We start from the raw sequence: 288,358 nt of genomic DNA, 5'->3' as shown, positions 1-288,358 counted from the left end.
GTGTGTGTGTGTGTGTGTGTGTGTGTGTGTGTGTGTGTAATTTTTACTGACGTGTGTAAAAATTAAATTAAACATTACAATTTCAGATTTCGCGTGCGTGAAGTGAGACTGTTATTTTTACTTGATTTTCCTCATTATCAAGCACTTTACAGAGCCTGGAGTTGTGAAAACGCAGCGCCCGACATAGAGCTCCTGCTGATTGACCACCTACATATTGCAAAGCACAGGTTTTTTTTTTTGGTGACAATAAAAGATAAATAAAAGGCACATCACTCGCGTACACACAAAACACACAAGTGGCGTCCGAATGAACAAGCACTTCATATAGCTGAAAACGCCACAATGTAAGAACAGTAGATTTCCATTAATAACGCCCACTAAGCATGCAATAAAGGTTTTCTATGCATGTACGTGTGTACGTGTGACGTGTGACGTAATTTTTACTGACGAGTGTACCCGCCGCGGTGGCTCAGTGGTTAGGGCACTCGGCTACTGATCCGGAGTTCCCGGGTTCGAGCCCGACCGCGGCGGCTGCGTTTTTATGGAGGCAAAACGCTAAGGCGCCCGTGTGCTGTGCGATATCAGTGCACGTTAAAGATCCCCAGGTGGTCGAAATTATTCTGGAGCCCTCCCCTATGGCGCCTCTTTCTTCTGTCACTCCTTCCTTTATCCCTTCCCTTACGGCGCGGTTCAGGTGTCCAACGATATATGAGACAGATGCTACGCCATTTCCTTTCCCCAAATCCAATTATTATTATTACCGACGTGCGTTGTTTCAGTACTCGTATTTGTCATGAAACTGTGAAATCATTTTCTCTGCGCGGTATAAGAAACGCAGAACAGAAATATTGAGAGATAAAGCGAGCGTCCCTATTTACGTCTGTTTATATGGAAGGGTGGGAATACGAAAACAAACTTCACCGTTCGTTCATGCTTGGTCGTTACAACTGCCCTATACTCTTTTGAAGTAATTACTGCGGAAGTCGAAGTGCAACGAATGGCACCGACCTGTAACGCCTCCTGTCATTCACTGGGAGAAGGTGTCGCCTTTGTAATATTACCTGCATCCGACGCGGCATCTATAGGAAAATATATCTATAGGAATTTATGCATTCTGACACAGGCCAGCCGCGTGTTATGTCTAATTTAATGCAATGACTAAGCACGATCGACTTCGAAACAAAGTGAACATGAACATCATCGTCTATTTTTACTATAAGTGTCCACGTAAACGCTCATGGTCTTGCTCCCGGCTATAGATGAAAACGATCTGCCTTTTTATTTCATATGACACTCATGGGGCGTAATATTCAATTACATTTAAGCAGGAGCATCTACAGGCTACTTCATCCTGCGAATAAGAAGCAGCAGTGCATGCCCACTTTGAACCATGACATGGCAATCCAAATTATTCTCAGAAAAAAGTTTGAGGCGACACTTCAGGTCTGCCTTTAGGACATGGCGCGATAGCGTAATGGGTTAATTCCCATTTATACAGAAAGTCATTATATACTATACTTGCGTAGATCCCTGGGAGTCATCAAGCTCCACCTGGTGCAGCGGTTAAGCGATGCGCCACTGCCCTGCGATGGCAGTTGCTCCCAGCAGTGGGCCTTGAGCGTCCCAGGTTGCTCTTCTCGAGCGACCAATAATTAACATAACTGCCACCTGCCATAGTGGCCAGTTTGCTCAGTATCCGGTGGGCAGGTTTTGATGACGCAGCAAGGTCATGTGACCTAGGCGGCCCACCTGCCTCCTGCATTGTTCTCTGGGCACCACCTGCCAGAGCCATGCCCGTGATTTTTCGCTCAAAACGCCGACGACGCCGGCAGCGGATTTTCTGGAGAACGAAGCCTTTAACTCTATCCCGTTAAAACACGGGAAGTTTGAAAGCGCGTCAGCCATGAGTGCTGCTCAGGGCGTGTGTTCTGTTTCTCGGGAGACGTCAACCCGAGTAAATCAGGCCCACTCCGTGGGTTCTCTGAAAGCTGCTTTCACCTCGGTGCTCCTTTCGCTCCAGCTCTTTCTCGGTGAACGAAAGGTGTCGACACATATATTCTCGGCCCGCAGGGCGAATCAGAGTGAAAGGCCTCGCGCATCGGCGAACTGCTGTCGCTTCATGACACGGAAAGATACACACACAGAGGTGTTCTTTGTTCCTCGCGAGTTTCTCCACCGACCGGAACACAAAACTCTGAAAACACGAATTCGTGCACGGTTTTCCACCTTAACACAGAGAGCAGTTCCTGTTCGCTCGCATTTTTTTCTGCGTGCGTGCGCAGTAAAAAAAAAACGAAAGGAAGATCGAAATAGTACGCGGTTATAAAGAAAAAGTAGGTGAAACAGCACGACACCCAGGGCGCTCGCTGAAAGTGCGCTCAGTCAGTCCTGCGAAAGAAAGGCGACAATCGAATTTGGCTCTCTGGGTGTGCACTTCGCCTCATCACTAGCGTGCAGCGCAGAAAAAGCCGCAGCAGCTCGCTCTTACGTAGAATAAGGGTACATGCGCTCGGGGATCCCCGAAGGATTTCGCCTGGTGCTTACCGCTTCGCGGCTTCGGCAGTCCGGATGGTTCCTGGACTGTATGTATCTGTCTGACGTCAGCCGAAGCTCGGTATAGTCGAGGTGGCTGCGCTGCTGGGGTTTCTTCGCTCGTCGGTAAAAGGCATGTGAATATAGACGGAGGCAGGCTTAGAAATGGAAGTTCGAGAGCGGGAGTTGGCGCCGTCTGGCAGTATTCAATGGAACTGGGATGCTTCTGCTTTTTGTCTGTTAGTTTCTTCATCTGCACTCAGGGTGGTGGTTGCGACGTACAGATGTCGTGTGGGTCTAGACAACTCGCATCGACGGTCGCTCATCTCTATACGCATCTTCTCGGTCTGTCCATCTAGCCATGAAGCCACTCTATTGTTGGGGGCCAGGGGCTCCTCAAGCCGTGGTAAAACGGCTTTTTCCTTGGCCTCCTGTACACCCTGGTGTAATAATAAGAAGCGTGAATGAATGAATGAATGAATGAATGAATGAATGAATGAATGAATGAATGAATGAATGAATGAATGAATGAATGAATGAAAGCAGACAATCTCTCACTGCAGTCCCCCATATCGCGTGATATGCCGTAGAAAATAGTTACTAAAAAACATGTGCTATACTGATGAGCAATGTTGCTTAAATATCCGTCCGTATGAGGGACAGCATGGCAAACCATGTTCAGCTTGAACCGATTAAGCGGTGCCGCGTTTAAAGAGTGAGCCAGCCAAGGTTGTCTTGGAAAGCTGGATGGTAAATGCCCTGCGGCGTTGAAAGACAATCCTTCAATGCGTGCAGCCCCGTAGAATGCTGGTGGGCCAGCGCAATGTTTCACCTAAACTGTGCATACAAACTCCTGTAAGCACGGCGCCCTTTAAGGCGACTGAATGTATATTTGCATATATCCCTCCTTACTGCACTAAAACGCAGCGAGGACAATAGAGCTCAGATTCTCTGTCACATGTTTATTGCCGGTGGCTCTATCAACTTCGCTGTATAAAAATAATACAAAAAGCGCATGCAAGCAGTACCGTTCTGCACAGCGTTCCTCTGTCAGAAGCAGCCAGAAACTAAACGAGACCCCCGGGACTCCTGCGTGCTGAATCGGGAAGGCGTCCCCTGCGAGAACAACAAAGTGAAGCCAACATCCATTAGCCACTAGACTGCGCGGGGCGTGGCGAGCTGACACTCAGTCCGCTGGCTGTACGTGAAAAGCCACTTAAAGCACGCGCTTTGCTCTTTTGCGGCAAAGCACTCGATGCAGACCGGGCAGACGTACACGATCGGACCACGCGAAAGTTTACGCTGGAACCTCTTCGGCCTCCCACTCAAACGTCCTCCTCTTCTTTTTTTTTTTCTTGACGCACTTGCAGGACCTTGGTTGGGAAAGGCATCAAGCAGTGCAACTCGCATATGCCACCCGTTCCCCTCCTGCCCCTCCCCCTCCTCCTCCTCTCTTTGCTCTTCACGTCTGCAGGGCATCCACACACACGGCTGTGCGTCTCAAGTGACGACAACAACCCTTTGCTGGTCAATGCACGGCTGGTCGCACTTTTGCCGCGCATGCTATGGCGTTCTGAATGAACCATAGGCGTGTGGACGCGGCGTTCCGGGGCGTTCTCAGGGCAGCGTACATGAGGGGGGGGGGGGGGGGGGTCCGAAGAGGTCCACGTTGTCCGTTAGCTTCCCCCCAATGACCGTCACAATGTGTCCTCCTCTTCCGCCAAGACCACCTTTTCTTTCAGTTTCCATACCCGCCACCCCTCCTTCTTCGCCAACTTTTTGGGGCCGGAACAGGGCGACAATGGGACATCCGAGAAGCACCACGCCACTCAGTCCGTCAACCCCCTCCCTCAGCCGACCCTCCTATTTCCCCAGCTAACCTACCTCACTCCCTCCTTCCCTATGCGGGCTTTTCCTAGCGCCATGGTTGTGCGTCCTGCGGCCACTGTCCACTTCACACTGGCCACTAATTCAACACCCCTGCTTCGCCTTTGTCGAACGGACGGCAGAGCGCGGACTCCTGTCCAGCTCGGCGGGACACTTCCCCGTACAAAGGAGGAATAAGGGGAAAAGGAGGGGTTGCTTGACCGACGTCTGACGAGCGGCCCCGGAGCAAAACACGCAAATGTTCTCGCACCCCGACACTGTGTAGCCTTGACTGGAGCGTGCGGGTGCTTCAGCAGCACGATTCTCGCGGGCCTGTCTTTACACGGACTGCTGGTCTGTTTGTTCATGCACAATGTCGCAGTTGGCGTGTGATAAGGGCGAGAAAGGGAGCGCACCTTTGTGGCGCTGTGTGTGTGGACGCAAAGCGATTAACGAGCGCTTTATTGAGGTAATACGAGCCCCACTGGCAAACGGGGTTGACTGACCCCGCCCTGAAACGACGGGAGTTCGTGGATCGAGGGACATCGCCAACGGTGCCGCGAAATGAGACAGTTGAGAACCTGCGCAGCGATCGCCGGTTGACTGAGTATTTTAATTTCACTGTTTGGTGAAAAGTGAATGTACGGTGAGATTCGGTGTAATTCAGCTGTCTTTATTACTACGTAGATTTACAAATATATGAGCACCATTCAGGCCCTTAGCCGTTCCGGATGTAGTAAATGGGCCCACGAGAAAATGATAGAAATAATTCGATAAAAATGAATGCTTGGCTGCTTCCTTTCATTTATATAATTTATCAATTCTTTTTAGTGACGCAGAATTAATTACGCTAGTTCACAGACTATGTACACGGTTTCTCTTGCTATTTGTTAAAATAATTTTGCCGATGTGATCCGATGGAAGCCATTCAGCGGGAGAAAGGGATGGTGCGCGTTGCGCTCGTGGCTAACCCTAGTCATGTGGTGCCTGGCATACGCCACGCCATTGGATGCGTCGGCCTTCAGAAGCGCTGGGAGCTGTGAGTTTGGAGTTAATATTCCCAAAGGGCACTGGGACTCCCTTGGACGTCCATGCGAGTTTTAATGTACATTGGGTTCTACCTCCGAATCGACCACGCACTTTGTCGGCGACCTGGATTGCCATTGATTTAGACGCAACGTATCTGGAGTGGTTCCCATCTGTCATCCTAATAATACATTCGGTGGGTCGTATTTCGCCTGTTAACGAACTGCCTGACGTTATAAAATTGACTGCACACGCTTATTGAGATGATGTCTCCGCACTTTTCTAGCCGGGCACGGCAGATGGTTATAGGTGGGAAAGGAAGGAAATTTTCCGTGATAGGCGTGTAGAAGCAGCCGGATTGATGATGATGATGGTGGTGGTGGTGGTGGTGATCATTATGACGAGTATAAGCTGATGATTTAGTGCTGCTTAAATGGCCAGACGCGCAAGGCTGATCATGGTAGTGTTGAAAAAGTACTGACATCAGTTAATAAATAATATTTCCATGCATTTCGAGCGTCAGCATATACTATTCCTTATAGCATATTACCCGCTATGCTGATATACCTGAGTAAATGTAGTCGATTTTTTCTTTCTATCTATTTCTATCCTTTCGTTTCCACTCTTGCTTTCTACACGTCCGAGTTCTAGCCGTATTTCTGCCAACACTGCCACTGATGCACTAACGTCTGCAGTTTCGGACCAAATACGACGCACCGTTCATGACCACCGCGAGAGGGTTCTTCGGTAGGTTCTGAGCCAGCAGAGAGTCAAAATTGAACGAGATAAGAATGTGGAGAAAAGTAACTTCCGAGAAACGTTCCATAAATGTACACGTATACGTGCGCCTTTGAATCTGTCCGGACACTTCGATACTGAAATCATATAAGGAAGGCTTACTTGCGTGCACTGCCCATCATCCCGTCAAGTTTGTAACCGTCTATTTGCATAATTACCCCAACTGTATAGTTTATTTTGCATGCCGCTTCGTATTATTAACTTCGTTCAAACCGTTAAGCGCTGCAGCCGCTATGAGCATCAGGGCGACACGCTGATGAAAATTGCTCCTCATGTCTGCCTTGTTGCTTCCGTAGAACAGTGAATTTATCTGACCGCTGCAGTGACCTTTAATAATTATGCTTAGTATTAGCATAGCATGGCCGTTTTACTGACTTGCAGACCCAATAAGTTCCCAACGGAGTTAACTGTTTTCTCACATTATCATGACTGCTGCATTGTATCAGACTACATCTCTTGTTTATGTGAGCGCGGGGAACCTTTCTGCGGGTGTTCTTTGGCAGCGATATGTTGTGACATAATCATAATAATATTAATGTTTCTTATCAAAGGAATACAACACAGCACCAATCCCAGGCAGGCCAAACTAAGAGTGGCTTGTTTTGCAAAACCCGGTAGCAAGCAGCGATTATTTTTTTTTCGGAACTCTAAGCAAACTACCCCACACGCACTTTTCAATGCAATGATTATAATAAAAATACTAGAAAAAATCGAGATGAACAAAGAGAGAAGAGCAAAAATTTATACGTATATAGGACAATGCAGAAGGCCCAATACGTTGAAGGGTCGGGGTTCAGGCTAATGGATAGTCAACATGAGGATCCATAGTGCACAATATTCAAGGGGCACAAAACGAGCGCTAAACATCCACTAAACCAGTGGAACTTTAGCGCTCGTGTTGTGTCCCTTTAATATTGTGCGCTATGGATCCTTATGCCAAATACGATCGCATGTCTACAAATGAAACCGAGAAAAAGATATATCAAAATTGTATCTTTCCACAGAAAACAAGAGCAAGCGAAACTGGCACTTTTTCCAAATCAAAATCCTGTGACATTAACAGCAGTTGTTGTTAAATCCTTTTAAGCTACAGCTGCAGTTGAAGAGGGCTTTCTTTATAGCCCTCTTATCACTCTATTCGCGTATTTCGTCAGGCAGCCTGTTGAGTGTGGTAGGGACGTAAAAACAGCGCTGGCTTTCTCCGTATTCGGTTCGAGCAGTGGATACTGCATAGATGGAATTGGCACGGAGGTTATGATGTGATGAATGTGAACTCTGAATTATTCAGGTGATAAATACTAGACAACAGCGTATTTCAAAAACACTGTGTTGAATTTAGGGAGGCTGAAGCTGAGAACCAGATCGTCATCCCTGGACACAGAATAACTATATACGCTAACTTTTAACCCACTCTTTAATAAATTATTTGCTTGCGTTTTCAAAAATTCGGTACAATTGAATGCGCCTTGCGCCTTGTGCAGGACGTAGTTCTCCAATGAACTAAACTCAACACATCTCTAAAAAAATTAGCGGTTATCTACAGCCTATTCTAGAGGTGCTTTTTCTATGAAATGGTAACTTTGTGCCTCTTTTAGCGCTTCTTCTTGATCAGGGAGCAAGAAGACAAAACACGGGCATTGACCAGACGTCTTATTCATCATTGTATTAAACGCTACCCATGCTAACGACGTCCTGCTCCAATGTGATGTCTTTGAAATAGTTGCTGTGATGTTGAATGAATCTTTTCACTATTTACAAAAAAAAAGGCAGGCAGGTCTTTGCACGGACGCGGAATTGTTGGACAGGTGATGAAAACGTATGCGTGACAAAATAACTGCTATAAATAAAAGAAAAATTTGAAGTAATTGATTTGGTGAGCAGGATTTAAGTAAAACTTCTATTTTCCTTGCGATTAAGTAAACACTGAGCAAAAATAGAAAATTATACGCCCCGCACAAAACTCAAGAACGAAGCGCAAATACCTCGCAAAGGAGGCCCTCCAGCCAATGGCGTCGACTGATTCTCAGGACGACGCGATTAATTTTCTTAGACCTGCTAGAGTGGCATCGCAGGGGGTGGCGAATGAAAGGTGGTTAACCAGTGTTTAATCGGATTAACCGCTGCGTCGTGGAAATTGGTCGATGCCATTGGCTTTGAGGGGAATCTGGTGCTTCGCTCTTGAGTTGTACATGGCTGCAAATTAAGTTACCGGAAAAAACCCAAGTTTTGGATCTTTCTGCTGAATGACCAGAGTGGTACCGGAATTTAGTTTAAAAAAATATCACCCTATTTTTAACGCTCGAATTACATGAGATAAACTATAACGACAACTTAAAGGGCAACTGAATAGGTTTTAGAAATCGACGAGCTCAAAAGGGGTTGAATGTGTGAAACTTGCAGGTAAAGCATGCGAAGTCCTTTTGGCTAGCATTTGAAATGGTGACGTAATCGCAGATTAAAATCGCGATGCCCTTCGAGCTTCTCTGAAGCACACAGCGCCAATAGGAGGCGGATGATGACATCATCGAAGGTACCAGTGCATTTCCAACGCATAAAATCTTGCTTTGGAGGGAAAAAAAAAACAACGCCACTGAAAGCAAAGCCCGCCGAGAGTTGCTCGGCAGCATCAAACGAGGCATGGCAGAGCGCGGTTGACGGCAGCGGTAAATTGGTATCTTCCATGACGTCACACCATACTTTGCCGCACTTCTTCGGTGCTTGGAGAAGAAGCCTAAAATTCAATCGTCGATTACGTCACTACTTTAAATGCTAGCGCAAAAACACTTGGCATGCTTTACCTCCAGACAATATGGATTTGAATCTTCGAATATCGCGGAAGTCTCAAAGTGTTGCAGTTGCCCTTTAAGTCCAAATACCCATGTATTTAACTGCATCTACATAAGAAACCGCAGGAGCTGCCGTGGTAGCTCAGTAGTTACTGTGCTCGGTTGCTGACCCGAAATACGCGGGTTCGATCCCGGGCGCCGCGGTTGCATTTCGCTGGAGGCGAAATTCTAGAGGCCCGTGTACTGTGCGATGTGATTGCACGTTAAATAACCCCCGGTAGTCGAAATTTCCGGAGCCCTTCACTACCGCGTCCCTCAAAGCCTGAGTAGCTCTGGGACGTTAAGTTAAACCCCAATAAAACTCAATAAAAAAAACTTAAGAACCCGGAGTACTTTCACAGGAACAGCATCTAAAAGAATGTAACTTTAGAGGAGCATTTAAATTCAGAGCCTTCAGTGGATTCTTAAGACAGTGAAGTTTAGTTTTGTTATTTATGTTGATTAAGTTTGATCGTGCCAGTCAATAGCGTGGCAGTGGCACCTTGTTGTAGCATCTCAACGCAGGCATTCAATATGGCGAGAAATCAGAATTGTGTCATCTGCATATTTTTAGTGGTTAATAGAAGCAATATTATTTTTCAAGTAAGAAACAAATTGAATAATAAGGGTGACAGAATAGAACCCCATTGAGCTCCGAAGTTTAGATATACAGGTGAGCTTATTTTATTTCCAATACATACAAGCTGAGAACTATGGCACAAATGATGCTCCAAAATATCGCGGAAACGGTAGCGGAAACCGTAAAAATGCGATTTATGAAGCAATATTTTTGAAGCAATATAGTTCACCATAAAGTCAGCAATAAAATTCGAATAAGGAAGGGCGTCAGGCAAGGAGACACGATCTCACCAATGCTACTCATCGCCTGTTTACAGGAGGTATTCCGAGGCCTGAATGGGGAACAGTTCGGGATAAGAGCTAGTGAATAATACCTACATAATCTGCGATTCGCTGATGACATTGCCTTGCTGAGTCACTCAGGAGATTAACTGCAAAGCATGATCAATGAGTTAGACAGATCAGAATGGTGTGTCTAAAAGTTAACATACAGAAAACCAAATAATGTTCAACAGTCTAACAAAGGAACAGCAGTTCACAATTGGCAGCGAGGTGGTGGAAGGGGTAAAAGAACTCTGCTTAGAGAAGGTAGTGACATCTGATCCGGATCATGAGAGGGAAATCACTAGAAGGATAAGAATGGGGTGGAGCGCACTTGGCAGGTTCTCTCAGATGATGAATAGCAGGTAACCGATATCCCTCAAGAGAAAAGTGTACAGGAGCTGTATCTTACCGGTACTCACCTACGGGGCAGAAACGTGGAGGCAAACGAAAAGGGTTCAGCTTAAGTTAAGGAGAGCGTACCGAGCTATGGAAAGGACAATAATAGGTGTAATATTAAGAGACAGGAAGAGGGCAGAATGGGTCAGGGAACAAACGCGTGTTAATGACATCCTAGTCGAAATCAAGAGGAAGAAATGGGCTTGGGCAGAGCACGTACTTCATGTACTGCATGTACACTGCAGCGCATGTAACGGAGTGGATTCCAAGAGAAAGTAAGCGTAGCAGGAGGCGGCAGAAGGTTAGGTGGGCGGATGAGATTAGGAAGTTTGAGGGCATAGGGTAGGCGCAGCTGGCAAATGACAGGGTTAGTTGGATAGATGTGGGAGAGGCCTTTGCCCTGCAGTGGGTGTAGTCAGGCTGATGATGATCATCATGATGATTGTACGGCCTACCCAATACATCTGAGGCTACAGGCAACCTGCATGATTACGTTCAAGAGTAGGGTGCAGGAAATCCAAGACTTTTTCCTGCAGGAACTGCGTTCCTTTATCCGCTACAAATTAGTACCGGCTGTTCAGGTGAGGTTCAGATAGCTATGCAGAACTCTGATAACATGTTTTTTTCTAAAATTTTTGCCAATAATAATAATTATTATTATTTTGTTTTCATCTTGCAAACAAAAGCATAAGAAAACAGGCCTGTCAATTAAAATAGGGAGGCTTGCATGGCCTGGCCCTGCAACGCCGATGAACGACAAAAATAGTAACACAATTGCAGTAAAAAATATGAAAACTGATCAAAATCACGAGCGCACAATGAATCTAAGCAAGTGAGTGGGAAAATAGGCAAACCACTAAACAGGAGGTAAAGTAAGAAGCAGTTCACAACAACCTTACGGTAGTTTTTAAGCTTCGTTTTGTGGTCACAGCACAAACATCATCAGGGAGTTAAGTCTATTGGGAAAGTATACATGTCTTCTAGCCGTAACATATATTTTTTGGCACAGCTGAAGTAGGGAATTTGTCGTAATGCAGGACGATTACCAGAATAAAGTTTTGATAGAGAACTAGAGTAAAAATAATATCAACCAATCAGCCAATCAATCCATCCATCAATCAATCAATCAATCAATCGATCGATCGATCGATCGATCGATCAGTCAATAAATCGTTCATTTAGTGCCCAGAAACAGCGAGAGCCACTGGCGCACTTTGAATAACATTAAAATTGTAGGGTTTAACATCTCGAAGCAACACATATGCTATGCGGGATGCCGTAGTAGAGGGCTTGATCAGAATTAATTTTGGCCACCTGGGTTTCTTTAACGTGCGCTGACACAGCACAACACAGTGGCTTTTCTGCATTTCGCCTCGATCGAAATGCAGCCGCCTTTGGGATTCCATCCCGCGACCTGCCTTGGGATGAACAGCCGAACGCCACAGCCTGAGCCACCGGGGCCGGTCGTGGCAAAGCCACTTATCTCTTGTTTGCAGTGAGTCAGCATTAAGGGTTCTGTTGCATGTCGTAAAATATTATGCTGTTTGCGCGCAATGTTCCTTACCTATGAATTCTCTTTTTATTTCTCTTTGAATGCGTCACTGTTACGGTCTACGGCTGTTCCGGAGGCCGTTGATTCGAATCCTGCCGGCGACATCAAGTTGCCTTTTTTCTACTTTCTAATCTATTATCTTGAAGGTCCAAATTACTACACTACTAATTTCCTGTTGATCAACGTAACAAAAAAAATAGAAAACACTCTCTTATGCTTTCCTTCGTTTCAGTGCCTGTTGGTTCCCTTCACATTGGTTTGACCACAATCTCACTGCCTTCCGGTCACGATGTGTGGTTGTCAATTGAGGCTGGCTTTTTTCTTGCTACACTAGTTTTGGGAGAACAGAAGTGTTCGTCGAACGTTCTTCGTTGCCTCTTAGTCGTGCTCCGGGTGGAATTTTGAAATTCTTTCTTTTCCCGCATTGTGCTAACCGGACAGGCACGTTGTATCACGTGACCAAAGCATTCAGACGTCTTCACGAAAATTTGCGTCTGTCTTAAAGTACGCATATATTGGAGAATCCTTTTATTAATCATAATGTGGTAGAAATCCATCCCCAGGTCTCTGCCACGGCGTCGCGCAATGTGTCGGGGTTTTGTGAGATGAAAATACAATCACAAATGTATCCATCGCGTAAAAACACGCTTGTGGATTTATCCATGAAGGACAACTGTTCTTTTCTTCAAAGCACACGTGCTTCGTATAGAACTTTATTAAAAACAGGAGACCAGCGCCTTTATTTATTTTATTGCCTACTCATGTGTACTGTGCGATGTCAGTGCACGTTAAAGAACCCCAGGTGGTCGAAATTTCCGAAGCCCTTTACTACGGCGTCTCTCATAGCCTGAGTTGCTTTGGGACGTTAAACTCTCATAATCCATAAACCAAACGATTTTATAGCCTATTCGTAAATGTATACAAGGTAATCAGAAGATTATGAGAGTTTTGACAGAGCAGTATACAAATCCTAACAATGAGCACCGTATATCAGGGCTGCTGATCTCGTCGTTTCTCCCCAAGTACCGCTAAGCTCCGAGCTATGCCGTGTACCCCACGAAGGGAGCCCCAGTGGCGATTCCATCGACATTCTCAGACAGGGGGTCGAGCTGAGAAGCCATGAGCAAACGCACGCCCCCTTTCCATCATCCCCCTCACCTTTTCCCCCCCGATCTTTAAGTGAAGAACGCCATGCATGTGTGGTCATTGCTGGGGCGACGATAAACGGCGTAGAGGAGCGGTCTACCTCACAAAGTAAAAAATAAAAGTGCGACGCCACTTTCAAAACTATTTGCTGCAACACAGAAAGTGCAGCTCCCATGCATTTGAGGGAACGGGAGGGGGGGGGGGGGGGGGGGGGGGCAAGATTCTCCCCCACCACACCTTTTTTTCTTTCCTCTCACGTCAGCCAGTGTGTCATTTTTTTGTTCACTTTTTGCCATACATACGCTTCTTTTCGCAAAACTTTTTTCTTTATTTTTGCTGGAAGGTGAAGTAGTAGATTTGTGGTCAGTCAACTGGAAAACCGCAACGCCTTCGTTGCTTTCTACATTTCCCTCTCGGCGCAGATAGGGAGATGCATGCGGTCAGTTGCTCTCAATTCATAAGTGGTCCAGTGTTTACTTTGGACGAGCTTGAGGCTAGACGGTGCATATAGTGCATAAGTGCGCAATGTGTTATTGAAAGAGAGGGGGAGGGGGGGGGGGAGACATGCAGTGCGCAAAACTGGAGCATTGTGTGGTTCGGTATGCGTAGAACATACACCTGGCATTCTACTCCAAAAAAAGAAGGAGCATTGTATGCTAAAGGTTCGGCGTATGCTTGCAGCGCCCTTTAGGACGCTATTGTTTGCTCTGGCGAGTTTGTGGCATTGTTCGCGCCTTGACCATCTATAAGTGACCCGTCACTGAAAGCGTCTAACCTTGTGGAAATTTTTGTTTCTTTTTTGGGGGTTAGAAGTGGTTACTTCAACGAGATCATGGCGCCTCGCGAGTGCTTCGTGGTGTCTGGCACGCCGATGTTTACTCTGCTGTCGCTCTCCGCATTTTCGTAGACGTATACACAGAGAGTTTTCTACTTTACAGCGCTGTATGCGTTTCAGCTCTATACGGTGCAGAGTCCGCAGGTTTTGGTTGCATATGAAGTGAAAAGAGGAGTAAAATGCCAGAAGTGCAAACTGGCGGGTTTTTTTCTATCGCATCTCCTGATATCTGTCTTCGAATAGAGCATGCGCCAAAGCGACGTGTAAAGCTCTAGAACAGCGCCTTTCTCGTATTCTTGAGCTAAGCCATCACATTGGCGTGAGCAGTCGTTTGCGGTACTCGCTGATACTCTTCGTCTGTGCAGAGAACGGCGGTTGCCAGGTGTCGCAGGGTAATTGAAAGAGTTGGTTTCTTTTTTTATTGTCTTCTTTACTTCTTTCTTTCTTTGTTCTTTCTGTTTTACCTATTATTGGTATTCATTGCCTGCTGCGTTTTAATAATATCGCCGATGAAGGAGGGAGTGTGGACTGTAGATCCAAAAGGTTTTCTGTCATGACGTACTGTCATTGTTCCAAAGTCATTTTTATATAGAAGCAGTTTGTAGATTTGTTGTCATGGCTGTAAACAAAGGAATATGCAGAGCTCCTAAATAGTTTCCTTCGGTTGCTTTTGCGCTAGCGAAATATTTTCAAAGGCTTCTGGTGAGACTTCTGTGCCGTCGCGTCACTGCCTACAAACACTATCGGGTCACATAATGCAGGGGTGAAAATGTGCCTGCTCCGTGAAAGACAAACGATTGATATTAAGCGCTACTATCGCAGATTTAAGTGTAGCCAACCAGGAGTTCTGATGCGTGAGTGGAAACTTTTCTTTTTTTCGTATTTTTTTTCTGAATGTGTTGACAAATCGTGGCTCTTTTGGGACAAGTGGATGAGGAGGGCTTAGTGTGGGGGTCGGTCACATTTTGACAACGGAGAGGGGAAGAATGAGCCCAGAGGGGGTGGCTTCTGCACTGTCAGCCACACTCTTGGACGCATATATGCCATCTACAGCCTCTACCTAAGTCGAGGCACGGTGTACGCTGTGCTAAGACGATCGTCTCGGACACGCCGCACGTGTGGCTTGCGTTATTCTGTCTTTTACCGCTTCCTAAAATTTGAGCCGCCTGAGTTCTCAATTATTTTGCATTTTTTGGCAATGTCCTCGAATAACCGCGAGAGGCTAAGTAATGCCATGAAACGCCTTCGTCTTGCATCTCACGACAAATTGCCATCTGTCAATTCGTATGGCTTGGAGCGGGACCATATTCATGAAATTCCACTCTTGTCATTGTGCGGACGATTGGCAGCCGCATGTAAGAGCCGACCGTGCTGGAGGGCCGAGAAAAGGCGCAGCTTCCGTATACTGTCCCAACTCTATAGGCTCTGACCACAAGTCTTCCACAGGAGGAGTGAGATCATCAGAAAGGAAGGGTATCAGGCAAGGAGACACAATATCTCCGATGATATTCACTGTGTGCTTACAGGAGGTATATATCTATAAAGGGTTCGACTGAACGAAAAGGCATGAGTAAGCGGGGAGCGCCTCAGTAACATTCAATTTGCTAATGACATTGAACTGGTAAATAACTCAGGATATGAATTCCAGCGTCTTATTAAGGGCGTCACCAGGTGCAGCGACAGGCTGTCGGACGAAGAGGCGAGGAAATAATTGTGCGAAATCATTGGAATGCCTGAATTATAGTCAAAGACCTACTTCGTATCATTCCGCTCATTTGCTCAGCAGCTGAATACTTGCACTGCCATGATAATTTAAAGGAACTATGCAAAGAATTCAAAGTCGCTTGTAAATGTTTTCTATGTTTAGAAATGATGCTAATGAGCATTCACACCAAGTATGTCTTCGGAACTGAGCCGGCAATTTATTATAAATTAAAAAAAAACGTGTTTTTAATATTCGCGGGCCGATTGGTGTGCTCGTAGTGACCGATTTTGGAACTAAAATCGTGGAACAAAGACGTCACTGAACTATGACGTCGCCAGGCCACCACAAGCTCTCATTCGCTGGAGCCACGGCAGCCACGACGTTACGGGCACACTTCCGGTAGCCGTGAAAATCGTCTGCTCGTGCCGCCGCGCGACCCTCTCGGGCAAGCGCGGGCCAGGACATTGCCTTCACGCATATGGTTTCAATTTTCCTCTGCCGCCTCCTTCTGTCGGGAGTTCCGGAGCCAGTCGCACGGCTCTTCGTGGGCACGCATAGGGCTCGATGCCCATCGCGGCCGTAAGAGTGAACAGTCGCGCCTCGAGGTCCGGGTTTATTACTGCTAACTAGAACAGACGACAAGCAAAGAAACCCGATGCGCGCCGCAATCCAGGAAGGCGGAAGAGAGACCGGAGAGATGCCGCCACGCCGCCGACGCTGCTGCTGGGGTGCTAGGAGCGACAACCGGAAGTTGCAAAGCGAACGTCATCTGATGACGTATTCAAAGGCGGGGCCCAGTCCCAGACCTGTTTTCTTTATTTTTGTCTGGTGCACCGCGTGTACGAGTTGAGGGGGGGGGGGGGGAGGAGGAGCGTAATTTTTAATCGTCTATATCTTCGCTGTTATTGATGCTAGCTTAAAAATTCTTGCGTTGGGGGACGAGTGATGAAATGCTTATCTCTCGTCTGCTTTACGTAATCTCAATTAAGTTATTGCATAGTCACTTTAATGCCCTTCAATTATACCATGTACCCAAGCACTAATCATTACCGCCTGGTGCGTCTGCGTGCACAACTACAATACGTGTGGCCTCCGCTAAGCCTTATATCATGCGAATTCACCACGAACGAACATGGGTGCTCAGAAGTGGTCCGACATTCTGTAACTTTTCTACTTGAGAGTTTTTATTTTTATGTTTTTAGATGGACACCCTTGTCCCCTGTTTCCTTTCTGCCCCGTTACAGCTTTCTGACCCTTGACGCTGCTGCGAAAGGAAGAAAAGAAGAATCCCTTTTTTGAGCATCAGCGCTGTGCACGCTGGGCGTATTTTTCGGCGAACAGCCGCCTATACCGTGTTCTTCACCTTCCGACCTCACCTGGTGAGAAAGGCGCGGCGGCCTGCACTGTATGCGTCCCTGTCAGCTCACGTCAAACGAGTAAATCCGCTTAGGGCATCGTATTGTGTGCGAGCCGTGCGTATATAGCGGGGATTAGGCTGGCTTACACACCGACGACTTAACCGCGTCTGTCCATCTCTCTCGCGTCAGTGAGGAAAACATGTTTAGTCGCGTTTGTCCGGAGTTAAAAGTTCCGATTGCCTGCTGGTTGCCAAAAGCTCGCCGCGGAATCCACTCGTCGCAGACTGTCCACACACGCTGTTGTAACTTTTTACGGCCTTTGTGTGCCATGCGTTGACACAAACGCGGGCGGCAAGCACATGCCAAAGGACGAAGAATTCCTAGCTTGAGCGTTTTTCTTAGGGCAGCGTCTTGAGTGTGCCTACGGGAAATTGTTGGGATACAAGAAGCGAATTTTACTCTATGTGCCCGGCTGTGCAAACAGTGAGCAGAAAGCAACTATATACGCACAAACGTTATACCAGCTGCAATAAGTCTGACCTCCCGCTGTGCGCCCGAGGGCGCCCATCCCTTACACAAATTTCTATAGGCAGTGCATAGACTGTCTGTGGGTTGCCTGCAGACTTTATAAAATAAACGTTTGTAAGGAATGCACGAGCGGGAGTTGCTGATTCTTTCCAAGTGCGAGTGACGAGCGGAGCTCCTAGAGTGCATGGTATACGGTTGAGTAAGTAAACACTGTGCATGCTCTGACTTGCGAAGAAGTTTAGCTTAACTATCGTTACGGCGGCCTCACGACAAGGCTGTTCTGCCTTCCTAACATGCCCAGTTCGTTACGCATAATTTATAATCAGTGCAATTCCTGTCCGCAGTAATGATGTCGTGAAAGAAAAGATGCGTTAATAAGTGTTGTAGAACTGCTGCGTAGTCGTTATGCGATGAAAGATAATGTACATTCCCACGTGTTTCGCCGCCGTAAGGCTTAGATAGCAGGGCACCATTATTAATGCAACCAGAGGCTTTTCGCAGGTACAGGAATAAACCTATTGTGTGCAAACTCGCTTTTCAATATTTTGTAATATTTCATGTTTTATATTCAATAGTGCATGCTCAAGCTGTCCATCACCTGGAGGTCCTTCTTCACTTGAAAGACGCCATCAGGTCACCGTGATAAAAACCTCTATAGCCAAACACATTACGTTTTCTTCTATGTCGTCCTTTACGATACTCGAACTACGACTGCAAGGGGGTATTAATCCTTCGGTGATGTGGTCGTTTTATACTTACTGACGTGGAGGCAATTTTGTATCGCCAGCGCAGCCAGCACAACTACCTTGTGTGCCTTCTGGTGGCCTATTGCTCAAGTTCAAGTTTGTTGTCCTTTCTTACAATGAAGGGGTCGGGTCTAAAAGCTGTGGTAACAGCTTGACTGGAGGTCCCGACTCCTTGATATAGTGGCAGTACAGAAGGAAGGCGAGCGTCACATCATTCACATCAATTCGGAATGGGAATGTCATGTGTAGGCTATGCACATCCACACTTACGCTAAGCGCAAACACACTTGCAAGAAATCGCAATACACACATGCACTGAAAGCAAACGGTTGCAAATAACTAGAATATACGGTATAGATGTCACAAACAATGAACAAAGAAATTCATATGTGCGCTTCATTCACAAACAATAATAGTCATGGCAGTAGTCACGGATTTTGGTTTTTGAATTGCTGGTAATACCAAAATTGTCATGGCCTAATTTTTCTAGCAAGACGGGAAGGTTTTAACTTAAGGACTGGTTCACAAAGTAAGTTTTTGGGGTTGGAGTGATCCAAGTTTCTTTGTGTCTCGTGTTACGGCAGCTGCTGTATTCTCTCAGTTGTCAAAGTACAATGAAGGAATTATCGCGTTGTTGTGACGAGTATTTATAGCATAATAGAAGCCTGTAAAAGTACAATGCGAAGATTGGAAGGATATCATACTTTCTAAAGATATTTCCTGTGAGGAAAAGAATGGCACATTCGCTACAGACCGGACAGCTTTTTTTCTGCAACAAATGCAATCTATGAAGATTTGTTAACCCTGTTGTGCCCCAAACCACGCTGCAGTGTGTGAGTTAGTACTAACGCGTTGTAGAGCAACATCTTTACCCTTACTGGAAAAATACGTGTAAAGCAAGCAAGTATACCTAGAGCTGAGGAAACTTTCGAACAAATGTGTTCTATGTGCGCATTCAGAGTTAGGTTGTTCGAAAAATTAACTCTCAGTGTTTTTACAGAAGTCATAGGCTCTATTGGTTGGCTATTTAAGGCTATTTTGAGAGGTCTAGATACTTTCTTTCCCTTAAGGAGGTATAACAGAATTTGTGTTTCTGACGGATTATGCGCACGGAGTTTGCGTCTACCCATGAGCGCAGTTGATTAAGTGCATCGCTTGGTTTGCGTTCAACGTCGGCTTCGGAAGTACCTGTGACAAAGAAGGTTGTGTCATCCGCAAATGACACAACCTGAACATTACTCGCGCTGTAGACGATATCATTTGTACAAAATAAAAATATAAAAATATAAAGGCTCTCACTGCTACTGTCCGTCCGCCGTTCTCGGGGACACTCTTTGCCATCAGTGCAATGAAAGCAAGGACACTTCGTTCATGCTATACTATGGCCAAATTGTTGACACAATCGTCTTTGGCTTTTCTGCTCACAAATTTCACAGAACTTACGAGTTATTTCTGAAAGCTATCCGCTATAGCTGTTTGCAAGTTGCCAGGGGGTTAGCTTTGATCGTTTCTTGTTTCGTTTCATGGAGCGAAAACACTAAGACGGACCACTTATACAAACCCGACCACGTTCAGCTGGCAACCAGCTGCAGGTCCCTGTTCTTACCCTCGTCGGCACGCAACTTGAACTTCTCAGTTGGGGCTCTCCAGCGTAACGGGTGCTGTAATTGTTCAAAGAAGCACGATGCCGTGCATTGTCGTGTTGAGGTGCGAAAAGAAACGCGAATAGGGCGAACTGCAATTGGTGCTAAAATTAACAACAGAGTTGATGTTTAAAGGGCAACTGAATAGGTTTTAGAATTCTATGAGTTTAAAAGGGCCGAATGTATGAAACATGCTTGTAAAACCTGCTAAATCGTCTTGACCTAGCATCTGAAATGGCGATGCAGTCGCCGAATAAAGCGGCGTCAGCGTTGAGGCTTCTCTGCAATGCACAACGACGGGCTGAGGCCCCGATTATGACGTCACGTACGACGGCGCTAAGTCGCTAAGTTTCCAGCGGATATACAATTGTTTCATGGAAGAAAACCAACGCCATTGAAGGTGAAGCTCTCGAAGCATTGTTTGGCGGATCGGACGACGCACACCAGTATTCGGGCGAAGGCAGCGGACGCTAATACGAGTTTCCCCGCATTCTCCGACGCATTGTAGAGAAGCCCGAACATCGCTTGACTACGTCACCATTTTAAATGCCTATGCAAAAACACTTTGCACGCTTTACCTAGAAGCTTCATAGATTCGAATTCTTGAAAAACCTCGAATTCTCAGAAAAGCATAAAGCCAGCATGATAATGACTCTGCACACAGGGCGTGAGTATTCGCATCGCAGAAGCACAGCGGCAGAATTCTTCTCGGCAGAAGTGATACTAAATGAAAGAAAAATGGAGCGAAGTCCCCTCTTAATAGAACGCACACAGCGTTGCGTTTGGTACCGAGTGCCGTTGACATTAGAGAGATTAAGTAATCGCGATTCGCAGCTGCCACCACGATCTATATAATGCGGAGATCACCGTTAGGAGATCGGCGCAAGCTCAAATCGCACTAAGCTAAACCTCTCTATTAGCAACCCGAAATCTGATCTGGATATTGTTTAACCCAAAACCTCGCACCACATACTTTGTTGAAGATAGCTGGCTCGCACCAGCAAGAAAGCAACTCCAACACATCTTTTTTTTTTTGCGCGGCTAATCCATCGCATCTGTAATAATGGTTGAGATGAGTGATATAGAAGCGTGGCTGTCGAACTGGGCTTAGAATTTTTTTTCACTGTCTCTCTCTCCTCTCTGGCCTGACACAGTTCGTTACCCATTCACCAAGAGCAGGGCTCGAGTAAATCTCACAGTATTTTCGCATATTGACATGGGAATAAAAATCGGCTAAGAAGCCACCCCTCGCGTGCCGCTGGTCGAAATGTCATTCCGCAAACCTTGTCAGCGATATCGCGAAGGCATGTGCGTCGGCACCTCCCGAACTGACCCGTTTCTGTGAAAAGGTCACATACAGGTCACACCATTTTGCATGGGGTACCAGCAGAAATTAAGAAGAAACAAAGAACCAGAGCTGTTGTCAGGAAATTACGGTACCGTTATTATCATATCATGGAAGCGTTTGCGTTTTCTATCTCAATTTCGTGTTAGTAATCAGCTAAGCCTTGTTACGAGATTATCCTTCAGCTGGCTTAGAAACGAAAAGTAGCTGAGTAAAAAAATTGGCCGTGGTTTAGCTCTGGTTAAACCTGGAGTAACGCGATAGCTACAGCTGGCCGAGTTGAACTTGGTCACGTGACCAACCACGTGAAGAACCGAACCACGTGATCAACCACGGTGCCGCGCCGCCAGCAGCTGCTCCGCACCACGTGACCAACCACCTGACAGCGTGGCGGCGCAGCCACAGGGTGGCGCGCCGCCACGCTGAAGGCTCGAAATTCTACCATGATGTCGCTTCAAAACTGTGCTTCTTCATTTTGCAGTCGCCTTACCGCATTGTGCTTCGCAATGTCTTGAGCGACTCATAGCTGCCGTGCACCTTTTTGAGATCGTGCGCCCACAGCTTGTGGTATCTGAAACGCGTATTGTGTGTATAAATACCTTTCCTAGCCAGGAGAATCTCGATCCGAACGGCTCCCCGCTCCACGGTGGAACTTTAAACAATAGCTTCGATTCGCGGCCTGTCTTTTGTCACGATGGCGGTGGCTTTGCCGAGTCAGCAAAACCCACCGCTGTGAAAGGGAATCGCGGTGGACTCGGCCGCAGCGCAGAACCCCGCGGGTATCCATCTCTGGTCGTTTAATTCTCCTTATGTCCTTCTTTCATTATTTCTTAAGCTCTTCGAAACGGAACGCTATTTTGCTGATGAGATCAACTTGGTGTGGTTTTTTTTCGACTACATTGCTTTGATATCTTTTGGAACCGCGTAGAAACTTTGAGGTCTAAAAAAATATAGTGTATTAATGCACTTGAGCGTAAAAAGGAATACACTTGTACGTTGTACCTGTGCTCTTTTTCTCTTTGTCGTTAGACACAAGATCAACTGCAGGTGGCAGCACCATCGCGCTGATGGTGGTGTATCATTGGTTACAATGTGAATGTGTGCCGCCGCGGTGGCTGAGTGGTTACGGCGCTCGGCTGCCGGCCCGAAAGACGCGGGTTCGATCCCGGCCGCGGCGGTCGAATTTCGATGGAGGCGAAATTCTAGAGGCCCGTGTGCTGTGCGATGTCAGTGCACGTTAAAGAACCCCAGGTGGGCGAAATTTCCGCAGCCCTTCACTACGACGTCCCTCATAGCCTGAGTCGCTTTGGGACGTTAAGCCCCCATAAACCAACCTTGGCCAACCTCCGTCCCATCTCTCTCACGTCCTGCGTTGGGAAGCTGATGGAACACGTTATCCAGACCAGACTCTCACGATACCTTGAAGACAACCATCTTCTACCAGACACTATGTTCGGCTTCCGCCCTCATTTAGCAACCCCGGACATTATGCTTCTTCTCCATCATCAGGTAGTCATGAGACGTACACTAGACACAAAAGTCATCGTCGGCCTCGATGTTGCCAAGGCATTCGACAACGTCCTCCATGAAGCGATTCTTCAACAACTTCAAGCTCTCGGTGTCGGACATCGCATGTATGCGTACATTCGAAACTTTCTCACCGACCGCACAGTGCAACTTAAAGCCGGCACGGGAGATCCTTCCATCATCTCTCCGGGAAACCGTGGCACGCCGCAAGGCGCCGTACTTTCGCCGATGCTTTTTAACGTCGCACTGATAGGCCTGCCGAAGCTACTGGCCGACATCCCCCACCTGCATCACAGCATTTATGCTGACGACCTCACACTTTGGATCACGCGCGGCAGTGACGGCCAGATTGAAGAGACTTTACAGACCGCGATCGAACGGATCGGAGATTATCTAAGTACAGTTGGCCTCACGTGCTCGGCGACAAAGTCCGAGTATATCATCATTCCTTCCCCGGGACGACGCCCTTCAAAGATACTTCCGGACATCAACCTCCAGGTGCAAGGAAACCCGATTCCTCGAACAGACAACATCAGGATCCTGGGCTTGCATCTACAGGCCAACGGCAGCAACAACATCACGATCCAACGCATCGACCAGTCGGTTGTGCAGATCGGACGCCTCCTTAAGCGAATCTCCAACAAGCATCATGGCATGCGAGAGTCCAACCTCCTGCGCCTCGTTCAAGTTTTCGTCTGCTCCCGCATCACCTACTCTGGACCCTACTTACGTCTCACTCGTGCCGAAAGCGAACGGCTAGACGCGTCACTTCGAAAAGCATACAAGACGGCCCTAGGTCTTCCCATGTCCACAGCTACCCATAAGCTCATGGCTCTCGGAATCTCCAATACCGTGAGCGAACTGATCGAAGCAACCCTCACCGCCCAGTATGAGCGGCTCTCACTCACACACGCTGGCCGAGCGGTACTGCAGCAAGTTGGGATCTCCCCGCCGAGATCGGCCCCAAGTTACGCTGAACTTACATCGGAATATCGCCTAAATCTCCGCATTCCTCCCATTCCCAAACGGATGCACCCGGAACACCACGCCGAGAGACGGGCCGACCGGGCTCGTCAGTTCGAGAAACGCTTCAGCGGACGTCCGGACGTCACGTATACGGACGCCTCTTACCATCCATCGAGGCCAGCGATGGTGGCGGTAGCTCTCGCCCCTCACCGCAGCTGGTACACAGCCTGCAGCATTCGCAATGCAGAAACAGTCACCGCAGCTGAGGAGGTTGCCATTGCGCTCGCGCTAGCCGACCCTAATACCAAAGTCGTCATCAGTGACTCTCAACAGGCTATTCGCAATTACGATGCTGGCCGTATCTCTTGCCAGGCGTTACACATTCTACGTTCTACAGCACCCTCTTCCACATCTCGCTTACTTCTTTGGGCTCCAGCCCACGAGTCGCTCAGCGGAAACGCCCAGGCACACACTCTCGCTCGAGATCTCAGCTGCCGAGCCGAGAGTATGATCAGCCACCCTGCTTCCGCTGACACTAATATCCCACGCGCTTCACTATCTCTACTCACCACTTACACGGACATACTCCAGCACTACAGACTCCAAAGGTGCACATATCCTCCCGCACACCGCGATCTAACAAGGCGCGAGGCCGTCCAATGGCGCAAACTACAAACTGGCAGCTTCCCACACCCCCTCTTATACAGCAGGATCTTTCCGGAACAGATAGCCCCCATGTGTAAACACTGCTCAACTCCGGCCACACTCATACACATGGTGTGGACTTGTCCACATTACAACGGAGACAACGCAAACACCCCGGAGACGTGGGAGTCTCTCCTGTGTACTTCCAAGCCAGCAGACCAACGCTGGCTTATCCAGCGCGCGGTGGAGGCCGCGGCATCCCAAAGGATCCCCGCCGACCTCCTCTAAGTCAGCGCAACCGGTCCTTTGACTGGTCCCCTGTTTTTGGGCGCAATAAAAGAGTTTACCTACCTACCCCCATAAACCAAACAATGTGAATGTGATGGGAGTGAATAGATCAACAGCCGGAAGGGGGCATCTGATATAGTGTGCAGTGGCTTTATAGTTGTTCACTGTCTTCCGTATGGCGAAACGTTAAACATTTATTGTATGCTTCTACTCCGGGGGCGCACGTCTCATATGCCCTGACATGCCCGTGCAGCGAATACTCTTTTTTTAATGAATGAAGTGTAATCTTTAAGTACTGGCGTATCAAATGGGCATGGGGCCTAAAAATATATCGACTGTGCCAAGAACGTTCTGCGCTGTCATATGTTGAACGGTGCGGCTGTGGGAAGATTACTACTGGCAGCTTGATCACACAGTCTAGCCATTTGTAGCAACGCCGCTTGCTTATTCTATAACAAAATAGTACTGCTCTGACAGAGGACAGTATTTCAGGGGTGGCTAATTGAGATGCATGTGCGGCAGAAGGGATAGAGTGTTGACCATTGACACGGCTTTGGCTGTGATGCGACGAGGCTGCGATGTGACAAGGCTTTAAATACGTACCCTGGAGTGAAAAATAAAACCAGTTGTTAGAAGCGCCCATCTCTGTCGTGTCGCCGTTTTCTCGCCGTGTGTGTCTATTTTAGCGCTGACCTGTTTCAAAGAAATGCTTAACCAACTAGCCCAGCACCAAGTTTTACTAGAGTGTTGACAGGGCGCAGAAAAATACGAGGCCCGAAATGCATTCGTGATTCTTCAGACTGTTAGTCGAATTGACATTATCTGTGGATAATATGTTCCCAGTGGAGGCAATTTGAATCAAGTTTAGCACGTAGTATTCATGCGGGAAAGATTAATGACGATGATTTCTGTTGAAAGAATAAAGGCACCAAATTTTAGTTGTTTTTATTCTGTTTATAATGATGCGCAGCGCATTGAAAAACATAGACGGCCACGCGGATTGCGCCAACAAGCGGTAATTAATTTAAATTTTATTTTTTTTTCTCTCATGCTATTTCAGTCTCAGTTTCAACAGCCAAACGATGGCTGTGACGTAGAAGACGCGTTCAGTGTCACATGAGGCATGCAACAACTACAGTCATCTCCAGCAATTTCGGACAAAACTTTTGAAAATTGGAAAATTGTAAGATAATTTTACGATAATATTGAAGGTAATGGTCCATTCTTCTGATATGTAGCGAAATCTTTCTTTGACTCTTTCCATCGGTCGTATGGAACAGTTAAGACTCCCATAAAAAGCCAGTGAGGAACGGTTTTGACGATAGCAAAAACATTAATAGAAAACAAATTCAAAACTGCCGTCGGGTGATTTTTAGATATGCTGATTGTTATAGTGAAGTCTTACATTATATCAAAACATTGCGTTCATAAATGGTTTCCCGTTCAAAAATGTTTTTGCCCAGAATCGTTGGGTATGGATAGCTGCTTTCTTCATTTTAATTCACATCAGCCCGTATGAAAGCATTTGCGAGGGTTGGAATGACAAGAAATGAAGAAGCAGCGATTATATCGCAGTTTTTGCATGCCTCACGTGACGTCGTATCGTCTGTAATGTCACAGTCATTGTTCGGCTTTTCAAACTGGAAAAAAAGAAAGAAAAAACACGAGCAAAAAAATTCAGTCATGAATTATTCAGGCGGCGTTGGTGAATTCCACGTCGTGACTCACGTATGCTATTGTGGAACGCACCACTCCAAAGAAAAAACAACCACTCAAAAATTTGGAGTCTGTACTCCTTTACCGTTCTTGTCATTTGTCCTTTTCGACTGTTTAATGAACATTTCTGTCATGGATATACGAAAGACATCTCCAAGTGATTCGATAGCATTGGTTTTCTCTCGTAGTGATACTTGCAGTGCCTATCCGGTTGAGTAAAGCATGTTGCAGGGTGAGTTGGTTTATCGCGGTTAAAAGCAACCTATCACAGCAAAATGACAGAACGAAGACAGGCGCGACACGAACAATCACAGCACCTGGCTTCGTGCTGTGTTTTTATTGCGCTAATATGTTTTTAACCTATCTGGTTATTTGTTTCATTATGGCCTCAATGTCTCTAAATGAAATGACTGGTCAAAACTGAAGTGTGTATTTGTTTCAGGTAACGTTTACAATGAAGTGTGATTGACAATCAGATTTTGTTGTTTCCTGAGTAGTACCATATCCGCTCGCATAGCGCATTCCGTTGCATAATATTGGCATAATTAACATTTAAAACAAGATTAATTCATCACAGTGTAGATTTTGCCTCGGCTTGACTTATCTGGGTACCGCTGGGCTTTAGCAATCTCAGACAAGAGGTCATAACCAGCATTACACTGACATAAACTGACGTTGCCATAAATGCCACTGACATGAATAATTGTTATTATTCCTTCGGGACAATAAAAACTATACAACACTAACACATTTAAGCAAAGACAGAATACGAGCTATAAAACGCACAAAAAGATTTGCCGTGCAAAAGCTTCTTCCCCCTAACGGCGTTCAATAGCAAGCATTGGGCTTCTCCATCTATATAAGGTCGTTACTCCTTCGTCTACGGATCTCAGTATCTGACTTCTCACATTTCATGAACTCGTTGTTTTCTTACTATTCCTTGGTTTCAAACGACGAAACATGCCGACGGGCTCAGTTTGGTTTCAACACGGATCGTCGAAATTTCTCTCTTCGTGCATGCCAATCTGCTTACTACAGTTGTCGAAACTCTCATATATGCGCTAGTTCAGCGGCAAAAAGAAAGAAAAACTCACGCCGGGTACTTTTCGATTAGGAAAGTTGAAACTAGTTAGCGCTTACAACGAATTCCGCGTACCCACTTTTGTTTACCAGTGAAAGCGAAGCAACGTTTGCCGAACAAACGCTGCAACCCCCTTCTCCCGAAATTCCTGACACGCGCGGTTCTCTCCACCGGCAATGCACACACAGTTAGCCGCTCTTTAATCTCTACGCCAGCATCCCTTCGACCAAAAGAGCTCCGCGGGTTCTTCAGCTGCACAATTTACCCCACCGCTTTCGCATCGAGCATGCCCAAGCATTTTCGAAACTTCTTTCCAAAGCGGTGGCGCGGCGGCATCCGTTCCTCGCTTCGGTAAATAAGCGCAGGCCTTCTTGCCTCGTAAACAACAACTCTTGGTCCGGCGGTCGACCGCGCGTACATAACGATGTTACGCAACTTTTGAGTAGCGGGGTCTGAACAAAAGGCGCGGCGATGTCTCAGTGAGGAGCGAGCGTTCATCAAGCCACTAGGGTGCCTCGATGTGCGCGCCCTCTCGGAAGAGGAAGGGGGGGGGGGGGGGGGGGGGTAGCCACATCGAGGCACCCTGCAAGCGCTACAAGCCACCCGCACGCCTTTCCCTCTACCGAGCGAAGCGCGAGGCATCCTGTCTTTCTCACTCGACTCTTCGATGCGAGTGTTCCATGCTGCGACCGCAACAGACCGCACGGATGAAAAGCGCGAAGTTCCGTGGCGTATCCGTAATGACCACAGCGCCTCATGAAAATTGTAACGCAGCGAAATTGCTTGGTCCACGGGATGCGCGCGAACGCAATCGATTCGCCTGGAGTGGGCTTCCTTTGCGCCAGAAGCCACCGGTGCGAAGTCGAACTGCGAACTCACTGCGGTGGAGTGTGTATTTCGAACGTTGCAAAGTGCGCCAGGCTGCTTTTGCTGTAGAAAATGTATTTTCAAACTTGGGCTCAAAGTGTGCAGGCCGTTCGAGGGCCGCTGAAAGTGTGGTGTACCTTTTTTTTTTTTTCAGTGCAAAAAGCGTGGATTCTCCGGGCGTGGCCGTATATATCTATATACCCTCATCTGCCGTGCTGGCTCGGTTTCAAAAAGTTCTTAACTTTGGCCGCACGCGCGGCTGTTGGGCGGTCCGCGCAGCGCTTTCTCTCCTCGTTCGAGCTTTGTACAAACTTTCCGGTACTAAGCTCGAGTGCTTGAAATTTGGGTCACTCACGCGAAGCTCAGAGTTTTCAGTTTCCCTGCATTCAATATTGCTCGCAGCTTCTGAAAAAAAATTTCGCTTCGTGACTGTGAGATGATGTTACCTGCCGTGGGGGCTCAGTAGTTAGGTCGCTCGGCTACTGCGCCGGTGTACCCAGGTTTGAACCCGACCGCAAAGGCGTCCGTGTGCTGTGCGATGTCAGTACAGGTTACAGATCCCCAAGTGGTTGAAATTATTCCGGAGCCCTCCACTACGGCACCTCTTTCTTACTTTCTTCTTTCACTCCCTCCTTTATCCTTTCCTTACGGCGTGGTTCGGGTGTCCGCCGAGATATGTGAGGCAGTTATGCGCCATTTCCTTTCCTTAATAATAATTGTTTTTTGGGGAAAGGAAATGGCGCAGTATCTGTCTCATATATCATTGGACACCTGAACCGCGCCATAAGGAAATGGATAAAGGAGGGAGTGAAAGAAGAAAGGAAGAAAGAGGTGCCGTAGTGGAGGGCTCCGGATTAATTTCGACCACCTGGGGATCTTTAACGTGCACTGACATCGCCTTTCCTTTCCTTAAAGACCAATCTTCAAAACCAATTTATTTTGAGATGAGTGGTCGCGGACAACGTTCTGGTGCGTAAAGCTTGCGAATGTGTTTGTTTGTTCGTTTGTTGCCTCCCATTTCTCGAGAAACCGCAGCTCGCCGCTGCAATGCCTCATTTACCACGTTTTGTTCTCTGCACGCTCCTATATCTGCATATTATTTACAGGTAGTCAGTGTTATCTAACTTGCTTTTAGTTCTATACACATAGTAGACAAGTGCATGCTGTCATTCGCTCTGTGGATAACAGGAACTGTGGCGGTGCGCTATCTCTCTGCAGCACATTTTCGAGACTCACGTGATGTCTCAAGACGACGTCAGCAGCAAACTTTTCAGCGCAGGCCTCTCCTAATCATCTCCGGATTCTCCTGTGTTTCGTCAACCCCGGCTAATCTGCCCCGAGAAATTTCCTGACCTCGTTACTCTATCTGATTCTCTGCTAACCCCGGGAAAGGTATCCGTCCTGCCTCTCTAATACACCATCGGTTACCAGTCCTGTCCGTTCTATGTCTTGTGCGTGTCGATTAATAATAATAATAATAATAATAATAATAATAATAATAATAATAATAATAATAATAATAATAATTGGTTTGGGGGAAAGGAAATGGCGCAGTATCTCTCTCATATATCGTTGGACACCTGAACCGCGCCGTAAAGGAAGGGATAAAGGAGGGAGTGAAAGAAGAAAGGAAGAAAGAGGTGCCGTAGTGGAGGGCTCCGGATTAATTTCGACCACCTGGGGATCTTTAACGTGCACTGACATCGCCTTTCCTTTCCTTAAAGACCAATCTTCAAAACCAATTTATTTTGAGATGAGTGGTCGCGGACAACGTTCTGGTGCGTAAAGCTTGCGAATGTGTTTGTTTGTTCGTTTGTTGCCTCCCATTTCTCGAGAAACCGCAGCTCGCCGCTGCAATGCCTCATTTACCACGTTTTGTTCTCTGCACGCTCCTATATCTGCATATTATTTACAGGTAGTCAGTGTTATCTAACTTGCTTTTAGTTCTATACACATAGTAGACAAGTGCATGCTGTCATTCGCTCTGTGGATAACAGGAACTGTGGCGGTGCGCTATCTCTCTGCAGCACATTTTCGAGACTCACGCGCTGTCTCAAGACGACGTCAGCAGCAAACTTTTCAGCGCAGGCCTCTCCTAATCATCTCCGGATTCTCCTGTGTTTCGTCAACCCCGGCTAATCTGCCCCGAGAAATTTCCTGACCTCGTTACTCTATCTGATTCTCTGCTAACCCCGGGAATGGTATCCGTCCTGCCTCTCTAATACACCATCGGTTACCAGTCCTGTCCGTTCTATGTCTTGTGCGTGTCGATTAATAATAATAATAATAATAATAATTGGTTTGGGGGAAAGGAAATGGCGCAGTATCTCTCTCATATATCGTTGGACACCTGAACCGCGCCGTAAAGGAAGGGATAAAGGAGGGAGTGAAAGAAGAAAGGAAGAAAGAGGTGCCGTAGTGGAGGGCTCCGGATTAATTTCGACCACCTGGGGATCTTTAACGTGCACTGACATCGCCTTTCCTTTCCTTAAAGACCAATCTTCAAAACCAATTTATTTTGAGATGAGTGGTCGCGGACAACGTTCTGGTGCGTAAAGCTTGCGAATGTGTTTGTTTGTTCGTTTGTTGCCTCCCATTTCTCGAGAAACCGCAGCTCGCCGCTGCAATGCCTCATTTACCACGTTTTGTTCTCTGCACGCTCCTATATCTGCATATTATTTACAGGTAGTCAGTGTTATCTAACTTGCTTTTAGTTCTATACACATAGTAGACAAGTGCATGCTGTCATTCGCTCTGTGGATAACAGGAACTGTGGCGGTGCGCTAGCTCTCTGCAGCACATTTTCGAGACTCACGCGCTGTCTCAAGACGACGTCAGCAGCAAACTTTTCAGCGCAGGCCTCTCCTAATCATCTCCGGATTCTCCTGTGTTTCGTCAACCCCGGCTAATCTGCCCCGAGAAATTTCCTGACCTCGTTACTCTATCTGATTCTCTGCTAACCCCGGGAATGGTATCCGTCCTGCCTCTCTAATACACCATCGGTTACCAGTCCTGTCCGTTCTATGTCTTGTGCGTGTCGATTAATAATAATAATAATAATAATAATAATAATAATAATAATAATAATAATAATTGGTTTGGGGGAAAGGAAATGGCGCAGTATCTCTCTCATATATCGTTGGACACCTGAACCGCGCCGTAAAGGAAGGGATAAAGGAGGGAGTGAAAGAAGAAAGGAAGAAAGAGGTGCCGTAGTGGAGGGCTCCGGATTAATTTCGACCACCTGGGGATCTTTAACGTGCACTGACATCGCCTTTCCTTTCCTTAAAGACCAATCTTCAAAACCAATTTATTTTGAGATGAGTGGTCGCGGACAACGTTCTGGTGCGTAAAGCTTGCGAATGTGTTTGTTTGTTCGTTTGTTGCCTCCCATTTCTCGAGAAACCGCAGCTCGCCGCTGCAATGCCTCATTTACCACGTTTTGTTCTCTGCACGATCCTATATCTGCATATTATTTACAGGTAGTCAGTGTTATCTAACTTGCTTTTAGTTCTATACACATAGTAGACAAGTGCATGCTGTCATTCGCTCTGTGGATAACAGGAACTGTGGCGGTGCGCTAGCTCTCTGCAGCACATTTTCGAGACTCACGCGCTGTCTCAAGACGACGTCAGCAGCAAACTTTTCAGCGCAGGCCTCTCCTAATCATCTCCGGATTCTCCTGTGTTTCGTCAACCCCGGCTAATCTGCCCCGAGAAATTTCCTGACCTCGTTACTCTATCTGATTCTCTGCTAACCCCGGGAATGGTATCCGTCCTGCCTCTCTAATACACCATCGGTTACCAGTCCTGTCCGTTCTATGTCTTGTGCGTGTCGATTAATAATAATAATAATAATAATAATAATAATAATAATAATAATAATAATAATAATAATAATAATAATAATAATAATAATAATAATAATAATAATAATTGGTTTGGGGGAAAGGAAATGGCGCAGTATCTCTCTCATATATCGTTGGACACCTGAACCGCGCCGTAAAGGAAGGGATAAAGGAGGGAGTGAAAGAAGAAAGGAAGAAAGAGGTGCCGTAGTGGAGGGCTCCGGATTAATTTCGACCACCTGGGGATCTTTAACGTGCACTGACATCGCCTTTCCTTTCCTTAAAGACCAATCTTCAAAACCAATTTATTTTGAGATGAGTGGTCGCGGACAACGTTCTGGTGCGTAAAGCTTGCGAATGTGTTTGTTTGTTCGTTTGTTGCCTCCCATTTCTCGAGAAACCGCAGCTCGCCGCTGCAATGCCTCATTTACCACGTTTTGTTCTCTGCACGCTCCTATATCTGCATATTATTTACAGGTAGTCAGTGTTATCTAACTTGCTTTTAGTTCTATACACATAGTAGACAAGTGCATGCTGTCATTCGCTCTGTGGATAACAGGAACTGTGGCGGTGCGCTAGCTCTCTGCAGCACATTTTCGAGACTCACGCGCTGTCTCAAGACGACGTCAGCAGCAAACTTTTCAGCGCAGGCCTCTCCTAATCATCTCCGGATTCTCCTGTGTTTCGTCAACCCCGGCTAATCTGCCCCGAGAAATTTCCTGACCTCGTTACTCTATCTGATTCTCTGCTAACCCCGGGAATGGTATCCGTCCTGCCTCTCTAATACACCATCGGTTACCAGTCCTGTCCGTTCTATGTCTTGTGCGTGTCTATTAATAATAATAATAGTAATAATAATAATAATAATTGGTTTGGGGGAAAGGAAATGGCGCAGTATCTCTCTCATATATCGTTGGACACCTGAACCGCGCCGTAAAGGAAGGGATAAAGGAGGGAGTGAAAGAAGAAAGGAAGAAAGAGGTGCCGTAGTGGAGGGCTCCGGATTAATTTCGACCACCTGGGGATCTTTAACGTGCACTGACATCGCCTTTCCTTTCCTTAAAGACCAATCTTCAAAACCAATTTATTTTGAGATGAGTGGTCGCGGACAACGTTCTGGTGCGTAAAGCTTGCGAATGTGTTTGTTTGTTCGTTTGTTGCCTCCCATTTCTCGAGAAACCGCAGCTCGCCGCTGCAATGCCTCATTTACCACGTTTTGTTCTCTGCACGCTCCTATATCTGCATATTATTTACAGGTAGTCAGTGTTATCTAACTTGCTTTTAGTTCTATACACATAGTAGACAAGTGCATGCTGTCATTCGCTCTGTGGATAACAGGAACTGTGGCGGTGCGCTATCTCTCTGCAGCACATTTTCGAGACACGCGCTGTCTCAAGACGACGTCAGCAGCAAACTTTTCAGCGCTGGCCTCTCCTAATCATCTCCGGATTCTCCTGTGTTTCGTCAACCCCGGCTAATCTGCCCCGAGAAATTTCCTGACCTCGTTACTCTATCTGATTCTCTGCTAACCCCGGGAATGGTATCCGTCCTGCCTCTCTAATACACCATCGGTTACCAGTCCTGTCCGTTCTATGTCTTGTGCGTGTCTATTAATAATAATAATAATAATAATAATAATAATAATAATAATAATAATAATAATAATAATAATTGGTTTGGGGGAAAGGAAATGGCGCAGTATCTGTCTCATATATCGTTGTACACCTGAACCGCGCCATAAAGGAAGGGATAAAGGAGGGAGTGAAAGAAGAAAGGAAGAAAGAGGTGCCGTAGTGGAGGACTCCGGAATAATTTCGACCACCTGGGGATCTTTAACGTGCACTGACACCGCACAGCACACGGGCGCCTTAGCGTTTTGCCTCCATAAAAACGCAGCCGCCGCGGTGGGGTTCGAACCCGGGAACTCCGGAGCGTGTCGATTTCCGCTTCGTAATTTCAGGTAAAATATCAGCAACAGCTCTCGTTCACTAAATCGCTCTGCTCTCCTTCCCCTAATGTCACACGTGTCCCGTATCCCCCCTGCGCACAATGGATATAAAGAAAAGCCCGTCTCGTTTCTCTATTCATGCTTGTATCTTTATCTTCTCGCTGCTGTCGATATTCACAACCACTTGTCGCCGGTTCGCAACCGTGTAACGCGCAGTGAAGTGTTTATTGTCGCGTACAATTCGCGTGCACAAGAATAACCTTTACTCTGCACACCGGGGACCATTGTCGGAAGGGTGGGACACCTTTAACGCGAGCTCCCGAGAGTGGATCGTTTCTTTTCTCCCAGCGCGCACACCCATCGAGCCACTTATTCGGTTTTACAAGCACCACGGATTTGTCCTCTTTATTTATTTCTTACAAAGTACACGCAGCTGCACATGCGCGCACACTTCTCCATTGCACACTCATAGGTATACATGTACCAGTGGTTGTCGACACACAATGGACTGTGCCACCAACCACGCGCGCTTTCTTTCCCTCTCACCCAGTTTCATTTTAGAGCGCGGCTCGGGCCAAGCCGCAGGGAGCAGTCGTTCTACATTAACGCTTTCAGCGCTCCGTTGCTAAAGCGAAGGGAGGGAGTGGGGAGGGGGCGTGGTTGCTCTTGAACTGTTAATGACGAGAATGGCGGGATACGAGCGCCCACACTACTGAAAGCCCAATCTCTCTCTTGTTCGCTCCTCCATCGAGCACGGCATCCCGCTGTGTCAACGCCGCCTCGGACGTCAAGTATAATATCCAAGCAAAATATGTATTCGTCTCGAGTCGCGTAGAGAGCTGCCGCGGCAAAGGCGTCGGCAAAGCCCCGCCCCGGTTCACCCATGCGAACTCGCGGTTTCACCAACACGCCCTTGTGGCGCTTGCCTTCAATGCTGCGCGTCGCACCCGTAGCGCGAACTTCTGTTCAAGCAGGGAGAGACCGCGGCCCGGTTATTTCCGCCCGGTTGGCGATGGGAAGCAGAAAGTCGCCACAATGGCAAATCCACTTAGAAAGCGTTTCTTCACACGTCACAACAGCGGAGCCTGTTATGCGTGCGTCGCGACCAGAGCGCTGACACGCACCCAAGGCTGCTGCAGATATGCCTGAGCTGAATGCCCGCAGCCACGACCACGGAGGGAGCGAGAGGCGGCCGTGGAGCATTTGGGAGAGGAGGAGGATGAAGGAGGTGTCGTAGAGAGCAAGGGATGGAGTGCTTCACGAACGTTTCCACCCTGGAGCGGATGTCGCCGCGAGAGAGTGCAGCCAATGTTGGACACTGCAAGGTACGCGGACATTGCAACGCCGTGCAGTTCGTTGCCAATTTGGAACTGGGGCTCAGAAGAGCGCCAACTTATGTTTTATAACCAGAGCGCCGAGTGCCCGGTCAATAGAAGTTACTACAAAGATAATGGTCTTGGGGTGGAAGCGTATTGCGGAGGAAAACAGACAGGAAAGACGCGGTAATGGTCAGTTCTCGTAATCGCGCAGCGCTTTCCACGTGTGGTTAGGCAACGGCCACCTGCGTAGCAGTAGTACTTGCTGTTGGGCTAGTTGGTTCATCATAAAGTTGGGCTAGTTGGTTCATCATAAAGTTGAATGGCGCAAGGGAACGAACACAGGAAGACAAAGAGGGCGCTCATTCTGTCTCTGTGTCTTCTTGTGTTCGTTCCCTTGCGCCCTTCAACTTTACACCTGCGTAGTGCCTTTTTTTTTGCGGTATTTTCGTGCAGTCGCGAGACTGAAAAAACAACAGAGTGGAACGTTCTTCTCTATGAGAGAAACGTGGTTTGGACTACAATATCATGGAAGCGATTTATTATTATTAATTGCACGATTTGCGGCGCATATTTCAAAGCATCACTCAGCTCAACTTTCGATCTGCAGAAATTGAGATGGCTGTCTTGCTGCGAGCCCACGCTGAATCGCGCGTCGGCCTGACAAATCTCCAGATCACACACGTGTAGGCATCGCATATTGTGACACGTCACACTGGGACAGCCATATTTGGAAACAGTCATGTCGCCTAATTTTACGCGCCAGATGTCTCGCTCTAAGAGCAAATAGTACATCGGGAACAACGGTAGGTGTGTAAGGGGCTCCTTGGGTATATGCTAATAACGCCAATAGAAGTGCAGGTTCAGCGGCTTCTGGCGTCCGCGTGATGTGCGCAAATGTGAAATGACGAAAGAGTCCCCTCCGGGGGCAGGTGAGGTGCGCAGTACCTCCGAACCGCTGATTTCGCCTGTGCATTGCCGTTCGTCGCGGGAGGGCCCGTCCACTCGACGCGCTTCGTTGCGCATTCAGCCCGCATGTGAGCGAACTTGGGAGGGGGAGGGAGGGGGCAGTAATATTGGGTTCCGACTGTCACGCATTTGTGCGAGTGTTGTGGTTTGGAACTAATCCGTAAGCGTTTTGCCGAGGACCCGGAAAAGCTTATGTCGTGTGTGTTTTACGCACGGCCGAAGCTGCCCGTTAGTGGCAGCTGTTACACATTCGCCGTCCGGCTGGATCGCAGAAAAACCACAGCCTCGTTCTTGATAATCGCTAGCGGATAGAATGAAGCCGCAGTGACCTGTATTCGGGGGACGCTTTTGACGGAAGAACATATTCTCTCCTAAATCCTATAGTCTCATTTGTTCTGTACAAACCAAAGTGCGACGCCCTTTAGTGCACAAAGGTGACACTTGTCAGCTAAGCTTTCCTCGTCTTCTTTATTTATTGCTTGCCATTTTTAGAGCCAACCCGCTGTCATTTTCAGATGGACGGTCATTGTCTTATGGTGCCTTGACGGAGATGTCCAGTGGAAGAAATCGCGCGGAGCTATACTGGCAAAACATCGGTCGAGAGACGTCTATTTTTAACATGCAGAACACCTATAGTGACCTGTTCAGTAGATGTAAACCATTTATTTCAAGAAAAGGTAGGCATATTGAGCACTTAGCGAAACAACGAAAATATATATACGGTCAACCAAAGGGGTTAGTCTCGAGAATGTAACTGAAAAGGCTTATTTGGTATGCACTCGTAATCCACTGCTCGTATACAGCTTTATTTGGTCAGGAAGAACTGGCAATATTCTTCGTGTACGAAAATGGCAGCCTGTATATACTGATAAGATAGCAGGTTGTCCATTACCTCGTCAGCGTGCATTTTGATGTGAAGAAGAATATAGACAGTGAGCAATGTTTAGCTGGTTATTCTGGGGCTTGACGCGGATAATCCAGCGAGAAGCTGTCATAGCGACCTAAGCGTGGTATATCTCCTTTGGTTGCTGTCGGGCTATTGCGTTCGACAAGCTACTGATCCGGAGTTCCCGGGTTCGAACCCGACCGCGGCGGCTGCGTTTTTATGGAGGAAAAACGCTAAGGCGCCCGTGTGCTGTGCGATGTCAGTGCACGTTAAAGATCCCCAGGTGGTCGAAATTATTCCGGAGCCTTCCACTACGGCACCTCTTCTTCCTTTCTTCTTTCACTCCCTCCTTTATCCCTTCCCTTACGGCGCGGTTCAGGTGTCCAACGATATATGAGACAGATACTGGTGGTGGTGGTAGTGGTTTTATTAAAAATAATAGTAAAAAGGAAGGAAAAGATTTTTGCCAGCCCCGGCATCTGCCATCGATACTGAAGCACCTGAGCTGGGGCAGCGGAAATAAAGGACAGCAGGCAGAATGGAGAAATGAAATGAAAGAGGTGAGGGGACAGGAGTAGAGGACAGGGGGAGAAGTAATATGTACAAACTATTTACACAATAAGTAATGTGTCCAGGTTGTGCGCGTGATTAGTTCAGTTTAGAGAAATTAAATCACACACGCGCACAGCACTGTGTAGGTTACAACTGGAGTGGGGCGTCCAGTTATTAATCGTTCAAGGTAGAACTCGCGGAGCGTTCGGTCACTGCGTGTAACTACCTGACGGAGAACAGACGGGACGTCAAGCCCGTGTGTTCGAGGAATGCACAGAGGCTCACCAAAGTTCGCTCACGAGTGCGCGCACTGCCCTGCGGCCACAATAGCGTCTTGGTGGAGTCTGGTAGTATGCCCTGCGCCCTATAGGCCGCGAGCATATCGCGACGAGCATCGGCGAACGCGGAGCAGCGAAGGAGCAGATGTTCTAGTGTTTCCACTGCACCGCATCCGTCACACACATCACTCGTCGCGATTCCGTGACGCACCCGTCGTTCCCCGGGCCACACGCAGCCGATGCGCGCGCGGAGGATCATTGCACGTTGCGACCGTGTAAGAGCGCGACAGCCGGTGACACTGTCGATGCGCTCACCTCCCGCGATGCGTGGGTCGGGGTGCTGCTTTCGGAGATGGTCGTGAATTACCGCACGCACGTCCTCCAGCGCAAGGGGCAGATCGCTGGCAGGTAGTTGGTGTGCAGCGGTCGCGAGGTCGTCAGCTTCTTCGTTGCCGGCGATGCCGCAGTGACCGGGCACCCACTGTGCACGCACGGCACAGCCTCTCTGCGCGAGGCGCTCGATGCGCGAGCGAATTTCCCGCACTAGTGGGGTACCGCGGCCGTTAGATTGCAGGCGGCTGAGGGCGGCGCGGGAGTCGCACAGCAGAGCACTCCTGGGCGGCGGAGGGCCGAGGGTGAGCAGCAGGTCCAGCCCGAGCCGGATCCCCATCAACTCCGCCGTGGTGGAGGATCCCAGGAAGGTTACGTGTTGCTGGCTGTGCAGTCGCAGGGCGGGGATGGTGGCCGCCGCAGCAAGGGAGCAGCTGTCGCGGGCCACTGAGCCGTCGGTGTACACGAGGAGATGGTCCTGGAGCTCCTCGTGTATGACGGCTCTGGCCAGCTGCTGCACAGCGCAGAGGGGTGTGCTCCGCTTTCCCGCGATGCCGACGATCTCTCGCTGTACCTCCGAGGCAGCAGGCCAGGGCGCGCAGGAGCCGTAGGGGGGTGGGCCTTGGGTCAATTGCTCATACTCGAGCAGCGCCGCGCCCATTCGTGAGCGCGGGTGCGAGCGCATACGCTGCAGCAGCGAGCCGCCGTCCGGTGCGCGGTGAAGCCGGTCGATGTGATTCAGTGCCCTGCGCGATGCTTGGAGCTCAAGGGGCCACGCTCCTGCCTCGGCCAACGTTGCGGCGCACTGCGAGTTTTTGGGCAGGCCTAGGCACACGCGCAGGGACTTGCGGTGCTGAAGCTCGAGCTTCTTCCAGCACGGCTTGCGCACCGTGACGAGCGGCAGCGCATAGAGCACCGCCCCCAAAGCTGCGGCATTGTATAGACGCAGCGCGGCTTGCTGGGAGATGCCCTGGCCTCGAGCGGTGAGCTTGTGCACGGCGGCGGTGATCCTCTTCATCTGCAGACATGCCTTGGTCGCCGCGGGGCGGAAGGAAAGGCGCCAGTCGATGTCCAGGCCAAGGTACCGCACCGATTTACGCCAAGGAATCGGAGTCCCGTCCAGTGACAGTGGCGCAAGGTGCGCGCGCGAGCGTGAAACGCAGGCCATGGCCACCGATTTGTCCGCGCTCAGCGACAGACCAAGGCCGCGCAATCTGGCATCGATTGCGGTCAGGGCTCCCTGAAGGCACCCCCGCACGCGGAACGCCTCGCCCGGTGGTCCCCGGCACCACAGAGCTATGTCGTCTGCATATATGGACATGTACACATGGTGTCGCCCGCTCGTGGGGAGGGAGGCCGGCACCACCGACATGGCCACATTAAACAGAAATGGTGATAGGACAGAGCCCTGCGGCACGCCCATGTCGACCGGGCGAGGCTTGGAGAGCTTACCCCCTACTCGTACGCGCATGGTGCGCCCGCTCAGGAAGCCATGAACGTATCGCAAAAGGCGCCCGCTCACACCGGCCCCCTCAAGCACCGCGAGAATTGGTGCGCGGTGAACGTTGTCAAAAGCGCCCGAGACGTCCAGTAGCAGCAGCAGCGCAACCTGGCCTGCTGCCCTGGCATGCTCCAGCGCTGTAACAACGTCCGATATAGAATCAGCCGTGCACCGCATCCCACGGAAACCCGTCTGCCGCTCGTCAAACAAATCAGCCTCCGCAGCCCGCTCGTTCAGACGCTGCAACGCCATATGCTCCATGAGCTTACCTGCCGCCGATGTTAATGCCACTGGCCGGTATCCGCTCAGCTCCGTAGGTGGGCGCCCTGCCTTTCGGATGGGACAAACGACCGCGGTTCGCCAATCCTCCGGAAGCTCCCCGCGTTCCCACACCAGGTTGATCTGCTGCAGGAGGATCTGTCGTTGCTGCGCATCCAGGTTTCGCAGCATTTGGTATGTCACCCCGTCCGGTCCGGGCGCCGAGCGGCGGCGGCAGCGCTGCAGCGCATTGTTCAATTCCGCCGCGGTGAACGGCGCATCACATGGACCTTCCGAGGCGACGGGCGAGGGACTGGCGTCGCTTCTGGGGCTCTCAGGAGCAGCTATTTTAGCGGCGTTTGCGGGGCTGGGCGGCGCGAACCGATCGGCAAACCGCTCTGCCAATTCTACAAAGCTGAGCCCGCTGGAGATTGCGAGGGCGGCCAGCGGTTGACGGTTTGCCTGTGGTTCGGTGATGCGCCGCAGGGTGTCAAACAGCCTCCGCGAGCTGACATCTTCCTCCATCCTTTGGCATAGTGAAGCCCACTGCCGGCGGTATAGCTTGTTGGCGTGGCGGCGCGCTGCTGCGTCCAAGCGGTTGTAGACAGTCCAGTCGGCGGCTCTGTCAGTCCGTCGCGCCCGTCGCTCTGCGCGATCTCTCTTCTCGCGCAGATTGAGCAGCTTCATATCAGGTGTGGGCTGCCCTGCCCTTACCTCTGCTCGTTGGGTGGCTGCGAGAGCGCTTCGGACTAGACTTGAAAAGAAATCTGCGCCAGTGGCCACCGCCTCGTCGACCGCCCGCCTGAACGCACTCCAGTTGGTAATGGAGTAGGCACGTTTGGGGCGCGCCTCCATCGCAGTGGGTTCAATTAGGATGGAGTAATGATCCGAGCCCCAGAGAGATGGTGATCGGCGCCATGTCGCCTCGATGCCTCTGGATGCGAAGGCAACGTCGATGCAGGAGCCGGTTGTTCCGCGTCGTCGAAAGGTGGGCTCGCCGGTGTTCAAGGGGGTGAGTCCCAGCTGCGTTGCTGCGTCGTGCAGGTCGTCTCCCCGCGCGGAGTGGCGCGCACTGCCCCACGCACTATGGTGGGCGTTAAAATCACCACAGATGATTTGGCGCGGGGCACAGCACGAAGACACAGCACGAAAACACAGCGCGTTCCACGCGACAGCTGGACGCACATAAACACTGGCCACCGACGTGTCAACACCACCGACGCGCACTGTCACCACCACGCACTCCTGGGCATCAGATGTCGCCGCCGCCGAGCCGACGAGGGTGTGCTGGACGTCCTGCCGCACATATATCGCGCACCTTGATTTCCCGGGGCGATGAGATGTGACACAACAGGGCACTGCAGCACAGGTGGGTTCCTCGCACGTGGTGGCTGAGTGGTAGCCAATGTAGCCAGGTAGCCGCATCTGGGGCTCCCCGTCATGTGAACGTACGTACGTCTCCTGCAGCGCGATAACTTCCGGCGAGTCCTGTGCGATGCGAACTCGCATTTCGGCGTACCGCGCCGCAAGTGAGCGCACGTTCCACTGCAGGATGGATGGTATGCGGGAGGGAGTCCGGCGGCTAGCCATCATGCTGGCTTATCTGTGCGGGAGCACCCGCTGCTTCTAAGCAAGCCCGGTGTCCATCGGTGCCCTCCGGGAAAAGTGCGCTGAGGGCGCGCAACGCCAGCTTTAGGCGCGCGATCTCCGCGTCCCGTGCGTCAGGGGGCTGGCCGTGAGAAGCGGCCGCAGGCTCGGGCCGCGCTGTACGGGACGCCGGGCAACCGGATCGCCGCTGCCGCTGCCGGCGCTGCCGTTGCTTCTGTGTCTGCTGCTGCTGCTGCTGCTGCTGGGGTGTTCCCCTGACGACCTGCGCATAAGAAAGAGCGCGCGGCGTCTGCTGATGTTGCTGGGCTGGGGCCGCTGTCTCAGCCTGGACGACGGCTCGGACAACCCGCCTGGACATCGGGGCCATGGATGTGGCCATTAAAGTGGCCACGTGACGCTCTCGCTGCCAGTGCGGGCACGCTGGGTCAATGGCTGCGTGCCGCCCCCCGCAGTTAATGCAGCGGGGCTTGCTCGCGCAGGTACCAGGCTCGTGTGGCCCGCCGCAGCGCGTGCATCGGGCAGGAGCACGACACACCTCAGTGGCATGCCCCAGGCTGGCGCACTTGGCACACTGGAGCGGCCGGGGACGGCAGGGGCGGACCGCGAGCCTGCGCTTGAATATGGTGATGAACGCCGGGGGTGTCGGCGCCGCAAAACGGAGAGCGAGTGTGCTGCCCGACAGAGACGCCGACACCATCGGTACCGTTGACTCCGCCGCCGCTAGCAGCTCCTCCGCCGTCCTGCGCCCGTCCACACCGAAGACCAGGCCGGAGCTTTGATTCCGAGGAGGAGGCTCCTTGGCGCAGACCGGCACGCCGCGGATGACGGCCGTGGCTAGCAGGGCCTGGAGAGCATCGCTGCTCCCCGCGTCCACTGCCACCACATTCCGCCGCATGTTTACCCGGACGGCGAGGACGCCCGGGCGGGATCCGATCTCCTCGGCCAACTCCCAGCCCTGTTCCCTGGTGAAGGCGGTGCCCCGGTTCGCCGGCCGAAACAGCACCGTCCCCACCAGGCTGGACGGGACCTCCACGGCAGCCGCGGCTCGCTCCAGGGCAGCTCTCCGACGCCGCTGCGCCTTGGTAGTGATAATGCGCCACGGGACCAGGCTGGCCCCAGCATCAGCGTCGCCGCTGCCTGCGGGGTATTGCTGCGGCGCGCCGCGGAGTTGGGCGCGCTCGGTGCCAGCAGACGAAGCCCCAGCCGCAGCCTGGTCTCGTGCGGCGGGATTTGGTGAGGTCGCACCCGTTTTTCTTCCGGACGCCGTCGCCCCACCAGCAACAGCAGCAGCATCAACAGCAGGCTGGAGGTGGGCTCCATGGGGCTCCTGCTGGGAAGGCCCTGCTCCTTCGAGTGTGGAGGGAGAGGGAGCAGTGACGGTGGGGGGCCTTCGAGCTTCCCGCTTGGCCACCGCGATGTCCCTTTTGGTTTCCGAGTCCCTCTCCTCCTCGGACCCCGTTGAGCGTCGCCGTTTCCGGAGAGCAGACTCGTCCATTGGGGTGCACATGCTCTCCTCGGCTGCAGGTGTCCGCGGTGAGCCCGCAGCAGCAGCATCAGGGGGAGAGGGCATCACAGCCGGTTCCCCAGGAGCAGCAATGGCGGCAGGAAGCGCAGGGGTGGCCGGCAATGGCGGGGAGGGAGCCGCCATGGAGTTCTGCGTCTGGTGAGCGAGCGCCATGGCGTCCCGCAAGGCTAGAACGCGTGGGTCCGCCGGCGACACGTCCAAGGTCCCGATGACGGACTCAAGGTTCTCCGAGGTGGTGATGAGCGCCGCCGTCAGGCACCTCACCGTGTCCCGCAGATCAGCGATCTCGGCCTGCATTCGCCGAATGGTGCTGGACGACCTTCCTCTGGACGGCGTTCGTCTCCGTGATCGTGAGCGAGAGCGGCCTGCCCTGCGTTGCTGATTGTCACCGCCAAACACAGGCCTTCGCTCGTTCACGGTGTCTGTGGCCTCCATGGGGAGACCCCGCAACGCCGCGAAGCCTTAGGCCCAGCGTCCGAAGGAGCAGAGAGCTAAAAAACACGTCCGCTCGCTTCGAACGCCCACCGAAGAATCCTCAGTTTACAAAGGCTGTTTTTCCTTTTCCGTCCATTTCGACCCTAGCCTTTTTCTAAAATCTTGCGTGCATCAACCGACAGATACTGCGCCATTTCTTTTCCCCCCAAAAAAACAATTATTATTAAGCAACGCGTATACTGATAGCACCCAGGTACCACTTAACATTAGAATAATGTTATAAAAATGTTGTGCAAGTTGCTCTAACGTTATGTGTTGCATTGGAACATTGCATTGCTGAAAAAAATTAAGAAATTACGTGATATTTTGTACCAGATCATATTAATTTAACAATAAGCAATACACAATAACAAAACACATTATTTTAATGCTGGTTCTTAAATTATATTAGAACGTTAACAATTAACAAATATGATATATATTTTGCCATAAACGTTACTATAATGTTCCAAATAATCAGTTTTACTATATTCTCTGACTATTACTTAATGTTTGATTCATAACTATAAGACAATAAGTCAACATTACAAATATATTTCAACCACTGGGTCCCAGAACTTTTCCCTGTTCTTACAATAAAGATGTTTTTCAATTGTCAGTATTTTCCAACTAAATTTTTCAGACTGTGTCTGTCATAGATTGCATGCACGATCCCGTTATTTTGTAAGAAAGCTTTGCTTATTAGCCATCCGCCACTATCACTCGGGACACCCCTCAGTAATGGCTATACAAACTTGATTCCATGCAATCTGTTCGCAGCTGAGTGCAAGTATTGCATGTTGTGCTTGATTGTTCGTCCTTGCAAAGTTTTGCTTAACTTGTGTATACCTTCACAACTGGCGCGCCTGCGTGCTCCTGCAGAGTTGCTATACCATTTTCAAGAATGTTTAGAATGTTTAATTTATGTTATAGAGAGGATTTTATAGCGCTTATTTGTAACATTAGAAAATAGGACATTAAGACCATTGAATTAACGTTTGATCAAAACAGAAAAATAGCATTATTGTTACGCTTCCGTTGCCTGGGTAAATGCAAGCGGCTTCTTCTTTCCGTTCTTCTGTTACTTTTCCTACTCTTTCTTGTTCAAAGCTACTGATCACAATGACGCTTATCCCGGATGATCCCCCCATAAAGAGCTTCTTGTTGTAAAAAAGCAATTGGGCCAATTGCAGGGAGGGGCGAGGCAATGCAAGGAGAGGACTATAAAACAATGGAAATTAGTTTTGAGGAAAGGAAATGACGCAGGAACTGTCTCACATATGCCGGCGGACACCCGAACCGCGCCGTAAGGGAAGGGGTAAAGGAGGGAGTGGAAGAAGAAAGGAAGAAAGATGTGCCGTAGTGGAGGGCTGCGGAATAATTTCGACCCCCTCTGGACCTTTAACGTGCACTGGCATAGCACAGCACACGGGCGCCCATGCGTTTCGCCTCCATCGAAACGCTGCCGCCGCGGTCGGGTTCGAACGCGGGAACTCCGGATCAGTAGGCGAGCGCCTAACCACTGAGCCACCGCGAAGGGTTTAAAGATCCCCAGATGGTTGAAATTTTTCCGGGGACCTCCATTACGGCACCTCTTTCTTCCTTTCTTCTTTCGTTCCATCCTTTATCCCTTCCCTTACGGCGCGGTTCGGGTGTGCGCCGGCATATGTGAGACAGTTACTGCGTCATTTCCTTTCCTCAAAACCAATTTTCATTTTTTTATCCCCCTCTCCTTGCATTGCCTCGCCCCTCCCAGTAATTGACACTACTCGTGCTAGCAGGTTCATGTGAATCGGCCGACGCCATTGGCTGGAAGGGATCGTTTGACGGTGAAAAGCCGAAAGAAATACCGAACGGTCCCTTGAGGCAGGAACTCGAAAGCTGCGCGTGGGAGATTAGAAATGCTTACCCCCAAAATGGCACTTAGCTGCCACGTGCTCGCCAGCGCAGGACACACCATTTTTCACAGCTGACTGCACAGCACACACCGAACAGAGAGAGAAAGATGGAACCAATATCCTCTCTTGGTGCGTGGGACTCAGGTGGGGCGGGGAAGCGCTCGCGGGAAAAGACGCGAGTGACGCCAGCCATGCGGTCGGGAGTACTGCGAGCGCAACAGCCTCGGGAACATTCCCGACGCTCGGAACAGCGGCGTTGTTCGTCCCTTTTATTCCCCCGTTCCACGAGGAAAACAAACCGAGAAGGACAAGCAGCAGCGCACCACGGCGACATTTCGCGATGCGCACATCCGGATCGCCTCTTCAGTGGGTGGCGCGGCGGGAAAGCATCATTATGTGATACACGGGTGCGCCTCCCTCCGCGTACACGCGTGCCGCGGGGAGGAAGTTAGGGAAAGCAGGACGGAGGGAACGGATTAAAAGGAGAAAAAAGAAACAATAAAATCAAGAACACGTAAGAAGAAAGGTAATGGCGTGATTCTGCCATTCTCCGTCCCGCTCCTCCCACCCTCTATTTTTTTTCCAGTCCTTCTCCCCAATCAAGTACCGGAAGGAAGGACCAAGACACCGGAAGTCGACCGTCTGCATGGAGACAGTCGTCCGTCCCTTTACCCCTGTTGTTTCTTTCTTGTATGGCATTCTTTCTTCGCTTCTTTTTTTATGATGCGATAGCGTCCGCGTGTATCGGCTACCGTGCGCCCGACAACGACGATGTCTCTGCGGTGGTTCCCGCACAGCGAGCGACGGGCTGTGTTTACTTTGATGCGTCGCTTTGATGATCCGTGGGGCGTGCGCGGCTTGTTAAAATGGTCGCGAGCCAAGGCCGACCCTCTGAACCCAGACCCCTCGTTAGGTAAAGAAACGAGTGCGCATTCGCCGTTTGGTACACACTGCAGTCAGCGTTTTGTCAGCGCGAGGCTTTCGAAACTCGAACGCTGCGTCTTTCCGGGTCGCGCCGTTTCGGAAAAGCGTGGGAGGGGGGGGGGGGGTGTTGGAAGAGCGTGGGGGAGGGGGGGGGGGGAGGGGGGTGGCTGGATGGGGAGGCCTGTCTGCATCTCTGGACCATGAAAAGGTTACGCACGTGGTTCGTGCAATGGTTCCTCCGCCCACCGTGATCACTGCCATCCTTATTCTTATTCTCTTTTAGTCTGTTTCCCCCGCTCTCTGGAAGGGGAACTGGAGCGTTATGTAGCTCAGTACAAAAAGAAACCGGAAAACATGAAGTCCTGCTCAGGGGTCCTTTTATAACAGAAGATTGCATGGCTGCCTTTATAGGTTTCAATGGATATCAGTGTGCTTATATATATATATATATATATATATATATATATATATATATATATATATATATATATATATATATATATATATATATATATATATATATATATATATATAGTGTCCTTCGGCACTATAGGGCCGCCACTACTGGACCAAGTCAAGAGCCTCCGCCCGACGATCCTCCGCGGCGATGCGACACGCTGCGACCGACTGGTTTCCTCCGAAATTCCGGTAGCCGCCGACAACCACCACGTGACCGCACTCGTGGATAGAGGCGCTGATTTTTAAGTAATGAGCAGTCGGTTAGCCACGGCACTCAGAAAGGTTTTGACCCGTTGGCCTGGGCCGCAGTTTCGCACAGCCGGTGTCCATGTGGTGATGCCGATTGGCGTCTGCACTTCGCGAATACAGATGCGCGGTGCCACTTTCCCTGGTTGCTTTGCTGGGTTATCCGAGTGCTGTAAGGACCTCATACTTGGTTTGGATTCCCTTCGGGAGTACGGGGCCGTCATCAACCTTCATGAGGTAATCGCGTTGTTTTCCACCCAACGCCCTTTCGACCACGGTACCGAACCATACAGGACTAAGTTACGCGTCTGTGACAACCACGTATTGATCCCGTCATGAGCCAGCATGTTTGTTACCGTGGAGTGCGATAACAGTCAAGGAGCTCGTGGCATGGCTGAAACCAACATGTCGATGATTCTGGGTCGGCAAGTCTGTGTAGCTCGCGGAATTATTGAACTGAACAATGGGCGAACCGCTCACAAAACACCGCATTATAGCTGACGCCAGCCAGCCACCGTTATGTCAGCCGCCTTATCGGATCTCTTCGAAGGAACGTGATGCCATTCACCGCCAGGTTCAAGAAATATCCAGTACGACGTGATGCAGCCGTCGACGAGACCATTGGCGTCGCCTGTTGTTCTAGTGGCAAAGAAAGATGGAACCCTACAATTCTGCATTGATTACAAACGTCTAAACAGTCACCAAAAAAATGGCTGAAGGCTTAGCTTGGTTAAGTCTGGAAGATTGCGAAAGCAATACCCTTGGCTGAAGGCTTAGCTAGCGTCCTAGCGTGACGTCACACCAGCGAGCGCCCTCTCTCGGTAGGGCCGCAGCAGCGGCGCGCAAGGCTTCGCCTCCACCATCGATGCCGCGAGCTGGGGCCCCGTCTCCATTCCATTCCATTCCAAAAACTTTTATTTCCATCAGAAATGGAGACCCCCTACTCCCTACCCCTGGCGCGCAGGCCTAGGGGCAGAGGCCGGGGCCTCCGCGACTAGATGCAGGCAAAGAGTTGCTGGCTCTTCGCGGCCTCTACCGCCAGATGGATGGCTTTCCTCTGCATGGCGGGGTCCGCGCTTTGCAGAAGGGTCTCCCAGGCTTCTCTACTATTTATTCCTTCATTGACCCCTGGGGAGTGTGTGCATTGCCAGATTATGTGGTCGAGGGTACCCCTTCTCCCCGCATTGCTTACATTTATCGTCTATGTCTTCGTCTTTCAGGACGTGTGATGCCCATACCGGTCTCGGTCTGGCGTGACGTCACACCAGCGAGCGCCCTCTCTCGGTAGCGACGCAGCAGCGGCGCGCAAGGCTTCGCCTCCACCATCGATGCCGCGAGATGGGGCCCCGTCTCTCGGTCTGGCGTGATGTCACACGGTCACGTGACGCGCAGCTGTGTAAGGAGGCGCCACGACCACCGATGGGCCGAAAGTGCGAGCAGTATTGCTTTCGCAATAAAATGTTTATCCTCTGCCGCGCATTGATGACCCACCGGACCGCTTTACCTGGACCGGCTGCGACACGCCACGTACTACTCGTCGCTAGATTTACGCAGTGGCTATTGGCAAATCGAGGTGGACGAATGCGACCGGGGAAAGACCGCCTTTATTACACCGGAGAGTCTGTACGAATTCCGGGTGCCTCCATTTCGGCCTGTGCTCGGCTCCTGCAAACTTCCAGCGGATGATGGACACCGTATTTGCCGATCTGAAATGGCAGTCCTGCCTCGTGTACCTGGATTACGTTGTCATCTCCGGGACGTTCGAAGAGCACCTGAGGCGCCTGCGCGCTGTGTTCGAAACAATTCGTTCGGCCGGTCTTTCCCTAAAGCCCGAAAAGTGTCACTTCGATTTCAAAGAGCAGAAGTTTGTGGGCCACATCGTGAGCGCCGTCTTTGCTTTTCCCGTGCCAACCGATAAGCGAAGTGTGCGCCGCTTTCTGGATCTCTGTGTCTATTATCGGCGTTTTGTGCAGAACTCCCAGATAGCTGAGCCCCTCACCCTCCTCACGAAAGATGCCGAACCGTTCTTCTGGGGCCAGGAGCAACATCAGTCCTTCGAAGACATCCGCACTCGTCTTCAAAGTACGCCCATCCTTGGCCGCTTCGACGAGTCAGCCGGCACTGAACTGCACACAGACGCCAGCAACATCGGCCTCGGTGCGGATCCGAGGCGAACTATCCCGAAGACGATCCTGTTTTAAGGCGAAAGCCTTAATAAATCATACTTGCGGCCATGACCTTGTGCAGTCTTAAGTCATGTCACACCGATGACTAATTAACTCGATAACAAAAAAAAATCCTTACAAGTTGAACGATGGAAACAGAGGCGTGGCGCAAGACCGCGTCCGCCGAAGTGCCGACGCTGGCTTTAGCAACAGATATCGGAAGTGCACATGAAATCCCAACGACGTCGTCGCTGGTTGACCTCAATGTGATGGCAGTATTCCCGAATACGTTCACCAAAATTTTGAGCAACCGTTCGCCGCTCTGCATTCTGAGTGGTGTCTGAGCATTTCTGTTTGCATACAGCTTAAATTTTTTAGTCAAGCTGGAGGCCAGCTTGCGACAGTGGTTCGGACCAATGACACATGCACCTTCAGTTGCATACTTTAAGGCGCGGTTGAGGTGTCCACCGAGGTGTCGAGATCTGAGAGCTACTGCGTCCTTTCCTTTCCTACGCCTGTTGAACGCCGATCAGGGCGGATGCCGCCTAAACGCCTCACCGCACTTTAGGTCAACAAAGTGCCCCCCTGAATAATCCCAAGGACCTTATAAGAGTGCCGCCAGCAACAACCATGGCGTAGGATATGCGAAAGTGTTTTACGAAGTTAACTGTTCAAGCACGCTCGGTTAAAGAGGGCGTAGTAGTTTTTTAAAGCGAAAGCTTTATTGGCCGCGAACATGCGATTTCGTCGTGCGGCGGTGCTTCGAGGAGGCACATGACGTCACAACGCGCGCCTCGCCGCGGATATTTCTTTCTCTCTCTCTCCCTAGTCACTACTGCGCATGTGCCACTAGTAGCACCAAGCCACAGGGGCTCCGCCGATGCACCGCGCCTGTCCAGACGGGCTACCACTTATTTTTTACAGAACTTTCTTCACGGAGATACATGTGCATCTTCTGACCATGCTCAATGGCCTTCTTGTCGACTGGTTTCGGCCGGAATCTTTTCGCGAGAGTCGTATAGTGCTCCCTCTGAAGAGTGGGTGTGCCGTCCGATCCAAAAGCATGGAGGCCTATCTCTCTCCGGAACTCCGATTATAAAATACTAGCTGCAATATTAGCACATCGCATAACGTCAGTTCTTTCTGACATAATAAAAAATAAGCAATGCTCAGACATGTGTGCCCGGACGCACAATTTTTTCGTCGCCAGCTTTAACCCGCGATTTGTTCAATTTTGCTACACGCACGCAGGTTACGGGAGCTTTTGTTTCCCTAGATCAAGAAAAAACCTTTGACCGCGTTGAGCGTGACTACCTTTTCACAGTTCTAAACTGCTTTGGCTTCCTCGGGCGTCTGATAGACGTCTTGAGATTGTTGTACACCGACGTAGCAGCAAGCCTCGCAGTCAACGATCAGATAAGCAGCCACATTCCGGTGAGCCGTGGAATACGCCAGGGCTGCCCACTGTCATGAATTCTTTTCGTCCTTTGCATAGAACCGCTGTTGCAACAAATTCAAATTTGCAAGTCAATAGGGGCTTTCCTATCCCAGGCATGGGCGAGGTTAAAGTAGCAGCTTATGCTGATGATACTTTTCTGTTTATTAGAAACATTGACAGCTGTAGAGCATTTCTGAGGCTCTTTCACACTTACAGTTACCTGTCAGGTGCACGTCTCAACCCAGCTAAAAGCGAGGCGTTACGCTTTGTATCATTTAATGACCAATTTCCCGATGATGTTCAATGAGTAGGTGGCGTAAAAGCCCTTGGTGTCACGTTCCTCGCCTCCGGTGAAGTAGCCCGAGGCGCCTGGAATGAAATACTAAACGCAAGGCTGATCAGCGTATTGAAGTCACAAAATCCTTCGGCCTACCTTTCTCTGAACGAGCTTACCTTATCAGAACAAGCATAACAGCTTCCTTATTCTACGTCGCAAAAATAGCGCGCCCTCCTCGCCGCGTCGTCCAGAGGCTGGCCACAGCGTGTGGATCTTTCTTCTGGGGTGGACACGCAGAGAGCGTTGCAAGAGTTTTTGTTCGCCTGCCCACCGACATGGGTGGCTTCAGCATCCCGGATCTTGAAGTTATGTGCCGTGTATTGGCCTTAAGTGCCATGTGGGACCTTATCTCAAAAATAGCGTACCGAGGAAGAGCACTCACCGTATATTTGATGGGAACATCGCGTCGCTTCTTTGAGTTATCAAATTGGAAAGGCCCTGCGGCTGAAAAGTCGCCAGCTTTTTATACATATGTCGTGAGATCCTTACATTTTCTTGAAGGTGCACTTCCTGGTTGTGATTTGAAATAATTGTTCGCGAGTGAAACTTGCGAATATGTTGCGTTTCGCACCCTGAATGTAGACCAGCACAGGAAAGTGCGCAAAAGGCGGAAACAAAGAATATTTTGTGTGGCGCAAGCTCCAAACCGGAGTATTCCCTAACCCTCAGCTTTATAGCAAGTGGCACCCTGAGATTTTCAGCCCCACGTGCAAACGTTGCGATGGCATAGCGGACATGATCCATATGGTATGGACATGTCCGAGCTTTGGACAACTTGACCGAACAGATGAGTCCTGGGAGGCACTGCTTCACAACGAGGACGAAACTAAACAACGTGAAGTCATCCGTCTCGCCCTTGCCGCTGCTGAGATCCAAGAGATCCCGGTCGACGGCTGAGGGGGAGGACATGGCTGGGACCGAGCGGCGCCTCGGATACCCATCATCCTTTTGACGGGTGCTAATAAATGTTATTTCTCTCTCTCTTTCCTCTCTCCCCGCTGATGTATCCAATTTTACCTGGCTTCGCGAATGGGAAGCTACCCACAGCCGACCGTCTTGCGGCGTGGGGCGTGGCGCCCTCCGCCTCATGTCCGCAATGCGGTCGAACTTAAACTCTGAACCATGCCGTTTTTGAATGCCCAGTCGCGCGCAATTTCTGGCGCTTGGTAGCGCGCATGTTCCAGGTGCGCATGCGGTGGCAGAGTTGCAGTCGCGATTTCTTTAATGAATTAATAATGTGTGTGGGTGCTTATGTACTCTGCAAAAGGAGGGGACCTGCTGTCTTGCGGGGACGCCCGCAGAAAGCAATGCTCCCTTTACTGTACCTCCTTAGAGCTGAAACACTTGAATGAAGATCTCGTCGTGTTGGGTGAGGAGGCCTTCCTGCTCCGCTGGTCAACAAGGTTTATTGTTGTTAGCGATAGAGCTGTGTCCACGCCCATCCTTCCGTATTAGGAAGTTTGGCGAGCGTTGCTCATTTTTTTCCTTCCTTGTATTCCACTTAAGCGCATAATGAAGCTGCTTTAAGCCAGCTCGTGTAGAAACCACGAATTGTTCACTGAAATGCCATTTGCATATATATGTGATACCTGTACAATGATGGCTCCTTGTGCTGTCCTTGGAAACCAGACCACGTGTAACGAGCCCTTAGCACTGTAGAAATTTTCTGAAAAATAAAATTCTCTTAAACAAGTAACCGTGAAGAGTGATGCCGCCATGGCTGCAATCGTTGATGCGTTCCTGCCTCATCATCGCCAAGGAACGCGCCGCCATCTTCCCCGTGAGCCCGCACGTGACTCGGGTGACTGTTCTTTTTCTGCCCGCCCGAGTACCAAGTGATGCCCTTGGCAAGGCTCTTTCCCCTTATGGCAAGGTGCTGCACATAAGTCGCGGCATTATGGGGTCGCGTCCCACTGCATGTCACCACCGGGACGCGGTACGTCAGAATTGAAACGAAGCCTGAGTCGCCCGTGCCTAACTACATCAAGTAGCTGGCCACTTCGTGACATGCGATTACAAAGGCATGCAGCGTGTTTGTCGGCGTTGTGGGTCGACTGCACACTTCAGAGCACAGTGCACGGCTCGGTTCTGCGCCCGCTGCTGGGTCTTTCGGCACAACGGCCAAGGTTGTGTTGTGTGCTGCCGTGTCGACGTTGTGGTGATCCACACGCTACCGTGGCATGCGCGATTCAGCCCTCGTACTCTGAGGCTGCGGCCCGACCTGCACCTCCGCCGGCCGCACAGGCAGCCGATGAAGCCATCAAGGAGCCCGGCGTTTCCGACACCGACGCTGTTACGGGTGGTTCCTATGCGTGTCAGTGTGTATGTGTGGAAGAACCGGTGCCTGAGGCTGAGGCGTCCTGTGATGCACCTAGCAAGCCGACAGTAAATGTGCCTGCTCTGCCAGCCTCAGTCTCTCCAAGTGTACCTGCCGCTACGGAGCCCAGTCTCTGATGCGGGGGACAAGCCGCTCTCGGAGCCCGCGCGGCAGCCCGCAGCCGGCGTTGCGGCTTTGAGCAAAAACGCCAACATATCCGAGGCCGATGGTAACGAGAGCAGCTTGTCGTCCTCATCTTCTTCAGTCAACCTCGTCATTGACGAGACTGTCATCGTGCATGCCTGGGCTGGAGCCGAGGCCTCCGTCGGCATCTCCTTCGTCATCGAGGTTCAATGTCGGCACAAATATTTCGCCTGGGCAGGAGCCAAGGCCATCTCCTGACGCGGAACTTGTGCAGTTGCCGTCCTCTTCTACATCGAGGATTAGGCTAGCACTTCTGGTACCCTGTCTTCGGATGTTGAGATGGTCGCTTTGAGTTCGAGCTTAAAGCGTCCGCATGCGTCGACCACGGACTCGGACATTTCTGCTGGTCGCCCAAGGAGGCCTCGTGCCTCATCTGGTCCGACCCTACGAAAAAAGTGAGGTGGCTTGGCACCGTTCGCGGCGCGCATTGTATTGCCTAGACATCACAACTCCTCGTTTTATTTTTCATTTCCAAAATGACTACTCTTAACATCATCATTCTTAACGTGCAGGGGTTCCGCAGTGTTATCAAGCAGGCCGAGGTGGTCGCTTTCGCTCGTTCATCGGGCTGCGATATCCTCTACATGCAATTAAGATACCAATTTTTTTTTTCGCCTGAGTGACGTGTTGGAATTTAAGCGTAGGTTTGGCATCGATGCTTTCTTTTCGTACGCCAGCACGCGTTCTAGCGGCGTTGGCGTTTTTGTTTTGAACCGCATACTTCTGCGAGACCACCATGTTATACCTACGATGCGCTTGGACGCGTGCTGGCGTTCGACTGCACGTTTAACGCACTTCGCCTGAGAATTCTTTGCATCTTTGCACCTGCGCGTTCTGATTTGGTGAACTCATTCTTTAAAGATCTAGATGTGCATTTTCTTGGAAGACGTAACGTGATGTTGGGAGATTTCAACTGCGTGCTCGATACGGTCGCTGATGTGCAGGGCCCTGGTAGGGGCAGGCCAGGCTGGAATGCGCGCGAGTTGCGCGCACCTAGTCAACCAGTTCATGCTCACAGACGCTTATGAGCTCCTGTATGGCGGCGTCTTTGTGTAGACTTGGCGTCGGGGATTATCGTCGAGGAGGTTAGACAGGGCGTATGTACCGACGGGCCTTTCGAGGACAGTGTGTGCTGCTAACGTAATGACGCTGCCATCCTCGCCAGTATACATACCAGACCATCGCCCCTTTCTTCTGTCACTCGGGGTTCCGGCGGCTGCAGTGTCACCTCATAGACCATGGCGTTTGGATGTGCGCATCCTTCACGACGCCAGCACGAGAGGAGGACTAACGCGGGCCTTGCGTTTTTCGGTTGTTGGGGCCATGCCTGGTGACTGGGACCGCCTGAAGGAGCAGTGGCGTCACCATTGCGGCGCTTCTGGTCGAGCCCTTAGGGCTCGCGTCTCAGCTGAGGTGCGTGCAGTGACGGCGAAGCTGCGTATAGCTCAGCGCAACCCGTCGCCATCGTCGCTTATGTGCGCATGGAAAGAGGAGTTTTCGGAGCGTCTGCAGCGTCTTTTACGATCTTCCTCTTTGACAGCGGCGGCATGGCGTTGTCGACGCAGTCCAACTGCTCATCCTGAGGTGCTTCGGTTTGCACGCCAGGAGCTGTTGTGCCCTCAAGGTGCCCCTGCTTTTAAATCTTCCGCCAGGGCCGTGGCCCAGCCAGTGGGCAGGAATTTCAGTGCGTTTTCCATCCATTTCCGGGATATTGCTCAGTCGCTCCTTCTGGTTGATCGCGATGACGTTTCTGCACACACATTTTTTGCAGGCTTGCCGCAGGTTGCCTCTGAAGTTCATGATGGCCTTATGGCTCCGCCAACAACAGGTGAAATCAAGGAGGCGTTAGATTCCATGAAACGATCGGCTCAGCGCCTGGACCAGATGGTCTTCCTGTGGAGTTCTATTTACAATTCTGGCATATTGTAGGCCCCTTTTTCTCGGATGTGTTAAAAAACTGTTTCACTCGGCATGTCTTTCCCGATTGATTTAAAAGAGGCCGCATTGTCCTGATTCCTAAAAAGTCTCCTTTCTCGACATGTCCGGCAAATTGGCGCCCTATCACCTTACAAAATTCAGATTATAAAGTATTAGCCAAATTACTAGTTCGCCGTCTACGGGCTCTTCTCCCGTCCCTCATTTCCTATTGGTTACATCATTTCCTATTGGTTACGCTATTGGTTACATCACAAAACCGGCGAACAACCGACACCGCATGTTCTATGCTGCTGTGATCGCTACAAAAAATTTCCACAACATCGGCATAAGCGAAGACTTCAATTTCACATTCTTCTAGTTCAAAACCACCAATAGAGTTGTTAATTATTATATTCCGGCAAAGTGGCTCTAGGTACAGAGCGAAGAGTAGCGGTGACAATGGGCAGCCTTGCCGCACGGATGCTCTAACGGCAATTCTGTCTGTGAGCTCTCGGTTAACGACCAGATTCGTGGTACAGTTACTATAAGCCATTTAACCCCTTTTAAAATTACTTCTCCAACAAAGACATATTCGAGGATTTTAAAAAGAATCTCATGACATACACGGTCAAAGGCCTTCTCTAAATCAATTTGCAACATTGCGACTCGCCTAAAGTCAGCGTCACAGCATTCCAGTATACTTCGAGTGACATGAACATTCGTGAAGATGGTCCGCCCTTGAATTCCACACGTCTGAGTGTAAAAGTTTGGCTAATACTTTCATAAAAATTTTACAATCAACATTAGTAAGCGTTATCAGCCGATAACCAGCAACTTGCTCAAGCTTAGCAGGATTGTCAGTTTTCGGTATAAGTACTGTATGCGTACGGGAAAACGACGGTGGTAAAATACCCGTTCTAAATGACTCTTCATAAACGCGACGTAAAATGAGAGCAGTTTCGCGTTTGAACACCTTACAAAATTCCGCTGTTATCCCGTCAGGACCTGGCGATTTCCCCAAGCGGAGCTCATCAATAGCGTATTCCCATTCCGCTGTTGATAAGTCGGCAGACAGGCTGTCAGCGTATTCACTGGTCAGTCGGGGTACTATAGACTTAAAAATTCAGCCTTAAATGCCTGTACATCTGCCGATTTGGAAGCGAACAAATCGCGGTAATACTGACTGAAAGCCTGCCTTATCACCTTCGGATCGTCCGTCAGAGTACCTTTGCTTTCGATTTCTACGATATCTTTCCTTCTAGCGTATCTTCTGTCGTCAAATTCCGCCTACGGGGCATATCATCTGCCAGCAAGTGATCTGTTCGTGCAGGGATGGCAGCTCCCTGAAACCTTGTCACATAGATAACCTCAAGCTTGGCTTTAACTTCGCTGATAAGATCAGTGTATAGTCCCAGAGCTCTATTTTCCTCTGTAGTTAATTCCTTCAACATCTGTTTTAGGTTCTTGTGTTCAGCTTTTTCAGCGTGTTTGATTTCTACGGACCTTTCGATAGCCCTCATTTTGACATCAGCTTTAAATTCCTCCCACTTTTCTGCCTAAATTTTCTCATAACTCAACCAAAATTTTCTAACGTGTTCTTTGTTTATAAAAGAAACGTATCATCCTTTCCCCGCCGCGGTGGCTCAGTTATTACGGCGCTCGGCTGCTGACCCGAAAGACGCGGGTTCGATCCCGGCCGCGGCGGTCGAATTTCGATGGAGGCGTAATGCTAGAGGCCCGTGTACTGTGCAATGTCAGTGCATGTAAAGGAAACTCAGGCGGTCGAAATTTCCGGTGCCCTTCACTACGGCGTCCCTCACAGCCTGAGTTGATTTGGGGCATTAAACCCCTATAAACAATAAACCATTATTTGAAAAGTCAACAAATATCTTTTCGGCGTAAACAAATGAACTTCAGAAGTGGTTTTCCATGAATAATTCATGTTGCGAACTATTTCGTTAATTGTCAGAATGTTTGAGCTGTACTATAACGGTCTAATTATTATAGTGGTCTATACATACTACGGTCAAACTACACGACATTCTCCCATATAAATACACGCATAATTGCGACACCTAATCGTGAGTCCGAGTAAACAGAAAGTTCGAATAAAGCGATTTTGAATGAACGATATTTTGCTGTATCTAGCTGTACTGTCAAACATTTTACTAAAATACGGGCATAACGAATTGAAGATGAACAATGTTGCAGAGGAGGTGTCTCGGTTCGGTGCAGGCATTTCGGCAAGGGCACTTTTCTTATACAGTTTAATCCAGCACTTAATTACTGTAATGTAGAAAACGGGGCAAGTTGGTCTTTAGACAGAGAAGACAACACTAGCGTTAACCACAGGGACGAAGAGAGAGCAAGCAATACAAACTATAGTGTGTTAGTGTGTGTTGCGATTACAGCATTACTGTTGCGAGCGCAGCTGACAGTTTGCTGCCCAGTGTGCCAGCCGCGGCAGTCTTATCCCCGCGCTGACTTGCACAAAATCCATCCCACCCAATACCAAAACGCGTGGCCTTGGGGCAGCGCTAGTCCGATACTCTTTCATAAATCATCGGGGTGCCAGGCTAAACTGCCACGCTTACAGGCACCGGGCACGTCACCCGAGCAGGTACTCCGTGCCGTTTGGCACGGAGTTTGCTGCGCTGGATGGATGGATGGATGGATGGATGGATGGATGGATGGATGGATACGGCTGAACCCTTTACATCGGGCGGTGGCTCAAGCCACCTAGCCATGTCTTGTGAAATTTTACTCCTGTCTTGCTTTTAGCCACCAATCAGATAACCTTCGCTTGGTTACTTCTAACCTCTTAAAATCCACTTTCCCTTCACTATCCCTAAACCCCAATGCCTTGGGTAAGTCAGCCCCGTTGCCTTCCACTGTAGGGTGAAGCCCTTTACAGAAAAGTATCAAGTGTTCAGCCGTTTCCTCCTCCTCTCCGCACGCAATGCACAAAGTGTCTATCTCCTGGTACCTGACTCTATACTTCTTAGTCCGCAAAACTCCAGTCCTGGCCTCAAACAACAAAGAACTTCCCCTACAATTATCATAGATATTTTCTTTGACAATTTCCTGTTTAAAGGTCCGGTATGTTTCTAGTGCCGATTTCGTCAGCATCCCTGTTTTCCACAAAGCTCTCTCTGTTCCTTTAACCTTTTTCTTAACCGATAATTGCTGATTTGCCCCCTTACTGCTGTCCAGATATTTGCTTGTCAATTTTCTAGTTCGCTTTCTCCATTTCGTGTCAACATTCTTTATATACAGGTATCTGAAAACTTTCCTAGCCCACCGCTTTTCCTCCATCCTTCTCAATCGTTCCTCAAATGCTATCTTACTGCTAGCCTCTCTGCTCTCGAAAGACGCCCATCCCATATCACCCTGTACCCCCTGATTTGGTGTATTGCCATGTTCTCCCAAAGCTATCCTCCCTACTCCCCGTTGCCTAATTTCCAGCCTTGCTTGAACATCTGGCCTCATACACAGGACCGCATTCCCGAAGGTCAGGCTAGGGACCATCACCCCTTTCCAGATCCCTCTTACCACCTCATACCTATTGTAATTCCACAGTGCCCTATTTTTCATGACAGCTGCATTCCTACTAGCTTTATTCATTACATATTTTTCATGCTCTGTCAGATACTCAACACTGTTATTTATCCACACCCCAAGATACTTGTACTCATTCACTACCTTTAGCACGAACTCCTGTATTCTATGCTCGCCGCCCTCTTCATTAAATGTCATGACTGCAGATTTTTCCTTACTATACTTGAAGCCTAATCTATCTCCCTCTGTACTGCATATGTCTAACAACTTCTGCAGGTCTTCCTTGTTGTCAGCCATTATCACTATATCGTCCGCATATATTAGTCCCGGTAATGTCTGTTTAATCAATTCCCCTTGCTTGGAAAAAGATAGGTTGAAACCTAGTCCGCTCCCCTCTAGCTTGGCCTCCAAACCTTGCAGGTACAACATGAACAACAAAGCGCACAGAGCGCCATCTAACGGCAGCGCCTGGTTCGAGATAGCGCATGTCTGATGCACAGACCGTATTTTGAGATGTATTTCGAATCAGGCGCTGAACCCACCGCGGTATCTTTAAGGCGCGCGCGCGGCTATATACTGAGCCGGAGTACCCGGGTACGAACCCGACCGCGCCGCCCACGTTTCGATGGAGGCGAAACACAAAAGGCGCCCGTGTGCTGTGCGATGTCAGTGCAAGAACCACAGGTGGTCGAAATTATACCGGAGGCCTCCACTACGGCACCTCTTTCTTCCTTTCTTCTTCCACTTCCTTCTTTATCCCTCCCTTACGGCGCGGTACGGGTGCCCACCGAGATAAGTGAGACAGATACTGCGCCATTTCCTTTCCCCAAAAACCAATTATCCCTGCAGTACGCCCGCTCGTTTAGCCCACTTCATATGCTGTTAGCCCTCCGTAACCAACAAGTAGAATGTTTTCATTATTTAAATCATGCCGGTCTGCCTCACAGCTACAAAAGCAAATATTTTCTCGACGGTGGCGATGACCAAGACGACGCGCTGGTAGGGTTTCGTGAGATGTACCCGTGACAAACCATGGGCAAACCGGAAACGGCTCTGTGGGGCTCTGATTGGCCAATCGCGTGGAGGTCTTCCGGGCGACGAGTGAAATTTTCTGTTGGCGCAGATCCGAGCGACGAAACAGGCGACACGGCAAAAATGCTTCGCGCGACGGCGTCGCTCGTCGCCGTCGCCTTCGCGTGAGTTTTCGCGTACATGGAGTTCAGGCATAAAACGGGCACGCCTGAAGCAATCCGGTATGGCGGTTTGACGGAGGACTCCTCCTGGCTGCAGCCTATGTGTAATAGCGTTTGGTTTAAAATTTATCAATAGACTCCCGCTTGTTTGTCGATGATTGCAACCTCGTGTGAGAAATTGGTTTTTTAAAATTGGTTTTTCACGAAAGGAAATGGCGCAGTAATTGTCTCACATCTCGGTGGACGCCCGAACTACAGTGCTCTAGAATCTGTACCCGAACCGCGCCATAAGGGTAGGGAGGAAGTGGAAGTGAAAGAAGAAATGGAGAAAGTGCCAGAGGCCATCATCCTCATCAAGTGCGAATCCTGCCACCGCGGCGCAAAATTCTGTTTTGAGTCGTCGCAGCGGCTCGAGCGGCGAAGTTCCAACAGCAGAGAAAATCTTACAGACCAAGTACCAAACACATACTAATGCATCCCCCACCAGGATCCCATCTGATGCCCGCTTCGCTCTCCCCGTACACGTGCCATCATTCCCCCGTGCACTTCCCCCTCCCTCTTGAAGGAGGTATACCTTATAGCGACTCAGGCTATGAGAGACGCCGTAGTGAAGGGCTCCGGAAATTTCGACCACGCGGGGTTCTTTAACGTGCACAGTACACGGGCCTCTAGAATTTCACCCCGTCTGTCACGTGCCGATGGGACACTGAAAATTACGCAGGACCCACCACTTGCCCGAAGTGTTCCACACCGGCTACAGAGGTGGATGTTCCCCACCTGTTGTGGATTTGTGCAGGGACAAGGGCTTCAAGGACACGAATTTTAATGTAAGTGGGAGTAACGGCGACAAGCACAGAGTTTTTAAATTTACACTAAGGAAATGGCGACAAGGGAGGAGGATTTCTTCAAGTGGCTGATCACCGACAACAATACAAGCAGGAGCTTTCTCGGGTTCCTACATAAAAACAGATTGCATGATTTCCTTTAAGTAGTATGCAGCGAACCCAAATTATGCATTTATGGCAAGTGTGTGAAATAAAAAAAATTAAAATTTTCACTGCGACGTTATGTTATCTGGCCATCGCGTCATATGCGGCAGGGACCGAATACACGTCTGGCAACGTTGAGTACGTTTTTATTTTTCCCTCGCACATAGCCGCACATGGCTTTGGTTGAAGTTGATTGTTGACAGCGGCAGCAACGTTTTTTTTTTACATATACGCGCAGTGTGTCTGCGTTTTGAAGGTGCGTAAAATGGTTCGACGTAGTTAGACAGAGCATATAACAAGCCAGTGGTGTGTTGTTACCTTCCACTTTTGCTAAGCGCTGCCGTTATCCTTTGTGTCGCTTGTCATCTGCATCGATAGACTACCAAAGCGTCATTTGTTGACTTCGTAGCGAAATAGACTGTTGCCTGTTCACTGAAGATGCAGAAGCCGGACGGAGGAAGGGGAGCCAGCCGTGGTGGACGGGGTGGTGAGTGACATGTTATTGCGTCGCTCCTTTTGTATTCCTCAACAATGCGGAGTTTGTTTGCAGTGCTTTGTTTTCTCCTTCAGACCAAAGGCAGCAGAGAGGCGCAAGAACAGATCAGTTGGAAAAGCGGAAAGTATTTGTGGGGAACATCGGCGCTGAAGCCACAGAGGTACCTAATCCTGCACTGTTGGTTTATTTCTGTGATTAGCTTTGCGGAAGCTAACGGTCGCTTGACTGTTTGCTGTTTCATGCAGGATGACGTTCGCCGGTCTTTCGAAAATTTAACAGTTGAGAAAGTGTACTTGAGATGCGGAGGCGAGAAAAAAGCGTAAGTGGGCCAAGCGTGCTGTTTCTTCATTGCAGTGACAGTGTAGTTTCTTGCCAACTATTGCGCTTTGTTTCAAACTATGCGCACAAACGATTAGAAACGCTACTTTGTAGGATGAGCTATTTTTATAATTTTTTGTCACTGTCATGAAATGTGAATCGTTTCGCCTTTATTTTGGTAGAGTTACATGTGTCAAGTTTTCTGGTTAATATCTACATGCATTTTGTCTTAGGATTTCACAGTATGCATTTATGTTGTTAAGCAGGTTACATGTGCATGGCAAATTAATCAAGTGACGATTCTGGTTCCTTATGTATGCACAGTACTCATTAGCCAGTGGTTCTCTACACAATGTTACACCTTTGATTAACAGGTTTATTTCTCCGTTTATTTACAGCCATTGTTTTGTCGTCTTTTCAACGGAAGCAGAAGCGCAAGAGGCTCTGCAAGGGTCGTTCATGCTTAACAACCACCCTATAGCTGTCAAGGTCGCATGTTCACGGCCTGAAGCGGGTGGCGTTTCAAACTCATCAGCCACTTCTCGAGACCACGGCGAAGGTATGTGTTTGAATTGAGCTCATCTGTTCATCAGTGACAACGGAAAATAGCACGGAACAGAAAGCACACTAAGGGAGGACACGCAATCTGAAGAAAGTTGTCATCATACTAATGTAGGCATTGTTTTCTTAGACGCAGAGGCCATGCACACTTAGCAGGCAAAGCTGTGCTGTTGTGAAGACCGGAACGAAGTGCACCAGTAATCATGTGAAATATATTGCTTGCTGCAAAGGCATTGTTTATAAGATACTGTTGTTGTGTGGAAATAATTACTTAGCTCATACTGGCAAATGCATTAATGCTCGACTACATGAGTACTGGAAGACTGACAGGCAAATTCATGAAAACTTGCAAAAGCAAGCTCAACTGCGTCTCGTTCTTCGAAGCGAGAAGTACAAGCACACAACAATAGGTATGGCACAACACAAGCGTCTCATTCTTTGCATCTTTCAGGCTGTGTTCCTCCTGCACAGTGCTTTGATCTTTATTGTTTTTTATTAGGTTCCAGAGACGGCAGTGGTGAAACTAAGGACAAACAGAAGGAAGCTTTCTTGGCAAACTTGCCAAACCAAGTTGAGGAGGTCAGTCTGACAGGAATTGTCATATTTCTTTTGCACTGTTTCCCGTATATGTTTCTGCTGTGGTTGTGTTCTGCCATTTGTACTTAGCCATAGGCGACGGTACAAGAAACCCCTTTGTGTTCGCATTAAGAATGTTAAAAACCTCCAGTTTATTAAAACACCGTTTTCTGCATGTCACAATTCCTCATAGCTTTTGGTGTTGCAAAAATGTGTTAAATTTTAAAAGTCTTGCTGAAAATTGAATACTATGGAGCCTGCTATTATAAAATAAGTGCACAGTATTTTGCTATAGAACTCTCGTCTAAAGCATTCTTGATTAATAGTGCTACGGACACTGTGAGGCCGACGAAGTGCCTTGAACAACGACAACGCTGTGGTGGTGCGTGCTTGTGTGCTGGTCGGTTGTCCCAAGCCGTCGATCCTCTGCTGCCTATAGCTGTTATGTAGCAATACTGTGAACATTCACGATGAGGGCCAGTGGGAATAACTTATGTCTCATTGTCTTTGCAGGAAGACATTCTTAGGCTCTTTGAGAAGTATGGAGCAGAAAAGGTTGTGCTTAAAAAGCCGGACAACAAAAGACCGTAAGTCTAGTCTTGCTCTGTGTTTTCTGATCTCTAATTCTTGAACCTTAGACTCCTTAGAATATGTTAATTCTCCCTGCTGTGATCTCTTCATTACATGATTAGACTGCAGTAGGGTCAGGTTCCTGCTTCTTTTTAGAAGCTTCACTCTAGCTACTGTTGATGGGGAGTTGACGTGAACACTGCTGTCTAAATTTTCTTTGGGTGGAACAGTAATCCAAAATTTCAATAAAAGAAGACTCACAGCCAGCCAAAGGCATTGCTTCTGCTTGTATGTCCCCCTTCTTTTACACTTATTTGCTCCTTGCTGCAGCCTTTTGTGCTTATTTCACAAAATAACTCGCAAAACAGGTTTGCCTTCCTGACTCTGCGTGACCAGCAGGCAGTTGCAGCTGCTGTCAGCGAAATGAACGACCACACCTTCCTGGGGAGGAGGATCAGTGTACAGTACGCTGGGCAGAAAAGTGGTGAGTGCAAATTTCAACCATTTGCGAATCTTGCTAGGTTTCAGTGCATAATGGGCTCAAAACTGTTCCGTTTGGATTTTGTACGAAGAGTTTGGGAGTTATACTTGTGCTATATGAGCTAAATTACAGTAGCTGACTGATTTCTTGGACCCCAATAACTCGGACTTTTAGGAGTTTCGGACTTGGTTGAGGCACTGTCACGCACCTCACAGAAACGTGTACGTGCTCATGACTGATATTTCGGACTCTGTGGCGTCCGAAAGCTCTATTTTTTGGCTAAAATGGATGCCAGAAATACTGTAACGATCGTTTTTCGACCGAAAGTTACTTTTTTTTTTAGGCCCAATGTAACAGTGAGTGAGCATCACTGTTTGCAACCAACTGGTTCATTGCCACTGTGATGGATTTAAAAGGAGTCAATGGGACGGACTAACTTGGATTAGCTTGGCTACTTGTTCATTGTTCCCCCTCCAGATAATGGCACTACATGTAATGGCGCGCCCTTCATTGCCATTGAAGTGGCCTGCAAATAACACACGATTTCATTGAAAACAGGACATCTATAGCATCTGCCACTGCTTGAATCTTGAGGTACGACTCTAGCTCAGATACAGTCTAGTATTGTCATTTGCAAATGGAACATGGGGAGCAGTCAAGTTTTCGATTTTTAAGAGCAGTTTTTCTCAGAAAAGTGATTTTTTTTTTTAAGTCCAGGGATTTTTTGGACTGTGGTTTTTGGACTGAGGTCTCGCTGAGTCCGAAAAATCTGTCGGCAGCGTTGTTAGCATTGGATGCCTGTGGCTGAATATTTCAACCTTTTGGTGTCATGGCCCGGTTCTGTCTGACACTGGATGTTGGTGGTTATGTCGCAGGTCGGACAGTGCTTACAAAGATAATTTGCTGCTCTTCATCTTACTTTTCTTCTCCTTTTCTTGCTCAGATGTGTGGCACCATCTATAGATTGCTTTTTCAGTAAGTGTTTCTGGCACTCTTCTCTTTGCTCTGGGGCACAAGCATAAAGGTAGCCAGTGGATTACTTAGGTGCCATGGCCAACAGCAGCCATGTTTTTGATGCCTCTATTTTACAAAAGAGACTTGTGTGAGTTTTGTGAGAGTAAAGTTGTTTATGAGGAGGCTGTCGAGTAGTCAGGAGTTCAGGCAGAAGGTTGGTCATGGCGTCTTTTTGATGAACACCCTTCTAAGCCCGCTCACTTGAAGAACAGTAAACCACGGTTAGATGTGTACATCCAGCCGAGAGCAGCGTTCAGAAACCATGCCACTGGAGCCAGAATGAACGGCACTCTGTTTGCTGCGCGCAGCCCAGCACAGTCCAAAGTATGCTAGACTTGTCACGAGAAGCGCCTTGTTTTGTCTGTGCCGTGGTGACATAGTTAAAGCATGAAGGTCCATCAGTGCACAGGCATTCCGAGGAACTACAGTCGAGCTCATGTATAGCGAACCTAACAGTCACACGGATTGCATTCGTTTCATCCCAAGTTCATAGTAAGTGGACTTGTTCCTTCTAAAGGTGAAAAATTCAGTCAGACAGTAATGGCATTATTTCCTTTAGAAATACGTGCAAATCTGTTTTTTCTATCGAGCCACTTTCTAAGACTCCAGCGCAGTCATGTGCTCCTGGTCGTGGCCCTTGCCGCGGACGAGTCATTTTAAGGACACGATAATACTGATAGTGATTGAAGCATTGGCAGCAACTGGTGGTAGGTTGGCGTCCTCATATTTGATCCGCGACAAAGTTTTAAGGATGCAGCAATGAAGCTACCACAGTGCATGTGTGCACAGAACCTACGACGGTATGTCTGCTGTCTGTGTACTGCCTGCACACGGCAGTAACCCAGAAGGTGGAGACCTGACTGGGCAGGCAATGCACGCCACCCCTGACTGACCAGGTGGGCTAGCCAGGCATGCTTTAAAGGGTCCATGACATGGTCGTTCTTCATATTGCAGTTTTCTGCTTCAGTAACTAATGCAAGAGCTTATGATTCAATTTCCGAAATTTGGTTGCCCTGGACGCGCCGTATTTTCCAAAAAATATGATCGATATTGAGACCGGGAGACTCCTCCCACCGGCAGCGACGGCCATATTGAAAGCTCTCGTGACGTCACTAGCACATGCACGGAGCAACGTCGTCTGCTCTCATTGCTGTAATATGTGCAGCGAGGTCTCATTCCCCCCTGTACTTTCGCGGGCGATCGAAGTAGCAGTCGTCCCCCATATATGAATGACTGGTACCGCAAAAGCGATAATAACAGTAGCGCAGTTTTTCTTCGGTATAGGTAGTGTCCGGTCACACTATAGGCCGATGCGACGGCGATCGACGATGCGACGGCGATCGACGGTCGGTGGGCTGATCGATATGCAAATGCCGTCGCTGACGCACTGGTCTGTCATGCTAGACCGACGACGACGACGCCAGCACGATCAACGATTGCGTATCGTAGTAATGTTAAAGAGTCAGCTTAGTAGGAGCCAGAAGAGAGCGGTAGAGGACTAGTTGGTATGACATTCTATAAACTTAAGAATTTTAAAACTTATTGGACCTCATGCTAGCCACGGCGACATACGCGATGTGCGTGCACCAGCGAAGGTGTGCTTTCATTCGGTGCCTGCGCATAGAACCGATCGGCGAGGCAAGCGACACGGGCACAAAACGCCGCACGACGGTGCCGCTCGCCGCCGTCGCCTGGGCTTGTGCTGCCGAGCGAAAGCTTCACGCCCGGTGAGGCGACGGCCGGAAAAACTGCGCTTGTGTATCTTATCCGTATCGAAAAAAGCGAAACAAGCGACTACATATCATATCTTCATACTTCGTTACTAATTAGTGAGGAACTTTTGGCATATTCTTGAATTTCGGTTGACGGTGGACCACTGGCCCCTTTCGTGACGAGGCCTAGCAAGTACGCAAGATTTGTGTGTGCGATTTCGGTGATTGTGGAGAGCGAATTCACAAGTTTTAGCGCCTGCAAATAGCTGCCGAGCGTAGTTTTGCATCAGTGCCCTCAAAGCGACGACTGCCTACATCGCGGGACGCGAGTACAATAAGGGGGAAGTGCCGATATATGTGGCCCGGTCTGCATAGCATGTGCAGAAGGCAGCTGGCAGCAGCCGTTGGCGTTGACTGTGGACAACAAATCTGGCTGTTTTCATTAATTCAAGTAATATCCGAATGTATTTTTAGCTAAACCGATCTAAAATTAAATTTTGGTGACATAAGAGAAAGCAGGTACAATTAGCGGAAAGCGCCGGTATCCTACGCGAAGCGTTTCCCAAACAGGCGATATAGCATCATCGGTGCTTATTGCAGTGTTATCATGGTGTGTAAATGAGTAAAAGAGCAATTTGTGAGCAAGAGTACGTAATATTTAAGATAAGGATAACCCACCTGGCTATTTATGCCACGCAAACGAGCAATACTGTTTGCGCACAGCCATGTAAGCAACCTCAGCGCGGGGCTGCAGTTGACGTAATCGTCGCACTCCTGGGGCACAATGCGCACGCACAGCAAAATGCTGTACTATTATTTCGAAGCACTCATTTAGACGGCGGCGACTATTCATCGGTGCGGACAGTGAAAGCATTTGAGTCACTTAGGGTTTTGCAAGCGGCTTGGTTCCTGCAAAAAGGTTCTATGAGTCGAAGGAAATGTTTGTTCTATTTACTAACGCGTACATGCAGCGTGGAAGTCGTCACACTCGGCACTTTTCTCTGCTCCTTTTGTGCCTCAAGGGTACTGTAGTGCACCTTTTGATAATATGAGTTTAATTATCGAGCGATGAATAGCGGACAAGAACTTGGTAGCCAGCTACAAAACGCCCGACTTTCACGGCGCACATCGGCGAAGGCATGCACGGCACAGGCCGCTTTTCACATACGGGAGCACTTGACTGCTCAAAAGCGACCACACTCATAACATACGAACAGCATGCTTCTAAGCGTAAATAAAGCAGGGGTCCATTGATTTCTGTTTTCTCAACAATCGTAAAGTGGGCACCACGAGCAAGTCCGCTTTCTCAAGGATCACTCAGCTGGCGTACTAAGTTGAAGGCTTCCCAAAAGAGAACACGGAAAATGCATTTTATTTCGCTAGGCTAAAAGAAAAAAAACTTTTCCAGCAACCGCTGTCTACGGTGTGCATGCAAGCACTTCAACAGCTTGCAGCAGACGACGCGTGGCGTGTATGCGCTCGTGACGTCAGCGATCAGAGGTTGCCAGACCAGCAAGCAGTTTGCAAAAGAAACGAAAGAAATTCGTTTTAAAAATATTTACGGCACAGAATAAACTGAAAATTGGGGGAATTGTAATTTAACCTGTTGGGAATTAAAGGCGATAAGCAGGGTATGTGTGAAAATAGGCTGTCATGGCCCCTTTAAGACTCGTATTCAAACATCTCAAATCACTGTCAATAGTTGATCACAAATTGTGTGCAGTAGTTTCACTTTCGAAGCTGCCCCTGTCTGGCACTTAACTTGCTTCTGCTTCCACTACAGACGCTTTGTACCCACTAATCCTTCGCCCAGCCAGTACACATACATGCATAGATTTAACTTTTAGCTTGTTGGGGCGTGCTTGGCCGGCGGTTAGCTACAGTTTCTATGCCAAAGGTTTTCTTTGCTTTGGGGAATCATGGGATCTGGAAGACACTCTCCGGTCACTGCGCTGGCGAGAAACGTGCGTTTTTCGACTACGCGGGCGAGTTTGACATCACCTCTTGATTCGCTATAACCGAGTGGTGTGGCGATGGTTGTTCTTTCTATCTGTGGCGCAGTGCCCTAGCCCTAATACGTATCTTGATGATAGCTCCAACCTAGTTTGCAATAAGCAAGTATTTGTTATAATTGCAGCCGTTTTAAGTGGGCTCGGCTCTACATTGTCCAACATGGTGGCATGGGAGATGATGATTCTCCTACAAGATTGTGGGTGACAAGGGTGCCGATGAAACTGTACTGAGGACGTTGAAGCATCAGCCTTTACTGGTATGCGCTCCTCATCAGCTCTACATTCCTAACAGAAAGCTTCAACTTGCCTACTGTACATGTAAAAACTTTCAAGATGTCTTCATGCTAGAAGCGGTCTACACTTCCTTGCTTCGCAAGCCTGCGATCTTCAGCTTGCACATGCTTACCTTCCTCAATGCCATGGCTAGGAAGGTGAGCTCAGGAGGCGAATTTTCTGTGTTGTTTGGAGGCCTTACAAGCTACAAAGGAAACATCATATTTGCCAATGCAAAGGAGCAGTACCATTTGCTTTAAGCGCTCCATGCTACCTTGTAATTTCTTTGCTTGAGAAAACAAGTCTTGAAATGTGGCAAATAGAAAACATTGGTGTCTTATCACTGGTCGGCGAGCCATTTGAATAGCGTGCACCATTGGTGTCAGTGCTCAAACCAACTAGAGATGTTAAAATTTGTGCGGACTTCGCGAAGCTGAGTCGTCATGTCGTGGGAGGATGTGGGCAGTATCCTTACCTGGGGCTCAAATAAAGAATGTGCATGAGACACAAGACACAGTTCTTGTATAGGTAACTGAGGCAGGCGAGACACAAAACAAGAACACACAGCTTTTTAACATCAGATGGCTCGCACTTGGCATCATGCGCTTGACTACTACAGAGTCAAGCCCTATGAAAATAAGGTTGAGGCCATCTTGAAGATGGAAAGTGTAATCAAACAGAAGCGAGCTGCAAAGTGGATTTGGAGGTGATGGGTTACTCTATTAAAAACAATTCTCTTATTATTCTTCCTCCCAACCTCGTGACCACTCAGCAGAGATCAGGTATGTTCTTTATTAAGGAGACACAGGGACACTGGGAGTGCACCTGATCACTCCAGTCAAGCTGAAGGCCGTAGGAGAATTAGTGGTGTCCCAGTGCAACAATGGGCTTGCCTTATGTTGTTTTGGAGCTAACCAAAGGGTTACTTGTAGGCAGTTATTAGGTATAGCTTTGAGGCCTCATCAGAGGGCACGTAAAGAAGTTGCTGTTGCTGACAAGGGGACTATTTGTGTTGTGTGATCTAGATTTTTCACTGGCTTATCTTGTTGGTCTTTGTTCTGGTCTGCTATGTATGTTAAAAATTTGCTTCTTTTGTGTGCATTGCTGAAGGACATCAGAAGACCAATAGAGGTATGGAATTTTAAGAAAAAAAACAATTGATATGCTGTTCTTTGTGTAGGCAATTGTTTTCAGTGTTGTTTTTTTGTACCTTATCTCTAACACACCAGGGCCAGCAAGCCAGTCCAACAGGACTGCATCAAACAGAAACGAGCGTTCTTCCGAAGGTGGCAATTCGGATGAGTCCTGGGACATCCCATCATCTGGGCCTAGCGTTGGCACCTCTGCCAGCCAGCCCAACTGGAACATGTTAAATAGAACGAACTCTTCCTCCAAGGGTGGTGATTCGGATGAGTCCTGGGACAACCCGCCGTCTGGGCCTAGCCTTGGTACCTCAGTTAGCCAGCCCAACAGGAACATGTTAAATAGAACGAACTCTTCCTCCAAGGGTGGTGATTCAGATGAGTCCTGGGACAACCCGCCGTCTGGGCCAAGCGGCGATTCCTCAGCCAGCCAGCCCGAGAGGAATGTGCAAAACAGAAAGGACTTCTCTTCCGAGGGTGCTGATTCGGGGGATTCATGGGACAGTGCATCGCATGCACCAAGCCATGTTCTTGACACACCATCCCCCTCAGCGAATCTAGATGGTCCCCCGCCGCTTCGTCGTGTGGCAAACGCTCGTATGGCTGGCGATGCTCCACCTCCCCTGATACCGGCCAAAGGTAGGGGCCTGCCGGCAGCTTTCAACGGGCCTCTCATGCCACAGTGGACGGCAAATGGGCCAGGTGCTCATGATGGCCCACCACCATTGGAACGTGTTTCGCATCGTCAGGAAGCCCACGAGGTGCAACATGACGGTATGTAAAATTTTGCCTTAAGGCAAATGTGTTTAGTTTTGTTAGTTCTGCTGAAAAAAATCTTGTGATTACAAGAATATACAGCCAGCTGACAACGATTTGGTTTTGAAAGAAAATGACAAGTTGTTTAAATTGTGTGGAATTTGAATTAAGATGACCCTTTTGAGAGGGGACACTGAGGATAAATTCAACTTTGCCTGTGTCGGTAGGTCACCATGTTCTGATCACAGAGAAATCACTCTCACCGGAAATGGGGTTTTTATGAACTAGGAAAAAAAAATGAAAAACTAAATACAAGGGTTACCATCACTGGCAAGATTTTTTTAATCCAATTTTCTCAGTGATAAATGCATCTTTTGCTTCTAGACAAATGTGAATGTGTCCAGAAAGACCCAGATAATTATTCCTTACTGATGATAATTTCATGGAGTTGTCCTTAGTGTCATGTGTCTTTAATTTGCTTTTAATGAGGGACCAAAACATTAATTCTAATAAACCAGAGGCACAGATTGAGTTAAAATTAACAAAATTCCACTGTGCAGGCAAGGGCCTTATAGCCAATGGGCACTCTCTTTGTATGTATGTATGTATGTATGTATGTATGTATGTATGTATGTATGTATGTATGTCTGTCTGTGTCTGTCTATGCGTGCATGTTTGTTTGTTTGTTTGCAGTGTGTGAAAAGAGATGAGATGTAGCGAGTAGGATTATGGGTTACCCCCTCACACGAGGGGCACCTGCCTGCCACCTGTGCTGGCCATGGCAGTCTCCCAGCTGCATGATAGCAGGAGTAGACTGCACACACATTGGCAGTGGCTAAACCCCTCTGAAGCATGATGCACTGCACATGGCACCACTGTTCTGCCAGACATGACGTGGCACGTGGAAATGGGGGCGCGTTTGCTCAACTTCATGCACTAGGAAATGCGATTTGCATTCATGAAAACGCGGCAGTTGGTGCTGCCAGCCTTGCTTGCATTTGCTGGGAAGCTGACAGTGAGTATGCACAAGCCTGCCATAGGTCACAACTTTGATCATCAGCACCATTTTGGACCCTTAAGTGTTGGGTATTACATGGAGATGGGGAAGAGCTGGGCAGATTGCCATAGATATTACTCGTTTAAAGGCTGCACCTTTATTTTTTTTTGCTTTTTAAAAATTTTACAGGCTGCGGCTTTTGCACACAAGTGCCATTTTTCTGATTAATTTTAATGCATTCACAGTTGGCAGAGTGCAGAAAGGGAAATCAGTGGAAGGCGGAGGGCTGATTAATGCACTGAACCTGCAACCTTAGTTCTTTAAACAAGGAAAAGACTTAATGCTAACGTATTGTCATTGCATAATGACAATTATATGCCCCTGTAATTTTTTTCAACTTCTGTGGAGCCCATATTAGATGTTGCCTGTCTGTATGATAACCTGTATTATACGACAGATTTGTGCAGGCCTGGTGAACCTTTCATGGAGGTAATGTGTTGAATGTCTGAATCATATCACAACCAGTGGTAAGGCACTGCTGCATAATGGTAGCGCCTCCTTATCATGACGGTTCTAGCTGAAATATGAATGGCATGATTCATTGTTAGCACAGACATACCATGTGTCGCAGGCAGCGGTCACCGTACAGTAGCTCCCAGCAGAACATGCTCTGCGAGGAAAATTATGCATACGTGAAACACAACGCAGAGTCTTTTGCAAATTCTTTTCTTTCTTTTTTTTTTCAAATCTATATCTAAATAACATGACGATTGTCGCATTAGTAATGCTGTTGTAATGTGACAAGTAAAAATGAAAAGGGACATATTTACTCTCGAGACAGCTGGTTGTAAGAACAGCACAATAAAAATGAATAAAACACAAAAACCCTTTCTAAGTTTCGAGACAAGCTATTAGGAATTTCTGGAATTTACACTTGGCTACATCCTTTCTTGGCAATGAAGTGAAGGCTGAAGCATCCATAACTGAGTCATCCTTCCAAACGGCTTGGCCGCACGAAGATATGGGTGGCTGTCTGGTTCATTGCTCTCTCTGTGGTGGCTTTACTCTATTGCTGGTGTAGCTGGTGCCATCTATGGAAGTGTCTTGGAACAAGACATGTCTTGTAAATTCGCTGTAAACAAGAAAACTGCTTTTGCTTTGACTTTCCAACAATGAAAGTTGGCAGTTGTATTAGAAATATGCCTTAGATAATGAATATTGTAAATTACTGTTTTAAGAGAAAACTAACTGCAAGTGGGTACTACATTCTGCTGCGTAGGAAGAGAGGGAGTGTTTCGGCTCTGTAGCTTCCGCTCCATTTCCAGGAAAAGTTGTCACAGAGTATAGGAGGATCACGTTCAATGACAATGCAGTCAAGATCAGTTTTAGGCCCTTGCAAGAGCAATCTTTTGCTGTTGGAGGCTGTGATGAGAGATAATTTTTACTGTCTTATTTAATAGCTTTGGTGTGGCCTGAGTGTATTGAAAACTGCGAACTCTCTTGCAGGTCCCAAGGTTAGCTCGCGTAACGAAGTTTTTGTGGGAAATTTGAAGGCAGATGTTACAGAGGTAAGTTTGTTGCTGGGACAGGTGTTTCCAGTGCCTCTAAACTATATTAGATAAAAATGGCTGTTGTGGTGTGTTAGTTATTTTGTTTTCTGTTAAACATGCTAGTTAGAAAAAGCATCCACACAAAAGAACGCACCTTAGTTTTGTAATAAATGGCATAGTTTTGGTGCCAGGATTTATTTGTTACAAAATGTGGAAAGTGAGTTTCTTTATAGACATTATAATTTTGACTACAAAACGAAAAATATGAATACATCTGGCTAGTAACTTTTTATGTATAATCTATGGCTTTCCCGTCATTGCATGCAAAGCGAAAGGCTACAAACCTTGCTACAGGAGTAAATGTGTACTAATAGAACAGCAGTTGGCAGATCAGCGTGTTTGCTTTGAGGCAAAAACTGTTCCTTTAGAAATTTCTGTCCTTTCACAGATTTCATAACAGAATGTTATCATTTTAGCCCCGTGAGTTATGTCTGGCAATAATTGCATAGTTCAGAACTTTGAGATTCACTGGTCATAATTCACTAATTAATGATCACTGTCATTTCTTCTTCCCCTAAATTCAACACTGCTCATAAGACACTTGTTAATTTATTAAAGGAATGTTATACTGGATCATTTTGTTTTATTTGGAATGCTGACATATGCAGTCACTGACTGGTTTTTCAGACTGGGCGGGACCCAATTAATGGTCTGAATAATAAAGCAGTCCAAAAAATCCATAACTTTAAGAAAGAATCGCTTTGCTGTGCGAAACCAGCCTTTAAAATCGTGAACTTCACCATGTATTATGTTCCACACCACCTGACGTAACCGATACCACTGTGCAAAGTGGCCACGTTAATGTCATGAACGTGCTGCGATGCATGCTCCCAGCACATAAAGTGAGAACTGTGCTCTCCGGTACGATGGTCGCAAAGACCGAGAGGGGTAACACACTGGAAGAAGCGAGATGAAGTGCACGCCTTTTCCTGCACCCTACCCCCATCTGCCCCATATCACATGCAGCGGCATTGAAGCCATGGCAGCCACAGTCGCTGTCCTGCTTTCAATACGATCGCACGCTCTTCTTTGTAGGCCACCTCGATGCCAATGAAGGGTGTGCCATTAACTCAAGCGGCAACAATGAGTCTCAAATAGCCAAGCTAGCCAGTCCATCCGATTGCCTCTGTTTAAATAAAAGATGGCATTGTTATCAGTGAAGGGCTGGTTGTGGCAGCGATGCCTGCTCGCGTCTGTGCAGGGTCGGAAAATGAACTTTCAGTCGCAAAAAAACGATCACACATTGCTGGAGTCTATTTTAGTCCCAAAAATCGAGCTTTTAAACTCCGCAGGTTTCGAAATATTGGTTGCAAATGTGTACTTGTTTTGAGGTGCCTGACGGTTCCTTAGTAAAGTCTGAATTATTGTGGAAGCCCGAAATAGTGGAGTCTGAAAAACCATTCGGCTACTGTGATAAAATGCCTGTAAACTGGAAAACCTGCTTTCATGCCACTTTCATGTACTGGAAGCTTTGGCAGTTGGTTCTGTAGTGAAGGGCACTGAAGGTCGTGTCACATGCTGTTTCTTTTGTGTAGTTGTGATTGTATGTCAGTGCTTCTTTATGCATGACATACTTAAAGTTTCCTTCTCTCTTTTGAAAAAATGATTCAATTCCAAAATGAGTACACTATAGTATTATAGCTGTGTTGCGCAGCTTATAGCTTGCTTTTCATGAAGACTCTTCTGAGGTTGATAGCATCGATGTATTTTTCTTTTTGCTTTCGCAACAAGTGACTTCGTGACCAGTATTATTTCTTGTTTTGCCTTGTGTGACCGTGACCCTACAGTTGTGTGCATGTGCATTTGAATTGAGTTGTGCGCATGTGCATTTAAATTGAGTGTGGTTAATAAGGTTACTTACCAATATTTGTTATCATAATTATTAATGAGCAAGAATGAATGCATGTAGGAGCTCCTTGTCTCCTCTTTTTATGAATGTGCTTATGTAGTGCTGCTTTAAGGCAGAGGTCCCATGCTTGTGCAGCCTCTGGCCATTTTTCACAAAGCTTGTGAGATCACTGTAGACCTTCTGCTTATGATAGGAAACAAGTTTTAGCTCATTAGAAAAACAATTGTATTTGCATTTCAGTGGTGTGCGTTGTTAGTGGCAGAGCCCTTCAGTAACTTTCAATGATCACGAAGCTTCTGCGTAATGCAACAGGAGAAATATGTGTGTGCGCTACCAGAGGTAACTGCACCACAGTGCTAGCAGTTGCATGGGGGCCGGAAAGAAGGCGTCAGCCATTGGTAATGGTGAGACACGCTGGAGTCGGGGTGCACTTACACATAGTTTGCACAGTAAATTCTTTATAGTGTGCGTGAAATGCTGCGTGAAACTGTGAATGACAGGTGCGAAAGATTTCCAGTGTGCAGCACTCCCTCGTCAGGTGCAGGATTATGGGCAGAAATGTGTTGTTGTTGTTCACCTCGCCGAGTGACTGCTAGTGGTGCAGAGTGGTGTTCCTTAGTTTTCGTTGTTCAGAGTTGAGCATCGTTGCGAAAACGCAACCCACGGAGGTGTGGCTATGTAGTGCCAGACTTTCCGTGGGTCGCGTTTTCACGATGACAGTTAATTTTGAACAACAAAAACTAAAAAAAAACTACTGAGTGCAGTGCAAAGGAATTTTGCAGATTTAACAAGATATGCACGTCACACAAGTGTTCCAAATATGCCTATGTTTTCTCAGTTAAACGGGAAGCTGTTGTGTCTGTGATGTGAGTCATTGTTGTCATTTTTGGTCTTTATTAGATTGCAAGTTATAAATAACTATCCACTGGAGCCAAAAACTGTCTGAACATACCGAGATTTAACATTTCATTTAAATGCTGCAGAAGCAGCCCTCTTTTTGGTGTAGTAGTTTTTCCTAAACGCGTCATGAAAGCAGCAAGTCGAACAAAAGTAGTTTTATGCACTTCATTTTTTGTTCGCTCCACTCTTGACATTAGTAATTGCTATTAACAACTTCTTCATTGAAGCATATATGCCTTTATATTTCTATTGAGCTTAAGCTTGTTTTTCTATCGTAAGCCAAAGGACTACAATGACTGCGCAAACATTGTGAAAATGGCCAGTGGCTGCGCGAGCTTGGGACCCCAGCCTTAATTAAGTGAGACCACTGTTGTCTTATATCGGATAGAGGCACATCATTTCAGTGGTGCCTTTTAAGTGCAGCCAAAGTGCACTGCTATTTCAGGCTTAGAGCTGTGCCTCCTAAAGCAGGTTAGCATGGCTTATATTATGTGCTTGTTTTCACAGTGAATTTATTGTAGTTTGCCTTCTTTTTAGGACGAAATTAGGGGTATCTTTGAAAAGTATGGAGTGGTCAGAATTTCCCTGAAAGCAAAAGGACCAAAGCCGTAAGTTTTCAGAGTGTTGTTGTTATGGTGACTAAGTGTGGGTCAGTGTATGAAAGGGATGCTGCTTGTAGAACAGTGGTTCTTTGCTATGTAGCCCTAGCTGTGAGGAGCAAATTTCGAAGTAATGGTTACTGTATAATTGAAATGAACTAATTACACTAATTTATGGACATCTGAGATCTGTCAAACTGCACACACATACTCAGGTAAATACAACAGATCTGTAAGAAAATTGAAAACAACTGTTAGAGATTGATGTAGCAGTAGACCCGTCGAAGTCTTTAATTTTGGTTTTGGGGTTATACTTTGGAGTTAGTGACCTTTCAGCAGGATCTCTGCATCTCTCAGAGCTGGCATTGTCAACTCTGCTTTCATTGATAGGTGTGTGGTACTTTCAAGATTTGATGCACTTTTGCTGGCATAAGCGGAAGCTATTTGCATGTGTACTGTCTGTGATGTCTGTGTGACACATGATGCACTGGACATTGCTGGAGGCAAATTACATTTTATTTATGGCTTTATTGCCTCGTCAGATTGTTTTGTGACACAGATTTATTTGTTTTTTTTTCCCAGTGTGTGCTTCGTAGCGCTGGAAAGTGCTGCCAGCATTGAGCATGCTGTTCAAGACTTGAATGGTGCGTCTGTGGGGAATCAGCATAACTTGGCTGTTCGCAGGGCGGATGATCCCAAACCGAACAGCAAGCCAGAAAGCAGTAAGCAGAAAGCAGGTACCTTGGTGATTGATATCCTGATTGGGCTGAATGCCAGTGTCCTCTAATGTGTGATGTGTTCTTTTTTTTCTTTTGTTGCTATGTCATGCGCTTTGTTTTTTGCTTCTTTGAGAGACTTGCTGGTGGTATCATATTGCTTTTTTTTTTGTGCCTTTGTATCGGATCTGGCATTTTGTAAAACTACTGCAATGGCTTCCCAGTCTGTGGAATTGCACAAAGATGTCATGGAGACAGACATATTAAGATGTAAGCTGCGGCAGTTAGTGACTGACTATTGCTCGCCAGTTATACCGCCATCGAGAACATTTCCTTAGTTAACGCGAGTTCACCAAGTGAACTCAACCCTACGTGTTGTTGATGCCATGCATCAGCTGCACATAGAGTGTATTGCAAGAACAAAACTCAAAGCTTCGCAAATGCAGAATTATGTGCACAACTTGAATGATTTTTGTCATGGGGTCATCCTACACCAAGTTTACACGATCGTGCTTAACTTGGGTGTGCTTTTGTCATGGTGATATTCTTCTGACTAACAAAGCAAAGATGGAAGCCTCCTGCTTTAATGACCATAAAGTAGTTTTGGCACAACCTCTCTCCATGAGCTGGTAAATGCTGCACAAAACAAGACGAGGTATGCAGGACATACATGCCCATGTTTATAAAAAAAAATCTTTTGCGCGCATATTTTACGCTCCCTGCTACGCCAGACCACCAGCATGCACACGGGTGCGTGCAAGGCAGGCTCGAGAAGATCAGTGTGTCTGCGTCTCATGTGCAGCTGTGAAAGGTGCAAGTAGTGAGAAAACAAACTGCACGCCATTTACCCAACTCGCTTGTGCTGATGATGGTTTTCCTGGATGAACAGTTGCGACAGTAAACTTCTGGTAACCTTTGGCTCGTGCCAGAATCCAAAACTACCTAATGGTTTGCTGTTCGTTTTGCCACTAGTCAGCTGGGCCGCATGTGAGGGTGCTGTTTCAGCGTCTTCCAACTTCATTTGCCTCTGACTGTAGGCTTTGCAATTGTATCGTTGCGTGTTTATTGCTCTGAGCTATGCACGCACCGTAATTCCATCCTGCAACGAACTACGTTACGTGGGACTGGGCAGGAGGTGGTATGCGTCTTATATTTGGGGTCAACTTTTTTGGCCAACAAAGGGTTTAGGGGGTGGGGATGTATGAACAGCAATATACTGTATATGTTGCGCATAAAGTTTTTTTTTGGGGGGGGGTGCGCAAGATTGTTGTGTAATTGGCACACCCCCCTTTTTGAAGGCGTAATTTAAAGGAAAACGTGCGCAAATTAGGCATGTAAATACAGTAGATGAAAGTTCAGCGTTTGTGTCCCCCTTGACCCTGCAGTCCTCACCTTGTATGGTGCTTCATTCCCTAGTTTGTTGCATCAGCAAGCCCTATTTGCTACCATTGAGACCTTGCTGTCCTTGCTTCTCCTTCTCACAGGACATCTATGGCTGCCAACAGGCCGTATGGCATAGTTAATACTTTCACTGGTACAGTAAAACCTTGATGGTACGATCTTGCAGGGTTGTGGAAAAATTCATATTATGTGAAATTTCGTATCATTCAAAACTAACAAAATCCGTACACAGAAGCATGGGAAATGCATTCATGCAGATCTATTTATAGCTGATAAGGTTCATTTATGGCTACTCGGCCACAGCTCGCTACTCGTGGTGCATACAGCACGACTAATGGTCACAACATCTGTGATGTACAGGCTACATGCTGCCACGCACCCTTCCGAGGGCATACGCTGTGCATATTGCGCAACTAGTGGTTGTGGTGTCAGCTGCGTACGGACAGAGCTCTCCATCGCCGTAATGGCGATGTTTGGAACATCCGAAATTCTGCATATTGTGCACCATCACACTGGCCGGGAAATTTTACGAATTCATTTCATCCCAAAATTCTTATCAACTGTGTCTATATCGTCAAGATTCTACTGTAACAGTCATCTGTTTTCTCATCCCCATATAAAAGTGATAACCTGTAAGAAATCTAAGCACCGTGATAAAACAGTGTCACTAGGCTAGAGTGCTCTTTCCTGTCCAGGTAAAATTTGTCCAAATGTGGTTTAATGGTGCAGTTGCATTAATTTTGCCGATTTTGTGTTGCTAAAGGGGCTTGCAATATCCTTCTTCGATTGTGCAGTAAATTTTGCTGCTGAGTCTTTCTCTGCTCTTTAGTGCTGTTAGTGTGCAGAAAAATATAAGGGCAGGCCCGGCACAGCACAGCCGGTGGGTCCACTCATTACCCAGTGAACAGGCACCCATTTTTTCTTGATCAAGGAAGCCAGCGTATCAGGGTATCATATTTCCTAGGGGTGCAACATGAACCATTCTCTTATGGAAGCCAGGACGGAGACTGGAGAAGTGAGACACAGAGAAGGACAGACAAAAGTGTTCAGATGTCTTTGAAACAGAAGGGCTTTGCTCCTTCTTTTAAGTCTCTGTCTAGTACGCAAAACTGAAAAGGTTTCGCACGTTGGGAGCTTAATCTTTTTAAGTGGTGTAAATATGGCATTTAGAATAGGCATATTGTAAAAGCACTGATCTGATTGGAGTAAGTTTTGTTTTGTTGTTTATTGTTACAGACGCACCTGCTAGCAAGGACTTCAGTAACATAAACAAGCTTTTTGTTGCAAACCTTCCAAAGGAAGTCACCAAGGTATGCAATTCTTTTGCAAGTAGCAGGTTACTCGTGCTTGGAAAGCTAACTATTGGTACCAGGGGTGGAAAACTTGGGTAGATTCTTCATGAAGTGAAAGCTCATTTAAAAAAAAAAGGTAACTTTTGCAAAACAATGGTTAGACCAGGAAAAAAAGAAAGTGCTGCTGTTTTCATAAAAGCCTGGTTAGAACTGCTCATTCTTGAACTCTTGTTTCAGTTAAATTAACTTGGCACATTCTTTTTCCATGAGTGACTATATGCAATCTTTATAAATACTTTTCATGTGTCACTGTTACAAATTGTGAAGTTGTTTAAAGATTGCTAGATTTTAAAACACAAAACTGTGCCGGGGACAAGGCACAGGAGAAATCCAGATAGAACGAACACAAAGTGCACAGTTCTTTGTTTTAAAATCGTGTGATACCAACTGGCCCTCGTAATACACTCCTTGAAGATTGCTGAAAAATACTTGTCTGTGCTGTCACCGAAGAAGAGGTCATCCTTTGCTTCCATACGAGGGCCTCGGAAAGTTTGCTGTTCTAATACAAGAGCAAGAGTCACTGCAGCAGGTGTTTTCCGTAATGTGATTTAAACCTTCAGCATGTGCTAGTGTTAAATGATTTTGCTGATATGGACCAACCTTTGTGCAGTGGAACCCCGTTATAGTACACTCTGTTATAGTGAAAACTCTGATATAGTAAAGTTAAGCTGCAGTCACATTTTACCTTCCATAGACAGCTTTGCATTTTTTTTCGGTTGTAGTAAAGATTTTTTCGAGCAAACGGTTATAGTAAAGAGCATCCGGCCATGGCGATGTACCTCCCATGGAATGATGACATCGCAGCACGCACTAAGTCAAGGATCGCGAGACCAACACTCACTGGCAAATGGATGCCAAATAAAATTAAACTGCACTTTTTTTTTTTTTTTTTTGAGATGGCTCCACCATCAAGCTAGAGAGAGCTGCTAGGAGAAGCCAACTATTTGAAGACCTTGGGGCCGTGAGGCAAAGCGTGCGGCGGTCATGAAAAAAAGCAAAGCTGGCTATGAACATAGAAAGAAGGTGGCATTGGTCGCTGAGAAAGGAAAGCCAGTAAAGGTGCAATGAGTAGGGAAGGGAAGAAAAGGGCGAACGTTTGTAGCACGGCGACAAGAAGCATGTGAAAGCAGTGTCAAGAAGTGGAGGCTTGGCGGCACTGCGTGGGCGGTTTTTCTGCGCATTACTGTGTCGTGCATGTGTCTTGATTATTGCCTCTTAAATGACGCCAAGGCTGTGGAAGATGGCGCCGTGAGCATGCAAAGTTTGGTTTTCACGTAGGTAAATTCATTACTTCTGCAAGACGTATCGTAAAAACCAGACTATAGGTCAGACCGGAATATAGGTTGAGCCCTAACTAACCAATTCTAAAAATGAAAAAAATCTTTATCAGTGGAAAAAGTACCGAAGGACGCCCTTACCTTGAAATAAGTATTACTCAACAGGTTGCACAGTGGTGACAGTATTTATTTTCATTTAAATGCTGCTCGTATGTAGACCCGGCCAATTTCGTAACAGTGTCGCGTGCCCATCGGCCCGTGTGTTTGTTTCTGGCACACAGAAGTACGGCGCCGTAGAGCAAAGCTTTTCCACTTCGTGAATCACCGCACCCAGTATGGTGAGCCCTTGAATTGCTTCGTGAATCACCGCACCCAGTATGGCGAGCCCTTGAATTGCGCCCTCATGAGTCAAGAGGCACGCGCAATCTCTACAGCAATCACGCGGATGCATTCGGCAGTCACAGGCAGCGATCTTGCACACAGCACAACCTTTCCTTCCAATTCTGGATACGTTGTGGTCCGCCCACAAAATGATGTTTTCTTCTGGTTGCTGCAAGTTGTAATATGCAGCTTCTGCCTCCACCAGTACTGAATGCTCTTTTCGGATACTCCAAATTCATGCTGTGCCGCCAGGTTGCTGTGAGCTTCCGCGTACTCAATCGCGTTTTTCTTGGAAGGCGAATGGTGAATTGTCGTTGGCTTCTGCTCATTTTGAAACAGTATGTAAAAAAAGCAGCCTTTAGCCAAAATAGCTTTGCAACAACGGAAACGCAAAATGGCGGTGTGAGAACGTCGCTAATAATAGGGCCATTTTTTTTATCTACGCTGGCTACACTAGTGTAGCCAGTGTAGCATGATTTCATTTTTTTTTGCCAGTGTAGCAAAAGTGTAGCTCTGCCCACCTACACGGACGCATTTCTTTTACGCATAGTGTAGAACGAAAACTACACTTTCTGCACCGCTTTCTTTGGAGGTGTAGGCTAGCAGACGAAAAAAGAAATCGCGCGTTTGAAACGCGTAACGCCATTTTCTGATGGTAAATGCCACCAGCGGTTGCAGTGCAGCCTCGCAAGTTCGTGAAGTTCGTCCGCGAGGACGACGGTTGCGTTGTGGCGGTGCACCCTTGCCTCTAAGACACTGGCAACCTTACCTTCGACGAAGATGAAATTGCTTGCATGACTGAAAGTGCATATTTTAGTCTGCTGAATGCTACTTCGCGTTTAGGTATACGCCATGTTCGTTCGGTTGGGATCAGCGCTGGGCGACTCATGTGAAAAATATAAGTATATTTGCATGCATGGTAAGCTACGTATCTATGTATGTTAGTGAAAAGCTCCCTAAGCTTACAGTATCGTCTTTTATGTCTGTGTATTAATATGGCGGCGTCTCAAAGCGGTCGGTCAGCCCACTGGCTGAGAGCCGAGAAACAGCCATCAAAAGTCAGACCCATATGCCGCAGAACGCCAGTTTCAATTTCAACGCGGCACATGTCTGTGCATGGTAAGCGCATGCATGGTAAGCTACGTATCTATGTATGTTAGTGAAAAGCTCCCTAAGCTTACAGTATCGTCTTTCATGTCTGTGTATTAATATGGCGGCGTCTCAAAGCGGTCGGTCAGCCCACTGGCTGAGAGCCGAGAAACAGCCATCGAAAGTCGCACCCATATGCCGCGGAACGCCGGTTTCAATTTCAACGCGGCGCATGTCGGTGCATGGTAAGCGCATGCATGGTAAGCTACGTATCTATGTATGTTAGTGAAAAGCTCCCTAAGCTTACAGCATCGTCTTTCATGTCTGTGTATTAATATGGCGGCGTCTCAAAGCGGTCGGTCGGCGGCGTCTCAAAGCGGTCGGTCAGCCTACTGGCTGAGAGCCGAGAAACAGCCATCAAAAGTCAGACCCATATGCCGCGGAACGCCGGTTTCAATTTCAACGCGGCGCATGTCTGTGCATGGTAAGCGCATGCATGGTAAGCTACGTATCTATGTATGTTAGTGAAAAGCTCCCTAGGCTTACAGTATCGTCTTTCATGTCTGTGTATTAATATGGCGGCGTCTCAAAGCGGTCGGTCAGCCCACTGGCTGAGAGCCGAGAAACAGCCATCGAAAGTCGCACCCATATGCCGCGGAACGCCGGTTTCAATTTCAACGCGGCGCATGTCTGTGCATGGTAAGCGCATGCATGGTAAGCTACGTATCTATGTATGTTAGTGAAAAGCTCCCTAGGCTTACAGTATCGTCTTTCATGTCTGTGTATTAATATGGCGGCGTCTCAAAGCGGTCGGTCAGCCCACTGGCTGAGAGCCGAGAAACAGCCATCGAAAGTCGCACCCATATGCCGCGGAACGCCGGTTTCAATTTCAACGCGGCGCATGTCTGTGCATGGTAAGCGCATGCATGGTAAGCTACGTATCTATGTATGTTAGTGAAAAGCTCCCTAAGCTTACAGCATCGTCTTTCATGTCTGTGTATTAATATGGCGGCGTCTCAAAGCGGTCGGTCAGCCTACTGGCTGAGAGCCGAGAAACAGCCATCAAAAGTCAGACCCATATGCCGCGGAACGCCGGTTTCAATTTCAACGCGGCGCATGTCTGTGCATGGTAAGCGCATGCATGGTAAGCTACGTATCTATGTATGTTAGTGAAAAGCTCCCTAAGCTTACAGTATCGTCTTTCATGTCTGTGTATTAATATGGCGGCGTCTCAAAGCGGTCGGTCAGCCTACTGGCTGAGAGCCGAGAAACAGCCATCGAAAGTCGCACCCATATGCCGCGGAACGCCGGTTTCAATTTCAACGCGGCGCATGTCTGTGCATGGTAAGCGCATGCATGGTAAGCTACGTATCTATGTATGTTAGTGAAAAGCTCCCTAAGCTTACAGCATCGTCTTTCATGTCTGTGTATTAATATGGCGGCGTCTCAAAGCGGTCGGTCAGCCTACTGGCTGAGAGCCGAGAAACAGCCATCAAAAGTCAGACCCATATGCCACGGAACGCCGATTTCAATTTCAACGCGGCGCATGTCTGTGCATGGTAAGCGCATGCATGGTAAGCTACGTATCTATGTATGTTAGTGAAAAGCTCCCTAAGCTTACAGTATCGTCTTTCATGTCTGTGTATTAATATGGCGGCGTCTCAAAGCGGTCGGTCAGCCCACTGGCTGAGAGCCGAGAAACAGCCATCGAAAGTCGCACCCATATGCCGCGGAACGCCGGTTTCAATTTCAACGCGGCGCATGTCTGTGCATGGTAAGCGCATGCATGGTAAGCTACGTATCTATGTATGTTAGTGAAAAGCTCCCTAAGCTTACAGTATCGTCTTTCATTTCTGTGTATTAATATGGCGGCGTCTCAAAGCGGTCGGTCAGCCCACTGGCTGAGAGCCGAGAAACAGCCATCGAAAGTCGCACCCATATGCCGCGGAACGCCGGTTTCAATTTCAACGCGGCGCATGTCTGTGCATGGTAAGCGCATGCATGGTAAGCTACGTATCTATGTATGTTAGTGAAAAGCTCCCTAAGCTTACAGTATCGTCTTTCATGTCTGTGTATTAATATGGCGGCGTCTCAAAGCGGTCGGTCAGCCCACTGGCTGAGAGCCGAGAAACAGCCATCGAAAGTCGCACCCATATGCCGCGGAACGCCGGTTTCAATTTCAACGCGGCACATGTCTGTGCATGGTAAGCGCATGCATGGTAAGCTACGTATCTATGTATGTTAGTGAAAAGCTCCCTAAGCTTACAGTATCGTCTTTCATGTCTGTGTATTAATATGGCGGCGTCTCAAAGCGGTCGGTCAGCCCACTGGCTGAGAGCTGAGAAACAGCCATCAAAAGTCAGACCCATATGCCGCGGAACGCCAGTTTCAATTTCAACGCGGCACATGTCTGTGCATGGTAAGCGCATGCATGGTAAGCTACATATCTATGTATGTTAGTGAAAAGCTCCCTAAGCTTACAGTATCGTCTTTCATGTCTGTGTATTAATATGGCGGCGTCTCAAAGCGGTCGGTCAGCCCACTGGCTGAGAGCCGAGAAACAGCCATCAAAAGTCAGACCCATATGCCGCGGAACACCGGTTTCAATTTCAACGCGGCGCATAACGCTGTTCCCGTAGTCACGACAGAAGCATAGATGCTTTGTATTTCGCACGAGGATCCACCCTTCATCCAACTTACTGTGCAAGCAATTTAGCTACAGCTGCATGGTACGCTCCATGCATCCGCTGAGCAGACAAGTTTGTGTGCTGCGCTCCATTTGAGGGGAAACAAAAATGTCCTTTGCATTTCTGTACCCTAATAAACGCCACGCAAAAATGTTTTGCAGTATATATTTCTCATTTCATCTTACAGTATATTACGAGGACCCAAACATTCAGAGCTTGTCGTCTGCTCCCGAGGACGGCGATGATCAGTATCACGCTACTGGCTGACGCTCGTGCAGACGAGTGCAGCGCTTCACGTCATAGCTTTAGCCATGCCCTCCACTCGCCTACCCCAGCTTGCACGAAGTGTAGGTTAAAAATATAGCCCTAATATAGTGCCAGTATATTCTAGGCACTATACTAATAATGTCGGCATGCCGCGCTGCTGCTGATGGCAATGGTGATCAAGGCTGTTGACTTAAGCCGCCCATTGTTGCAAGACTTCCGTAGTTTTTCCGCCAATGGCCTGTGTATAAGACGGGGGTCGACTTTTCGCCATGGTTTCTTGAAAAAAAGTTTGACCTATATTCCGGTTTTTACGGTAACCAAAATCGAAAGCAGGGTAACATGTGATAACTGAAAATGAATAATTATTGCCTAAAGGGACGATGCAAGCAGGATGCAAGTCATTTCTTGGCGTTTATTTTATAAACCAACACTTTGTGTTCAGTAAGCAGCCAGAGGCCATCATCAGGGCTATGCTATTGCCAACAACTGCTATAGTAAATATTTCTTTTTTTTTTGCTGGTCCAGGTGACTTCACTATTGAGGAGTTCTACTACATCTTAGTTTTTTCCTCTATGTGATCCCAATTATGGGCTGGTGTAGGCTGACGTAGTAGACATATGGCTTGCATAGTCTACGTACTTGATTGTGGTTTATTTTTCTTCTGAGTGCCACTACCAGTGATGCCTTTGAAATTAGTACATAATGAAACTTTTTTTTGTTGTTTAATGCGTTAGCATTTGAACGCCTACTATTGCGAAAAGTGTCTGGCATTTTGTGTGTGAAGCCTTGATTGGCAGGAGACAAAATGGGGGGAGTGAAATCCCCCTCTCTGCTTTCAGGGCAGAAGAGGGACGGAAAAGGAAAAGGTGGGAGGGGACAGGTGGTGGGAGGGACGGACACTGCAGTCGCCAGAGTCAAGAGGTGCGCAGAATGGAGCGGGGTTACGGCATGTCACTGTGATTGCTGGGTTGAATCGGGAGAGTGGAGCGAGAGTACGGTGCATCACACAGTGATTGATGAACTGGATCACACTCGTGGTCTCAACTTGTCAGTGGGTGCTCCGTCCGGGCAGAACACTAATGCGAACGCATACTGTGCTGCATGAGTCGAATTGATCGTCTGTGAATTCCTTTTCTGCATTTGTTAATGAGAAACTCCTTTGTGTGCTGGCGTCACTGCATATGCGCACTTCCCTCTTTACCTGCAGGATGATGTCAGGCATCTTTTTGACAAGTATGGTGTCAAGGAGATTTTTCTCATCACTACGAAAGGACTTCCGTACGTTATTTTTCTGAATAATTTCATGCTATTCTAATCTTTGTTTATTTGTTGTCTGTGTATGTAGATAATCAAGCTATTGTGTGTTGCAAAATTTCCACTGTTTTTAAACTAGAATCAATGGATAGCTCGGGGAAGTGTTTGTATAAACAACACAGGTTCCTTGCATGTGACCTATAATATCTTTTGTGTTCATGAACTGACCATTTCTGTAAGGTATAAAGAGATTTAATGCCGGGTTTGTCATGCTATAGTATCTTCGCAGTATTTAGTCGAATGTAACATGAAGGTTGGCTTTGGGAGCATGTATGGGCAAAAAAAAGAAAAACAAGAATGCAACACGAGGGGCAAGGCCACAGTGTACAAAAAGATCGGTAGGAGTTTACAAACATAAGTGTCCAAAAAAATGGCTTTCGGGCACCTCTTCTGTTTCAAGAGAACTGCACAGAAGATTACAGTAAAACCTTGTTAATTCGAATTCCATGGATACGCCAGCGCAGTTAGGATTAATGGATATTCGAACTAATGAAAGTGAACAGAATATGCGGTACACTGCAATCAGGAAGCAGTCGGATGGTGATATTACCCTATTTTATAGTTCTAAAATATTCATCCATCACCTTTTGCATTCTTTCCTGGAAGTCAGTGGCCCTTCTGTTCTAAAGCCCGAACTTATCAGAAGGCCTCTTTTTTGCCTTCAGAATTGAAGAAGTGGTGGGCAGTGTTCAGCGCATCCCAACTTGTGCAGCAGACGGCGGCACCAAAGGTGCGAAGGGTGTGCGATCACCTGTGAGCATGGCCGCAAGGCTGGAAATTCAAGCAACCTCCGCGATTACCAGACGTTGCACGACCATTTGGGTTGAAAAGTGAAAGTGGCTGTGATGGCTGCATGTACGTTGCCAGATTTTCTAGCGTTCCGAACCCGAGATGCAAATTGCCAAACCAATAAGCGTGCTTTTTGGCGTCATCCTGTTTGGCGGCGCACTGGTGTCGACTTCACCCAGGGTTTCAATCTTCTCTTGAAGCAGTTTGGCGCGACAATTACCACGAACAAATGACATTTCTAAACCACTACGCCATGGCACAACGCACAGGCTGACTGCTGTGGCTGCAACCAGTCGCACGGAATGTGACGAGGGCACCAGAAAAAAAGACGCATGCCACGGTTTTATGCTTGACCGCATGGTTTCTGATTCGGAGTGCCGGAGAGGCTGCGACACGCCTGATTTTTTAGCTTTTTCAACAAAATACGCTAACGCAGCAGGCTGCAGTAGCCTTCAAGATCAGTGTTTACAAGCAACGCAAGCAGCCAGGCACCAATCTCCGAGGTGATGCATAGTTGCCGTCACCATACCGCCATTAAGATGGAGAGAGAGCACGCCACCCTGTTTTTCCGGCGTCCCCCTTGCACACAAATTTTACCCTATCCCCACATCGGTGGCGTAACCCATTCGCGTTGCTATTAACGGGCTATATTTTACATAGACTACAATGGAGCTTGGACTGGCCAAATCGTATAGTTCAAATGATCTAGCAGTTTGAATCAGTGAGGTTTGAATTAACGAGCTTCCACTTAATAGACCAATTTGCAGATTACCACAGAGTTCTACCACACTGGCGTAGTCGCTCAACCATGCAGCAAGTCACGCCTCTTGAACGTTGGTGGCCGTTCTTGGCAACATTTCAACAAGTCGTCTTCTTACGAGCAAAGCCGTCAGACGACGGAAAACCAAACAGCAAACAATTCGGTAGTTTCAATTCTGGCATGCGCGCAACTATTCGTCCAGGAAAGCAACTGCTAGCACAAGCGAGCCGGGTGAATAGCGCACAATTCGTGCCCTCACCACTTGCACCTTTCACAATCGCTCGCGGCCACGTTGGTCTTCTCAAGCCTGCCTTGCGCACAACCACGTACATGCTGGTGGCCTGGCATAGCAGAGAGCGCAAAATGTGAGAGTCAAAATTTTTTCAAAAGTGCGGGTGAAAAGTTGGAGGTGCACAAATTATGTGTGTGTGCAAATTACACGAGTAAATATAGTATTCAACATGCTAACATACAGTATAACTTGTTGAATTTGAATTGTTGAATTTGGTGGCCAGTGCGCTACAGACTGAAAAATTAGTTGGATTTGGTTGTTGCCTCTGAAACTTTCGAATGCAGGCAAATGCTGGGGCAATTCTGTGCCGCCACTTGTTTCGGAATAACACTCAGTTAGCAACTTAGCAACTGCACCTGACATTTCTGGAGTGCTCACATATGCAGGTCGCAGATTTGTCCATTTTGAGAACTTCGAGCTTTGCCTAGCTAGCTTTCCTCACCACTTCAGTGAGGTGCACCGCAAGCACTCTTGCATTAACTTATTTTATACATAGAAATGGCACAGTGTGGAACTTCACAGTATCGACGAGGGCAGTCACATGGTAGTTGTCTGCTAGGACCGGTATTTCAGCGGAAACAACCTCAACTTTATTCCTAAAGGCAAGCCTAGAGGTGGGCCTGACTAGGCATCTTAGCAGTCAGCGTTTTGAGCTGTGCATCGTTGGATTAGATACTCAGTACTGCATGCACTGCCGTGCAGAAGATGACAAGCCTTAGGGCAAACTTTGTTGACCGTTGCGGTGCATTGAGGGAGAGTTGCATGAATGTGTTCTGCAGACATTGAAACCAGCATAACACTCTGCCAACAACTTTGCATGAGCACCTGCTGTAGTTAATCCTTGGTTAAAGGCACGATGCACACAAAGATGAACAATTACCAACTAGCCCAACAAGACGTTCTTTTAATCCTGCTGTAGCATTGTTTAATCGTTATAAACGTCAACAGCAGCTTTGTTGAGTACAATGGTGGCCACTTCAGAGTCCTGCGCGGGGGTGAACAGTGTTCAGCAGTTGCTTTTTTAAGGCGAGAGCGTTAAGGCTCCCATTCTGCAAAAAATCCGGTGGCGGCGTTCTGAGCGAAAAATCCCCGGAGAAACAATCTAGATGAGCCGCCTAGGTCACGTGACCTTGTGGCATCATCACAACCTGCCCACCAGATGGTGAGCTAATCGACCAATGCGGCTGAATTATTTAATTTAATTTAATGATTGGTCGCGCGAGTTTGCTCGGGAAGAGCAACCTGGGTCGCACAATCCCCACTGGTGGCAGCACCTGTCATTACAGGGCAGTGGCGCATCGCTTAACCACTGCATCAGGAATTCTATGAGGATTCTCAGGGATCTATGGATGTAAAGTCGAGAATGACCACTTCCTCGTATATGGGCATTACTAGGAACTTTCATTTTGAAGTTCATTTTGAAGTTCATTTTTCATTTTGAAGTTCCCAACTTCAAAATGAAGCAAAACTATGTTTAGCACTTGCTTTTTGCATTTTACTTCATTTTTGAATTATTCGAAAATTCACTGAATTCAAGTATTTCCTGCCAGATTTCGAATTAGTGGGGTTCTGCTGTGATTTTTTTTGTTATTGCTCATATGAGGGAGCCAAGCATTACCGCATTAGTTGCGTGCCTGTCTCTCTGGATTAGCTCGGCCTTCCTTCTCTGCCACTGTTGCCATTACCACCTTTCATTCCTGATGTCCCTCTTTCCTTCTCTCTCTCTCTTTTTTTTTCTTGCTAATGGAACGTCGTGATGCATTTTAAGCCCCGGTGAGAGTGGGAACCTCGTATGAAGGAAGTTGCTGAGCCTGTATTGATTTTTTTCTTCTCTGGTAGGTATGCTTTCGTCAAATTAACATCAGGGGAAGGCTTCAACAGAGCCCTAGAAGAGATGCAGGGCTTTATGTTTCAAGACCACAAGCTTTTCATTGGCTTGCCAGCCACTAAGGATGGTGGTGCCGCCTCCCAGCCTCACAGTTTGCCAAGGACCCCCCCTTTTGGTGGTGGTAGTGATGGTACGTGCCATACCTTAGACATCTTTGGAACCCTTAAGTGAGGTCTGTGCAAACAGTCTCTCTCATTTTATTTTCTACCACTCTCATTGTATTAGGTGTAATACAGCAACAGAACAGTTGTACACTAGCTTAGATGACAAGAGAGGCAATCATTTTTGGTGTAGGGGCATGCCTTGAACTATTTTAACCAACTGTTGTGACTTTGCAGCTTTGCTGCCAACTAAACTTGCCTTTATGTCAGAAACAAATGTCTTGCTGTCATGAAACTTAACTGAATTGAAAGGGTGACTAAGATTTTGTGTGCAGGCATTGAGCCCAATGCCTGCTTCTGTATTATGTGTGCACTACGAACAGGAATATTGTGGTTCCTGCACACGATTCCTACACATGCTGGAGCATAGCATGTGCATCAAAATGGAAAGGAAAAGCCAGCTTTGGCACAGCTCTATGCCTTGTGTTGCCATCTAAATGAACAGCTTGTTTTGCTTTGGATCGGACAGACTCAGTCGGCTGTCTGTATTTTAACCACCAGCTTCAATGAGTGAGCCTCAGAGGTGTTCATACAGATTGGTTGTTGTATTGGCTTATGCTATGGGACACGCAGTACACACCCAAGAATTTCTCCTTTAAAGGGCAATTGAAGAGGTTTTACAGTTCGACACTTTAAAAGGGCCTAATGTGTTGAACATGCAGGTAAAGCCTGCGAAATTGTTTTGCGCTAGCATTTGAAATAGTGCCGTAATTGCCGTATAAAGTGCATCGGTGTTTAGGCTTCTATGCAGTGCACAGCGATGAACAGAGGCCCTGATAATGACTTCACGTACCACGACGCTACGTTTTGAGCAAAGGAACGGTTGTTTCTTGGAAGAAAAGCAGCGGCATCAAATGACACACCGCAGCATGCAGGTGAAGGCAGCTTACATCTGAAATTTCGGCAACAATGACGTCACTGCGAGCTTCTCCGCACTTCTTCAGCGCAGTTAGTAATGGACGATTACGTCACCATTTTAAATGCTAGCGCAAAACACTTTGCATGTTTTACTTTGCAGCTTATAGATTCGAATGCTTGAATAACCTCAAATTTTGAAAAAACCATATCAGCTTCCTTGAAGATGCAGTCTTGTAAATCATGTCTTGCAACTAGTCCGTATGCACTTTGCTTGCATAACTTTTGTGCTTTTTGTACTATTGCAGCTTGAAATCGAAGCAACTGTAAGTGTTAACCCTGCGGAAGTACTATTTTTACAGGAATACAAAGCGATATTTTTTTTCTCGCTGCTAAAGACAGCTACAGTGACCACCACAAGGCTCGCGCGCTTCTAGGAGAAGCGAACTTTTCAGTGACCTTGGGGGTCGCTTGATTCATAGCTGGTGAGGCACTGAAAGAGTGAGGAAGGAAAAGGAAGAAAGGCAAAGGGGCACAGGATTGGACGGCATGAAACACGAGGCAGCGGTGGCACGCTGCGGCTACTGCTTGGGAGTGCTAGCGTTAACACATTGGAGGCTTTGCTATGCCTGACGATGTCGCGCACATTTCCTAAGCGTTGCAGATAATACAGACATATCTGTTGCTTCCATTTTTGTCTGTGTCATGGCCATTTTTTTCGTGCCTCTTGCTGTACAGTCGATCCCGGATATTTCGAACCCGGATATATCGAATTATTGCCTATTTCGAACAGTTGCAAAATCCCCTTGGGAATCCCATGCCAAAGTATAGTGCTATTGTTTGCGTATATAGAACTCCCATGCATCGGCATATCGATGTATCGAACTCCGTGCTGAGCTGCACCCCGGCAAGTGCGCTTCTCCCACCATACCCCACCCTTGCAAGTGCGCTTCTCCCATTGCATCACACCCCCGCAAGTGCGCTTCTCCTCACGAAGCTCTCGCGATGTTCCCGCGATCTCATGCGCGCCGCCCCGCACTCTGATAAAGGGGCATGTGGGTAAAAGGCACGTGACGAGGAGCACTTGCAGTGCGATTGGGTGTGAAAGGGAAGCGGGAGGGAGAAACCACGCTGACTGCAGACGCCCGTTTCCTGTGTTTTGGTTGGCTGACACCGCTGGCGCAGTGAGACGAACGAGGTCAGTGCAGCTTGGGCTTGTGATAGTGCGGAGACGCGGAGCGGTGCATCTTTCGATTCGCTTTGTCCCTTTTATTTACGAGGCCAACGCGAAGGCTTGAGACTCGTGTGGTGCAGTGCGTTTTTCCTTCCGCTTTTGGCACGTGTTCCGGAGCCATGGCCGCGAAAAAAACGCAAGAATTTGGATTTTTCAACAAAGGCGGACATCATTCGACGGGTGGAAGCTGGCGAGAAAAAGTCGTCGGTGGCTGCGGCGTTCATAATTCCTCGCAACACGCTGAGTACGATCCTCAAGAACAAAGCCGATGTTAAGCTGAAGTCAGTGCAGTCTAGTTGCCTTGGAGCGTGTCGTGTGCGCGTCCCAACCTTTGACAAGGTTGAGAAGGCATTGTACGCCTGGTTTTTGGAGACATCTGCTAAGAACATACCTGTTGACGGCCCAATGCTCATGGAGAAGGCCAAATGGTTTGCTATGGCCTTCGGAGAAGAAAGCTTCACTGGTGGCACTGGTTGGCAGCAGTGATTTAAGAGTCGCTACAGCATCGTCGGAAAGACACTTTCGGGTGAAAGCGAGGCGACTAGCACAAGTCACATAGATAAGTGGTTGTCCGAAGAGTGGCCAAATATTTCCAACAGCTTTTCGCCGTCGCAAATATTCAACGCAGATGAGACGGCACTGTTTTGGCAAATGCTGCCAAACAAGACTGCATCTGAAGGGCACTGCATGCCATGGTGGAAAGAACAGCAAAGTGCGCGTATCGATTTTGCTTGCTGCAAATATGGATGGGTCATGCAAACTACGGCCGTTTGTTATCGGAAAGAGCAGGTCGCCACGCTGCTTTAAGAACGGGAAAGGCTTCCCGGTTCGAAACGCGTCCGATAAGAAAGCTTGGATGACACGCTATTTTTTCGTTGAGTGGCTACAGGCATGGGATGCCGAACTGGAGAAGTCTGGCCGCAAAGTTTGTCATTTTCTTGACAATTGTTCGGCCCATCATGTCATCTGCCCATTAAAGCAGATCACCCTCAAGTTCTGCCGCCAAACACAACGGCAAAACTTCAGCCTCTCGACCAAGGCATTGTGAAAGCGTTTAAGGTTGGGTACAGACAATGACTGGTGCAGAGGCTCCTAATCAACCTTCAATTAGGAATCGAACTCAAGGTGGACCTCTTCGGAGCCATTCAAATGCTGGCTGGTGCTTGGAACGACGTGAAGAAAAGCACAATTGTGAACTGCTTCCGCAAAGCAGGCTTTGTGTAGCTGCAGACAACGGATGTCTTGACAGTGAAGACGATGACGCTGAACGCCTGGACAGCGAATTTCGCGAGCTCTCGGCATTCCCAGGCGCCATCCCAGGCGGCGTTAAAGCACGCGATTTCGCGCTGACGACGGCGTGCAAGCTGTAGAGATTGTGGCTGACATCATGGGTGATGAGGACGCAGACTCGAGCAGCGGCGAAGGTTCCGACGAAGAGGACCAACCACCATGCACTGCAGCTGAACTTGCATCAGCTTTCAACGTCATTCGCCGCTGTTGTGGCACAATGGAAGGAGCTGGCCTTTCTCATTTGGACACTGTCAACAAGCTTGAGGACAGCTTAATGAACTTGATGGTGCAGAAGAAAAAGCAAGCAAAGGTCACAGATTCTTTCTTCCGAAATAAAGTGCTCTGGTCATCGCGCTGTGGTTTTGTTTTTTTTACGCACCTTTGAGGCACAAGTCGGTAAGTTCCCGTTAGTCACGAGATCGGGAAACTGCCTTGAGATGTGTGGAGTTGTTAGAGAAGCTTTTGACATGCATATTTTATATTTTGAATTATTGATATATCAAACTATTTTGCAATCCCCTTCGAGTTCGATATATCCGGGATCGACTGTAGTTATCTTGAGCAGGCTGACATTGTTTTATGCATGCATGCATTTGTTCATTTCTTTGCGGTTTTAAATTCCCCTCCTCTTGCATTATATACAAGTATACGCGATGATAATATTGTCATTCACACATGAATTTGTAGTGTTCTCTAGCCTATCTTCTTCCTAGCCTTCTCGAACGGAGCATGTCTCTTTAAGACCAAGGAAAGTCGCAAAATCAGCCTCTAACTAGTAGTACAATTATTAACGTGATAGCATTTCCCATTCAGCAGAGAACCTGGCACAGTTGGTGCCATCGCCAGTGTGCGTGGAAAAGCCAGATTGGTAGAAAAGATCGTGTTGTCACATGGAGCTGTGGAATGAAAAATGATTAAAACATTACAAAACTGGTGATTAGAAGGTCGCAATATGACTCAGACAGGGGTAAGAAACACCGGTTAGATTCGGTTTTAAGTACTTAAGCGCATCTGGCGACTGAAATGATGTTTAAAATTCAATTGCTCCTACCCACACACGTAGCGCGATAAGACTGTGGCCGTGGCTGAATTGTCTGAGTGATGGGTATATGAAGCTGCCCTTTTTTTTTGGCAGCGGTGGTTCAAATACCGCTCGGGGATGAAGTTTTTTTTTTTTTTTTTTCTGCTGGATACCGTTTTCATGACAATGATACAATGCTCTAGTTGGCCTCCCTCCGGACGCTATGGGAAGAAAATTGCACTGACATCTATATTTGCTTAACAATGGTGTATATGGAAGTTTCCTACCCCTGACTCGTACATCATTAGCACATGGAAGTATATAAAGTAAATGAATTGCGCTGAAAAAAAAATTGGGGTAATTAGTGGGATCAGTAGCCGAGTGCCCTAACCACTGAGCCACCGCGGCAGGTCAAACCCCGTGGCGGGCGCGTTTTTATGGAGGAAAAACGCTAAGGCGCCCGTGGGCTGTGCGATGTCAGTGCACTTTAAAGATCCCCAGGTGGTCGAAATTATTCCGGAGCCCTCCACTACGGCACCTCTTTCTACCTTTCTTCTTTCACTCCCTCCTTTATCCCTTCCCTTACGGCGCTTCAGGTGTCCAGTGATATATGAGACAGATACTTGCCATTTTCTTTCCCCAAAAACCAATTACTATTATTAGTTGGGAATCAAATCCCTGACCCTTGGGCTGAGAGTCAGACACACTACCATTAGGCCACACAAGCACATTCGTATGGCTGGGTTAAAGCAGGACTCTGTACGTCGTCGTGTGGTCGTTCACATATGGAAACAGTGTCTGTGTCTACACGGGCAAGAGGAGCTGCTGACGAGACCAATTGAAACTATCGCATTCAGGCAGAGCTTAAGTGTCCCTCAGATTTTTGTCTGGAACTGTTGTTTCACTGGAAATCTACAAACTCTACAGAGATCTTTCTTTAGCAGCTGCACCGTCTCACTTTGGTTCCTCCTACTTCCCACCCAAAAAGGAAAGAGGCATTGCTTTAAGCTCAGTGTAAACTTACTTCAAGCCTCCTGGTACACACACTACCTATATTCCATCTCAATAGCTCCTTGCAGCTCTACCAAAGCTGCAATCAGTGCAGAAGTGACGTTTTGATGATGCAGAATTAATACTAGTACAAAATGGGCATATGGGATAGCGTGCACTAAAAATATAGCACGCTTCATAGTGTACATATGCCAGACGCTATTTAAAATCTTGCGTTATTGTACGCTCGCGTTACATGTACTATTTCTTGAGTTCTGTGCGCGTGGCTCTTGTGTATGCTACAATATTGTTTCCAAAATGGCGGCACCCTTCGAAACCAGACCCCTCGCTTTGGACTGGATTCATCGTTGTTACTGCCGTTTTCAGTATGTTCACTGGCCATAAATGGGGCACTGAGCTTTCACTTAGTCTCATCTCGCCTATAACAAAATGTGTGAGCAATAAATTTCCTTCATTTTTTATTTTGAGTGATGATTCTGCCGCCTTTAAGCTCAAAGAATGTCAATTTGTTGACAGAAAACGTTTCCCGTTCTAACAACCACGTGCTGAGCTTATCATTGGGTCTCCGTTTGCGTACACTGAACCAAATGTGCAAATGTGACAAATAGCATAACGTCCTTCAAAATGATTGCATTTTGCATATGTAAGTGTGCATACGCTTAAGGTACGTAGACAGTGTTGATTTATACTGATTTATATTTATACAATGTGCTTTTGGCATGTCATACCCTAAATGTGTTGCACTCTTCATGGCTGATGTAGTTGCTCCTTCACTAGGATTGCCCTGTAATATTAGTAGACCATCCCTTCAAGATATTGTCACTGAAAGCCGGCATAAAGGCAAAAGGGCACACTAGGACTGGCAGAGCAGACACACTCAGCGAACCAACGCACGAGCCGGGGAAGACAGGGAAGACCAGCGGGTGCTGTTGCACCGCATGGTGGCGCCAGTAAATGGCTAACAGTGTAGCGATATGTAGCCAATGGCAACAATAGCAGCAGAGATTGTTTTGGATTTGATGATGCAGCAGCCATTATTTGCTATAGCTATACGGTTAGAGCGGCTGCTTTGCCTTGTGCATGCCAGGTGCTCCTCCCACGTTTTGACTGACAAAGCTGTCATATCATCTTTTATGCACATTAATGCCTACATCTAGTTGATTTTAAGTGCAGAAGGCTCACAATTCAGGCCTACGTTTACGCCGGTGTATAAGTGTATGCCGCGAGCAGACAACATGCAGGCGACAAGGCATGGAGGAACAAGTTTAACACGTTCTCCTGATTTGCTGAGGCGGTCTCTACTTTCTGTAGTGCTGCAAAGAGCTTATGAGATGGAGTATACACACAAACTGCTTGGATGCTGTCCCCACGCAATACCACTAATATTGAATACTACCTTATACCCACCTACTCAAAATCTGCACCCTACTTTTTGGTAGAACTGCTTTTTCCCATGATACAAACAAACAAACAAAACTGCCCGACTTGTGCCCCTTACCCCTTCTCTTTTCAAGTGAAGGAATAACAACAATAGCTGTACCCTCTTGGGAGCAGGAACTTGTACACAATGTTGTTATTCTCATTGCAGTTATGGTCAGTCTTCTATTTGGTGCTGTGTGTGCGCGCGCGTGCGCGTGCGTGCACGCTTTAGTATAGGACTGCTCTGTTCTATTTTATTTAATTACAGCATTGACTCTTTGTTCATTGCAGCAACTTTGTTTTGTTTTTATTCCAGGCCCTAGCCAACCATCAGAGTCATCACCAGTGGTGCTTTGTATTGCAAACTTTCCACCTGAAACAAAAATGGTATGTGCATTATTCTTCTGGGAAAGCTTTGGCAGTGAGAAACATGAAGTACTGCATTCGACAGTGTTATGTTTTAGCTGTATAATTCATTCTTGTTTGTGTTGCAGTTTACGCGGCTTATAGTGCCCTTACAGTGTGAATCTGTTTGGAGAGTTTAATATCCCGGTCACACAGCCAGTTTCAATGGCCATCGAGTCGAGAGCCTTCAGGATTCCCAGTAGCTATCGAACTCGAAGGAGTTGTGTCGCTGCTACACGGCAAATCTCAATGGCCATTGCAATAGTTGTTGCATTTTACGCTAGGCTTGTGTGGCGCCTCAATCGCTACTTTTGATTTTGTGCATATAGCAAAAACATTTTAATAAATCTAAACTAAATGCTGAAATTCACCTTCTTGGAGTCGTAGAAGGTTTTTATTATTATTAAAGGCCAGTTGCGTTGTCTTGAAAGACACAGCTTTTTGTGCAATTTTCTGTCGCAGTTTTGTAACGCTCTTGCAACACTGATACCGCTGTCGTTTACATCTTCTGCGATCAAGAGTATAAAAAAATATGCTTTAAACCGGACCGATACTATTTTTAATTTATTGTACATATGAATATTTTACTGCTGGCATTAAAGTTTGGGAGAGTAATGTTTGTTCGTGTTTTTGTATCGTGAACGTATTGTACATGAAGGTGCACATTGGCACCGCTCGAAGCAATGCTAGTAGCAGCGTTGGGCATGACTTGAAGGCCCTCGAAATCTCTATAGAGTTCGCGCTGCTCCGTTGACTCAATAGACTATTGACTCGATGGCCATTGAAACTGCCTATGTAGCAGTGCTCAATGGCCTTTGAATCAATAGACATCGGTTCGAGGGCCTTTGAAATGCCCGTGTGACAGAGGTATGAGCCTATTTATTCTGTCGTTTATGGCAGTGCGCTGATAGTTTAATCTTTAAAAGAGCTGCATTTATCGTTCATATGAAAAGGTCAAAGGAAGATGAGTAGCCCTCATTTTCTCAGTTTAGACTGTCGTGTTACCGATTTTCTGTACTCATTACAGGCCGACGTTGTAGAGCTCTTCTCCAGCTGGGACCCCCTTGAAGTCGTCATGGGGAAAAGCGAGTCATCAGGACTGGGGCCCTAGTAAGTAATTTTTTCGTGGAACAACAGTGGGAGCATGTGGAAACGGTAATTGTGATTCTGAAAAGAAGGACAAAAGAAAGCTGGGATAAGGCTCTCTGGCTTCAAAATCCTGTGCTCCTTACTGGTCTAGTGAAAACCAGGAACGGAAATCAGTGGGAAAATCTCATTCAGTTGATAATTTTGCCGATAACATTCACAATGACGGCCATCAATAGGGGCAACTGTTAATTTTGTAGCAAAGAGGTATACATTACGATGTGAAAACTTATTTGTGTGGTTTTGCAGAACCTCTGCATGACTGTGTCGCCAGCAGGTATTTGGAACATGGAAGTCAAAGTCTTTGATGGGTGTCACTCGTAACAAATAAGTGAATGAGATTTTTGCGAGTTATTTGTTTGCTTCCTGGGCACTTTTTTTTTGGTTCTGCTACTTCCATGACCCGTGTAGTTTGGTGGTCGTTGCTGCTCGTCGCAGAGTGAGCATTATCAACGACCTGCTGTGTTGCAGTCATCAGAGTTTAACTACTGTATTTACTCGAATCTAGGCCGATGTTTTTTTTTCGAGAAAACGTTGTGCGAAAGTGGGGGCAGTTGGCTTAGATTCAAGTACCATGGTTTGACCGCTAAAGGCCCGGCCACGCTAGTGGCATGACGGCTCGTCATGCACCAATCTCAGGCTGCCATGTGCAGGCAGTTCTGCATGCGCACCCGGGGCTCATTTTCGTGACATTCTATGGTAGCTGCACAGTGACGTGGTCGGTCGCTCAGGCTCAGCTGCGGATGAGTGGTCCCCACGGCTACTCAGGCGAACCGCGTCGTCTGCTTCGTACTGTCCATTTTTCCAAGCATTTTAGGAGAGGAGATGGCGGAGGAGAGAGTAGATGGCGGTACTTCTCTTATATAGGGAATTTAGCCGCCAAGGGTGGATTGTGTCACGTGATTACAGCGCCGCTGATTGCCATGCACTTTGACACCCCCTTCTCTCTTCTTCCCGTGTGGCGCGGGCACGGAGTTGGCAGTTTTCTGAAAGCAATCATTCAGTGCAGTTGTGTTGGTTGGGTTTTGGAAGTGTCGCGCCTTAACCGCGTGCTCGCGAAACACCTGCGCCACCTGTGCTTGAGGAGCGATGGCACCAACCAGGCAGTGTCACTACAGTGCGGCCTTTAAGCGAAAGGTTGTTTTGCACGCGGAGAAAATTTCAAACCTGCAAGTGCAGCGCGAGTTCGGCGTGTACGAAAACTTTTGAATGTACGACAATGACGCAAGCGACGGACCGAACTGTTCAGCTGTGCAGCAACCCGCTTGGCGTTCACTGGACCAAAAACGGGCCAACACCATGAGGTGGAAGAAGTTGTCACTGATTTTATCACAGAACAAAGGGAAGCGGGAATGCCCGTAACGACAGAGATTATCCAGGCAAAAGCCAAGGAAGTTGCCAACGTGAAGGGTGTCGCACGAGCCAAGCAGGGGCTGGGAAACGCGCTTTATGAAACGGTTCGCGTTGAGCCTGAGATGACAGACCTCCGTGTGTCAGAAGCTGCCCGCTGACTTCAAGGAGAAGCTTGTCAAGTTTCAGTGCTACGTGGTGGGCAAACAGCGGGAAAAGGGCTACCAATTGGGGCAACTTGCAAACGCCGACCAAACTCCGGTGTTCTTCGACATGCCAATGGCACACACCGTGAATAAAAAGGGTGTGCAGGAAGTCAAACTTAAGACAGCGGGTTACGAAAAGCAGCGAACGACAGTAATGTTGTGCTGCACTGCCAATGGACGAAAACTCCCTCCATACATAATATTCAAGCGCAAGACTCTGCCAGCGGGCGAAAAGTTCCCCAGAAATGTTGTGCGCGTTCACGACAAAAGTTGGATGTCCAGCCGCTTGATGGAGGACTGGGTGAAAACGGTTTGGGAACACTGTCTAGGGTCCACGTTGTGCAAACAGTCATTTCTCGATTCCTACCACGGCCATCTGACTGACAGCGTGAAGACCACGCTTTCTCGTGCTGGGACAGACATCACCATAATCCCGGGTGTTATGACTAGCCAACTCTAACCGCTTGATGTCGCCCTTAATAAGCCCTTTAAAGATAGGCTTCGCAAGCACTATACCAACTGGCTTACGTCGGAAGAACATCAGCTCACCCCAACCGGGTGCATCAAGCGTGCTTTGCTTGGCCAGCTGGCGAACTGGATCGCGGCACCGTGGAATGAAATTCCAGATGAAACAATTATTAGAGCTTTCAAAAATTGTTGTATTTCAAATGCAATGGACGGAAGCGAGGATGATACCCTTTGGGATGAACTCAGCAACAAAGAGAACAGCGATGTTGCGGACGATGATGACGATGACGAATAAACTTTATACGTACGTGCCTACGGATTGTGCGCTTATGCAATAAAAATGCTGGGTTTTCTGCCGATGAAACGGAGTTTTTTTCATTTGGCCTACATTCGAGGTAAGTTTTTTTTTTTTTCTGGCTTCGGGCATTGGGGGCGTCGGCTTAGAATCGGAGTCGGCCTAGATTCGAGTAAGTACGGTAAGTGAAAGCAGTGACTTTCGATTGTTGTAGGACATATCCACAACCTGTGGCTTTATGTACTTGCTCTTTGAACCATGAAGCCACATTTCTTGCTGCTGTGCTAAATGTCCACAAATGTGTTCTTTGCTTTCCAGCCCACATGCATATGTGACTCTGGCAAACAGAGACATGGCGGAGGCAGCAGTACTGGACCTTAACAAAACTTACTTCCGCGGACGAGTCATCATAGTTCTTCCCGTGCCTGAAAAATGTAAGGAGGCATCTTGAACCCTTCCAATTGTGATGTCTGACCTCTGTGATAGGGTCTGCAGGAAGAGTAAATGTGACTGAATACTTAGAATAGAGTAGTGCTTTACCGAATTCTCTCACTGTCATATATTTGTCAGCAAATTAACTTTCAATTTAATACTGTTAGTTGTAATGTTTACTTTGCCAAAGATATGTTTTTAACACCGTAGTGTTAAGGGTCCTATTCACCGGCAAGCCCAGCATCGGCGTTGGCATGTCGATGAAAGCAGATGGCCCACGTGTCACCTGGGTCACCTGACATTTGACATCGTCACAACCTGCCCGTCCTGGCCGGTGGAAACTTGCCCAACGGATTGTAAGCAGACTACCCACTGTAGCAGGCGGCGGTCAATGATTGATCGCAAGAGGTTGCTCGGGAAGAGCAACCTGGGTCTCTTAAGCCTCATTGATGGCTGTGTCTGAAACAGCCACCTGCCGGGGCAGTGACGCATCGCTTAACCACTACACCACTGAGGCAGGAGTTGTATGAGGACTCCCCACGGTCTATGAATGTAAAGTAGAGAATGACCAATTCGGCATATATGGGCTTGTAGGCAGATTATAGGCGAAGTGATGCTCAAAGAGCACCCCAGGCCGCTGACGGGGCCCATTAATGCTATCGCGTCATACCTTTAAAGCGGAGCTTATGGGTCTCCTCAAGTTTTTGTCATGTAGATTTAGTATGTACTGTAAAGTTGTTCATGTGCTTTGTGTCATGAATCTGTGCAACTATTGTTGTCATGTGCTAGCTACGGAAAGCAGTCAGCTTGTAATGATTTGAACTCAGCCAGCTAATACTTCTCATTAAAGGGACACTGTGGGCAACTTCGTCCAAATTTTGTTCTCAGTAAAAATGTTCCTATGGCTCTTTCTTGGCATTGATCACTGTTTTGAAGTGTATGGCGATGCAGCCTAGCCTCATAGGTCTGCACTCAAAAAGCTGTCTCCGTTGTCATTGCAATTTTATTGAGAAAACAGCCAGTGGTAGCGAGATCGGTATTTCATTTTGGGACTTTTTCTTGCCTACAGAACCCCCATTTTCAGTGAAAGCAGCATATTTGTTATTTGAATACGGTAACCTATTGATACAGGTCAACTTAAATTTGTCCTCGGTATCTGTTCAATTCAATCGGTTTGCTTAACTTAGACACCAATTTCAACTATCTGAATCCCCGTAGGGGGGCGTCTGCTACATGCAGCCGTTGGTGAGTGGCGACACCACGGGTTCCCGGGCATCCGCAGGAACATCCCCGCAAGGGGATGATGGTGAACAGTGCATCACCACGGACCCGAGCACCTGCGCTTAGCCGTGCGTGGCATCGCTGTGTCCGGGGAAAAGGGTATCCTGGTGGTTGAGCCGATGCCGAGTGTTTGGACCTCTAAGGCCCCTCGGCGGAGGCAACACACCACTTTGGCCCCAGCTTCCTGTAGACCTGACCCGGCCGGGGGAAATCGGCAGTCACCTTTTCCTATCCTTCCCTCCATCTTTCACTTTCCTATCTTCTTTCTCACAACTTTCCTGTCTCCTATTCACTTGTTAGTTTTTTCCGTTTTCCTGGCGGCAAGGGTTAACCTTGTGTGGCCAACCACCCTGAGTTGCGTCATATTTGGTTATAGCAGTGGTGTGTACAGCTGGCGTGGGCAGGGCTTGTTTTCAAGTTCCTGTCCCGTGTCCTAGTTGGGCTCCATTGTGGGTGGCTGGCACCATGGCCGAAGAACATTTTTTTTTTCCATGGCTGCTTCCTTACTTCCAAATAATCGCCCTCTGAAAAGGGGGCAGACCGATGTAACCTCTCAGTTCCTTAACAAAAAGATCTTTAACAAACCCTCTTTAGCAAAGTTCCACATCGTTCATAGTGAACAGAAAGAAAAACTAGCCAGACTCATATCTCCTTTCGCAGTCTCAAAAGTCCTCACAAATTCCTTAGGTCTGAAGTACAAGGTGACAAAATTGGCTAGTGGAGACCTCCTACTAGAATTTGTCGACATCACTCAAATCTCGAAACTAGCAGACATTGAAACTTTCGGTGACATCCCTGTGTCCGTAACACCCCACAGATCGCTAAACACAGTACGTGCTGTCATCTCCAACAACGACTTTTTACGCTTGACAGAAGAGGAAATGCTGGAAGGACTGTGCAAACAAAACGTAACCAATGTATACAGAATAAAAATACGCAAAGAAAACAAAGAAATTCCAACGAAACACCTTGTACTGACCTTTGCTTCCTGCACCCTGCCCAAATCAATCCAGGTAGGGTACGCAAAAATCTGTCCGACCATATATCCCTAACCCTAGACGCTGCTTCAAATGCCAAAGTTTTGGCCACGGCTCCCAAAGCTGCCGCGGCTGCAATACATGCACCAAATGTGCCCCCAATGATCATAAATCCGAAGACTGCGATGCTGCACCATGCTGCGCAAACTGCGAAGGCGATCACGCCGTTTATTCAAGGTCGTGTCCTGCATGGAAAAAAGAAAGAAATTATTACTATCAAGACCAAAGAGAATGTAACATTTGAAGAGGCAAGGCAGCGTTACGCAATGACTTGGAGCACATTTTCTTTTACCGCACATACAAACTTCGCCGATGTGGTGCTTGGGCGCGGCGCACCACAGCGGCCTTCGGCACCTGCCCAGCTCACACCTAGTGAGGCTGCGCCGTTATGCCCACTTAAGAGATGCATGAGTTATAGTGCACCACGCAATAGGCGGGATTTTTACAGGATCGCTTGCCCTGTTGTGACGCCTCGACTCGCCACTTCAGGAGCCTCACGCAAAAGTCCGCAAGTAGGCTTTCCCGCATAGCGTAGTTGACCAAAACAAGATGGCGATGGTCACACTCGGAGAGCTAAGGTGACAGAACGAATGCCATGGGTGTGGGAATTAATTATATAACATATTACGGAAGGATAAAAAGATAAACGCGCTTTCACGTTGCAATTGTTAGAAGCGTATCGTCCCCCATCTTGCTCGCAGCACGTTATGTATGTGGGAAAGCCCACTTGCGGAATTTCCCACAAGGTGAAGCCTAGTGGCATCGGAACGCGATCGGTCCACGCGGTAAACGATGGGGAAGAAAGGGAACAGGTCTCTTATATTGTTTTTCTGGAACTTTAAACTCTATATTAAGATAATTTGCCCAGATACTGAGCTTTTGCCACAACCAAATTTACGAAAGCCGGCGCGGTATACGATCGCTGCCGAGTATTGGCGAATTTTCGAATATTCGGAAATTCACGAATATCATTTCTCGAATATGAGTATGAACCAGATATGAAACATATTCGATTCGTGTTCGAAATTTCGAATATTCGCACATCCCTAGTTTTTAGCGATTTTAAGTGGGATGTTCTTGGTAACCTGTACGGAAGCGATCACCTTCATGTGGTGATTAACTTTTCATCACCACCATCAGTCATCTTTAGTAAACCACGCCGCTGGAAGCTACACCTAGCTGACTGGCAACTGTTTAGAGAAAAGGCGAGTCTGGAGAAATTATTTTTAAACAGTCTTAACGTTGACGAACGCAATGAAATTTTTACAAGCAGCATTATTGATGCTGCGCGCCAAGCTGTTCCTCAATCGTCAGGGATAGTACAACAAAACAACCAGGTGTGGTACACACAAGAATGCTGAGAAGCAAAAAAAAGAAACAAAATAAAGCCTGGGGACTTTTCCGACAATACCCAACTCATGAAAACCTCATATATTTTAAAAAGACAAGAGCAAAAGCATGGTACTACATTCGTCGTAATGCTGAAAAAACGTCATGGAGAAACTACGTATCGTCCATAAATATTTCAGTTACATCCAAACAAATGTGGGAACAAGTTCGCAAGCTTAACGGAAGCTTTTCTCCTTACACAGTTCCTTTCTTAACAACTCCGGATACACAAACAAGTATTGAGGAACAGGCAAACATCTTGGGTGAACATTTCTCAAACATTTCTATTTCTTCACACTACACAGAATCATTTTTAAAGTATAAACGTGCAGTGGGGAAACATAGACTTCCAACAACTGGTCGCACAAACAAACTGTACAATGGTTTAATAACAATCCAAGAAATAAACAAAGTTCTCTCGACCGGAAGAAAGACAGCACCTGGCCGTGATAATGTACATTATGAAATGCTGGCATATCTTTCTCAACCGTCTATGGAAGCACTTTTGAAATTTTTTAACAAAATATGGGTACTCGGAAAACTACCGAAAGCCTGGACGAAAGCAGATATTGTACCGTTCCTGAAACCTGGAAAGCAACCAACATCCCCGATTAGTTACAGGCCAATAGCCCTTACCAGCTGCCTTGCAAAATCATTCAAAAGTGTGCTCAATATAAGACTAACTTTTCTGCTTGAATCTCTTGCGAACTTATTGACATCCATCAGGGCGGTTTTAAGAATAGAATAGAATATAATCGAATAGAATATAACTTTATTTACATCACTATACAAGAAAGCATGCTCAACAACAGACCATTTAGCTCACCTGGAAAATACTGTCCGAGAAGCTTTTATACACAAACAGCACTGTCTTGCCGTCTTTTTTGACCTCGAGAAAGCATACGACACCACCTGGAGGTTCGGCATCCTTCGTGACCTAGCAGAGCTTGGCATCCGTGGCAGAATGTTGAACTGCCTGAATGACTTCCTTTCCGACCGCTCATTTCAAGTACGCCTAGGATCAACCCTGTCTAGGAGCTTCGTTCAAGAAAACGGGGTTCCTCAGGGGTGTATTTTAAGCATGACATTGTTTGTTATAAAAGTGAATTCCATAGCCAAAGTAATCCCGAAGTCCATTATGTATTCAGTCTATGTTGACGATCTGCAAATAGCCTGTACATCCTCAAACCTGGTAACTTGTGAGATACAAATACAGTTGACAATGAATAAACTAGTGACATGGGCAGGCGAGAATGGTTTCCAGTTTTCCACACAGAAAACAGTGGCCATTCTTTTCTCGCTCAAACGAGGCCTACAAGCCGACCCATTCATACACGTGAACAAAACACAGCTACCCATAAAAAGTGAACACAAATTCCTTGGTGCAACCTTTGACAAAAAACTCACTTTCCTGCCTCATGTAAATGCACTGAAAAAGATAGCCTCCCGATCCCTTAACATACTCAAAGTACAGTCGCGAGTAAAAAAGATTAGCACACATGATGGATCGCCGGAATGACAACGCGTGGTGCTGCGGGTGACGAAAAGGCTGATAACGAGAGTGCCGGGCCGTTCCCATTCTACAGTATTAGGGGGGTTCAGCAGACTGTCACGGCCCAGCAAAATTTATTTTTCTGCCTCACCCTCTCTCTTTTTTTTTTAGCACAGCCTTGCTCCCGCTGCCAACTGGTGAAGAATAGGATAGTTGTTTTTCTTTTGCTTGTTTAGCAGTTATTTTTGCGAGGAGCCTCAGCCGCGCTGCGCTTGGTAACTGCTTGAACAGCTCTGCATCCAGGAGCTGCCATGGCCTCCTAAGGGAGCAGATTTGAATATAATTGAAAATATATGGGGGTGAATAAAAAAGCGACTAGCTAAAAGGCAGCTGCACGAGTCATCACAAGATATCTTTTGGGCGGTGGTTCAAGAGGAATGGAGCAGGCTCCAGGCTCTTCCTGACCTTGCAAGCAGCCTGTTTGACTCCTTTCCTGAGTGCCTTCAAAGCATTGTGAGGGTCGGTGGGGCCTATGCACGCCATTAGTGCACTGCAGTGTTTGCTCTCGCATCACGACAGCGAACTGGCTATCCTCCTTACTTCTTTTCCTGAATTGATGGGATAGTGCTCCTGTTCCCAACAAAGTGACTTGTATGAATTAGTTGCATCGGGAAAATAAACTCTATCTGTTTTTCGAGCCTGTGTAATACTGGCTAAAAGCAGCGCTATCATATATTGTTCCCGCGAGTTCCTTTTGACAAACCATCACGGACATAAAAAAAAACAGTAATAAAAAAGAAGCCATCTTGCTCATGATAACCGAGCCAAAATAAATGCCGCATGCACAGTCACGTAGGGTCGGCACTTCGACGCTCGGGCAATGGCATGCTTCATAAAGCTTACTTCCTGCCGTCCCCCCCTATGCTGCAAATATGGAAACGGCCCGATAGGCAGGTCTGCAAAAAGCAGCGCCGCGTGGTGAGATATACAAATTCTGATCGCCAGTGATTTGTGCTAATATTTTTTACTCGCGACTGCACTGTCATGTAAACATTGGGGTGCCGACAGGACATGTCTTCTAAAAATTTACTGCTGTGTAGTGCGCTCTACCCTTGATTATGGATGTAGAGTGAAAGCTCGTTAATTCGAATTTCACGGGGACGCATAACGAGTTCAAATCAAGCCGAATTCGAAATAACGAAAGGCATGAAATAAAACAGCCAGAAACGAGACTGGGTTGCTATAAAGCACTTGCAACTGACTTTATTTATTGACGAAAATAATCGGTGATCACTTGTGGCAGGAACAGCGCAGCACGAGATCACTTTCTGCTTTTTTTTTCCCCTTAAAAGCGATGTTCATCACTTTGCTTTCCAAAGTGCGACAGTAACGCCGAGCATCATCTTCGCCCTCCTCGAAACTGAAAAACAGGCACACGACACCGATCGCCTACATCACTTGCGAAGCAGAGGGCCGCACTGGCGCCTCTTCTTTGTCCTTTTCGTCATCATCGACGACAGGTTCTTTGCCTATTACCTGCACGATGATGTCCTCGTCGCTCAAAGCGCCGTACACCACTGCACTGCTGTCTACGTCGATGTAGTCGTCGAGGCTGACATCTAGCGCATCACGCAAACCTGCGGGGATGATCCCCTCCTGACTGGGCTCACAAGCTGCTTCCTTGCTTGGGCCCTCATCGGCCAGACTGAAGCCACAGTGCCGGAAACAGTTAGAAACTGTTGCAGCCGTGACCTGATCCTAGGCACGCACCATCATATGCAAGGCTGTGAGCAGCGTCACAGAGTAGTCCGTGCCCGCGCACAAAACCAAGTGTTCCAACATGTGGCACCTGTAAAATGATTTTACGTTCTTAATGACGCCCTGGTCCATCAGTTGCGGAGCTGCAGTTGTGTTTGGCGGGAGAAAGACCAGCTTAATAGCCTTCAGTTCCACATCAACCACGTGTGCGGAACAGTTGTCCACAATAAAAAGAACCATTCTTCCGCTCAATTCAAACTTGCGGTCGAGCTTGATCAGCCGCTGCCTGAATATTTCCCGCGTCATCCACGCTTTGCGATTAGCGGTGTATTCCACCGGCAGTATGCGGACGTACTTGAAGCAGCGAGGCTTCAGGGCCTTTCCTACGACAAGCAGGGGCAGCTTCTCTGTCCCGGTCATGTTTGCTGCGACCAAGACTGTTACGCGCTCCTTGCTACGCCTCCCGCCTGCACAGCTGTCTCCCTTGTAAGTCATCGTCTTACTTGGTAGCAGCTTGTAGAATAGCGCTGTTTCGTCCGCATTGAAGATATCATGCGGCGAATAGGCTTCCAGGTAATCCTGCAAAGCACCCATTTGCCACGTCGTGCATGTCTCACTGTTGACATTTTTGCTTTCGCCTGACAAAGCGTGAAACACGATGTTGTGCCTGTCCCTGAAGCGATGAAGCCAGCCATCTGAAGCGGTGAAACCTTCGATGTGAAGGCAAAGCGCGTAGTCTGCTGCCTTCGCCATGACCATCGGGCCACTCAGTGGAATGTCCTGGCTTATCTCTCTTATCCAGCTGACCATCGCGTGCTCCAATTCCGGGTGCTTCTCAGGCCGAAGTCTCTTGCGACTGCTGGCGAAAACTTCATTTTCATACGTATCCTCAATCGCTCTCTTGTTTTTTATATAAGTTGAGAGCGTGCTTTTAGGGATGCCATGCTTCTTCGCAATTTCCAATTTGCTTGCCTTCCCGGCATCCACTTCACGAAGGATTTCTACCTTCTCCTTGAGCGTTTTGGTGCTGTAGCGTTTGCCGCGAGAAGACATTGCGAACTCCAACAAAAATTAGGCGCAACGATCGAAGGAAACGCCACTTGAAGACTTGGGGCACGAATCGCACAGCAGCAGAATGATTCCTGAGCTTCCAAGAAAATACTAGGCCTAATAATAAGCCCACCTAGCGACACGGCACAAAGAGCAACACAGCAGGAGACGCAAGGTACATCTGGCTTGGGAGATGGTAAAGAACAGAACCTGTTGCTACTGGCGACACCTCGCTGCCCTCGCTCCGCTCATCCGGGCAATGAGCTGATGGCGATGATAGTGGGTGCGCTGGATTGTAGCATTCGCGCCACCTATCGTTACACCAAGAAAGCTTGCAGTGAAGTATGAAATATCACCACGCGGCGGCGCCCAGTTCAAGTTATCGATGGAGGAACCGATGTGCATGCGAAATAACGAGTTGGCTTACCCATAGACGCCTACGCAGCGCGGCCGGACCGTAACAGTCAGTTCAAATTAACGAGCTTTCACTCTATAGTGTATGGGTCAGCGAGACCATCATACCTTAAACCACTGAATCCAGTACATAACTTAGGTTTGCGTCTTTCTACTGGTGCATACAGGACATCACCCATAAACAGTCTTTATGTAGAAAGCAACGAACCATCACTTACAGACTGAAGAACCATGCTCACATGCTCGTACATTTTAAAAATCCGTTCACTTCCCAAACACCTATGTTACCCCACAGTCACAAAGTGCCCATCAAAACACTGTTTAACAACAAACTACAAGCTATTAGGCCACTCCTCCTCCGTTTCGAAGCGATGTGCCAAAACCTAGGCGTAGTGGACACATTACTTGCCATTGCTCGAAGACGAGATCCACTGCCTCCATGGCACAATTTTCCGGCAATCTGTGATTTCACTCTTACGCAGTTTTGTAAAAAACAAACTCCACAACAACGTATAGTACAGGAATTCCTTGCACTCAAAGAAAATAAAAGTAGTTTTATGGACTTTTACACTGACGGTTCAAAATCGAATGTTTACGTAGGAAGCACAGTGGTGCGAGGAAATTTGGAGAAAACAATATGAATTCCACAGTGTGCATCCATCTTCACTGCAGAATGTTATACAGTATGTGTGGCCATAGAAAAAATACTAAGCGAGAACCTCAAAAACACTATTATTTACACAGACTATTTAAGTGTACTTACAGCCCTCCACTCTAGAAACACAGTCACTCCTATACTTGGTGACATCATGCACATCATAGTAACAGCCACAGCTCGAGGACAAAACATTAAACTCTGCTGGGTCCCGAGTCACGTCGGAATAAAAGGCAATGAGAGAGCAGATTTCTGTGCTGCTCAGGCTCGTGGCAAGGAAATGAAAAAAAAAGCCCTTTAATGACTGCATGAAATTAGTACAACAGAAATTAAGGAAAAAATGGCAGTCTGCTTGGAACAGTGAAGTGAATAATAAACTACACTTAGTAAAGCCGGTTTTCAGTGTATTTAAGTCGTGTGCATTTAAGTCAGGAACGTTTTAAGGAGATGATTTTATGCAGTCTCCGAATAGGCCACACGCAACTTATGCACAACTTCCTGCTAACAAAACAGGGTAAACCTGTTTGCAAAGTATGCGGAGACGTATTTGGTATGTGGTTAACGTATGTGGTTAACCACATTTTATTCCCATGTGTGAAACTAGAAAAACTAAGAAAGAAGCACTTCACTCAATTTTATCATGAATGCATTCCTTTCCACCCAACATTGCTCTTAGATGATAATGCTATTACTAACATACCTTCCGTTTTTAGATTTTTAAAAGGAGCAGGCGTACTTAAAAAACCGTAATTTTTGGACCACTGGTTCGTTTTATTACATGATACACCTCAGCCACTCTCTCATTCCTGAGAAGTAGGCTGAGGCTATTTTTTTTATTGGTTGGGAGCCTCAGGATCCTTGCCCAGCCAAGGATAGCCGCAAAGGCTGCCCGACCTTCTTTAACGCTTTTACCATTAGCCATTTCCTAATTTCTCCTCTGTTATTACTAGGCAGTACAATCTTTTTAGGCTATCTACACCATCGACACTGTTTCATATTCCTAAACATTCTACAGAAAACCAATTCTATACCTTGAGCTTGGCACATGATGGTTTTAGCTGCCTATGTGCCATAAAACCCAACACATTCCACCCAACATTAGTCTTAGGTGAAGATGCACTTGTTGACATTTCACAGGTTTTTAAGTTTTTAAAGAGAGCAGGTATTTTAAACAAATTTTAGATGTGATAATATATAGTCATTTTATAACAAGAGACTTTTTAACCACACCTCAGCCAATTTCTTATTCCTGAGAAGACGACTGAGGTCTTTATTTGATTGGTTGGGAGCCTCGACATCCTTGCGCAGGCAAGGATGGCTGTAGAGGTTACCCGACTTTCTGTACAGCTTTCACTAATGTCCATTTTTAAAATGTCTTGTCTTCGGCATCACTAGGTAATAAAACCTGCATTTTAGACCATCTGCACCACTGACCACTTTTCACATTTTTACACAATTCTGCAGAAAACCTTTATATACCTTGTGCTTGGCGCATGATGGCCTTAGCTGCCTATGTGCCATTAAACCCAACACAACAACAACAACTGCCTGAAATGCGTTGCTTTGTTGGTTATGTAGGCCTGTATTGTGGGGCTTCTGCACTTAAAAGCAACCAATTGTAGGCATTAATGTGCATAAAAGATGATATGACAGCTTTGCCAGTCAAAACATGGGAGGAGCACCTGGCATGCACAAGGCAAAGCAGCCGCTCTAACTGTATAGCTATAGCAAACCATGATTTCTGCATTATCAAGTCCAAAACAATCTCTGCTGCATTTTTACCTTTGGCTACATATCTTGGAGGGGTGGTCTACTAGTATCACAGGACAATCCTTATGAAGGAACGACTGCATCGGCTATGAGTATATCAGTTTGAGGAAATGGCGTGCCAGAAACACATTGTGAATGATTTTGAGGTGCCACCTTATGGGAGCTATGTCTTGTGTTTACGCCATTTATGTGATAAATTGTAGTTTTATATGTTATTTCATTTCTAATGTACAAAGTTCAAAGATAAATTTCAGGTCCCTGGAGTTCCAGTTACTGAGGTTCAACTGTAGCAAATCCTGTAAGCCACTTATGATAGCTGCTTTGTTTTTTACTATTTGAGCGCGACTGGTATTGTTTAAAAATTTTACTTGAATGTCTCTGTGACCTTGTTTTCATTCATTTTTTTTTTCAGTCAGAAAGTGATTCAGGACTGCTACCACCACTAAAGTCTGCATTCTTATCATCCCTCAGCACCTGGCCATATCAGCGAAGTACTGCTGTCAAATCATTTCTATGTTCCCGCTCTAGTGCTTAGTGTTATGAGTGCATTGAAGACATTCCAGCTTCCTTGTTGATGTGTTCATAGAGCCAGCATGATGGATATCTCTGCCATTGTTACCTCTTACCCAACTGCAAAGTCATAAGTTGACTGTGTTTTGCACTCTTCTTGTTGCTGAAGAAGAGACTGCAGAGTTCGGTTTGTTGTTTCACTTTGTTGTGCAGGTGCACAGGGCTTTCTGTATTTAAGTTGCCTCGTGTGCCAGTTGGTCACACGCAACATTGGCAAGAGGTTGGCGAATGGTGAGGACAAGGGCACAAGAGCACTAGCCTTGTCTTTTGTGTTCCTCTATGCACCTCTATAAGGAGCCTCCTCTTGCCTACTCCACAGACTTTTCCTCTTTCTTTTCTTTTTCTTCATGAGCATGACAGTGTTTTTCATATTCAATACAATAGCATCTTGGTCATCTGCATGCTAGCCGCAGCTGATATTTCGCAGCTGTTGGTTGGAGTTGGAAGCCTAGGGTACTTGACATGTACCTTATTTTCATACTGTGGGGCCATTTTCTTTTGTGTGTGATGCAGCTGAAGTTGTTTACAAGGTAAGAAAAAAATAAGAGAGAGCAGCAACGAATCTTTAAAAAGCATTGCGAGCAGTTTCCTTGCAAAAGTCCACTATTTCACAAGTGGCCGATCACTCATAGTCAAGGAGCATCACAGGCAAAACTTCTGCTGTCAGTGCATGTTTTGTGTATGCCACTTGCAGCATGTGTATCAGCCATGGACCTTCATTTATGGAGGACAAAGGCTGCAACAACCATTTTCACATAATTTGTGGTAGTCTTTAGGAATAGTCTTGTTTCTATAATTGCAACAGTCTTTGTTGGAAGGTTAGAGAGTACTTCCTGAAAGTTTAATGAGCAGCAGCAGCAGTGGTGCTGCTGTAGCTCTGCCACATATGTGGCGTAAACTTACCCTGTTCCTCTTGTAGCTTGCCATAAAGGCACCTGTCAACAGAGCCATTTTTCTAACATCGCCGTGTGCACATCGCATCGTGTAGTGTGCATTTGTGATCTTGCTGAATGGGAACATGAGGCAGTTGCCTGGTTTTGGAAGTTTTGTGTGAGAACAAAGAGGAAAAACTATCCTTTAACATGGCTGCCCTTGTAAACAGGGTGGCCTAATGCGCAACCTTCTTCTGTGGTGCAGTCACCTGACTGGGGGGTGGCAATAGCTAAACTTGGCTGGTAATATTTGCCAAGACAACTCAGGTACTCGGGACGATGTGTGTGGGCATTCAGTTTTAAATACGGAGTGACTCGTGACAAGATTTTTTTATATTTCTTTTTTCGTAAATGTCATGTTGCTGGGTAATTGACCCTGAGCCAAAGAATGGAAGTACAGTTCTCAGCTTCTTATGGAGAAGCTATGCAACTAGCTTATGGAAGTGATAATAAAAAGCGTTAGATGTACCTTGTTAGGACTGTGAAGAAACGGAAAGGGAATCTAAGTTCTGATTGCTAGCTACATAGCTGTAGCATAGGTTCAACATAAGTTACTTGTATACATAGTAGACTGTTTATTCACATTTCTCGTCACTTTATTTGAATTTTTGACCACTATGCTGTCATTTGTGTTTTGCTGAATCAGTATTTGTTTTCCTGTCAAATCAAAGGAGCAGTAAAATCAATTGCAAAGGGTACTATATAGCTAATTTCTTAAAGAGGTGTCTGAAATGTATCATTGACTCCAACAAGATCATGTTTTTCATACACCCTGAACATGGGCGTGATCGATGTCGTTCGGTCTCATTTGAGTAACAGCCATGTTTTACAATATATGTGATACTCAAAATAGCCATAACAAGCTGTGTAGAGTGCTGAATTAGTGTGCATTCTTGAACAACAGCAACAAAAGAAACTTCTTTCCAAGACCAGAACTTCCACTCAGGATGCAGTAGACTGAGGAGGCCAAGCGAGCAAAGTGCATCAAATATTATATTCACTTTGTATGTACAAGTAGTTGGTCCCATGACCAACACTAAGGGCAGTGCAAAGTTTTTGTACTTGGCAATGGATGTGTCAAAGTGGCACCAAAAGGAGTGCAGAGAAGACGGCATTTGTGTACACGTGCATCACCCATATTTCATACGTGGTGTGTTGAGGTTGTAACAGAACATCCTTGTCTTGTTTTTTTTTTGCACCCTTTTTCTTCTTTGAACTGACTTATGTTGTTCATACCTCAAAATAAAATACTTTGCAAGCGAATAGCGTCGCTTCTATACAGGGCACAGATGTGATTTGACTATTATAGCTTTGCAACAACAGCAGCACTACTAACAGGCACACTCGACATGGCAACAAGCCAGCCTTTTGTAAAGGCATGCAACCACAATATACAGGGTGTCCAGGCTAACTTTAGCCAAGGGTTATAAAATAAGACATTTGAGGTAGGCCAGGAAGACCACTTACATACAGCTACCAGTCGGCTTGCGCATCTAGGCAATTTTTTGTATTGCTATTAAGTAGTGATTAAGATAATGTTTCTAAATGCATAAATATTGACTTTATACAGCAGATGTGAATAGCCAAGTTTGAGAGCACCTTCAGAAACCCCCATTCCATTTATTTGCGATAACGAAAGCCTCACGTGTATCTTTTTTCCGAGCTCAAAAAAAAGTCCGCGAAATACAAAATAATTACGTGAGAATCGCATCAACGCGCCACTGTTGTGCTGCTCTCAATCCTGGCTTGAAAGGCCGCCGCGGTGGCTGAGTGGTTATGGCGCTCGGCTGCTGGCCCGAAAGACGCAGGTTCGATCCCGGCCGCGGCGGTCGAATTTCGATGGAGGCGAAATTCTAGAGGCCCGTGTACTGTGCGATGTAAGCGCACATTAAAGAACCCCAGGAGGTCGAAATTTCCGGAGCCCTTCACTACGGCGTCCCTCATAGCCTGAGTCGTTTTGGGACGTTAAACACCCATAAATCAAATCAAATCAAATCCTGGCTTGAATGAACGAAATCAGCTGCTGGCATGGCGCGATGACCCCATTGCTCCGGCAGGCCGATATGTCGACGTGCACCGTCACGCTTGCAGCCTGGCTCGCGCGGGCGTCGCAACCACCTTCGACATATCGACCTGCCGGAGCAGTGGGGTCGTTGCGCGTTGCCGGCCGCTGATTCACTCAAGCTAGGATTGAGAGCAGCGCAATCATGACGCGCGAATACGCTAGTCATGTGATTTTTTTTTGTATTTCGCAGGCTTTCTTTGGAGATCGGAAAAAAGATCCACGTGAAGCTTTTTTTAAAACAAATAAATAGAATGGGGGTTTCTGAAGGTGCTCTCAAACTTGGCTATTCACATTTGCTATCTAAAGTCGATATTTATGCATTTAGAAAAATGATCTTAATTGCTAAATAATTCATTACAAAACTAAAAATTGCCTGTGATGCACAAGCCAGTTGGTAGGTGTATAAAAGTGGTTTCCCTGGCCTACCCCAAATATCTTTTTTAACCCTTGGCTAAAGTTAGCCTGGACACCCTGTGTAATTTGCACCAAATGTACGGCTGCCTTGAGGCAGTATAATAGATCCAAAAGGCAAGAGGTATGGACGTGCAGCAGTGACCCATCTTTTAACAACACTGACATAGCCGCGCAGCTCACATGATTATGCATGCCACCTAACAAAATATGCACTGCTGATCTGCTAATGGAGACCGGTATGAATGTTATCTCTGCCTGACCCAGTGTATAGATAGCATGCAAACTGCTAAAAGAAAAATGGGATGGAACCTTAACAGAATCATGGTGTTATACAGCCCCTGAATTGCATTTCGGTCAGCACCAAGTTTGTATGGGATACGTGCGTGGTTGATTCAAACGAATTGAAATCTGACACTGTGTGCAGGTGGCTGTTATCAGTAGATACTATAGTGCATATGAAATAGCTGTGATGCAGTTATTAACAGTGCTAAGCCCTGTCAAAAGACAAAGCAGAGAGGGCAACAGATGCCTTTGCAGTTAGCCTGGGCACAGAGGGCACTTTACCTGTTGGGCTGTGAAATTCTACACTCCCTGTGTATACAGTAAACAGCTAGGCACTTTTATTTGCTTTGACAAATTAGGCAGTTACCACAGCCAAACATGATGTGCAAAACAGTCTAGTGAATGCTACTGCTAGGTAAAATTTATGCCCAAGTGAAGTCATGGAGGGGGCAGGGAGAAACAACACCTGTCACCATTAGCAATTCAACAGTCAGTACGTACAAGATACTTGTTTTTCAATGGCATCCACATTTTTTGTTTAATGTAGCAGCTGCTGCAGAGATACTTATTTGTTTGCCCAAATATGGTTGGTATGAATGCTTCCACTGTGAAAATCTGGACATAATGCAGTAAGTAGTCAAAAAGTCTGATATGTCACTTTATCTAAGTGGCTGTACAATAGGTGCAGCCGAAACTGCACAGAACTTTTGCTGAATGAGTAGGCACACTTTCAGTACTGCACCTAACTGGCTGATGTATGCTGCAAATATAAGGCTTTTGCGCTCCCTAGTCAACCAACAATGGCACAATACATCACATCCGATGAGCACTTTCATCTCATGAACAGTTTCCAACTTGCGAATGCCATAACAGCACTCCAGTGACATTAGCTGGGTTTGTCACCAGCAGTCAGTCGAGTGGCACAGTTATATGCATAACTGCAATGTAGTCAGTTTCATGGATTTCAAAAAATGTGCAACAAATTCACTACTTAGCAGCCATGCATTATCACACAACAAATGAGAGTTGATGAACTTCATAAGCAGCACTATGAAGGTGAACATTATGTATTGTGATGACACAAATCGGTGCTTTTCTATTTTTTTTGCTGAGATTTTTTTTTAAGGTTTTGGTTTTTCACCCCACAATGCATATTTCGGTCTAGTACCGAAGGGGCTACAATTCAATAATTCAGCATGTGTTCATTAATATCAGCATTTACATCTTGTGTTTACTATTCTTACAACATGCAAACTACTCTATGATATCTTGTCCTTTAGCATGAGTACTCTCTCACACAGCTTTTCACTCACCCTGTTTCAACTGCTTGCTTCTGCAAGCTTCCCTGTGTAGAACTACAGCTATACAGGCCTGGAAGGATGCTAGATGTGTAAGCGAAGCAAATCAGTACGTGCAACTCCCACTGATGGCATTGTATGTGATTGGTTGCAAAACAAGTTATTGTATAGGCTTCTTCAACTTACATCTTCCCTAAAGGCGGGGGGGACACAACGATACAACAGACAGCTACTACTGCTCCAGTCTGTTCTTAATTTTTGCATACTTCTGGTTTCACTGTTAAGTGGCACGAACTAAAATTTTTAAGCACCTGTAGCTCAGGTGGCATTACTTTCTTTTTTTAATATTACCAATGGAGTGGGCAGAGTACACTACCTAGTTTTAAAGGGACAGTAAAAATGATTTTCTACAAGACCGCAATCTGGGCGAGTTGCCATAATTTCATTCGTGCTTGTTATGACAACTTCACATTGCGCATTTGCTTCGAAAATGAAGTTTAGTACCTCTGGTCTCTTTCAGCACATCTTTTGTGAGTTTTAGCTTAACTTTTTTTTTTCTCCAGAAAAGCGTTTCCAGACTTCTTAAAGTGATACTTCGTTTTGTTTTTCATACCCAAAGGTGCTTTTAAGTGAGCTATGTGTGCAAATAGTATTAACTATTCTGAGAAAAAATATCACACAAAAAAACATACACACTAAAAAAACCCTTTGTGTAACAACTGCATGTGAGGTACTACACATCATGGTACTAGTTCATGTGATGCTTGGCTTTGGCTGCCAGCATTACCAGATGTCTTTTCCACATTTGCGTTTTATGAATAAATTATGAGCAAAATTCACTTTAGTGTCCCCTTTCAACTGCAAGGTAATTTTGGCATTCAGCAACCAAACAACAGTGATGCTTGTCCTGCTCAATCTTCTCTGAAAAACCTCATTCCTGTTGCACATGGCATATTTCTATCTAGACCGGTCTCCGCATAGGAGGGTGTCCGAATATGACTCAAAAAGGTTTCTAGCCACAGCTCTGTTAAGGATAAAAGTACTTGGTGAATTGCTGTCTGAGGGAACTAGCACAGTTCAATTTACATACAGATGTTGCAGCTCCAACTATTAAGTACGGTAGAGAGGTTAGAACAAATTGTTCAGAATAAATAAATGTGACTCGATGGAAATAAGTGAAATGAGCTTAGAGCAGTATGAAATGCTTATGTGGTCAAGTACTCGGTAGCTTAAACCTCATGACTGATATCAAAAATCTGATGAAAAAAAAAACTTTTTTTTTCATGTAACAATTATGTCTCTCAACCATGGCAGATCTGTGCAGTGCTGCTAGAGCTGCGTCATATGTAGAACACCTGGAAAGGCTGACGGCTCATTTTCTTTCGGAGAGGCCTGTACTGATTAGCTTCCCTTATCACATGCTAACAAGGTTCCAGGCAGCCACACACATCACCGTCTGAAGAAGTGTTCACCGGTGACGATGGGTCTTGTTCTTCCCGCTGATTTCCATCCCATGTGGTGGTCACTGCCGCTTGTGGAGTGTCTCACACAGCCACATTCACACCAGCGTTGACAGCTCGAGGGTGTGGGTCAAGTCCGGCTGCACACCCAGCGCTCGGCTCTCGACCAGTTCTCGGGTGGCACAGGTCTTCTCCCATTGCCAGAGGTAGACGTTATGGACGGAAGCCACACCACAGAAGACGATGCCCAGTCCAATCACAACACTGGTCACAATGGCTGGCAACTCGTGGAAGTGGATGAACGTGAAGAGGATTACTCCTGGAAGAGGAGGCATATTTTTCAGTAGGCTCTCATTATGGTGATGCTTATGGGGAGTAAATGTCTCGAAGTCTGAACAAAGTTAAGCCATGTCCATTTAGGGAATCCGTTTTAATTCCTCATCTGCTAGTGGAAGTGTTTTCAAGCACAGTAGCTGTGAAGACAGGAAATTCATGGGGTTTTGTTGCTTCTCTGAACGTTGGAGAGAAGTGCATGAAATTCATCTAAAAGAGTGTCCAGGAGGTTTGTTTACATCAAGCAGCCTGGGAAGTAAAGCAAAGTTGGAAAGGTGATGAATGTGGCAACATGAAGCTCAATTCCTGCAGGACCAAGCATGGCCAGCTTCATTAACGGCATCAATGACAAGTACCTGGCAACTTGCATCATTTTCCATTTGAAAGCTACCTGCAGGATTGATATGAGCACTTTAAACCACTAAATCTTTCATTTGAGTCGCCAAGTGCTGGTACAAAAAAAAATGCTGCACAGCACGATCGGCACTTCAATAGCATGTAGAGAACAGCTCACTAGATTGATACGGAACAAATGCTGGTCAAGAAAGTTGGTTATAGAAAGAATGTTATATCTGCTTCCTTGTCCTGTGTTTGCACAGCTTCAAAATCGGATGTGAAATGACTTTGAAAACTTTGCATGGTAACTGTTTTCTGCTGAGAACAACTTAGTCCATGATTTTTCACATGCACAAGAAGTGTACCAAGACCTACCTGTGAAAAAGACTGGTATTGACAAGAAGAAGCCAGCAATAGCCAGCACACGAGTATGAGAACTCCTCTTGATGAACATGTTTGTCCTGCAGTGAGAAGTAACAACAGAATGGTGATAAATATGCATCTGAACAAAAGCATTGAAGTTACATAGCACTGTCTTTGATGGAAATGTATGAGCCATCATTTTCGCTAACAATTTTTCTGTGTAATAGTGTTCTTGTGTACTGAAATTGCATTCCTGAGCTGATGTCAATGTGGCAGACAGTCAGGTATCTTGTATGAAAAGCACTGTAACTACGGCATTCTCCATCCAACTACTACTGCAATTTCAGGTTAGCTGGTATAGAGAGGTGTACAGCTGCACATTCCTTGATATTCCAACAGCTGGACACACTTTAAATCATTTGAGAACAGCTAAGCAAGAATACGATGCCTTGGGGTGACTCTAGCCCCAAAATTTCAACAGGAGGTCCAAGCTTGGGTTATGGTAATCTGCAGTATTTTTTCAAGTGAGAAACCTTCATTGAGCAATCACTGTTCCCTTCAACAAATTTGGCAGAGCCCGTGTTTATGAAAATCACTGAGGCTCAATGACATGAGCGGTTTAATGACTTCCAAGGTAAAAGATGTCAAAGCTGAAGGAGGAATAAAGGAAACTGATGAGGAGGCACTTGTGCTTGCACACGCTGTTTTTCAGCTCAGCCACATGAGCAATATATGCACACTGTACCACAGCAAAGTTGACTCGATCACGAGGGCAACCAATGTGGAGGTATGCCGACCTGTCGAGTCCGTTCGGCGTGCGGAGAAGCTTGACACCGAGCAGGAACTGGATGCAACAGACGAAGAGGCAGCACAGGTTGAGGGAGATGGTGAGTGTGCTCATGGCCACGGCCACCTGGTAGAGGGCCAGGTGCTCCTCCGGGCTGTTGCTCGTGTTCTGCGGACCCGCGCTGGCCACGCGTTGCAGAAAGAAGAGCGCCAGGAACGCCATGAGCAGCGAGAGGAGGCACAGCAGTGCCAGCGAGCCCAGTAGCTGGTGCACGGCCAGGCGCGACGCAGACGCCAGTTGCAGGCGCCTCCGCGCGTCGGCCACGAGCAACGGCGTGCCTCCGCCCGGGGCCGAGTGTTTGCTGAGCGAGCTGACGTTCAGCAGCTGCCGGCTGGACATCTTGAGCGTTGGCGGCGTGGCGGACGCCTCGAGGCTCGCCGAGCTCGACATCACGGCGCCGCCCGGGAGGTCCCGGCCATGGCCCAGGGCTCAAGGCCGGAATCCTGCGCAGGGGCACAGGCGGCTGCTTGCACACACACGCACACCGGTCAGCCGGCCGCTGCCTGCGCAGCCTCGGTCGGCGGGTCAACGGCTCCCGCGGAATGCGTCGGCCGTCACGCCAGAGGGCAGAACTTGCGCTCGCCGTACACGGCTCTCGTTGATCGGCCCTCGAAGCTGCACGCGCGTCTTCGCGGGGCTAAACTCGGGGCGCACACTGGCCGAAGCTCCCACCCGTGGCCGTTCTTTTCTTTCGCACGGCTTTGCGAACAGGCGATGCGCGCCTGCAGCGACCTGTGTTTACGCTTTTCTAAATACGGACTTCCCGGTGGGATGATTTGTTTACCTTGGCGATCGGTGCAGCAGCTCTCGCCTGATCGACCAACCGGCTCGCCGTCGGTTGTTCCCAACGTCCGTTCGAGCGGAAATGGAACGGCGCCGGAAAGACGCTGCATGCGCGAGTCCATCTATGCACCGACTGTGTAGAGTACACGGTGTTCAGCGAACCGTGGTACAGGTATGCTGCCAGCCGGCCGACCGCCAGACGATCAGGGGGCTTAAAGGGAAGCGTCGCGCTGCGCTAGAGTACGCACTAGTTGTGCGGTTCCGGATACAGACCGGACATCAGATTGTGTGCATATGTAATCAAAATATCTGTTACGCTCCAGCTGTACTAGTGGCCGTCGAAATGTGTGTCAAGGTGCTGAGGTAAACGTTACGCGCATCAAGTTCCGAGTTAGTACCAAACACGTTAAGATGACGGAACGCTCGGCAGGCGTTGACAAGTTTGTCTTTAAATGGGTGCGATACTGAAGAGCAAACAGTGGCAAAGATGCGCGCCTCGTGCCCAGCTCAACTTTTCTTAAGTTACAGCGTGCCGATACGCGAACGCTGTACTGAACACTGGCGAAAAGAGCGCACCAACGCAGCGTGGCCTCCGTCCTTCGTCGAGATCAACGGGCGCTCGGGCGCGACCACGACACTGACAACTGGCTGCAGCCGACGAACGATAGCGATAACGTATTTTAGTGACGCAACGGCGCGTGGATTTCCTACGCGGGTAGCAGGCGATGACGGCGAAGGACGTAGTTGGCGAGCGCTCCCCAGACTTCAGAATGAGCAGCGGCAACAGTACGCACTCTCACCCCAAAACAGTGGCGGCGGCGGCGGCATTTCAAAGGCGACCGTTGCACACACGTCCAAAGCGTGGGCTCATGGCGGGCGCAGCGAACGGCGGCAACTCACCTGAGCGCAGCGCGGTGACCGTCGTCGTGTGCGTATCCCCAACGGTGCGCTTCCGACGGTCACTGGACTGGTTCAATGAGTTTCGTGCATTCGTGGTCTACGCGACGTCGAGACAACGGCCACGGGCAGCCGTTGGGTTAGCGAGGGGGGCCGGAGGTGGGGGGGCCTCATCACAGCCCCACACGGGCCACTCGGTTCGATTGGAGCTCTTGAGGGGCCCGCCGTTGCGGGTGCCCTCTCTCTCACCCTCCCTTCTTACCTTTCTCTACTCCCCTCGCTAGCGACGGACTATCGGAGCGGCCACCGCAGCGGCGGCCTTCAGAAATGTGGCGCTGCTGCGCCGGTTTGTTAACAGGGCCATGATGTTAGAGTCGAAATAATCTAAATAACGTTACTTTTACTGTTTTGTTGTACCACGTGACATCGTTGGTGGAGTTGTCGTAGAATTTTGTGCTCCATATTATTCCAAATATAATAGGAGAGGTGATCAGGTGAGGTCTAACAAACGAGGAAGTGCTATCTGTTTATGATGCGAATGTGTAGAAACTTGGATCGCGAAGAATTTATTAGGGCCTTACCGGCCTCCGAAACATCCTGGTTTGGTTGCGGTTTGGCTGCACGTTCAGGGATAGACTGACGTTCTCCGTACAGTACAGAGCGCTGAAGTTTGTGAGCCACTATGAAAGTTGTTTGGATCGTCCTCATGCATCGAGGAATAAATGCGCCTCCACGCAAATGGGACAGGTGATATATATCGTCGCGGTCGCAAATGTTGCTTAAAAACTTTGCGGAGGCTGGTATGATCGATAAAGAGTGCAGGAACAGAGACCCAGCTTCACTGTCGCACTCACTTCGTAATCGCGTGAAACGTCGCAATAATAATTTTTAAAAAGGTTCCAGAATCGGTTTGTTTTATTTGATGGAAACGTTTGCAAGCACAAGAATGTAAAATTTCTACTCAGTCCCGCAATCGATCCTGTAAACATTTATTTCGCGCATGCATATGTCCTTTACTTTTGTCTAGATACATTTCCTTAGTACACCTTCGACGCTCATCTGCTCAGTTATGCAGATGCCAAGTATGAGAGTTCAGCACGATTTCCAGCGCGCTGCATTCGTATTCGCTGCGCCAGTAATCCACGCGCGCGCGCCTTGTGTGTCACATTTAGGGCGCCTTTGAAATTGTTATGAATAGTTTACATTTTCTAAAACCCAATTAAGTCATTCCTGTTGTTTGGCTACAGTGCTAGAGGAATAAAGTTAACAAATCTGCAAAGGTAGGGCTTTTTCCCATTGAATGCTCCGGTATAGCATAGTTTGATATTTTTTTCCCTCTGATCCCGTACACATTATTCACCCGATATACGAAAGCGTTTTAGACACTGCATTTTACACTTCCCCACTGAAACCTGTGCAATGGAATATCGCTGTCTTCATGGCTGTGTTCGAATTTGTTTTTGCTGTTTCGACCGGCATTTTATTTTCACTGAGCACATATCTGGCATTCGTTGCGTTCGTGGTGCTGGTGTTTTTTTCGCGCAGTTACCCTTTTACCTGCTGCTGCTGTCCGCCTGATATCCTCATAGTCTCTAATTTCCCGTGCTGCTGTTACCGTGAGCCTGAGTCTGCGTGGTGTTTTGTCACTCGCGTATTATTTAATAATTAATAATTGGTTTTGGGAAAAAGGAAATGGCGCAGTATCTGTCTCAAATATCGTTGGACACCTGAACTGCCCCGTAAGGGAAGGGATAAAGGAGGGAGTGAAAGAAGAAAGGAAGAAGGAGGTGCCGTAGTGGAGGGCTCCGGAATAATTTCGACCACCTGGGAATCTTTAACGTGCACTGGCATCGCACAGCACACGGGCGCCTTAGCGTTTTTATGGAGGAAAAACGCAGCCTCCGCGGTCGGGTTCGAACCCGGGAACTCCGGATCAGTAGTCGTATTATTTGTAGATACCATTTTTTGCATGGGCCCATTGACTATCCAAAAGGCTAAGAGCGGTTTTGTTCGTGCGTTTGTAGCCTCTACGCAATGATAAAGACTGAATTGAACTGAAAGCTAAACTGTGAGCGCATTTGCTTTTTTAAAAATCCCTTCTGAGTGTTTCCGGAGGTTATTGAAAATAAAAGATACCCTGTTGCGTTCAGATTCGGTTCTTTCTTGAAATGTGTATAGAGCAGGGCGCGTGCGCTGAACCAAGAACCATGTTTCTGCATTGTTCCGGCATTTCCGTCTTTAACTACTCTGTGCAAAGCTACATGTAAGCAGGTAAGGTGGGATACGTTCGACTGCACGTTATGATAGACAGCATCGGCTTGATTTTTTCCCGATGAACCTGTTAGGAAAATGGTGCGGGGGCACACTGTGCGTACTTAACCTTAGCCCTGTCATTCTTTTTTTTTGTGCATGTTTCTACCATTTTTTTTTCATCCTTTACTCATTTAAAAGTAGGCAAAGTGCACAGGGGCCCGTGTGCTGTGCGATGTCAGTCCTCGTCAGTGAAACGCAGCTGGTCGAAATCAGTCTGAGGCCTCTCCAAAACGACTTCCCTCATAGACCCTGCATCTCTGGTACGTTAACGTATACCTCACCACAAACCATCTTTCTTTTCCGTTCGTGAACGATAAATCGGAACGGCTGTTAGCATGCAACGTTTTAAAACATTGGGATTGAGCGTGGTGTGCGCAGCCAACCAACGTTAAAAAACATAACAAACGTGTTTACGAGATGTGGGGCGTTGTTTCACCTGCCACGGCCCAGATAGGCCATCTTTAGCGCCACATCAGAGTCCACAATAACGGCGGAAGGGGGGAGAAGGGTTGGCTCAGTGTCTCGTGCTGTGGAACGCCCGAAATCTTGCCACGGGATCGAGTTAGAAGCAAACTTACTCTGGGTGGTAGTCGTGAAGTCGCTAGGGCAGTCGGCGTCATGCTATGAATAGCTCGGGGCATGCAGCTGGCGGCGTACTGGAGATCGTCTACTTTGCGGACGACAGGAAGGCCGGATATCTTTTTTTGTTTTTGTTTTTCTCTTTCCCTCTCTTCGTCTCTCTCTTTTATTTTGCACGCAAGCGTTCCACTGATGCCGGATGCGAGTGCTTGCATTTCTTTTTTTTTTTTTTGTCATTGAAAGTTCTACTTTTGTCAGAGCGCGTGTGTCTTCAATAACCGGGCCTACACCCACAAAGAAAAAGCATACGTTGGGAGATTTAAGGTTTGAATTTCCTTGTCTGATGTTATACTAATGAACATTCAGAGATTTACGCAACGCGAACAAATTCCCTAAAAATTGGGTTATAAGTGAAATTTAGTGTTGAAGAAAGGTAAGCCGCAGTAGCTGTCTCACTTCTCGATGGAAGCCTCAATCGCAATGCGTCTGTATAGTCAGACACTCATAATGAGCGACTCCAAAACCGCAATCAGGAATTTTGCAAAGGGATAGATCCATTCTGCCACCTACAAAATTCTCGAATCAAGCCCCCACGACCCCGGACAAATTCAACTAGTTTGGGTGCCAGCCCACGCAGGCAACCCCGGAAAGGAGGAGGCGCACTCTATTGCTCGATCGAGCGTACGTCAACCGAGCAGGCCAAACAGTCGAGAGTGATTGCGTGGGGGACAGACTAATCACCTACAATGAAATCAAGCTACAGTATAGAGAGGGAAGGCTAACATGTTCGCCACCACACCACGCCTTAACGAAGTAACAGACTCTATCCATGGAGGCAACTCCAGTCCAGAACGTTTCCTTCGCCGGCCTATCTGGCACTAATGCACCCGAGTCAATACAAGCCCGAATGCTCTCTTCGTGGGGCTCCGAGAGCAAACTTCGAACACATACTCTTCATATGCCGAGAACTCCAACCACCATCTCGCTGGAACCTCGCAGACCTAGCAGGTTGGGAGATCGCGGTCTCTAGCTCAGAGCCGGCTTCACAGAAGAGGCTGGTGGAATGGGCGGAGAAGGTCGCCAGAAGTCGGACTGATGGCCGCCAACCGGGATTAAGAACCAAGCCAACCAAACCACCCCTAACGCCTTCCCTTACTTGGTTCACCAATACCTACCTACCTATAATCATTTGGGGAAGGGCTACGGGATAGAGGAAGCGGGAGTGAGCAGAGTTATAACGGTCTCTCACCCTTGCCGTGAGGTAAGAAGGTAATGAAAGAAGGAAGAGGGGAAAGAGCGCCATATAGTGGAGGGCTCCGGGACAATTTCGACCACATGGGTTCCTTCAACACCGCGTTTCGCCTCCATCGAAACGCGACCACCGTGGCCGGCATTGAACCCGCGTTCTGCAACTCACCAGCCGAGAGCCATAACCACTGAGCCACCGCGGAAGAAGTCTGCGAATCTCGTTAGCTGTGTACGGGAGGCTTGAAGGTCAGTCTATCTATACCCCTGCTCTGAACCTGTGCGTGTCGTGTCACATGACTGTGTGGAGTCAGAGTTTGTCAACGTCGTAAAACAGGGCCATCTCCCTAGCACTGCTAAGGAACAGAAAAGAGGGGTAGGACGGGAACGGTTTTTGTTTTTTATTTTTTCCAACTCGAGGAAATAATAGAATGACGTATCGAGCAGTACGTGTTACATCAGTGAAAACGCGCTACAGCGATTATTACGCCACAGTCTGCGCGAAACGAAGAGGCTTATTCGCGGCAGGTTAAAAAAAAAAAACGCACGTTAGTATTGTAGCCGGTTTTTATTTGCAGTCTGATACCCGCCGCTGTGGCTCAGTGGTTAGAGCACTCGGCTACTGATCTGGAGTTCCCCTGTTCGAACCCGTCCGCGGCGGCTGCGTTTCGATGGAGGCGAAACGCAAAGGTGCCCGTGTGCTGTGCGATGTCAGCGCGCGTTAAAGATGCCCAGGTGGTCGAAATTATTCCTGAGCCCTCCACTACGGCACCTCGTTCTTTTTTCCCTCCCTCCTTTATCCCTTTCCTTTTCGGCGTGGTTCAGGTGTCCGCCGAGATGTGAGACAGATACTGCGACATATCCTTTCTCCAAGAGCCAATTTTCGATTTTTTTCACGCCTGCCTTTCCGCCTTCCCTCCTGTGAGGCTATCCCTCTCTCTTCACCAGAGGTGGTGTGTCTGGTGGACCTCTAACGTGCTTTTTTTTTTTTAATGTCAGTGCAAGATAAAGCTCCCCGGTTGGTCGAAATTACTCCGCGGAGCCCTCCGCTACGGCACCTCTTTCTTTCTTCTTCCACTCTCTCCTTCCTCTCTTCCATCACGGAGCGGTTGAGTTGCTGACCGAGATGTGAAACAGTTACTGCATCCTTTAGTTTCCTTCATCAAAATCAATTTTAGAGGTGACCCGCCTTGTTCCCGGGTTCGAACCCCACCGCGACGGCTGCGTTTTTATGGAGGCAAAACGCTAAGGCGCCCGTGCGCTGTGCGATGTCAGTGCACGTTAAAGATACTTAGGTGGCTTCGGAGCCCTCCACTACGGCACCTCTTTCTTCCTTTCTTCTTTCACTCCCTCCTTTATCCCTTCCCTTACGGCGCGGTTCAGGTGTCCGCCGATATATGAGACAGATACACCGCCATTTCCTCTCACCAAAACAAATAGAGGTGTGACGTGTGGATCACCCACAGCGTTGCTGCAAATGAAGGCATAGCTTATAGGGACCTGCTGTAAAAGCGACAAAAACAAGCATTGGCTAAAATGCAAGGAAGTCATGATGTATCGGGGCTGAAGGCAGGACAAATCGGCCTTAACATATCTCACCGTGGATCGATGCGGGGCTCCTGCGCCGGTCTGCTGTAGAATGTGGAGATCAGCCTAAAAGAAAGTATAAAGTCATGCTCTCGCGTAAGGCCCGTGTCACATGCTGCGACTGGACCGAAAATATCCGGTGTAGTCGGTGAGGCCGCAGCGCGATTTTCGTTCAGTGCTTTCACATACAACACCGACACAACGAATTCGGTCGGAGGAACAGGCAAGGTTTCTTGATGTTTGCATAGGCAGCCCATTATTAAACGCGACAGACACAACGAATTCGGTCGGAGGAACAGGCAAGGTTTCTTGATGTTTGCATAGGCAGCCCATTATTAAACGCGACAGAAACGTCACACGGAATGTGTTGATGATTTTATGGCCAGCGTATTTTTAGATGCAAGACATTATTCCGTATGTTTTGACTAGAATAAACAGTTTTGCTTCCACCGCGGTAACAGCTCCCATGTGACCGCACGCCGCCTCGGCGCTCCTCAATGGTCGGACGCAGAGCGAACACACCGACACTGCGACTGAATACCAACCGGATGGAACTCGATCGCAAGCCGTCTGCGACTAGACCGATGGCTCTCCCCAGTCGCAGACAGACAGAATTCGCAGTGTCGCAGGCGAAAATCGTATGCATGTGAAACGGGCCTAAGACGTGCTACGGCTACAGTGGGGCAGCTACAGTAATACCAAATTAGCGTCCTAAGAAGTCTATACGAAGAACGCTTACCGTGAAAAGCTTCGGACTGTTCGACCACCTAGGAGAGAGCGTCGTATACTCGTTGTCTGCAAGACATTCTTGTGTGGTTACATATTCCGTGAGAGCGACAAAACGCATCGGCGCCGGCCGGGAGTTGACAGAGAACATCAAGAGAAGCTTAAGTGCAGCGGCGGCGAGTAGCGCTGGCCTCTCGAGGCGATCACGCGCGCTGCGCCAGATGCCAGCGTCACTTGATGCCGCACGCATACCACCGCTGCTCGGATAAACACACGCGCACTCAACCGTGCTATGTGGAAAGCGTCGGCGCCAGCTCTATTGAGCGCACTCGCTCAACAAGGAGGCACTGGCTGAGCACGCAAGTACGGCATAGCTTGCATGCCACAAAAGTGGGAGCTAGTGGGGTCTTTAATTAAGCACCGAGACCTTAGCACACAGACGGTGCGGCAGCCCATGTGTCGAATCTCGTTCACTTAGTAGAATTAGCGAGTGTGCATTTATACTTTGCCGGGGTGTTCAGGAAACACCCAACCCACGCCTCGATTCGAAGCCGGTACAGGCCTCATGTTCGGCTCTTCCGATTGCCCTCCTGGACCCGCATACGGTTGTTCGTTGCACCGGCGGCGAGGAGACGGACAGACACGACTCCACACCGGCGGCGATCGGCGCATCTTGTTCCCCAGCTGACCGCAGTAACGCACGCGCTGATAACAAGCAAATGCGAACTTGGCGCCGTGCACACCGCGGCACGGCGTCTCACGCATCCGGCAGGTGCTTCGACCCCTTCGTGTATTATGCGCCGCACGGGAGTCCGGTGCGGAAACGGCGCGGCGCCGAACGTCGTGCATGTGCGACGCGGCGCGCGGGAGAGCGGCTCGCCGAGAGTTCCCGCGCGCGCTTCTTGACGCCGCGAGGAGGAGAGCGTCCGCGAGAGATGCCCCGCACGGACGACCGGCGTCGACGATGGCGTTCGATATCACGCGCCGCACCGCGGCCTCCCGCCCTCCCTCTTTGTGTTTTTTCTCGGGGTGTCTGTCTTGCTTCCCAGCGCGGATCGTCGTCGCTGTGGGGCGGGCGGTTTTCTTGTGTTTTCCGGAGGAAACCAGTTTCCTTATCTTCGCCATGCGCGGTGGGAGCTGTTTGTGGGTCAACGTTACATTTCGGTGGCTTGTGAGGGGCAGACGGGTGTATTGCGGACGCCGGTGCTTCGACGCAGCTGGTCATTCATTCAGCGCCCCCCCCCCCCCCCCTCCTCTCTCTTTCTCTCTCTCTCTCTTTTGTTTCCGTTGTTTTATTTTTTCAGATCGTGTGACAGGAAGGATGCGTTTTAAGGCAGATACGTCGTTCTAGTTGATTCAGATGGAGAGAGGAGCAAGCGCGTTTTCGGAAAGCTTTCCGAGATAAACTATAAGCCGGCTTAGGCAGATAATTAATTGTTTTTTTAGGGGGAAAGGAAATGGCGCAGTATCTGTCTCATATATCGTTGGACACCTGAACCGCGCCGTAAGGGAAGGGATAAAGGAGGGAGTGAAAGAAGAAAGGAAGAAGAGGTGCCGTAGTGGAGGGCTCCGGAATAATTTCGACCACCTGGGGATCTTTAACGTGCACTGACATCGCACAGCACACGGGCGCCTTAGCGTTTTTCCTCCATAAAAACGCAGCCGCCGCGGTCGGGTTCGAACCCGGGAGCTCCGGATCAGTAGTCGAGCGCCCTAACCACTGAGCCACCGCGGCGGGGCCGCTTAGGCAGATAGTAGATTTATTTTTAAAAGGATGAGAGGGACAGACGGACAGTTTGACACCTCCAAAAGGAGGGACCGGCTTCTCCATTACGCAAACTGGGCAGACCGGACGTTCTAGGCAGGGGTAAAGTTGGCGACGGAGGAGTACGGAAGAGGGCGCGGGCCGAGACATCAGGCGTGCTGTACACAGACTCAGCAATGTATCAAGATTATGCAAAAGCAGTCGCTCGCATAGCAGACAGCACGGGTAGAGAAATCAACAGTGCATGCGTCAGTCCCGAGGCAGAAGAGACGGCAGAACCTCAACTATCGCATGTCATGCCCTAAGGAAGAATGAGAAGAGCGTCGGGGAACGTCGCACTGATACGGACACCAGGACACGAGTCGGGACTTGAGAGAAACCCGAAGGCAAACGACAATGCTCGATGTCGATTGGACAGGCCGAATCCCAGACGAAAGGGTGCAAACCAAATAGCAAGCGGTTCCCATACAGTGTGGCGCAACCCTCGAATACTATACATAGTGGCTTGACGAACCTATCCGCCGCCACACAAGAATGTTACCAAGGAACAATCCGTAACATGGAGACAGTTGCAGACTAATGCCCACAACTCAGCCTACTGCACAAAATCCACCCAACTGTGCAAATTAACAAATGCCCACTAGGCGGCGACTACCCTCGCTGTACCGAACAGCGCGGGCATGCCTCAAAGCGAGTGCTGCACAGATTAACCACACAAACCCACTTCTGAGCAGTGGAAGGCCGCGCTGACCAGCACGAACCTTGAAGACCAGCTCCGGCTGATCGACGGGCGGAGCGGACAGCACAAGACACGGGCGCCCTATACTGAGGACCACACCCTTCGACGTACAACGATTTATTTTTTTAATAATAATTTATCACTCACTCACTCGCTCGCGCTCGTATAGCATCTCGCACAGTACCACCGACAGTGGTCTCCGTGCATATTGCTAACAGATTACTTTATCTGCTGAAAATGAAAAAAGTAACAAAAACTGTATAATCCCTAGTTATCACTATGCGCTTCTCCGAGTTACGAGCAAGTCTAAGCGCCTTCCCTGAAGCACTGTACGTGTTTGTCTCTGAGTTGAACGGGAACTCTAAGGCGAATGCGGTGACAGTATACTAAAGAAGGCAAGGAAACTTCGATCTCTTTTCATTATCGGCCGATCACATCGCACGCGTCCCTTCTCGCCTTCGCGGAAGCCGAAATTCCCGAACGTGCATCGCTTCGCCCAGTGCCTTCCAGAACTACCGCTTTCGATTTGGCGCAGTATGTCCTGACGATCGGCAACTGTTGTTTCCGTCAAGATTTAACGGCGGTAACGTGGTGCTGTCGAAGATCTGCGGCCGTATTCGAGAACTATTCCTTTCTTGAATTATTCTTCCGCTCTTTTATCGCTGTGCAGCTGTTGCCCGGTGTAGCAGCACTGGTGCAGCAGCGCCACCTAGACTAGCTTAGCTCTATAAGGTGTCTGTCGAAGGCAGCGGTGACCAGCAGTTCGCAAAGAGACAAACTATTGAATCAGGGAGAAGAATCGTAACAAAATCACAGCTCTTTTTTAGCGCGATTGTTTGGCATCCACGACAACTTGCGGCTTAAGAGCTTTGCTCAGAATTTGTGAGCCGGCTGCTGCAGCTTATGCCAAAAAATAAATAAGCGACCAAATGTCGAAGCATATCGCATGCCTAAGAACGATTACGGACTGACTCGGGCTCTTTATACGTCGGCAGCCACAATGACCCAGCTTACGACAGCTAAAATGACAGCTTCGCACCGTTGCAACCATTGCTTGGCAGCAACCCTTCCTGCGCCTTTCGCACTGTTGTCCGCCGCTGGAAAAGATTTCTGCGGTAAAAGCTAGTTTATGCAGAATGGTCACAACAAACCAGACCCTTCTTTTAACCTTTGGACCCACCGCGGTGGCTCAGTGGTTTTGATGTTTTGCTCCCGATTACAGCGTCACACGATTGAGTTCCGACCGCGGCGACCGTATTTCGATGGAGGTGAAACGCAAAAACGACGAGTGATGCGCGTTGAATTAGCAAACGAACGTTCCTTCGTGACCCGCCGCGGTGGCTCAGTGGTTAGGGCGCTCGGCTACTGATCCGGAGTTCCCGGGTTCGAACCCGACCGCGGCGGCTGCGTTTTTATGGAGGCAAAACGCTAAGGCGCCCATGTGCTGTGCGATATCAGTGCACGTTAAAGGTCCCCAGGTGGTCGAAATTATGTCGGAGCCCTCCACTACGGTACCTCTTTCTTCCTTTCTTCGTTCACTCCCTCCTTTATCTCTCTCCTCTTACGGCGCGGTTCAGGTGTCCGCCGATATATGAGACAGATACTGCGCCATTTCCTTTCCACCAAAAAACAATTATTATTATTAACGTTCCTTCGTGGTCGTGAGGTCGCGCGCCTGGCTCGCCTACAGAGCTTTCGTGCGTGTGACGAAGCCGACTCATCAAAAGATTTGCTGAGCCGAAGCGAACAAACTGCGATCGTCAGGGAGTTGCTCAGCCGCTTCACGCCGAAGCGAACTGCGTAGCCTCTGCTGCGATTTTAGCGCTAAAGATGCTCTAAACGACCAGAAGTGTTGTCAGTTTGTTTCGGAAGACTCGTTTAGTTTCTTTGTTTGCAGTCTTCGCCTACCGTCGCCTACGTTTTTTAATGTTCTGTCACGTCTCCTCGCTCCTTCAAGAAACGCAGTGACTCCCATTCTAAGTTTCATCCCGCTCTCAGTCAGTACGAAATTGAATCATTACAGGTGTTGTATACGATGACGCACATTAAGCCATTGTCCCGTCTTTGATCTCGAAGTTAACAGGACCCAGCTGTCATTGCGTCTTCCAATCTGTGAGCCTAAGTACTATTACTACTACTTTTCCCATCAAGACGTTCCTGTTTCCAGCAATTAAACTCCAGTGTCTTGGCCACTGCCCCATAGTGGGTATGCGCCAGCTTTATTTGAGGCATTCCAACCAACCAACCATATTGGCAGCACCAAACCACCGCCAGCTACTTAGTCTTGTTACGTTCCATTTCAACGTTCACTTGGGATATGAGCTTTCGATTGCCGCTAAAAGCATAATGGTCGATAAGACATCATTTGGAAGCCAAATTAATGTTCAAACGATTTGGATAAACAAAAAATCTGGGAATATTCTGGCAGCTCCAAACCCCCGCAAGTCCCTCATTCTGAGTGCATGCCATTTCAACAGAGGACAACGACAAGGAAGAAGCAGCAGCTCGAGCTCTCGTGTCCCCGTGGGGCGCGAGAAAAAAAAAAACAGAAGAAGAAGAGCGGAGATCCGTAACGGTCGCCGGTTGCCCATCCAGGTGAGCGTGTGGGCTAGCCGACGCAAGCTAAGCCTAACCAGCAGCGACGCGTGCCCCCCTCCGGCGGGCTTATTGCCACCCCGTGCTCGGCCATGGGGCACGACACCGCGCAGTGAACGGCGACCCTCAGCTCTCTCTTTGTCCCACAGCTGGCATGGCGCCTCCGCACGTCGGGCTTACGGTCCAAGACGCCGACGAGAAGTACAAAGCCGCCCGCCAGCGCCCCGTCTTAAAGGTGAGTGCTTCGAGGGCTGCAGTTTCTTGTGCCGCTTGGTGGACGGCTGGTGCTCAAGCGTGTTCTATCTTGTGCATAGCAGTGGACCGTGAAGAAGCTGTATGGTGTCAGTGTTGCTTACTTGCTCTGATGACGACGAAGCAGCAGCATACATACCAATGAGTATGTTTGCTCTGCCGTTCAAAATTATCTCTTAGAATCAAAACGTCTGCCTTCATAAGCTTTCGTACTGCCCATACCATCATATAAGCTTTCGTATTTGGGTAACTACTTTTTTCAATTCCTTATCTCTCTCTCTCTCTCAATCTCTCTTTTTTTAACTGATTCCCTTACCTAATTTTCAGTTTGTTAGGCCGCCCTAACCTCCTCTGCTACGGAAACAGAGTTACTCAATTTTTGTTAGGTCATCCCACGCTTGCCATATGCAATCTGCAATTTAAATAGTCACCGCCTGGTTATGGCCAATCCCCCTTGTGGGTATGTGCCATTTTGTGAGGGGAACAACAACAACAACATTGCTGAAGGGAGAAAGAGAGCCAGATAAGAGGTTTGTATGCTTAGCGTAGCTTTTGTGTAACAGCCCGAGAAGGGCCGAGTAAAGGGAGCCGAGGCGGGCTCGCTGGAGCTCCGACGAAATGCGTTTACTGACCAGCACTGGGCCAACACCGTTCCAGCATTGTTGATAAATTCGCTCTCGCCCTGGTTAACTCAGTTGGTAGAGAAACTGCCCTGGACAGGCGGTGGTCCCGGGTTCGAACACCGTATCTGAACGAATTTTTCTTTGACTGCGAAGTTTCTGTGGAAGCTATACAGCCTTCCTTTGTAGCCGTATGGCAGAGCATGGTTAGATGTAAATGAGCAATTGCTTGCTTATTACGTTTATTGAACAGCGACACTGATATTTATATATCTCAGTGCTGGCCTAGTCATTTGAGCGTCCGGCTCGTATGTAGGAGGTGACAAGGTGCGGAGTTCGATCCTCGGTGCCTCCGGGTGCCTATACTGGTGAAACAACGGTACAAACTTCCCTTGGCCTGGTTTTTCGGCTTCTTTGGGGTGAAATGTTTAGAAACTGGGTCTCTCCACGCCTTGAGTACGCCAATATACTCTGGCGCCTGAGTACCATGCCACACAATAACAAGAACACATAAACATGATGAAAAAATAGCGCGAAGGAAACACGAAGGACGGACAGAACGACGCAGTCAAGCTCTTGTCACGTCGTCCTGTCCGTCCTTCATGTTTCCTTAGCACTATTTTTTCATCATGAAAATCCAAAGCCAATATAATCCGAAACTGGAGCACTGCACCTCTCTTCCGGCACACGCTGGCTGACAAGTCCTGTACTTCTGTCTCGCAGGAAGCAACCGTCGCGCTCAAGTTCGGCTCTATGTACCTCGCGGTACCGACCGTCAGGGTGAGTGCATCGCTAATCTCCTGCTGACCAGGAGACAGCTGCTGCTGGCAGTCATGGCTGGTGGAATAAACGGCTCTGGTTTCGTGGAATGTCGTGACAGAATACTCCTACGTTCACATGAAGCCCGGTGATAATGTTATGGACGATCTTATAGTGCTGCCGTATACAGCTGTTGCTGTCGTATACAGCTGTTGCTGTCATCAGTTTGCCATTCTGGGAGCTTTTTCTTCTTTTTCTTCAATTTTCAAACGATCCAGCTTGCATATATGTCCAGAGCATATATATAAAAAGGAGAGGCGGTGGGATGCTGTAAGAATTGAATGAAGGTGGCCGGTGCCAATTTTCGGAACACCGATATGTTATTGACCAGCATTCTATTGATTCATTTTGGCACGGAACCGCGTCACGGTGAAGACGGTGAGTGGAATTATACACCTGTTGATAACTACGGCTGGTCACATTTCAGTACACAGTCCTGGCGCCCCGGTCTTGTAACATTACCATGGGAATTCGGCACAGCTGCAGACAATGAGGCTAAGGCTAGCGGCTTGTCACGTTCGGTTCTGCACACTAATTCTCTTTCTGTCTCGGTCACGGGCGAGGTCCGCGCGCTATTTTTTTTATGTTCAAAGCCATGCCCCGCGTGGCGGAAGCCATGAGAACTGGAAGCATTTCTCCCGAATTCCTGGTAATTAGCACTTCCCTACATGGCCGCACCTCCGGACGTCATAAATGGCTAAGGACAGTTGCGTTTAACGCACGTTAATATGCACGCGACAAACAAACGCTCATTGTCTGCACATCTCAAATGTCGCCTAAAGCAGTGACAACAGTCGTTTTTAGAAATGCTATGATACTTTGTAGGACGTCAGCGTAATGAGGTGAAGTGCGTATTTTGTAAGCACGAGAAAGCTTACATAGCAAGTTGTATGTAACAACAGCTTTGTGTCAGAACTCGGAGCCAAACTCGTTTTCTTTCCTGAACCTTTCGCACGTGACTGGCTTTATATGCAGACAGGGACGCCAATGAATATGAGCCAACTGTTGAATTTTCCCTCACTCATGGTAACCTGTTCACTGATATATATGCAAGGTATACTGAAAATCGAAGCATGCAGATTGATAGATTGATTACTACGAAAGGCGTCGCAAACTGTGAAACAAATTTTGATATGAGTGAAAGGCACACGTGTGCGTGGTGAGCCCATAACAGCGCGTTCAATTTGTTACATGTCGGAAATTCATCCTGTCGTTAATCTGATCACCACTATGACATGAACTGTAGAGACAGTGGGCGTGGAAGTGCCAGGTGCACACACACACACACACGGACGCACGCACGCCTGCACACACCTGAATAAAAGGTAGCGCAAAAAAGGCTGCCACAGGAGGAAGACGCCACAAACACAAACGCTACTAACAACCGGGCTTTATTTTTCCGAACAGTGCATACATACATACATACATACATACATACATACATACATACATACATACATACATACATACATACATACATACATACATACATACATACATACATACATACATACACATACATACATACATACATACATACATACATACATACATACATACATACATACATACATACATACATACATACATACATACATACATACATACATACATACATACGTCGGCTGGTCACTATAGGTGCTAGAGCACTATGAAAGGCTCTGACGCCCCGTGAGTAAAGGAACAGAAATCGGAGGAGATTGAAGAGAGTCCAGTGCAGGGGTAGTGTGGAGAGGTCTTTTTTCACGAAGGCGCCGGGCTCGTCTCACACAGAGTGCGTGACCTATAGCTAGGTGTCGTGCGCATTCTAGTACAGCGTTGTATATGCGTCATGGATTTGATAAACAGGTGGTGCGTTTCAGATTCAGCTGTCGCAATATGACGCTGTATCTTGAACGTCTCTCTCTCTGATGATTAAATAGGGAAAAAAAATGCGTGAGCGCGATAAAAAAATAGCGGCCGAAATTACCCCATGGCTAGTTCATACACTGATGTGCTACCGCTTTTGAGCACACTTGTATAAGTGCGGTGTGGGAGACAATTTAACAGAAGGCATCTGACGCCTTATGCCATAGCGTTTCGTCAGCGAATTTACAGAGAGTTTAGCGGATTCTATTTTGTTGTGGTTGAGTCTAACTCGTTTGCTTCTATTTCTTTTTGCAACCAAATTGTGCCGTTGCCGCACGGCATACAAGACTGGAATTACACCCGCTAAATGAGGTGAATCTGGAGCAGGAGAAAGTTGTTCGTTGTTTCCGTAATGCTCCTCAAAGTGTTTAGCAGCCTTTGTACCTGGCGGCTCATTTCCATTTCTGGAGTACGTTGAACATAAGCTTCATTGTTTAAGAGGAGTGAAGGCGAAGTTGAAAACTAATCGAACCGATTGGACTCCTTAATGCATCCCCCGGCTTTTGTTGTGAAACGCAGTCATATCAGGTGAAACCACGTTACCAATAAGTACTGGGGAAAAAAAAATGTTTGAAAACTGAATAAAGCAATTAGCGCAATAGAAATATAAACGTTCATCTAAAATACCTTTATGATGAAAAAAAAAAATTGCTCCCCGTCGGGGAATCGAACCCCGGCCTCCCGCGTGACAGGCGGGGATACTGACCACTATACTAACGAGGAGAGGTGACTATGCTTCTTTAAAATGACTACATAACACTATCACCCGTTTTTAACTATCGCAGTTTTAAGTTGTTTTGCTTTAGAAGTGCTGTTTCACAAAGAAACGCCCTCGTAAATTTTGCCTATAGCTGGGAAAACAATCAGCTCCCGCACTTGGACGTCTCTTCGGCTGACTTATGTTGGCGGGATGTGTAGAATGCGCGGCTCACTTCCTCGCATGATTCTTGTCCAGCCAGTCGTGGTTGTCCTGGTTAGTTATTTATCGTAAGAACGATTGAACCACCTGTTTTAAACTGTTTAGGTAAGTCTTGGAGAATGACATCTCAGTTTATTTGGCAAATGTAACGAGGCGCTAATGACACCTTAATTTCGCTTGCATATTTCGAGGCTGTAGAACATGGGGCATAATGTGATCATGGGAGCGCGATTTATTTTAAGTGTGCTAAACGTGAACAGCTGCAACTCTTGCCGCTTCTCATCGTATGCGCTCACACGAATTTCATTTTACTGAGCACGAACTGTACCGATGGACGCTAAAGCGCGCTGGGGACGTTGGGCAGGCTGAAGGATTCACGAAGGAGATGCGAAGGCTGGGCGATGCATTCGGCGCTGATTACGAGAGATGAGATATTATAAAACAATGTATTATGGTGTCTTCGACTGGTCGCTCCCGCGATCCGGTTTGGATCTGGCAGAGTTGGAGCCGCTCTCGCTCCGAGCGCATAGCGAGACTGGTCAAGCCGAATGGTCTGCGAATTCTTAGAGCGGAAGCGCAGGAGGCAGAAGGGGGCCGTCACTTCCGGAACCCCGCCGCGGCACCGCTGGTGTCAACACCACAACACTCAACAGTAGCCGCACGTGGTCGCACTCAGTCTGCGTCGCAGTCGCCGCTTCTGCTTCACACAGTGGCACGCTGAAGATTTCTTTAAACATCGCCTTGTAGACAGCACTGTCGTCCTCGTCTGAGCTGCTGCTGGAATCGCTGTTGTCATGTGCTAGATGTGACAGCAACACAGACGGCATTCCAAGCGTAGTTAACCGGCGCCTCTTGGACATTTTTTTTTTGTTTCACACAGCGCGGCCCACGCAAAACACAACTCAGCAAGGACGCTACAAATGCGTGACTACACCAAAAGCCGACACTTGCTCCTGCCTACGAGTACGGAATGCCGCGGTTAACTCGCACCGCTTCCGCGACGTAGCGGAAGTGGCTCTGTCACGTGAACACATCTCGGAGCCGCTCCGACTTTTTTCTCGGAGCGCGTCAGAGCGCTCTGAGCTGGAGGCGAGCGCTCAGAAACAACCAGCCGAATGTAGTCAGAGCGCCCGGTTTCGACCAGCCGAATGTGCGGCCGCCTCTCAGAGCGCTCTAGAGCGATCTAAAGCGACCAGTCGAAGACACCATTACTGAAGCACGACACATCATGCGAAACTGCAGCGGTAAACAACACCAAACTTGCGCAAAAACAAAACCGGAAATGAACTCATACAAGGCCTGTCCTTGAGAGGTCGCAATGAATGTGAATGAAAGGTGGCGCTAGCGGTTAATTAAAATAATTAAAACTAAAGTGACTTCAGTCACTTCCACTGACCTCTGTTAGAACCAGATCCTCGTGTTTGCCACATGACACCAAGGGGGTTGTAAATGTGTTACTATAACCTCCTTGCATGCACAGAGCGCGTGCAAGCGGACAGGCAATGTCTGTTGCCTGAGTTGCTTCCAATGCCGTTGTCAAAAATAATCGCGCTCGACAGTACGAGCGTTTCGTGTAATCCTGTGCAGTTCACATACGGACCAGTGTGGCAAGATACGATACGCCCGATATAAATTATCGGGCTAAGCGCATGCAGTGGCCCCCCTGCTTGCACTCTTCGTGGGTCTCGCGCGAAGTCGTCCTTTTCGTGGCGCCCCCAGCTGAGATAGGCTTGGTTTGGTTTGGTTTTATTGGTTTTAGCGTCCCAAAGCGACTCGTGTATAACTCGGGTATAGTGCCAGTATATTCTAGGCACTATAACTCGGGCTATGAGGAACGCCGCAGTGGAGGGCTCAGGATAGTTTCGACTGCCCGGCTCTCTTTAACGTGCACTGACATCGCACAGTACACGGGCTTATGGCATTTCGCGTCCATCGAAATGCGACCGCCGGGCCGGGTTCGAACCCGCGTCTTTCGGGTCAGGAGCCGACCACGATAGTCACCTAGCCATCGCGGCGGCAGGAGGGTGAGGTGGAGAGGTGGCCGCATGGTGGTGTTTCTTCTGGAGGGTGGAGGCTTCGGTCTACGAGTGTACAGACGGACACCGGCTTGTTCGCTTGGTGACGCTGATTTTGCAGTAAACAAACAAATAAACAAACAAACAAACAAAACAGGTAGGATGGGATCAGCACGGGTGTAAGTGTCCTATCACAGTCTTACACTCGGGAGTTTACTGCAAAAAAAAAAAATGTACATAGCAATGCGCAAGCGCAAGCCACGCGTGCATGTCGTGTCCTTTCGCACACGCGGAAGTGTCCTTTCACGATCGACTTGGTCACGTGACGGGGAACATAGGCACATAACGCCTAACTTCTCGATGAATTTTCGCAATATAGCCAGAGCTCTCTCAATGTGGCGATCACTGCTTCGCGGCCTCGGCGAAGCTTACAACAGCTTCCTTTTCCCTGCATACAGGTGATGTTCGTGTTCACCAAAGAGGACGCGCAGTACAGCGCGCTCAAATGGGCCGCCGAGAAGATGCACTACGAGTGCTCGCTGAGCTCGACCGCCGAGGCGGCCCTCGAGAACTTCCTCGACGCGCGGCCGCACGTGGTCTTCATCGACGCCCGGAGCAAGAATACCGTCGACCCCATCATCCTGTGCAGGTGACCGCGCAGCTTACCCTGGCTCTGCTTCGTCTCTCCCACAAGTTGCGAACCCAGCGATAATTTCGTTGCTGAACACTGCTCTGGAAGCCAAACTCACAAGATCGGCTACACGCGTGGTAATTTGGATGGCTAGCGCTGCTGGTTAAGTTTTGTGCTTTTGCGTTGCTAATGCGTTATGTGTCAATTGCGATGGCCCCGCCACAATACCCTCGGCTTGATGACGTTTCCGGGCTCTTGCCTCTGGCCAGCGCGCCGCGTCACGATTCATCAATTGCTCGGTTGTTAGCGCGACTGACGTACCACTTTGATACTGTCTGTCACGTCAGCGCTTGCCCAGGGGTGAAACGCTCGGATTGGATCCCACCCAGGCATGTGGCCGAACCTCTGAAAAGCTGCCCGACTGAGAACGTGTAAAACAAGAGTAGCAGTAGTAACACGACACGAAGGTGGCAATACGTAATTGACGAGAGATGACAAAGTGTTGCGTTGCAAGACACTGCTGGCCTGTGGGCCCGCGAGTTCCGGAAACTTTGTGCCGCGAACGCTCCTGTCTACCCTCGGCGCCGCAGGGTGCCGGCCTCGCCGCGGACGCGAGGCTCATGTTCGGCCGAAGACGCGCCCCTCTCAGACTTGACGACATGTTTATGAGGGTCGCGAAGCGCGTCTGTCCCCCACTCCTCTCGCGTCGGAACTCGGGTTGGTCTGGATTCGGCCACCAAGGACGCTTCCTTCCTAGAATCCGCTGCTTGGTCACGTGACCACGCCGTTCGAAAACGCGACCGTCAACGGACATAGGGAGTCTTCCTCCGGCAGCGGAAGAGAGCAGCTGCTCGGGGAGCCAGTCTGTGCCTTCCAAGGGCCTGGGGCCCTGTTTTCTTCTTTTGGGTCAAAATCTCTAAATAAAGACCTAATTCCTAACCTTCACGGAGTCCGCAGCCCGTACCTCGCAACAAAAGGAATCGTCGAACGGGCAGCATACAGAGAACACACAACTACCTGGTATTATTTTGATTTCGCGCTTTCAAAAACCATGGAAATGCTCGTACCATTTTTTTTTTCATACTATTGGAACTCGGCAAGTCACCTTAGTCGAGCAAGAATTGAGTCCAATGAGTGCACATGAGGCGAACGCAGGCCGAATTTTTATGTTGCAACTCAGATCATGCTGCATGGCTTTCTTTTTCCTTCCGCAGGACGCTTGGAGGCTACAAATGGAGCCAGTATTCTTGCATCGTTGCTGTTGTGAAGAAAGGGTGAGTAAGAGAGCGATATCGCAGCCTTACATCAGCGGCCATTGCAGTACGTTTTGCTCCACGATTTCGCCTGTACGTTCGGTCACAAGTGTGTACTAAATAAATTTGGAGGTATTTAATGACTGCTGCCAAATTTTCAAAGCTAACCCGTATAGGAGGGCCTGACAATAAAAATAATTTCGTTAATTTTGGTTCTCCAGCCTCCGTGGAAGCTATTCTTGCATATAATATCAGCCTTGTGACTGCAACTGAATAGTACAGCTCTATGATACAAGTGCGAAAATGAAGGTTCTGCCAAGCGGCGGCCAAAGCTTATTTTGAGGAACATATGTGTGATATAGAAAGTGCGATTTATTCAAAAGCCATTTTAGCATTGCTTGTCTGTGCTTGGCAATGGAGTCAACAGAATCTGATGTACTTTTCAGCTCCAGTTCGCTCAACGTACGACTTTCTTGGTTGCATGTGAAACAATTTCTTGATTTGTTCCTATGGTCGTATGAATGTTGTGGGGGCATTTGCGAAGAACATTTCGCGGGTGATTTTCTTTTTTTTTACGTTGCAGCCTGGCTGAGAGAGAGGAATCGGCCATCATCCCGCTGCTCAGAGCTGGCTATAACAGGGTAATTCTCGCGTTCGCTGCAACCTTCTTTTTTGCAGGTCTTGTGTAGCAGCCAACGAAGTTAATTCATGTAGCGTTATATCACAGAAAATATATTAGTCGTATGTTTGCCCCTCTGCATAACGACTTCAGTATACTTTGATCTAGTGATGGAAACATCAAACCCAATGACACCTCTAGTCTTTAAATAAAGAAAGAATAAATTACATATCTCGGGCTATATCGTAGACCGGGTGGACATGCATGTTCAATACACAAATTGGGGTGTTGTATGAAAAAAAAAACATGCTGAATCACACACATTCCAATTTTCCCCGGACTGTAGTGTAACTGACAGTGCCATAGTGAGATTACAAAAATACTCCACAGCGGGCCTAAGACGTCCCACGTTTGGATGGTCGCGTGCATTTGCCGCACGAACGTTACCAGAATTCGCGTGCCCTTGTGAATGTATCAATAAACGATGGTTGCTATGCACCCAGCGCGAGGGCTGACGTCATCCAAAACATCGGCGCAGTGTACCACAATAAGCTCGCCTTGTCACATCGAGCGACGATCCCTAGTAAACTAACATAATAGAATATCCACGAAAGCTCGCTGGTTGCTGGTAACCACGCACGGAAAAAAGTAACGAGGTTGACCAAACTTGATCAGGCAGCTGTTTCGGGAACAGCTGGGCCGCACGGCGATGTCCGCACGACGGTACCCGCACGACGATGTGCGCCAGCTGAAACTGTCATGACCGAAGCCACAATTCTTGTGTTATCTTCTGCTCAGGTCCCACTGGCCCGCGCGAAAAGCTTTTTACGAATGTCCATCCGGTTTCTATAGTCTTGCGGAAAGCATGCAACTCATATTCACCAGCCGATAGCGTAGCAGTAAAGTTCAGCGTATAGTGGCCTTTGGCGTTTTTCTTACATCGAGAGCATCTTTAGCATGCACTTGCTGAACCATGCAACGACCGATGGCTTTTAAAATACGAACGTTGTGACAAGGGCGCAGTGGTATTTATGCGGGTAGCTGCGGTCACCGGACGCAGTGGCTGCTGGAGACAAGCTCACCCATGGTGTGCCTGAACGAGATGGTCCAGATTGAGCACAACGACCTCATCCACCTGAGCAAGCTGATGGCCTCCGAAGCACTCTTCTCGGCGCTGCACTACGCGCGGGACGGCGTCATCGTCACCGGACCATCACACGAAATACAGGTGCACACGCTTTGCTCGCAGTCACCCCTGCATTTCGATCGAGGAGAAATGCTAGAGGCCCGTGTACTGTGCGATGCCAGTGTACGTTAATGAACCCCAGGTGGTCGAAATCTCCGGAGCCCTTCATTGCGGCGTCCCCCATAGCCTCAGTCGCTCTGGGACGTTAAACCCCCATAAACCATTTCCCATGGACGGGAGCATTGCGTGATCGCGAAGGATCGAGGGAGATAGCGCGCGGTGAGTTGGTTAGCGACTCTTTGCCTTTTCCTGCGGAACCGTGGAACGTTACTTATTGTGAACATTCTTGTAATGTTTGACGTCGTCGAGGACAGCAGCTCAGCTCGTCAGTCTGAAAGCTTCGGGAGTATACGAATGCTTCTAGGGTATCTCAGAGGTTAATATTCTAATTTGCTTTGCACCAAATACACGTTCATATAGTGTTCTCAGGGATAACTGTTCACTTTCTGCTCCTGGGCGCGGCAGTCCGTGCTTCAAACAAGGCTGGAAATTTCTCATGGTTTGTGCACTCTAAACAGAAAGGAGTAAGAAGAGCGTAAGAGAGCTTGCTCCCTTTTTGCTCCCATACAGGCTTATTCGTGTTTAGAGTGTGCGTGTGCCACCTTCCCGCCGTTTTCAGAAGTCGCCGCACCGGCTTGTCTAATCTGGAAGGAAGCGAATTGCAACGCCGGGATGCCTTGATTTCCAACTTAACCAAGAGCATACGGCGCTTATTTCTCTTGTATCATGCGTTCGCGAGAATACACGATATTTCCATTCTAACTTCCGCGTTGAATGCGTGTTCCTCGACAAAGTTCGAGGAATTCCGGGAGCAACCAAGCTCTCTTTTTGCACCCGAACCATGCTGAACCAGTTCATGAACCGTGCCGCGGAGAAACTGGCCGGCTTCTCGGCGGAGGAGATGCTGGGCGAGAACGCCCAGGAGCTGCACCGCACAGACTTTCTGAAGCCGGACGTTGCGAGCTGCATTAAGAAGCAGCTGGAAAACAGCCACGAGTGGGTGGGCACGCTCTTCCACCGCCGCAAGTCCGGAGAGTGCGTGCCCGTGTGGTGCAAGATCGCGCCCGTCGACATGGCTGGCCCAGGGTACGGTGCACGCGTTCCTCGGCTCTGGCTGAACTGCTCGCTTTATTGTGCGGTGTGTGCGTGCGTGCAGGAAGCTGGACCACGTGGTGTACCTCAAAGAGAGCCCCTTCCTCCTGGACAAGCCCTTCTCTCCCGATGCCGGTGAGCATTGCCGGCATGTGTCAACGAGGGAGGGGGGGGGGGTAGCTAAAATGGCACTGCGGCGAAGATGTCATGCCACTTTTCCTTGCAGTAGCATACGCGTCATTCGAAATGTCTTCAAGTGTTCGTCAGTGGCAGGTGCGACGGTCAGGACACTGTATAGTTGTATGTATTGAACTTTAAGGGGGCTTCCGGTTGCCTTGCAGTCACGTTATCGCTGACTTACATGATCTTTCCGGAAAAGGCAGAGGCAGTCTTTCACGTGTTTCCGATCCTAACGGAACTAAAGTTATGAGCCTTACGGTATCGAGCATGTATTTGTTGTGCAGGGCACCTGTTTTCAGGCGGGGCAGCGAGCGCAATAAATTACTTTCTCGTGTCCATCTACTCCGACTAGCCAGAAAAGTTCAATAAACGGGCTCCTTTTCACCCCCATCGTATACAGAGAGGGGTGAGAGAGCGGGAATCGCCGAATAAAATATATTACAGTGGTTTGGGGAGGAAAACGTTTCTTATACATAATGGTGCTCGATGGAGATGGATGTAGATTGGTAGCTTATGTAACACGAGCTTGCTGCTGCATTGCATGAAATCCCAAGTAACGACCGGGTGTCTTGGAAAGTAGCGAAAATATAGCCGGTTGCCAATTGCCTTTGGGTATAGTTAAATGTAGACTGCTAAATATTTAACATCAGCTATAGCGTCTAACGAATTATGCGTACATTATTTAAGTTTTGTTCGCGAAGACAACACACTGGACTCCGACAATGGCGCTTCGTCCGTGTCCTGTACATTATTCATGCCGTCTGGGTTAATATGGCGCAGTACTGAAAAAATAACTGAAAAACGCTAAGGCGCCCGTGTGCTGTGCGATGTCAGTGCACGTTAAAGATCCCCAGGTGGTCGAAATTATTCCGGAGCCCTCCACTACGGCACCTCTCTCTTCCTTTCTTCTTTCACTCCCTCCTTTATCCCTTCCCTTACGGCGCGGTTCAGGTGTCCAACGATATATGAGACAGATACTGCGCCATTTTCTTTCCCCCAAAAAACCAATTATTATTATTATTAATATCAACTAGCCCCATTTGTTACCTTATCATGCGTGCGTTAATTTCTCGCTTTGTGCTTTTACGTTATTTGCTATTGGTCTTTGAAAACACAAGCGGAACCGCCAACATTTGGACAGCGTTCACACAGCGTCCTTGTACAGAAGCATCGCTGGTGAAAAGGACGACACTCCAGAGTGCACTGACAGCCTTCTCTTTCGCTTGCAGTGGTGATGAGCAGAAAACAAGCCTTCACAAAGTACCACGCTATGGCGCTTGAAGCCCCCATCACGAAGGTGAGTCATCAACAGCTCATTTGATATTTTCATATCACTTGGCACCATCAGTCTTGAACAAATGCAGTAGAAACCGGATTTTGCGAACTGGATGAGGATAGCAAATGTGTCCCTAAAATCGTGCTTTTTTATGACAAATTATGAATTCATAATAAAACACGTTGCTATTTTTCCTTCGATGCTGTTCTCCAACTGTGGTACTGGTACTGAATTACAGCAATAATCTTAGTGCGTCACCGTTTAGTTTCTCTTTTCTTCCTGGCGCGTCGAAGCGTACATGTGACCAAGACGTAAGCGCGGATCTTCCCCGCGCGTGTGCCCGTGCGCAGGTCGTCAACATGCTGCTGGCGACGCAAGAGAACTCCTCGCCCGCAGTGTCTCAGTCGCTGGACACCGTCCTCGACATCCTACGCTGCACCGAACTCTACAACCCGCAGCTTGGCGCCGGACAGGACAAGGCCGAGGACCAGATGACCTCGGACCTCGTCGCGGGACTCACCGGCGTATGTTCTTTTCCCGTTCCTCTTAGCTGCGTCAAAAAGGCTTTCCGGGGTTTACGGCATAGTTACCCATAGTCGGGTATAACTCAACAACGAAACCGCGAATGTCCCAGCCCCTCCAGCCAATGGCGTTAATCGATTTTCCCCTTTCCCTTGACCTATCCCCTTGGGCCTGCTAGTGTGATATCGGGGGGGGGGGGGGGATCATCGGATTAAACGTGGCGCCATGAAAATCGGTCGACGCCATTAGCTGGAGGGTCTCCTTTGAGGGGCATCTGTCGCTTCGTTCTTGAGTTGTATCCGACTATAGAGGGAAAAGTGGCGCTGCGATAGTGAATCACTATAGGAAGGAGCAGGAATGCCGGGAAGATGCGGTTTCGTATTTGGCTTGGCTACCGTTGGGCCTAAAACGCGGAGTCAGATGTAACATGGAACTCTTCTCGAGAATAACCTCGAAGAAATGCCGTGAAAGTTTCCATAGTGCAGCCTAATACTGAACATTCAATTGCGTTAAATTTATTGAATAAATGATACGCGCACTGTCAAAATAATTTATTCTGCGCCCAGAGGAGAGCATCGCGGTGCGCTGCTACCGATTCCGAGGATGAATGGACGTTTTCAGGTCAACACTAGCAAAGCCAAATACGAAACTTCATCATCTTCCCGGCATTCCCGCGGTGCTCTCGTATAGGCGGTGGAGCCGCTTTTCCCTCTAGGTAATTTTGAGGCGAAAGCCTTTAATGGCTCATACTCGTGGCCACGAGCCTGTCCGTCCGATGTCACGCGCTTGCGTTATTGGTAGTTCACTGCGCATGCGCGAGGTGGCGCCACCGGCGCGTCCACGCCAGACGCCTCGCAGCTGTCGACCGAGTCGGGTGCCGCGCAACCTCCCTCTTAGCGCTTGCTTCAATAGAGTCTCAGAATGCGGGTCAAACGCAAGCGTACTACTTCCCCAGCTGCACAGCGACAGAAGACCAATGAACGAATGCGTCGGCGTCGGCTTAATGCTTCGTTGCGTCTGTCCATCCGTTCGCGAAATATGTCACACTATAGCTGTCAATCAAATGACGTCAACTCGATAAGAAAAAAAAGATCCTTGCGCACGGCGGGATTCGAACCACCATCCTTCCGTTCCTCAGCCAAGCGTACTAACGACTACGCTACTTCCTTTTTCAATTGTCGTTATTGCCTGTTTTAACAGACTACGCTGCTGATGAGTGGTTAAGACGGTAAGTACACAATTGTTACTACATAGGCGCTGGCAGGGGGACTACGCTACTTCCTGCCAGCGCCTATGTAGTAACAATTGTGTACTTAATTAACGTCTTAACCACACTTCAGTGACACAAGCAGCAACACCGCGCTAAAGGCTTTCGCCTCACCGCACTTTAGATCAACAAAGTGCCCCCCTGAATTTTTTAGAAACTGTATGGTTAACGGTGTCGGCACCGACGTCTGTTGTACGTGGTTGACGCCATGACGTGATCACCTTTTTGTCCACTGAGAAGGGAGCCTCGACGTGTGTTTATATCCTGGCCAATGAGAATTGGCCACCTGCTGTAATGCGATACAGTTCTCTGGTATGTGGACCTTAGAATGGACATCCTCTTCAGACGGGAGGGACGGGCTTGATAAGTACAGTGATTGCGGTTTGTTTTTCGACCCAAGGCAGGAAGAAAAACCCGGGAGGTTTTCTTTTTGTGTTGGTGTGCATGCTGTGTGTGTTGCTGTCTCTGAATGTCGCTCGCCAAGTACATGCATCTCCTACGAGCGCTGACAGGAAGTCATACAGGGCGAGTGCACTGTAAACACGCGTTAAAGGGACACTGAGGAGAAATTGAAGTTGGCTTGTGTCGTTAGAATACCAGCTCCTGTTCACAAAAACGCCAATCTTACTGAAAACAAAGCTCGTAGAAAATAGAGAGAACCAAAATACAGGTATCGCCGCCACAGGCTCTCCCAAGTACAAGCGTGATGACATCATAGGACAAGAGACGCCAACTTGGAGGAATTTTCTTTACTCCATGGAGCCACGAATCTCTGAGGCTGATAAAGGAAGGTTGCGCGGTTCAGTTTTGAAACCGATAGTGCACTTTTATTACATAAGGAAGACAGACAAAAGACAACCTGAATGTTGGAAGCAAAGAAAACCGATGCTTGGTGGCGCCACAGATCTTTAGCGTCTTTCGCCGCCGGAAAAGCGACAACAAAGCCATGGAATGCCGAACTATCGGCTTTTCAGAGCTCTTACATCGTGCCAGTTGCGAAACTCCGCTTCAAAAAGTGACGTGCCAGTATCCAACGTCCGTATCTTGCGGAAGGTGGCGCCGTCTGGAAGCGGCAAATAAAAGCTTTTGCAGTATGCAGTCATTGTCGTCTGAAAAGCTTTTTTTTTCTTTTTGCTTCTTTTATCTCATAATTTGTCTGTCGAACTGTTAATTATATGTATTTATTTTTGTTATTGCATCCGCTTCGTTGATTTTATTGGCAGGCGGCTGTGAGTTTATAAACAATCTTAATAATTGGTTTTTTTGGGGGGAAAGGAAATGGCGCCGTATCTGTCTCCTATATCTTTGGACACCTGAACCGCGCCGTAAGGGAAGGGATAAAGGAGGGAGGGAAAGAAGAAAGGAAGAATAGGTGCCGTAGTGGAGGGCTCCGGCATAACTTCGACCACCTGGGGATCTTTAACGTGCACTGACATCGCACAGCACAAAGTTTGCAACTTGAGCACAGTTTACATTATTCACCGCGAGCGGCGCGATAACCCGTAAACCCACGTATTTTGGCCGCCTCAAACCGCCGTTTTTTTATATATATATACATAGACCTTATGGGAAGTTTAGCAACTGGTAATATCAAACACCTCTGCGGAGTTTTCCAACAAAAAGAATTTGAAAGAGCTGTCCTCAGTGTCCCTGTAATCTTAACGTATTGGCACTTTCCTGCATTGCGATATATGCCCGAGCCACGACCCCTCACGCACTCCGAGAAAGTGATCAGTACAGCTTTTCTAGGACGACGTAACAGGGTTTTGATAAGAGCTTAATCCAAATCTAATTCTTAATGATCTTCTCCATTGGCACGAGCGCCATTGCGCTACTGTTAGCGCCCCGACTGGGTGGCAGCCGCGAAAAATATGAAGGAAAAAAAATCGAATAAAGCTCGTCGTGTGATAGCTGAGTGGCTTTGGTGTTCTGTCACTGACCATGAATCCTCTGGTTCTATTCCGACTAACGTAGTCGCGTGTCTATCGAAGCAGAATGCTAAAGCGCCGTGTACTTCAGTTGCGGTTATTATTCAAGAACCTCCACTTGGCCGATGTTATTTTGGTTCCTTCGGTTACGGTAGGCCGCCATTGCCAGGAATTCGGAACATTCGCTTCTAGTTCCCTTAGCTGCCACGACGTGGCGCATAGCTTTGAACAGTCAAAAACAGCGCGTTGACACCGTTTGTGACGTAAGAGACTCTCACCGAGTGGCTGCCATTGATTGTAGTGCTATTGGGCGCTGGGCTTAGCGTCACTGACTGGACGCTATCCCGAGTTTCTAACCAGAATCTAACAAAGGGATCGTCGAGCCCCTGATCTCTATACCAGTGGCAAAATCGTTGCTGTACTCGGTATTGTGGTGACGAAGAGAAGGCAGCATGCATACATGAGAGTTTCCTCGTCCCGACTCTACGCGCGAGCTATGCGAAACGCCTTCGGAAGGCTTTGCTGGCAGAGAAAGGCTCTGGATTAATTTCAGCAATATTGGGTTTTTAACGTGCACCGACGTCACACAGCACGCGGGCTGTCAGGTACGTGACGCCATACCTTGACTATCCACATACAAACGGGAGCTGTACACACGGCACGATAACACTTCCACTCTGCCCGTTCCATATATATCCGGGAAAGCTGAGCCGCCCTTCTGCTGCGCTCTCGATGGTGTCATCCACCGGTCGCTTTGATCCTCAGAACCAAAGCGGGCAGGTCGGGACTGAATCTGTGTCGGAGGACACAGATTCCCGACCGACACCCGACCGCGGCGGGTGCGTTTTTATGGAGGAAAAACGCTAAGGCGCCCGTGTGCTGTGCGATGTCAGTGCACGTTAAAGATCCCCAGGTAGTCGAAATCATTCCGGAGCCCTCCACTACGGCACCTCTTTCTTCCTTTTTTCTTTCACTCCCTCCTTTATCCCTTCCCTTACGGCGCGGTTCAGGTGTCCAACGAGATATGAGACAGATACTGCGTCGTTTCCTTTCCCCCCCAAAAAGCCAACTATTATTATTATTTCGAGCTTGATCAGCGTGTTCATCACCCAACAAGCTCGCTAGCTCACACTGCTACTATGTACCACGGAAACATTGTAGTTGCGCCGTGAACACGCATATTTCTTGCACTGTATGCACTAATGAACTTGTGCGCTTCATTTGCACGGCACAAAAATGGAGCCGCAAATATCTATCGTCCAAAATGCAGGCGGAAATGCATCGTGCAAGGTGCCTCTGGCTGATAAGTTGGAGGTTTGGGGCCAAAGCCTTCACCGCATGGCGACGAGGGAGAAAAGAGGGTGAAGGGGCATCGTTCAGGAGAGGAGCATATAAACATGGTTCATGTACAGCTATCTTATATCGTGATTGGTAGCATGTTATCTATTAAGATAATAATGACTAGAGTAGATGCTGCAGGAAGCATCTACAAAGGGTCGCTATTGGTCTGAAAGTGGCCACAGTTCTCCTGGATAAATATGATCGACTAAGGTTGTCTCCCAGGCTTAGTCAACAGTGTCCAGCCTGCACATCCGGGCGGAGAGCTCATTAGTGACGTCACGACAGGTGAGGACGTCCAGGATTCGATTCCAAACTGGCCTCGAGGCCAATTCGTGGTTCCAGAAAGTAGCTGGTTCCGCAGGAGAAGTGGCAGGAACTGGCCGCCGCTATAGTCGGATACAACCCAAGAACGAAGCGGCAAATTCCCCTCAAAGAAGCCCCTCCAATTAATGGCGTCGACCAAATCTCCCCCTTTAGCGATCTCCTTGGCATGGCTAGCGTAAAATTGCAATGGGTTGCTAATAAACGGAGAATAACTACGGCTTAATCGGATTAACCGCGCCGTCATGGAAGTCGGTCGACGCCGTTGGCTGGATGGCCTTCTTTGCGGGGCATCTGCCGCTTCGTTCCTGAGTTGTATCAGACTATGTCAGCGTCGGAGAAGTCCTTTGTTGCCACGATCGTCGAAGATCGGATCTCTATGCCGCGTGTCTCTTGGAAGGCAGGCGCGACTGAATCACCTGCCGGCTTATTCCTTTCCAGCAGAAGGGAGGAAACGGTCCACTTCCCTGATCGGATGCAGCAATTTGGTATGCAGAAAGTCTAACTGCAATATCTTACTTTTATGTCTCAGAAGAAACGCCTGCGCAGTCGCTCCACGTGGCTACGAAGATGGCCGATCACAACAGCTCTTCGCCGCCAAGAAACCACGAAGTGGTCGCGCAGATGATTGGTGCACCATGAATGGGCGTCAGCGTCCTATAGGTGGATACAGCTCAAGTCTGCACTGAAGCTCCGCCCACATTCAGGGCAACCGAAGGCATTCCCTCCGTGACGGAAAGCAGACCGTTGTTAAAGCTTTTATTCTTACCTAAACAAGAAGGTAATCACGAGACAAAATTATAAGGCCAATAATTTTGATACCTCTAGCTTGTATGATTCAGTCAAACATTAAAAATTGATTTTGATCACTGTTCCGATTGGTCAGTGTAGTGACGCAGGACGCCGCGGACCGTGGCCCGCTGTTACCACCTTCTGTTTTTGATGCGAGGTCATTACTTGGCTCGTTGAGCGCAAACCCCGCCGTCATAAAGCCGCGGCAGAAGCGCGGCCTGCGAATGACGTTAACACCCCTCGTTGATCATTAGGCCATCATAAGGCTGTGGTAGACCGAGGAAGGCACGTCGAGTTCCGCGATAAATGGAGATTTGGAGGCGCCCCTCCTTCCCCCTGCCTGCCGTGCTATACAATACCCTCTCAGCTGGATAGAAAAGCTGACTGCCCTCAAGATGAAGGTGGCTGGACCCTTCTTCATCATTCCTAGTTGAATCGCTCGCGTCTAAATCAGGCGCGGCAGCAAACCCTGGCCGCATGCGGCAGTTCACTCCGACGAAGTACCAGGCCATCACATCGCAAAGTTCACCCCCAGTCTCCCTACAACAGCTCAGCTGCACACTCAGCGACAAGTTAAAATGCTCTCGCATTTACTCGTCATAAGACTTCTTAGGTGCCCCCATAAATTTTTAAAAGTTGTGTCCCACTATAGTTCATCTTGCCGACTTGTCAGCCAGGGCGACCTGCAGAATGGTCTTCGAAACGGAGCCTTAGCGATAAATCTGCGCAAAGCCCATACCGCTAGCGAGACAGCTCGGACATGTAATGAAAACTAGAACTTCTTCCTCTAGCAAGACAGCACACGGCTAACCTCAGAGAAATGCCAGATTTAAGAAAAGGAGAACAAAGGCTACAAAACTGGCAAGACTTTATGCAGTCCTCGCTTTGAACACACGTGAATAGTGTATCTCTCTTACGAAACGGAACCCACCTGCTTCTGAAAGGGCTTTGCTATGTAGAGAAGGAATGCCAAGGGGAGTGACCTTTAGATGTCCATCCACAATAGCCCATTAATCCCCGACTCAAGGACGCTTGAGAACTGGTCCGCGTGTTACCTTAAGGAAAAGATAGGAGCAGTCGTGGCTTCGTCCAGGTAGACCCTGTGTGGGTGTCCAGCTTGGTGACACGCCTGGATACACGCGCCCAGAACATTATCCCCTGCTTCGAGAATTGGATTATGCCCCTGCGCCAAAGACACGCCCCTATCGTTGTGGGCCTTTGTTCGCGCTACCGGCGTCGACCGCCGAATGTGACCTCCCTCCCAACTTCCTCTCCCAATAACTAGGCTACTGAGCCATTCAATCATCAATACATGTTGTCAGCGACGCACTTAGGGCCACCTCTGTGTGGATGCCTTAAGAGCGGCTTGGCTTTCTTCGGTCAATTTTCAAACGCCTTACTGAGCAGCTCTTAGTGAGGCCTCCCTTGGAGCGTCCTTTTCTCGAGGTAGGCACAACGTTACCTTCATGCTCCCTTTCCTTGCAGAGAGACCATCTAAATTTTAATACGCGTAAAATGTAAGACGAGCGCTCTTACCTCAAGCCAAATATAATGTTATGGATGTTTATTTGCGTTTTTTTAGTTGAGAGAAATACATTTCTATTATTAGGGCATATTCTGGACACCATGACGCGTAAAGCGGCTGCTCGTCGCTTTAAGTGCCTCTTTACCCAAGAGTAGATAAAGACGATTCCAAAATTGGTAGGCATCCTTTAACGCTTCCTTGGCTTAAGGAACCATGAGGTGCTCCTCATTCGAGATAGGCAAACCGTGTAAGCTAAGGACAGTTCTGCAATTTGGTCCTTAATCCCCGACTTAAGGACGCTTGAGAAGCAGTCCGCATGTTCACTTCTGCGGCCGATGCCCGTGGAGACCGCGTGCGCATCTGCGTGTGTATTGCCCTGCAGTACGTTGCGTCGTTGATAGTGATAGTGCCATTCGTGGAAGAACACGTGCGCAGCAAACACATACGCCATTCTGCTGGGCATGCAGAAGGTACAATATTAGCATAGAATTTCTGTCAATAAACGTTTATTCACTCCATTCACCGGTACAATCTGGCATTCGAACTTCTCCGAGTGACCAGGGCCAAGAAAAAAAATCAATCCCCCGGTAAATTATGTGCATGCCGGGGAGCACACATAGAAATAACCTAGGCGGAGGCAAGTATATGCTCGTTCTGTAAGAACTTTATTACTCTTGACTAGACTCGTACTTATTTATACGACCTGCCAGCGAAGTCTGCCGGCGAATTTGCGCAGAAATATCTGCGCCAGTTACTCGATAACCACACACCTAAACACAAAAGGTGGCAGCGCCAAGGCTCTGTTAAATGACAATCTCTCAGCACTCCACGAAGTTTCAGCCGTCCCGGCAGCCAAGACTTCCGTCTCAATGGTTCACTTTGATTAGCAGCTTGGGCTGGTTGACGATTTCGAGGCGGACACCAGACGGGATGGCTAGCTGGACGCCGGGTGACAACCAGTGGGACGGCGGTTGGGGCAATGTGCTTGGCGATGGGGAGTGGCAGAACTTTGGCCCAGCGTACTTGCAGCTTCCAGAAAGGTGTCCCAGCGGAGGCAATGATGAAGTGCTTTCGCTCTGCGGAATGCGGGCACGGATCTCGGAAGCAAGCAATGACGCCGCCTTTGGAGACTTCTTGCGACCGACTTCCTGTTGCGGGGCAATCTGGATTCCGCTTCCAGAAGGGCGTCCGAAGGTAGGCGATGACGAAGTGCTGTCGCTCTGTGGAATGCTGCCACGGATCACGGGAGCAGGCAGTGATGGTACCTTTGGAGTCTTCTTGCGACGGGCTTCATTTTGTGGGGCAGCACGGATTCCGCTTCCAGAGGGACGTCCGAGGGGAGGCGATGACGAAGTGCGGCCGCTCTGCGGAATGCGGCCACGGATCACGGAAGCAGGCAGTGACGGTACCTTTGGAGTCTTCTTGCGACATGCTTCATTTTGCGGGGCAGCCTGGATTCCGCTTCCAGAGGGGCGTCCGAAGGTAGGCGATGACGAAGTGCTGTCGCTCTGCGGAATGCTGCCACGGATCTCGGAAGAAGGCAGTGACGGTACCTTTGGAGTCTTGCGACGGGTTTCATTTTGCGGGGCAGCACGGATTCCGCTTCCAGAGGGACGTCCGAGGGGAGGCGATGACGAAGTGCGGCCACTCGGCGGAATGCGACCACGGATCACGGAAGCAGGCAGTGACGGTACCTTTGGAGTCTTCTTGCGACATGCTTCATTTTGCGGGGCAGCTTGGATTCCGCTTCCAGAGGGGTGTCCGATGGTAGGCGATGACGAAGTGCTGCCGCTCTGCGGAATGCGGCCACGGATCACGGAAGCAGGCAGTGACGGTACCTTTGGAGTCTTCTTGCGACATGTTTCATTTTGCGCGGCAGCCTGGATTTCGCTTCCAGAGGGGCGTCCGAAGGTAGGCGATGACGAAGTGCTGTCGCTCTGCGGAATGCGGCCACGGATCACGGAAGAAGGCAGTGACGGTACCTTTGGAGCCTTGCGACGGGTTTCATTTTGCGGGGCAGCACGGATTCCGCTTCCAGAGGGACGTCCGAGGGGAGGCGATGACGAAGTGCGGCCACTCTGCGGAATGCGGCCATGGATCACGGAAGCAGGCAGTGACGGTACCTTTGGAGTCTTCTTGAGACATGCTTCATTTTTCGGGGCAGCCTGGATTTCGCTTCCAGAGGGGCGTCCGAAGGTAGGCGATGACGAAGTGCGGTCGCTCTGCGGAATGCGGCCACGGATCACGGAAGCAGGCAGTAACGGTACCTTTGACGTTTTCTTGCGACGGGCTTTCTTTTGCGGGGCAGCACGGATTCCGCTTCCAGAGGGACGTCCGAGGGTAGGCGATGACGAAGTGCGGCCACTCTGCGGAATGCGGCCATGGATCACGGAAGCAGGCAGTGACGGTACCTTTGGAGTCTTCTTGAGACATGCTTCATTTTGCGGGGCAGCCTGGATTTCGCTTCCAGAGGGGCGTCCGAAGGTAGGCGATGACGAAGTGCTGTCGCTCTGCGGAATGCGGCCACGGATCACGGAAGAAGGCAGTGACAGTACCTTTGGAGTCTTCTTGCGACGGGCTTCATTTTGCGGGGCAGCACGGACTCCGCTTCCAGAAGGACGTCCCAGGGGAGGCGATGACGAAGTGCGGCCACTCGGCGGAATGGCACCACGGATCACGGAAGCAGGCAGTGACGGTACCTTTGACGTTTTCTTGCGACGGGCTTCCTTTTGCGGGGCAGCACGGATTCCGCTTCCAGAGGGACGTCCGAGGGGAGGCGATGACGAAGTGCTGTCGCTCTGCGGAATGCGGCCACGGATCACGGAAGAAGGCAGTGACGGTACCTTTGGAGTCTTGCGACGGGTTTCATTTTGCGGGGCAGCACGGATTCCGCTTCCAGAGGGACGTCCGAGGGGAGGCGATGACGAAGTGCGGCCACTCGGCGGAATGTGATCACGGATCACGGAAGCAGGCAGTGACGGTACCTTTGGAGTCTTCTTGCGACATGTTTCATTTTGCGGGGCAGCCTGGATTTCGCTTCCAGAAGGGCGTCCGAAGGTAGGCGATGACGAAGTGCTGTCGCTCTGCGGAATGCGGCCACGGATCACGGAAGAAGGCAGTGATGGTACCTTTGGAGTCTTCTTGCGACGGGCTTCATTTTGCGGGGCAGCACGGACTCCGCTTCCAGAAGGACGTCCGATGGTAGGCGATGACGAAGTGCTGTCGCTCTGCGGAATGCGGCCACGGATCACGGAAGCAGGCAGTAACGGTACCTTTGACGTTTTCTTGCGACGGGCTTTCTTTTGCGGGGCAGCACGGATTCCGCTTCCAGAGGGACGTCCGAGGGGAGGCGATGACAAAGTGCGGCCACTCTGCGGAATGCGGCCACGGATCACGGAAGCAGGCAGTGACGGTACCTTTGGAGTCTTCTTGCGACATGCTTCATTTTGCGGGGCAGCCTGGATTTCGCTTCCAGAAGGGCGTCCGAAGGTAGGCGATGACGAAGTGCTGTCGCTCTGCGGAATGCGGCCACGGATCACGGAAGAAGGCAGTGACGGTACCTTTGGAGTCTTCTTGCGACGGGCTTCATTTTGCGGGGCAGCACGGACTCCGCTTCCAGAAGGACGTCCCAGGGGAGGCGATGACGAAGTGCGGCCACTCGGCGGAATGGCACCACGGATCACGGAAGCAGGCAGTGACGGTACCTTTGACGTTTTCTTGCGACGGGCTTTCTTTTGCGGGGCAGCACGGATTCCGCTTCCAGAGGGACGTCCGAGGGGAGGCGATGACGAAGTGCTTTCGCTCTGCGGAATGCGGGCACGGATCACGGAAGCAGGCAGTGACCGTACCTTTGGAGTCTTCTTGCGACATGTTTCATTTTGCGCGGCAGCCTGGATTTCGCTTCCAGAGGGGCGTCCGAAGGTAGGCGATGACGAAGTGCTGTCGCTCTGCGGAATGCGGCCACGGATCACGGAAGAAGGCAGTGACGGTACCTTTGGAGCCTTGCGACGGGTTTCATTTTGCGGGGCAGCACGGATTCCGCTTCCAGAGGGACGTCCGAGGGGAGGCGATGACGAAGTGCGGCCACTCTGCGGAATGCGGCCATGGATCACGGAAGCAGGCAGTGACGGTACCTTTGGAGTCTTCTTGAGACATGCTTCATTTTTCGGGGCAGCCTGGATTTCGCTTCCAGAGGGGCGTCCGAAGGTAGGCGATGACGAAGTGCGGTCGCTCTGCGGAATGCGGCCACGGATCACGGAAGCAGGCAGTAACGGTACCTTTGACGTTTTCTTGCGACGGGCTTTCTTTTGCGGGGCAGCACGGATTCCGCTTCCAGAGGGACGTCCGAGGGTAGGCGATGACGAAGTGCGGCCACTCTGCGGAATGCGGCCATGGATCACGGAAGCAGGCAGTGACGGTACCTTTGGAGTCTTCTTGAGACATGCTTCATTTTGCGGGGCAGCCTGGATTTCGCTTCCAGAGGGGCGTCCGAAGGTAGGCGATGACGAAGTGCTGTCGCTCTGCGGAATGCGGCCACGGATCACGGAAGAAGGCAGTGACAGTACCTTTGGAGTCTTCTTGCGACGGGCTTCATTTTGCGGGGCAGCACGGACTCCGCTTCCAGAAGGACGTCCCAGGGGAGGCGATGACGAAGTGCGGCCACTCGGCGGAATGGCACCACGGATCACGGAAGCAGGCAGTGACGGTACCTTTGACGTTTTCTTGCGACGGGCTTCCTTTTGCGGGGCAGCACGGATTCCGCTTCCAGAGGGACGTCCGAGGGGAGGCGATGACGAAGTGCTGTCGCTCTGCGGAATGCGGCCACGGATCACGGAAGAAGGCAGTGACGGTACCTTTGGAGTCTTGCGACGGGTTTCATTTTGCGGGGCAGCACGGATTCCGCTTCCAGAGGGACGTCCGAGGGGAGGCGATGACGAAGTGCGGCCACTCGGCGGAATGTGATCACGGATCACGGAAGCAGGCAGTGACGGTACCTTTGGAGTCTTCTTGCGACATGTTTCATTTTGCGGGGCAGCCTGGATTTCGCTTCCAGAAGGGCGTCCGAAGGTAGGCGATGACGAAGTGCTGTCGCTCTGCGGAATGCGGCCACGGATCACGGAAGAAGGCAGTGATGGTACCTTTGGAGTCTTCTTGCGACGGGCTTCATTTTGCGGGGCAGCACGGACTCCGCTTCCAGAAGGACGTCCGATGGTAGGCGATGACGAAGTGCTGTCGCTCTGCGGAATGCGGCCACGGATCACGGAAGCAGGCAGTAACGGTACCTTTGACGTTTTCTTGCGACGGGCTTTCTTTTGCGGGGCAGCACGGATTCCGCTTCCAGAGGGACGTCCGAGGGGAGGCGATGACAAAGTGCGGCCACTCTGCGGAATGCGGCCACGGATCACGGAAGCAGGCAGTGACGGTACCTTTGGAGTCTTCTTGCGACATGCTTCATTTTGCGGGGCAGCCTGGATTTCGCTTCCAGAGGGGCGTCCGAAGGTAGGCGATGACGAAGTGCTATCGCTCTGCGGAATGCGGCCACGGATCACGGAAGCAGGCAGTGACAGTACCATTGGAGTCTTCTTGCGACATGTTTCATTTTTCGGGGCAGCTTGGATTTCGCTTCCAGAGGGGCGTCCGAAGGTAGGCGATGACAAAGTGCTGTCGCTCTGCGGAATGCCGCCCCGAATCATGGAAGCAGGCAGTGAGGGTACCTTTGACCACTTTTTGCGACGGGCTTCATTTTTCGGGGCAGCACGGTCTCCGCTTCCAGAAGGACGTCCCAGGGGAGGCGATGACGAAGTGCGGCCACTCGGCGGAATGGCACCACGGATCACGGAAGCAGGCAGTGACGGTATCTTTGACGTTTTCTTGCGACGGGCTTTCTTTTGCGGGGCAGCCTGGATGCGGCTGACAGCTGGTGCGCTGGTAGCCTCTGACCGTTTACGACAGCTTGCCGAAAGCCTCAGTGTGTCCGGACTGGTAGCTTGCCCTACTCTGTCAGGCATTATGAACCCGTTCGAGCAAGATGATTGCGAACCTGACTGCGCGCACAGAAACGACGAAGTAGTCACCGAACTCAGTCTCCAACAGTGGAATCGAAACGCCGTACTGGGCCGACAAGAGTCGTGAACGAAGTCGAGTCCTCGAAAGCGGCTCTCAGAACAGAAACACACAACAAGGCGATGGGAACCAGTCCCGAGGGCAACTTGGCTTGGAAGACGACGCCACACGAACAAGAGACGGTGGCAGCAACGCGGTCAGCAAAAGCTGTGCCACATGCGACGCATATAGGCCTTGCAGAAACTCTACATCAGCACGTCACGTTTTCCAGCGCCCATGTCAGCGTGCGTGCAGAAGTGATCGGAAAGTGGAGACAGTTCCTTTGGCTAAAAATAGTTCGTGGACGGGTGCCTCTCAGTTTCAACCAATGATATCCCGCTGGCACATCTGGGTGGAGCATTCGTTGCTGACGTCACTCACGATGGTAGAGGGGCTACAAGTCTCAAATCCCAGGATGCAGCTGGTCCCGTCGGACAAAGAGAAGTGGCTAAAACTGGGCACGACCCTCTTCCAGTCAATGACATTATCTTATTCCCATGACCTGTCTAGGGTGACAATGCAGGGAGCGGCACCACAATGGAGTGATAAGTCTATCCAGGACCAAAGATGGAGGGGCTGTCCCCTTTCATCTACCGCTTCCTGCCTTGTCACACTAGAAGGGTCATGAGAATCGGCAGATGCCATTGTCCGGAAGGGGGTCCCTCAACAGGGAAAAGCTTCTGTGTTCTTATCTTAACTATACCCATCAATAGAAGGCAGGTGCGACTGAGTCACGCGCGACAGTGCAGTGTCGCGCTTGCAGAGTGGCTCGCGCGGGCGTCGCTAGCATGCACCGTCGACATATCAGCCTGCATGAGCAGTGGGGTCGTCGCGCCTTGCCAGCAGCTGATTTCGTTCACATAAGCCAGGATTGAGAGCAGCACAATCGTGGTGCGCGAATGCGCTAGTCACGTGATTTTTTAATATATTTCACGGGCTTTCTTTGAAGGTCGGGAAAAAAGATACACGTGATGCTTTCTTCATCGCAAATAAATGGAATGGGTGTTTCTGAAGGTGATCTCCAACTTTGCTATTCACATCTGCTGTCTAAAGTCAATATTTACGCATTTAGAAAAATCATCTTAATGACTACTTAATAGTAGTATAAAAAAATTGCCTAGATGCGCAAGCCGGCTGGTAGTTGTATGTATGTGGTTTCCCTGGCCTACCTCAAATATCTTATTTATTAACCCTTGGCTAAAGTTAGCCTGGACACCCTGTATATGCACTGTTGTGATCGCGCTTCCTTCGTGCTGTGGAATTCGGCGAAGAGACGTGACTGCAGGACTGCCAGAGGGAACGACATCAATAGCATCCCCGCGTGCTCGAACAGGAATGCCGGAAGCAGCTACGATAGCGATCCCATAGCAGCGATAGTGTTCAACAGGAATGCCAGCGACGACCATAAGCGTATTCGTTCCGGTCCTCGCCACGAGGAGGTGAGGTATCAGTGTGGTCCCATTTAGTAACACTGGATTTGAACAATGGCCCGAGTGCCGCACATGCGACAGAGCCTCCGCGTTCCGGTCACCAGTCAAGCTCTTTCGACACCTGCGGGAGACAGCCTGCATTGGATAGTTATTTGGATAGTTGGATAGTTAACTTTCTAACTACTACCTTCAGTGTCCTCAATCTTTGAAAGGAGCGTAGCCCACCTTAAGTAATATTGATGTCTGTTTTTAGAATTTTCGAAAACGCTGTTACCATCGGCGCTGTGACCCTATTAATAAATCTTGTAACATCGCGCCAAAATACATGCGCTTTCGAGAAGCTTGAAAAGCAAAGACCTCTCCAGTGCACCCAACTCGTCGACATAGCCAAAATTTGTAGGGCCGCAGCGCCGATGGTAACGGCGTTTTCGAAATTCTAAAAACTGATATGGATATTACTTAGGCTGGGCTACACGCCTTTCAGTATTAAAGGAACATAACTGTAATAGTTAAAAATATAACTATTCCGTACTAGTTAACCAGCCTGCTAGTCAGCACGTCTACTACATCGCTATCAATGCACTGCCGTAAAAATCGCGCTTCTAACGAAAAAAGCCTATTTTTAAAAATAGTGTAAAGTCTTAAGTGAGACCACCGGTGTATTTGACTGGACTCCATTTTACAGCTGTCTTGGCGATATTTCTCAAAGCACGCACATCATAACGCGTACGTTCTGAACAATTTGCGCTGCAAAAAAAGTAATAAAGAAGGCAGCGAACTAGCATAGTTTTAATCGCTTAATAAAAAAAGCCTGTCTTCAATTGTCACCGCGAGAGGGATTGTCTTCACATCTCAAATGTTGCCTAAAGCCGTGACAGCAGTCGTTTTTAGAAATGTTATACTTTCATCACGTCAGCGTAGGAATGAAGTTAAGTGCTTAATTTGTAAGCACGAGAAAGCTTAGAATACAATGACAAGCTGTAAGTAGCAACAGCTTTGTGTCAGAACCCGGAGCCTAGCTCTGAGATTTTCTTTGGTGAACCTTGCGCACGTGAATGTGAAATATGCAGACAGTGACGCCAGTGAATATGAGGCAACTTTCGGATTTTCCCCGCTGTTCACTGATATATGCGATGTAACTGAAATCGTCGCATGCGGATCGGAGAATGATTACGACGAATTTCTGCTCGTGGGTTCGGATCCCACTGGCGGCATGTGGTTGTCTTATCTACTACATTATTAATCTTCCATTGATGAAAAACTGCAAATTAAACAAAAAGACATCCTCTGTCCTCCTTGGTTTCGGTGTCCGTTGACTTCCATCATTGTAAGCAGGGAGTGGTAGATGAAAGGGGATAATTCCTTCCCTCTATCGTCGGGGTTAGATCACACTCTCCATTGTGGTGCCGCTCCCCGCTTTGTCACGTCATCGTCGTTCGTTCTTCCCGCGCTATGCTTCCCGAGTTGCAATGAATTACCAACGTGCCCAAGCCTACTCCCTTCCGTTGTCACACTACGAGGGTCGTGAGAATGGCCGACGCCATTGGATGAAAGGGGAAGGGAACCTAGTCTGCGTGTTACCTTAAGGAAAAGATAGGAACAGTCGTGGCTTCGTCTAGGCAGACCCGGTGTGGGTGACCAGTCTGGAGACACGCCGGTAAACACGCGCCCGGAACATTATCCGCTGCTGCCATTATGCTCTGGCGCCAAAGACACGCCCCTATCGTTGTGGGCCTTTGTTCGCGCTCCTGGCGTCGACCGCCGAATGTGACCTCCCTCACAACTAGGCTACTGAGCCATTCAATCATCAATACATGTTGTCAGCGACGCACCTAGGACCAACTCTTTGAGGTTGCCTTAAAGGGAAGCTGAAGCACGTACTTTTCGAAAAAAAATGAGTTCTCTACGTCATTTTATAGCTTTTAGTCCGCTGAAAAAGAATATACCCTTCAAAAAGAGCGGAAATAAACGCAAAAAGCTGTTTTTTAGAAGAAAACGCGCCCCATCGCCTTAGGGCGCCGAGCGAACGCCGCTCTTGCACGCGATTGGTCGGGACCGTCATGACGTCATCCACGGGGATCTCCAGCCAGCACCGATGGCGTTGCTGCGTAGCGCGTTGCTTCAGTTGGCTTTTACGGACTACGTTCTGAATATTATGGATAATTCAAGTAGTACTGAACAGTTTAGACTTTCGCCATGCATGTTCGCCCCATCAGCAGCTTCAGAAAACGGCGGAACCAACGACGCCGCGGAGTGCGCCGGCAGCGAAAGTCAAGTCGCGACATCTTCACGTGTTGGAAATCTCGACTGGATGGATGGGTGGATGACAGCTTTTATTTCCACCGGAAATGGAGACCCTTTACTACTCACCGCCCCCGGCACGCAGGCCGGGAGGGCGGGGGCCGGAGCCTCCCTGAATAAAAGCTAACAAAGAGATTTTATCTCTTCGCGGAATCAGTCGCCAGGCGGATTGGCTTGTTTCTGCCGAGCGGTGTTCTTTGCTGCGTAGCAGGACTTCCCAACTTTCTCTGCTGTCAATATCTTCGTCAACTCCGGGGTAGTCGGCGCATTCCTATATTTTCTGCTTCCGAGTAACCGTGGAACCGCCGCACTGTCGGAACCTGGGCAAGCGCGCGCTATAACCTATTCCGAAATCGTTGTGAACTACAGACTACAGAAGAGAAAACTGGTGCCACCGCTTGATAAGAATCTAATAGAGAAGCGACATGACATCGCCTGAAAGCCGGAAATTTCGTTAACCCAGTATGGTACTTTCACGTCCTACCAGGGTAACACGAAAACCAAATCTCGAGTGATACGTATGTTTTGCATAGGTGCATGTGGGTGCAAAACCGACGTGCCGTTCGGCGTTATTGTTTCCGAGAAAGGTTCCTGGCAAAAATGTTTAGGACAGTTTCTGAAAGAAAAGCTAACAAAACTACCAGTTGACGATCCCTTCCAGGTTAAGAATTCCCTCGACGTGATTAGCACCCTAGACTACTACCATGACAAGCAACTGTGCGCTTTTTCTATTGACGTAAAGGACCTTTACTACTCCATTCCGCATGACAGTCTCCTTTTGTGCATTAGGGACGTCATTGACAATTATGGTGCCGTTCGCTTTCAGAACGCAGCCGGCATGTCGGTGGAGAACTTTTTAGAATTGTTATTAGCCTATACCTTGAATCCACGTATACAGAGTGGGAAGGTCGAATTTTTATTCAGAAGAAGGGCATTTGTATAGGCTCCTGCATTGCCCCAATTTTGAGTGATTTCTTTCTAGCTATGCATGACAGAGAACTAAATGACCGCTTAAATGGCACAGCTGTTGCAGCTGTTTCTCGCTTTGTGGATGACTATCTAGTTTTGCTCACCTGTGGGCGCGAAGCCTTTAGTAGGGAAGTGTCCAAAGTTCGAGGTGTATTTTCTGACGTTCTTGCCCCTTTGGAAGTAACTCATGAAGTTCCTGTAGAGGACACAATCAGATTTCTAGACTTGAGCCTGCAGTTTTCACCTTGCAGTGTGTGCTGGTCTTTCGAGCCTAGGGCTAATAAACCGTTGCTACCTTATAGTTCCGCGCACTCGAAGCTTGTTAAAAGAGGAATTGTCATGTCAAGCTTCAGGAGTGCACTTACAAAATCCTGTCGACATAAAACCGCACGCAGCTTTAGCAACCAAGTAGGGAGGCTTACTGCTTGTGGCTATCCGCTTCATGTTCTTTCTTCTGTGGCCGATGTTTTGTTGAAGAAACTGAAATGCTCCCCGAGTCCTGAATGTCAAACAAGTAAGCCAGTAGCAGCTATTCCCTACATCCACAAGATATCACATAATTTGAAAAGTGTTGGTAAAAGAGTCGGAGTGGATGTTGTTTTTTCGGCTCCCATTAAGTTATCAAGTTTGTGCATGCGTGTCAACAATCCAGGGAAAACTATCCCCGTTTGCACGAAAAATCATGAGCGCAAATTCGGGAAGTGTCAAAAAAATGTCGTGTATTCTATTCCACTGACTTGTAATAGGTTTTATATTGGCCAGACAGGACAGTGCTTAAATGATAGGCTCAGGCAGCACCGCAACAATGTAGATAATAAAGAGTCCCGTAACCTCAGCATGCACTGTCGTGAGTGCGAGTGCACCCCACAGTTTGAATTTTGCAGAGTTGTGGATAGGAACAGAGATAAGCTGTGCCGCGAAATAATCGAGGCTTCGAACATCAAGACGTATGGTGACACTTGTGTAAGCGCTCCATCAGTGTCTTTATCTCAAAAAGAACTTCGCTTCCTGAATCGCACATTTTAGCTTGTGTTGGCTTGCAGAATCCCAGTGCATGAATGAGCTCTTTGCTTTGTTTTCCTTTTTGGTGCCTGAATGTATTTATACGTGCAGCGTGCCAAATAAACGTCAGTTGTTAGTTCAGCGCTGTGTCGCCCGTTTCTTTCTCGGCTCTCTTCTTTGGCTTTTGGCCTTGCGCTGCTTCAAATCAAACTATATCTTTTGTGTACGTGCAAGTGGCAACAAAAAAAAGTAAATTGCGCTGAAACGTTGTCTGGTACCGCTGCTGCATAAAACCCTTGCCACCAACTTCTTGTAACGCCTGTAAACATGATCTAATTCAGATCACTGGCAAACTTATGAGTTGCACAAGGTAAAGTATTTGTTTGTTCATTTACTTATAGTTACTTGCCTAATTACTCCCGAAGGCCTTTGCAAACTACAAATGAATGCCAAACTGGATGAGTTGGAGTGGTTGCACTGCTGTAGTGTAGCGCGAAGAGTCGAGGTGACCGGGAGGAAGGTCCAGTCTGCGCTTTCCTTCTGTCGCATGTTCGGGCTACTATTCAACCATGAAACTTCTGCACTTACCCCGGTGCGTTGCTGTTATTTTTTGCATGCTGAACACGCTTTTGAACAATAATTATGGCTGTGTTTCGGAGCTCTCAGTGCTGCTCATCAAAACTAGTGTGCTGCGAGATATATATAGTTGCTGTTGTTGCGTATCAAGGTAACCAGCAGAATTACTTATGACAGATATATGCGTACCGCGGCTCGACAACTTTGCTATTCTGACTCAAGGACAGATTTGCCTGAATTCTGGCGCCATTGTCGATCGTCAGCCATGACGAAGTGCTCGATCATGAACGCAAAAATTTGCATTGCTCAAGTATACAAGGTTGATATAATCGATTTTTTTTTGTTCAGTTAGGTGGAGCGGCATGTGCTGCGCGCTGATGAAAGATTAAGAGAATTGCTTGTGCTGCTATGAGCTGCAAGCAATCAGGAAAAAGGCAAAAGGCACACAGTGCGTAACGAGCTCAAAAGAGGTGAAGACTGTGTGCCTCAAAGACAGTGCTCGAAGTCGCCTTAGCTCAGCATGGATGTGAACCAGCTGGAAAAGGCAAAGAGTTTACAAACAGGTAAGAAAGTAATATAACGAAAGGAATTTTAATGCACATATTTTGTGCAGACAGTTTCGGCATGCTGCGTACCACCAGATTGTCTGGTTAGCGTGGAAGAGGCTGTGGGATAACCACCGACGGTTTCTACCAAGCTGTGTGCTAAGCGCTGTTCGAAAGAAGTACTATGCCAAAACTGGTTTGTATACAGGCTTCAAGCATTACAGGGAACGCCCGAACGAGAGGAAGTAAACGGCACTGGCAGAAGATTACTTTGATCTGTGGTTCGCCAAAGCGCGGGCCGCAGCGAAGCATGCGCAGCCGGACGACTGGCCGACTCTCCGTGAATGGCGTCACTTCCGCCAGTTCTCCGGTTTTGCAGTCCCCCCACCATACCCGCCGCGGTGGCTCAGTGGTTAGAGCGTTCGACTACTGATCCGGAGTTCCCGGGTTCGAACCCGACCGCGGTGGCTGCGTTTTTATGGAGGAAAAACGCTAAGGCACCCGTGTGCTGTGCGATGTCAGTGCACGTTAAAGATCCCCAGGTGGTCGAAATTATTCTGGAGCCCTCCACTACGGCACCTCCTTCTTCCCTTCTTCTTTCAATCCCTCCCTTGTCCCTTCCCTTACGGCGCGGTTCAGGTATCCAACGATATATGAGACCGATACTGCGCCATTTCCTTTCCCCAAAAACCAATTATTATTAGTCCCCCCACCCGGCGCTTCCGGAAGCGACGAGGGCGTGCCGGCGGCGGGTTTTTAAGAAGCGATTGCAGAGCGAATGCGATTTGAAAACCGTTTCAGCTTTCCTTTAAGAACCGCTTGGCTTTCTTCGGTCAATTTTCAAACACGCCTTGCTGAGCAGCGCTTAGTGAGGCCTTCCTTGGAGCGTCCTTTTCTTGAGGTAGGCACAACGTTACCTTTATGCTCCCTTTCCGTGCAGGGAGAACATTTAAATTTTAATACGTGTAAAATGTAAAACGAGCGTTCTTAGGCGCGCTTACCTCAAGCCAAATACAAGGTTAGAGATGTTTATTTGCTTATTTATCAGTTGAGACAAATACATTTCTATTATTAGCGCATATTCTCGACACCATGACGCTCAACGAGCCAATTAATGACCTCGCATCAAAAACAGAAGGTGGTAGCAGCGGGCCGCGGCATCATGCATCACTCCACTGACCAATCAGAACAGTGAACAAAATGAATTTTTAATGTTTGACTGAATCATACAAGCTAGAGGTATCAAAATTATTGACCTTATAATTTCGTCTCATGATGTCGTCACGGATCACTGAAGCAGAAATGACGATACCTTTGACGACTTGTTGCGACGGGCTTCATTTTGCGGGGCAGCCTGGATTCCGCTGACAGCTAGTGCGCTTCCAGCCGCTGACCGTTTAGGAGAACGTGGCGAAAGCCTCAGTGTGGTCGGACTGGTGGCATTCCCTACTCTGTCAGGCATTATGAACCCGTTCGAGCGAGATGATGGCGGACCTGACTGCGCGCACAGAAACGACGATGTAGTCACCGAACTCAGTCTCCAAGAGTGGTATCGAAACGCCGTAATGGGCCGACAAGAGTCGTGAACTAAGTCGAGTCCTCGAAAGCGGCTCTCAGAACAGGAACACACAACAAGAGTAGCTAAAGGCGATTCCAAAATTATGTGTTCTCCTTTAACGCTTCCTTGGCTAAAGGAACCATGAGGTGCTCCTCATTCGAGATAAGCAAACCGTGTAAGCTAAGGACAGTTCTGCAATTTGGCCCTTAATCCCCGACTCAAGGACGCTTGAGAAGCTGTCCGCATGTTTTCTTCTGTGGCTGGTGCCCGCGGAGACCGCGTGCGCATCTGCGTGTGTATTGCCCTGCAGTACGTCGCGTCGTTGATAGTGATAATAGAGAGCTTTAGTTTCACGTACGTAGAGGGCTCACGTACGCAAACGTGAGAAGTCTACGTAGCCTGCACGCAGGCCGTTTGAAACCCTTATAGTTACACGTACGCCACGCACGCCGCGCGTTACTCCTAGCGCCATCTACTAAGAAACACAGACACTTGTAGCCTAAATCATCCAAGACAAGCCTTTAAGCCAAGCCATTCGGTCTGTCCATGGTCTGTCCTAGAGTCGTTAAATAAGAAGTTTTATTTAGTGACTCTGGTCTGTCCTTGTGTTTGGCGGTTTGGGGCTCTCTCAGTTCAAGATCTCGCGAGACCGTTGCTATGACGACGACCAATGCTACTTCTTCAGGCTTAACAGCTGAAAAATCGCCCTTCTGTCTGAAAAACAGAAGCTATTTGTCGCTTGAAACCTTATGCTAGGGTAAGAATGGGCAAATCGAAGGCGAATACAACAGTTTAGAACACGATATCGCGTCGAGGGATTAGCGACGAAGCTGTTATCGCTGTGAAGCGGCGGGCAGGGCGCCGCCATCTTTGTCAACGCTGCGTATGCAAGCAACGCAAAGACCGCAACGTAAAAATCCGAATCTCACGTACGTACGTGAGACTCGCGCAAACCCTTGGCGTCCTGCGCATGCGCACTGGTCACCCGTAAGAGCTCTACGTACGTGAAGCCTCTACGTACGTGAAATTAAAACTCACTAATGCCGTTCGTGGAAGAACACGTGCGCAGCAAACACATACGCCATTCTGCTGGGCATGCAGAAGGTACAATATTAGCGTAGAATTTCTGTCAATAAACGTTTGTACACTCCATCCAGCGGCACAATCTGGCATTCGAACTTCTCCGAGTGACCAGGGCCAAGAAAGAAAATCACACCCCCCGGTAAATTATGCGCATGCCGGCGGGCATACATAGAAACAACATAGTCGGAGGCAAGTATGTCCTCATTCTATAAGAACTACATTCCTTTTGACTAGACCCGTACTTATTTATACGACCTGCCAGCGAAGTCCGGCGGCGAATTTGCGCAGAATTATCTGCGCCAGTTGCTCGATAACCACACACTGAAACACAAAAGGTGGCAGCGCCAAGGCTCTGTTAAATGACAATCTAGACAATCGCCCAACACTCCACGAAAAGTTTCCGCCGTCGCGTCAGCGGAGTCTTCCATCCCAAGCGTTCATTTTAATTTGCAGCTTCGGCTGGTTGACGATTTCGAGGCGGACCCCAGACGGAATGGCTAGCTGGGCGCCGGGGGACAACCAGTGGGCCGGCGGTTGGGGCAGAGTGCTGGGTGATGGGGACTGGCAGAATTTTGCCCCACCGTACTTGGAGCTTCCAGAGGGATGTCCCGGGGGAGGCGATGACCAAGTGCTGTCGCTCGGCGGAATGACGTCACGGATCACTGAAGCAGACAGTGACGATGCCTTTGACGACTTGTTGCGACGGGCTTCATATTGCGGGGCAGCCTGGATTCCGCTGACAGCTGGTGCGCTTCCAGCCGCTGACCGTTTAGGAGAACGTGGCGAAAGCCTCAGTGTGTCCGGACTGGTAGCTTGCCCTACTCTGTCAGGCATTATGAACCCGTTCGAGCAAGATGATGGCGGACCTGACTGCGCGCACAGAAACGACGATGTAGTTACCGAACTCTGTCTCCAAGAGTGGTATCGAAACGCCATAATGGGCCGACAAGAGTCGTGAACGAATTCGAGACCTTGAAAGCGGCTCATAGAACTGAAACACACAAGTCGATGGGAACCAGTCCCGAGGGCAACTTGGCTTGGGAGACGACGCCACACGGATAAGAGACAGTGGCAGCAACCGGGTCAGCAAAAATTGGAGGACGCTTAACCTTCGTCTTTAAGAGTGAGACGATACAGCGTGTCGCAGCGTTGCCAAGGGGTCCACGGAACGCCATCGCCCGTTCGGCGCGACGCGTGGCCCGTTGGACAATTTAAGGAAATGACGCCTGTCTCACATATCTCGGTGGACACCCGAACCGGGCCTGTAGGGAAGGAAAATGAAATGAAAATTGGTTTTAAGGAAAGGAAAAGGAAGTCCACGGAACGCCATCGCCAGTTCGGCGCGACGCCTTCTTTGACAAATCGCTCTTCTACGTACAGTGAAACGGACGCGCGGAGCGGCAAACCACTTAGAAGCGCTGCCAGGCGCCTTGACGAAACGCGCGGGACTGCAGTTGTAGTCGGGAAGTAGCAGGAAGTTGCAGTCGTATTCGTAAGCCTTTGTAAGTCTAGACGTTGCGTCACACTACACAAACATGCTACACGGTGACCGAATTCAGGCTTGCAACCAGTCATTACACGACAAATTTATTGGCAACAGCACACTGTCATTACTCGCACTCATTCTAACACTTAACGATTTCGAATATTCGACGCCTATTACGTGCAAATTATCGGCACATCTATGGTTTCTTTCCTCCACCCCTCATCACGCCTTCGGCGAAACATGCACGTTAAACGCACCATTTCACGGTAAAATAAGGCGTGATTCCACCCACAGGGCCCAACCTTACTCCAGGCTTGTAAACCGGTTAGGTCGGTATCGTTACAGCTCTTCCTGGCTACTAGACTGACCAACTACCCTCACCTTCCTGGATCCGAATTCCGATCTGTCTTACTCATGTCCCTCCTTATCAAAGAAAAATATTTTAGAACAAGAAAACGTGTTTTGACCAAGGCACCACATGCCAATGACAATGAATTCCTTAAACTCAACTCGAGTGGAATGTGTGTGTGTGTGCGCGCGCGCGTGTGTGTGTGTGTGTGTGTGTGTGTGAGCGTGTGCGTGTTCCGGGGTTCAATGTATGTGCCCGCAGTGCGGCCCACAGCTTTATAAACGGTGGTGCGGCCAGTGTACATCATTCTGGACTTTCACTCATCACGCGAAACGTCAGAAACCCTTGTTAGCGTGTAGGACTTGGCACAGTTTTAAAAAAGGTTTCTTGAGTTAGAAGAGCACTTTTTTCGGCATAGCATTGTCAGCGGTATGGTAGATCAGGATACAGTTAAGACGTGATAACTAGCAATCTTGATAATTAGTATTGAACAGCTAACATTTCAACTATTACTATAGGCTCCTTGATCATCGACAGGCGTAGCCCCCCGTAAGCAATATCCATATCAGTTTTTGGACTTTCCAGAACGCAGTTATCCTCGGCGTTGTGGCCCAACAAATTTTGGCCACATCGCGCCAAAATACATGTGCTTTCGATAAGCTTGCGGGCAAAGCAACCTCTCCAGTGCACGTAGCTCTTCGAAATAGACAAAGTTTGTTGGGCCACAGCGCCGAGGGTAACCGCGTTTCCGAGATTCTAGAAACCGATATGGATATTACTTACACTGGGATACACGCCTCTCAAGTATTGAAGGAGCCTAACTGTAATAGTTAAAAATTTAGCTGCTTAAAATTAGTTAACCAGCCTGCTAGTCATCACGTCTTATCTATATCCTCATGTACATCGTTGACAATGCTATGCCGTATAAAGCGCGCTTCTAACTCAAAAAGCCTATTTTAAAAAATAGTGTAGTCTTAGGTGAAACACCGTGTGTATTTGACTGGACTGCATTTTGTAGCTGCCTTGGCGGTATTTTCCAAAGCACGCACATTATAACACGTACGTCCTGCACAATTTGCGGTGCGAAAAAAAAGCAGCGAACTTCTCATAACTTTATTCGCTTAATGAAAAACGTCTGTCTTCAATTGTCACCTTGAGAGGAATTGTCTGCATATCTCAAACGTTGCATAAAGGCGTGACAACTGTCGTTTTAAGCAGTGTTATGATACTTTCAGCACGTCAATGTAATGAGGTTAAGTGCTTATTTTGTAAGTACGAAAAAGCTTAGAATACAATAGCAAGCTGTAAGTAACAACAGCTTTGTGTCAGAACCCGCAGCCCAACTCTGAGGTTTTCTTTGGTGAACCTTGCTCACGTGACTGCCCATATATGCAGATAGTGACGGCAATGAATATGAGGCAACTGTTGGATTTTCCCCCCTGTTTACTGATATATGTGCAAGTTAACTGAAAATCGTCGCACGCTGATTGGAGAACGATTACGAAGAATTTCTCCGATTTTCGCGAAATTTCGTATTCCACTGGCGGCATGTGGTTGTTTTTTCTACTGCTTTTATTAATCTCCCATTGATAGAAAACAAAGTTAAGACAATGAAAAGGACATCACCTGTGTTTCGGTCACGGTGTTAGAATACCATGGTTTCTTTGTCCGTTAACTTCCCTCATTCAAAGCAGGTTGTGGCAGATGAAAGGGGATAATCCCTTTCCTCTGTATATGGTCGGGGATAAATCGCTCTCTCCATTGTGACGAAGCTCCCTTCCTTGTCACACAGACTCGGGAAGCATAGCGCGAAAAGAACGGTGATGAGACGGGACAGGCGCTTGTCCCGTCTCGTCTTCTTTCTTCCCGCGATTGCCAACCTGCCCATGCCTACTCCCTTCTGTTGTCACACTACCAGGGTCAATGAGAATCGGCCGACGCCATTGGATGGAAGGGGGGTCCTTTGACGGGGAAAAGCTGCAGCGTTCTTGAGTTGTATCCGACTTTAGTGGTACTGACGAACGCGCTCCAACGCAGACTGTAATTTGATCACTTCCCGCGGTTCGGTTGAGGCGCAATCAGGTTCTTTATTGTAGACTTTCAGCATAGCGCTTACCGCTCCGCGCAGCTTCCGTGCGCATGCGCACAACGTCCTGAGAGCGCCAGACGGTGTCACCTGCCAGCCAGCAGCGGGAACACCTGCCGCTTCCGGTCAAATCAGCGTCTGCGCACCGAATGCGGTCGGTAGCGGTACGCGCTATGCTAAACGTCTCTATTACCCGCTGCGAAAAAGAACGCACATTTTTCTGCATTAAGGCGGCGGGGAGGGGGGAAGGGAAAGACAAGAAGCCTTGACAATGCATTGGCGTCGCTTCACTCCGCATGCTTCTCGAAAGTGAGAGACAGGGCTATGGGCAATGCTGGAGTCGCGTGGAGGATTTTCCCCTACGTTTTGCATACATTTAACGCCCATCATTTTCACGTTGTGCGCGATTTTAAACTCGTGTAAGTTCGCGATGAAAATCGCAGCTGCACGGCACGTTCCCGCACTCTTCTGGTGCCACCGCCTCGTCCGCGGACGTTTGTTCTATCCAATACTCACTACCATAGATCCAATGCGCATTTTAAATGCTGTGTTGACCTGTTTTGTACTAGGCCAGTGTTCATTCTAAATATGCGCAACTGCACGGAGTTGCTGCATTTGCACTTGACCATTCGTTTCAGTTGTGCAATATAGTGACCCCGATGTTCCGCCATTTGTTTGAAAAAATGAAGCGCTATACATATTGTCACCGAGAAACGGTTGACGTAAGCAGGGCTGGTTTACTTGCGTTACTTATACGCGCAAGGCAGCAGGCAGCACGAGAGGTGAAGACGACAAAGCATCTAGCCCCGAGATGGATCAAGGCTTGCCAACTGCCAGGAAATTCAGTTTAGCCGCGGTATGGCGCCACTAGAGGAGTAAGTAGTGTGTATGATAGGGTTATTGCAAGCTCTGCGTGCACTCCAAGAGAATGCCTCAGCCAGCGCAGGGATTGATCAAGACTGGCTTGACTTACAAGGATATCAAGGCGACCGAGTCTGATTATTTGCTTCTGAGTAAGACAAGCACAAGTGTGGAAGAAAACGTGAAAGAACTGGCTGACATAAACAATACACCGGCGAGGTTTCTATGTGTGGGAGATTTACGAAGGCTTTTTGAGGTTTGTAAGGAAAAGTGGAGAGCCACACATCGGCAGATTTAAGCTAGTGTGCTCACTATAGTGTATGCAAAGCATGTGCTCAAGCGAACATTGTCATATTTTGCAAGTATGTCTCTTCAATTGTACAGCCTAAAACTTGGAAGCAAAAACCTGTCAGGTGCAAGTCTGCTAATAATGGCAGACTTAATCGTGTAGCGCCATCTTTGCACCACACTCAAATTTTTCCAGGTTCAAGTAGTAAACTTGAAGCTACATGCTCCGGTGTGCTTCCAAATGCTTTGTTGCTGCACAGTGTTCCAGACTGGAAATTTTACTGCTCCAAACGGCTCCTGAATCGGCGTTTCTCTGCTCCAAAGTGCTTCAAAATTGCTCAAAATCGCAATTTACCATTTTACCGTAATGGCAGGTTGTCCGCATCCCGGTGGGCAACCTGCCACAAAGACGCTTCAGACAAACAGAGAGACAGGCAAACACAAAATGGCTAAATGCGGGCAATGCCCACCATAATTGCACTTAAGAAACATCAAAACAGTCCCACGCAGCCACTTTGCGCCATCGTGCACGGCTGGCTTGCCGGCGCCGCGCGAATACTGGTGGGCAGTACCCACGTGACCCAGAGTGCCCGATTAATTATGGTGACTTCCAATCGCAGAGTTGGAGCACTTCTGGAGCAACGTTTCCTGCTCTTTTCGGAGCAACTGTATTCCAAACGCAGATCTGAGGCATGGATCGCGTCTTCCAGTCGTAGACAGGGAGCGGTTGCCGCGCCGAGATTGCTCCGTGGAGCAATCGGGACTGCTCCGCCGAAATCGGCGGATCCGGCCGGAAGTTTGTGTGACGTTCTTTTTCAGCGGCGCTGGCGGCGTCCTACATGCTCTGGCCTGCATGCTCTGGCCAGAGCATGTACTCAAGTGTACTGCAATCGCAATTTCAGGTCGCGCGCTCTGCGCCGGATTCAGGCGCTCTGTCACAGAGCGTGCAGACCGCTCTGGGCCTGCGATTGGAATTCACCATTAGTCTTCTTTCTTAGACACATCCGGTACTTCGAAAGAACTAGCCGGATTCAGAAAGAACGCCCCGGTATCGATCAACCGAATGCGAACTATCTTTGCTGAAAGCGACCAGGCGAAGACGCCATTAGTCGTCCACTCAAACACGTGTTGAGTAGTCACCTTGTAGCACCGAATTCCGACACCAACCCTCCAGTTTAAACAAGCGACTCGGACTTGGGACGCACATTCGATTCTGCCAAGTGGTGCTCGGCAGCGGTATGTAACGCCTTGTAGCCCCTGCGCCACCGCGTCGGTTTGCGGGAGTGCGCAGTGTCACGCGCAGACGCCTGGCTGCTTCTCGCTCGCAGACATGCCAGAAACCGACGGGCGGCCGGCGGCTGTCTCACGATACGGCGCTGATAAAAGGTATTGTGCTGCTGTACTGCGCCCATATAGGACGAGTCGGCCGTCCACCGAAGTCCGCGCGGCCGGGCGAAGTCCTTATGCGCGTGGCGGGCGGTGGGCCTGGCGGACGCAGTGAACGTGGTCAAGGCGGCGGTGGTGACCGGACCCGCGCTGCCCAGTCTGGCCGCGGCGCCCTCCAGGATCAAGGACCTGCTCGAGAACGACGTCAGGTGGGAGTTCGACATCATCGAGCTGGAGACTCTCACGGGACGCAGGTGCGTTGAGGCATTAATAATAATAATAATAATTGTTTTTTGGGGAAAGGAAATGGCGCAGTATCTGTATCATATATCGTTGGACACCTGAATCGCGCCGTAAGGGAAGGGATAAAGGAGGGAGTGAAAGAAGAAAGGAAGAGAGAGGTGCCGTAGTGGAGGGCTCCGGAATAATTTCGACCACCTGGGGATCTTTAACGTGCACTCACATCGCACAGCACACGGGCGCCTTAGCGTTTTTCCTCCATAAAGTCGCAGCCGCCGCGGTCGGGTTGGAACCCGGGAACTCCGGATCAGTAGTCGAGCGCCCTAACCACTGAGCCACCGCGGCGGGTATTCGCGCCGTCCTATAAAGGGTCAATATGGCTATGACTGAGTTCGGTAAACCGCATCCTGGTAGCGACACCGCATTTAATCATCTGGCGAGTTTCTGCGGTGGTGTGCCCAACCTGGGGCCGTATTCTTCTGGGATTCTTTTCATGCGTAAGCATTGCTTGCGTGACGTGGACAGAAAGTTTCCACTTGTCCGAGCTTACCACCCGAGTTACTATCGTGACCAACGAGAATGGGAGTAAGCTGGAACGTCGCGCCGGCTGCGCGAGAAGTTGTTCGGGAATAGAAACATGGCTCGCACAATCTCTGTGACAGGGCTGTGACAGGAACAGCCACCTGCCAGTGTAGGTGGCGGTGTGCACTACCAGTGCAGTGGCGCATCGCGTAGCCGCTGTGCCACTGCGCCGCCATCTATGAATGTTAAGAGAATGACCAATTCTGCACACATGGGCATTAACCCACGCAGCTCCGAATGGTGCGCGCTTTTCGTGGCCAAAGCGAGCTAAGTCAACCACAAACGCACCAACTTAAACAGAAGCATTGCACAATGCTTTCGCATTCATAACACTTAGTGCCTGCGGTAGTCTTTTTGTACCGCCTTTAGTACTGAGCCAGGCGATTGACTTAGCTTACTAGTTATCTGCACTGAAGTCGCAGGTAATAGCCGCGGAGCGCATGAAATACATCGGGAAAAGGACTCACGACCCTTTGGTGTACTAATAAAACATTTCAGTTCAACGGGACCATGTTTAGTCATAAATGATGCAAAACAGGAGGTAAGAACTGCGCTTATGTTTGATAGCTGCAACCATGAGTTTTTTGCTTACATATTATATATTCACATCTTGCGGGTGCCACCTGTTAACGGCCTTAAATTGCTAACTTCTTTCCTCTCTTGTTCGCGGTTTTCATTACCACCCTGCGAGCAGGGACAAAGGTACAGCGAAACTATGCGGACTTGTGTGGTGTGCTTTCCCCTTCGCGCGAGGGCAAGAGGAATAAAGCGCGCCAGCGTTGTCTGCCCACGGACGCCTTCTGCGCAGGCCGCTCATCTGGCTGGGTCTGTCGATCTTCGCCAAGCTGAACGTGCACACCAGCCTGGAGTGCGACGACGCCACCATCCGCAACTGGCTGCAGCTGATCGAGGCGAACTACCAGGACAACCCGTACCACAACTCGACGCACGCGGCCGACGTCATGCAGGCTACGGCCTACTTCCTGCTCAAGCTGCGCAAGAAGGTGAGCGCAGGCATGCTCATGCTGAAGTGGCACTTGGCACGAAACGAGCTTGGAGTGTACTCTACCATGCCCAGCATTCTTGCGCAAAAAATTAGCTGCGGTTTAACTACTGACGAACCTTGTTAGAGAGCGAAAGCTGTGGTGTATCGGGCAACTAGACGCGGCTCGGCGTCTGTAACGTTGAGTGCGTTCCGCACACTGCATAGGCAGCGCGCCCACCCTGCCGCCCTGGCGGTGATCGCGAGAGGTTGGTTACCCAATGAGCGCTGTGGCCTATTCTACCGCCCTCTGGCGGAGAATCGAACGGTCAAAGGTCAAGTGGTGCGACACCATCGTGGACCACGTATGGTAAGGCCTGAAGCCACACTTGACCTCTGGGTCACTTGAAGGTCAACCGGCAACGCACGGCGAAATCGACATTACCTAGCGTAGTGAAGCTTTCGCTTCAAAATTTTGAATACTGGGATATTGTAAGATGCTGTTATGTAAATATTGAAGGTAATTGTCCACTTTCCGATGCGAAGAAAAGCCTTTATTCTTAAGGCTATCCATCGATCGCATCGAGCAGTTAACAGCGCCATAGAAAACCAAAAGGGAACGTTTTTGACGGTAGCAAAAACGTTAATAGCAAAAAGTTCAAGCCTGCTGATGCGAGATCTGCGGATATATTGATTGTTATAGTGAAATCTTACTGTTCATGGAAAAAAGTGCATTCATAAACTCTTTCCCGTTGAAAAATGCTTTTGACCAGAATTGTTTGGTATGCGTGTAACGAAGCCTTGACTGATATCCACTAGAGATATTGCGAATTGCCGCGGCTTGCGTGGTGTTATCATAGCCCTAAATGTATACGCTCTAAACACGAATTAGCCTACATAGGAGTAAAAAAAGGAGTAGGGCTGCCCTCTAGTGAACTCTCTTTTAGGGTTAGCGTGTGCCGCCCTAGCCGTGGGGTGCATTTCAATCACTAAAAATACGGAATACTTACGGTTGACAGTGGAAACAAGTTCCTTCTTCAAAATGTACGAAGTTTGGCGGTTACGTCTATTTTAACCGATCGGGTTCAATATCTCCTCTGTTCACTAACCCCAAGATCTCCGGTGCCACGTTCTCCGAAAAAAAAAATTGTCCGAAGCAGCCAATATTCGACGCAATATAAAAGTGTTTTTCATGCATGCATATCATTTTTTGTTCTTGTAACTATTGTATAATTTCTCGAATATTTCGATATTCTTTGTGTATGACTACTCCATAACTGTTGTACATGAATTTGATTTACAATACTGAGTTGTCTCGCTATAATTATTTTTGCATTTTGCGTGGGCCCAAGTATAGCCGAGAAGGCTAAGGGCGCAGATGATTCACAAGTATTTTTGAAGCGGTAGCTTCACTACTATAGGTGACGGGCTGAAATCGCCGTGTTCTTCCCATGAATTTCAAGGCTCAGCCAAAGTCGAGCCGTTTATAAGTTTGGGGAGCCAGTGAATGGTCAACGGCCAGACCAATTGTCAATCCATTGCAAAGGTCGAGGTCAAATGTCAAGGTCATTTCAAGATGAAGTCAAGGTCATCACGGTCGTAAAGTTCAAGTCAAGATCAACCAAAACTTGGTCACGTGATCGACACTTGGATCGTCGAGGAGCCGAAACGCGGCGTTTACGTGATAGGGCATGATGTCGCGCCCTCCTTAACCGAGTACATAACGGGAGGAGCGCCGGCGCACCTAGGAACGAAGCCGACATGCGGTGCTCACGTACTAGGCCGTGACGTCATGACCTCCTAAACCGTGTGCATAAGGGGAGGAGCGCCGGCGCTCCTAACAACAATAAAAGACGTTGCTTCACATCACAAGTGTCTCCATTAGTTAAACTGGTTCGACATTTCAATAAAAAGTTAACGGTGGTTTAGCTTTGGTTCAACCGAGGGAGAAGCGGTAGCTTCACGATGGTTTAGCCTGGCAAAGACCAAATAAACGACCAAAGCATAGCATAACAAGACTTTGCCAGGGCTAAACCATTGTGAAGCTACCGCTTCTTCTAGCATGAGAGAGCCGCATGGTTTCGGTTCGTCGAAGCTTTGTTACGTATAACCTTTGAGCAAAAGAACCTTTAATTTATAATGACTTGTGTTGTTCCTTGCTGCAGGACATATTCGATCCACTGGACGAGGCCATTTGTCTCGTATCGGCTGTGATCCACGACGTCGACCACCCTGGAAAGTCGAGCCCGTTCCTCTGCAACTCGGACCATGAGTTGGCCATACTCTACAACGACCGGTGTGTGCAGGATTTCCTCTGCAATTTCTGCTGCCATATCGCGCAGTGATATACAGCGTTCTTGGCGGGTTGGTGAAATTACGGGACAGTGCATGGGACGCATATTTTCTCCATAGCGAGGGATTCTCATAAATAAGGGAACAAATTACAGCACGAGGCATAGCCTGTGGTCGCATGCCTACGATATTTACTGCGCTTTTAAGATTAGAAGAAGACAGCGCAGCACAACGGGACGGAGAAAAGGAGCACACAGGGCGAGCGCTAACTGACAACAGAAGGTTTATTCTAAGAAACCACTGGAAGAAAACAGCAAAGCGCATGCCAAACCACACGGCTGCGCTGTCTTCTAATATGCTATACCAACTAGCCCAAACGACCACTAGGTTAAGCTGCATTGTATCGTTTCGCGTACTGATATCTGTAGCACCCTAACTCTGGCTCGGATGCCATGTTGTTCACACGTCTGGCTTTGTCATACTAACGAACCGGCAGCCGACAACATTCTTTTTTTGCTGCTCCGCATATGCTTTGAAAAAATGTTCTGTTGTACTAAACAAAGCACGACCGTCTATGAGGAGTGGTGCTCAGGGGAAGACATGTGCAACTCTATGACTCAGCGTGTATGTCAATGTGTCCTGTGTGCATATGCTGCTTTACCGAACCACGAGCAGTGTCACTTAAGATTCAGCAGCTATACCGTTAGGTATCGTTTCCTTCCTGGCCCTTCGCGGTGCACTGCTTGGATGCTGTAGACATGCTCGAGTCTATGCATATAACGAATACAACCGACAACCTAAGTACATTCACTGTACGAGCGTTGTGGACGTTCTCGCGGGAGAGCAGGACCTCGCGAACGGTGGCGACTCTCCGCGCAGTTCGGTCCTGGAGAGCCATCACGCAGCGCTGGGCTTCAAGCTGACGCTGTCCGACGAGAGGGTCAACATCTTCGCCAACTTGGAGCGTGACGTGTACCGGTCGGTGCGCACGTCCATCATCGACATGGTGCTGGCCACCGAGATGACCAAGCACTTCGAGCACCTCTCAAAGTTCCTCAACACCTTCCAGAAGCCCATGCAGGAAGCTGAAGCCTACGAACAGGAGGCGAGTGACGATCAGCATAACCGGAAGTTCACCGGAATCTTTGACGCCATCTTGCCCCCTAGAATAATAATAGAAAGATGGTTAATTAAATTTAGGTAACTGGTCATTTATTTGAGTGTTTCCTCCTCCTAAGTCCTGTTCGTCGGGCTGTAGTCATGGAATATTGTCACCAACTCGCCCGACAACTTACCTTGTTTATGGAGCCCTGTCAGGTATATAATGTCTGCCATGCTGTAGAATTCATGTGCACAAATTGCATTGTCGTATCTCTCACGACTTTTCAAAGAAAAATTTGTTGAATGATTTGAAACGCACAGTATGTTCAGGAGAGTAGGAAGCATTTAGTATATACTCGTTTTCATCGATGTGCTGTACTGATGTGGACACTATGCAGTGAGCGTTTTCTTCCTTGATCGATACGCTTCTTGTCTCCAACTGAAGCACGGTGTAACTAAGTGCGCCAGGTAAAGTGCGTATTGGTGCAAAAAAAAAACAAAAAAACTGGTAACTTAGTGCTCCTGGTAAAGTGCGCATTGGCGCAAGAAGCAAAAAAACGGGAGATGTACACGTGGAGTATTACTTTTATAGACAGGATTGCCGTAGGGTAGAGTTACTCCTACAGTATTCCTGCATATTAGTTCACGCGGACAACTGACTTCTTGCAAATTGTTATTGCGAGCCGAGAGTACGCCGTTTCGGCGCTACAATCAGCTTATCCAATTTTATAAATCACCGCCCATCGCCGGAACCCATTTTACAAGTCTGCGCCCGTTTTCTAATTCGCGCCACATTATTAGTATTATTATTATTAGTGGCTCTTTATTAATAAAATAAGTAAGGAAAGAAAAAAAAATGTTCCTAGCCGCGGCAACTGCCATCGAAACCTGAACCACCTGAGCCGCGGCTAGCGTGATAAAAAGGACAGGTAGAGGACAGGGAGAGGGAAAGAAAGTGGGGAGCTATAGCAAAAAAGGATAGGGGTAGGACGGCCTGTAGTACATGTTTTGCCACATAACTTAAATGTCTTTTGAGTGAATGGCTTTACTGCAGTGCAACAATGTAGTTAGGTGAATGGGTACGCCTGACTCACTATATACAGATAAAAATATTTCTGATAGATATTCCGCAAGATAAATTTAGAAAAGCCCGCAAACCGCATCTCCTCTTCACGTGTTCGCCACTGTAGGTATATCAATCGTCACACGCTCTCATCTCTTTTCCACCCTTCACTTCGTCTACATCGCCGGCCAGCTGCATTGTTTGTTCTTTAGCCAAAGCATTGACAGCTCCTCAAAGCTGCCTTCCATGCAGCATTGTTCACCTGGTCGCATTATTTGGACACGCAGCCGGCGCCTGAACGTGGGGAGACGTTCTCGCTGCGCTCACAGGAGAGTATCCTGCTGATCAAGCGGATGCTCATCAAGTGTGCTGACGTCTCTAACCCGGCTAGGCCCATCGAGCTCTGCATCCAGTGGGCGCAGCGCATTGCCGAAGAGTACTGCGGCCAGGTGCGCCCAGCGTGGTGTATACTGCACACATGTCTTTCTCTCTCCCAAGTACAGCTGGCACAGCAAACGTCTTGGTAATAGTGGACATAATGGTCATAGTGGAGTGTTTTATGTACGAGAACACTTTATTTCAAAGCATCCTTGTTCAATGCGAGTGCACGGCGGTACTGTTAGACATGGGACCCGTAGAACGTCTCGCTACAAATTTGCTGTCCTCAAGTGCCGTATCGCAGGGCTGGTGTAGTAAGTGGAACTGGGGAGCGCTGGAGGGCTTTGTGGGGAACTGCACAAGAGATTTATTTCACATATTTACTGCTTGGCGGGGTAGACGTACAAAAATTGAGGAGCACCATAAAAAAAAAAATTTCTCCTAGAGTCCACAATACATTTCCTCAGACATTCAGGAGTATCAGTAGTCCTTGTCGAACTATACTACCGTCTGCTAAGGCGAAATGGGAAATAATAATAATAATAATAATAATAATAATAATAATAATAATAATAATAATAATAATAATAATAATAATAATAATAATAATAATAATAATAATAATAATAATAATAATAATAATAATAATAATAATAATAAAACCAGTAGGCTTACTGTTTTCAAAAATGCCATTGTAATAGGTAAGTGTGTATAATACAAGAGACGAGTTTTAGAAGCCGCTGAGCAGTTTTATTATTTTGTGCACTAGTTTTTCTTTTGAAATTAGCTGTTCTGATATTTACCTGCACTTACTTCCTTCACGCAGGGGATGACCGTTTGGTCAGACTAGGCAGTAATGACAGCTGTATACCATAAATATTCAGAGCTCTTTGCTCTTCCCATTTGCTTCCGAGTATCATAAAATTTTATAAGTCGACTTGGAGGCTGCTGCGGAGCCTTCAACTTTGTTCGGTGCTCCGCGCACGAAGAATGCTTGCAAAAAAGGCACAAAATTAATTAACCTTTACGAGCACTGAAACCTATATCGAAATAGTATTTTTGTGTTTCTAAGTATGAGCTCTGAAATAAACAGGAATGCACTCTGTAACGCTGTAAGCGTCAGTTTTGTGGTAATAGCGGCCATCTTGGTATCGGTTAGAGTCACATGATCTGAAAATTTCGATGCTGGCAGATTAACAAGTGTAGGCTGTGAAGAAGCGTTACTAAAATGGCCGCCAACACGGATAGCGCGTATGTTCGGAAAGCGGTCGCCGTTTTCGCCCCGTAGAGTTCGTGTCTTAACGTTATGCTTTCTCCTCGTCCGAAATATGTGTAGACCGATGAAGAGAAGCGGCGCTGCCTTCCCGTTGTGATGCCGGCCTTCGACCGCGCCGTCTGCAACATCGCCAAGTCGCAGACGGGCTTCATCGGCTACTTTGTGCGGGACATGTTCAGGGCGTGGTCGGGCAAGTACCATTTCCGTTGAAATGTTTTGAATATTTTGATTACAGCCGGCTATACGGTGGTGAATTTTTGGTTTAGTGCATCCTTTTCCATTTACCCGCTCTCTATAACAGTCCATAAGGAAACCAGGCGCAGTTTACAAAAGCCCCAGTTTATTTTTTCTTTTATTGACAGACCAGATGCGTTAGACACATTCAGCATACCGTGTTAACGTTACCGTTCTCAGAGTACCGGGAACCCGTGCACCGCCAGTGCGCATGCGCAGATCGCTTTGAGGGCGCCAGATGGCGCCACGTGCCCGGCAGCTGCGCGCGCGCCTGCCGTATCGAGACCAATCAGCGCGTGCGGATTTTCGGTGGGCGGGCTCCCGGTACTCGGGTAACGGTAACACGGTGCACGGTATGCTAAAGATGTCCAATACCTGTTCAGATTCGTGCCGGCTAAAACTTTTGTTAACGGTTGACTTAGGACTCTGCGGAGCAGATGGTTTCTTCACAGTTGTGTCCTCTCGCTCCACACTCGCAGATTTCGGCGAGTTCCCTGAGCTGAACGAGTACATCGAGAAGAACTTCATTTACTGGAAGGACAAGGAGCCTATGTCGGTTTAACAAAGGAGGCGCTGTTCGTGACCTGTTCGCCCGAGTCTCAGAGGGGGAAACACCTCGACCAAAGGAAGGCTTTAGCGTGACGCAAACGGTTGGGCAGGGAGAGCTGCGAACTGTCGAATGGAAACAGTTGTAGCTTGCGCTCCGCCGACAATACTCCCGCGTGAAGCTGTGCGCACAGAACCAAGCACGGCGAAGAGGTCACGTGACCAGCAGGGCACTGCACGAGCAAGCCACGATTGGTTCGAGCAGAAGCAGCGAAGAACAGGAATGAATCGCCGAGCAAGAGACTCCCTACACGCCGCTCCTCGTGGCACGTGCAGCGAGTCTTTCAAAAGAAAGCGGAGCTGGTCCCATGAATGTTTTTCTGCTCGTTCGATTGTTTGTCTATTTGTGTAATGTCCGTATTATATTGTGAGTGATGATGGTTGGCTTAACTGTCGCTTGTAAAGTGCGCCTTATTTCAATGTGGGAGGTCATTAATGGCGGCTGTGCTAGGTTTTAATTCACTGGACACACGCCACACCGGTGGTACGTGACAGTTTACGTTATACCTATATATACCTGTCTGCACATTGCACATCAGATTACTGGATGTGAAATCTTATCTTAGCACGGAGAAAGATATTTGATTTCAACAGCTACATGGTTAACTCGCTTTTGTCTGCACGAAGCGCGGGTCAGAGACTATTTTTTGCGAGCATATCACTCCAGACAAGCCTAATGGTGATCATGGGAAAGCTTGTACCCATACGGAAACCAGTACTCGACCGCGGCGGCTGCGTTTTTATGGAGGAAAAACGCTAAGGCGCCCGTGTGCTGTGCGATGTCAGTGCACGTTAAATATCCCCAGGTGGTCGAAATTATTCCGGATCTCTCCACTACGGCACCTCTTTCTTTCTTTCTTCTTTCACTCCCTCCTTTATCCCTTCCCTTACGGCGTGGTTCAGGTGTCCAACGATATATGAGACAGATACTGCGCCATTTACTTTTCCCAAAAACCAATTATATTATAATTATCTACTCGGCGACACTTGGCATCGAACCCTGAACCTCCAGCACATGAGACATGGAGAAAAATGGGCTGTTTCCAGTGAATTCTATTGTAGGCTAAACCTCGTAGGAATGTGGGCCGATGTTCATCGCGACAAATCTCGCTGCACGTAGAAAATACCGTATTTAAAAGCGTAATGAATGCGCAGCCTGTTGCTGATATTAGCAGGCTGCTCGGCTTGAATCTCGGAACTACGCGATATACAAAACGCCATATCTGGAATGTGAACTCATCTGAACTTTGCCCTACGGGACGAACAGCGAATAAAAATGTCAGTGAGGAATCGAGAACAAATGAAAACCACTGCAAAACAGACGTGTGCTCTCAGCACAGCATTATAGGCCACTACGAGATTTAAATGTGCAGGTTTAAAATGATTTACATGTATAAATAATTGGTTTTTTGGGGAAAGGAAATGGCGCAAGATCTGTCTCATATATCATTGGACACCTGAACCGCGCCGTAAGGTGGTGGTAGTGGTTTTATTAAAAATAATAGTAAAAAGGTAGAGATTTTTGCTACATGTACATTTCTTTCGCACCGTAAGGGAAGGGATAAAGGAGGGAGTGAAAGAAGAAAGGAAGAAAGAGGTGCCGTAGTGGAGGGCTCCGGAGAGAGAGAGAGAGAGAGTAAACTTTATTGTTCCAATTGAGAGGTTTGGTTGCGTGCCCGCAGACTGCCGATGTCTTCCAGGCTGAGCGTGGTTGGCGCCCCTAGTCCAAGGCACCACTGTCCCTGGCCATCCGGCCATCCGGTCCTCCCACTGCTCCGCATTTGGGTCTTTATTATTTCGGAACGCTACATTGTGTGTACATTCCCATGTGATATGATATAACGTGGGGGTTGCCCCGCACCACGGACATGTATCCCTATACTGCTCTGGATACATCTTATGTAGGACATGAAGGTTGTAGAAGGTCCCTGTTTGTAGTCTTCTCCAGCATGTCGCCTCGTATTGTGTTAGCTGAGGGTGTGGCTGGGGGTATTTGCGCCTTCTGCCTTTAATGAGGTTGAGGATAGCTGCGTACGTGAGCTCCACCGTCATCCCCGGGCCGTCCGAGGCATTTGACGCACCAGCTCGGGTAGTGAGCTCGCGAGCTAGCTTGTCTGCCTTCAGATTGCCTTTGATTCCGGCGTGTCCTGGTACCCAGTAGATCCTATGTTGGATATTTTCATTGGTTCGCTTCGTTTTCAAGAGTATCTTTAGTGCTTTCTTATTGATTCTTCCTGCCATGTAGCGTCTGCACGCTTCCTGGGAGTCAGTTAAGATTGTGAGAGATTTGTTGGTGCGATAGCCCTCGGCTGCCGCTAGGGCTACGGCTATCTCCTCTGCCTCAGCTATCGTTCCATCTCTCGTGGATGCACCGCTGATGAGGTCACCTTCCTTCGTTGTTACAACCGAAACTGTTTTTTGATGCTTTGGCTGCGATTCCATGGATACAGTGTGGCGTCAGTGTACACTACTCTATCTTGTGTGGCTATCTTCGTTTCTACATATTTAGCCCTTGCCTTTCTTCTTGCTGCGTGGAGGTTTGGATCCATATTCCTGGGTATGGGACTAACATGGAAGGTTCGACGTATTTCATCTGGGATGTTTTCCGACCTGTCCTCGATGTCCAAGGCTTCTTTATAGTTCAGCCTTCTTAAGAGGGCCCTTCCTGCTGTCGAGTTCCTTAGCCTTTGTATTTGCGACATGAATTGTGCCTTACTAAGCTCATCAAAAGTGTTGTGCAGCCCCAGTTCTGCCAGCTTGTCGTTTGACGTGTATCTTTTTAAGTTCAGAGCTGTTTTGTAGGCTGCTTTGATTAGAACCTCCGTCTGATTTTCCTCGCTTTTGAGCATGTTGTGGTATGGTAGTGAGTAGATTATTCTGCTGATGACTAGGCTGTTCGCTAGTTTCAACGTGTCGCACTCCTTCATGCCGTATCTTCTGGATGATACTCTGGTTATCCATGCGGCAAACTTGTTCCGTTGATTTTTTAAGGAGGTTTATCGTGTGGTTGCATTTGCCGTTGCTCTGTAGCCACATGCCTAAAATTCGAATAGTCTCCTTTTCCGGGATGGTGTTGTCCTCGAGCTTTATTTCTAGTCTTGCATCCGTTGGTTTCTTTCCTATCCTAAGGATTTCCGATTTTTCGGAATAATTTCGACCACCTGGGGATCTTTAACGTGCACCGATATCGCACAGCACACGTGCGCCTTAGCGTTTCTCCTCCATAAAAACGCAGCCGCCGCGGACGGATTCGAACCCGGGAGCTCCGGATCAGTAGTCGAGCGCCCTAACCACTGAGCCACCGCGGCGGGTCGTGTATAAGAAAAAAAGAGAAAAATCTATACCAAAGCCTAGGGGTGCTTGCCAACGTTTCGACAACTTGTCTTCGTCTCGGGAAACGTTCATTTTTGAGGAAAAAGGCTGGGGGGGGGGGGGGGGGGGGAGGGGGGGGGGGTGATGTGGGGAGAGTGAACTTGAAAATCTTGTCCAGTGTGGATGGCTGCTAAAGGGAATGGACCGGTGGACCTTAAAGCTCCTTCCTTTCTGCCAGCTCAGCAGGACGGAATGCGGGGGTGTGGATCTTGGAGAGATAGCGAACATGGGCTTGAAAGGCTGTGTCAAGCTGCAACAGGGTGACTTGATATAACTCTGATAACGGAATAAAGCAGCATGACATAATGAAATGCGGGGGGGGGGGCAACGAAAAAAAATTCAAAGAAAAGAAGAGGAAAGGGGGGGGGTAGGAGTACGGAAGCCAAGGTTTCCTGAAAAATGATAGCAGGAGGTGCATGGCATATTGTAAAAGTAAAACGATAAAAGAGAAAAAGGAAAGGATGGGGAAAAGAGAACGGTGGGGGAAATTGGGGGGGGGGGGGGGAGTCGAGCGGAGGGGTAAGGTGAAAAATGATAGACGCGATATGAAGTAATGTAGAACTTCTGGGCGAGTTGGTGCATTGGTTTCTTGGGATGGCGTTGCGCACACGAAAAGATGTACACAGGAAAGAGCACAGGGCGTGTTCTATCAAATTCTGCTCAAGTGTGGACGCGTGTGTGTCGGCCAAACTGGACGCTGTGTCAATGAACGCGCAGGGGAGCATGCTCTTTCTATACAAAAAAGAGTAAGGGCGAACTTGCCCGCTCATTGCATTTCATGCCAAGGTTGTGAGCCGCTGCTCAAGGATATCGATTCTGGGCAAGAGTAAAAACAAAATAGCCCGCGAACTTTTAGAAGCATTCCACATCAAAGAAAAATGCGGTAATTGTGTTAGCGATACCTCGGTCACCTTATATGATAAGGAAAGAAATGTTCTTCGTGTCTTTTGTTTACCTATGCAGGCTTGTCTTGTCATCCCCTTTTTTTTCTTCTCTCTCCCCAGTAAAAACAAAATAGCCCGCGAACATTTAGAAGCATTCCACATCAAAGAAAAATGCGATAATTGTGTTAGCGATACCTCGGTCACCTTATATGATAAGGAAAGAAATGTTCTTCGTGTCTTTTGTTTACCTATGCAGGCTTGTCTTGTCATCCCCTTTTTTTTCTTCTCTCTCCCCAGTAAAAACAAAATAGCCCGCGAACATTTAGAAGCATTCCACATCAAAGAAAAATGCGATAATTGTGTTAGCGATACCTCGGTCACCTTATATAATAAGGAAAAAAAAATTTCCTTCGTGTCTTTTGCTTACCTATGCAGGCTTGTTTTGTCATCCCATTATTTTTTCTTCTCTCTCCCCTCCTTTTGCGTGTGTGAATACTGCACATATATGCCGTTGTGAAAGCAATAAATTCAGTTGATAGTTTGCGTTCTATCTGTCATCATCTGCTCTTTCCTGTGTACGTCTTTTCGTATACGCAACACCATCCCAAGAAAGCGATATGAAGTACTGAGAAAAACTGACAATGTGAAAGACCTTTTTAAAGAATTACGCCAGTGCTGGAATAAGGTATTAAATTTAAACCCGCGTGTTTCGGGTCAGCAACTGAGCACCATAACCACTGAGCAATCGCGGCGGCAGTACCTGATCTCACTATGGTTATTAAGTGCAGGCTCAGTGGTCATGGCACTCGGTTGCTGACCCGAAACACGCGGGTTCGATCCCGGCTGTGGCGGTCGCATCTCGATGGAGGCGAAATTCTAGAGGCCCGTGTACTGTGCGATGCCAGTGCACGTTAAAGAACCCCAGGTGGTCGAAATTCCCGGAGCCCTTCACTACGGCGTCTCTCATAGCCTTAGTCGCTTCGGGACGTTAAACCCCCATAAACCAAACCTATTCGGTGCAGGCCATGCTAAGAAATGCCGCACCACAAAGCACTTCCGCCGGTGAGTTGGCTGAACTGCCAATGATCCAGAGACATCCTTCTCCTATGCAACTTCCTTTCCACTATAATTTTTTTTTAATGGACGCCCCATGATGGGTCGGTGGCGTGTATGTACGCCTGAGTCACTGTTTTATTTTTATTTATTTATTTAATCAATACTGTCAGCCTTCAAGGAAGGCCTTAGGATGGAGTGAGCGGTACAGTGAAGAAAATGAACGAAAAAAGAAAACGCATAACAAGCAGCGCATGGGTAAAGCAAACTCTGGGTAGCACTTTCTACTAACGCGAAAGCAACCAAGGAAAGGTATTTTGCGTATCGCTTGCACAGAAACCAGTCTTAAAGATAAAAAGTGTGTGTACTCAAGTACTCGCAGAGTGCTATGGAAAAAGAAAATCTAGACAAAAAGACGGATCATTCTACAGTGTATGTGCACAACACGATAATGCAAAATCATTCAAGGCATCACGCACCGAGGCAATCTACAAGAGAAGCAAGATAAAGATTGTGGCACTACCACTGTTCCATGAGGCTGCAGTGCCCTCCACAAACGTCCCACTGATCGCCGCTCAGTTCGTGAGCCCTCGAGGAACACGATGGTAGCCATTGCATTCGGCACAGCACCACCTCATTCTCGACAATCTAGCCTCGTCCCAGTACGGACAGTGCACATACTGCGGACGAGGTATTTTTCGCGTACGCGTTTTTTTCGTGCCGCACTTATACTTAGCGCTTATACTAACAGCCTACAGTGCGCCTCATTTTCTTTGTTGCCGCTGGCCATGCAGCTGCTTCAAACCGGCGTCGTTTTTGTTCAAGCCCCCTCCTATCTGGCAGAGTTCTCGAGCGCATAAAGTTCAAGTTTCTGCGTTGTGTGCAGTGTGACGTCATTTTTAATGGACGTGAAGGAGTTTAGAACGATCTCCGCCTCCTCTTCTTTCCTCACCTTGACAAAGCTTAGCTCTCTCTGTCGATTTAGGTTCGAGGACAAAACGCAAGAAGTAGAGTGGTACTATAGTCTGGGAAGCGTTAACTTTCAAGCACTATGCTAGAATTGTCGAGCTCACCACTGTACCTAAGTATACCTGACGCTCCACCGAATGTTTCACAAGTGACGTGGTATAGATTAGCATGGCGTCTTGTTACAGGCAACTATTACTTGTTGTTATGGTGGCAAAGAAAATAACGCATTGAAGGGAGAATATTATACATACGTCGTCGACTCTGGCCGCTAGCTTTGGTTACTGGCATGCGGGGTATTGCGGGCAAGCACTCACGTCCCAAACGTGTCGATGAAAGTTTAAACAAACTTGCAATGAAACAGGAATCATATATTCGAAACTCTGCAGACACAAATGCTGGTATAGGTATTCGGCGCGTTTAAATAATGACAATATAAAAGCCGCCGGCAGTGTAGCTTGTACCCGTTAAGGCAATGAGATCACATAACAGTAATAGCACTGGAACGTTCTCACCGGCCAGGCTTCAGCGAAAACCGGTGTGAGGGGTCCTACACATATACCTTGCACCCAAAGAGCTCTGCGACACTGTCGCCACCGATTCCACTATGGGTGCGTACGACACCGCTGCGTCGGGGACTCCCGTTTCGTCGTCAGCATGCGCACACACCGCTTTGAGCCCTGGACCAAAACCTCGAGTGTCCTCCGCTGTCACTTGGCCGAGCGTGCTGACGTCACATCCTCCAAGGTGCCGCCCAGCACAGGCGCGTCCGCGGGCCTCCTCTGCGGCCCGAGTGAACGCGTTGCGGACAGCCAAGAGGGTTCCTCGCTAGGCAGGCGAAATGGGCTCCCTGTCCTTCCAGTAGATGAAGTTCTTCTCTACGTATTCGATCAGTTCGGGGAACATGCCGAAATCTGCGAGTTCAGAGAGCAAAACAAGGCAATTTCGAACAAACCGCCGGTGCGCTCGCGCTCACACAAAACAGCTGATAAAACATCAATCTCATATTCACAGGAAAACCGTTACATCCTGTGGAAAACATTATTAGAAGCATCCGTTTAATTCTTTTAGTTTTCTGGCTGACGCTGTATCAGCATCCCAACAAATGCTCCTTCGGTTTTCGAGGTACAGCCCGTGTCAAAAATATGCAGCCCAACCTGTTCGCCCCTGGGTAATGCAGTGTGGCTCGTTTTGAATGCGATGTCAGTGCACGTTAAAGATCCCCAGGTGGTTGAAATTTATCCGGAGCGCTCCACTATGGCACCTCTTTCTTCCTTTTTTCTTTCACCCCCATCTTCCTCCCTTCCCTTACGGCGCGATTCGGGTGTCCACCGAGATATGTGAGACAGTTACTGCGCCATTTACTCCCCCCCCCCCCCCCCTTAAAAAAAAAGCAACTTTGAATCGCTAGCGTTCCAAATCTCTCAGGTGTCAGAGGAATTCTTATTCCGTAGTTTAAGACTTTCAGTGGTGCTATAAAAGACCCGCTACATGGCTTAGAATCAAACCCTTTAAGCTTTATATATACTTCTGAGAAAGCCTGAACCTATACGTACCTTCCCAGCTAAGTTCATGCGACATCATTGGCAAGCGAGCTTTGGCCGCACCCGGCGTATTCCGGTGCCAGTCACTTTCTCTGATCACAAAGGTCCCCTTCAATATTCATCTTTGCAGGATCTTTAATGATGAACAAATCAAGAAAGCTACACGGCTTTACCTTTAGAGTTATATGGGACTGCTACATCCACACCTGCTACATGGCTACCGTTGCCCGCACATATTTCATTCCACAATCCTTTTGATCTTGGCCACACCGGCTACGCGACTGCGGATACATAATCGCCAGCAGGTAACAGATTAGATTTTTTTTTAAATAGCTTCACAATTCCGGCTGATTTAGCTACGTACTGTTCGTTGAACTGTAGCAAACATAGCCTGTTTAATACATTTTGGGCGTTGCTTTTCCTATAGAACTTATTTAACTCGTTCTCTTCAAAACTTACAGCACCGCAGAATTTACAGCACCGCGTGCACGCATACACAGGGGAGCAGCATGTGCGGCGACGACTTGCCTGACCACGCCCTGAACATATCGCGCACGAAGTAGGAGATGAACCCGCTCTGCGAGTTCGCCATGTTGCACGTGGCCCTGTCGAAAGCGGGCATCACCACGGGCAGGCCTCGCCGCTTCTCCTCGTCCGTCTGCGCAGGCAAACGTGCCAGAACGCTGGATGTAACTGCCTTCTTCTTCGACTGCTAACTTTCACTGTGCATATATACAAGCTAGCCTGAATAGCAGAAAACTTTAGCACAGCCGGGAAACCGTACGGCAAATACAGTAGCGCGTTGCCTAGCCACATTTGTCGTACGGCGGTGCTAAATCCCATGCTGCACCGTACGTAGTGTGTGCTGTACGTGGCTTATGTATACAGCAATACATATGAAGAAATCCAACAGTTTTTGAAACCAAGCAAAGAATAGAGAATTGAGTTTTCTTAAATTTGTGATGATCAACAAGAAATTATAGTGTAATTATTTTCACCTAAAGGATAATTGGTTTAGAAAGTAGATGAAAAGACAACCGCACGCCGCCGGTGGAATCTGAACCCACGACCTGCGCATGTGACGTACAGTGCTCTACCAACTGAGCTACGGAGGCGGCTGCCTCGCCTTGTACATGCGCAGGCATTTATTTTTGTCCTGTGGGCTAACCATGAGAGTGTTCATCAACGCCATGGAGGCAGACGTGGAGCATACGGTCGACCCGCAATGCGATCAAACGGTAAGGGCAGTACCTGTGCGAGAACCCTCTTGCTTGCCTTCGACGTCAAAAGTTCCTGAACTACGAGGTCCTCGTTAAGCCACTGAACAGATATGAAGAAAGCCAACAGCCACTGAGGCCAAATAAGAAAAGCATAGGGGAACGTCTGTTTTTCTGCGTGGTATTGTGCTAGGCGTGTGTGGTCCTTATTGCCATCCAGGTCACCTTGTACCTGCATTGTTATTAAGCTGAGCACAGGTGGTGCCGCGAATAGTGTGCATCAAGCTCCTAGAATGCCCTTCTTGGCTTAAACGTCACCACGCTCAAACGTAACGAAGTATTAGAGAGACGAATGTAGGAACGCTGTGTTCGCCTGAGAAGTATATAGGTGTACCTGGGCGCAGTACTCTTCGGAGATCCTCTGCGCCCACTGGACGCACAGCTCGATGGGCCTCGCCGGGTTGGACACGTCGGCACACTTGATGAGCATGCGCTTGATGAGCACGATGTTGTCTGCCGAGCACAGCGAACTAGCCATCTCTCCGTGGTCCTGCGCAGCAGCAAGGCAATCGACCTGGCTGAGGATCGCTGGCGACGATGACGACAGTTTCGCTGAGCGCGTCCCGTGCAGCTGGCGCTGCAAAAAAACGGTTCACCGAAGCGTTTGTATAGCGCGACCACTCTTTCTCTTGGGATGACGAAGAAGAGGCGGCCGGTACGGGCCAAGCAGAACACTTCTGGCTACTGAGCAAGCGTGCTCTTCACAGCGCCCGCCTATAGCAGCCTGAAATAAATGTGGCCACTACAGTGCGAACACTTCTGCAATTTGGCGACCTCTGCACCTCCCCGTGCGCTACGCGAGGCTTGTCGCGCGACGGAGCTACTCTATCGTAACGACTGCGCCTATTGCCGGTATAGATGCACAAGATTCACCGCGCCACCTCATCTATGTGCGTGCAATGCCATGTTGTAGGTGAGGTGAATCATTGCGGTTTAGCGTGCCCGCGTTTTTGTGCAGAGCGTGAGACACACCTGGAAAACCTGAGAAGACTGAACGCTTCCTTGGACGACGTCTCTCGCATCGTGTACCCTGAGGGCTCCAGAACTGAGCGGAGATGAAGCCTTTAGAGGACGCTGGCAGTTTGGAACGGTGGTAGAGAAGCAATAATTTGAATCAGTGGCTCAGGCGGAGAAATTGCCGGCAGGCCACTGTAAGGCTAATCCCGCCTGTACATTCACAACCCCACCACCACCACCACCACCCTGGCTGCCTACGCCACACGTTTTTTCCCACGGAAAGAAAAGCTATAGAAACCGGATAAGCTATATATCCTTCGCACGCCAAGCCTGTTCTGGTGACGAAGTGCAGGAATATTTGGGAGATTTTCTCGCCGGGTACACGCCGCGGTGGCTCAGTGGCCGATGCCGCGGGACCCAACACAGTCGCGGAGGCAGCATTTTGACGGAAGCGAAATAGAAAAACGCCCGTCTGTGTGATGCATCAGTGCACACAAAAGAACTCCAGGTGGTTGAAATTAATCCGGAGCGCAACTACGGCGGCCATGTGCGGCTTCCGGGTCAGTTGGTTAAGCCGCAAGTACTCAATAAGCACAAAGTATCCTAAAAGAATTAAAAAGGGAGTAAGAAGTATTCCCACTCCCTGGGGTAGATTTCACTAACTAAGAATTAAACGACAACGGATTCCTTCTTCAATACACGCGAAGTTCACACATTACGAAGATTTTAACAGAGGTTTCATTTTCTTCTGTTTGCCAACCTCAAGACCTCTAGTGCCGCGTTCAAAGGCCTCCTTTCTCTAGCTCCTCAAGTTAATATGCTTTGGGATGGTAATCGTTGACAAGTGTTAAGCATTCCGCATAACGATAGAAATCTACCCCGGAACTTGTGCAGCACACCTTGCCCGTAAAAGAGAGTGCACTAGAGGTCTTCTTACTCTGTTTTCGCTCTCTTATAAGATAATTAATAAAGTATGCCACATATACCATACTAAAGAGTGTTCCTTTCATGTTTGCCGCGCACCGTACATTGCTTCCTCTAGCGCCACTTACCTCGGGCCCGAAGGCTTCGTCCTCGTGGGCGGACATCTGGAAGGCGTTGAGGAACTTGGAGAGGTGCTCGAAGTGCTTGGTCATCTCGGTGGCCAACACCATGTCGATGATCGAGGCGCGCACCGAGCGGTACGCATCGCGCTCCAGGTTGGCAAAGATGTTGACCCTCTCGCTGGACAGCGTCAGCTTGAAGCCCAACGCCGCGTGGTGGGTCTCCAGCACCGAACTGCGCGCAGAGCAGGCGTGCACCGCTCGCGAGGTCCTGCTCTCCCACGAGAACAGCCACAGCGTCCAACAAGGGGAGACGAATGACGACTGCCAGAATTGTAGTTGACATGCACTGATCTTTGAATGCACTGCCTGTCAAGGACACGTAGGGCCACAGGTCTGCTCGGCGTTACGGGTTTAAGTGTCATTTCAGTTACTCTTTGTGCCCCACAGTGAATCTGCATCAACTGGCACACCTGGCACACACTGTTGTGACTCAGTTTCCGGCTGACAGGGTAAGCGTCTCTAACTTTTGGTGTTGTAAGAAACTACCTATTGAAGAATGTGTACAGGTTTGAATAGGAGACAAATAGGATTATGGCACATTTCGTTTAACGCTATAGGACGAAGGTTCCAAAGCGATTCAGCCTTTGAGTGTTTCCTTAGTGGAGGGCTCCGTATAACTGCCATTACCCGTGGTTAATTACCCTGCACTTACATCACACAGTGCATGCAAGTCGTGGGTTTGAACCCGCCCACTGCGGTAGCACTTCGATGGAGGAAAAATGTGAAAATTCCGTGTACTGTGCATTGTTAGTGCCCGTTAAGAACCCCAGGTGGTCGAAATTACCCGGAGCCTTCCACTACGGTGTCCGTCATAGACTGAGCCGCTCTGGGACGTCCATCCTATAAAGCCAAACCAAATGTGCCATAATCCTATTTGCTGACCCGTTCAAATCTATATACATTTTTCAGTAGGGTAACCTATAAATTTAAAAGTAGATTACCTTGGAGCCCGCGGATCAGCGAGTGCGTGCACAGCGTCATAAATACTTTTAAAAAAATTATATCTGTCTTATTCCTGGCGTTGGTGAGTAATGCATTTACAGACCTCCAGGGGCGCTGTTCACGCACCGATCGTTGTAGAGAATGGCCAGCTCGTGGTTCGCATTGCAGAGAAACGAAGTCGACCTGCCAGGGTGGTCGACGTCGTGAATCACGGCCGCTACGAGGCAGATGGCCTCGTCCAACGGGTCGAATATGTTCTGCAATGGGGAATAACGCTGCTTACGCCCACGCAAGCCGGCCAGTCGGGCGCGCCGTCAAGGAAATGACGCGGAGTTGTTGCACGAGGCTCTTCAAGTCGCAGAAGTCGCAAGACAGGGGATAGAACGTACGAAGCGCGTTGTCCGTTCTCTCCTTTACCCTACACGCGTCTCTGGCGTATTATCAGTTATGGACCAAAACCAACTCGCTCAAATCTGTTCTTGCTTGCAGTGAGGTCGCTTTCTAAGTGGACCAGGTAATAGCCAATCTTGCGGATGTGTCAAAATGGAAGTGGGTGAGAGAACAGCTTTCACGGCCATTTTTTTTTTGCAATGCGATAGCATCTACAGGTCCCGTTCTTGAGTAAAGCTGACGTCTGTCCGTCCGTCCGTGTCATGAAAAAGCAGGCGGCGCATATGTAACGGTGGGCAGGTTCACCGGGTTTTGAGCAACCTGCCCACCAATGCAGGTGGCAGTGAAATTAACTGAAACAAGTTCAGTGCAGTTGTCACCTGCCCACCGTGGCATTGCGAATAAGCTCATTGTACGAGAGACAGACAGCCTCCCGAAGAACTATCTGTGCAAAAATGATCCTTACGGGAGATCGGGAAAAGCAAGCTAGGGCTCAAGCCCCACCAGTGGCTGTGTTTGAAACAGCCGCCTGCCGGGGTGGCTGTGGCGCATTGCTTAATCGCTGCACTACTGCGCCAGCAGTGGTATGAGGACACACCGCGATCTATGAATCTATGAAAGAAAAGGAGTACTTGCGGGGGAGGGATCTCTGATGCTATCGAATTGTACTCTTATGGGTAAGTTAAGCGTCGCCCAAGCTTTTTTTTTTTTTGGCACAGAGAAGGTTTTGAAAACACTTGGAGCCTTTATTCCTGCGGGTTTATGCAAACGACCTTGCGTCTTCAGTGAGCTCACAGACAAAGTGTGCGCTAGGCTGATGAGGCTTTGATGATGGAACAGTGTAGTTGGCGGCGAAACCTCGAAATGCTTACTTCTTAACCCGATTCACACTGCGTACCTTCTTCCTCAATCCGATCAGGAAGTAAGCAGTGGCCTGCATAACGTCGCCTGCGTGTGTCGAGTTGTGATACGGGTTGTCCCGGTAGTTCGACTCGACCAGCTGCAGCCAGTTGCTGATGGTGTCGTCGTCGCACTCAAGGCTGGTGTGCACGTTAAACTTGGAGAAGACCGACATGCCCAGCCACGCGAGAGGCCTGTGTAGATGCCGCCACAACAAGGCGTTGGTGCATGACTTCACTACCAGCCAACTTCAGAAGATGAATGCAAGCATAGCAGCTACGCTGCTTTTAGTTGAAGCTTTACACACAAAAGTAATGACGAATAACGAACTGAGTCCTCGGTATAATTGGGTTCTAAAACTCCTTTTCGTAGCGACATGTATACGATACTGTTGCGAAAGCAAACCGCATGGATGCGATTGCGCTCTCGGACGCCAGTTAGAAGAAGCGTGATTTTTCAAGAATTGTTTCGCACTGCTGACTGGCAAAACAACCTTGCAAGTCATGAGCACGGATAGCAGTATTGGGGAGAGTGGAGCAAAACGCGGCACAAATTAGCAAAACATCGTAGTTATTTTTCATTCGCACATATAAAAAAACAAATATTGCTGAAGTATTCTCTACCATACTGGCATCACACTCACGAAATAAGAAAAAAAGGTCAGCTGAATAGGAACAGAGTAAAATTTAATGAAGTTTAAGACTTCAAAAAATTTTGTCGAATTTTGCTCCATCCCATGGACCATGAAAGATAGGTATAGAAACACGCATTTGTTTCCATCTACCCGCCGCTGTGGCTCTGGCTACGGCGTTCAGACCGCTGAGACCAAAGTTGCGGGATGGAATCCAGGTTGCGACGGGAAGACTTCCGTGCTCTGCGCGATGTCAGTGCACGTGAAGGAACCCCTAGGTGCTCATAATTAATCCGAAGCCCTACATATTACGACGCCTCCCATAGCCTCTGTGCAGCTTCGGCACCTACCATACCGTTTTGTTCATTCTTTTTCCAGACTTCACTGATTGCCTAATCGGATCAACCTAAGTGGCGCCGGTCAAGCATATAGAGTGGCCAAAAAATACTGCTTTCACATGTATCCGGCTGTGCTTGAACTCTCTATCCCTAAGTCTTGTCCCTTCTAATCCTGCCTTCTTTTGTCTTCTTCTGCGCTCTGCAGTTTCTACAATCATTTCCAGCTTTCTTGTTCATCAGCAACTAGCGCCATCTGTTGGCCGCCAATAGCTAACACCATGTAATTCAATGGGAATTTTTTAAACTTGTGATTCTGAAAAAAATGTACAGAGTGTGACGAAATTCTGCGCCAACATGATGATTATCTTGGCCGATTCTTTCTGACAGCTGCAGAAGCTCACCTATAAATGCTCCATGAGCGGACGCAGGCTAGCTCCAACGGCCACATAAAATCAGATGGATGCCCCAAACATTCGAAATTCTCGCGGTGATTTTGAGTGTTCAGCGCCACGCGGAACGTGGTGGCCGTCGTGGAAACTAACAGCACTTTTCCAGATTTCCCGAGGTTGACTGTGTCAAAGGTTCAAGTAGTCCGCTTTGTGAAGCGACGTTCCTTCGATCGACGCATCGCGCGCATGCACGCACCGTCGCCCCGTGAGAGCCTCCAGCTCGATGATGTCGAACTCCCACTCGAGGTCGCCCTCCAGCAGCTGCTTGATGGCGGTGGGCGCCGCAGCCAGGTTGATCAGCGAGGCGCTGCTCCCCGCCGTCGACTTCACCACGTTCACTGCGACACAACGACTTCGTCGGGCCAAGCGAATTTCCACTGGACGGCGGGCTCGTCCCATGTACAGTCGTCCACAGACCTGTGTAGAGCGCTAGAACTCCGCGCCGTCTGCGCTCCGCAGCACGCACAGCGGCGTCTAGCGGCAGCGCCATGTCTGATGCTCAGACCGTACAGAGATGCGTGACCTCGAAACAGGCGTTGCCGCTAGACGTCGCTCAGCGCGCTGCGGAGCGAAGACGGCACAGAATTTGAGCGCTTTAGACAGCTCTGTTGGCGACTGTACGTATACAGCAGCAACACCATACCTTTCATCAGTGCCGTCTCGTGAGACAGCTGCCGCACGTTGGTCGGCTTCTGGCCAGTCTGCGATCGAGAATAGGAAAAGCGTCGTCGTGCTTTGCACATGAAAACAAACGCCGGGTGAAATTGCGGGAGGAATGCACTCCCATCGATTGCCCATAGAAGATCTTATACTTCTTCGTCTACTACATTTAATGCGTTAGCATTAGAACGCCCATTGCTGCAAAAGTTTCCGAGTTTAGCGTGTGAAGCCTGGGTCCCACTCTCCCTCAAGAGGAAGGGAAAAGTGATATGTCGACGTGACGTTGTGACGTCACCACAACCTGCCCACCACGTTGTGAGCAACCTAGATAGAGAATCAAAAATAAAAAAAATCGACACACTTAAGACTGTTTACGCATTACTGTCCCTGGGTGTACTGTTGCGACAAAATGTGAACTGATTCTACTGCATTCCACTCTTAATGTGACTGAAGCGTTCGCATATCTTTTTTTTTAATTTTTCTAAGTTCTGGATAAAATGAACCTATCCTCCTACCTACGCGGCCATTTATGCAATATACGCAATACGTGGTCATGCATACAATGTGCGATTTGAAAGAGATCGGCGATGGTGGTTGCAGTCCAGGTGATCTCTGCAGTTCGAACGTGAAAGTCGGTGAGAATCGGAGCTGTGAGCCCTAGAATTTCTTTCTGAAGAAGAAAAAGAAACGAAACGACATCTGAACGTACGCTAATGAGACCTGAAACGAGATCTGAAGTAATCTGGTCCTCCGCCTTGCCAGGACTTGAGCCCAGATGCGGGTTGTACAGTTCTGTGCGGCGCAGCATGTTGATGACGCGGTCCAGGGACTGGGCGGCTGTGCCAGGGCTGTTCTCCTTCGCCGCCATCAGCATATTGATGACCTGAGCACGGGTCACGAGGTCGGATGGCTCGAATATTGTAACCAGCTCGCGAATAACACGCAGAACGGGAGAGGAAAGTTCACAGGACGTGGCGCTAAACCTCAAGTGAAGCTTATACTGTAATTACCCTGTGAGCAAAAACAAGATCAAATGGGAGTTAATGACTCTCTTTAAAGCACACATATATGGGAGGTTTATAAGCTCCATCAATACGGAGTATCTCATTTACTCCCTTAAAGAACGGAGTTTTTTTATTCCAACGGAGTAAAAGTGTTCCTGCCCACAGAAATGGCGCCATGTTTGTGGGCCCTAATTCCAGGCTCATTTTCACTGCTGTACGAGCGACGGAAACAGACAGGAAGCGGTAGAGGCAGCCGGCGAACCAGCTTAGGCGACTGTGCTGCTTTCACGTGACCCTGTACGTCACGGGCTCTTTTGCCGTCTGCAAGCGCGGCGGTGACGTAGGCGGAAGGTAGTGTCTGCTTGCACATTGGGAACTTGTTTGATTGCCCATTATTGTAGATGGAGAGATGTAGCCATACAAGGTCTATCATAAGTTCAGAGCTGGAACGGGATTTCACTGCAGGTCATGCATGTACCACTCTACAGCTCACTAAAAACCAGCGCAAAATAGGTTTAAAATAACGATACCACTGGAGGCAACCTGACATAAAAGTGTTTGCCCGCATCTGCGTGTCCTGGTTTCTTAACACAACCTTTGTCCTTAAAGTTCCGAGACTGAATCCATTAAAAAATGCGTTTAACATTGAAATAATTTGTGTGGCCCCTTCGAAATAGTCTCCCTTTGTAGTGTATACACAGCTTCCAACGCTTATTGAGGTCTTGGAAACAGTTTGAAAACTCTTCTTTGGCAGGGCTGTCAGCTCCTTTGTCGTGTCGTCTTGAATGGCCTCCGCGCTCCTCATCCAGCGACCTTTTAGGGCTCTCTTCACACGAGGAAACAGGAAAACATCGCATAGGGAGAGGTCAGGCGAGTATGGCGGACGGGGAAGTACAGTGATGTTGTGCTTGGCGAGAAATTTTGTCACGCTGAGAGCAGTGTGTGGCCCTGCGTTATCGTGGAGAAGGCTACAATGTCCAGATGCCCATAAGTCACGGCGACGACGTCGCAGTGCATCACGCATGCGTTGGAGCACGCGGATATAAAACTCCTGGTTCACCATCTGCCCTTGTGGGACGACCCCGTGGTGTACGACACCTCTGGTATCGAAAAAAAAAACTATCAGCATCGTCTTTGTTTTAGTCTTTTGTCGCCGTAGCTTTCTCGACGCCGGAGAGCTTGTGGACCGCCATGCGGAGCTCTGCATCTTTGAGGATCGTATTGAAAACACCATGTTTCGTCTTCAGCAATGATGCTGTCGACGAATGCAGTATCCTTCTCTGACTCGGAGAGCAAATCATCGCTCACTGATGCCCGCGTGTCATTCTGGTCCTGTGTGAGGGAGTGCGGCACAAGTCTGGCATTCAGCTTTCGTTTCCCCAAGTTCTCACGCAAAATTTGGTGGCATGTTGTCTTACTAAAGTCGAGAGCATCTGATAGCATGCGGACTGTAATGGTGCGGTCTTGGTGTACGATTTACCCGATCCGAACTACGTTGTTTTAATTCCGCGAGGTTGAAGGGCGCCCTTGCCTTGTGTCATCTTCCACCGAGGTTCTCACCGAAACGAACCTCTTGTGAAACTCGAAAACTCGCGCCCGCGATAATGTCTCGCTGCCGTAAGCGTCACGAAGGAGCTCATACGTCTCTGTGGCTGTCTTGCCAAGCTTCACACAGAATTTTATGTTTACACGCTGTTCGAGGTGGATGTACAATTCTCCACATTCACTCACAGTAGAATGTGCAGACGACTAGTGACAACATATTTTCTACCTGTAGTGCCATCAAGCGGCTGTCACAGCAATTAACATAAATAGCTCAAGTTAGCCTGAAAAGATGGCGCTACACACACGCACCAGCATTTGTTTTGGGCAATCATTTCTAGAGAAGGAAATAAATCAGTCTCGAAACTTTGCGGACAATGGTTATGATTGAGGAAAAATCCAGCCTCGCAAGCTTCATTAAGAACTCGACGCTGAAACTCTGCTCCACTGCAGTTTCATGTCGATCCACCACGCTACAGTCGACTGCAATACACAGCGAGATGCAATACACGCCGAAGAAGCTGTGAGAATGAGGCATATGGAGCTTTTCCAGGATAGCAACGCGTACAAAGAAAGATTAGGTATCGTGGGAGCACGCTGGTGGCTTCAGAGGAACAGTTCGACCAGACTCTGGTTCAACGGAACTCACCGTTTTACTCAAGAGTAAAACGGTGACAGTCCGACCTTACGGTAGGCACCCATGAAACAGCAGAAACGAGCGGCGGGCCAGCGACGATTGTAACGATGGGAACCACCATTATCACCCGACTGAGCAGACGGCCCAAATTAACTTTTTTCATTACTACTTTTGGGATTTGGAGAGTGTTAAGACTAAGGAATTCTTTACAATAGGAAAGTTTGCTCATTCAGTGAAGTGAGCAAAATAGTGCGTTTTCCTCACCTCTTCATTTCGTTGCAGTAAATAATAATCAGATGGATTTAAGGGGCCACGTCGGTCATTAACACTCCCATTAGGGTTGATTCTTGTTTGCTTGGAACTCAGAAAGGTCTCAGCACGAAAGTCATGCAGTAAAACTTTTTTCTTTTAGTTTTTATACATTTTTAAGGGTTTGCTGAAGAGAGCCAGGATCAAAATTTGTATAGTGTATTGAAGGCAGTCCATGTGGTCTTTTCGGCTTGGCCTTCGAGGAGAGGAAAATGGCGTAGTAACTGTCTCACTTAATTTCCACCACCTGGGGATCTTTAGCGTGCTCTGACATTGCACAGCACATGGACGCCATTTTGCGTTTCGCCTCCGTTGAAACGCAGCCGCCACGGTTAGGTTCGAACCCGGGTACTCCGGCTCAGTAGACGAGCGTCCTAACCACTGAGCCACCGCGGCGGGTCTTTTTGGTTTGCCATTTTCAGTGCGACGATGGGAGTAAGAAATGTGAGGAATTATAGGTTTTCACATATGGCAACGATAACAGACCGACTTCCGTGTAAAATTTTCATGTCGAAAGCATCGACAGAGCGTAACATAACACTAAAATGTACAAATGTGAAAACATTAGCGTTGCCACAGGCACCACTGTCGCCTTTTGCACGTGGTACGCAGGGCCGGATTAAGAAAAATGGGGGTCCAGGGCTAATGCGCATGCAGGCCCCTTTTACCTATACTGAGTAGAAATCGGGTGTAGTGGACCGGATACCTGGAGCTCTGTGGCAGGGGCCCGGCCGAGTGGCATAGACGTTGCTGACTCAGGAACAGGACAGGGCTCGGTTAGCGTCGGTTGCTCAGAAATATGGACGACCGAGGTTGGCACCGTTTTCACAGGATCCAGACAACCAAGATGAGTCAAACCTTGCTTTTTGCCAGGAAACCGTGGTGATGGAGTTGGCAAGTCTTCCACAGAAGCACAGTCGGTACTATTGAGAGTTTGACAAGGACTCTGGGTAGAGCGATCATATTGCTCCGCGGTAGCTACATTCAGAAGGTACTTTGCCATCTTTGGCAGCTTCTTTTCACGCTCTTCTCTTTCTAACTTCGCCTTTCGTTTAGACGCACCACTTTGATGCTTCCGACCGAGAATTCTCGCATGAATGGATGCTAATTGTTCACCGCACCGGGCACTTCGTCAGTCCGACGCGACCGCAGGTGTCCAACGGTGGCCGTCCCGGTGACTGGCGCACGCTGCCTGGATGGTCCGTGGCTGGCCGAGAGTGGTGCGTCCCCCGGGAGCTCCTCAGCGGGCGGGCTTATGCAAGCTTAACCGGCGGCTTGGGGCTGAACCACAGCCCGCGATCAACTTCCTTTCATAGACGCGCGCCGCGTCTGTCTGTTACTAGCGCCAAAGCAGGCATCACATACACATAGACTTCCTTGTACAAATTCCCTCCTCCTCCGTACAAACTCACTCCTTTTCCCGTTCCGGTCTCGTCTTCCTGTTGGCTAGGAGCAATCGTCTGTTCTGGGAGGTTCTCGATTTTTCTTTCGCCCCGTCGACGCCGAGCGCGAGAACGAAGGGGAGAGGGCGACTTCGAGCGCGGGCGAAGTTAGAGTTACGCGCCCTCCGTCGCCTCTGAGTCATCTTTTTCTACTTCTTTCTGGAAAATTCGGCGTCCAGTCTGACCTACTTTTTCCGTCGAGCGCGCGCGAGGGTGCGCAGCCACTAGTCAGGAATGGGCCATCGACACAGGCCTTTGTGTCGAGCTCTCCAAATTCCCCCTTCACTCTTCCACAACCCTAGCCCGAACAGTGAACATTCCATGCCCCACGGCACGCGGATAAAAGCACGTGTGACGTCTTCCTTCCTTTCCTGCCTAGACTCTGACATCAGACTCATCATCATCATCTGCTATCGGACTCATCCTCCCCTGCCCAAATTACAATCACGGTAAAGAAAAGTCGAATAAGAGGCACTGTTGGGTACTGCATCACATCCTTTCTATGAGAAGGACAGCGGCGGAACTATTTGAGGGGTGTAGGGTGGCGTGGTGGTGACGAGGGGCAAAGGAGATTTAGGTCCTCATCCCACATTACATGTTTTAGGTGTTTCTCCCTTTCCCCTCCTTTCCAGACAGCACTGGATAGACGGACTGACAGGAAACCACGAAAACTCTTCCAAGCAAACGCACCTCGCTTCGTAAGAAAGAGGGCCCCGCCGGGGTGGCGGGGATTCCTGTTTTTGCAGCTCGACAAGCTCTCCCCAAATGACCAGGCTAAACGCATGCTGTTACATTAGGCGGGGGCCCCGCCTGCTTGTTCTGGTTTTCTCGCTTTATACATGTCGCTCGAAGTTACGTTGCCCATGGTTCCATATCCTAAGCACGTTTTAATAAATGGACCCCCTTCTCCTACTGTCCGAGGTGAAGCCCTGGGATACAGCCCCCTTAGCCCCTCCCCCCCCCCCCCCCCCTTAATCCAGCGCTGGTGTTACGTCAAACAATCAGGGGCGTTTGCTCATAGGCTAACACAGTATCCACTGCAAGTTCATCTATAACACGTGGTCATTTACTAAGTACAGCTGTGGTTAGCACGCACCTGTGTTATCGGAGCCTCCATTGTCATTGCGTGAAACTTGGCAAAAGACTGTCGTCTGTGAATTCCGGCTGCGGACGAGAAAAAACATCAAACACGAAGATAAGACTAATTTAGGACTGTAAACAAAGTTCATCGCTAATGGTTCGAGCTGTTGTGAGCAGACGAGATGCTTTTTCCACAATGCTTCCAAGGGATTAAGAGTACCACGCCCTTTTTTCGCGAACGAGCATTAGCGGCATTGAACAATCAAGAGTTTCGCAGATACTTAGTACAGTTTACGTTTATGTCAACAGGGCGAAACAGGAGGGTTAAAGTTGTCCAGCTTTCCGCCTTGGAACAGCTTACCTCTATGTAAGACTCGACACTGCAGTTTTATGGAAGTCATAAAAGAGAAATGAGCGAAAGCGCAAATTCGCTCACTACAGTCAACTCAAACTGCGATACGAAAAAGTTGTGCCTTGCAAGTCGTCACGTCCGACCCCAGGCGCACAGCACCACTTCGCGCAGAAGCCACAAGGTGTGTTAAAAAGAAAAGACGTTTTCTTTTTCATGCTGCGCTAGAATAATGACGTAAAAATAAACTGCGATGCAAAATAGGAGCGACAACGCTCCGAATTGTATTCAGATGTTTATGATGGTGCCTATACGACTTCAGGAACGGCTCACTTAAATCGTATCAGTCACTCGACCTTACACGCACTGGAGGCTCGGCGGCGACTTCGGTAGCGTTATGAAAACCGCTTTCTTTTGGCTTATTTAATATTTGTGGTTTGTTTGAGTTATGGCTTACAGTGTTGTAGATTTTTCAGCGGTTAGTGTGATAGAAAGTGAGGATGGAGGCTGGAAAGTAAGGCAATGACACGGCCGCTCGATCTCCCGTATGAGCGGCCCGCCGAGTGCTCCTCACTGCAGATGATGACGAAAGTTCCAGTTCGCGCCGCCGCAGCGGTCGTGGCGCTGGCTATCGGTGAAGGATATAAGTGGTAGAAATACTGACGTGGCCATGGCTGCATATGTTTGGTTTTATGGTTGGTTTGGTTTTATGGGGCTTAACGTCCTAGAGCGCATGAGGCTATGAGTAATATGCCATAATGGGGGCACCGGATAATTTCGACCACCCGCATGGGTATACACTTTAACGTCCTCTGGCATCGCACAGTACACGGGCTTCTAGAATTTCGCCTCCATCGAAAAGCGACCGCCGCGGCCGGGATCGAACCCGAGTCATTCGGGTCAGCAGCCGAGCACCATAACCACTATGCCACCGCGGCGGCCGTTGTGCCTGCATATATATGGCCGAATTATCTCCTGCAGTTTCGCACTATGCACTGCGGTTCCAAGCATATGGTTTGTCGTAGCGCTCGAACTCTCTTTCGAAACCCTGTCAGATCGGCACATGTGATTTACTTAGTCAAAGTGATACAATGAAAATGCATGATTTATATCCGGAACCCAGTTCCGTGTGTCGCCTCAGTGCCCTGCGATTTTTGAAATGAAAAGAGCTTGTTGTTTAAACGATTTTTGCGCATTAATGACACCCATATTTATTTAGAATGGTGAACTATCCAATTTCGTTCACTTTGGTATATTTTTTTAAGCGCAGAAATAAAAAAAAGAACACGAATGAGTATACAGATGATATCCGCATGGGCAGTTACTTTTACATCACATGAAGTTCTACAGCAGATGCAATTTAGCGCTTTGTAATATTTTTGGCGCTCTTTAGAGTTAGTTATACACAGAACGTAAATGTTTGTTTTATTCATGGGCAAAAACGCGTGATCAAATAAGCCGAGGAACGTATTTTTGAATATTTCCGTGTGCAAAAAATGGCGAGTAGTAATTTAGCTCTACGGAAATAATTCCAGCAAAGTAAGCGTACCAGGTGACCAACTCGGAACCAGGTGACAAACTCGTTTCGTTCGTAAGCGCACGGCTCCTTCAGCCGATGTATACACTTCGACAGCGAAACACTCGTCCGCAGCATGGGTTTCCGCTATATACATCCGGTAGCATTTTATACATTGCTCTCTTTCCCCGTTTTCCGCAGTCACATCTGGATGCCAGCTTTTCTCCTCAGCCATCCGGGATAATAATAATAATAATAATAATAATAATAATAATAATAATAATAATAATAATAATAATAATAATAATAATAATAATAATAATAATAATAATAATAATAATAATAATAATAATAATATAATAATAATAATATTAATAATAATAATAATAATAATAATAATAATAATAGGTTTTGGGGGGAAAGGAAATGGCGCAGTATCTGTCTCATATATCGTTGGACACGTGAACCGCGCCGTAAGGGAAGGGATAAGGGAGGGAGTGAAAGAGGAAAGGAAGAAGGAGGTGCCGTAGTGGAGGGCTCCGGAATAATTTCGACCACCTGGGGATCTGACATCGTGCACTGACATCGCACAGCACACGGGCGCCTTAGCGTTTTCCCTCCATAAAAGCGCAGCCGCCGCGGTCGGGTTCGAACCCGGGAACTCCGGATCAGTAGTCGAGCGCCCTAACCACTGAGCCACCGCGGCGGGGCCCATCCGGGCTCTCGCTTTACGTTTTTCTGATGCACTGCTCGCCTGAGAAGCGACAGCGTATACGTCGGATACGCACTCTCCGCTTCTTGGAAAGTACCAGCTGCTGGTATGTCAGGTACAATGAAAACCGTCTAAGAACCACCGACGACTTCAACAGCTTGTGCTTCATTCCCCCTGTAATCTTCCTCTTTGAACTATAGCGAGCACACAACTGCAGCCGTGGAACAATGCAGCCAATGGCTGTCCTTGTCACTACCTTGCCGTGAAATCCTGTGATAGATATACACATCCTGAACATTTTTGTTGGACGGCATTTCACGGTAACAAATTTCAGGGATTCTTAAAGTTTTAGATTTGTAACACGACACGCAACAGTTTTTGGGCATTCTTGAAAAGCCCGCGGAGGATGTCGCAGAAAGGTACAGCTTAAGTTGCTAGGGAACTAATCCCATGAACGTTTTTTCGCTCTTGATTACAGTCTATAGGACAGCACACCACGAGTACGGCTCATCGAAAGCGTGGTGCGCAGCAGCACGCAGCAGTGGCATTAAATATCTCCACACTCGCGATAAAACATTTAAAATACCTATTTCGCGGTTATACGCGCACATAAAAGAAATAAGCGTAAACAGGATACAAACAAACGTTCACTAGCTGCAACATTTTCTTCGCCGTCATCTCTAAAGGGAGTAATTTTAGTAAAGATCTTCCCAAAGAAAATCCACCGTATTTCCTAGAATTTCTATCCTCGTTTGTCACGGTTCGAGGCTGGTAGGCACGCGTTTTAAAAGATTTTCGTCTTGACTTGTCACCCGAGATTCTGCCTCTTCCTTTTCTCTTTACATGCGGCTCCACACCGTGCCCCTCTCCTTTCTGTGAAATTTTTATCACCCAGCAAGGAGCTCGAAACCAGTCTGATTATCGTCTTTTGTGAGCATAATGTTCTGTGCTGGGCATGTAACCGAGGGGTGTTTACCTAGGAAATGTACGCTCAAGTTCGTGCGTAGGCTGCAAATTTCAAAATTGTTCTCTTCAAAAGGCACCAGCAGTCAATAAGTTTTCTTTTTGTCCTTCTAAGATGGGTTTCGCGAAGGTGTGGCGCCATGTATAATGAGTCACGTACCGACCTGGCAGCGCTATCAGAAGCTTGCAGCCTGTCACGTTCGGTTCGCTAATTTAATGCTCCCGAAAATGAAGTCGTTGGTAGTACTTAAGGCGTGAAACCCTTTCGAACGTACTTTCTTCCGAACGGAAACACTTATAACAGAGCATTCAACCGTCCGCCACGGCCGTTTCCCGGGAGGTTCGCTAGCGAAGGCGAGGCAATTAAGCCTGGACTCCATGTACGCGAAAACTCACGCGAACGCGAAGGCGACGGCGGCAAGCGACGAGCGACGCCGTCGCGCGAAGCAAAATGCATGTGTCGCTTGCCGTGTCGCTCGGATCTGCACCCACAGAAAATTTCGCTCGTCGCCCGGAAGTCCCCCACGCGACTGGCCAATCAGAGCCCCCCAAAGCCGTTTCCGGTTTGTCCACGGTTTCTCACGGGCACATCTCACGAAACCAGCCCGTCGTCTTGGTCATCGCCACCGTCGAGAAAATATTTGGTTTTGTAGCTGAGAGGCAGACCCGCACGATTTAAATAATTAAAACAATCTACTTGTTGGGTGCGGAGGGCTAACAGCATTTGGAGCGGGGTACGCGAGCGGGCGTACTGCAGGGAGAGATGCGTGTCGAGCCGCAGGTACCGGCGCTCGATCCACCGTGCCGCTGCGCTCCAACTGTTCAGAAACACTCGCGGCGCGCATTCTCACTGGTATATTATAGTTTGCTCACTTACAAGCAGATTGCGGGGACAGTTTATGGGAGTGTTTTTACTAAGCCGGCGTGCACAGGCACCGAACGAAAGCACACCTCCCCCGTGAACCCGTGATGTGACTTCGTCTCCGCAAGCACGCCTTTGGCTATCTCCACTGCCGCTACACCGCTGCCGTAGAGGAAATATTCCTTTGGCCCTGACTATGAGGCACACTCACAAAATTTTAAGAGAGAGAACAGGTTACGGGCGTGTTTCTAAGCTTGAGTGCGCAAAGCACGGAGTCCGCTGCGCACGTCGCGGGTTCGCGTCGCCTGCCGCCTTCGCTTGCATGGAGGTTGCCCACAAGCGACAGAGCGAACGCCAGCCGTCGCCGCCGCCGTCGCCTTCGCGTTCGCGTGAGTTTTCGCGTACATGGAGTCCAGGCTTTAATCGGGCATCGAGGCACCCTAAGCTTCGCCGATGCGTGGCGCCCCAGGCGGCCGCAACTGCTAACTGCTGCGTGACACACTTCCCATTGAGAGCTCCGCGGCTCGGCAGGCCTACAGGAGATCTAGCGGCAGTGGCAGTGATCAGGCTATAGGTATTGGAGAGTGGAGAGCTAGTAAAAAAAAAACGCGTTACGAAACCTAAGCACCGTGATCTTTGCTCCATCATACTGCCACGAAAAAAAAAATGTTTGTTTTCTTTATTCCTCCCTTATTATTCCTTGTTCATCGCCAGCTGCGCGCGGTTTTATCACTTCCACCACACCAGAAGGGACCAGATTTCACAGGAATGATTGCAGCCGTGCGATAATATTTCCACCGCGTCCGAGATTGTATAGTAGAGGCATATCTCGAAAGTTCGTCGTCACCTTTGAACTGAGCACGACAGAGAAGGACGCCCACCCAGCGCTCTTGCTACACTATCGCTATCGAGTTCTGTTTGTCTGAGGACCCAGGCCTGCTTATTAAACAGTGTCCTTTGCAAGCTTACAGCTGTGCTCTTAGGGCCCGACTGCCGTCACCAAGTGCCGTCACCCAACCCATTCCGGGAGGACTGGGATGCGACCCTGCTCGGCTGCCACGACTTACACGCCCAACAAGCCTTAGTCGGGTGGGCCCGGGCGGTGGCCACTGCCACTGGGGTCCCAAACTAGGGACCTACCCTTCCCACCGCCACTGGGGTCCCAAACTAGGGACCTCCACCTAGTGCTTGTAAGGATCGGTCCCTTACAGGCTGAACCAAACATACCTCCTGTCCCTTCCTAATAAATGTTTTCGCAACCACCACCACCACCACCACCAAGTGACAATGCGAACCGTAAAGTATACTTCATGTAGAACCACAGCACAATAAGAATAAAAAGTAAAAAAAAGGGAGGAGAATTAATGCGTAGAAAGATCACGATTACTAGTATTCGAAATTGAACATAAACAGCGCGAAAAGTTGGGCACGTTAGTATTCACTAATTTTGATGGATAGCACAGTATGCGCTTGTCGTGCGTGCCTTCCTCACGTGGCTCGTCTTTATTTGCACTGTGCTATCCGTCGCAGTAGCACGTATGTAGTGGATTCCCAGAAAAAAAAAAAACTCACTAGTATCGGCAGAAAAGGGCTTCTCCATGAGTAAAGGGTTCTGCTTGATGTACACCACGTGATCACACCTCCTGCATAAAGACAGCCGTTAAGAGTCGATCAGTCAAAAAACGCCTGTTAGCATGCTCCATCCAAGCCAGAACTGCCCTTTGTGTACACTCTAAGCACGGAGGGAGCAAAAAGGGAGTAAGTTGTCCTCTACCGCACTCCCTTCACGAGACAGGGTAATCTGCCCCAGCCCTGGGAAAGATTACCACTGCTGAAAATACGGAATACTTAAGGCTGGCAACGGAAACAAATTCCCTCTTTAAAACATGCGAAGTTCTAGCAGTTACGAATAGTTTAACCGAGGTTTCAACCCTGTCTATTTGCTAACCTCAAGACCTCCGGTGGCGCATTTAGAAGCCTCCTCCCGTTGCTAACTGCATCAGGCTACTATGCTTTGCAGTGGGAATATAACTCCGTCGCCAAGAGTAAGCATTCCGCATATTTAGTGATCGAAATTCACTCCGGAACTTCGGAAGCATGCCCTGCCCATAAAAGGGAGTGTACTAGGGGACAGTTTACTTCGTTTTTACTCCCATGCAGGTTTATTCGTATTTAGAGCGTAATGCCCACTCTAACGCGTCTCAGCGGGTAGCAAATCACGGGCCAACGTCTGAAGGGGGCGCGCTGTAGTTACTCATATAAATGGGCCATATCTAATTTCCTGGTCCCCGAGCATAATGGGAGGGTTTCAAGCGCGTTGCAGATGAATAAGCTAATTGATCGCATCAATTCCATCCGAGTTTTAAAACCAATTTTTCCTACAGCTTCATCACCTGTTATCGTGAACATGAGTCCCATCACTTTGGTTAACACTCATGGCTTGCAATGCAGGCAAATATTTTGAGAGTTATAGTATAGTTGACTTTTCGCACCTGAATGGCGAAAGTTGCATTCCGTTGCATTTTGATGCCTTCATTTGCTCTCTTTAAACATTATATGGTTCTGAATATATTTTTGAAGCGAAAAGCTTCACTACGCTAGTCAACAACGCGCTTCGCGCGAGCCGGCGTATGTCGGAGCACGAGTGACGTCACGCACGGCCCAGGTGGCCGCCGCCGACTCCGTCGCCTGACCTTTCGTTTTTCTCTCTCTCTCGCTCCCTAGTCGCTACTGCACATGCGCCACTAGTAGCACCGATCCACTAGTGTTCCGCCGCAGCGCCGCGCCTTTCCTCGAAAATCCAACTTTCAGTTTTATCTTTCTTCTTTCCCTCCCTCCTTTACCCCTTCCTTTACGGCGCGGTTCGGGTGTTCACCGAGATATGTGATACTGTTACTGTGCCATTTCCTTTCCTCAAAAACCAATCAAAACAAGTGAGCCGACGGCGTTCACAGAGTTCATTGGCGTTGACAACTTTGCAAAGGACGTTCATTTTCACGAAAGGAAAGGCGCACAACCGGCTCCGTGGGTCAGTGGAGGCCTCTATCTCGATCGCTTTCGCTTTGTATATCCTGGATTAGCTGAGCTAATCCACATTAATTTTTTTCGCCTCAATTACTTGCTCGGGATTTACACGGCTATCGATGACCAAGTTAGCAGCGTGTGGAGTGCGTGCAGTATGGTACCCGGGTAATGTGAGGTCGACGGGCGCGATCTTGCACCACACGGGCATGCACTCTCCGGACTTGCGCCGGTGGAAGAGGGCGCCTTCCCAGTGGCGGCCCTTGTCCAGCTGCGTGCTGATGCGACCGGCCACGTCCGCCTTGAGCGAGGCGGTGCGGTGCAGCGACTGGGCGTTCTCGCCCAGCATCTCCTCCGCCGAGTAGCCGGTCAGTTTCTCGGCCGCACGGTTCATGAACTGCATGGAGGCGGAAGAACGAGGTGAAAATTTTAATAAGTACAGATAGGAGAATCATGAAAGGGATCACGGTACGGGAGCATCAGTCAGTGATTACCCAACCACTAAGAACCACACTTGCTTTTTCTAAATAGTTTTCCTCTCGACTAATAGCACTCGTAAGACAAACTTCGATGGAGACATAGCAACATGTTTCGCCATAGTGCACAAATTTTGTTTATTGGTTGTACTTGTAATAATACCTCCGAATTCAATAATGTCGTCACGATATACGCCCGAGGCCGCAGTAAGTCTCGACCACGGTATGAAGAAAAAAAAACACTCTTGCATCACGGTTCCAACGTAGGAACGCTTTGCATCCACATGAAGGCTTTGAAACGAAGGCTTCGCCAGGAGTCACCTTGAGGTCAATCAGTCGGAAAACAGTACAGTGAGGATAGCCATAATTATGAAACAAAGAAGACGATAATCAGAAACGGTGAACGGATCCAGTATAGTAGTTGCTTTACAGCATCGATGACCATTGCGTTTTTGTAAACTGGCGCCGACATTGACACCTATGCATGCGTCAGCAGCGAATATCACCGTGTGTTAGTCGCCACTCCTTGTGACTGTTAGTACTGAAGGTTTACATATCTGCTGTCCAACATCACGAGAGAAAAGTGGGTTTGTTTTTACTAACGCATGTGGGCTGGTATAAACGTTATTCCATAGAAAAAAATTTGCGCAGGGGTACCACGTTTTTAGATTTCCTTTCTTACATTTCCAATGCTTGAAAAGCGATTCCGCTAACTTAAACGGCGGCGGGGCTGAGCGCGCTCACCTGTATGTCGTGCGAGGGCCCGGTGACCATGACGCCGTCTCGAGAGTAGTGCAATGCCGCGAAGAGCGCCTCCGCTGCCTCCAGCTTCCACAGGTTGATGAGATCGTTGTGCTCTATCTGGAGCATCTCGTTCAGGCACGCGCCCAGGGAGCACGTTTCTGTGAACCACTGCGGCCGGCGAGAATTGAGAAGCAGCCGTTGTTTCATTGGACTGCACCAAAACTACGGAGCTTCTAAATGCTCAGGTTGCTCGACAACTCCGTGCTTAAGATCATACCTTTGTATTAAGGCGAAAGCCTTTAATGGTTCATACTCGCGGCCATGAGCCTGTCCGTCCGATGTCACGCTCTTCAGCAAAAATGTCTTTGTGCACGACAGGATTCGAACCACCATCCTTCCGTCCCGCAGCCGAGCGTGCTAACGACTACGCTACTTCCTGCCAACGCGTTAGTAGTTCTGCTTGTCTAGTACTCTGGAGAGTGTTTGCGGAAAGGCGTCGAATCAGACGGATGCCTCCCAAACGCCCTCCAGTGTCTCCAGCATTTAAGATTCACAAAAAAATTGTGTACTTAACTAACATCTTAACCACACATCAGTGACCCAAGTAGCAACACCGCGCTAAAGGCTTTCGTCTCGCCGCACTTTAGGTCAACTAAGTGCCCCCCCCCCTCCCCCCCTGAATTTTTTAAAGTGCGCGCTAGCAGCGATAGTGGGGGATATACTTTATGATCTTACACTGACGTTATGAGGATGAGCCAGTACGCGATCTTTGCCTCACTTTACATTCACGTGTGCAGCAAAAGAGCTTCACCGCTCGGTTCAGTCGCTTCTCGCTTACAAGGCTCATTGCGCAGACGCCATTACGACCATCTTGCCGGTGCGCTACCGGTGCGGCACGTGTAATCATGGGCGTTGATCGCTACCTAGTCAGATGATATTCGTTTCCATGGAGGTAACATGCATGTCTCCTCATGATCAGGTTTTTCAGATAACTGGCTTGCCTCACTGCGCAGAAAGATTCCCGTGAACCCGCATCCCCATTACTTTACTTGGTAAACTGATTAGCTATACCAGCTGTAATTGCCCTCAGCCGTATAGGCGTGCGTAAACTCATCCGTAGCCAGAGATACAACTGTTGATCAGTTACTCTAATCCCCCATTTCCCAGCTTTCATTCTGCTATCCCGTTACGTAAGCTGAGGGAAAAATTCCCCTGCCCGCTTCGCTGTCTTCATCTCCACCTCGCCACATCGTCGACGTGGAGACTTTTGTGCCCGATTATAAATGGAAAGAAACGTGACACTATAACAGTGACAGTTTATTTCGTGTGATTTAGGGAAGGTATCAACGTTTTTATTGATCGTGCGGCAGGCGGAAGTGTCTCGAGGCCAGTTCTAGTCACGGTAAACATCTCCTTTGTTCCCCTTCCCGACCACTCCTCTCGTATTCTACCCCTCGTGTACGAAATGAAAGGTTTAATCCTAGACGCCGCGTAGTGGGGATAATTACCCTGTTGAAACCGTATTTGAGCAGCGGGATGATGGCTGCCTCCTCCTTGTCAGCCAGTCTGCAACGTAGAGAATGACCAAAAACAATTATACAGTATTCTAGTATAGCCCTCGCCGCGAACTACAGCGCAGTTCGCTGTACACTGCTTCCGCGAGGATAACGGACGTATCGAAACATTTCGACGGGCTCGAAAACTTAGGAGCGTTTTGACAGCGTGAGGTTTTGTTCATTCTAATCATGCGCGAAACCTGTTTGGGAAACCTTCGTTTAGAGAAAAGCGAATTACTTCAGACTAATACCCTGTCACACGGGCACCGCAAAGGCCTTTGAGAATCGGGTCTTTATATCCAAAGGTTTAAGGAGTGCAGCTACACAGCACAAATGTTGCGCCTTTGCCGCTAAGGGCCTTGGAGGCGAAGGCGCTGCCTTCGAGAGCCTGCGACGCAGTGCCATCCAACGTCAAAAAGTAAAAGCAATGAAAAAAAGTAAATAAAGCCAGCATTGTTTGAAAACATGTTTTAAAATACAAAAGGTGTGTCTGGCTTTGGTTTTTTTACGATGTTTATATTTTATGCACAGATTTTAAGACAGTAAAGTCTTGCAGCAACGCCGAGTGCCCCTGGTGTCAAAGGCAATACACAAAACCTGTTGCTGCTGATGAGAGCAGCTGTTGCATTTCTTTCAAGCGAGCAATTAGAAAGAAAAAAAGTTGTCTGAGCTCAACAAATGAACAGAAATCCCCACTTTAATTTTAAAACAGTCACTTCAGCCGGCTCAAACACAGCAGCGGGTGCTAAACCTCAACGACTGTTTCACCTTTGGGCTGCGCCGTGTAGCAGCGTCGCTGCTCCTTTAAGCTTTCGCTCCTTCGGTGAAATAAGGTGCCTTTGCTGGAAAGGCCTTCGAGGAATGCCGTGTGACAGGGGTATAAGACGGCAGGCTTAACAGAGCAAGACCCGCTGCCCCTCACGCCCCTTGCGAAAACTCATTTCAGAGCAAAGCACATTAGTTCCCATTTTCCTTACCAAGAAAGTGCAAGAAATTCACTGTGCAGATAGGATCACCCCTCCGAACCACCATCTACAAGAGTTCCCGCAAGCTAGTCACCTCCACTTAGCCAGGCGCCAAGTACGAGTGCGTCAATCAACTCACCCTCTCTTAACGACAGCAACGATGCACGAGAACTGGCTGCCCCTGTTCCCTCGCAGGGTCCTGTTGGGTGGGGACACACAGAGACCCAAAACGAAAAACATTTACTTGTTTATGTTCGCTATCAGTTCTGTGCTGCATCCCATGCACAATCGAACGCAACCGGCCCCGTACTTGTGCGGCAATCTGGAGAGGCATGCGCGCTATATTCTAAACAAAGTCGCGTCACTTCCTGTTAGCTGACGTCACTTCGTCTGGTGACGTCACTTCCGGTCTGATACGTCACGTGGCTGGCAGTATGATAATCAGTGTCAGACATTCTGCGTGCCCGTGGAAACTTCCACGACGTCACGGACACTCGTGGTGCATCATGGAAAGTGGAAAGTTCCGTCGTGCAGTCGGTGATTGCGTAGTGGCGCCAGCATGCGGCGGCTACCGGAAAACCCTCGCTGCCGAAACAGATGGCGCGCGAGCAGTACAAAATGAGCGTTGTCTTCGTAAGTCCGTGTCAGTGTGTGAAGAGAGTCCTCAGAAGGGACCCGTTAACGCTATCACGTCTCATCCTTACGGCGGAGCTTGATGTCCCCCCGATTTTTTTCTCCTGGTCATGAACTCGAAGGTGCTCACGTGGTTTTTTTTCACGGCTTAGAGGCGTTAGTTCGCTCACAAAAGAAGTTAAGCTACGCCTCTCGCTATAAAGCCGATGAACAATCATGGTTGTTATAAGAGTAATACCCCTGTTACACGGGCGTTTTCAACGGCAGTTCAGTTGATTCTCAGTTGAACTGAACGGCAGTTAGCGGTGTTACACGGCAGTGCTAACTGCCGTTGAAATCTCAACGGCAGTTGAGTTCGACTGAGATCGGGGATCCCAGTTGAACGGCCAACTGACAAGATGGCGACCTACAGACCGAAAAACTTACCCTCTTACTGGATTGTCTTGGCTCAGTGTGCTTCGAACCCGCAAATTTCTACCGCAAAGCAAAAATTACACAAAAATAATTGTCACTATAGTAAAGAATATATACACTACGATCATTTACAACAAGAAAAAATGCACACACTGCTTTTTTCTTATTTAAACTTCGCTCTAGACGCGAGGACATGTGGTTTAGAGTGCTAACTGAACGCGAAGTGCTCGTGTAACAGCTGGCGATTCCAGTTGAGTTCAACGGCAGTTGAAATCCTCAACTGGCGGTTAACTTAACTGTCGTTGAAAACGCCCGTGTAACACGGGTATAAGCCCGTTAGCCCCAGGAACCGTAAACAAATGGCAAAACGTAAAAAAAACTCGAAGTTTCAAAGCACCCAGATGTACAACAGCTGGGCAATGCCATGAGAGGGGACAGCAAAAAAAAAAAGAATTCGTCGAGCCGTCTGCGTTCCCACTACTAGATTTTCGCAAGGATGACTATGTAGGCCATTTCAATTTCATGGCTATGTAGGCCATGTTGGCGTACTTGGTGCTTTTAAAAAAATAAAATAAAATCATTATCAGCGTTTCTGATCGTGTTCTTTGGTGTCTTAATTCTTGAGCAGACAAGACTAGAAAAGGTATCTCTTAAAGGACTATAAATAATTAAGGTTTTGCTAATACGTTTAGGCGTTCAGTTCCCTCCTGGCTTCGCTAGTTTTTCATTACAGAAGCAGCACCTTCGTCATAGATGCACACACTTTAATTACGTTTACATAATACAAATATTTTCTCATGGTCCGTGCCCGAAAGCACCTCAAATCTGTGTTCCGCGTGTTACGTCGATTTCAGCGTGTAGGTGAAGAGATGCGGGACCTGCACACGGCGATCGGGTCGACGCTGCTCTTGCTCCGCGCGTCGATGAAGACCAGGTGCGGGCGCAGGTTGAAGTAGCCCTCGACGGCTTCCTCGGCGGTCGAGCTGAGACTGCACTCGTAGTGCATCTTCTCGGCCGCCGACCTGAGTGCATCGTACTGCGCGTCCTCTTTGGTGAACACGAACATCACCTGCGCGGGAGTGGAAGTTAGCCCAGGATGTAGGGCCCCACGTTGAGAAAAATTAGTGTGGGCAGAAAGAAGAAGGAAGAATAAAACTGCCCAGCCCGCACAGCATCAGTGGCAAGGTGTGACAGTTGCGCCAGTTTAGTTAGGTGCCAGTGTCAGAGGCAGACGTCCGCGAATGAATTCAACTTTCTGACTGCCGAACGACCAAAGGCTCGAGCGTCCTCCCTCAGCTGACTCTTCCAAGTAAGCAGCGAAGTCTGCGAAATGAACTCCTGTAGGTTCTTACGCTTTCGCGGAAATACGGTCCCGGCCCGTCATCACCTGACCATCACCATTTGGGGCACGCACACAGGGACACACATTTCGACTCGATACTGCACAATTTCGACTCGACACTGCAAATTTGCTTAGTCATCGACCAAGAAAGGGGAGCGGCTTTCTCTTTGCAAAAAAAAGGAAGAAAAAAAATTAGCTGGGATTCAACTACTGCTAAACCCGGCTAGAGAGCGAAAGCTGTGGTTTATAGCCCAACTAGACGCGGCTTTGCGTCTGTAACGTTGAGAGCTTTCCGCACACTGAATAGGCAGTGCGCCCACAATGGCAGGTGACAGTTTTATTAATGGTTGATCGCGACAGGGTGGTCGCCCAATGAACGCTGCGGCCTATTGCTGCAGTGCCGCTTGTCTGCTACAACGTTGTCAGCGCTAATGGATAGCCCACATCTCTCTCTCACCACTGCCACGTACCTCAAAGCGCGATTGAGGAGTCCACTGACCCAGAAAGCCAGTTATGCGCCCTTCCATTCCTCGAAATCATCGGAGTCTAGAATGTTGTCAACGCCAATGAACACAACGAACGCCGACAGCCTACAGCTTCTGTGCCTCGTTTCCGCTACAACTTTGTGAATGCCAACGCATGCAGCGCACACCTGTCACTACCGCCCTTCATCACCTGACCATCACCATTTGGGGCACGAACACAGGGACGCACATTTCGACTCGATGCTGAACAATTTCGACTCGATACTGCACATTTGCTTGGTCATCAAACAAGAAAGGGGAGCGGCTTTCTCTTTGCAAAAAAAGAAGAAAAAAAGTTAGCTGCCATTCAACTACTGCTAATCCCTTCCCTTACGGCGCGGTTCAGGTGTCCAGCAAGATGTGACATATACTGCATATTTTTCGCTCACGGCCAACGCCGCCGACGACACCGGCTTTTCTGCGACAGGGGGCCTTTAACGATGCCGCGTTAAAATGGAATAAGAAGGGCTGAGTGCACGTCCCCTTAACTAAGAAAAAAAAAAGTAGGTTCTTCAAGCCTGTGATGAAAGGGTAGTTTGGGCAGTGCCTCCTAGAAAGAAGAATTGGCTGTGGTTTAGCTCTGGTTAACCCTATAGTTGAATTGAGAAAGCGTCGTTTCCTCGGCACGTCGTCTACGCAGCGTCTCATTCCGACGCTCTCGAAAACTCAAACCGGTCTCTTCCGCAGTTAAAGAGTCACTCCAGGACGCGGCACGACTTCTAGCCGCATCTTCGTTAGGACGCTTCTCGAGCCGTGCGGCGCGTTCTTCTGGCGTCTCTTGAGCGCGTTCTCTCTTCCTTGCTTCGTTCTGTCGTTGTTGCGTCTCTTTCGCGCTCTCCATAACGACTACAATACACTGTGGCGAAGCGCATATATATATATACCTCGCGAGGCGACACCTCCTCTTCCTCTACCCCAGCGGAGCACATCTGGTGTAGCGAGCGGCGACGACTGATCTCTGGATGCCGCATTTCCGCTTTCCGAAGTGGGCGCAAGTGAAGCCACCGGAAGTTCGGAGGCATGTCCCGGAAGTTCGGTGTCTGCTGTGTATTTAAATGCAAAAAGTCGCGTCTTTCGCCCTTTCGTTCTCAGTTTTACGCGCTGTTTTCGTGTATCGTCTGTTGTAATATCAAAGGAATAAGCAAGCTCAACGCGAGAAGTGTGTGCATTGCTTGGGGAACCCTGTAATTTCAGAGAAATCGAAGAAAACAGGCATGCAGGTCTCACCATGCCGCGGCAAAGGGGTACGTGCATTAAACACTATTTTCTGATCTGGTTCTTGTCTTCCGAGCGTAATTAGGTGAAGTAGTGGAATGAGGATCAGTCCAGGTCCTCTTAAAAACAAATTTTCTAGCAAAGAAAAGGAAATGGCGTGGAAATCCTGACACTCGAACTGCCACTGCCTCAGTTTCGGGTTTGTGGCGGACGATGTCTCTTCTCATCGACGGCAGCTGATGTTTATCGCTTTAGGGTGTCAATTACCTTCCAGACGTGCTTTCAAGCCAACTCCATAGCACAGCCATGTTTCATCTACACAGCGCGAGAGAAACGACTGACGACAAAGACGAATGCTGCAGCGCATGTGACAAGCGCTGTTAGGAACCAACTGCACCAAGCATCACGAATAACAGCTCATTCAGGCATAATTTACTACAGTACGAAACAGTACTTGATACATACCGTCAGAAAAACGGTACCATATACATTTTGAAAGCGCTAATGTGAAACAGCCGAACACCATCGGCACCTCAGCAAATAGTGGCCTCGCCATCGATCCGGTTATTTGGTCTAAACATAATTCGGTAAAATGGTGACAGCAAAGTCGGCTACGTGGTGAAGGTTTCCACCTATTATTTCTTAAATTTATCCCCCATGGATGGTACAACTTGGGCTTAGAGCGCGACAACGTGCATCACAACAAAGAGCAGAGTTGGCGACGCAAGCGCAACGGGACGACACAGAGCTGAGCAGACGAGGCCCTGTAAGTACTGTGTGCAGCGACGTTCTGTCGTCTGCTAGTGTCGTCCCATAGCGATGCAATGGACCCTTGTTTTTGAAACATCTTTGCCGATGACTTTGCTGCTCTCCTCATGCAGCTGACGGCGCAACAGGTAGGCGTTGTCATGAAAAAAGACAAGAACCTCGAAAAGAGAAGGCGCTAAGTGGAAAACGAAAACTAAAACAAAAACCGTGCTGAGGTCCGATTTCATGCACTACCAAAGGCTGACTTCCGGGACATGCTGCCAAACTTCCGGTGGCTTCACTTTCAGGCGCCCGATACGGTATCCAGCCCCCTAGTGGAGATCAGTGGCGGCGACGGAAGCGGCGTCGACGGCGGCGCCATCTGTTGGAGCGCGGCTGCGGCGTTGCTAGGCAACGGCGGCTCAAGGTCGTTCATCGGCCACGGCATACGGCTGAAGTGCGCGACGAGCCGAAATGGCTCGCTGGCTGGCGTAGTAAAGCTTTCGCCTTAAAAGGCTCGTGCACTTCTCCCGTCGCTGCTTGAGCTTCGCGTTATCAATTCGTGCCGTGCCATGTGGTCACCCGCACTAGTGGTTTTAGGGCGCTCGGCTACTGCGCCGCAGTTCCCGGGTTCGAACCCGTCCACGGCGGCCGTGTTTCGATGGAGGCGAAACGAAAAGGCGCCCGTGTGCTGTGCAATGTCAGAGCACGCTAAAGATCCCCAGGTGGTCGAGATTACTCAGCCCTCCACTACGCCACCTCTTTCTCTCTTCTTTCATTCCCACCTTCCTCCCTTCCCTTACGGCACGGTTAGCGTGTCCACCGAGATGGAGACAATTACTGCGCCATTTCCTATCCTCAAAAAATCAAATTTCCAATTTTCCTACGTGGTCAACCGGCCAAGATGCATGACGTCACAGGAGGTGTGCAGAGGCTTCTTTCTACGAGGCACTAATTTGTTTTCTAGCAAACACAGTGATTTCACAAGATGAAAAAAATTTAACAGAGCAAGACCTGCCCGGTCGTTATGCGACCAGTTTTCAACCGATCTTAATATCAAGTCGATGCTTCCTGTTATGCATTCCGGTGGCCAGGTACAGTACATACGGATACTACTTCTATGCGCCATAAAATTAGTCTTTCATCATCCTGGCCGTAACGCGTTTCGCGATATCTTCCATTTCTGACAACGAAGAATGGTGCTCAGTGATAAGTTGTTTAGCCTTTTGACGGTACTTTGTCTTAGAATTGCGAAGTGCGCTGAAGCGCTCGTTCAAGAGAGACTTAACTTTTGGCATATTATGCGCCGAATTTCATCTCATGCAGCGCCCTGCTTAAAATTAGTGGAATGGGATTTCAAGCGAACGTACAAAAAATAATTTATATCGGATACAAAAACTTACCCCTGTGTACAGGAATATCGTTTCTATATGTAACATAATTTTTCCGTGGTAGCAAGATAAGAAATAATGCAGGGAGGGAGTGGGGAGGTTAGGATGAAAGCGAGGGATCAGTATTTGTCTCACTCAGGCTGGGCACCTGCAGAACCGCGCAGTGATAGAAGAGATGATGCAAGGGGTGAACCGCGGGAAAGAAAGAGCCGCCGCAGTGGAAGGGTTCGAATTAATTTTGACCTCCCGAGATTCTTTAACGCGCACTCATAATGCACCGCACACAGACGTTTTTGCACTTCGCTTCAATCACCAACCGGTCGCCGCGGCCGGGATTTGAACCCGCGACCTGGTGCTTGACAGAGAAGGACGCGACATCCACTGAGCCACTGCCGCGGATGCGATGTCGAATTGTCTCGCTGGACACTGTCTCAGTAGGGTGCCTCGATGCCCGCTCTCCTCCGCGCTGACCATCGATGCATCCTATATCTCAGTCCAAAGCCACGCAGACAGTAACTAGGGACGACACGGTACGCTTACCCTGACGGCCGGGACGGTGAAGTACATCGAGCCGAACTTGAGCGGGACGGCCCCTGGCTGCAAAAGACGAACCATGCGGTGGGATGTGTAAACAAAGGCCAGAGGGAGCAGCAAGCGGATTAATCAAAGCTCTCTCAGTTTCGTGAGCCCCTTTTTGACTATTTCTCAAACCCCATCTGCAAAGCCAGCTGAAGAGCCCATCAGTTTTGGTTTGGTGCCATGGATGAAGAGGTTCAACGGCGTGTGTAAGCTCGTGCCCGTGACGCGGTGCGTAAGCGAGAGGCAAGAACGAGATGGATGGATGGATGGAAAACTTTATTAGGCAAGCGAGTTTGGACCCTTTAAGGTCTCAGGGCCACCGCACAGCCCCCACATAACGCGCATGTGTCCAGGCCACGTAGGGCCATGACACTGGCACCCCGGTTCACACAGCGAAGTTGGATGTCCGGGTCTTGCGACGAAAGGAGGGCCTCGTACTCCTCCCATGTACCTTACTTGCCGGGCAAATGGGGACCCAAGCCAGGGTTTTTCGAGGGAGCGGGCACACACGTTCTCAGAACTCGCACAACAAACATGCCTCGCCCGTCGACTCCATCCCCCTCTCCACCCCCGCCCAAAAAATTCTCTGGAGGCGACTGACTCCAGACCCGAACTCTTCCCGCCCCTCAGCTGCTATCTTACTCCCACCGTTTCCCCAGAGTGCGCAATCTGCGGAGAATCGCACACCACCCAAGAGCGTGGGGTCAACAAGCCGAAGAGTAGCAGGGACTCTAGGTAGAACGCCCGCGCCCGTTAGAGATCCCCAGGTGGTCGAAATTACTCTGGAGCTCTCGGGAGTTCCCGGGTTCGAACCCGACAGCAGCGGCCGAGCTTCGATGAAGGCGAAACGCTAAGGCGCCCGTGTGCTGTGCGATGCCAGTGCACGTTAAAGATCCCCAGGTGGTCGAAATTATTCCGAAGCCCTCCACTACGGCACCTCTTTCTTCCTGTCTTCTTTCACTCCATCCTTTATCCCTTCCTTACGGCGGGGTTCTGGTGTCCAACGATATATGAGACAGATACTGCGCCGTTTCCTTTCCCCGAAAACCAATTATTATTATTTTTTCCCATACCCGCCGCGGTGGCTCTGTGGTTAGGGCGCTCGGCTACTGATCCGGAGTTCCCACTGCAGGTTTGAACCCGACCGCGGCGGCTGCGTTTTTATGGAGGAAAAACGCTAAGGCGCCCGTGTGCTGTGCGATGTCAGTGAACGTTAAAGATCCCCAGGTGGTCGAAATTATTACGGAGCCCTCCACTACGGCACCTACCTCTTCCTTTCTTCTTTCACTCCCTCCTTTATTCCTTCCCTTACGGCGCGGTTCAGGTGTCCAACGATATGAGACAGATACTGCGCCATTTCCTTTCCCCCAAAACCAATTACTCTATTTTTCCGCTCTGGCACTTCTTTCCTCTTTCACTCCCCCCTTCTGTCTGTCTGAATAACTTTATTAAAGGTATAGTACAGGGAGGAAGTTTGAGGTAGCCCGGAAGGGGCCACCTCTGGCAATCACTAGGTGAGCTCCTCATTAAAGGAGCCCATTGGCGACCGCCGCGGCTCGGGCTCGGTCGACCATGGCCTTCTGGCCATGGTCGACCCACACCCACACCATGTGGAATATGTCCGAATACCTCACCGCACAGTGCGGGCACTTTCCTGTACATGCGGGATCAAAGTGCTTTAAAATTGCCGGGCACTGCAGTGGTTTGGTGTGAAGACGGGAGTGTCTGCGTTCTTCCGCCTTTTAAGGCCCCCACAGGGCTTTCTCTTTTTTTAGCTCTTTCTTCTTTCACCCCCTTCCACCCGTTCCGCCACGGCGCGGTTGAGGTGTCCATCGTGAAGTGGGCCAGTTACTGCGCCTTCTCCTTTCCACAAAACCCATTGCCCAAAGCGCACGCGACAAGAGAGGAACACTAAGAATAAAATTAGCTGCGGTTTAACTACTGATCAACCTGGTTAGAAAGTGAAAGCTGTGGTGTATCGGGCAACTATACGTGCCTTGGCGACTAACACTGAATGCGTTCCGGACACTGGATAGGCAGCGCGCCCACCCTCCCATTCTGGCCGATGTCAGTTAAATTAATGGTTGATCGCGAAGAGGTTGCTGACCCAATGAACGTTGCGGCCTATATTGCAGCAGTGGTGCGTGTCTGCCACAACGTTGTCAATGCTAACGCATGCAGCCCACATCTCTCTCTCACCACCGCCACATACCTCAAAGCGTGATTGAGGTGTCCACTGACCCAGGGAGCCAGTTATGCGCCCTTTCTTTCCTCAAAATCATGGGAGTTTAGAATGTCAACGCCAACGCCAATAAACACAATGAACGCCGAAGGCCTATGGCTTCAGTGGCGGCGGCGGCTCAGTGACTTCATAGCTGTAACGTGGTTTCACCTCGATTCAAGGTAAAACTTGCGCGCACAGTGAAGAAGCTACGGAAGGTAGTAGTAAAAGCTCTCGCTTTTAAAGCGCGCGGCGCGCCAAGGCTCCGAGGTACGGACTCTGTAAGCGGCGCAAAAGCAGTAATATAGACGCCAAACCGCTGACGCGCGGGCTCGGAACGCTGAGTAAAATGTGCGAAATCACGAGAGGACACCTGCACTACGGCACCTCCTTCTTCCTTTCTTCTTTCACTCTCTCCTTTACCCATTTTCTTACGGCGCGGTTCAGGTGTCCGTCCGCCGATATGTGAGACAGATGCTGCGCCATTTCATTTCCCCAAAAACCAATTTCTGAGGACGCAAAAGCACAAACCAACAGCTAGTGTTAAGCATCCGCAGTACCATGGGCCTAGTCATTCTTCAATTTTTGCTACTTTTAGCCCTTAACTAAGTCGAGAGAAAGATAGTTGCAACTCAGCGTGCGTGCGTAGTCCATTCTCGTTAGCTGGCCATGCTACCCGCGTTGTTCGTTCCGGAGGATGGAAATGCTATGAAAGGCCGTGACTGAAGTGAAGCCGCAAAGGCAAGCACGCTCTGAGGTGTTCTCGACATCAACAGGTCATTTACGATAGCCTTCACGGAGAAATTCGCCAACATGCTTTGTGCCGCATTGTATTCCTCTCGCCACGCATTCGACATGTGTAGGGCCTCTCCTAAGCTTTCCTTTCCCCCATTGCCTTACGTTCCTGAGTTTCTTGCACGTGATGCCTTGCGCTACAGTGGTCAGGAGAGTAAGTACTGCAAAATGGCCTGGCTTAGCTTATGGTTAAGACGTCGCTTGGCAAGCCGTACTTCTCGTTCTTCTCCCGTTTCCGTGGCTCTTTGTAACTTGCGCTTTGCGGTCTGGCGAGCCGCCCACTCCCTGGCCGACATCTCGCTGCTCAACTGACTCAACGAGTGCGTCGCCTTTTATACAATTGCGTGACGTCAGTATCTCCTAGCGGTAGGAGCGGGAGTTAGGCCGCCGGCGGAGGCTGCGCGTCCGCAAGCGAGCGCACGAGTTGAACCCCAGCTTTCACAGCTGTTGTGACGTCATATCACGTGGTGCGCCGATGTAGGTCAAGTGGTAGCTACGCGGCCGCGCGCGGCGCAGCAAGGAAGAGCTCGGTTGTGCGGCTAGTATGCTTCGCATAAAAGGAATCGGCAAAGCAGATTCAAGGCTGCAAGCATGGTCGCGTGCTAACACTCACCCCGCGAGCGAGACGCCCGAGGGCGACCTTGTACTTCTCGTCTGCATTCCGTAGAGAGGGCCTGTGTTGCGACGCCATCATTGCAACTGCATGTGATCCAAGATGCAAGCAACCGCATGAGGAGCTGCGTATGAGCTTGTGAGAGATTAGTATATATGTGAGCTTACCTGGTTCAGACCCGGTGACCGCCTCGCTGGCTGAAACTCTTCTTCTGCCTCTTCTCGGACCCAGCCACGCGGCAGACGACACGTGTCCTTGTCTTCGTCTTCTCTTAGGCCACGCACGTACAGTCAGGGACAAAGGTCTCTGGACCACGCGTTTCGCAAGCGAAGCCGAGAGCTCTGCTATTAGCCGGCGGCTGGAGTCCACACTTGAGGAGATGACAACGAAATTCTGTCTTTCACCCCACAAGTGCTGTCTACAGCTTCCAGCTAATAGCAGAGCTACCGGCTTCATTTGAGCTAGGAACGCGTGGTCCACATGCTTTAATAATAATAATTGGTTTTGGGGGTAAAGGAAATGGCGCAGTATCTGTCTCATATATCGTTGGACACCTGAACCGCGCCGTAAGGGAAGGGGTAAATGAGGGAGTCAAAGAAGAAAGGAAGAGAGAGGTGCCGTAGTGGAGGGCTCCGGAATAATTTCGACCACCTGGGGATCTTTAACGTGCACTGACATCGCACAGCACACGGGCGCCTTAGCGTCCGTGTGCTGTGCGATGTCAGTGCACGTTAAAGATCCCCAGATGCTTTTGTACCCGACTGTATATCCACGTATGACATCCTCCGCAGTTGTAGCAGTGCAATGTTGGTGTGTGCATTGATTTAACATCCAGAGGTTGCACAAGGGTTGTGATAGCCGTCGCAGTGGAGGGCTCCAGATTAATTTCGATATCTTGGGGTACTTTAACGTGCACTAGCTGACATTGCACAGCATACGAGCGTTTTTGCATTCATGCCTCCATCGAAATGCGGCTGCCGCGGCCGGGATTCGATCCCGCGACCTTGGGATCAGCAGCCGAACACCATATCTACTGAGCCACAGCAGCAGGTTGTATCAGTGAGTGTATGTCCAAATAAGAAGAACATCGGACAAGAATCGAACACCAAAATGATAAAAACACGAACAGATAAGCAATAGTAGTACAAAGTCAGGCCAAATGCTAAAAAAAGCAGACACAAAAATAGTGACCTTGTAAAACATCCCAACGTCAGCAATAGCTATATCCGACGTTAAATGCTTCCATTGCGACGACAAGACTGGAATGAGAATGATAAAAATCTCGAGGCGCTTTTACCGACAGTAACATCCCTATCAAGTGGGAAGGTGTGGGTTACACTTGGTTATCGAACATCGTGTGATCTCCTGTGCGCAATTATTGTCATTATCGTAATTATTGGAAATTATTGTCAAGGACATACCGTGTGCGATATTGCTGTCTAAAGATATTACTTTTTACGCTAAGTTTCATGTGAGCCATGGATGGGCGCTCTTATAAGGTGAGGTGGGAAGGATGGTATGGCCGTCACAGAACCGAAGGGACAACAGCGATATAACACTGTAGCTGCTTGTTCTCCATCACCGCGTACCGTGTGCGCTGGCTGTCTACTGCGTTGGTCATCCAGCCAGTTGCTTCTTTGAAAGCGCCTTGAATCATATACCGGGTGACCCAAATTATTCGATGTTTTTTTTTCATTTAGAAGCGGTAAAAAATAACTTGGTGCGGTTTGTGCACATGGATTGTGCGGAACGGCGGACATTATTTACGTGATAAGGAGAAATTAAAGAACGATAATAACCGAAAATGAACTAATCAACGCTTTAATTTCTTATTTTAGGGCTAAATATTATATTGTAAAATTCAATGCCGTCAACATCGAAGGCGAGCAGCTGAGCTTTTAAAATGCAGAATCAGCATTGCGGTTCGAGATGTCGAACGTGAAAAACACCCTCTTGAAAATTCCTTAGGTTGGCCTTCCCCACGTTGTACATTGATCAAATGGCGTCGCTCGAATGTTTAATGCTGAATATACTTACGCAGTCCATTTATTCTATGGCTCAAAAGATGACGTTTCTGTGAGGGCACCACGTGCAGCGACGCCATTTAATGAATGTGCAACGTGGGGAAGCCAACACAAGGCCCGTTCGAAGACACCTGCATGTTCTATATTTCTAACCGTTTTACCGATTCGAAAATATTAAACAGTGGGTTCACTTGCTACGTCGGCAGCTTTAAATCTGGAAATATAATGTACCAAAAACTGTATATTAAGCTAATTCAGTCTTTTAATTGCGGTCTATCAAAAAATATCAGCCGCCTTGCCTTGGGATCATACTGCATAGACCGCACTGACGTATTGTTCGTGTTTTTTAACAGAAAAATCTGTATCGAATAACTCGAAGAGCGATCACGCGAAACGAGCCCATTGAGAGACAACCATGACATTCTGTGTGTGCTTTATGCATTATAAAGACGAGCTTGCGTGCCCGACTTAACGTCGAACGTCGCTAAACTTTTATTAACGAATCGGTGAAGGGCATATTTCCAGTGGTAGAACTGAAAAAGCGTCTTAAATACAATTTATACTCTCTTTTTAGCAATACAAATTGCACAGTGGCCATGGCGATCGTCCTGACGCTTTTAAATGAAGCGCGACTATGAAGACTTTTCATTTAGACGTGGGTAACAGTCTGTCAGACGCATACACATAGGTCCCTTTTGGTAATGCACGGAAGCCGTATACCTGTATTGGAGACGTTAACTTGTACGCGCGTGCATTACGCAGGGCAAGCGCTGCATACATGCAGTCGCACAACGAGAGATGTGAGCGAATTATCGCGTCTTTATGGATCAAAGAGCATTGACGAACTGCTAACTGCGCGTTAGGGCATGTCTGCTGACATTCTCGTGGAAAAGGTATTGAAAATGGCCCTCAGTATGTAGTAAAGGAGGCGCAGGATATCTCACTGAAAAGAGTATCACAGTACATATAAGACATGTTAGGGCTCGTCGCGACAATACCTTTGGTACGGCTAGAAGCATCAGCCTAATGAATCTGCAACGTTTATTCCTGGCGTTGAAATGCTAATGGCTAGTTCTTAAAGCGGTATACGAGCGACTCCGAACACGCTAAAAGCACGGCAACGGTTTCTACATGCAAGGAGGTGACCTGGGGAAAAGGAGGAGAAACGAACACGACGCATCGATGGCATGCAAAATTTTTCCCAAGAAATCACTCGTCCCACTCCCTTTCTTCTACTAAACTGTTCCTCGTCGTTGAGTGATGATCTCGGTTCAGCCTTACGCTAGCGGTGCTCACAGACTCGGACGTTGTACCTGTTGGCCGCCTCTTATACGCCTTGTGCACTGACCTCCTCACGTTTCGGGCACTACGAGAGGTCGTCTTTAGAGTTGCACCTCCGTGACCGCCACTGTGTTCAGGTGCAGCTTTAATGTTCATCGGTGCCCGCATTCTAAGCCGTTCTTCTGGCACCTCTGGTCCGTGAAGCGGCGGGCCAGGAGTGGCATGTTGCCCTTTACATCCGGTCGTGGACGAGTCATTCGCGGGCATTTTCTTCGGGACAGCCAGGGGTGGGAAAGGCCCGTCAGCTCCGACGCGGTAACCGGTGGTCCTGTCTGGTTCGCTCAGAAATAGCTGGTAGGCGAGGACCACGAGAAGAGCGGCCGTGACCACGCTACAGAGGACAATTAGAGCGATGAGTCTTTCTTTAGTAGCGACCCTGAACTCCTTCGTCGAAGTCGACATGTTTTTACCGCCGGCATCCGAGTAATCGGCGTAAGACCACGAACGGTACCGCTTGTAGCGATGGTAAGCGGCTTTGTAGCCGGCCAGGTAGCCCGCGTTGTAGCCGTAGTCGTATGAGGTGACCTGCTCGGCATTCTGGTAGGCGCCGTTGTCGTAAGCGCCTTGTTGCTCCAAAGGCTGATGATGTCCTGCGCCGCCCGCAGCGTTGTAATAGACAGGTCCTTCTGAGCTGGTCCATTGGTACGGCTCCTCGGGAAAGGCCTGGCTAGTGTCTTGACGATGATTGGACATGCTTCCCTCCGCTTGGGACTCTCGCCTGTGGAGCTCACCGAAGCTGACGGGAGGGACCTTGCGTTCCGACGTGTTCTAATGTCAGCCTAGACCAGTGACTGCCATCTGCCTTGCCCGAGTTCAGGACACACGGAACAGCGCCGGAAGCACGCGCCCTGCTGCTTCTTTCGCCTCTTCGCAAACAGCGCACACACGAGATGGTAACCTGCGGTTACTGCTCGCACGACGCAGTTTCTGCACATTTAATTACGCCAAAGCGAGTTGAAGCTATTAGGGAGCCATCATAACAACAACAAAAAAGAAAGGATACTGACATGTCGTGAGTCTTGGTTTTCGTTTGTGTTTATTGGATTGACGTGTCTATGTGTATATGTACTTGATATTGGATGATTTTTAACTCGGCCCGATAAACTCAAGTTCGCATGGGCAAGATGTTGGAATAACGTTCCTTACACTTTCATCATCATCATCATCTCTGTCGTCGTGAACTCAACTACGCCTACTGCTGGACAGGGACATCTCCCACAGTCCCCTAATTAACCCTGTCATGAGTCAGTTGCGGCTTCAGACCTTACCTTTGGCTATATGCCCCTACAAGTCAGCCCTTTATATGACAACATTGCCTTAGTCCGCACATTTACTCTTCCTGTTTTTAGCTCTGACAGAATCTCAACGTGCTTATTGTCAGTGCACTGTCCACGTTTACATTCTTTCGCAGGGAACAAAGGCAGAGTGAGACCCTGTAAGCTGACAATGACATTAATGTCACAGCTTCTCTGGTCTCTCAAGAAAAACAAAATTAATCAGGTGCGCCAAAGAATAGAGCTATACATTTCATATATTCTATCCTGCTGCTGGAAATAACGTGCGCCTAGCTCCCTCCAGGAAAAAAATAAAATCAATAGCTGCAATGGTTTCGCACCATAGACCCCAACTCGAAACAGTCACCAGTCTATAACCGCGGTCTTAGCGTGCACTGACGTCACAATAGCCACCCGATTCTTGGCCGATCCCCCAGTGTGGGTATGTGCCATCTTTTGATAGGCTAACAACAACAACAACAATGGGCACCCGGGCGCAGCGCAAAGTGTGCGCAGGAAATTCTTGTTTGCTCTAATGTTGCTGAGGGGTTGTGTATGCAACTTTCCTGCGAACTTTCTCCGCGTCATGACGTTTCGGCCGATCCCGCGTGTGCAGGCAGTGAAAAGTGCGCAATTGCCTCTATCATCATCCGATTGTTCCTAGCGTGCGCGTGTCTTCACAAGAAGCGAAGAAGACCATGAACCATGGGCGGAACGAGGCGGGTCTCGACGCGTCCAGCCCTTTCCGCCGGCCTCATACTGCGTCGTCCATGGAGGCGTCACCGCGCCGTCAACCGGGGGCGTCACTTTCCTGGCCGTGGCCAGTGCGGACGTGCGCGGCGGCCACCGGCGGCGCGCCTCAGCGCTCGCCCTGTCTACGACCACCGCCATCAGCTGCTCGGAACGCCCGCGATTACGAAGATCAGCTACACCTCGCTGCCTCAAGTACGACCCTTCCCGAGCGCTCGCTCGGCAACGGCAAGGAAAGCCTGACCTCGGTGCTCGTCATGCTCGCGCTCTGCGTCTTCGTCGGGCTCATCGTGTCTGCCGTGCTGGCGACCACTCGGCGACTGAACGCTGGCACGGAGACCGAAGCAGCGAGGCTCGACGCGGCGCCGGCGTACGTACCACCTCCGGGCATCGTGCGGTGGTTGGGCAGCCGTGGAGGCGACGAGGCGACGTCGACGACGGATGGGACGGGCGTACGGACCAACTCCACTAAGTCCGTCGGTGGACAGCGTGAGAATGCGAGCGTCCATCTCGACCGTCAGGCCTGGCCGGAAGGCGACCAGGAGCAACGGGAATGGACCGAGGACTTTACGTCCGACCTCGCAGAGGAATCCGGGACTGCATCGACGGCTGCCGACAACTCCACCGAGTCTGTCCTCACGCGCACGCCCGTGAGAGCCGCCGCTTCTGCGGAGCAGCAGCCGACGAGGAAGCCATGGCACCGCACCAAGGAACGGCGAAAATCAGCCGCTACGCCCTGTGAGTTGCCCGTGTGGCATTCTTGCTTAACGTGGCCTTGAAAATTAGGCCATGTCTTCCAGCAACAATTGAGGGCTGCAGTTGGCACACAGTGTGGTGCGTCGTTGACGTTCTGTGTTATAAGTGATCTCTTATTTACGATCTCGCATTGGATACAATTAGTCGCGCAAGTGGTCGAAATTAATCCGGAGCCCTCCACTATATGGCGTCTCTCACAGCTCATGTGCAACGTTGGGACGTTAAACCCTGCACACCATAGCATATTACATAACCTTCATTTATTTTATTTCTGTCATGAAATCGGTGCTACAAGTTTTCAGTCTAGCATGGTACTCCCGCGTTACTGAATGGACTGGTGAAACCTTAAATCGCGTCTGTTTTGATCTTAAAGTGGGCGAAGTGATGTTTATCTTGTCCCGCTTTCAGGCGAGTTTACAGCACCTACCGCTATCGAACCAGGCAAAACGAACGCTGCTTTAACTAAGTCTTTCGTCTTTCGGTTTCAGGTCGACTAAACGTCGAGTGCTCAAGCAAGAGACCTACTTCAACGACAGAGCAACCGTTTATTAATGGAAACTTTACATAGTATACATAACAATGACCTTGAACAAAGTATACAGTCGCAGTTTTGTTGCAAATGTACGTGTTTTTCTCTTTACAGCATGTCGCTATTATTGACGATGTAAATTGATGGATACATTCAGAAACTGTCGGTTGCTGCGCACATGGTGAATGCAACGTTTCAGGCGTCATTTATGACGCTAAAGTTCCGCAGACGATAGCTCCAAAAACAGACTGTAAATATTCTTTTAGCTGCGTTCAAGTTTGTGACGTATTGAGGTGGGCCGGTCTTTGTACCGAACCTCCTCACTCTCTTGCTGTCCCCACTATACCTTACTATTCAAGAAAAACTGAATAATGCAAATAAACGACTTTATTGAGTGTCGGTGTACCTTGGTTTTGCTAGGCGCAGTGTGCTTTGAAGTACGCATGGCTGCCCGTACCGCAGATGTGGAGATGAAAAACTGGTTCGCTGGGGAAAAGTACGAACATGTTGCAGTGGAAGTACACCAGTACAGATACAAGTATTGAAAGAACAACGCAGGCACAGAACCAAGCACAGGAGCCCTTTATTTTTGTATCCTGTTTTTTTCTTCCCGCCCCAGCGCTGTTCATTCTGTCGCCAAACACCAACCGACCCAAAGCTGCGCTCACCAGCACAGCTGTCCGCAGTGTCGCGTCGGAAAAGTTTTTCTAAGCCGTAAAACCGGCAGCTAACGAAAAGGGTTCAGCTTAAGGACAACGCAGCGAGCCATGGAAAGAAAAATGATAGGCGTAACGTGAAGAGACCGGAAGCGGGCAGAGTGGGTGAGGGAACAAATGCGAATTAATGACATCCTAGTCGAAATCAAGAGAAAGAAATGGGCTTGGGCAGGGCATGTAATGCGAAGGCAAGATAACCGCTGGTTCTTAAGGGTAACGGAGTGGATTCCAAGAGAAGGCAAGCGTAGCAGGGGGCGGCAGAAAGTTAGGTAGGCGGATGGGATTAGGAAGTTTGCAGGCATAGATAGGGTGGGCGCAGCTGGCAAAGGATAGGGTTAATTGGAGAGACATTGGAGAGGCCATTGCCCTGCAGTGGGTGTAGTAAGGCTGATGATGATGATGAAAATCGGCAGTCGGGAAGCACAAACGGTCGCTCGAAGTGGTTGAGGAGGGAATCGTGCCCTCCTGCAGGTCCTCCAAGCTACAGTGTACATTGAATATGGGATAGTAGCGCGCGCTCGTCGGGTTGCGTAAACGTCCGAAGAGATGGTGCTAGACACTGGTAAAATTTGATCTGAAATGCCGCGCGAAGTATTCAGAATAGTAAGGCTTCTCAAGCATGTGAAGCTCCAGCAGTTCGCTCTCTCGCAGCGAGGCGTGCTTTGCGCTTCGAGGGTATTTGGTTGCCTTCTTGTCTATATTTAGGATCATGACGGCATGACAGGCCATCGCCTGCTCTACACGCACACGCGTGCAGCGTACGACGTCTTCATTTTTTTGCTTTTAGCCAGGAAGGCTAATGAGTGGAATCAACCCGTCTCGCGAAGCTGTCCGCAGCGTGCGCGTCAATGGCGGCGGCAAAACCAAAGAAACCTTGCACGCAACGTGACGCGGAAATCCAAGCGCCGATTTCTAACTTCCATGATCGGCACGCTTCCGGCGACAAATCCTCAGTCCGTCAGTATCAGCATGCGCTCTTGGAGCTATATTTGATGTCGAAGGAAGCACTGATCTCACACTGAGCCTTCACCCAGGCCGGTATCACCCGCAAAGCCAGAAATATTTTTATGAAAGCCTTATTGAGTACATTTTTTCCCGACAAAATTAAAGGAATGCATTGTGCAAGAAATGTATCGCGAAATGAAAACGCACGAGACAGAGGAAGATGCAGTTCGTACAGGGGGCGAAACAACGGGTGCCCGAAGCGGGCAAAAAACGAAGGGCCGGCAGGTGCATTCCAACAGCGGCCAAACTATACTCCGCAGGCCAACTCTCACTATGCGCCCCTGAACCCAGGAGATCAAGCTTACAGCCATGGGTATTTTACCAACAAAGCCGCAGCCAGCAGTCATGGGGGAGCCGGTGATGCCGAGAAGGGCTGAAGGACAGAAGCCAAGAGGGCGCTCCTTCTCAGAGCCGGCGAGGAGCTTCCCGTCAGACAAGAGCAGGCAGAGCTGGACATGGGAAAGCCCAGACGGCACAGACTGGAAGTCCAGCAGCTGCGGCGCCGAGCGCTGGAGCAGAAGCAGCCCGTACGAGAACCAGGAGAGCATCGAGTCGTCCAGCGACATCAGCAAGGACGAAGAGCTGAGCTCCGCGGTGAAGGCGGGCATGCTCGGCTTCATCCTAGTCATGTGTTTGGTCGTGACGATATTCCTCATGAACCTGCCACGCCCCCCGGTCGCGAGGGATACTGCGACGCCCGAGGCCAACCTCTCGACGGTGGAGTCCATTCCTGGTGCAAGCAAAACGCCGGTCATCGTGGACGACGGCAACCAGGGGCCAGAGCCGCCAGGGCGCACTGCGCTGCCTCACGGCGGTTGACAAGACATTGGCCAGCCGACGATCACAGCTAGCGCACTCTTTGTTGGACGCTGCACCATGGGGCGCGACCGAACCGTTGCGTATAGATGTCGACAAGCTCCCCGGGTCATTCGAGTCTGGATGTCGCGGACCACCTGCCGACTGGTGCTCTATGAAAAAAAAACCTTTCAGGCTGCTGCCATTGTGTGATCATAAACGCCTGATCACAACCTCTTGTTCTTGAATGCTTGTAAAGCATTCAGTGGTTAGACCGCTCGGCTATTAGCCCCTGGTTGCCTGACTACGCCCACTGCAGGACAAAGGCCTCTCCTATGCCTCTGCATTAACCCTGTCCTCTGTCAGATGCAGCCACCGTATCCTCGCAAACTTCCTAATCGCACCCGTCCATATAACTTTCTGCCGTCCCCTGTTACGCTAGCCTTCTTTTAGAATCTATTTCGTTACCGGTAAGGACCAGCGTTACCCTTAAGACCGAGCGCTGTCTCGTACCGAGAATGTATGATGTTCTCTGCCTGAAGTATTTCGGTTCGGTTCAGAATCTAATAGGGCAGATTGTAGGTTACCCTGCTTACTACAAGACTCATCGCCAGTTTGAAAGCATCTTCTTCCCTCATACTGCGCCTTTTATTGATGATCCTCTTGATCATCCTTCCAGTCTGCGTTGTTGCTGTCTTTAGTAGTGTATGTGAGCACAACGTTGGGCTGACTGTATCCATATACCGAGTATTCTGACCAGGTTCTTCTCTGGAATTTATTTGCCATGTAGTAGAACCTTGAGGCCCGTGTCCGTTTCTACTTGCTTTTTCCTCTTGACCTTTCAGACTCTGATTAGTTCCAACTTCTCCGCGGAGCACCACGCTAGCCTTCGTGCTAAGACGCACTCTTCTACACAGGTAGCCACAGCCTGAAGTTTATCTTTCTTGACTCCAAGGAAGTCCTTATTTGCCCATTTAGTTATGTAGTCTCGTCGGCATATATTGCAAGGCCGAGGTGTTCAATTTCGCCTAGCTTTCTTGCCAAGCCAATCATTGCTACGTTAAATAGCATGGGTAATATGACTGATCCTTGAGGTGCTCCTTTATTGAATACTTGGATCTTTCCCGATTGTATTTCTCCTAGCCTTAGCGTGACGGTTCTTCCCGTGAGGATAGCCTTCATGTAGCCATAGATTTTTCTGCCCATTCCCAGATTCTCCGGCCCTCCGAGAACCCCATCGTGGCTTATGTTGTCAAAAGCACCGTTTACATCCAGGGCAATGATGACGTTCTCATATGCTTCCGTTGCCTTCTGTATGATCCTGCGTGGAGAGTTTAGGTCTGAAGCCAAACATGGTGCGGGGGACCAGATGCTTGTCTTCTATAAATATTTTGAGACCTCTCGGTCACCAATCCCTCGTAAAGATTACCGAGACAGGAGGTGAGCGAGATGGGTCTGAGGTTTTCGATGGCTAATTTCTTGCCCGGCTTGGGTATCATGATTTCCTCGGCGTGTTTACACTCTCCGGGAAAAGTTTTTTTCCCAATCGCTATTAATTAATTTGTGAGCTCCTGGATTGACTCGTCGTTCAGGTTGCGGATTAGGGCGTTACTGATCCTGTCTGCCCCTGCTGCCGTGTTCTTGCGAGCCTTCCTTACTGCCATGTATACTTCTTTCTTGGTGATGGGTCTGTCTAATAATTCGTTTTCTTCACCTTGATAGGGTCTGATTTCAGCTCCGTGATGGCCCTGGTAATTCATATTTCTTTAATTCATTTGACTGTTCCAATTTTTATATTGATCTAGTCTTCTCACGCCTATATTTCCCCGCGCAAATACCTCATTGGGATTATCCACTGAACCTTGGCCAAGCCCCCTGCGTGGGTTGTTGTTAGCCTATCAAAAGATGGCGCATACCCACACTGGGGGATCGGCCATGTGCCCTGCTTACTAAGGAGAAGTGGCTCTAGATCAGAACGCCGTCCCTTCGCCTCTTCAGTTTTTTCCTGATTTACGACATTATAATGAAACCGCTGTTTCTTTTTTGGTGACGGTGATGGAAGCGGACGCTGTTGAACTTCAGTCCGGTCGGTCAGCCGCTGCCGCCCAGAGGAAACGTCTTGGCCTCCCGAATGACGCAAGCAGCCAGGCCACCGTGGTGTACTCGGCCACCAGTGATGACTCTTCGGCTGACGACAGCTTCATCAGAGTCCTATAGGCAAGAAGGCCAAACGGAGACTGCGCAAAGCTGAGGACTCGTCGTCGTCGAGTACGTCCACGATTACTACGGAGCAAGGATCATCGGCACATACTGTCATATTTGTGCCTGAGACTCCCCCCGACTTTCTCAACAACATCAATAGGCAAGCCACGTCTGTGTTCCTGGTGGCCCGCGTCCCGGGAGCAATTAAAGATGTGAGGGTGAATCGTTTTAGGAATGTCGCCATTGATGCCATGTACCGGAACGCGCTTGAGAGTTTAGCAACATCAGAACGCTCGGTGGCATCAACGTTCGTTCCCATGTCCTTCTAGGCAGTGGCACTACGGCAGGCGTCATTTACGACGTCGACGTAGCCATCCGCGACTCTGATCTGCCCATTTTGATTCAACCAGCTACCGACGGTGTAGCCATACTGCAAGCTCAGCGCCTTGGGAGGACAAAGTGCATCAAGCTGATCGTCCAAGGGGACTGCATTCCAACGTACGTGAAGGTTGGGCACTTTCGGCATGCAGTTAGGCCTTTCGTCCTGAAACGTCTCCAGTGCCGGAAATGCATGAAGATAGGACACGTGAGTAGTGTATGCAATTTCCTCACCGTGTGCCCGCGGTGTACTCAGCCACACAGCGGCGATTCTTGCCGGGCAACAGTCCTTTCGTGTGCCAATTGTCGCGGCCCTCATGACGCTGCCTCAAAAGATTGTCCTCGCCTGAAAAGGGAAAGGAAGATCCCCAGGTGGCCGAAATTATTCCGGAGCCCTCCACTACGGCACCTCTTTCTTCCTTTTACTCCCTCCTTTATCCCTTCCCTTACGGCGCGGTTCAGCTGTCCAACGATATGAGACAGATACTGCGCCATTTCCTTTCTCCCAAAACCATTATTATTATACTCAAACAAATGACAAGCGACAATTCCACTAAACGAGGCACTAATTCCACACACAGAGAAGCTGCCGCTGAGGTGCGACGACGTCGTCGCCCTCGTCACAGACCTTATAAACGTGTAGCGAGCATTGGAAAGGATCGTCCGAGAATTTCCGCAAGTTGTCCTCCCCCTCCGCATGCTACTTTAAGGATTGGGAACAATATGACTGGTGAGGCACAGACGGCTGTCGCAGACGGGCTTTGGCCATTCGTGGCTGAGCTACACACACCCGCAGTGACCAAGCAGGTATTGCGTACTCAGAGTCCTGAGCCCATAGCTAATCAAGCACAAGTCACAACTCCGGTCAAAGACCGGGACCGCCAAGTGACTTGGCCATCGCTCTTGAAGCACCCACCCCAGCACCGCGCACCCAGTGTGTTGAGCCTACTGCTGGTCGGGTAGTAGGTCAGAAACCGGACCAGGTCGCAGACGAGCAAGTGATTGCAATGCTAAAGCCAATCGTGAATGTCATGCGTGTGCTGCTTTCCAGCATGCACATACCAGCTGCACAGAATGCACTGCAGATGCTGGATTTGTTGAATCCAGCGCTTGCATCTGTCCAATAGCTGGCACAACGCATCCTCCAACCTCATCCTTCCGAGAAGTCCGATGCTTACGTTGTCATCAACATTATCAGCCTCAACGGCAAGCAGCCTTTCCTGGCACTGAAACGTCTGCGCTCCCTAGTGATGGAGGGCCCTCGATCTGTTCCACACAGGTCGCAGCAGTCGGCAGCCATCAAGGTGTGCAGGCTACAGCTGCGGCGGCCTGTGACAGTGTTTGTGTCATTGCCTGTCGTGCTTGCTACGGACCGCATTTTTCTACTTCTTATTCTGGCCCCGCCGCGGTGGCTCAGTGGTTAGGGCGCTCGACTACTGATCCGGAGTTCCCGGGTTCGAACCCGACCGCGGCGGCTGCGTTTTTATGGAGGAAAAACGAAGGCGCCCGTGTGCTGTGCGATGTCAGTGCACGTTAAAGATCTCCAGGTGGTCGAAATTATTCCGGAGCCCTCCACTACGGCACCTCTCTCTTCCTTTCTTCTTTCACTCCCTCCTTAACCCTTCCCTTACGGCGCGCGGTTCAGGTGTCCAACGATAGACAGATACTGCGCCATTTCCTTTCCCCCAAAAACCAATTATTATTACTTCTTATTCTTTTACGCCCCCCTCATCCCTCTCCCCCAGTGCAGGGTGGCCAACCGGAACATTTTACTGGTTAACCTCCCTGCCTTTCCTCTACCACTTCTCTCTCCTCATCGGTGCCTTGGAAGTATATTAGCCTTTCCATAGCGCTTCCCGTCTCCTACTTAGTTTTGGAGGGATCAATTAGGGCTTTAGGGATGTTCCAGTTACTGAAAGGAGTAAAAAGGGAGTGCGCTAGAGTAGAGCTTACTCACTTTTTACTCCCATGTGGACATATTTGTGTTGAGTGTGGAGGGTTCCGTTGAGCGAATCGTTAAATTGTTCCCCATTTTGTCTGGCCAGCTGGGTCGCGTACTCTTCGGCTTTCGCCATGACTTCCGCCATCTTCAGCTTGGGCTTCCGATTGCGTTTTTGCTTCTTCCGTCTCTTGGTCAGCCCTCTCCTTGCTTCCCACAAGCTTAGGAGGCGACTATCAATTTCCGGTGTTTCCGTCGTTGTCTATAGTCTTCGTGCGCTTCTCCTTAAGTGTATCGTAGCCTTTTACACTCCAATTGTCTCTAGGTTGCCGATATTTACCTCACTTTCCGCTCTGAAGATGTCCCAATCCGTGATCTTGACGTTGCCAATCTTATTGCGAAGCGTTCCAGCTATCACTCTGGTGCTCAGGATGTAGTAATCGCTGCCGAAGTTTTAAGTTCATTCAGTCGTCCCCATTCTGACAAGCGACAGGTCAGGACATGTGTCTTGGCTAACACTGTTTCCAACTCTCACGGGTGTATCTGGCTCGAGTATTAATTCCAGGTTGAAGTTTTCAACCTCTTTTACCAGTGTGCTCACGCGTTCATAATGGGCCGTGTGCAGCGACGAGGTTGGAGAACGGCGGGGCAGCAATGACCTCGGAGTCGGCAACTCTGTCGAGGCGCAGCAGGCCGTGCACGCCATGCAGCGTAGCGTCGTTCAGCTATGGTCCCTAGAGAGATAGTTCTGCGGGCGCGTTCACAATTTTCAGTGAGAAAAGGGGCGCCAGTGTCAACAAAACAAGCGCCGAAACTGACAAACTGTCCACAAAAACGCTCCACGCAGTCCACGCTTGGGCCGGGATAAGTTTTCCGCACATTTTGTGCGGTTCTCGCCAGAGGAAGTTATGCGAAGTAATTTCAACTTGTCACATCGAATTGGTACGTAAATGTTGGGCAATATTACATATCGGCACACTCCGCGCGAAAAGCCCAATGCGGTTCACTTGAGGTTTGCTGTACTCCTTGGTGGAAAAATTCTATTCCGTAAAAACGAGATATCAGATACATGGGCTTTTAGAGGAGCTCCTAAAGATAACCGGGATTAATCCTTCAAATTCCCATTATTTTGTTAAAAATTCAACAGTTTCGTTAGAGCGAGGTTATAGTTATTTTATATCCCATTTTGCGCAGACAGCTGTTTCGTGGCAAGTGCGTTAGAAATCGCGTCGCGGCTAACACGCTCGATCCAATTTGGGCGATTTCCACCAGCAGCAGTAGCAGCAGCAGCCAAGAGCCGATTTCATGTACTATATCTCTGAACAAACTGAATGCCCAGATTTTCATCTAGATAAGCAGAGACATCTCACAATTCCTGTTCCCTTTTTGTGTGTGTGTGCTTGAAATGAAAAAAAGGAGAGAAAAAAGTTTCAGGCAGTTGCCCTTATTTATTTCAGACAATTCTGAAGCTTGCTCCAAACCACCGTTCAGGTTAAAAAGCCTCGGTTAGGATGCTGACACAGAGATCGTTGCAAGTGTCACAGTCCATGGAGCAAACAGTGACATATATTTCCACAACCACAGCGTCCATAGTGTGTAGAAGTACCACAGGACAAGTCAACAACGAAAGAAAAATAATAATAATAAATTTACAAATATTGTGACTCTGCAGGTGAGGTTTTTGCAATGTCCACTCAAGGCCTATTGCAGTGGTCCGTGAAAGTCACAGGATGGCTTGTCTGACACAGACAAGTTGAATGTGTATACGATGTGTTTGTCAGTGACTGGCTCATATACAGGCATCTTCAGCAGACTGGTCTTGTTTATTTAACATGCACACACACATGTTAGGGCTGCAAAGCAAAAGCTTTCACTCTACCTAATTGACCCACTTCTCCAGATAACAGCACTAACAATTCAGTTCCACATATATTCCCAGTATTCTGCAGCCAGTCTATTGATTCTTCTGTACCTCATCCATAAAATAAAAGAATAAAAACCTTGCTGACGAGCACTTCTCTTGAATTAAGCCATTATGTGACATGTGACTAAAATCATGTAAATCGGATGTACTTCATCCAGTCTAAAATCGTCACTCAAGTGAGAACACAAACTGTTAGCAAAGCTGGCAAAACTGCGACCCTTTGTTTGCATTTCATTAAAAAAGCCACAGCAATCCGATTATTATTCTACTTTTAGCCAACACAATGCCAAATAATCACTCAGTATTGACAGTTTCACAACTCTGACCCATCCCTCTAACTATACTCAGCGACAACTTCTGGCAATGCAGTGGAAGCTATGGAGCTGAAATGCCCACTTCCTACACAGCGAAAAATAGACCCCATTTTCAGCTATTAGTTTCGGCAAAACATATACAGTAAAACCTCGTTAATTCGAAGGCATTGGGACCGCGAAAAATATTCGAATTAACCGGGTTTTCGAATTAAGCGACCACAGCAAAAAAATTAACCCAGGTAAAAATTTCGTTGCAGCAAAGCGCTATTTTTACTGGGCAAACTTTGCGATTACCGTATATTGTCGCGTAAAAGTTTAACGTCCAGCACGTAGCCCGTGGTGGTCAGAAATAAGACTCAAAATATGAGTCGACGCGTAGGCCCCACCCGCCCCGCGTGTTTCGTCCCGCAGCCGCATTTTTCGTAGTTGCAACTTCCCTCGGGATGACATCGCGGCGCGCGCAACTCAAAGCAACAAGCGCATAACGTTGCAGTCACACAAGGACAGCAATCCGAAGCCAATGGAGGCAAAAAGTGAAGAAAAAAAAGGGGGGGGGGGGCTTACACCTAATCTCCATACTCCCGAGCGGCCCGACTGACTAGCCGGAAATTGAACTGCAAACATTTCTGTAGTTTCGGATTCCGACCCGACGCACGCACCGTAGATTCTCGGAATCAAAAGTTTTCCCTCGCGCTACCCGCAGCTCGTCCGAGGTAGCGACCGCCGGGTAAACGGTGCGCAATTCGAATTTTCTTCAGCGGAACCGATTTGCACACGAATTTACTTTTTTTTTTTGAGGAATGGAGCCCCGTGCGTCTTGCCGGGAACTGGCACAGGCACGCGGCGCGTACCACTTGACGCTTGTCCAAAACTACCTTAGACCCCGCAAATAGGTCGGCTCCGCGCATAGGTCGACCCCGGACTTTAGGATTGTCGTTTTTTTTTTTTGAAGAAAGGTCCACCTAACCCTCTAATCACGGCACACTGCTCTAACAAACGGTGCAGGCCGGCACTGCGCGCGGTCGACTCGTCGCGGGACACGCACTATCGCTGACGCTGTTGGGGTCGGGAGGTGCTTCGATGCCAGCGGCTCCACTAGACACTGCCTTGACCACGACCAGGCTAGCGAAGAGCGCACGCACCACTGCCTCCAGTCCTGCCGTGCCTTGACGTAGCGAGCCGTGCCGATTGCCTTTTGTGTCGAGAGTAGGCTGAGGTGCCTCGCATATCATGCATCGGCTTTATTAGTCGGCATCGCTCTGCAGCGCTGTCTCGCAGCTCCGAGGGGCCGTCGCTTCATAGGCTTGCGGCGAAATCGTGGTCAAACATCCTCGCACAGCAACCATCTTCGAATTAACCGGACTGCATGTGCGCCGCCGCTTCGAATTATCTGAGTTGAATTATCGATGTTTTACTGTATTGTCAATACTCATTATTTGGGAATACAACATGCCTTCTTTCAACGTTAAAAGTAAAGTAAAAAAACAGCCGTCTCGATTACAACGAATTTGCTAGGCATGTCTATTTACAAGAAGCTTCCATAGATGGCGCCAGCTGCACCAGCGGCGGAGTGAAGGTACCGCGGAGAGAGCAACACGCCAGGTGGCCAAGCGCATCTCAGTGCTGCTGAACTATCCGCCCAAATGACACTGCTACAGACACAATGCCCCTGTAGCCTTCCCTTCATTGCCAAGAAAAAGTGTCGTCATGTATAGGAACACATCCGCTTCCTCATAACCCTGCTTGACTGTGACACGAGAGAGTAAGTGGGCTGGCCACAAGTACACATGCTCCACTGACTTGGAAAGGCTGCGCCAAGTGCCAGCTGCAGAGACATAACACATTCTACTAAGTTGTCAACCATGCATAAAAAGCATGCAGCAAACACAGCACTTGCAGATGCCAAGAAAGTGCATGTGATATGGAAAAAGAAGTTCTGCTGCGCAGTGTGTGTGCGTCTGAGTATACATGTATCAAATGTGACCAGACTTGAAAACTAACAGAAGCAAGCATGCGCTCCATTTCCCAGGCTTCAGGTGACTTCCTTTTCAGGGAGAGGCGATAACAATGACAACAACAACAAAAATGAAAAGGAAGGGAAACACAGGCGGCTGCCTAGAAGGGTCGATAAGAAGCCAACTCTGCCGCCAAGCTCTGCCTGGGATTAGCTGCATGGCATGAAAGGGAGCGATCACAGAAATCTAGAGGACTCTTTGTGGGCTGAATGAAGGAAGTGCACTCACTCCAGATCCAAGCAGGTAAGTTGGGGCTCTGGCAATGCTAAGGTCATATAGCGCCCCTTTGTAATCACTTCTACAAGCGTCATGCATCCCCCTTCTGTTCACCTTTTTTTAATGCTGCCACAATGTGTCAGTCACGAACACTGTTCTTCCTTATTTCTTTTTTTACCTTTTGGGTAAATTCGTCTGCCTTCTAATGGCATTCACTCGGCCCACTAGGAGTGCCCTAGAACACCGTAAATGAGAATCCTTAAGCAATGCGGCTTCTTGGGTGTGTGCTGGAAACACCAACGGCAAACTGCTGAGAGTGGGTGACTGGGGGAGGAGGTGGTGCAGAGCAGAGTGCCGTCTCAGGCCTTGCGGGTGGGGGCGTTATACTCTTCGACGTCGGAGTCGCTGCCCTCAGATGCCGTGTCGTCCAGAGCGAGGCGGTCAAAACCCCGGTGTGGCTGCAGAAGCTGGCCCAGGTCCAACTTTCCCTGGGACCAGCCTTTGCTGCTGGACCCTTTGTCTGCACATGCCAGTCACAACAAGGCTGCCTCAGTGACCTGCCAGAATGCTCTATACATTTAAGAGGTTACAAGTGCGACATACTCAAGTGTCGGAAGCTGTCCCCTGTTCCCATAACCCAGGGTTTGACAGAATACCACCAAGTCAAGTAGCAGCTCAATTGTAAAATCTCAAGTTGTCGACTAAGTAAAACATAATTTGAACCTGTAACCTGTATGACTCAGTTGTTAATAATCTTGTGAACAATGAACTGATTTGGGCTCTGAAATGTCAGTTTTGACTTAGCCAACGAGCTGCTACAGTACTATTGCAGTCCCCTGTTCAGATGCACTCTAAAGTTGCAGTTCAGTTTTTATGAACAGACATTTCATAACCTATATTAGGTGCATGTTGCAAAAAGGGAAGAGAAGAGCCCTCTGCAGCAACATATCTCTGGCACATGATGGCAATGCAGTGCTCTGAAGGAGTCATGATGTTACATGTTACAGATGGGCTGTAAGCATGAACGCTGCCCCGCTCTGCAGACCTGCATACTCTTCACTGAAATGACAATGCTACGTAATCTCTGCTGCAGAGAATTTGTGCTTTACTGTTCTAACTGCTGCAGCAAAAAACTGGGTAATGTACAAACCCTTTACAAGAAAGTTTGGCTTTTTCCTTTCAATTGGCAATCTTCATTCCATTAAAGGGACCCAGAAAGGGGCTCTCAATAAAGTTGTGATATGTCTGGGATGTTAAAAGACGCCGCTTCATAATTATCCTCCCGCAAGAATTATTTCAATGCGTTTTATGGAAGCTGAGCTATATGCAGACAAAATTTGAACTTCGATATCTTCAAGCCTGTTTCTCTCCTCTTGCATGCCAAAATGGTGGCACTCCTCCGCTAGCCCCACCCACTCGTCTGCTCCCCTACCTCCGCCAACTGCGGCGCACGCAGAGTGGCCATGGTAGCACGTGACGTCTGAAAGAATTTGGCGCTGTGAACCAATGATAACCCCCGGCTGCTGACGTCACTTGCACGATGTGACGTCGTATGCCAGGTTTTCATGCGAAAGCCCGGCACCGCGTGTTGCCGTGAGGTGCGAAAGCGGGAATTTTTAAAAATGTATTGTAAATTTCTCGCTTGCTTTCGAGGTCTAGTATGCGGCTCTGTGGCCTGTACTCTACATACTGCAAGCATTTTAAAGCCAAGCTCAAACACCCCTTTCTGTGGCCCTTTAACAGCTAAACAATTATTTCAATGGTTAAGCTCGCATAAATATGTGTCAACCTGTCATAATTGTAAAAAAATGTGGTCTGGTCCACCACATGTACAAAAATCAAGGCATGTCCTATGTCGTGGTGGTGGTAGCGCTTTATTTTAAAGAAAAAAAAGTTAAGGAAAAGAATGTTGCCGGCTGCGGCAATTGCTATCTAATACCTTAAGCATCTGAGCTGCAGACGCCGGAGGTGAAAGGGAAAGGATAGCGAGGAGAAGTATAGAGGGGAGCGATTGCAAGAAAGGACAGGGGAGAGCTTTGTACCCTATTTACAAAATACAAAAAGTAATCAAGTTCGCGCCGCTCGCGTGCAAATGTCCAGGCTCCGTCCGAAAATAAGTGCGCGCGAGCGGCCACTATGCACATTCATTTACAGTTAAAGATAACCTATGTGCCATGCCACTACTTCAACGACATAGTTACAATTAGACCTTCCAAATTATTCTCAGCTTCAGAGCCATGCTTCATGCTATGCATACAAGGCAGCACTCCTGCTTAATACACACTGCAAAAAGTTTGGTGGAAGTCATGCGCTATGTGCTATCTGAGAAAGCAATCTCTGCCCTTCAACTAGCAACAGCATTAGTAATGCAGCAAATTGGGCTAGTTGGTGATGGCTCACGACGGAAAGAACAATACTGCACTAAAAAGACAAAGACAACCATGTAAAGGACGGCATGCACATGTTCTGTCTTTGACATGGCTGTCTTTGTCTTTTTAGCAAAGTATAATACTTTTAGCAACAGGATATTTTTTGTCAAAACCTGATGAGTTGTTTCAACTGTCTGCATTATTTGTGCGGCACTTCAAGCGTCTGGTTAGAGTGTTCATGGCAAATCAGCAGTTCGTTTTGACTTTGCAGCCATGTGAACGTGCTGCAATCTTGGGTTTGGCCAGCAACTCTGGCTTGGCACAAACGACATAGGCCAGGAATTCAATGTAGGGATGGGAAATGCAGTGGGCAAAGAGATGGCTGATAATTATGGCAGTGCACATATTTCTGATGACAGATTGACATTACAAAAGGTATAGTCGCTGCCCTCCCTACAAATCTTACCACAAAGCAGGTGCCAAAGTGACAGCAGACTCCTGCTGCCCCTTCCCCCTTAAGCCTTCCCATCCACCCCTTCCTCACCAAAGCATCCTAGCTAGCGCCAAATCACACTTGTTTTTCTATTGTAATAAATAACCTAACTACCACACTGGTATGCTCCAAGGTGGCCTGATTTCTGAAGCTTGCTTTTCTCTACGATGCTGGCTTGTGCACAAGTGGTTCATTAGTACATTGGCAGACTGCCACTAAAATACGGCCATGCAAATATGACCTCAGACTATAACTGCCATAGTTCAATAAGTGAGGTACAAAGGTGAGAGAATGAAGTGACTGATATTACGAATGAAGTGTCATTCAATGCAATTCAAAACATGTTAACAACAACTGTCATTAAAAAATGCAACACTGCTCTTCAGAGTGGGTCCCACTACCTGCACTTGCACAGAAGCAAAATTTGGCTCGGATTATATATACTGACATATTTAATCAATAATATCTTGAACGCTTGAAAAATAAGAATGAATTCACATATAGCAGGCTCCGTTTCATAACTCTTCTATCGGACACACTGAAACATTTCACTCAAGTAACAATCGAGACTCTAGATAGCATTCAAATCTGACAGAGTTCCACAGTGCTCCATGACAGCGCTCCATGACAAAGAAAGTTCAACATTCACTCACTAAAGTATTGCAGATGCGCTGCTACAATTAAGTTCCATTTTTGTCTCTCTGCTTGTCTTGTGTGTTCACTGTATCTGCTGTTTTACGATTACAACTGATGGTGAGAGAGGGGCTACTAATGATGGCTTTCAGTTTCCTTTGAGAATGGCTGCTACTGAGCATTCAGATTCCGAAACTGAGCACACACATGTTCGTGTTTCGAAGGCATTTGAAGCTCTCAAGTGTCTCTGTGGTTCTCCGCTGACTCAAATTACATTTGAACCGAATCTGCTGTTGAAAAACATAGCATATTTGTGTAGTAGCACATGACCGGGAGTTGTGTTGAATGACAATTCGACAGCATCTGAAACACCCATGTAGAATAGTTATGAGATAAACTCTGTTAAGCTAAATTCTTTGGTAAGCTGAACAAGTTAGAAATCAATATTTAATATCCGACAGGTGTAATGCCAATAAAGAAAAAGAAAAATATATCAACACGAACAGTTTAATTTGTGTGCACAGTCAATCCAAACTTTTACAGTTGCACAAGAATGTAACTGAGTGAGACCGTATGCAGAGATGTACTCCCAGCCTACAAACCACAGGCAAGTTGTGGTGGGTCTGCATGCGAAAGTAACTAAGCATATTTGCTCTTCAGGAACAGTGCTTTTCACAAGCATGAGAGCTATGACTACTTACTGCAAACACTGGGGATATACCCCATGTGATGGTCACATATAGACAAAGCTAATACCCATAACAGCTCAATGACTGACTGAAGGCTGAGTGTGAAATTTAAGAAAAACGCTCTTTTAAAGTGCCTAACCAATGATTCCAAGCAATTCACACTTGGCTCATCCCATGTTTATTTGTACAGTCGATGTTGATCATTGGGCTCAAAGGGGATTAAAATTTTCTTCAAATTATGCAGAGTCTAAGTTAATACGAGCCTTTTCAATACACTTAAATGTAGACTTGTGCAAATATTTGCTAATTTCGAACATTCAGTAAAATACTAAAGAATCAATACTCAATTCAATTTAAATGTGTGGTATTTGAAATCTCGAAGTATTTGTCTCAAACGAATAATGCTTTCCTGAATGCTCACTTCGTGCGCTCTGTTCCTGAGGTGTTTCCTGTGGGATGGCATCGAGAAGTGCGTGCAGCTATAAGCAGCAGCCACGTAACGACACAATCGCAATTATGACCAGCGGTCATAATTCACTTCGCATGCAGGCCCAGCTGACTAAGCGGCAAACCGAACCACCAAATTGTCAACAGTCCTATAGTTTCATATCTTGGAGTGATGCACGCTCCGAAGGTTACCAAAAGAACTGAAAGTTTGCTCTTGCACAACCTACCACTCATCCAGGAACACGACTGCCAACAGTAGTAGGCTGAGTATATGGTGTGCGGTCCAAATTTTCATTAGGGCAAAAGTTTGCATACTAAGTAATGATTTTTTTTTTTTGACACATGGAGTTCCACGGATCATCGTGGAAGCGGGCACAGGCATGAGGCACATAATACCCATGGCTAAGCCAAACCTGCCTCAAACCTCACAAATAGGCCAACTCTCTGTGCAGGTTGACTCCCCCCAATTTCGGACGGCCATTTTTGCAAATGGTCAACATTTTTGAAACGTGGAGCTCCACAAATCGTGGTGAGAATGGACACCAGCACTAGGCGCGTAATACCCGTGGTTCAGTCAAGCCTACTCACATCCCCCTCTGTGTGTAGGTCGACTCCCTCAATTTTGGATGTCCATTTTTACAAAAGGTCACCACAGCTCTAATAGTGCGATAAATAAAGCTTTGACACATTCTTTTTTTTTTTTTACATGTAATAACCTTCTGTGCCAAACTAAAAACTATTCAAATTATTTGCTTTGAAATTATTCGAACAAAATCACCATATGTCTGCTTCTACAGGTAATTCGGTAATTCACTTTGAACAAATAAACGTTTTCACAAGCCTACTTAAATGCTGATGAGAGAAAAGAATTAGTTTGAATCGAGCAGAACTTCCAATTAGGTGGTGGTGGTAGTGGTTTTTATTAATATAACAGTAAAAAAGGAAGGAAAAGATCGCTACGGAAGCACCTGGGCTGGGGCAGCGGAAATAAAGGATAGCAGGCAGAATGGAGAAATGAAGTGAAAGAGGTGAGGGGACAGGAAGAGAGGATAGGGGAAAATTGAAACTGATGACAGTGCACTGCAATGGTTCAGTTAAGGTAATCTCTTAATAGAACAAACAGATTTACAAGGTGCCGTCATGTTTGTTTTGAGGGCAGTCTTCTGCATATTAAGCCTATGTTCTTTACCTCTGCTCTAGTCATAAAAATGCCCAGATTTTCATGGCTCCTACATATCTGTTCTTATTTTGAAGATCCCCAGAGTGAACATACTGTGCACACTGTATTGAAGGGTAGTAAGTAAACAGCCTCTTTCAATAGAAATTTTTTCAATGTTACTGCTGGATTACTTTTTGGGCATGACCCATACATCCCATACATTCATTGTCTACTCAACTGTACAGGTATCATAATAATTCATGGTGAGGCAGAAAGTGAGTATATAATGACCGATGCATTAAACTCATTCAAATACACGTAAAACTGGCTGCAGTCCATGTGCACAACGCTAAGGCGCCCGTGTGCTGTGCGATGTCAGTGCAGAGCACACGGGCGTTAAAGTGCACAGCACAAGGGGGTTAAAGATCCCCAGGTGGAGCCCTCCACTATGGCACTCTTTCTTCCTTCCTTCTTTCACTCCCTCCTTTATCCCTTCCCTTACTGCACAGTTCAGGTGTCCAACGATATATGAGACAGATACTGCGCCATTTCCTTTCCCCAAAAACCAATTATTATTATTATTATTATTATTACTATTATTATTATCATGTGCATAACAGCCAGCCGATGAAGGCATATTAAACACAACAGCACATGGTTTCCTCTTTAGACTGTGTACTTCTGCGCTTACGTCATGCACATAGTATACGCAGCATGTGCTGGTTTTGTGATGATGCAGTGCGATCAGTGATGTTGCAGCACAAATAAATTAGTGAATAAACAATGCCAGCATCTATGGTGAATATGATGAAAGAGGCAGGCAGTGAAAGAAAACTAAAACTGGAAGTGTCGGTTTGGTTTAGATTATGGAGCTTAACGTCCAAAAGCAGCTTTGGCTATGAAGGACACCGTAGTGGGCAGCTCTGGATAATTTCGACCACCTGGGGTTCTTTAAAGTGCACTGACATTGCACAGTATATGGGCCTCTAGCATTTTGCTTCCATCAAAATGCGACTGCCACAGCCGGGATCGAGCCCGTGTCTTTCGGGTGAGCAGTCGAGCACCATAACCACTGAGCCAGCATAGTAGCTTAAACTGGAAGTATTTAGCGGACGATTTTACCATTATTCTTTGTGCAGTTTCAGGAAACGTACCGTATTTACTCGAATCTAGGCCAACCCCGATTCTAAGCCGACCCCCTGAAGCCCAAGGCCAACAAAAAAAAAAAAATGTATTACCTCGAATGTAGGCCGAACAAAAAAGCGAGGACAGCATTCACAAATTGCAAACAGCATTTATTGAATCTGAACGTGCAGAGCTCATTCAACGTCGTCGTCGCTGCTAGACTCGTTGCTGTGTTCCTTGTCACTGCCACCTTCAAACAGTGCACTACCTTCGGTACCGCCAAGCGCATTAGATATGCTGCACTTTTTAAAGGCATGCACGATCAAAGTACCTGAGATGTTGTACCACGCTGTAGTTACCCAGCCCGCCAGCTGCAATAGCGATGCACGTTTGATGCGGCCCGCTGCCGTTAGCATGTGGTCTTCGTCAGTCAACCAGTCCGTGTAATATTTCCGCAGACGATCCTTGAAAGGTTTGTTGATGCAGACATCAAGTGGCTGCAACTGGCCTGTCATGCCGCCCGGCATGAGAGCGAGGTCTGCGTTCGCTTGGGCGAGCGCAGCCTTCACGTTGTCAGTCAAGTGCCCATGGTAAGAGTCGACGACAAGGAGCGAGTTCTTTGTCAAAAGGGCTCCTGGATGCCGTCGCCCCACAATCTTAACCCACTCTTCCACCATCGCACCCGTCATCCACCCGTTCTCATTTGCCCGCACAATGAGATTTCTTGGGAAAGTTTCTCGAGCAGGCAGTGTCTTCCTTTTAAATATCATATAAAGAGAGAGTTTATGTCCATCAGCTGTGCAGCACAGCATCAAAGTTGCGCGCTGCTTCTCGTAGCCCACAGAGTGCACCTTCGCCTCCTTGGCACCCTTTTCATTCACGGTGTATGCCACTGGCATATCAAAATACACAGCTGTCTGGTCGACGTTGCTGATTTGCCCAAGGTTGTAGCCTGCCGCTTCTCTCTTTCGCAGCACGTAGCGCTGAAAAGCTATCAGCTTTTCTTAGAAATCGCTTGGCAGCTTCTGGGTGATTGAAGTGCAACGTCGCAGGCTGAAGCCGAAGCGCTTCATGAATTTCTGAAGCCAGCCCCGGCTGGCTTTGAAATCCTTTGGCGTTACGCCTTGCTCCCTCGAAAGTTCCCTAGCTTTCGCTTGGAGCAGTTCTGTTGTCACTGGAAAGGCAGCTGCTCTCTGCGTCCGAACAAAGTCGGCCAAAACTGTCTACACTTTGTGGTGACGGCCTTTCTTTGGTCCGCTAAATGCCATCCTCGTTGCGGCGCACGCCAAAAGCTGCTGTCGCTGTCTCCTCCTACGACGGACATTTTTCTCGTCGACGCCGAAGTCCTGCCTGGCTTGAAGGTTCGACGATGCCTCTGTGGCTATCACAACTTTTCGCTTGAAAGCGGCATTGTAGTGGCATCTCCTGCTTGGTGCCATCGCGATAACACCACGCCGCACACCGATACGGCCGACACGACACAGGTCAAAATGGCGACCTCGCTTGTGTACGGTTGGCTACTGGCACGGCTAGTAGCGGCTGCGACACTGACTTTTCTAGATGGCACTAGCCATGCACCATATTTAGCAGTTTCAATGAAAAACTGGCGCGTTTTTTAATATCCTTGAATCTAAGCCGACCCTAGAGTTTGAAATATGATTATTTGAAAAAAGCTATCGGCCTAGAATCGAATAAATATGGTACCTCACTCATTACGACCAATACATTATGCAAACTACTGTGTACCTGATAACACTAAGGCTAGGAACAGAGACATAGGTAAATATTAAATATGGCACATTAAACAGAAAGCTGCCATAAAATTAAACTACAATGTTACATATTTAATTAACTATTTAAACTAACAAAATGCTTCCTCCTTACACTTGGTGTGGCCAAAATAGATGCTGAGGTGCCTGTCAATTCTCAATACTGGAGACATTGTGACACGTGCAACAAAGAATTTCGCACCAGGCATGAAATTCCACAAGCATGACAATGAAATTTCACAGCCTTAAAGCTTGCAAATACAATTTTGCATTATGATATAAAAACAACCAATGACAACAAATGACAAACAAAACAAAATAAAGAAAAACAACAATTTTAATAATTAAAAACCTAAGATTTTTTTTTCTTTTTGAGTATGTACCATGGACTGCATATTGCTCTCTTGGTGGCGTTCCATTCAGAAAATTTCATGTTGGCATGTTGTTCTGATGTCAGGCTGTGCAGTAAATATGTAGCAGCGATGACAAGTTGGCTGTCTAGTCAGGGCAGAGAAGTTCATCATTCGTCTTCATTTCCAACGGAGTGTACTCAGGATCTAGAACAAGCAATTCATCATTAAATCTTAACTATGTGCATGGTGATGAGGAATCCCCTGTTAGGCAGTGCTGCCTGAAACAGAGGCGGTAAATTTAAGACTTTTCTTGTTCACCAGCCAACATAAATGCATGATGCCTAGGACTCATTTGCATAGACAGCATGTTACCTGAGCACCTCAGTATCTCAGCACCTAAGCAAGCATTAACAGCCCAGTATTAAGGACAACACTGCCTGAGAATTTGGCCAATCAGTTTGCATGCATGATTCCATTCTAATCATGGAGTAGTAAAAAAGGACAAAGCATATACAGTATTTACACGAATGTAAGTCGACCTATTTTTCAAAATTTGAAAATCCGAAGTGGGAGGGTCGACTTAGAATCAAAACGCAAACATGGCACTTTAAGTAAAGGCGAGACAAACGAGATATCGGGCATTTTTGCTGCGTGGCTCCATCGCATCGCTATTGGTGCTGGCCTTGAGCAGCTGCTATGTCAACGTGCAGAACTGGCATTCCCCTCCCCCCGCGGGTGGCAGCCGATGGCGGCTATTGATAAGCAGCAAACTGGCGCCCCACACTCGCCACACGTGGCTGCTGATAAGCGGCAGCGGCCCGATAACGCAATCGCGTTCTACGGGAAGCTCAAGCGTCCAACACGTTTTCTTTTTACTTTCAAATGCGTGCTCAAGGGAGCGTTGATGGCTGATGGAAGGGCCGCTGTTCCAATAGAGGCGGCGCCCCCACTCGGGACGGCAGCGGCGCCAGGGAGTGTCGATAGCCGACGGAAGAGCCGACGCCATTCACGCGTAGTTTCTCCTTTTCTCTGGCGCATTTGACTACTGCCGGCCCGAGAACGCAATCGCGTTCTACGGAAAGCTCAAGAGTACAACACGTTTTTTTTTTTTACTTTAAAATGTGCGCTCAGCGCTCATGGGAGCGTTGATAGTTGATGGAAAGGCTGCTGTTCCAATCGAGGCAGCGCCCTCACTTGGAACGGCAGCGGCGCCGGGGAGTGTCGGTAGCCGACGGAAGAGCCGACGCCATTCACGTTAGTTTCTCTTTGGCTCTGACACATTTGACTACTGCCGGCCGCGTTTCACAAGCTTTAATGTAGTGCTTCGTCACTAGTCATTTGTGCTCCATGTCCGGTAAGCGACCGGCGCTCGTTCATGGCTGCATACAAGATGGTTGTCATTCTTTACGCCGAAGAAACGAACAGCTGCGCGCCGGGCCACAAGTTTGACAGTCGCAACGGGTGGTACAGGTGTGGCAGTTTCAGTGAGGAAAATTTTCAGCTGTTCCACGCGATGTCGTGATGTGGCTGTTTGCGAAGTGCGAGATTTCGCTGGACGACGACGTTAAAACGACGTGTTGTGGGACCGCAGCAGCGATCACGATGGCAGCGCTAGTGAGGACGATGGCACAAGTGTGGACGAGTAGTCTAGTGACTAGAACATTTTCGTTTCGGAATGTGCCCCCGGGCACGGCCGCGCGCGGCAGCCGATAGCGGCTGGCGATAAACAGCGGCCGCTGGGTAATGCTATCGCGCTTCAACTCTTCAAGGCCAAGCTTAAACAACCTCGAAGTTTGCTTTTTCCGGCAATGTGATTGGGGGGGGGGGGGTCGACTTACATTTGAGTCGACTTAAATCGTGTAAATACGGTAAGCTCTTATGACTAACTCAGTTGCTTGGGGAGAGAGAGGATGAGGATGCAGTAAAGACAAGCTCAATCTGATTAGGATTAAGCTTGTGGCTGAAGTGCTTTTATAGGTCGTATGCTATAGGAGATACTACAGGTTTCTGCAAAATGCTCACAGGTACCCATGCATCATTGCTGCTCATTGCAACCATTTTTTTCTACTTTCTCTTTCATGAGGGGAGAGTAGCAGGCCAAAGGATCACTGTCTCAGGCTGACTACCCTTCTACCATAGTCTAATTAATCTATCAGTGCCCTACACTGCTATGCATGTTATGCTAAATTCAGACATGAAAATCAGAAAAGCTCTTGGCACCGTTGAAAGAACAGGCAGAAAAATAAAATAAATTGTGTGCACTGATGCAATAGTGTGCTTCGTTGCTAAAAAGGCACCCATAAATGTTACATACGAGGGAGGGCAGCATCATGCAGCAACCGATTACCATCATCAAGCACCAGCAATGATCTGTTCGCATAGCGATTTAGTAAGAATCCATACTCCAAGCATGCAAATGCTTGGATTATCATTCTTGGCATGCATTTTTTTGTGCCACCATTTGCCAGCATGAGAGCAGGTCTGTGCCTTGCTGACAGAGAGACAGAAAGTGAAAATACTGTGACTGGAACACTGAGCCCAATACGTATTATGAAGCCTGGACAATTTGACGAACTCAAGCAAAGCTTCCGGGTAGGTGCAGAGAAGCTGGGGTGGTGAAGTGAGCTAGTTTTCACACAGAAAAGAGTGGTTCCAAAAATAGGATTTGAGACAGAGTCAGCAATGGAGACTTGACTGTGTGGACATTCAAATAGTTTATAAGCGTTATCAGGGTGTCCTCTGCAGCATTTGCAGTGGTGGTGGTTGGGTTTACCCTGTATATAGTGCATGTAGTGGTCAGTGAGGAGGAAGTAGAATGGAGCACTGTGCCAACATGTGCTGTTCTGGTGCGATAAGTAAGGGCAGGTTAGTGGCAAGATGCACTGGCTGAGTCGAGGCTCTTTGAGGATTACATTCGCCTCAATGTGACGCTTCGGTATGTCTGAGGGTCGCATACATCAAGCCACGGGAGGAATAAAGTTGGATTAGTGTCACAAGTCGACACATATGCCAGTTAATTTCCTGAAACTGCTAAGTTATCCAGAGTCTACTGGATGGTGACCCTGCAGTGTGAATTAATCTCGAAGTGCTTTTCAATTGCTTTGTGCTGGCAAGAGGAAAGAATGGGGTCACATGCGGCTCTGAATACACCCTAGCTATCTGTATTCTTGAGTATGGGAAAGGATCAGAAGAAGTGCCTCATCTTGGGCTGGCGGCTACAAGAGGGTGCGAATGACAGAGGAGAGCTGTGCAAATATTGGCAGTGCTCTGACAGCACTCACCTTTCCTGCGCTTGAGCCGCACGATGAGGGTAATGATGAGGAAGGAGAGGATGGGGATGGCCAGCAGGGCAACCACCACCATGGAGAAGCCAAAGTTGTCCTCCTCGTCATCCTCCTTCGAGGTGGGCAACTTGTTGGGGCCGGCCTCGCTCCGGGGACCCGGTGTCGTCGTGCTTGGCGCCGTTGGCGGAGGCACATCGTCCAGGACCTTCTTGCCGCTCCTGTGCACCTCTGCAACAGATGCAATGCACAGCACTGTGAGGTACTGGCAATATAAGTTCTGGAATGGCATTTGCAAGCACAAAACAGTTGAAGATGAGATCTCCCGGCCCTTGAGAAGTGAATTTAAATTAGCTACAGCCTACTGGTTAGGTAGAACCAAAACTAAGCCGAATTTGATAAGAAATTTATCAGGCACTGGCATTCATCATGCTCAAAGCATTGCACACTAATCACTACCATCGTTGCTCCACCTGTACCGCAGTCAAAGCATTCAGCTCTTTGTTTGACTTTCCATATGTGTGACACCAAAGAAGTTGCTCTTACAAATATAAATTGAAATTGCTTGCCTAACGATTCAGCCTACAAGACATCAGTCTTGGAATATGGAGGTTAACAATTAGATATCTGGCTTGACTAGTGTGTGCACACTTTTCTTTGCTTCATCATCACATGAATGGTGGAAAATTGCGTTTAGGGAAGACCATGAAGCTCCACTGATTACAACTACATATGTACAGGTGTTTCAGGCTAGTTTGTGAGCCTTAAGCATGCGCATAGCCAAGTAAACAGGCTTGGGTAACAATTCTGAGAAGGCCAAAGAAGACAGAAGGGAATCTGCAAGTAGCGAACTGTAGTCGCTTGTAATAAACTTGTCATTCAAGCATTAGTTGAAAGAGCCAAGAAATGGCACCCTGCCATTTTTTTACTCACCTCGGACAAACCGCCACAGCCGGTTGGGACCTATCTCGCCCACATAAACTTGTTCTATGTCCTTGGAACACGCAATGTCGTGAGGGGCCACAAAAGACTGGAAGAGGAGAAGAAAATGCAGAGCCATTCTGTTTACTGCTATGAATAACACTTGAAATAAAAAGAAAAAAAAAGGCAAGAGACTTTGCCCACACTGATCTAACCCATTGTGATGGCTGATGAGTAAAATGGTGCCGCACTACTAAGAAAGGACCGCAAACACACACACAAAAAGAATGCTTTGTAGCATTGACCCTTTCTTCACTTATGCTAACTAGTGTTTCGCTTCCCTAACCATATTAGAGTCGCTAAGCAAGAACAATAAATGACCTAGCCGGAGCTAGGTCAGCTAAGTAGAGAGCTAGGAGCTTGAAGATGGAGCTTCAAGACTCAGCTTGGTACCCCAAAGCCTAATCACAAAAGTGAATGCCAGCGAAGTATTTGCTGAGGATATGTTGGCTGTTCTGGCTCCTTATCCCTATCCTCATCTTCCTGTTTCGGGCATGCTGTAAGGCGGGCACTGCACATTTATCCCTCGTGATGTGTTCATCTTCAAACTACGCCTTGTCCGATTGCATGCCCTTGTCGACAACTGTGCCGTGGTGTGTGCAGCCTAACAGTGACAGCATGGCATTGGTAGATACGCGGAGAAATGTGACTGCACACAAGCGCGAGGACATGCACAAAACTGCAAATTAATTAAGAAGTATAATTCTTTTTTTCTGGACACATGAACAATCTCGGTAAGGTCTGCAAGATTGGACAACGATATCTGCGGGACATAGCTGCAATGCAATAGGGAACTGTGAAAATCGCGTCGAAACAATGAAAGCTGCCAAAGCTGACTGGGTTACGAAAATAACCGTTAGTTATGGACTACATAGCTTAATTTGCAATTGTTCCAGGCTGACTTCGTGACAACAAAGTTTCGGCTTCAGGGAAATCTTTCTGGAGGCCCTGTGAATTTCACTGCAGCAGGGTTTGATCATGTTACTTTTCACTCATTCTTGCAGCGAAGGCCTTGTCTAATTTCCCTTTAGAATAGAATCACCACAGCTACAGTAACAAAGCTAGCCTACACGTTGCAAAAACATGTGGAAGAGTCCTGTACAGAATAAGGGGAGGGTTTTGAAGGTCAGTCATCTCACAAATTTACAGCAGTTTCTGAGCTTTCATTACTCTTTCACTCAAGCTGTACAAAAAAAAAAAAAACAGCAGTGGAAGAGAGCACGAAGACTGTGAAGCGTTTTTTTGCATTAATTCTTTTGTATGAACTCTTTTGCATAAATTCTTCTGTGCAAACTCGTTTGTACGAACTTAGCAGCCGTGGATGGCTCAGTAAGCTAGTACACTAAATGCTTCAATATAAAGGAAAAATTTAGAGCAAATCCGTTCAATGTACTTTTCAAGCAAGAGCATGGTACTACACAGCTACATACCCCGCTAGGAGGGCCCATAGAGGCCAGTAGCTGCCTTGAAGTCAGGTTGAAAAGGAAGGCCCTGGAGGGATTGGAGATAATACGGGGACCCGATACGGCCAGGAGCATGCCTCCGCTGTAGGCAACCGAGTACACCTTGCCTTGGAACACCTCCAAGGCCAGCTGCAGCATATGGGTGCAAGTTAGAAGTCGGTGCCGCTCAGACGATTCACACGGCCACCACAAGGCGCTGAGCCAAGGGCGACATCTTAATGAATCAGAAGACCCTTTTTAAGCAGCACTAGTCCTTGCAAGTGTAATTCAGCATAGCTAGGTTCTTCTTGATTTTCCAACACAATGTGGGCTAGCAGTTATGGTGAATTGTCATCTTCGCCAGCTATGCACACACCTAGGAAATGTGTTGTCAGAGGCAGACACGTTGTATGTAAAGAGTATTCCTACTTGTGCTCACATTTTACTAGAAGTCTCCTCTGTACTGACAATGCCAAATGAATGAGGGGTGTGAAGGAAGCCTCAGCCCGCTAGCCAATGTTTTGACAAGAGAACTTGTCATTGCCCAGGTGAAGACAAGTACTCTTGTTGAAATGTTGGCTAGCTGATATAGGCTCCCCAATCGCCTCTTGTTCATTTTGCGTTGTCAAGCATTCTATCTTCCCTGCTGTCTCTCTGCCACGGATGCTCTATACCGAGGCACCCTAAACAAGACAAATCTTTTCAGAAAGAAATAATACTGCAAATACTAATGAGTGTAAGAAGTCTTGCCTTGCTTTCTGTGCTTAAAATGCAACAGCTTCATTTGAATATCAATTTTCTGTGTCAAATACAAACCGAATAACAAATGTATTCGATTTGCATTCGGAATTTATAATATTTTCACACCGCTAATAAAAACGCATCTTTCATTCACACGGCAAACAGTGCACGCCATTTTAAAATAACTTTGGAGACGCAAATAAAAAAAGTGGGAAGTGATTCTATTACATTCATAACTGTAATGCACAAGTACAAAATAGCTGCTTTATGGATACAAGCAATCACACAGACACATACGGTATATAGATGCGTGAGGCACACACAGCATGCAGTGTAAGCATGCTGCGTTGCTGCTGCATCTCGACATATTTTGTGTTTTCGCTCATGCCAGTGCTCTTTTCTGAGAAGCTTGAACTTTTTAAATCCTTATGTGTTCTTGTTGTTAGGCAAACACATTGCCACAGGCAAATATGGCTACACAAGGTTTACACAATTGTGAAACTTTTTTTCTCACACATATTTGTCTAAAAGCCACATAGGTGGCAGTTGAGAATGTGAGTTGGTAAAGCTGGCCTGAATCACACATTACAAAGATGCAAAGACTGCACCTTTTGTTCATTCATATGCTGTGGTGCTCACCTGGAACTTAAAGCTGCCGTCCAGAATATCAAAGCACTGCACACGGCCATTTTCTCTGTCAGCCACGCAGAACAACCCCTCCGTCTCAGCCAAAATGATCTTGTGAGGGATAGCAAAGCTTCCAGGTGGGGCAGTCACTGAAAACCAAGTAACCACGTGTAAGTGGTGAACCCTTTACACTCTACAGAGATGACGTAAAAGCAAAGCACACGATGTGTCTCGAGTTAATAATGCGAAAACAGATTTGAACAAGCAGTGCTCGAGAAACAGCATAAGATATGAATTCCTCTACTTCTTTTAAATTGATGGATGCTTAACAACTTCATAGCACCATGTCAAAAGTTACAGCACAAAAAAAAATCCCCCCTCCCTGCTCCCCCTCCTTTTTTTTTACTGGTGAACTTTACAATTGAAGTCGTGACATTTTTTTTCACCGGGAGAGCCAGGGGATGAAAAAGAGATGCTCACCAAAAGAGGTAGCAAAAGCTCCATCTTCACCAATTTGGCGAAGAAATCTGCCTCCCTTGTCAAAGTGCACCACACGGGAGTTGCAGTACCTTTGGGTAGGGGGGAAGAACAGATAAAGCAATCATCAGCACCACTTAAAGCCATGTGTGCCAAGGCTAATCAAATGGTACGGTGCACCAGAAAATTGAGGATTTCTATTTCTCTAAAAATTAAATGTCCCGATCACTTAGCTTTGGCTCCACAACCTCTGTTTTCTACCCGATATACCTGTGAAACTTCGCTGCTGCAGTCTGGTATATCACTCTCTCCTACTTCAGCGTGCTGCTTGCATGCTCTGAACAAACCTGGCACACAACACACATTGCGTCATTCTAGAAAAGGGTTTTTTCTTTTAGCCTCGGGGAACCCCAATGGTTTTCAAGAGATGCTGAGGAACCCTGCACGTTTTGGCTTCCATGCCGTTCAGCCCGACACGCATGAAAAAGGAACATGCAGACAGACGGCACTTAAAAGAAATGCTCACTCTCAATATAGTAATGACTGGCTGTACAGTGCAACAGTCTGCAATGAACAATTACAGTGTGATTAGTGCCACAACAAAGTAGGTAAATAAAATCAGAGGTTTGAGGCAGGCACAGATTTAGGCGCTTGGGGAACTGCAAAAGGTACTCGCAGGGTTCCACAGAACCTATTAGCCTGAGAACCAGTGTTTTAAAAGCTGAAAGTAATTCACCTTGCCAAGTTGCTAGCTCGTCAAAAGTTGTCTACATACACCCCTGTTCTAGCTACAGCAGCAAAACACACCCACAGTGTACTATATCTTATTAATAGACCACTGCAGCAATCAGAGAAGAGTGACTTGCCCGTCGGCCACATAGAAGTCCCCACCACTTGCAACGCCTACACTGGTTGGCTTGCAGAAGTGCTGTTTGCCACCTCCTGGCTGGAAGCGTTCCCCAAGAGTCAACAAAGGAATCTTGGCCCCACCAGGAGGGTACTTGTGGACCTGCAGCATATCCAAGGAATGTCAGCCACGATGTGCCATGCTTGGGCATGACACCAAAGGTAGGAACATTCAATGATAGGGAGGAAGTGCTAAATACCGCGGATGAGAAGCTAACACTAAAAAAACTGAGGAGACACTTAAGCTCTGCCTTGAGGGCATGACGTGATAGTGTTAATGGGTCCCCTCAGCAGCCTGGGGTCCTTTTGCATATCGTTTCGCAAACATGGATACTGTTCCGCTCAGGCCACTGGAGTTCTCGAATGAGGACCCCACCTATCTGACTGTCAAGCAACTCTCAAGACCAATTTCTGAATAAAGTTTATACTCTCTCTTTTTCTTTCACCATCACATAATGCTTAACCTACCTTTAAGAGTACAATGCAATAGCATTAAAGATCGTTCCAATGCAACTACTCCTTCTCTGTTGCCTAGGTTCCGCCTACATGCCCATATATGCAGAATTGGTCATTCTTTACCTTACACTAATAGATTGTGGGTAGTGCTCATACCACCCCTGAGGCAGTGGTGGAGTGGTTAAGCGATGCACTTGACCAGAGCCAGGTTTCTTTACTGAGCAACCACTTGCGATCAATGATTAACTGCCACCTACCACGGTGGGCAGGTTGTGATGATGTCACATAGCCATGCGACATAGGTGGCAGGTGAGCAACCTGCTTTTTCATTCATAATGCCAGCACCGGATTTTCTGCAGGATGGAAGTCTGAACGCTATCGCGTAAAAAAAAAAAGAAGCTAAATCCTTTGCTCTGATGACCACCGCAAACTGGTACTGAGCCCACAGCCTTACACTCAGCAGCAGAATACCATTGCTACTCAGGGACACTGGCAGATAGAGGACTGCCAGCCTGATAAGGTAATTAAAGACATTGTAACTAAAACATCCTTCCATCATTCTTAACCTGTAACGGTTGCCTGATTGGCTTTCGGAGCTGACTTAGTACCTCCTACTGCAATCGTTTACGAGTAGGCCACCTTTGGAATGCAGACAATTTAGGAATATTCTTTTCAGCAAGGTCTTATCCTAGCACATACCATCAACCTTGTTAAAAAGGATGCTCATGACAATAATCCTTCACGGGCTCTTGTTACCATCTTAACTAGGTATACTAAACAACGGGTGATTGCTGCTCAGTTAACAGAGTAACGAGACGCGTACTGTAAAAACCCGCATATAATACGAGGTTTTTTCCCATAATAAGCGTCCTAAATTTCCGCCTCATACTATTTGCGGATATGAACAAAAATTTACGAAGTTGCTCGAAGTTTTGGTTTCGTTATTATGGCGTGGCTACGGCTTGGATTCGTTACTCTCGACAAACGACGTCACGATGTCGTTTCTTTGTTGTTGATCCTTTGCGTGTGCCGGGGGCTGTGGTGTGCCGTGTGCCTGTTGACAACGCACGTGCTCACATGTAAGCCGCGCTGCGTGAAGTGGATGTTTGTTTGGGAGCAAGATGTCAGGGTCTCGAAAACAGCACTCGGATGCTTTCAAGCGAGAAGTGATTTTAGCTGCGGAGAACATCGGCAACAGTGTGGCCGGAAGGCAGTTTGGTGTCGTCGAGGGAAGCATTCATGGATGGCGACGACAGAACGAAGCCCTTTTCGCATGCAGCGGAACGCGACGAAGCTTTCGCGGCCTGAGTAATGGCACATTCCCAGAAAATGAACTTGGCCTGACGGAGTTCGTACAGCAACAGCGAGCCGGGCATCTAGCTATGAGCGTGGAGCTTATGCAGGCAAAAGCTAGAGAGCTTGCAAAAGAAAAAGGAATACCGCGGTCTGCCTTCAAAGCTAGCAAGCACCGGATCCATCGCTACATGTGGCGTGCTGGCTTTTCACTACGCCGGCGGACCTCGATTTCACAGAAGCTGCCTGAAGTGTTGAAAGAGCTGCTTGCGAGTTTTCAGAGCCATGTTATTTCTTTGCGCAAGTCAAAGAACTTTCTGTTGGGCCAAATAGCCAATGCCGATCGGACGCCGGTTTACCTGGACATGCCATCACCACTCAACGTGCACGAGAAGTGGTCTAAACAAGTTAGCATCCGGGCCACTGGCAACGAGAAGACGCAAGTTACAGTCACGTCATAGTGCACAGCAGATGGCCGCAAGCTCCCCCCTTTCATGATCTTCAAGAGGAAAACAATGCCGAAAAGTGAGGTGCTGCTGAAAAATGTCATCGTGAGATGCCATGAGAAAGGGTGGATGAATGAGGATCTAGTCTTGGACTGGGTAAAGTCCGTGTGCTGTAGGCGACCTGGTGCACTGTTGTCTCTGCCATCCATCCTTGTGCTACATGCGTTTTGTTTCCATTTGGCCGACTCGGTCAAGAGGCTGCTATGCGACTGTTGCATTGAACTCATTGTGATTTCGGGTGGGATGATGTCACAACTACAGCCCCTTGATGTTTGTGTAAACAGACCCTTCAAGGACGCAGTCAAGCGGTGCTACACAGAGTGGATGTGCTCAGGCGAGCCTGCAGTGACGCCAACCGGACGGCTGAAGCGGGTTTTGACAGCCACGCTGTGCAAATGGATCGTGGATGTGTGGGCGGCCATCCCAGAAGATCTTGTGTGTCGTTCTTTTAAGAGGTGCGGCATCTCGAACGTCCTCGATGGCACGGAAGGTGTGTACATTTGGGATGACTTGCCGGACAAAGAAATGTCCAAAGAAAGCGCTGGGGAAGAGGAAAGTGATTGAACTGAAGTGCGGGATGCGATTTGAATAAATGTCTTCTCTGAGCTTTCGTCACTCCTATTACACGTGGGTAAAACTTTTTTTTTTCCCATTTCGCGTCTCTAAAACTTCACCTCGTATTATGTTTGGGCTCGTATTATACGCGGGTTTTTACGGTATATAAAAAAGTATATGTGATCTATGCAATGCTGTGTCTCCACTTTCATTGAAAGCACAGGTATACTGGTATACTATGGCTCAGTTGTTACTGCGATGAATTTGCTACCACAAGCAGCCTCCAACAGTGCACTCACCTGGTGCAGTGCGACATCTGTGATCCATATGAAACCATCTCTGTCAACTGTAAGGCCATGAGGCATAAAGAATCTGAATGGCAAAGTGAAAAAAAAAAAAAGAAAATGAGTGGTGCACGGTGTGCATGAAATGCAAGCAACAAAAAAGTTGCATATCCAGCTAGAAGGCTTTATGAACCCAATATGCATACAAACTGCAAAATAATAGGTGAACATTTTCATGAGTAAGGCCTCCAACTTTCTGCAGCAGAATATTTTAAACTCTGTGAATGGAGAAGAATCCACGAAATTCCGTGGGAGACATCAAATCGCCCTTCAGAAAGCACCTCATGTCAGGGACTCCGGAACTTTTTTTTTTTTTTGAGTGTGGAGTGGGAGGGCAAGATTTCTAATGTGTTTTGAAATTTATTTATTTATTTATTCTATGTTTCATTTACATATTAATTTTTTAAATTCTTGTCAACATTTTTCTTCATTTGCACTGTTCAAAGGTGTATTTGTTAGTTCATATAAAACACGAATCAAAATGGGTAGCTTTATAAAGATGTAGAAAGGAGTGCTTGGCTGCAATGAAAAAGTCTGTGCGGTCTCTTTCAATTCTGCTAATCATGCTCATGAAAAGGGGTCAGACAATCAACGACTTCTGTTGAGACATGACTCGTTTATGTTACTGAAATGTAATGCATTACGACTGGCAATCCATCATACTGTAATTCCTATATTGAATTTTATAACAACAATAGCAGCAAAATAGACAATGTGGCTGCTAACACACAATTCTGTGAAAAGTGTTCAAATCTGCGATTTTTCGCAGAATCAAGGGAAATAGAGGCATTATCGATGGGTATCCTATTTCGATAGTATTTCTATGGGATGCCTATTTTGTGTCTCAAAACCAGCAAAACTCACTGCTGGCGGCCCCATCGGTGAAGCAGGTGCCCATTTCCAGGCTCAAGGGTGAGCACCGTGGACTCTGGAATGGGGCCCTCCTCGACCCGCTGGTAGACGTCATTGTAGTCAAAAGACCTGCATGATCAAATAATTTTTGCCATGCTTTTCTGACTAGAAGGAAAAGGAATAAAAAGTGGGCCCTAACTGTTTAGAAGAAAAACGCACTAAACGGCTAGCTTTAGCCCTTCGGTTCATGCAAAATGACTTCATGAGTAGTTCCAAAGAAATAGCTGTCAAGTGATAGAAGAAAGCATTAAAACAACCTCTCGTAGAATAAAACAGAAGTGCATGACAAGTTACGATGCCTTCTTCAAAGACAACTGTTAATGTTCAGCTTGAGTAGCAAATGAAAACCCACCACAGGCAACTCAATGCCAGAGTATGACATTCAGCATGGCAAAAAATCAAAAGCATGAAAAGAACACACAAGCTGCTGTTACTAGCCATCAGCACAACTTCACTCAACAAGAACACTGTCAGCACCACTGACAACTTAAAGTGTTTACATGCACCAATCCCAGTACTGGCAGAGAAGCCTCCTTTCCATGAACAAGGCTACTTTCCTGACTGGGGCACAACGAAACGTAATATGTATAACCCATATCGGAACATCAACTAGAACAGAAACAGAGTGGTGCACATGCCAACTTCCGGGGCTTTCTGCTCTTCTATATTTCTTGCCTTTTGAATGAACGTCGATCTCAAGAGCTCGGCACAGTGGCATTGTTTTCTTTAGCTGCATGCTCTTGTAGTTTTTGCAGTTAGAGCATGGGTGGAGTGTGCACAAATCCACTAGTCAGGTGATTAGCATTTCATTCCTATGTCGGGCATAAGGTAATCCAGATGTGGCACAAAAATTGTTTATGTTCACTGAAGAACCGTTGAGAAACCGATCGGCCTTTTACTCCTACTTTCTTTCCTGATATGCCAATACATCTCACTCAAACATAAGGCACTGTCAAGAAAGAACGTAGCCTGTTCTCCTTCACACCTGCCAGATGCGGCGGCTCTAAATGTAATCTTTGCAAAAAAGGAAGCCAGAGTCCAGACATGGGCACTCACTGTGCTGTCCAGACACGGGAGCCTCGGTGGAACACGACCAGGTTCCCGTCCAGGTCCACCGACACGGCCACAACTTGGCCAAGGCGTACTTCTGAGTCAGGCCAACCCTCACTAGCCGAGAACACTGTGGTGGAACGAGACAGTAAGTGCTGATGTAAACAACACAGCTATTGCTGAACCTGTTGAGCTGGTGTGCTCACACTTTCAAAATAATAACCATTTTCACATCACCACGAATGGCACGCAGCAGGTGTTGCCATTTGTTAATTAAAGTGCACTAACAGGATGACTGCACCCATGGCAAAAACAAGACTCCTTCAAATTATAAGAGAATCAGATTGACTTTACGAGGAGTTCCAAACCACTCCTAAGAGAGAGAAATATGCATATATGCATAGAGAACAAATAAGCACAGTGGCCTAACACATGCATTGTTACGTAAAAAACTCTCTACTGCCACAGTGGCTCAGTGATTGAAGTGCTTGGCTAATTCAATCCCGGTTGTGGCAGCCTTGTATCGATGAAGGCGAAATGCAAAAGGTGCCCGTGTGCTGTGCAATGTCAGTGCACGCTAAAGAACCCCAGGTAGTCGACATTAATCCAGAGCCCTCCACTATGGTGTCCCTCATAGCTCATGTGTCGCTTTGCTACGTTAACCCCACAATTTAAAATTTGTACAAACTTCTCTGGTCATGTAACAAATCAAGAGGGCCACTATGTCAACTACCTCTTCAATGAACTGAAAGTCAGCGTTTACAGCCTCAGAGACGCTATTAAGAAAGGGCTTTCCAATGGCTCACCATAATGGCTGCCAACCGATGGAAAGCCGTCAACCACGGTGTCCTCGCCGCTGCTGTCCAGTGGAAGCTGGCTCACCAATGCTGGTCGTTCCAGGTTCTCACATTGACCTGACGTGCGACCACTCGAACGCAACGCGTAGTACATCAGGTACAGGTTGCACATCTCTTGCGTGGCACCCGGCCTGCATGAACCATAAAGCAAGCTTCATGACTTTTGCACTCAATGCTCCATAATTTAAAAAATAAATAATCAAGTGAGGGCATGACCATCACTGCATGCAGTACCAGCTTTGGGTGGAAGCAGGAATAGTGTCACTGCAATGAAAATACCGTATTTACTGGCATAATGAGCCCAGTTTATTTGCAGAAAATTGACATCAATTTGATAGGAGGGTTCATTACACAGAGAAAAAAAGTTTTGACACATTTTTTTGGAGAGTCGAAGTTTCATATTACGTACGCCCGCCTGCTTGTTGTCTGTCCATACATCTATCATCAACAAAGGCACGTGGTCAGCCGTGTTTGTGTCGCCGGTGCTCAGCATCGTCTCTTTGAAAGGTGTTTGCTGGGTCACGGTGCGATCCGACGATTTTACGATAGTCAACATCTCCGGCCCATCGCGGCGAGATAAAGCAAACATGTTGAACACGGGCCCCAAAGGTCAGGCATGCATTTTTTATGCGATGTTAAAAAGCCTGCAGGATGGTTACAAGTGTGTAATGTGAATGTTTAAGCGTTAGCTGTGGTGTGAGATGGTTTAGGCATTTTCACTCCCGATCTTGAGCTCATCAAATTGCGTGGGGTGTGAAGGTCCTGCTTTCTCCATGGCATTAAGGTGTAGAGGATGTTTTATAACATTCTGGTTAAACTGCTATGCTCTCCCCTCCGATACTAAAGCACTCGCCAACTTTTTAAACATACACTGCCACAGCCGGGTGCACCACAGTCCGCCGAGCAAGCCATCACTTCAGGTGCCCCGTCAAGACCGCGCAGCATCTTGGAGGTCGGCCAAGTTTGCCAAGCCTGCCGCTCATGCAGGGGCTCTCGTCAAAAGACACACGCTGTGATGTTTTCAGCGCGCAGCATCTTGGCATGCTGAATTGCATGCTAAGAAAAGCTAATGCTTTAAAGGAAAAAAAAAAAGCTAATTCTCAGACAAAAATGGCGGGGTGGATTCATTATGCAAGTGGGTTCATTATGCGAGTACCGTATTTACGCAATTGTAAGTCGACCTATTTTTCAAAATTTGAAAATCCGAAGCGGGGGGGGGGGGTCGACTTAAAACCGAAACCAAAGCATTGCACCATAAACAAAGGCGAGACAATGAGATATCAGGCATGCTACAGCGTAGTTGCGCTTGTGCTGCGCGGCTCCATAGCATCGCTCTTGGTGCTGGCCTTGAGCAGCAGCTATGTCAACACGTAGAACCGGCATCCCCACCCTGCCCACTTCCCGCGAGGCCGCCGATGGTGGCTGTCGATAAGCAGCAAACCGGCAGCCCGATAACGCATTCGCATTCTACTCTTAATAGATGTTGTCCAAGTTTCTTTTTTTTTGTTTAGTTTCAACCACGCACTCGGCACTCAAGGGAGCGTCGATAGTTGATGGAAGGGCTGCTGTTCCAATCGTGGCGGCACCCCCACTCGGAACTGCAGCTGCCTCCAGTGTGTCAACTGCTAAAGGGCCAAGCCTTCTCCAATTTGCCACTTTGAGAAACTCACTCGAATGCATGGAAGCGTGCTCAACTAATGTGTTACGCATTTCTTGTGACGCAAAGGCATTCTTCATGGCAGGGGAAAAAAAAAAACTGAACAGAAAATAAAGTAACTGAGTGAGTATCAGGCGTGGCAAGCTGAGCAATTCTTGCGGTAGATGACACAGAGGAGTGTTCTCTCTGTGCAATTCATCCCATTTCCACAGGTGATGGTGCTGAGGACTACATTGGCTAGACACAAACATGTTCCCTTTAACAGTGGATGCCCCCATAAATAAGCCAGACTGACAATGTAACACCTAAAATGTTGCAAATGAGCAGGCTGCTGTTCAATAAATGCAGTATGAACAAGGTGTCCATGCTAACAAGCAGAGGCTTCCCAGTATTAAAAAACAAACAGTGTCACTTTTATTGCAGGAATACAAAAGGGAGAAAATGTAACAAAGGAAAAAAAAAGAACAAAAATAATCTGCCCCCTATTCTGTGTCAATGCTCATGTCCTTTTTTTTTGCGCACTAATGCCTTGAGAAAAAGCCTGGCACCAACCCATGAAAGCAAGAGGAGTCCAACATGTCATGCAAACACATACGGTGTGTTTTCAGTTAGGCCAATGAGAACAAAACAAAATAACAGCCTTTCATTTGTGAACAATTTTTCACAAGGCAAAAAACTGCATGCTTTGCTTGTGGTAATGCTGCACACACAAGCAAAATACACAGGTGCCACTATGCAAACATTAAGTAACTACAGGTGAGGAACTTGAACACGAAAGCAACAATGTCTTGTAGCAACTTTGATGTCTACTCTGATCATCGTGCCATTCACGCTACGCTAAAGACTTCTTGCACCTCCTGCAAACCTGCCCCTGCAGCAGCTTATGAGTACATTACAAACAGAATGAGAGGCAATGAACATTGCAAAGCACATCTTTGGGCAGTCATTTAGTGGCAGTGAAGAAAATTTTCAAGCTAATTACACTCACCCAATTTCTGTGGGCAGTTTCCTGGTCATTGTGTTGTATGTGCAGCGGGATGCCTGCAAAGTATTGCCAACCAGTTTGAGCCCACTGTCGTCCTTTGCGGTGCTGGTTCGAAGATGTGAAATGTGAACAGCACTCACCAAAACATCACCTGGCTTTACCGGTACAGTTTTGTTCAGAGGATAAAAAGCCTGAAAAGCAGCAATAACAGGATCAAAATAAGCGACTAATATAAAGCCACTTGTCTTCTTTCTGCTAGAAGAAAAGAATGACTACGTAGCAAATTCTTCATATTTTTGTCGGTCGGTCAAGTCACCATTATGAAGCAGCAGACAGTAATGTTTTTCTCCTAATAGCCTTGCAGCCATAAGAATGCTTGCATGTCCATTTTGTAGCTAGTCAGCATTTCTGGTTATACATTAAGCACACAAGAAAACATAGCAAAACTATATACCAAAAACAGGCTGCTTAATGCAGCTGACGTGCACATGCATTCCTGCGTGAAGAAGCCGGACTGAAAAATGAAGTTTTTTGATGATTTTGCCAAAAACCTACTAGGTGACACAGAAACAGAAATTCCTTTCGACCACAAATGGACTTCACAGTGGAACTCAGTCATCAAAGCCCTATCAAAGACGTCCAAATCTTGCAGAGCAGACCAAATGGTGGAGAGCAGGATGAATGGATGAAAGTAGACCATGAAACAGTAACTTCACCCACCAAATCCTTTAGCCATAGATGAAAGAGGCTCTATAGGTGTCCAACAGTGATGACATACGTACATAATGCAGCTATAAGTAACTTTGTGACACACCTGTTGCTAACTAGCTAACCACTGTGATGCACTCTGTGCTCCCACGTACTATCAATGGTGGGCAGGCAGGCAATTTTCCTGTGCTTACCTGGGGCTGGTGTGGATCACCCTTGGCCAGGAGGGACCACTGGCCATTGTGCAGTAGGTAGGCAGTGACTGCCCGCCCCAAGGAATGTGTGTGCACCCGGTAAGCAAAAACAAAAATGGTCTCCTCTCGGCTTGCCACACAGTTGACATCCACAGGGAAGTCTACAGAGGGGGAACATACAAGCCACAAATTCATAATGCAGCTCAGAAGAAAAAAAAAAGATAGTCAACATTACTTCGAAAGCTACACACGACATTACTGTATCAGAAAGTATGAAGCAACAAATTTTGCTGCAACAGACGTTAAGCTTATATAATTCAAAATAAATGAAAGCTCCAAGAATATAAGCCTTGGAGTATCTGGCTTTGTGGTAGGTTGATCAGCAAACCAGGACATATATTTTATGTTGACAGCTGTCAGGCACGTAGCCAGGAATTTTTTTCGGGAGGGGCCCAAGGCAATTTTTTTTATCGGGGGGAGGGGGGGGGGGGGGGGAACTTCGCAGGGCATGCTAAACTAGAAAGATTGGGAGGGGACGGGGTGCCTGTAGCTGTATGACAACTTTTAGCTGGGGAAGTGGCCTTGCTATCATATTGCTGCCATGTCTCCACAGGGAGGGTGAAATGTGAAAATATTTTTTTTTTCAGCTATGAATAATGCACAAAAAACTGTTATACACCTTCCTTTGCAGCCTTATTGCTGTGCTCAGATGGACATCAATTATAATTGCTCACTGATGTGATATTGCTGATGTATGAGATGGCAGCCTTAGAAAGTTAAGAACAATTTGATGTTTTCCTATGGTGCCCTCAAAACTTGAAGCAGCCTGAGAACATTAAGTTCTGCACAGTTTTATTCATGTATAACTGTTCAGTCCAAAAACTCAGAGAGGTCCCAAAACATGACAAAGACAGTACAATGAGCACTTGCTCGATAATATCTGCATTAGAACGCTGTTAAGAACTCAACAAAGTTTGCATTTGAAAACTGTATTACTTAACTGTTCCGCATTCATTGTGAGAAATCTGCTTGAAATTTGAAAAATAGTATTTATGAACACACATGTATTCCTTGGAACTAAGGTTAAACAAGACAGAGCTAATCTACAGTAACAGTTAGCATATTTACGAACTGGAACCCAGGTGCACCTATTGTTGATTGTGCCCATTTTCCTTCAATGACCCGGGTGTGTTCATCATTAGACCAGTTGTGGGCGACTATAACAAAAAAAACCACCCATCCCAGAAGTATGTTAGCAGGCATTCATTTTGCCACATTGTACTTACGAAGCACAAGGAAAGAGCTGGAAAAAGAAACATGCAGGCTCGATGCACTCATGGTCAGTTACAGAGGTGTTCCATACAGTACAGAGTACGCAATAATGGTTTCACCAACAGCAAGCTCAATATATATATTGCAAGTGCGACAATCTGATGTAAATTTCATTCTAGTGAACATATTTATATACTTATCTAAAGCTGGTCCAAATAAAGAGTGTTTTCGATCAAAGCAGTTCTTCAAGTAATGGCGATTCTACTATTTCACAGTTTGGTATTGGTTGTAAAGTGTTGTTGTTGTTGTTAGTGGCTATTTATTAAATAACAATGGAAGGAAAAGATGCTGCTAGCAGGGGCATCTGCCATCGCAACCTGAAGCACCTGAGCTGCGACTAGCAGGAATAAAAGGACAGGGAGAGGAAAGAAAGGTGGGAGCGATAGTAAGAAAGGATAGGGGTAGGGGGTAATATACACTATGTATAAATACAGAATATGGAAATGAATGTGGGATGCTGCGCCCGCATGATAGGAGTGCACTTATAGATTCTAGATAAGACATTGCATGACTGTTAATTCCTGCAGTTTTAATATACAGTCATGTCCCATTAATATGACCCCTTTTAAAATGGACGACTCGAATTATGGAGAAAATTTCTGGGGAGCGAATTTTCCATATATTTTTACCTCGTTAACATGGAAACTCGCTGTTCGGACAATGGACAAGGCGAAAATGCACAGAGCATATTGGCGTCCATGTAATCTTGTAAAGTTATAATGGATCACAATGAAAACAAAATCTCCATGATTGCAATCATTCATTTCCTTTCTTGTCTTTTGAGTGCTAAACACTAGCAAAAAGGAGTGCAGAATTGCAAATGCAGAACGATGGCTCTGTTCCAAGGTTTCATCCTTTCCAGTGTCACGGAATGTGGTCGGCGCCCCTTACAATTTGTCATATTGCATGAATAGTTGCTAAGGAAGCTCGCTCTGCTGCGTACGTTATGTTGAAGGTTGTCTTCAGCAGCTGTCCACTGTCTTAGTACAAATACGTTTTAGAAATTCATGGGATGTAAGCAGTCACGATAGGAGACGCATCATCAAGTCACTAGACACCGTCATGCGCCACATAGATTGCTATAGTCGGATGCAACTCAAGAAGTAGCGGTGAATGCCCCTCAGAGGAGGCCCTCCAGGCAATTGCATCAATCGGCCCTCATGACGTTGCGGCTAATCCTCTAGCGTGACATAATAGGTGACTGGCAGGTGCCCTCGTGAAATAGGATTAACCGTGACGTCATGTCAATCGGTCGACGCCATTGGCTGGAGGGCCTCCTTTGAGCGGTATCTGCAACTGCGTTCTTCAGTATATCCTACCATACGCACTTTAAACTGCACCACATTAAATTATTTAAAAAGTAATGGCGACCAGGATAACGCCCCTCGGGCTCCTAAGATTTTATATAATTATACCACTTTAGTCCCCCACCACTATCCACAGAAGCAGACATTAATCAGAAACTTTTTTTTCTTCATGAATCGTCATTGTGGACGACTCGCTTCACAGAGAGATTTGCTCAAGAACAAAAGTGTACATATTAACGAGGCACGACTGTACACTAGCAAAAAGCAGTGCAGAATGATGGCTCTGTTCCAAGGTTTCATGCTTTCAAGTGTCATGGCACGTGGTCATAGTATGAAAACCTAAGCAGCTTACTTGGCTGACCAGGAGGAATGGTTCTCTCCTTGGCATAAAGTACATGAATGCCAGCCAAGTACCTCTGCCTGCACAGAAAAATTGCGTGTGAAAAATTAACATTACTAACACAGGAGCTGTTTTATTTTCCCATAAGAAAGGAGCAGAGAGTCAAACAAAAATGAGAAAATGGGCAAGGGCACAGGAAAGAGTACTGTAGGACACTTACGGCTGCAAATCAATCTGCAATTCCAAACCTGTGGAGTCAGATTCACCATCTGTAAAAACCATGATGAATAATGCTACAATAATTGGTAATCACAATGAACAACAACAAAAGCACTGATGCTCGGTCTAAGCATAAAAGTTTTGAATCGTTAGAAAAATGCCCATGGTGACACCAGATTTTCAGCCAAGATGAGTCTGAGTTATTTCTTAATCCAGCGGTTAGACGCCAATTCACTTTTTACCCTGTCATTACCCAGTTAACTCATTTATTCTGAAGGCTCGCACAGGCATTGCACAAGAAACAACAAAAATACACTTTTCTCGACATGCGCACTTGTATATTATACAGAGAGTTATATAGGTGCGGAATGTATAGCCGCACGATCAAAATAATATTAGCAGACCACATGCATAGGAAGCTGCACTGCCCAACACGGCAAGGGGAAAGCATAGGCAAACACTCAAAAAGGTAGTCAGAAGAGCAAGGTGCTCACGGTTAGGACCTACCTTGCAACGGATTGTCGTAGTGTACCTGAAGGACCAGATACCTGACGGGAGTTCTCTGGCCAACCTGGAACCCCACACCTGTGAGAAAAGTAAAAAAAAAGAAATCTCACATATATGAAATTCCATCAACTTAAATGCAGCAAGACTCAGTGGTCATACATATAACCATGCCAGGTTGCTGAAAAACAAGTGACTATAAGGCACTCAACATTTTTAGTGCTCTGTTTCATTGTCCGTCGACAGGGAAGTGGAAGCTAAAAGCGTGTGGCGACAGCTTCCAGACCTGTGTGGCTTGCTCACAGGTGCTGTAGAAGCTTGGGCAAGTTGGTGTGACATTGTTTTCCAGCAGCGCAAGAGACAAAGAACGAGACAAGTGCACATACACAGTCTGTGCACTTGTTTCGTCCTTTGTCCCTTGCACTGCCGGAAAACATTGCTCACAGGTGTGTGAGAACAGCAGATTAATGAAACCCAGTGCCTCACACTCAAGCCTACATTCCACTCTGAACACGTTACAAGAAAGAGTGTGGATTAGTTGCTGGTCTTTTTGGAATATCTTTTGCTTGTACCAAGTGTGAATTTTTGTTGTTTACTTTGGCTCTGTAATGGGCCCATAACATTGCTCTGTTATTGAGTAACAAGCTAACAACCACGAGAAATTTTTTTCAGTGCACACTATGCAATGTCCATCTCAAATATAGTCAATTAACCTTTTCCTTCATTTTTTATTTATAAGCCCGACAGGTGCCAATGGTGAAAATGCTCACTGAATCAAACTTCAGATACAAAGTGTTAAGAAACATTAACTGTAAGCAGGATCACTGATGGGTAGATAACCAGCACAATCAGCCATCTAACAGCACTAACCAAGCTTTCTTTTATGTGGTGTTTCCTGTAGTCACAGGCAAAGTTTCAAGCCGGTGCACTCCAACCAAACCCCTCATCACATACAAAAACAATCTAATGGAGCATGGCAATCTAATGGAGCATGGGAGGATTTGCAAGGACTGCCGGGAGGAGCTGATGAGGTGGATCAAACGGTGCATGTAGCCTGTCTCGATAACTCCATAAAGGGTTGGGGGCATTTACGCTCATACTATAGTATTAGAGGTTGAGGTTGCGAAGGTCTTCGTATGAAAAATTGTCTGTCGATAACCAGTACTTTGCCTGTCATATCAATAACTAATCATAGCCCTGCAGGTGAGCTTTGATGGGACATGCATAAGTCTTACCTACAGAAACCTTTGTTAACTCCACCCTTGTAGCCAAATGAAACCTCTAAAATCCATAATTTTGCATAGTTCTAGCGAACCAACGGATGAGGACAACATCCAGCAGCTACCACCGGCTGTGAGTGGTGGTGGTACCTCACGTCACAAACAAGTTCTGTACACAAAATGATGATGCTGGTTAGGCATTACTGTGCATATCTGCATTGCAAGATCACACAGTGCCTCCTTTCGAGTACAAATACAGAAAGTTCTATCATCTTCACAAGCCTTTTCAAGTAAATAAGGTTCCATTTGCTGCAGGTTTTAAATGGTCCTTTTATTTTGCATGTCTTAAGTAGGCCAGCTCACCAGAAGTCAAAGTTACGGTCAGTGCGCACCAAAACAACTTAAAAATTATAGTCGGACACAAGTTAAGAACGAAGCAGCTGATGCTCCTCAAAGAAGCCCCTACAGCCAATGGCGTCAATCAAATTTCATGATGCAGCGGTTAATCTGATTAAGCTGTGGTTAATCCCTTTCATCTGCCACATCCTATGGCGTCAGTTTAGCAGGGCTAAGGGGATAACGTGTGACATCACGAGAATCAGTTGACGCCATTGGCTGGAGGACCTCCTTCCAGGGGCATTTTCCGCTTCGTTCTCGAGTTATATCAGACTACAGTACTACAAGAATGAGGTTTAGATTTAGGTTTATTAATGCGAAAGCATTACTAGGCTATGTCCCGTGTTTCGTGTCTGCAAAACTTGTCCACATAATTACGTCATTCTGTGAAGATAAATGTGCAAAAGTTTGATTGTGTTAGATAGTGCATGATCAGATCTTGCTGTGGCAAAAATTTGGTTGATGAGTTGTAATTAGTTAACTAATTAAACTTGAAAATTACACTTAGACGTCACAACAGCCATGGACATCGACATAACATCTGGACGCCACAACAGCCACGGACGTTGACATAACACCTGGACGTCACCCGATGAAGTCATGGAACGCGTACTGGCATCGTGGAAAAAATCTGCGTTCTAGAAAGTTCCATGACGTCACATCCGCTGACGTCGCTGCATGTCTATACATAGAAGCAACGCAATGCTCTCGCATTTCTCCAATGCGGGTTGCCGCAGTGATCTCAAAGTTTTCAATAAAATGTTTATCACCACTAGCACCGAGCTGCCACCGACCTCGCTGAAGGGAACACCACACGACTAAAATAGCTTGTATTACAAACGATAAGTTTTCTATCTAGTATGCTACAACCTGTCATATGGCAGTGGTCATTGAATTTTAGGTTTTAACGTCCCAAAGCTACTAAGGCTATGAGAGACGCCACAGGAAGGGCTCCGGAAATTTCGACCACCTGGGGTTCTTTTACATGCATTGACATCGCACAGTACACGGGCCTCTAGAATTTTGCCTCCATCGAAATTTGACCGCCGCGGCCGGGATCGAACCCGTGTCTTTTGGGTCAGCAGCCGAGCTCCACAACCACTGAGCCACCGCGGCGGCTAATGGTGTTAACAGTACACACCGAGACTAAGCAAAAACTGGTAACCTCCTAAAGTAAAGCCTCACGAAAAAAATTAAAAACATTTCCAGCCTCACTTGGTTCAACAGTTAGCTGTAAATGTACCATAGAAAAATTTGTAGAAGTTATGGCAGTCTAATAAAGATCATGAAAATGAGGTGATAAAATTTTTCACCATTGCTCGAAGTAGTAGAAATCAAGGTATTTAATACACTGAATCAACTAACAATCTAAGAAGGGTAAGAATCATCACGGCAGTCAATGTACCCTGCAGCGACTGCAGTTTGCACAACATCCACCTTATATCCAGCCATGTGCACTTGGACCATTTTTCTGCCATAAAATCACAAACATGATTCCTTATCTTAATGGCCCCATTTAGATGAGAACAAAGTGTTGCAACGCCAAGTACACACAGTTTCGTGCAGCGTAAAGAATTCCAAAAGGACAAAACTTTTCTGGAGACCTCCGCTGTGGTGCTTTTGAATCACCAAAGCAATGTGCTATGATACCCCATTTCCAATGCGAAGCACCAGTAAGTGAAAAACCCGCTTACCTTCTGGTAGCTGTGTGCTAGCTGCATTACGGGCCCAGCCATACAGGACTGTTAAGTTGTCGCATACAGCATTGCGGTCGCAGTTCCTTTACAAGTAAAAATTGAAGAAAGAACAGTATTCATTTTGTTAGAAACTTAGCAAAATACAATGCACTAATGGCAACTATTAAAAAGAAAGAGTGGTCTGTTCCTTGGATCTGTGCAATGTTTACTAATACCAGAGGTGTATAATGCATTATAGTTGCACAGCGGCTAACGTGTTCTGTTGCTGAGCGCAAGAGTATAGGTGCATTTCCCCTCTGCAGCCAACAAAATGCACACGTGTTTGTGCACAAAAATTTTGAAATATACCATGAGAAAAGGTGCTCAGAATGATGCTATAAACCTCCATACTCACAGACAAGGCCTAGAAATTACCAACTAACTTCCTTTTGCGTGCACATAAAAATATTTACCCAGTTAACTGGGAAAGAATGTCAGAAACACTGACCAAGAGCCTGGGTGAAGATGGTCCTTCTTGAAGACGTTGCCGCAGCCGATAAGCAGCATGTGACTTGCTGTGCTATGATCTGGCTTTGGCCTAAAGCTCACTGCAACAAAAGTGTCCAAAAAGCAAATAAATTGCACACATAGTTCTAACCGAAGCGATGGCAAAAAAACTTGCACACGAAAGCAGCTTATCTCACCTATGTAGGCTTCTTCATAACTTAAGTTATATGCTGTACAGTAGTAATCATCCGGCTGCAATAAAAGGCTGCGGTTAAGTATGACCAAACAACCCAGGAATGAGAATACGAATACCATTAATCTAGCAGCAAACAGCAAGTAGACAAGTTTCTGTGCATGCATACAGGCTAATTAGGAGGATGAATGGACTTAGTAGCTGGTAACAGAGACGGGAATATACTATCTGCTGGAACAAAAGGTAGTTATGCCAGGTTTATGGGCACCTAGCAACCGAGACCATCACACATAAGAATCTTAGAAGGAAGACCTGTTCACAGCTAGGCTGAAAGGGACACCTTGAACAGTAAAGTGCACTGAAGTGCATTTAAACAGCTACAATCCTTTTCAAATAACTATGCAAATAAACAAAAGATCGAAAAAGTCATCTACTAGAGAGTTAGCTGGAATTTTTGGCAAGTTCAAACAATGTTGTCAGAGATGGGACCTAGCCCAAAAAGTGGCATTTTTAAGAAAAAAGCAGGGCTCTTTTTCTTTAGAACTCTTGTGACATGGTAGTAAATTCTAATGTGCGCCTACAGTCACCTAAAAGCAAACCTTATAGCAAAAAGAAAAGAGAGTAATACCTGATCTCTAGAGGAAGGTTCACACAACTCTAATGCAGCCAAGCTAGCATAGAGAGCTATAACTATAAGCAAATTAAGGCACGAAACATGATTTCAGCTCCCAAATAATGCAATGAAAACAACTTAGTTGAATCCACATGGCAAAAAACGTCTGGACCTTCAAAGCTCTGAAAGGGGGCGAAATTCACCTGCGTAGGCTGCACGCCGGGCATGCGCAGCAGTGTCTTTAATCTCTGCTGCCGGTTGTGTGGTGGCTCCCCACGGCGCCACAGACCTTCAGAAAGCTGCGCGAGCAGCAAGCCACCCACCAAATAGTACGCGCCTAGCAAGGACCACTGGAAAATACAAAACCACCAGCAATTAGGCTAACGTCAAATACAAGGTAAAAAGCCAGGCTGTTACTTTTTGGTCTAAAAAATTTGCACTATTTCCACACAAAATTTTCCTTCGAGTGTGTTTCTTTAGCAAAGCAGTAAGAATTCAAATTGCAGGCAAATGAATGGCACAGTGGAGAGCTTACGCTGAGTCTAAACAACCTGGCACTGCAGATGTACAGCACGGCTGAGTTAAATCTCCTACGATGCATTGTGCATTTGACAAAATTAAGCCACATCAGCTCTGACTAAATCGTTGAAATAGGCAAAGCTAACGCACTTCGCTGGCTACCACTCTAGCGACGAGATTACAATGGCTACATCATGGACTTCCATACAGAAAAGCACAATTATGTCACTTACAGCATACCTAAAAAGGTCAAAAAGCAAACGAAGAAAATGTTCAGCTGCGCAGCTGTGTCTCTCAATTAGACGCCGATCATGCATGAAAAAAAGCCAACGCACACATGTGATGATACTGTGACAGGCTTCATTCGAAAATGTGTCACAGGTGCTCCGTACCCTTTCTCACATCTGATGCTTATCAAATTATAAGGCTCCTGTTTTCCAACCACCGCCTGCACTCATGCGGTTTCTCACAACGAAGAACACAGCAAAGAAAGCAGGATGCTACACAAACCATGACAAGCATCTGAAATACAGTCCGCCAAACAAGATTACAAGGCGCAGCATTATCCGCTACCAAACTTGAGTAGGCGGTTAACCGTTAGAGACTTGAAATTGCACGAAACATGATAGAGAGCAGAATTATTCTGCGTAGTTTCCTGCGTTCGGTCTACAGCACTGAAAGAACCACGATTACATTAACGCCAACAGAAATACGACAGGTTACGTAAAGTGCGATAAACATGTTTATTTTGTAATCGCCATCGTACTCTTATCAGGAACAAGAATACCGTACGTTAGACCGCCACCTACGCACTGCAATCACACTTCGCAAGTTATTGGAAAAAATTAGATGTGGTTACAGCTTTACACTCTCATGCCGCTCGTCGATCAGCAGTGATTTTTCGATATGGTGCCAAAGCGCAGACTGTTAAGACAGACACAGACCGAGATCAAAGCGGCAAGATTGTGGCTACCTGCGACATCCCAGAGTGGGTAACTGTAACAGAGCGTCTGCGCACACCTGTTCTACTTCCGCACTGTTCACCTTAAAGTAGCAGAAACCGAACCACGTTCTCTCATACTATTCGCTCAATCGACATTATAAGTAATTTAGCGGCTACAAGCGACGTACGAGTAAAACATATTGTTACTCAACCTACCAGTCTGGAACCCATTTCCAGCGTTGAGTCCGCCGCAACTCAAGCACTACCTCAGGTGTTCGAGGCGAACCAGAAAACTGTTTGTGCTGTCCGTCGACCGCATGCTTTCAGCACAGGTTTTATGGCTTAAGAGTCATCATCAAAGCTTTGCACATCTACTAGATCCCACCAAACAAGCATGCGGCCACTCTCGATAGTATCTATCAACAGTAAACAAGCACAAGCGCAACTGGCTCAACAAGTTACTTATCAGAACGGATTGGATTGATTTCTGTCGATTGTGGCTTCCTTTGCTAAAACAAAAACTAATTTATTTAAAAAATAACTAAAACAATGCATCCAAGTAGGCTTTCTCAACAACAACAAAAAAATTACATAATGTTTTTAAAAGAAGCATTCTCTCCGAAGTGCCGTAGCGGTTATTTTGGCGCCAACTTTAAATATGTGCAGATATTGCAGAATAACCGTAGCAGTCGGAGGAATAACTGTAAAGAGGAGCCGGCACCGGAATCTCTAACACAGGTTCCTACTCTCGGGCAATAGGAGGCCGTGTTGGTCAGCTCAGACCTGGGCGTTCAAACCCGGGAGACACGATGAGAGCTTGGCGCATAAAAAAAGAAGCAAAAAGTAGCAATATATGTCATATATGGCATAAAATGCCATGCAGGGACTCCAGAAGCAACGTTACTAGAACAAGCTAGTAAGGTTGTCCGGTATAGGGGTGGGGCAGTAGTACCCCAGTGATTTATGCTGAAATGAGATTTCTGACATGCGCTTAAGCTCAGTGACGCCATAAATGCATGCAAAGCATAGTGCGACTACGCTAGTTGGGACCGCAGCTAGCTTTAATAAAGCTTTTTCGTTGCGTGAACTAAACCAATAGTGTTTCGAGCGCCTTCTGACTGACATTCTGGCTGTTGGAGCTCGAAACTTCGCAACAAACGACTTATATGAGCTTTTAGGAGCATACGCTGCAGATTTTGACTTCGGGCGCAACACGTGCTTTTGCCAACGCTCCTGCGTGACGGGTTCGGCCACAAACGAACGCATATTAGGGGAAGTCTGCAGTCATGCGTGAAATTATGAAACAAAGTTGTCTGGTACCCGCAACTCTCTTCTCTGTAACCACGTCAGCTGCTTCAGGAGAGCGCTCCTTCAGTGTCTTGATGCGAGTCAAAACTTTTTTTGTGTAATCGAATGACGGAGAGGAGGCTGACGCACCTTTTTCTGCAGGAGTACAAAAAATGAACTGGTTTCATGGTTTTGGGAGTTTATCATCCCAAAGGGACTCAGGCTATGGGGCCGCCGTAGTGAATGACTGGAAATTTCGACCCTCTGGGGTTCTTTAACGTGCACTGACATTGAAGAGTACCCGCCTCCATCGAAATTCGACCGCCGCGTCCGGGACCGAACACACGTCTTTCGGGTCAGCAGCTGAGCGCCATAACCACTGAGCCACCGCGGCGGCTGAAAAATGAGAACTGCGGACCTACAATTAGATACCATTATGAAAGGGTTCTTGTCCAGGATTATTAAACAACAACAACAACAACAACAACAACAACAACAACAACAACAACAACAACAACAACAACAACAACAACAACAACAACAACAACAACAACAATAATAATAATAATAATAATAATAATAATAATAATAATAATAATAATAATAATAATAATAATAATAGTAATAATAATAATTGGTTTTTGGGGAATGAAAATGGCGCAGTATCTGTCTCATATATCGTTGGACACCTGAATCGCGCTGTGAGGGAAGGGATAAAGAAGGGAGTAAAAGAAGAAAGAGGTGCTGTAGTGGAGGGCTCCGGAATAATTTCGACCACATGGGGATCTTTAACGTGCACTGACATCGCACAGCACACGGGCGCCTTAGCGTTTTTCCTCCATAAAAACGCAGCCGCCGCGATCGGGTTCGAACCGGGAGCTCCGGATCAGTAGCCGAGCACACTAACCGCTGAGCCACCGCGGCGGGTGTGTCCACGAACCGCACAACTAACTTTCGGTCATATTATGTATTTGTACATAGTGTATATTGCCCCCTACCCCTACCCCTTCTTACGACGCTCTCCCCTCTCTTTATTTCTCCCTGTCCTTTTATTCCCAATACCCGCAGCTCAGGTGCTTCAGGTTTCGATGGCAGATTCCGAGGCTAGCAACAAATTTTCCTTCCACTGTTACCTTATTAATAAATAACCACAACAACAGCCATGACCATAACGTTCGGCCTCCTTTGAGAGCCTCTCCTAGAGTCCAAGCCCTCTTGTCATACCAGCCACGAGGCATATCAAGCCGTGAAAATATTTTTGTACTTATTGCCTACATTTTCTTTTTCCTATTTGTATGGATGTATGAGCTCTCATCTGCTTCACTGCGGGAGCGAATGCAACAACAAATCAGTGATTTTTCTCAGCTTTCGAACCCGTTTTGTCATCTGCGCTGTTTGCGCATGGTTGCGGAACTTCTGCAATTACCAGCCATATTTTTAAGTGTACAACAACGAACATGACAATGAAGAATAAGCGAGAATGCAAATATGTAAAATTCAACACGGATAAATTACATTAATAAAATACTATTACTATTAAGGTCGAATTGCGACCAATGAGGCCGGGATCGAACCAGCGTTTTTCGGGTCAGCAGCCGAGTACCATATATCCAATGAGCGACCGCGGCAACTGAATGTTTATATAAATAAATAAGAAGAGAATAAAAGGTGCTAAGTTCCTAAAATAAAATATACAAATAAATAACAACACAAACGACATAAAAAACCCGACAAAACTTGCCCGCCTGCCCCTCCTCACTCCAAACAATTTCCGAAGTCCCTATATAGGAACTTAGTATTGAGCAATTTTGGCTGCTTTACGCACCATTACTACACGAGCAAGAGTCATAAGAGTCATTTACAGCCCGTTAGGGCACAGCGTTCTAGTCAGCAGTATTGAAAGCGCTGTAAATT

General features: G+C 48.1%; 6 protein-coding genes and 1 non-coding gene across 12 annotated transcripts; 3 read left to right on the top strand and 4 right to left on the bottom strand.

Moving 5' to 3' along the window:
- The first annotated feature begins 61,557 nt into the window (after nucleotides 1–61,557).
- Nucleotides 61,558–116,414, top strand: LOC144124987 (uncharacterized). Of its 4 annotated transcripts, none has more exons than XM_077657988.1 (19): nucleotides 61,558–61,687; nucleotides 61,841–61,918; nucleotides 62,002–62,087; nucleotides 62,173–62,246; nucleotides 62,644–62,804; nucleotides 63,306–63,385; nucleotides 63,896–63,969; nucleotides 64,321–64,436; nucleotides 70,674–71,360; nucleotides 73,846–73,907; nucleotides 77,236–77,306; nucleotides 77,880–78,034; nucleotides 80,651–80,724; nucleotides 87,675–87,745; nucleotides 91,462–91,640; nucleotides 98,818–98,888; nucleotides 99,934–100,016; nucleotides 102,690–102,805; nucleotides 114,062–116,414. In XM_077657988.1, exons 2-19 carry the CDS (start codon nucleotides 61,870–61,872, stop codon nucleotides 114,070–114,072), a joined length of 2,220 nt encoding a protein of 739 aa, XP_077514114.1. In that variant the 5' UTR covers nucleotides 61,558–61,687; nucleotides 61,841–61,869; the 3' UTR covers nucleotides 114,073–116,414. The 4 variants fall into 4 exon arrangements, with proteins under 4 accessions (XP_077514114.1, XP_077514113.1, XP_077514116.1 ...); XM_077657987.1 differs by lacking the exon at nucleotides 114,062–116,414 and adding an exon at nucleotides 113,904–113,942; XM_077657990.1 differs by having other exon boundaries at nucleotides 61,591–61,918; nucleotides 77,880–78,019.
- Nucleotides 116,415–118,556: 2,142 nt separating this feature from the next.
- LOC144124989 (uncharacterized) lies at nucleotides 118,557–127,210 on the bottom strand. Of its 2 annotated transcripts, none has more exons than XM_077657991.1 (4): nucleotides 124,233–124,484; nucleotides 122,500–122,992; nucleotides 121,715–121,800; nucleotides 118,557–120,989 (listed from the first exon to the last, which is right to left on the bottom strand). In XM_077657991.1, exons 2-4 carry the CDS (start codon nucleotides 122,937–122,939, stop codon nucleotides 120,769–120,771), a joined length of 747 nt encoding a protein of 248 aa, XP_077514117.1. In that variant the 5' UTR covers nucleotides 122,940–122,992; nucleotides 124,233–124,484; the 3' UTR covers nucleotides 118,557–120,768. The 2 variants fall into 2 exon arrangements, with proteins under 2 accessions (XP_077514117.1, XP_077514118.1); XM_077657992.1 differs by lacking the exon at nucleotides 124,233–124,484 and adding an exon at nucleotides 127,121–127,210 and having other exon boundaries at nucleotides 119,019–120,989.
- An 8,513-nt stretch (nucleotides 127,211–135,723) lies between these two features.
- Nucleotides 135,724–187,399, top strand: LOC144124986 (high affinity cAMP-specific and IBMX-insensitive 3',5'-cyclic phosphodiesterase 8B-like). The gene is made up of 18 exons (XM_077657986.1): nucleotides 135,724–135,778; nucleotides 135,928–136,013; nucleotides 137,374–137,430; nucleotides 142,770–142,960; nucleotides 144,157–144,216; nucleotides 144,779–144,836; nucleotides 145,875–146,042; nucleotides 146,914–147,146; nucleotides 147,217–147,287; nucleotides 148,562–148,629; nucleotides 148,959–149,132; nucleotides 178,357–178,580; nucleotides 179,957–180,152; nucleotides 182,296–182,426; nucleotides 183,302–183,527; nucleotides 184,874–185,035; nucleotides 186,301–186,430; nucleotides 186,954–187,399. The coding sequence occupies exons 2-18, from the start codon at nucleotides 135,933–135,935 to the stop codon at nucleotides 187,034–187,036; spliced, it is 2,313 nt and encodes a 770-aa protein (XP_077514112.1). The 5' UTR covers nucleotides 135,724–135,778; nucleotides 135,928–135,932; the 3' UTR covers nucleotides 187,037–187,399.
- Nucleotides 140,029–140,100, bottom strand: TRNAD-GUC (transfer RNA aspartic acid (anticodon GUC)). The gene has a single exon. It is a non-coding gene; the product is annotated as a tRNA-Asp (tRNA).
- Nucleotides 187,400–194,183: 6,784 nt separating the features above from the next.
- Nucleotides 194,184–230,507, bottom strand: LOC144124157 (high affinity cAMP-specific and IBMX-insensitive 3',5'-cyclic phosphodiesterase 8B-like). The gene is made up of 18 exons (XM_077656814.1): nucleotides 230,202–230,507; nucleotides 226,534–226,590; nucleotides 221,653–221,843; nucleotides 219,867–219,926; nucleotides 218,715–218,772; nucleotides 217,207–217,374; nucleotides 216,151–216,383; nucleotides 214,538–214,608; nucleotides 208,580–208,647; nucleotides 203,259–203,432; nucleotides 202,533–202,590; nucleotides 202,086–202,227; nucleotides 200,470–200,665; nucleotides 199,308–199,438; nucleotides 198,186–198,411; nucleotides 196,511–196,753; nucleotides 195,428–195,557; nucleotides 194,184–194,269 (listed from the first exon to the last, which is right to left on the bottom strand). The coding sequence occupies exons 1-18, from the start codon at nucleotides 230,280–230,282 to the stop codon at nucleotides 194,184–194,186; spliced, it is 2,373 nt and encodes a 790-aa protein (XP_077512940.1). The 5' UTR covers nucleotides 230,283–230,507.
- A 4,983-nt stretch (nucleotides 230,508–235,490) lies between these two features.
- On the top strand, nucleotides 235,491–236,914 carry LOC144124156 (uncharacterized). The gene is made up of 2 exons (XM_077656813.1): nucleotides 235,491–236,328; nucleotides 236,835–236,914. The coding sequence occupies exons 1-2, from the start codon at nucleotides 235,539–235,541 to the stop codon at nucleotides 236,912–236,914; spliced, it is 870 nt and encodes a 289-aa protein (XP_077512939.1). The 5' UTR covers nucleotides 235,491–235,538.
- Nucleotides 236,915–245,338: 8,424 nt separating this feature from the next.
- On the bottom strand, nucleotides 245,339–285,629 carry Pal1 (Peptidyl-alpha-hydroxyglycine-alpha-amidating lyase 1). Of its 2 annotated transcripts, XM_077657984.1 has the most exons (23): nucleotides 285,374–285,629; nucleotides 283,899–284,045; nucleotides 283,087–283,141; nucleotides 282,891–282,990; nucleotides 282,401–282,486; nucleotides 279,094–279,171; nucleotides 278,588–278,636; nucleotides 278,380–278,447; nucleotides 275,389–275,549; nucleotides 274,627–274,677; nucleotides 274,490–274,542; nucleotides 271,794–271,975; nucleotides 270,994–271,117; nucleotides 269,890–270,006; nucleotides 268,981–269,053; nucleotides 265,832–265,974; nucleotides 264,969–265,057; nucleotides 264,501–264,637; nucleotides 263,109–263,270; nucleotides 261,631–261,727; nucleotides 260,698–260,928; nucleotides 247,564–248,899; nucleotides 245,339–246,297 (listed from the first exon to the last, which is right to left on the bottom strand). In XM_077657984.1, exons 1-22 carry the CDS (start codon nucleotides 285,386–285,388, stop codon nucleotides 248,739–248,741), a joined length of 2,379 nt encoding a protein of 792 aa, XP_077514110.1. In that variant the 5' UTR covers nucleotides 285,389–285,629; the 3' UTR covers nucleotides 245,339–246,297; nucleotides 247,564–248,738. The 2 variants fall into 2 exon arrangements, with proteins under 2 accessions (XP_077514110.1, XP_077514111.1); XM_077657985.1 differs by lacking the exons at nucleotides 245,339–246,297; nucleotides 247,564–248,899 and adding an exon at nucleotides 257,383–257,620.
- Between the last annotated feature and the right edge of the window lie 2,729 nt (nucleotides 285,630–288,358).

The sequence above is a fragment of the Amblyomma americanum genome, chromosome 3 (assembly GCF_052857255.1).
Source record: "Amblyomma americanum isolate KBUSLIRL-KWMA chromosome 3, ASM5285725v1, whole genome shotgun sequence".
Classification (NCBI taxonomy): domain Eukaryota; kingdom Metazoa; phylum Arthropoda; class Arachnida; order Ixodida; family Ixodidae; genus Amblyomma; species Amblyomma americanum.
The sequence above is the reverse complement of the archived record's forward strand: the minus strand, read 5'-3'. Positions and strand labels throughout refer to the sequence as shown.

Coding starts and splice junctions, on each gene's coding strand:
- Pal1 (XM_077657984.1), bottom strand. Junction 278,637..279,093: donor CTACGACAATCCGTTGCAAG/GTAGGTCCTAAC, acceptor TGGTTTTTACAG/ATGGTGAATCTGACTCCACA. Junction 260,929..261,630: donor GCTGTGGCGGTTTGTCCGAG/GTGAGTAAAAAA, acceptor CATCTGTTGCAG/AGGTGCACAGGAGCGGCAAG.
- LOC144124987 (XM_077657987.1), top strand. CDS start 61,870: ATGCAGAAGCCGGACGGAGGAAGGGGAGCCAGCCGTGGTGGACGGGGT. Junction 62,805..63,305: donor TTCTCGAGACCACGGCGAAG/GTATGTGTTTGA, acceptor GTTTTTTATTAG/GTTCCAGAGACGGCAGTGGT. Junction 100,017..102,689: donor TCATCAGGACTGGGGCCCTA/GTAAGTAATTTT, acceptor TTTGCTTTCCAG/CCCACATGCATATGTGACTC.
- LOC144124157 (XM_077656814.1), bottom strand. CDS start 230,282: ATGATGGCGTCGCAACACAGGCCCTCTCTACGGAATGCAGACGAGAAG. Junction 199,439..200,469: donor TGATCGGATTGAGGAAGAAG/GTACGCAGTGTG, acceptor TCCCCATTGCAG/AACATATTCGACCCGTTGGA. Junction 196,754..198,185: donor ACGAAGCCTTCGGGCCCGAG/GTAAGTGGCGCT, acceptor GTTTTTTTGCAG/CGCCAGCTGCACGGGACGCG.
- LOC144124156 (XM_077656813.1), top strand. CDS start 235,539: ATGAACCATGGGCGGAACGAGGCGGGTCTCGACGCGTCCAGCCCTTTC. Junction 236,329..236,834: donor AAAATCAGCCGCTACGCCCT/GTGAGTTGCCCG, acceptor TTTCGGTTTCAG/GTCGACTAAACGTCGAGTGC.
- LOC144124989 (XM_077657992.1), bottom strand. CDS start 122,939: ATGTCGAGCTCGGCGAGCCTCGAGGCGTCCGCCACGCCGCCAACGCTC. Junction 121,801..122,499: donor ACGCCGAACGGACTCGACAG/GTCGGCATACCT, acceptor TTCTCACTGCAG/GACAAACATGTTCATCAAGA. Junction 120,990..121,714: donor AATACCAGTCTTTTTCACAG/GTAGGTCTTGGT, acceptor CTCCTCTTCCAG/GAGTAATCCTCTTCACGTTC.
- LOC144124986 (XM_077657986.1), top strand. CDS start 135,933: ATGGCGCCTCCGCACGTCGGGCTTACGGTCCAAGACGCCGACGAGAAG. Junction 147,147..147,216: donor GTCGACATGGCTGGCCCAGG/GTACGGTGCACG, acceptor GCGTGCGTGCAG/GAAGCTGGACCACGTGGTGT. Junction 180,153..182,295: donor TGCTCAAGCTGCGCAAGAAG/GTGAGCGCAGGC, acceptor TCCTTGCTGCAG/GACATATTCGATCCACTGGA.